General features: G+C 42.9%; 9 protein-coding genes and 2 long non-coding RNA genes across 20 annotated transcripts; 6 read left to right on the forward strand and 5 right to left on the reverse strand.

Moving 5' to 3' along the window:
• Positions 1–910: 910 nt before the first annotated feature.
• kif26ab (kinesin family member 26Ab) lies at positions 911–66,016 on the reverse strand. 4 transcript variants are annotated; one of them, XM_046413324.1, is made up of 16 exons: positions 65,693–66,016; positions 65,245–65,463; positions 39,042–39,518; positions 33,919–34,127; positions 16,612–16,795; positions 13,587–13,799; positions 12,457–12,550; positions 11,640–11,902; positions 10,593–10,776; positions 9,683–9,842; positions 9,176–9,338; positions 5,181–8,430; positions 4,527–4,720; positions 3,562–3,588; positions 3,111–3,261; positions 911–3,021 (listed from the first exon to the last, which is right to left on the reverse strand). In XM_046413324.1, the coding sequence occupies exons 1-16, from the start codon at positions 65,753–65,755 to the stop codon at positions 2,840–2,842; spliced, it is 6,033 nt and encodes a 2,010-aa protein (XP_046269280.1). In that variant the 5' UTR covers positions 65,756–66,016; the 3' UTR covers positions 911–2,839. The 4 variants fall into 4 exon arrangements, with proteins under 4 accessions (XP_046269280.1, XP_046269281.1, XP_046269282.1 ...); XM_046413325.1 differs by having other exon boundaries at positions 3,562–3,585; positions 65,693–66,015; XM_046413326.1 differs by lacking the exons at positions 33,919–34,127; positions 39,042–39,518; positions 65,245–65,463; positions 65,693–66,016 and adding an exon at positions 30,578–32,869.
• Positions 64,854–68,658, forward strand: LOC124072141. The gene is made up of 3 exons (XR_006845451.1): positions 64,854–64,979; positions 65,324–65,499; positions 68,206–68,658. It is a non-coding gene; the product is annotated as an uncharacterized LOC124072141 (long non-coding RNA).
• A 2,411-nt stretch (positions 68,659–71,069) lies between these two features.
• On the reverse strand, positions 71,070–71,776 carry LOC124072123. The gene is made up of 2 exons (XR_006845448.1): positions 71,722–71,776; positions 71,070–71,551 (listed from the first exon to the last, which is right to left on the reverse strand). It is a non-coding gene; the product is annotated as an uncharacterized LOC124072123 (long non-coding RNA).
• A 554-nt stretch (positions 71,777–72,330) lies between these two features.
• Positions 72,331–85,747, reverse strand: aspg (asparaginase homolog (S. cerevisiae)). Of its 2 annotated transcripts, XM_046413158.1 has the most exons (17): positions 85,233–85,747; positions 83,440–83,566; positions 80,928–81,039; positions 80,667–80,792; positions 80,481–80,564; positions 79,850–79,976; positions 79,642–79,754; positions 78,291–78,476; positions 78,087–78,200; positions 77,865–77,984; positions 77,546–77,641; positions 76,809–76,972; positions 75,377–75,463; positions 74,784–74,883; positions 74,623–74,688; positions 74,434–74,487; positions 72,331–73,466 (listed from the first exon to the last, which is right to left on the reverse strand). In XM_046413158.1, the coding sequence occupies exons 1-17, from the start codon at positions 85,474–85,476 to the stop codon at positions 73,428–73,430; spliced, it is 1,959 nt and encodes a 652-aa protein (XP_046269114.1). In that variant the 5' UTR covers positions 85,477–85,747; the 3' UTR covers positions 72,331–73,427. The 2 variants fall into 2 exon arrangements, with proteins under 2 accessions (XP_046269114.1, XP_046269115.1); XM_046413159.1 differs by lacking the exon at positions 74,434–74,487 and having other exon boundaries at positions 85,233–85,746.
• A 3,044-nt stretch (positions 85,748–88,791) lies between these two features.
• arf6b (ADP-ribosylation factor 6b) lies at positions 88,792–91,529 on the forward strand. Its single transcript, XM_046414023.1, has 2 exons — positions 88,792–89,047; positions 89,305–91,529. Exon 2 carries the CDS (start codon positions 89,961–89,963, stop codon positions 90,486–90,488), a length of 528 nt encoding a protein of 175 aa, XP_046269979.1. The 5' UTR covers positions 88,792–89,047; positions 89,305–89,960; the 3' UTR covers positions 90,489–91,529.
• A 7,260-nt stretch (positions 91,530–98,789) lies between these two features.
• On the reverse strand, positions 98,790–101,101 carry vcpkmt (valosin containing protein lysine (K) methyltransferase). The gene is made up of 5 exons (XM_046414022.1): positions 100,776–101,101; positions 100,502–100,615; positions 100,319–100,391; positions 100,118–100,237; positions 98,790–100,003 (listed from the first exon to the last, which is right to left on the reverse strand). The coding sequence occupies exons 1-5, from the start codon at positions 101,030–101,032 to the stop codon at positions 99,899–99,901; spliced, it is 669 nt and encodes a 222-aa protein (XP_046269978.1). The 5' UTR covers positions 101,033–101,101; the 3' UTR covers positions 98,790–99,898.
• A 444-nt stretch (positions 101,102–101,545) lies between these two features.
• Positions 101,546–108,319, forward strand: msh4 (mutS homolog 4). Its single transcript, XM_046414020.1, has 20 exons — positions 101,546–101,928; positions 102,120–102,293; positions 102,375–102,538; positions 102,648–102,758; positions 102,953–103,068; positions 103,157–103,330; positions 103,425–103,597; positions 103,683–103,750; positions 103,950–104,024; positions 104,158–104,222; positions 104,309–104,478; positions 104,561–104,697; positions 104,880–104,983; positions 105,554–105,678; positions 106,326–106,526; positions 106,658–106,776; positions 106,875–107,003; positions 107,175–107,349; positions 107,432–107,520; positions 107,838–108,319. Exons 1-20 carry the CDS (start codon positions 101,724–101,726, stop codon positions 108,033–108,035), a joined length of 2,772 nt encoding a protein of 923 aa, XP_046269976.1. The 5' UTR covers positions 101,546–101,723; the 3' UTR covers positions 108,036–108,319.
• Positions 108,320–108,527: 208 nt separating this feature from the next.
• ktn1 (kinectin 1) lies at positions 108,528–127,065 on the forward strand. Of its 4 annotated transcripts, none has more exons than XM_046414016.1 (36): positions 108,528–108,717; positions 113,443–114,170; positions 114,365–114,520; positions 114,614–114,730; positions 114,846–114,976; positions 115,119–115,223; positions 115,354–115,494; positions 115,687–115,793; positions 116,130–116,274; positions 116,923–117,019; positions 117,146–117,330; positions 117,494–117,562; positions 117,641–117,678; positions 117,779–117,869; positions 118,093–118,161; positions 118,281–118,318; positions 118,433–118,523; positions 118,717–118,785; positions 118,878–118,915; positions 119,250–119,340; positions 119,445–119,557; positions 119,646–119,742; positions 120,202–120,242; positions 120,332–120,422; positions 121,237–121,323; positions 122,737–122,826; positions 122,958–123,044; positions 123,133–123,222; positions 123,310–123,402; positions 123,520–123,588; positions 123,716–123,799; positions 124,304–124,387; positions 125,491–125,574; positions 125,659–125,754; positions 125,848–125,958; positions 126,054–127,065. In XM_046414016.1, exons 2-36 carry the CDS (start codon positions 113,444–113,446, stop codon positions 126,081–126,083), a joined length of 3,852 nt encoding a protein of 1,283 aa, XP_046269972.1. In that variant the 5' UTR covers positions 108,528–108,717; position 113,443; the 3' UTR covers positions 126,084–127,065. The 4 variants fall into 4 exon arrangements, with proteins under 4 accessions (XP_046269972.1, XP_046269973.1, XP_046269974.1 ...); XM_046414017.1 differs by having other exon boundaries at positions 120,205–120,242; XM_046414018.1 differs by having other exon boundaries at positions 114,617–114,730.
• A 3,091-nt stretch (positions 127,066–130,156) lies between these two features.
• Positions 130,157–141,981, forward strand: peli2 (pellino E3 ubiquitin protein ligase family member 2). Its single transcript, XM_046413123.1, has 6 exons — positions 130,157–130,479; positions 134,975–135,104; positions 137,275–137,376; positions 138,334–138,531; positions 138,724–138,912; positions 139,039–141,981. The coding sequence occupies exons 1-6, from the start codon at positions 130,403–130,405 to the stop codon at positions 139,615–139,617; spliced, it is 1,275 nt and encodes a 424-aa protein (XP_046269079.1). The 5' UTR covers positions 130,157–130,402; the 3' UTR covers positions 139,618–141,981.
• A 6,565-nt stretch (positions 141,982–148,546) lies between these two features.
• Positions 148,547–172,810, forward strand: tmem260 (transmembrane protein 260). Of its 2 annotated transcripts, none has more exons than XM_046413343.1 (16): positions 148,547–148,964; positions 151,921–151,952; positions 153,535–153,686; positions 162,114–162,291; positions 162,405–162,518; positions 163,011–163,190; positions 163,299–163,339; positions 164,930–165,016; positions 166,043–166,151; positions 166,419–166,591; positions 167,771–167,942; positions 168,628–168,767; positions 169,343–169,519; positions 170,561–170,614; positions 170,869–171,023; positions 171,121–172,810. In XM_046413343.1, exons 1-16 carry the CDS (start codon positions 148,856–148,858, stop codon positions 171,417–171,419), a joined length of 2,172 nt encoding a protein of 723 aa, XP_046269299.1. In that variant the 5' UTR covers positions 148,547–148,855; the 3' UTR covers positions 171,420–172,810. The 2 variants fall into 2 exon arrangements, with proteins under 2 accessions (XP_046269299.1, XP_046269301.1); XM_046413345.1 differs by having other exon boundaries at positions 170,869–170,953.
• Positions 172,811–191,263: 18,453 nt separating this feature from the next.
• On the reverse strand, positions 191,264–196,757 carry otx2b (orthodenticle homeobox 2b). Of its 2 annotated transcripts, XM_046413009.1 has the most exons (4): positions 196,492–196,757; positions 194,054–194,261; positions 193,422–193,573; positions 191,264–192,844 (listed from the first exon to the last, which is right to left on the reverse strand). In XM_046413009.1, the coding sequence occupies exons 2-4, from the start codon at positions 194,148–194,150 to the stop codon at positions 192,221–192,223; spliced, it is 873 nt and encodes a 290-aa protein (XP_046268965.1). In that variant the 5' UTR covers positions 194,151–194,261; positions 196,492–196,757; the 3' UTR covers positions 191,264–192,220. The 2 variants fall into 2 exon arrangements, with proteins under 2 accessions (XP_046268965.1, XP_046268964.1); XM_046413008.1 differs by lacking the exon at positions 196,492–196,757 and having other exon boundaries at positions 194,054–194,360.
• Between the last annotated feature and the right edge of the window lie 46,110 nt (positions 196,758–242,867).

Here is a 242,867-nt window from a genome sequence, read left to right on the forward strand (position 1 = left end):
TTACAGGAAATGCCGTGTGACAATAAAAAGTTTAACAGTGTAAAGCTCGCTATCTCATGAGTTCCAGTTTCATGTTTTCCACCCTTACCTCCAGTGATATCGAGCTGTGCAAAACCTGTTCGTTTTGCTATCGGACATCCTCCTCCGAAGTCTCTGACGAGCGAAAGCACGTCGTTTTGGTGCTCACGACAGACATGTTGGCGTTTGTCCAGCCCGACTGCCACACTGACTCCCTGAGAAGATGCTCCCTTCACTCTGGATAATCCACTGCTGGGGACTGCATTTTCGCCTAAAATCCTCTAGACTTCAATTCACGTTGATGCTTGAAGGAAAATACTGGCATGTCAGTTTAAGTGAATTTAATTCAGATCAGAGACATTTCTGTGGGGGTTGATGGGCTGCAACTTTTTATTATTCTGTGCAACAAGCTGCAATTGTTAGAATTTTGCTTAGTGTATATCCATTTATTGTGCTGTATTGTGTTTTCCATTAAACTAATGTAATCTGAAAATGTGTTCTATAAATTTGCAAAAAAAAAAGGGCAGAACATTAAGGTGTGTAAAATTAAGCACGCTACACTGATGTAAGTGTGTCAGATACTGTAAGCATAAGTCAGCATTTAATATCTTATCTAGTCAGCTGTTCGGCTACCTGAGCAACGTAGAGCTAAGCGGTTAATGGACTTAAATTTGTTGTTGTTTGAATTTCCCAGGAAGATTGGAGGCTTACAGAAACTGCCACGTACAACTGAAATAATATCCCCTCAATGCAGTATTGTGATCCCTCTTGACTACCTGCTGTTGTGTGCTGTAGATGCCCCTACAGCCTTTACTTCTTTGCATTTATGTGGGAACAAACAATCCCATAAATATGGAATAAACAATCAAAGAAGAACTTTAAGCTCTTAATCGTCAGTAAGAAGAAACATTTTATTCACAGGTACTGTAAAAGTAAAACACAAGCTGCCATATCATACATTTGTACACAGGGTTTGAAAATCCTATACAAAAACAAAGATATTCGAAAATATGGGTTTTGATATGAAATGTGACCTTACATATAATAATTTCTTGGAAAAAAGGTCTTGGTTTGGTAATAGTTACTTAATTTATGAGCCTAAACCCATATTAGTGAAAACCAAAGTTATTGTAAAAAATTAGAATGGTAAAAATGGAGTAGAAATCATTCATAAAAATGATTAAAAAATCTCATGCAGCATCTTCAGAGAGGGCCTGAGACAGTACATATTTGTAAAAGAAAGAAAACCAAAGTCATATTTGTCATAGATATAGAAATCAAACATACCAAAATACAACAAAGCCAGTTTGTTTTTTATAACAATCATTTTCACGGATCATCTTTGTTCTCTCTGTGTCAGCCGTTTGATTCATAACGAGCACATTCTGGCAGCTACAAAGAGCTGATATCATGATTGATTTTCCTAAACAATGTCATGATCATTTGCCTTTATCCACTGCATCATCCCGCAGGAAACTAACAATTCTTGAGTCTTTGTTTGAGACACAGAATTAACTTTGCTAATTTGCCTATTTTAAAAAGAACAGGGGACAAAAGAGGCCAAAATGTGTTGCTGCCCTTAAATTAGTATCGAGGTTCTTACAGAAGTTGCAGTAAATGTATTGGAATGCATAGAGCCGAGGTTTAGTAGCGCTTGAAAATGTACTGTATAAGAGGCTAGTAGACTAGTGCAGTCTAATCCGTGCCTCAGTGTTTTACAGGGTATAGATTGCACCCAGTCCAAGGCCATTTGGAGAGATATTGGGCTTACTGATGAGCACTGCTATCAGTGTAACCACTCATGATGCTATCCTAGCAGGCTAGTCTAGGGTGGGTTAAGTCTCTCATGGTTGCATGACCACATACTGGACTGAGACACCAGAGAGAATGGCTGAATCAAGAATAATCACTCACTACCCATCACAGTGGTCCTCTGATTGATATGTTTTGGCTTAATCTCTCATTTTCAGTGAGATAAACATGGGCAAGCACAGCTTGAGTAAGCTCTCCGTCCCCCAACGTAACTGCTGCTCTACCTTAGTGCATCCACTGAGACCCATTTCGATCAAGGCAACTGGAGAGAAAAACGTTCACTCTACCCTGCTGGCTTTCACAGGCCAGCTGGCAGGCGATGAGTGACAACAGCAAATGCAGTCCTTGATGAGATAACATAGTCCAGTTTGAAAATCTACAAAACTACAGAACCAGAGAGTTAACATAAGGCGCAAGAGGCTGAATGAACATGGATAAAATGTTGACTGAGGTTTGAAACAAGAGAAAAGGCAAAGTCTGGGAGCGCAATAACATTAGCTTATTGCTTTTCTTTTTTCCACTTTATTTTTTCCCTTAAAAGGATATTTGTACACACCACATAATCATATAAATACACTATACAATGCAATATAAAATATTTTTCTGAAAAGCAATATGTTCAGGGTTTCCTTAGGTATGCTTAAGATACCTGCACCATATGAAAAATAATGACTTAAAAAGAAATAAAAAAAAAAAACCAAACGATAAAAAAGGCACTTCCAGGTGTTGTTCATTGACTTTTGAGTAAGTGATGGCCACTGCCTTGCCATACAGGCAACAGCATTTGTGCTCACGTTTCATTTCTCTGCCATTTAAACATGTCCTGGGCAACGAGGCACTGTAGCTTGATGGTTAAGATCTCCTCAGTTTTCATGCAAAAGATCCACTCTCATCTCCTCTCTGTCACTTGTTGTTCTTCATTCTGGTGATATCTATGGACCGACGGCTACATTTCATCATCCTCTGCTTTCTCACTTCCTTGTTTCTCCACCTCAACTTTCTTTAGTCCTCAGACTTCGACTTCGCGCCGTCCCTCCTGAGCACCAGGTGTTGGCATGCTGATGTCAAAGCAGGTCACCATCATTACGCGGGACTTGCATAGATTGACACAGAACTCCAGCTCCTCTGTGGCCTGTGCCAAAGCCTCTAGGTACTCTGGAGACTCTTTATCCAAATTCTGGTCCACCTCAACTAGAAAGGGAAATTAATGTTTGGTTAAGGGATTTATTTTAAACTTTAGACATCAACTTACTTTGAAAGAACATTCAGTGGTTACTTACACTCTCCTAACCACTTGCTGGGGTCCATCATCAGTCGGACTTTGGTGTCTTCCAGCTCCTCCAACAACACTTCGTGCTTTGCCCTCAGCTCCCTCACTTGCTGCTGCCTTCTCTCCAACATCTTCAGTTTACTGTTAAAATACTGTAGGCCCTGTGAGAAAAAGAGAGAGATCATTAATTTCAGAGGCCAAATGAAAGTTCTTTCAACTGTTCAGTTGACTGCAGAAGCTGGAAGTAAACTGAAAGTAACAATTCAAAAAAATTTAAATCTTGCATGGCATGAAGTAGGAGTCAGTCTAAATCATGTTTTTTTCATTTAACATATGGCTAACAAATTATATGTCTACATATCTAATAATTGTAGGCTGAATTATGATTATGGTTTTGCAACTACTGTGAAACAGGTTGTTTTGCTAATAATTAAAACAGTCATTATGAAAAATTAGCTCACCTTGTCAACATCCGGGAATGTGTCCTGCTGATGAGATTGGGGGAAACAGAACAAGTTAGAATGTTAAACAAGATGGAATATTATATTAATATAAAATAGTAACAGTAAGTGAACAGTATGCTAATATACACACATGCTTAAGACACAAGCAACTGTTGCATATGCATAAGATTCTAATACTAATTTCGAAATAGTGGGGGGAAACTCACAGAAAAGCAAATTTGTCATTCAGACAGTGGTGACTGGGAAAGAGGGAGATCATTTTTTCCTAATCGAAGGTAAATCAAAACGCCATCTAGCTGATTTAATATCTTCTCTTAACAAATCCTCGTGTGACTGTGCTGAACTTTGTGAGCAGTTAATGATCCACAGAAGAGCGGTCAGCTATAAAAACCAATCAGCCGGCCACTGATAAGCCCTAATGGTGAGCTGATTTGGGTTTGTGTTGGATACCCTCACATTTGTCACACATTCTCTGACCATTCTTCTCATACCATCTTTTTTTCACTTTTCAACCCCCACATCACCACCATCACATCAGCAGTAAGCCAAGTCATCACTCATATCCAAACCAATTAACCCTCATCAGTAATTGCCTCCTGAACTTTTGACATTTGCAAGGATCGCTGCCAAAATACCAAGCTCCGGGAATCTGAATACAGACATTTTAACATGGGGATTTGTCACTAAGCTGACTGAAGGTCAGACGTCTGAGACATATTATTCCTGTCTTGTTCTTTAAAAAGAAACTGGGAAGAAGTGAGCTGAGACATTCCCACAAGGCAAGTCAGTGTGGCACATCTTGAGCATTTATGGCATCAATGTCACACATGCAAAATATGAGCTTAGCAAGTGGGATTCAAAGTGAGGCTCAAAACATCTTGACCCAGACATTACATGATCAAAAACAAATTCACAGAGATGAACCACCATGCAGAACAAGTCAGGAGTGACCTTCCACTCACTTCTGCGGTTTCCTCCTGACGCCGCCGCTGGAGCCGTTCCACATCATCGATCTCATACACCTTGATCTCAAAAGGCTCCTTCAGTGGTCCAGACATAGGAGGCAAGTCCACCCACTGGCCTGCTGTGCCTGCCTTCTTCCCCAGGGAAGAGGTGTCTGGCAGGGGTGCTGGGATGAGCCGTCTTCTCTGGAAGCCTACAAAGCCATGTATATGGTCAGACAGGCAGCGCTTTCTTTCAGTTCACACAATAGTTGTATTCGCTGGGATCTATAAGTAAATATGTATGAGGTCCACTCTTAGATATAAAGCGATCCAAGGCACAGAAGCCAGCCGAGTTGTGGCGATTGCATATTTATAAATTATTTATAAGCTGTGTCTCATGAGTCACTATTTTATATATACATAGCTCGAATAAATTCAAAAGATTGGTTCAACACACAGAATTCAAAAGCTACAAAAACTGAACTTGTGATGATTCAAAGGGACAGAACATATAAATAGCAATTTGTGAATGTAATAAAAAAAAAAAAAGTAAATGAGTAAGAGTAAGTTAGAACAGCTATATGGCTAACTTCCTTGCATTAATTGCTTGACACTATTTCACTGTGTGAGGCTTATTTTGGGTTTTGGCCCAAAACCCAATTAGTTACTCACCATTTGCTCTCTTCTTGGGATACTTGGAGCTCTTTGTTCTGCCTGAAGATGACATGCCGCTCTCGCTCATGGAGTCATGGGCAGAGGAAGCACTGCCTGTGGCTTCACTGTCACGGATCATGCTTTCATATCCACTGCTGCCACCACTGTGGTAGAACAGAGCTGTGCGGCCCATAGCTGGAGGCAGTTCCCCGCTCAGCACACTGCTGTTATCACTGCCATGGCCACTGCTGTAACGTTGAGGCCGCCTGGGTGCTGTGATTTTGCTGTATGGAGAGGGCAGCATAGCTATGGGGGATTTGTCATCACTCACATTCACCCCACTGTCATTCCCACTGTCTGAATCTCCTGAACCTCTCATGTGTTTGCCTGATATGTTGCCTGTTGCCAGTTCGCTCACACGGCTGTTGGCAGCCCTCATGGCCTGCTTTGTGCCCATAATAGTTCCTCTCCCAGGCTTACTGCTGGCAGCAACAGTGGTTCGAGGAGCTGATGTCCGTCCTGATGGAGGAAGGTTGGCATTGGTATTTCTGGTAACAGGAGCGGCCAACGATTTGGTGGAGGAGCTGAGACCCTTGGAGTTGTTGGTTGACAGTGAGCGAGCCTTACAGCCACTGACGGCCCCTAATGATCTAGGATTCACAGAAGCTTTTACCTGACCAGGTTTGCCAAGAGTTCCTCCACTTGGAGATGATGGACAAGTAGCTATAGGAGAGCTGGATGAATTAGGAATACCAAATCTTGGAATGGACTTGCTGGATTTGCCGCTGCTGCTCCCAAGACTTGCCCCACTATTCTCCCTACTAAGTGCAGCTCTGGAGCCTGATAAGGACAGACTTTCATACTTTTCCAAGGACATCTGACTGCCATAATGCTGTCCAGTCTCTCCTCTGGGCCCTCTGGCCTTCAGGCTGGAGGTAACTTTGGCTGTGCTGAGGCTGGAGGTTTTGAAATTGGTAGAGTCTACTCTGTGACGTACCTCTAGCTCATCCTCTGATATAGCTGTCCTTGCTCCCGGGGCCCTTCCTGCCTCCCCATATGCTGACTTTAAGGCACTTTGGGGTAGCAGGGTCTTAGTCTTATGATCAAGACTGGACTTTCTCACTGGAGGTGGGGGAGGTGAGGTGCAACCAGGTTTAGGGAGATTGCTTAATTTCTGTGAGTTAGCCTTGTTGTTTTTCCCCAGAGAGGAGAATTTAAGGCTTGTGGTAGATGCAATAATATCTTGGGCTCCCTTGTAGTCTGTAGAGGAATGGATGACTGGCACTGTTCCCAGGGTGGTAGCACCTCGTCTCAGCTGAGGCATTTTACTGGGTGGATTCTTAGTGGCTGACTTCTCACAGCCATCAACCACCCTCTGGGATGAGGTAGACCCCTGCCCCTTGGGTGGGCGAGGTACACTGTTGCTGTTGTTGGATGTTTTGCTGGAAGGGATGCCACTGGGGGGATTTCTGAGGAATTTGCTGGTGCTGCTAGAGTCAGAATACTGAGGTTCTGAGTGGTTGTCATTGCGCTGCCAAGGATCCTCCTGCTTAGCCTCTTGTCTTATTGGCTCTTTACTGCTGCTACTGCTACTGCTGCTACTATGAGAGATGGATGAGGTAGGTTTAATCTTCCTAGGAAGACTGGAGTGGACTATGGAGGGGCCCTGTGGAAGTTGGGAGGAGCTAAGCGAGTGAGCTTTAGTTATTTTAGATGTGAATCTGAGGGATCCTTTGGCTGATTCTGGAGATGGGGGGTACTTTGTCAAAGACAGTTTGCTTGAGGCACCACTATCACTGTCTAATTCAGAAAAACTAAACCCACTATCATTTAAGGAGTTCTTGGCATCTCTAGGAGAGGAAACACAGTGGAACATATCCATGGAATCAAAGTAAAGGGTGGCCTCTGGTCCCATGTGTTTAGCCTGTGGAAGGAAGACATCCGCAGAATGAGCCCCTTCACTCTCCAAGGTGCAGACACTAACCTCACTTAGCCAAGAACTGATGGATGAACCCCTGCTATCGATAGATTCCATTGCTCCCTCCTGGAGAGGTGTGACCATTGTAATGTTCACCTCTGATCCCCCCACGGCTGATGTGTAGGCATCAAATTCATCATTGATGCTGCTGATGATGCTGACAGGTCGGGAACCAGAAGCCAAGGCCTGAAGGGAACAGTCACTGTTAAAGCTGATAATGCTGGATGGCCGACCCTTATCTACAATGCTGCCAATAGACAGCTCCTCCACCACAGTAAATACCAGTTCATCCTCTCCGTTCAGCTCCACAGGCTGTTGCAAGGTGACAGTTGCTCTAAGGATGTCTCGATCCAGACATCTTTCCCTCAAGGTAGAGCGCACCTGGCAAACCTCCACTGGCGATCTGAGCACAGGGGAAGTGTATAGATCCCTTCTTTTCACTGCTTGGTGGCTCATTCCTACAGGAGGCATTCTGGTGCTGGATCTTTCTTCATTGTCTGTATTTTCCTTGCTGGAATCTCTCTGTTGTGAAGGAGGTGGGGCTGGTTTTGGCAGAACTTTCTTGTTGAAGTAGACCTTCTCCCTCACCACAGGCTCAGAATTAGATTTGTTAATGCTAACTCCGCTTTCTGAAACCAAGGCTTTCTCACCATCAGCGCTGGTTCTGCATACATTTTGAACATTGTCTGATGGTGGTTTGTTTTGCATCTTGGCACTGTCCAGTTTAGATTTAGTACTGGGACTGCAGGACGGGTGTGTGGCAACAGATTTAGGAGATTGTTTGGGTGAGATGCCCTCTTGGGTATAAGAAGTATTTAATACAGTCTTTGGTGAAACAGAGCCTTGGCTCTCTTTAGATTTGTCAGTTTTGGGACTAGCCTGGCTTCGCTTGCCCTCTCCGACAAAGGCAGTGGGTTCTTCACTGCCATCTATGCACTCCAGCCTTTCCTGCAGCTCAGCAAATGTGTTGCATTTAAAGAACTGGTCTCTGTCCAAAGGGCCTTCTTTTGTAGACTTTTTCTTGTTCAGGGAGGGGATGATTGGAACAAAAGCAGGTGGGCCTTCATTGTCACTCAGCTCCCTGTCTGAGATCGCAGTCCCCCCAGGGCCCACATAAATGACAGTATCACAAGACTGTTCACTACTAGAGGAGTAGTCTGGGTCACTGAGAACTGAGGGTAGGTCTGGGTCCAGGGCTACAGTTCGGGGATGAAAGGGCCTGAGGTGGGGTGGTCGGCGGATCCTCCCTTCCTCACAGGAACTTTCCCCTCCAGATGAACTTGACGCATACTGCAGTATGTTGAAGCAGAAGCAAAGTTAGTCTTTTTTTATTATTATTATGATCTCATTAAGCGACGACAGCAATGTGATTCTGTCGTCTCACAGTATTAATGTAACAATCTTGTCATTTTACAAAACCCTTTTACTCCTTGTAATTTATAGCTTATTTATTTCTTCACAATTTTATAGTGAAATCAATGGTTAGGCAAATACTAATTTCTATGCAATTACCATTCAATATTTATCTAAAGGTTAAAAGTGCACATCAATAGACACAGAAATCATAGACTGCATTATAATCATGGCAGGGACCAACACCTTATAAATACATGCTGTCATTTCACCTAATTATCTGAAGCATATATTTCCCTAATCCAAGGAGCACTACACACGTCCTTGGTCAGTGGTATTGATTACATGGTTATGTATTAAGGAGACGGAGAAAAACAGCTCTGGGTTACTGCACTAATAATCTTTCATTCACACATTCATTTGATTAATACTTCCAAAAGTACAGGAGGAAGAAAATTTTAGGTTATGGTATGAAATATGATGAATATAATCAAAGTTTCACATTAAGAACGTAACTGTTATGCTAACTGCAATATTTAAACATAATTTTGCTGAACAACTTAAATCACAGTATTTCTGCGTAAATTGTAAAAATGTACCATTTCTGCTGTCACTTGATTTTCATGCATTACTTGTTTATCAGTTTGTTACTGCATATGTTTAACCATATTTATCAGTGCACCTTAGATTTCTTCTTCCTCATGCGGTGGATACGGGATGCCAGCTGGATAGTGGTGAGTGAATCAGCATAGTTGGCAGGGGAATCGGAGATGTGGGCGATCATGGTGGTTCTGCAGTTGATGTTGCCAAGGGACTCCCTCAACAACATTGTCAGTTTGCTGTCCCTACAGAGTGCGTTAACATTGTTATTAGCAAATGGTACAGTAATATTTGAAAATGACAATAAAGGTAGTTGACACGACTCCAGTAGGAGCCATTTTGAATTCTTTAAGCTGAACTCCAAGTGGTGAGTCATTAGTCTTTTCATTCCTGGGTAACTACATAATCTTTTGTAATACCAGTGAAAGCTATTATATGAGGCTAACTAAACAAATAAATAGTCTAACGGCAAACCTGCAAAACTGACACCACATGCAGCGACTCGCCTGAAACAATTACTTACAGGCAGAACATAAAAGCAGCCAAAACACAGTAAAAGCGACCATAAAACTGACGGTGGCTTTCTCACCTGTAAGGTACATGCTTTGCTCCATTTGCTAAAGCCATTATGACATTTCCCAGTGCGTTCAGAGAAAGACATAAGCCTCCCCCTCCATCTCTGCTTTTACTCAGGACCTTTTCACAGCTCCCCAGGTCGATGAGGTGCAGCCTGCTCCGTCCACCTGACACTGTACCAATGACAGAAGAGCAACCAGGTGAACACAGCACAGACACTCCCTCTCACGCACAGTACCATGACAGGAGTGGCAAAACTCAGCCAAGACTAGACGAGTGACTGTCAAAGCTGTCTGATTTATTTATGAGTAAGATTCCCACACTGAAGTGATTCAAATTGCAGCCAGACTGGTGTTACCCATGGTAACGATGAGGCTCTGTTGGTTAGATACATAAAAACAAAATATTCCGCCAATAGAAACACATATACAGTCCCCTTCTGATTATTTAAGAAAGAGGGAATCGGCTGTCATTGTAAAAATAATAGGGCTATATATTGTATATAGTATGTATATTGTATATATCTAATTGCAACAGTAGCAACAAAACATTTAACACCGTCAGTAAACTTTCAAATCATTCACTCTTGACAAAAGTATAAGACATGCATACAAACAAGTTTCTGTCTTGCAGTGGCTACAACCACCATAAAACTGTAAATAAGGGCTTTGTCTGATTTTCTCTTCATACTTAAAATGTGAACGAGAGGTCAGCTTTCAACAGTTATGAGAGGAAATGTTTTAAGAAGTCATACCACAGTTGCACTGATGCACTCATGTTTTACACATGCTAGACTATGTTTTAAAATACTGTGCAACTGAACAATAACCATTTCTAGTCATTAGTTTATTATTAAATGCAAGGTGACAACTTGTTGGGACACTTCTACAGAGGTGTAACCATAGTGATTAAATGATACTGACTTCCTCCCTTGCCACTCTTCTCCATGCGGTATTGGTAAATGTGCAGTGTGAACAGCATGTGGGAGTTCCGTCGATCTTCTTCATCTGCAGTGGGTCTGCTGGTGCTGCGTGCGGCGATAGCTGCATCCAGGAAGAACGCAGCTTTCTCAGCTGTCGGGGCACGTAGCTCACTCTGATTCTGGAGCTGCCGGGGAAAGAGGAGACAGAGAACAGGGTTAGGGTGAGCAAAGCAGACCACACAGAGCTTGAGAAAGAGGACAGATGTGAAAAGGATACCCGGGAAGAGAGAAAGGGGATCCAGTTAATTGGACCCTGGCACGCATTTCTTGCCCATTAGATTGGGTCTCGGGGGCAATTAAAACAGCAGATATGCACACAGAGGGAGGAGGATTAGGAGAGGTAATGGTGGAGCAGGAGGCAGGAGGCACTTCCCTCACCATTGATGTGATGATGGTGGTGAGATACAGAAAGAGAGGAGGAAAAACGGGGAAGTAGAAGAGTGAGAATGTGGGGGGCATCATGAAGAGAGCCCACGTGTGGCTGTTGAGAGGAAGAGCAAGAAGGAGCCTCACAGAGCTGCATAGCCTTTGAAGTCAGAGTCCATACAGATCCCCAAAAAACAACATCTGACAGCAACACCTGTGAGTGCCTTCAAACCTAGAGTCTCCCACCATCCCCCAATAACACTTCTATTGTGCTGTAGAGGGCTAGCACTAACGCAAAAGTAATAGATGCTGATGGATGCTGACAGGGGAGTCAATACAAAGGTAAGAAGAAAGCCATCAATACCACAGATGGGTTTAGATGAAATATAAAGCCAGGATTTCAGAGGCGGGGAGGATAGAGCAAGGCTGACTAGGAAGTCCTGGGAGATAAAAACACACATACACACAGAAGCACTCAGAAGAAAAAGTCAAACATCTTTTGGAGAGGAAAAGGTAGATCATAGACAGGAAGAAATCAATACTCAGACACACTAATGCTGTATAACCCATAGAGAGAATGAAAGGATCAGCGGACAGAGTAGAGAGGTGGAAGACTTCTCACCTGAGTGCCACAGATGGGATCCTCCCTCAGGTGGATGCCCGGGGACTGGCCTTCCTGTAAGCTCTCTGTTGACACCTCAGACAGCAAGTCCTTCAGCTCCTCATCTTTCCCAAAGATTTCCACCGCAGACACTCGGACAGAGAACCGGGTACTCGTCTTCTCCTTGCGCTCATTGATGAGCTTGAAGAGCCAAGAAATGGCACAGGGCACAATGCCTAGGCTCTGAGTGGTGCTGTCCTTACCAATCATGGTGTATGTCTTGCCTGGTGATGTGAGAAAGGGAGGTGTAGGTGGAAGTGAACTACATTCACTATATGCTCAAACCAGAATTTTACCTGGAATGGGCAGGAAGTTGACAAAGGAATAAACACTGACATTGGATATTTTCTGAGGTTTACTGTATGTTCAAAATGGAAAAAAAACTAATAATGGTTGATGTGGGGCTTTGGAGGTAAATAAAAATAAAAAAAAACCTAATCAAAGGACCCATTCCAGAAGCAGTAATAGTGTGGAGAATTACAGGTAGAGGAAACAGCAGCATAAGGAGAATAAGCCCTTCAGCCTAAGTGCACTGGCCAGGCCAATTACTAAGATTTTAATTACAGACTGAGCCCTCAAGCTTGGATGCAGCACTTTGCCCTGCACCCCCCACCCCAGAATCACTACCCATTCCTTTCTCCAATCTCCCATTCCTTGACTCACCCCAGTGCACCGCTAAGCCAATTGTGGACATGAAGTGTAGCTAACAAAGAGCAATGAGAGTTTTCTTTGGCTAACAATGGCTCTTGTCTAATCTCTTGCCAGTGGAGGAGCTTACCAAGCTTGACTTGGCCAAAGCAGAAGATGCAGCCGTCTGCACCATTCACCACAGACTGAATGACCTCAGCTACCGTCCCTGAGCACACCTCAGCCTGCAAAAAAATGCACAAAGACAAGCAATTTACAATTCAGCCACATCCAAGAAATACCGTCAAACACCCTGAGAACAAAACAATTCAAAATTATAATGTATAAACTGAACCGTTATTTTGCATTGCTCAGTATTTTTCACCACTCGGGAGTATGTGAGTGTTTATGTGTGTTTGTATGTGCTGCAATGTGTGGCTCATTTTTGCAATCTGTTTCAGCATGGGTCCTCAGGGGCAGGGCTTCTCCAGCAGAGGCCCCTTCCCATACATCACACAGCAAACAAGGCCTCTAACAGCAGAACAGCTTGCTGTTACTGTTAGCCACCAGCAGTGCTGTCCCAACGGCACAATCTAGCAGCTCGGCCTCCGCTCTGCAGCAGCAACATTTAGGCAGCAGCTGACTTAGGAAAATACTCGTTCCAAGTAGGTGGTATGATAGACGATCTGAGGCGCTGACCGCTACGAAAACACCGTCCTACACCAGTGATGACAATCTCCTTTGCTCTCGTAGCTATTTAGAGTTTACTGCACCAATGGGAAATGCATACAATACTTGACCTCAGATTTTTAAGAAATTTTGCAGTGAGTGACATAGATGCAGTCATTCCATTAAAAGACTGTGGGGTTTGTTTTAATCTGTGGAGAGAGCAAAACTGGTCTGCTCCCAAGTTGCCATACAGTAAACATGTACATGACCTTTGTCTTTGATCTCAGTGGGTATGCCCGCTGTGGGCTGCAGAGGTCCAAGGTTAGATATAGCTGTCCTATGAAAGAAGGGGTTAGCTATAACTGGAGTGGATTCAAATCATTCCCCAGAGGGCTTAAAAGGCCCAGCTGTTAGGCCCACACTGGTAAGAATGCCCTCTGACCCAAGACAGGCATTTTTTTCTCTAAGCCCCTGGCCACACCCTGCCACCATAAAGACATCCCTTTGCCCTTGAGAGGCAGAATTCCCACACGATGCTTAAAAAAACCACATACATACATACGTATATACACGCAAACACACACAGAGTATATATCCCCTGCTGGCCCTTACTTGTGAGGCATCCTGGGTAAAAACAGCATCGAAGGCGAATATCTTTGGGACAGCCACAGTGGCAGATCTCCTGTGTCCTGAACTGGAGTGTGGGCTGGATGCAGGGTCGTAGAGGGTCAGCTGCTTCTTCCTGCTGTCCACTTTCAAGAAGGACTGAGACTCTGAGGAGTCTGCAGCCTCCAGAGACGGACAGATACGCATCATCACTTTCACCTAAACCACAGAGGGAGACAGATCAGCCGCGAGGGATTAAAAGAAAGTGAGAAACCATTAAGCATGAAAAATGGCCAGATGGTTGTAAAAATGCATTTTTGTGGTTCAATAAAGAGAAGGAAAAAAAATGCAGTCCAAGCTTGACATATTTTTCTTTCGGTGCACAAAGAAATGTATGGTAGGAATTCTGCATAGAGGTCGAGATCCAAATTGAGAACATGGCTGAGATTTGTGCATTAATACCATATCCACTCTGTCAGAGCTGATGGCCATTGAAGGTTGCGATGGAAACACTCACATTGACTGGTGAACCCAGTAGGTCGACACATTTCCTAATGGTGTCACTGAGAGGCAGCAAGGTGTATATTGAAAAATTGTAGCAAAAAATTGTGGAAATTAATGTGTGTGAAGCACCATGCTGGGGGGGATTATCCATCTAGCAGGGTTGTTTTTCTGGACCAGGAGCAGCTCACCAGCATGGGAGTACAGCAGCATATGGCCCCCCTCTTATCCCACCCACTCAGTCTTCCTCCTCCTCCTCCTCCTCCCTCTCCTCTCTGGAAAATTGCAGCTCCACATTAAGACGCTCGAAACCCACCCTGTTGCATTCTTGGGCCTGACATTCATAAAGCGAGCTTATAGTCTCAACACATTCCACAGGTCAGGGTACAGTTCATCACGCCTGCATCGACACGGCTAAAAGGATGGCGGTTTATATCTAAAGGCGTTGATTTGGCACTGCTCTGACAAGCCTGCTCGTGTCTAACATAACCACTGTGGTTACAGGAGTGAAGTCTGGAGCTGTCTGCCAATTGTGCATAATGACACCTCTTACAAATAATACCAAAGAAATTTCACCATTTCCTCTATGTGGTTCGTGTGGGTGTGGTTGTGATTGTACATGTCAGGTTATATGACAGCCCCATTCAGTTGCCTTTTTTTTTTTTTTTTAAATACCAGCAAAACTGAATACTGCTTTACAATCTGATGGTCAGAAATACACCTCAGCTATATCTCCAAAGGCACTGTGGAAATATATCTGTTACTGACAGTAGATGTAAACAGCTCTTGGGATATGTATAGCTGTCTTTGAGGTCCCTGTCAGCTCCCTTAGTGTTTAGTGTTACGCCTAGTATTATATCAGCTGAACAGTTTCTATATCCGACAGTATATGTGATAGGGAACTCAATCCTGAGCCATTTCAAAGCTCCTTGAAAAAGTACCTATGATGCCTCTCAGGCATTGAAATAAAAACCTTAAAATATAGCTAACTCCCTTCCCTTTTTGAGAGAAGACTGTTTCACACAGCCTGGGACTCTCCACCCTCTTCGTGGTGGCACAAAAGGCCCATTCTTTCCTTCACTACCATATAAATATTGCTACAGATCCAGGCTCCAGCCCTGTGAAACAATGTCACTGGAAATCCCTTTCTTTCAGTGAGTGAATTCATCTTGGATTCCAGAGGCCAAGTGCAAACTCTCTTTATACTCCACAGGGGGATCTTATCGTGACTGACGTGTGCATATGTTGAGTAAATTACATTTGCTATGACATTTAAACTGGCTTCCACATATGACTGCTGAGTCTCTGTCTACCAGACAGAGGCTACCAGGCGAGCTAATGTCTCGGTTTTATTTATGTTGGCAGAGATCAAATACTGGAGGCTATAGATGATTGGCTACAGTATTTTCACACCTCAGACTCCGTGCTAATGGCCCCTGTTTCCCTGTCCCTTGATCCCCCACAAAATCCATTAGTATGTCTTGGCATTCCTCCATCCACTCAAGTGTCTGTTCCTGAAAGAACTATGTCTAGGTCAAAAGTGGAAAAGTGGAAGTGACCCACAGAAGGTTGATGAAAACAAGACATTCATTCGAGTCTCAGGTTGAATTAATCTATAACAGACACAGGCAAAGTCAAAATCATGTCAGCCACTGAAAATGTTATTGCAACTGCGATTCCACAAGCAAAAGAAAGACAGGGACAAAGAAACAGAGAAAGTTCACCAATGTGTTCTCATTACAATAAGAAAACCTGAAAATCTGGCATGACTGGCTTGAAAAAATGTCATAAATCTTTAAATCTCTCATAAATCATAAAACCTTTTTTAACTGCACAGATGTATATCATACCTCAGGTGTGGGCTTGAGGAGGCTTGTTAATAACACAGGTTTTTTATGAAGTCCGTGTGTCAACGGGAGATTTACAATATATGGCAAAATCTCAACCGTCTGGATACCTGGCAACAGAAGCGAGCACTTCCTATCCAGGTGGGATCTAATCTTGTTAGGGGACTTCTTCTTGTGCTTTATAAATACAGGACGCCCGCTCAGACAAACAATGCCCAATAAACCACAAAGGAAGAACGACGTGTTTATACAGCTTTGTTTAATGACCATCCTATTGCCGCCATGAATGACTTTCATCATCGCTTACTGTACCTAAAATGGAATTAGACATCCTGGTGTTAACCTGACCACAGATTTGTGAATTATAGTTTTTACTGTCTTTCTGTATTCAGACAAAGGAATGCTGGTCTCACAAACTAAATGAATTCATGGCATTCCAGGAGGCTTATCTGACTACATCTGCACGGACTGGGCCAGACAGCATGCTGCCTGTGGACCAGAGTGTCGCCACCCTGCACTCTCCCGTTCAAATAGGGGTCTGTGTGTATGTGCATGTACGTGTGTGTGGTTATGTGGGGGTTATGGGGGCTCACATGGGTACAGCCTGTATTTGTCTATTATACATTATCTATACTTTACGAACACTAATATTTTTGTGTATACTGATCTGGGTCTCTTCTCACCTTTCCCATGCCTGGGTTCTCTTTCACTTTGGACACGGCTCGGAGCAGGCATGGCGGGGCAGGGGGCGGCGAGACCTGCAGGATGCCACTGAAATTAGTGGGGTAAATGGATGGCTCCTGTGGGTGGAGCAATGAGGGTTGATGCTTCTTCCGCTTGGAGGACAAGTTCAGCTTCTGAGCTGCCCTGGAAGGGAAACAAAAGACACTTTGAGACTGAAGCTAAATTTAGAAAACCACAATTCCATAAGGTTCATATATAAGCAAATCATTTTTTGCTTTTTAGATGTTTTCTTCCAGAATGGCGTCCCACCAAGAATTTATTGATTTTAAATGTCTAGCTTGATGTTTTTAAAGGAGTGCTGTAAAGCCTTTAGAATTCTCACCATCACAAAAAAAAAAACTACAGGAGAGCTACACTGTGACATCATTCTCATCAATTTACCACAGTAAAACTGCTTTCTTTAAGCTCCTAACTCAAAGTCCCCTACCGAGAAACATACCGCTTCAATCCTCCACTTCAGTTACCTTGACTTTTGCAGTGAACACTGCAAATCCATACGATAAATGATTATATGATCCTTGCCTGTCAGAGATCAAATGTAGGCTGTCATAACAGGAAGGCACACTAAATGCATGTACTTATCTTAATCAAACACAAAACAGCTGTCACAGACATGACAGCTGAGGACTGCTGAAACACTGCCCTCTGGGATATAGTCATGTCTATCTCTGTTACTTAAGCTAAGCAATTATGACAGAGCATGTTCACCCATCAAGTTAAAGTTGGACTGTGTACTATATGTTGGGAGTTTTGATTAGACATTAGACAAGCTGACCAGCATACTTAAGAGGTATTCAGACCCACGAATGTCTGCCTGAGTAGTTCTGCTGTGCTGGCACCTAACAGAACCCTCTGCTGTAACTGAATCCAGCATTTGACAGTCCTCTAATTAAAATCCACTGTCATTCTGGCCTCTTGTCTCCCAGACTCGGTGGTGAGGAGACATAGATTGGTCACATGGCCAACAGAGCCAGGCACATGCACCCTGTTGTGCTTGAATTCCTGCAATTCAAAGGACAGCACCACTATCCCTGCACAGCCTGCAGGGAATCTGGCCAGACATCTAGTGGTTCCAGGTATGGCATATCCCTAGATCAGCTAACACTGTACCTCAGCTGGAAAATCAAGGTCAGGGAGGAAAGTAATACTCCCAGGAAATTCAAATACACTCAAATGGTTCCACTCAAGCAGTCAGATTTCAGACAAACATGGGGAAGACAAAGAGGCGGTTGTCAACATGAAGGGAAGAGTGACATGGAGAATGAAGGAAAATTGAGAGTGAGAGATTAAAAGATGAGAAATCTGCAGAGCAAGGGGATTTGTGAGCAGTAAAAGAAGCAGAGCATGTGAAAGAGAGAAAGAAGGACTGAGCAAGAGCAAAAAAGAGCAGATCCATGTGTGTCCTGGTGAACAGCAGTTTTCTAATAGGCCAGCCTGAGCTCATTAGTCCAGCTCTGGGCTCCTTCGGACAGGACTGGGTGGGCTACTGCCAAAAACACAACCCCCCTCCCCTTTCCCTATCCCTGCGGTCTGGAGTGACAACCGGCCCCCCTGCTCTCCTCAGCACTCCCCTCTCCACTGTACGCCCCCTGCAGCGACAGCCCAAGAGCACAATCAGGGAACACACTGCCGGCTGATGGAATAATTATTGCATCCAAGTAGGCTACAGGAGAAGGCTCTCCCCAGGGAGCTGCCTATGTGTGATAGCATGCGAGACGGATCGCGTGACAGAAAAAAATGAGATGGAATAGATGAATGTGAGATGGAGAGAAAAAAGGAGAAACTACACCAGAGTACACGTGGCTGTGAGCAACTGCATGTGTGCGTATGCGGGCACGCGAGTGTGTGTGTGTGTGCGCATTTATGAGAGGTATCCGCAGCACATTCATTCAAGATATATGCACCCTGTCTCTCTGTCCCTGTCTCACACACTCTCCCTCTCTTTCTCTCTCACCTCATTCTGTCTCTTCCAGCAAAGAGACAAATCGAGCATCAGGAACCACCATAAGACACCATGAAGGAAAAAACGGCACTACACTCATTTATAATTGTCTCGAATGAGGAATGCTCACAACCTGGAGCTGAGCCGGTAACCTTGATGTTGAATTTATGCTGCACAATGATGATAGGCGCAAATGTGTTCTTCAATGGAAAGTGAGGAAAAAAAGGATGATATTGCTGTTTTTTGTTTTTTTTTGTTGTTGTTGTTTTTTATCCACAGCCACACATGCAAAGGGAAATTAATTGCTTGTCACTTTCTCTCTAGCTCCCATCCCTCCCTCTCTCTTCCTCTCTCTGCCTTTCTGAACTATATGATCAAGCAGTGGGAAATAGGCGGGGAGGAGAAACTCAAATTTCTTTACCAACAACAGCTTGTCCACCTGTTCACTCTCACTCTCCATGCTAATGAAGCCGTTTGCCTTCACAACTTGGTCTAAGTGCTGGAAAGAGAAAATGTGCGCCTTGTGAAGCACAAGCTCTGACATCAGAGTCGGTTTTATCATCGTACCATATATGCTCTGTTACAAACTGAAATAAAGGTCTGTTTGAACATGTACCAGTAAAAAAAAAAAATATTGCCATGGTGTACTTACAGCTCTTTCCAATCCATTATCTAGTTTATGCTTATAGTCAAAAAACAGACAACTGACAGAGTTCAAGTTTGTGGTCCATGTCTGTGTTTTCACTGTTCTCCATTACTTGCACATTCGATACGCTGGCACAGTCGCCAAGAACAGCGTGAGGCGGGGCTGCTCACTAGTTGGGGCACCGGGGTCCTCTTTGCTCCGATCGCAATCATCGAGGTTCCGCTTGATTTCACAGAGGTTTGTAAGAAGCTCGAGGGGAGGAGAGAGAACCAGGAAGAGGAGGCGTGGGCGTCATAGCAACTCAACAGAACAAGCGCCAGGTGGGGCAGAGAAGAGGTGGGCAGACAGGACGAGTCCCCTGCAGAAAAAGCAGTAGGTTTCTCAGTGAGGTTAGCAGGTCGTCCAGAGAGCCTCTGAGTAGGACAGGAGGAAGTAAGCGAACAAGCACCTCCTCTGTTCATACACCACCAAAGCACACCTAACTCTTTCCATGTCTCTTCACCAGAAAAAGTTCAGCATTAGTTCAAAGGTGCAAAAACCCAGCAACAGTAGCTCAGTTTTCAGTTCTTTCTTTCGCATCCAATTCTGCATTTATCCCACAGCCTGCATGTTTGTCTGTCATCCAGATAATCCACTGTGGTGTGTCTGTGGCTGCAGGTCCCGATGCCCAGGTCCTTCCCAGAGCCTCTGCTGGTAACAGGCAGAAGGAGGGGGAAAGAATCAACACGCCTGTTTGGGCTGGAAGATTTCCTTGGGTGGCTGAGAATGAGGAGAATTCCTACTCCTGTTCCGCCTCTCGGTCCTTCTCCTGCTATCGGAGAAATGCTGGCAGCTGTCCTGCCGTGCGTTTCTCTCTCTCTCTCTCCCTTTGCTTCTCTCCCACACACACACATATTCCCTCTGCTCTCCCTGCCTCCCTCCTCTCTCTCTCTCTCTCTCTTTCTTTCCTCAGCCCAGCCCCTTTTCCCTCCGACTGCCAGACGAGGTGTCAGCGTTCGATTGCTGGCTGCTCGCGGCGCAATTTGCGAGTAGTCTCTTTCTCTCTCTACCCGCATGCACGCACGCGCACACACATACACACACACACACTCTGTTTCATATAAACCCCAGCACACACACGTATGCACCCCACCACACGTCACATGAATACTTAATGCATACAGGAGCCTCCTCTTCTTTTAGGGTCCCACACTTCAAACAGATTTGGTTAGTATGCCTACAGTGCATGTGTGCATGAGCGTGAATGTGTATGTGTTTGTAGGGAGTGTGCACTTGGGCACATTTGTATTTTTTTTTTTTTCTTTGTTGAAGCATGCAATTAGCCAGATGAATGAGCACGTTGTTAATCATAAGGAGTGACACACAGATAAGGAAGAATATACTTAAGAGCAGAAAGATGGATTGCCCGAATGAGCGATGCTCTGATTCAATTGGAAAGCTAAGAGGGTTTTTTTTTTTTAAAAAAAAAAAAAAAAAAAGGGTGCGAGCAAGGGAGGGAAAGGGAGAGGACAGACAACGAACAGATGACATGTTAGAAAGGCAGATTTATGCTGGCCAGTGAGAACGAGAGCAGTCAGTCAATGGTCAAGGGTAAAAAGGGGAATGAAAGCATGCGAGTGGGCGAGCGCTGGGTTGAGAGTACCCTGTATTCCCTGGGCTGCTAATTTACCAGTAAGCCCTCTCAGCTCCCGACCAGCCAGTCTTGTTTGAAAGGCTGCTGCCTTGGCTGCAGAGTGCCTACTACAACATATCAGCAGACAGAGTGGGTGTGAGACTTGCCAGATGAAAGTACATTCAACACAAACACACACCAAGCTCTCTCTGCCTCTCTCCTTCTGACACAGTGCCCCTTATATGAACTCTGCAGGATTAAATTTGGAGGAAAAAAAAAAAACAGAAACATAACACCCAGCACTGTCTACCTATTTGGAAAGCAGAGTGTAGTAATGAATCAGTTTGATATATCACATAACCTTTACCTCCCTCTTTGCCACAGCACGCTTACCTCTGCTTTTCTGCACTGTGTCCAAATTAATTTGCCTGGGGTGGGTTTATTTTTAAAGAGCAAGACTCATCTCCAGAAGCTTTGTCATGATGTATGCTGAATCCCTTTGAAATCTGATTTTCGACAGTTGATGAGCAGAAGACAATACTAATGTGGACACTGGTCACCCTGATAGTGGAACCAGTCATTTTTCTCATTCCTATTGTCGCTACCCTCAGTGTGGTTTCAAAATGATGTAATAATATGGAAGAGGAGCAGTTGGAGCTGCCCTGATAACCTTTCAGCTCCATCACTGTCTCCTTATGAACCGACCTTAGGGACAGATAATGACTGTGATATATATAAATGAAGCAAAGCAAGACAGATGTAAAATCAAAGATCGTTTGAAATAAATGGTCTCTTGGTGCCTTTGTTCCAGAAAGGGCATCTAGATTTTGTCCTCACCTATAGAGGGAGTGACAGTGAGGGAGGAGGTTAATGACTGGAGAACAGAGAGACTGGGGAGGCTGTTTGCCTGCTTTGGCCTGCTGTCAATAATTGCTCCAGCCCTCTTTTCAAGCTTTGTCCATTTAACAAGAAAAATTCCTCTGCCCAAGAGAATGATCAGCTGGCACACCCATTAGCTTGTTTGTGCAAATTTGTCTCTGTTCTCCTATCCAGCTATACAGCTCTTTAGGTAGCCCCTTTCTGCAGCTAATTACCATGTTGGTCACATTTACCATCCTTGACATTTCCTTTCTGTGATTCTCCTTTTTTCCCTCCGCAAACAAGATAAGGCTGCTCTAGCCATTCATGCAGGGATCAGATCAGTGGAACTGATATCAGACCGCTTTATCCCCCCCACCCCAAAGTAAGTCTGCCTCATGCTACTGATGATTAGCAGGCCACCACAGCTCTTCATCAGTGGAGATGGGAATACTGGGCTCCAGCCAGCTTCAAAATGACAATAACACAATGAGCTGGGCTTGTGCGATGCAGGATACATTCACAATTCATACTGTACTCTGTAGTAAAAGTATTTGGGAGATTTTTAGACTAGAAATAGGTGCATGAAGCTATGTTGCTGTGTGCTGGAGATATGGGCAAGCCTGTAATGCCAAATCAGCAGATGGTCTTGATTGATTGGGCTGGATGCATGTTGGTCTGTCCGGTGAGGTGCTATGTTTTTGAGTCATAAGATAATCAATAAGAAACCTCCCCAGAGCTAAAATCAGTACACACTGTCTTATTGATGGGCTGCCCTTGACACGATCAAACAGCCCTCTGCCCAAAACGTGTGTGTGTGTGTGTGTGTGTAACAACTGAGCTCAACTGTAAAAGAAATACAGACTTAGTTCAGTTAAAGCAAGAGCACCAGACTAATGTTCAGTCTGCACAGCGCAGACAAACACTGCGGCACAGTTTGCCAAATTTGGGTTGGATTAAAGCAAATCTCCTCTCCGACCTCAATTGCTGTGGTCTCATGTCATCCGCAGCCTGGCCTGACCACCGCTTAGCTTCAGTGATGATTAAGCAACCATGACATCACAAATTCATATGGTGCACAGACAAGAGGAGATGATGTCATACCCTGCCCACCAGCCCTGGCAGCAAGAAGGCCCACCCAGACAAGATTTACTAGTGAGGTCAGGATGCCGATCATTAAGCATGAGACAAAAGCTTCAACACCATAAAATGCTTTTTCTCAGAGTCAACCGCTGTAGCTTTACCTAAATGGGTCAAAGACTGTTTGCTGTGAGTGTCAGCATCCCCCAGATGCATGACTATTCATGTATAAATATATGCATTACCCCGACACTTAAAGCTGAGAGGGTCACATAGGGTGGGCTCCTAAAATAACCCAAGAAATATGTGGATTCAGGTTGCCTGACATATGGCATTAGGCACATGGGGACAATAACAGAGAAACAGACTGTTGAATGTATGACAAAGCTGATCCAAGCCTCCTGTGTGGCACTGAGCTTTAGTCTGGTAATGAGTCTGTCTCCTTTCTAAAGTCCCCCTGCAATCAAGGGACCACTGGTATAAACATTAATTTTGTTTTTCTCACTTCCTCTCCCTTATCCTAAATCACTCAAAACAACTAATGCCTTAGACTCTAACATCCGGAATACATCTATGAATGTAGTTCAACAAATGTTAATTGCAGTAAAAATGTGCAATTTTATTTCACAAAGGCTGCTAAAAAAGCTCCCACTTGGAGATGGAGAAACAGACATTCCCCTTCGTGCTATGTTGTTATCTTATAATTCAGATTCAGATTACCATCAGCTAAAACCCAGATGTTTACGATCATTTTGAGAAATGTGTCTCTTCTCTCTGGCAGTCCAGGATACATTAAAATGGAAGAGAGAACCAACAGGCTTATCTGGCTGTTGAATCTTATCAATCCAAAGCTCTGAAGCTTTCTACTGACTAGCAGCCTGTTTTTACTCCCGCTTGGCAGTTTTAATGGCAGTCTGAAGGTAGAGCTTCTCTCTCCCCTGTAAGTATACACAACAACAGTTTGCAGGAAATGGCCAAACACCTCCAGGCTAGGATTTATACACTTCCTATAAATCCTCAGAAATAGATAAATGGATCCTAGCTAAACCAGACAGCAATGAATGTGAAGTCCAGTTAGCTGAGCAACATCCTGCCTGGCACGTTCCAAACATATTGGACCAAGGCCTTTAAGGAAATCTCTTTGTTCCAACAAGGTGTTCAACAAGCCTTTTGTTCCTGCACAGTGTCTGGCCTTGGATACCAAATGGGGCATCATTTGTGTACCGACTGTGGACAGCCCAAGGCTGCACACACATCTTCACTGCACCAATCCCCAGCCAATTAGGTAAGGCCAAATGTATTCATGTAACATCTGTGAATTCAATGTGTTATCATATAAAAGAAAATATTCACTGCAAAAAGCTGATCTCTCTTTATGCAACTGTCAGATTCATGCCATAACACAGATTCAAAGAGCTCTTCTGTCAAAGCAAGAGAGAAACACTCAGCTTTGCTTAAATAAAATCCTACATTCTACCTAGGGTTCATAAACCTGTTCTGTCACAGTCTCCTCACAAGTCTTTTGAAAAGGTCTGTGGACTGAGGTGGAAAACGAGGGATTACGGCATCCTCCGGGGAATAGCTTGAATAACGGGGATCATTTGAAGCACAGGAGAAGAAACAAAGCGAGTGCAAGTTGGGAACCGGGAAGAAAGCAGAGCAGAGGTAAGGATGGTAATGAATAAATAACAATTAGAAATCGCTGAGATGGAGTAGGAGAAAGAATCTCCAAATACAGTCAATAAGAAGAAGAAGGAAGAGAGACAGAGAGAAAGAGGTAGTGAGAGGGTGCTGCAGGGTGTACAGCCAAGTCCTCTCTTCGATCAGTGGGCCTGGCTCTGTGCCAGTGAGGCGCTGTCCATGAGGAGGTAAATCATTTTCTGCCTGAGAAAGAAACAGGAAAAAAATATCATTGGGGCTATGCCACAGCCAGCTTGGAATTGCTTTATTCCCAAAGATGGGAATCCCCAGTCGGCCAAGAATAAATGGAACAGTTGGCGTCAAAAAGTGAAAAAAAAAAAAAAAAAGCTCATCAATATTCAAGAAAGCCTGGTTTGTTGCGACAGTTTTAAAAGCAACAGTGGATTTAAGCACTGACTTGTATCAACAGAGAGGTAAAAGCAACTTCTTAATTCATTTTACTCTGATTTTGTCGTGAAAATATCAAAGCAACAATGCAAAGCAGATTTATCATCTGTTCCTTTGGACATCAGATCAAGAAGAAAAAAAAGCTTGTGCCAACACTGTGCACGGAAGGGCTTTCTGTCTATGCCAAGGTTAAAGCCTTAATGATGGAGGAGGGAACATTTTTGGCACACTAACTCTGCATAGGGGTGTGTGACAAACTATTCTGTTTAAGTTTTTGTGTTTAATGCTCGACCCACACTGCGTCACCCTAAACCCATCTTCCCAGTCACTCACACGCACACACACACACACACACACACTAGTATCTACTTATCCCCACGCTGAGGCCACAAACACTCTCTTGCAAAGTTAAAGCATGCAAAGGAAGGGCATTTAAGAGTAAAAGTCAGAGGCATTAATTCTATGTACAGTTCACTTTATTGTTCTTCCTACCATCCAGCATCGCATCTTGCTAATATGGCCTTAACTAGCTTGAACATTAAGCCACGGAGAGGTGAACAAAGCAAAGGGCATTAACTCTGCAGGACCCATTTGTCAGTCAATGAGATAAAGGGGCCAATTTACAGCCCCTAGAGGAAATAATTGGAAAATACCTGCAATGAGAGTCAAACCATCCTTAAAGGAATATATCTAGCAATTGACACTAACTTGTTTACAAGAACCTTCCAGAAAACCTCAGCTCTGGATGTTAGCGGGGGAAAATACTCAGCTATTACATCAAAATTGGTTCAGGCAGCAAAAATAAAAATGCTGGAGGAAAATTCACTTTTCAGCTGATGGGTGACAGACGATAATGAAGACATGTTCTTTCCCTCTGCAGACTGCAGCCTCCCCACCCCTGGCACTGCTGACAAAGATTAACAGCTGCTTTCATCTCTTCCAGTGCATTTTCACTCTGCTCCTCAGACGCTGCTCCAGGTACATTCTGCTACACCCCTCTCCAAGGCTGCACAAAATCTGGAATAACTTCACACTCTCAATACACATGTTGAACTCCGATTCACCCACCATCCCACCCACGTTCTGCCTTGAAAACCTCAGGAAGGCTGTTCTGCTCAGGGCTTGCACAGAAGAGCTCTTGGCACTCACATAAAGTCATCACTGACTGAGTGACGTTTCCTGTCTCAAAAAACAGTTCAGCACACAATGGAGGCAGGATGTTTGACATACAAGAGACAAATGATGATTATTATTAACACGAAATGCCTCCCTGATCAAGTATAATGTCCTCTTAGATCAATACATAACACCAAGTCAAAATGGAGAATAACTTAAGAGCATGATGAGTGTACAAGAGACAGAGACAGAAGGGAAGAAAGCCAGCATACTTCTGCTCCACTTCTCTTCTCCATTAATCACTCGCTGCCAGAGTAAGACACCTAGCGATTATTTATTTGCACTTTTCCATACAGAGGCTATAACAACAAACAGGCCCGCAGGCTGCTGAGAACGTTTGGGAGTGATTAATCAGTGGGCTATCCAGAGAGACAGACCAGAGGGGCAGGGGAATTCTGACATGTGTTTCTTAATCTTCTATCTATATTCAAGTCAATATGCAACCTAACAAAAACTAAAGGGGTGGGTGTCCAAGTCAGGCAAAATGAGCAGTACTGTCAAGGTGATGACCATGGTAGCAGAACTGGTAGTAGAGAATGAAGGAAGAAATTATCTTTTGGATCAGACAGATCAATAAACACATAACAGATGTACATAAAAGAGAGAATTGTAATCTAACTGCATGGGGAAATGTGTCCCCGAGAACAGCCACTAAGACGTTAGTGACTGCAACCGCATTACTCCAAGTTAAGCAGTTTATCCTGTATCACACACTCATAAAGTCAACCACAGAAACACACACAGGAACACTCACTGGGCCACATAGAGCGTATGGGGATAATGGGATTTTTAGCACACTGCAGCTGGTTCTCATGTGCTGGGTCGTGAACCGATTACAGGCAATAATCCTCTCCATTCAAGACGATGTGCATGCAGAGAGCAGCGGCAGAAACATAGAGGAGATAAATCCTCCTTGCTAGTTTGATACAGAGGTTTTGCACTGACTCAACTGTGTAACTGCACAAGGAACATGGAGGGCATAATATCCATCACAGTAACTCTTAATCTTCACTAATTCTCTGCTAAAAAGTAAACTGTTGTACAAATAGGATGTGGAATATATACAAGAAGCGCATTAATTGTTTCTCTGTGGCTGGCTATGTATTTATTGTACCAATCTGCAGTGAAGCCAAAGGTTAATTTTTTACATTTGAAAATAATGAACTCTGTCAACAATATCCAGTATGTTTGATCGGTCTCATCTGTCCCATAATTCCTTGGTTTTAATCCACCACAGTTGCCATTTGGCCACCCCCCCTTCAGCTACCTCTTCATGGAGATAAAGAAGGCAGTGCAATGACGGTGAAACATTTCAGCTATTGATGGTGTGGGTGATGAGGTAAACACTAAAACACTGGCCCTGACAATGGCCTTATCCTCGGTGGTAATCTGAGCCCCATCTGTAAAAGCTGGGCCCCTCCCATTAACAAACAGAAGGATAGGGGTGCTGTATGTGTGTGTTTCTGGAAAAGTAAAGCACCAGCGTTTGGGGAAATCAACCTACTACCACCGATTACGCAGCTATTCAATATTCCTGCTGAGTAGAAGGGCATGCTGGGGCTGAGCACTGAGGAGCAGTGAGGCTTGAGAAGCCCCACCAGGAGCCATCTTTGTTTCTCTAGATTTTAAGACATAAAGGCAGCTAATGGGAGCAGAGGCCACGTGCTCCATTCTGCATCTGCACACAATAGGTCATAAAATTCCTGTGCATACTCCCTACCACCAGCTACGGCAATTCACTCTTTCTTATTCTACAACACTCTCACACTGTGTCTCAACCACAATGCAGAAGTATAATGACAAAGATAATGGACCCCATTTGCATGACACCTTTCGCTGAGGGACAGTAAAGAGGTTTAGATGGCATCACTCAGCCCCATAGGCATGATGCATAATATCCATTCAAAAGGAAGGTGGTTAGATAATTGAGCAAAGTCAAGCATGATAACTAAGCTCTAATGTACTGATCCCGGTGCCTGGCAACTAGCGGAGAAGTTATTAGTTGGGTAACATGCTGGAAATGGATTGATGCTGAAGGAAAGACTTCTCCTGCCTACACGCAACTAGTTGCACACAACCTGGCTTTTTTGATCATCCTTACCACCACACTGAGAAACAAAGGCAGTCCTATGTTAGGTGACAAGCCTACAAGACAGAGGTCTGTGCTCCACATCCTCTCATTTCTCTATGTGTGAATGAGAGTCTGTCAGGAGTGGATGATAGTGCTTCCCCCTCTCCCCACAGGGCTTAGTAGATGTGGACCCAGGGTGAGCGCACAGGCTTGAGTCAGCGCTTCAGCTCTTTGTTTGCTGGCCCCCCTCCACTGCCCCCCCGCAGGCTATGTGAGTGGGCCAGACAGACTTCCTGACTCAGGGATTTATTTAGGAGAACAGGGGAAAGGGCATCATGTTATCCCTCACACACAGGCATGACAAACCCTCTGCTTTTATTTTCTTATCACTGGAGCTGTTTGCCATTCATGATGACGGGCACAAAAGATTCTATGCTGCCCATCACCCTGGTACACAGCACTATCACACCATGTTATCATATCCCAGGGAAGAGACCAGCGCCTGGAAAGAGGCAAGGGAATCCACCACAGTGAGACCGGGGCAAATCTTTCAGACCGCCAATTATGAGGAGCAGATTCAGAATCAAAATAAGAATTTCAATATTCAACATAAACTCCTTTGCAGCATGCAATATATGAGGCTCACTGTCTTCCTTGGTCTTCCTTAGTAATGTTAGATATGTATTTCTGTATCAAAAACAATGATGTGTGTTATGTGAGAACCGTGGAGGATTAGGAGGGAGACAACATATTGCTGTTGGCTGATGAGAAGGTGCATGAGGGTAGTGGGACGCCTGCACCAGCTGTAGATCCCTAAGGCTGCAAGGCCAGACTGGATCTCCATCAACACCTCAGCCTTGACGGCGCCTGACAGGCCTTGGATGGATTCACACCTGGGTTTATCTACAGGCTGCAGCCCCTTCATGGCTTCAGCTGGTGCTGCCACTATGTCTGCCGCTGCACGGAGGCAGCCATTAGTCCCATCAGCCTGATTATTGTAGGAAAATGCCAGCTGGTGTTTTATCCAACAGTAAACAAAGACAAATACCACAGAGCAGCTCAACCATCCCGGCTACCACCCACTCAATACTTCTGATGAGCAATTCGCTGCCCTGGGCATGTGTTGCTCAGATTCAACAGATTGATGTGAATCAATTCTCATTTGTCAGGCTCTAGAGGTAGTGCTAGTATTAACATTTCAGCTCCACTGTGGCTGTTTCCTCAAAATGGAGCCAGCATTTCAGCAGTATGTTTTCTGCCATGCTATACATTCTGCTCACACTCTCACTTTGGTGGAGGAATCCATCTCGCTGTGCCTTGACAACAAAACCATTACCCTCTCACCTCCAGGGAGCAGACAGTCCAACTCCAACTGCACAAAACTGCACATTCCACAGAGCGGAAAAGAGAGAGCGACACAGAAAGAAAGATAAAGAGAGAGAGGAAAGAGAGACGAAAACAATACAAAATGCAGTTCTCCTGACAGAATCAGAAACTGACACACAAACATTTGGCTGCGAGTATAACACAAATACACACAGCAAGAGTATCACACATCCAATTGTCTGTGTACAACCTAACTTACTTGACTCCCATGGCAGTGAATCCAATATTCTTCTCAACAGACCTCCTACTTCTGATGCTGTCAGAACAGAGCATCAGCCCAAGCACACCTTCTGAATGACAACATTTACAAGCACATTCGTCCCAGGCAGCTACTGTCCTGATCTCTATCGTTATCCCTCAGCCATGTGGCCAGATCCGCTGTGTGGAGAAGACCCCTCTGTTCCACACAATCCGCCCTGCCGATTAGTCAGTCACACAGATCCCTACTGTCAATCACAGCACAGCCAACAAAACACAGCACCGTCCTGCTTTTTCTGCTTAGAGCTCTATGTATTGACCCATTGTGAATGAAGTTGAACAAACTCATGCTACCATCACCACCTTCTTTACAAACAAACAGGGTGGACAGGCAGTTCCTCTTGGACACTTCATAACAAGTCTAACTAAGCACTGACTGTACAATGAAATTCAGCAAGTCACTCAACATGTGTTGTTCAGAGCAAGAACAAGCACTTGTGATCCTGCAGTGTTTCCACTTTGCAACACACAGGACTCATTATTAAAGAGACGCTTGTTCCTCCCTCTGACTAAATTACAGTCCAGCAGAGTAGAGAGGCCTATTTCAAGTTCCTGATTTCCAATCTGCACTTTTGAAAGAAAAATCAGTCACATTTTATTCCCACAAGCTAATGACTTGTTTCTATGGTTACTCCGAGCAGCCTGGGGGATGAAGGGCAGGGTGAGTGCTGCTGACACAAAGGCTGGGTCTTGTGTGTGAAGGAGAACAGAGGCTAAATGGCCCTGCTACCACAATTACAGGAGGATTCCTTCTACAGAATCACAGTCATTACTGCACAAACACTCACCTGGGCAGCAGCTGCAGGGCGGCGATGGACGACCATAAAACCACTTCCTCCTGACACTCCTCAAGGGCCGCATTCCAGCAAACAGCTGTCTTCCCTGCCACTGCAACAGCCCACCCGCCAGCCCGTGTGCCACCTCTGCAGACCACAATGTCCCTGAATCCTCTACTGACTTGTTTTATCTCCACGGTCTTCTCATTACCCATGTGTATCTTTAGAGAGAGTAAATCATCAGGCTCCTGAGTATGATTAGTGTGAGGTAGCAAAATGACACAGGGATAAGCCCCTTCCAAGCAAACATAAACAAGGGAGCATCAATAGACCATGGAAACTGTCTCAAGCTGCCATGCAGAGATGAGCGCACTGAGAAAGGTAGACTGGAAACTGAGCAGTCGACTCCTGTCTGCAGTGTGCATGAGAAATCCCACTGGTCCTGTGGGTAATAAACACAGTGTCACGATCAGCAGGTGTTAATGGAACAGAAAGATGGGTAGAAGGATCTGCTAGGCGGCAGTTAGCCACATCGTCTGGCCCCCGCTGTGAGCTCCGCCTGGTTTCATTACTCAACGCTGTGTCAATACACTAATCATATGCTCTGTCACAAGGCAATCAGTGCTTAATGTGCTAGTCAGCTAAACACATGGCTCTAAATCCATTACCCCCACCCTCACTAATACTATGGCACACACATATACACATAATGATGCACACACCATCCGGTCAGAGTTTGACCCTTGACTCTTCCTGTCTCCCTGCCACTGTATGGTAAGTCTAATTACCAGTTAGTCATTACTGACCTGGGGTCATCTTTGTTTCAGGTCTCAACAATAACCAGAGACAGGAAGCAGGATGAAAGAATGATTTTATAACTGGATTTTCAGAAATATTTTAAAAATAACCCACTTTGTGATCTACGCAACCTGGCAGCTATAAGGGATAAAAATACTGATACCTGTACAACTCATTCAAGTCATTTACTCCCCCAAATTAACAACTACTTACTTCAAGCAGATGTATACCGAAATGAATGCATTAACTTAATGATAAAATTCTGAAGCAAAGAATCTAGTTGTTGTTTGCTGCAGCTGTAAACCTGTCACTAACAAGATCGGCACTTCTACCACGTGGTAATCAAAACAGAATACTTTTACATCATCTTCAGGGGCACTAACTATTATTCGCATGGGACACCTTAATAATTTGTGCACAGAAATGGTCAAAAGTGTGACTCTGACCTGCTGTTCCCTGCAGTTAAATCAACATTTGTATTAATATGATTTGTCAACTCAGCAAACATCTTAAATGAAACAAATTAAATGCTTTTTTTAACCAGTTGAATGGTTGACTTATTTTCGCAATAAAAAATGAATGAATCGCTTTTGTTCTCCTCTTTTCTCTCAGCAGCAGACTAGCGATAGCAGCTCGACTCCAGCTAATTGCATTCTAATTAAAATTTCATCTCTGAGTAGAACGGTGTTAGTGAATGTCAGACAAGTGTCTAAGGAGCCTTCTCCACTCCATTGGGGTAGAAACTGCTGTTTGGTTATTCTGCTCCTACATCCCGGGCTCTCAGGATTTACACATGCAACCCACTAATTGTATCTTTCGAGAACAAAAAAGAATATTAATCAGATATGAGTTTTCAATCAAGTCGAAAACATGAAGGACACTCATTTCATTTATTTCAGGGGTTCTGAGGTCAGCAAGAAAACACGAAAATCTGGTGACTGATTCAATTAGTATGGACTTTTGCAGACTTACATTGCTATCAGTAGTGATATGCAAAAAAGATGAAACAAAGACAACAACGAAACGATGATGATGATGATATTCCTGTTTCAGGCAACAGCTGCAGAGGGTCAGGAAAAGGGTGTGTGCTTCAAATCAAGCACAGTGCATCTCCACCACTCTTTTCTGTGTCTGTGGAATGTGATGCTGTTTAAAGCTGGCCCGGCATCATTGTGTTTCTCTGGGCCAAGTAAAATACCACATTCTTGGCAGCAAGTTATCACTGGGATGAAATGAAAGGTGGAACCCTTTACTGTACTTCCATACACCTCCTCCGCCCCACCAGGACCTGCTGCAGGGGAAATAACAAGTCCACCTCCCTCTTTTTTTTCCTGCGCTTAGGCCACACTGACTGGCTAGACTCGGCTCTCTATGCTACTCTTTTTGAGCTCAGGTCCAAAGAAAACATGAGGACGAATAAATCTGTGTCAGGAATTAACCCCATCTTGCGAAGGGCCAAACCTCGATGTTGTTCAGGACTAGTGATCTTGTGACAGGAAGCGGCACGCACAGGAAGTAGCATATTTAGTGAAGGATCTGGAATGTCCCCTTAGCCCCTCTCAGGGTCCCTCTGACCCTGTGAAAGCTGGCAAGACAAACTCCATTTGGGGTGCTTGGAAAAAAAGCTAAGCTCCACAGAGCCCCCACGGGATTACTGTCACACTCCACAAGTCCCTTCACCTCCTGTGGTGCAGAGCTTCAATGGTCCTATGCATCATTCTTAGCCAGCTTCCTTTTCACCAACATTCACTATGGCATGGCACTCCTCAGAGAGTGGAGGCAGGGAATGTATGCACTGACCAAGCTGCCAGGGAATCTATCACTGACAATATAGCACACTGCACAAGACATCCACTCGCCTGGAGAGGGCGAAGTACTCTCTGGGGCAAGAACAAAACCAGAGCCAAACGGTGCTGAAAACACACAACCCTCAGTCTCAGAATAAATGGTTTCAGGTAAATAAAAGAATAACAGTCCTGCAAAGCAACAAAGTCTGAAGAGCTGTTTTAAGCTGAAGAAGCAAAACAAAGATAAAAAAAATAATACATTTTTTTAAAGTTATATATTATACCATATAATAAATATGAAATACCTCCGGACAATAATCAGCTTTAACCTAAGCCTCTTTGCGAGACACTCCCTCTTCATATCGAATTATGTAATTCTATTATCCATTCATGGGTACTGGTGCCTGTAACTAAAGGTTCATTTAGTCCCATGATGGTGCTTATCCCAAGGCAATGCTATAATTCAACCATGGCAAGAACAACATCTCCATGGAATAGGTGCCCCACATGAAAGTTAACACCATGAACCACGACCTTCAACAGACATTCAAAGGCGAGTCTGTGCATATCTCCTCTTCAGCTCTCCTTATGTACACACACACACACACACACACACACACAGGAGCCTGAATGCATGCAGGTGTGTACGCATACAATCTCACGCAAACACTAAACACTTCATTTAACATCACAACAGCTCAATCTAATCTCTCTACATTTGACACACTCAACCATGGTGAGATTTGACAGGATGGGGGAGGTGCTTACCTAATGAAGAAAGAAGCTGCTGCAGATGAGGAGGGAGAGGGGGAGGTGGATGTATTGGTGATGGGTGCAGGGAGTCCCATTTGGCTAGAGCTCCTCAGTTTGCAGGGTGTGAGGGTGCCACTTGTGCTACTGGTGCTGGTCGTCACGGTGGCGACTGAGGCCTCCAATTCGGTGACATCTCTGTCTGCTTCTCCCATCAAACCCTGGGCCTGTTGACACACAGATACAGAGATAAGACCACAGCTATCACTTACCAGTTTTTCTGCTCCTGCCCACCTTCCTTCTACTCCATTACTTCCATTGTGCCACAGATGGACATGCAGCTGTTGCAGCGAGCTCCGGTTAACGGGAGTCAGCAGCATCCACAGCAGAGAGCTCCCTACAGAACAGCAAGGATGCTGCACCATTCATTGATTCTGGCAACAGAATCCTACTAGCCTACTGTCATTAAGTGATAACAGACATTTAATTACCACTAGCAATTTACTTCACTCTGCTCCCAATTATATCTATACCTCCATGGCTAATTTGGCACTTCGTCAATGAGAAACTTCCTGCAGGTTGAGTTATTCTTGGACTATTTATGTTTCCAAGGGAGTAAAAAATCAACAGCAACATGAGAAATGACTTTTGTTCCATAGTTGAAAGGTTTACAAAGTATTAAAACTGTGCCTGCATGAGCTCACCCCACTTTGGCAGCTCAGTAAATGAATAAAGTGAGGTGAGCAGCATCTGTTTCTCTGCTAACCAATGCCAAGTCTACCCTCGGCATGCCACCTGTACGTCATCCTATTTGTTGGATTTCGCCAGGTCACCTATAAACATGCATTGTTTCATCAACACAGTAGGTTTGGAGCTAGATAAAGACAGACAGATCGACTGAATACAGAGAAAATGCATGTAAATAAAGTATTTTCTTCAGTGGATACGCTGTAACAACTGCGTATTTCCTTGATGAAGATGCCATCTTGGTGTCAGGTGCACAAATTTACAAGACGCCGTATAAAGCTTGTCATTAGTGTGATGATGATGATACACTTTTTTGAGTTTAAAGACTGAATATGGCTGAAAATGTTTTAACACAGAGCCACAGATGCATAATCCAGGAGCACCAGAAGCTCTGGAGCCTTTAGTGGTTCACTGACTGCTCACAGTCTAACTGAAGGAGTGCAGAGAGCTTATTATACAAGCCAAAAGCCAACCCCGAGTCTACACTTCAGCTGGAGTCACCATTCTGACGAAAGGTTAATCCTCACCGGAGCCGCTAGTTTATCCTGCAAGACAATGATCAATAGCAGCTGACAAGAACCAGTTCTGTGGCTTTCCAGCACTGGAAATTACATAAATAAAAGCCAAAGTTTTCCTAAAAACATTTATAACACTGACCCATGAACACTGTGTAATCAGCAACAACCTTGATTTGAGCACAACACAGCGCTGCAGCCTCAGTACCATTTGACAGGATATGTACAATAAACATGGTTCATGCCCTCTGCATATTTACCACCTCAGTGTTTGTCCTAGATTCATGTTTGGCAACTAAAATAACATCCTTTACAATCTTTTTTTGCAAAGTGTATGGCCTTCCATTATCTACCATTTGTCAACGCAGTCTGACAGCTGCACTATTTATATGCCAAGCCTGACATGCGAATGCTATACATCAGGATGTGAGGACATATTTACATTCTGACATTCACAGGAGAGGCTTGGCTATTGCTCTGCAGACTGCCGCTTCATGTGCGGGACAGTGTGTTGCTATATTAAAGCATAGTTGCGTTAACTTCTCCAAGAAAAGCTCAAGTGACCATTTGTCAAACAGTGCAGTGCTTCATGAATTCCTACTTTCTTCCTTTTGTGCTTGTTATCAAAGTTCCGAATCACAGCCTTGTTTTAGAGGTCTGGTTTTGCTCTCTCGAGACTTCATCATGGAGGTTAAGTCAGATATCATGCTGCGCTGTGTGAAGTTATGACTAGAGAAGTACAGCATGGAAAAAGTGGCTGCAAACTGAAATGAGCCAAATACAGATCCTCCCGCAGATACCAGAGCAGGAATCCTCACACCATGCTGGTGTCAGTGACAGGTTAGGAACTCTCATACTGGGAAAGCAGACCCATTACACTTTGGCATGAAAGACTAGAACACTTCACATACAGCTGTACAGGAAACTGATGTGTACAGCATATCAAATCTGTCCCTGATTGAATGTCGTCAGTTTTAAAATCAAGTGGCTACAAATTTCAAGAGCATACAAGAACAGCTGGGCAAAGGTGGGGTTGGGGAGTGGGCTCAAAATGGAGAAACTACACACTCAAATACACATAAAGGCACATACACACGCACTCAAGTTGATCACAGTGCTTGTCAAAGAGTATTCCCCTTTGTATTAAGACTGGAAACTTAAGCCCCTCAGCCAAGCTGCTCTCTGCAGCCTTGGACCTGGACTGGCCCTGATTCTGGCTGAAAGGTACAATCTATCCCCTGGTCAAGTAATTAGGCTGTGTCAGTGGAGCCATGTGTGCTCGGCCATTTGCACCAAGAGTCAGTAATGAGCTGGCCTTCCACCCTTTAACCCCCAGCCCTCCTTGATCCCTTTGCCTTGGTTTGCCACTCAAAATAAAAGGCAGAAAAAGGGAGGGGGGGGACAAAGCGAGACATTTGAACAAAATGGAGAGAGTGAAGAAGAGAATCAAAAGAGAGAAAAAGAGGCAGGGAAAGTGGCTCTTGTTAAGTATGAAGTGAGCAGCTAGGCCAGCACCCTATCAGCAGTCCATCTTCTCCTCAGCTGCTGAGAGTCACAGGACTCCCCTGTGACCTATGATCCCGGTGGTCAACAGACGATTACTGCTGAAGTGAAATAGGCCTTGTGTTAATCTGGCAGTCGCACATGACTTGCTTCTGTAACCAGCAGACAGCAACGGAGGTGAGAATGGACTTCTAAGAATATTGGAATCCAACCATGTGAGAAACAGATTCAAATAAAGCTTAAGAAAAATGTTCAAGCAAATACCAAAACATAACTGCCAATTTTTAATTGATTCCTAAATTGGCAAGACTGTGCGTTTTCCAATCGTTTCCTTCCTGTATCCTTTTCTTCTCTTATCATCACTCTGTGGCAAACTGCCATGCAGTCCCAGCTGCACCAGAGAGGCAGCAGCCAAGATCATCTGCTGGGCTTCAAACTGGTGGCAATGGGACAGGCCATGGCAGCAGGCAACCAGTGGGCAAGTAACGGAAACTCTCGTGGGTCAAGTGCACTTAGTCTTTGTAGATTACCGCACATGTGGTTGTGGGCAAAGAGAGACATGCAGCTTTGGGTCAGTTTCTTGTTTTGAATAGTAGCATAACACTACTTGCAACGCTATCTTGTGCATTACGTTAAAGTTTGAATCTCCTCATTCAAATTACCAATAATGGCAGGAATTACTGAAGCAGTTGTGAATTTAGAGCTTACCTAAGTTGGGGTATGATATCAGGATCTAGACCTACAAAAGACTGTCTCAAAAAAAAAAAAGCCACTTACTAGATTCAAAGTATCTATACTCATATGACCCAGTGTCAGCCCGTTACAAAAAGGGTGCAAGATAATTTCAATTCTAACAACCATAAACATCATTCCAGATGTCAATCAGTGCCTTTTCCCAAGTGGGAGATTCAAGGTGCCCTATAATGGGCTGCATGGGGTAGCGCCTCAGGCTCCCTGGTTAGCACACTCTAAAGGATTTCGGTCTATCTCTCCTTTTTTGTCTGAACAACACTGCATGCTATCCCCATAAAAACAAGGGGGGATAATGAATTGAAGCATGTGCCTTTTGGCACAGAGTAACTCCCAATCCTCTGGAGTGTGTGTGGGTTTTTGTCAGTCTGAAAGATGTGGTTTTAATGAACGAAGGATGCCTGAGAAACACCAATAACACCCATTTCTGCTGTGTTTGTAACTTCATGTCTTGAAGGGACATTTCTCTCTGTTCAAGGAGGGACCCTGCCTCAGCTATGTGGCATTGAGCAACTCATCCCAGCTCCAAGGGCCACTAATTGCTTTTAGACACAGATGGAGAACACAATTCAGCCTCTCCCTTCTTTGTCAGGCTGTTTGATTTGCCCTATATTGCGTACATGTAGTTAAAAGCTTTTGATGGCCTCACATAAACCATCTCTAAAGGCACTTGTTGACATTAAAGGGAGGAGTAAAAATCTGTCTTCAATTGTCAAGCTGAAAGGAAGGACTAGCACTGCCAAGACCCACAACAGATTGCATTTATTAACAGAGAAGCGCAAGTTAAAGTTTACATTTCTGACGTGAAATATTAAAGTGCAAGGACTAGATGATGTTTGGTCTGTACACGGAGTCTGCCTGGTGAAGAATGTCACAGTGGTTTGTAAAGGATGTGTGAAACCAGATGCCCGCATCCATGCAGAAAGAGACAAAAGAACACCTTCACATCAGCTGCAAGGAAAATGCTCTTGATGTTAGAAAGGTTAGAAATCACTGTCAGCGCAAACTTGTGCTGGAATAAAACCTGCATAATTGTGCAAATAAATTACTTCAAGACATAAACAAGGTACAACATGATAAATCCCATAACACCAAGGGCAAAAGTCAGGATCCTTGCAAGGCTCTTCGACATCAAACAAAGCAAAGACTAATGCTTATATAACATGAGAGAAGAGTTATAGTGAGGCTGTAGGGTGGTCATTTCAAATGCCCTTGAGGAGGAGGTCAGCAGATTAGTCTTACAATGACCTCTGACCTCAGATCACTCAGGCTCCATGACTACTGAGGAATGAGAGGTCAGCACTCCTGCAGAGTTCTGACTCATAGATTCTCTGCAGGGTTTTGTCAGTTTTAAAGGTCTGAAATGTAACATTTGTGGAGACAACCTGATGAGCACTACAGCATGGATTTAAGAAAGGTTTATAGAAAAAATATAATTTTTCTTTTTTTTTATTAATCTAATTTCTCTTGAATTGCCTTCAGAAGTCTTATTTGTCTATTTGTCTATGACATTCAGAATCAGAATTCCTTTATTTATTTCCTTTATGATTTAATCTCATTCCACGGAGTGGATGGAAATGCATCGGATATATTATAAAGGTGAATAACTAGACATTAAAGACATACCGGTTTAAGCTGAGGGAGGAGGTTGTTCACCCTGGAGATGCTCCACATGCCCTCGAGGTACTGCTGTGCCTGAATGGTGACAGTGCTCAAGGATCCACTGAGTTGCCCTCCTGCTACTGTCACCTGGACACTTGTCTTAGGCCCTGAAGAGCCCGAGGAGCTCTGCGACCAGCCTGGTACCCTGTGGCGCTCTCCCAAGGGCAGGACAGAGTGGGCAGCTTGTTGGCCTGGGGACAGTTGTTTTGCTTCAACACTGGAGCACGATACATTAAATCTACCAGGCCGTGGTATAAATGATGTAGTGGGCAAGGCTGCCATGTCTGAGCTGAAGGTGAGTATGGGAGCGTGCAGTGTCTGCAAGGCCTCCTGCCTCAGTTGGTGGAGAGGTGTGGAGCACACCTGGCAACAGCTGACACCAGCTTCATGACTCCCAGGCGTTTGGAGCTGCTCAAACAGGAAGGTTGCATATCCCGGGTCCTGTGGAATAAACACAGAGGCTTTAACTGCATGTATAATACTCCCATACACAACTCTGCGCATGTGGCAATTTCTCAAGCACATCTCACTCTCTGTTCTTTTGAAAGGATTTCCTGTATAAGTTGTTCACATTTTCCAGGCGCGTCAGTGGTCCGCAAGCAGTGTGGTCCCTGAATGTCCTCTGGGACCCTCACTCTTCCCTAATTCAACCACTTCCTCTTTTTTAGGATGGTTGTTTAGACTGAGATGCTTTGCTTGCATGCAACTTAAGACTGCTGATCGGGTTCACCAGGCATGTGCTAATTTCACAGTGTCTGCTGGGGATCTGAGGCCAAACAGCCCAAACATGGGGAGACAACTCTAAAATAATGCTCAGAGGGATTAGCTGAAGATCCTACTAAGACATTCCTCAAAACAAAACAAAAAGAAAGAAAGAAAGAAGACGCAAAATGTTTATTTAGTGAAGCTTCAGAAAAAAAGAGGGCTGAGCAGACTTCAGCTTATTACTGCTTTTAGAGACGATGTCCAGTGGAGTTTTGTCCTTTCACTTCATCTCTAAGAAGACTCCCTAGGGTATCCGTCTCTGCTTGGGAGGAATGACAAAAGAAAACAACAGCTGAGGGGACTCGTATGCCCAAAGCCATACATTTACATATGATAAGTGTCCCAGCATGAAAACATATAATAAGCCACCAAATGTGAAAATGAATACCTCCTTCAAGAAGCTGGAAGCACACAATGTTATCAGTGAACTACTCCAATCCCAAGTGAGGGTGGAACATAACTTTTCTCTTTGTTTTAGGGAAATAAACAGTGACACACAAATACTTACACACAAACACAAAGACAGCACAGTCTCTTAAGAGGTATAAAGGGGCACTACGCTTCTGCCCAGTGGAGTCGTGGCCTAAGACATGAGCCCACAGCCAATACATAAATGTTTATGAGGCCTTTGCTCCGTGGAACCTCCGAGGTGATCAGGAGGAGTGAAGCAGTGGGAAAGCAACAATCCTCTGCCCTAATGCAGTGCCACTTAATACAGCTAACTCAATAGACCCACAGACCACGGACACAGGCTCAGGGACTCTAAATCTCCTCCACATGAATGCAGCTCCATACAAGGACTTTTGGATGACCTCTCTCTGCAAACACCCAGAGAATTAATAGTATGATCATGCAACCTTCTGACAGCCTTGTGAAAATTGATGGACTCAAATCATCCGTGCATTTCCCTTATTTTCAAAACTTAATGCACTGAATTATACTCAATGTACCCTATAATCTCCATATCATCACTTTACTTAGAGGACAATCATACAATGGCTTGGCCTGAAGTTAACCAATGATCTCCTATACTGGCTACTTACTTCACACATGGGTAGGCAAAGACAGGATGCAAGCACAGCTAAGAAATACACTCAGGATGTAGAAAATCCCATAAATCTCGCAAAGAGTAAGAATCTCTGATGGGCTGGCGCCTGGCTAATGGCAGATCAAGTGCAGCATGGTATCAAGTGAATGTTCATGCTACAGTATATCCCAATGAGGAATGGATTTAAATGTAAGAAGCTTATAATATAAATATGACGCTATCATAAAGCTTAAAAAATGATACCTAATGCTACTCGATCCTGACACGTGAATGAGTTCTACTGTTATGCTCCAATGGGATATTTAAGTACAGTTCTGCTGAAATAAGATGAAACAATTTATGACAAATTGGAATGAAATACGAGACAGAAAAAAAAAAAAAACACCATTGGCTGCTCTTTTCACAATCTAGTCTGGTTTCATGTACATGCTTCCTAGACAGGAAATTGAACCGAAGTCATAACCAGTCAACTCCACCCTTCCATCACCCCTCACCCTTTACTCTCCGACCACCCCTTTACCCACCTCAGGGTACTGGTAGATGGAAGAAATCAATTTCCCTCCCTCTCTCCATGCATTGTTAGGTGTTGATTTAGGGGAGCTAATAAAAAGACACACAAAGCTGAGCCCATCTGCTATTCAGTTAAGATTCTGGAGGTTAGAGAGCTTCTCCTGTAAAGCTGTCTGTAAGCTTTATGCCCAGCAGAGTGAATAAAGGGTCATGGCCACAAGGCTTATGAGGTTGATGGTGCTGATGATGAGGATGATGATGATGTTGGGACTGTTGAGGAGAATGATGTGGGTATGATGAAACTGAAGGCCACGGAATTAATCTTTATATTTTATATAAGTGGTGGAGAAGAGAAAAGGATATGACAAAAAAGAACCGGTAGATAGTTCACACATCATTCACACAAGGAAGTGGAATATAAAAATATATAAATTTAGTAAAGCTTGCTGGAAAGTCACCATGTGGTTGCAAGCTTTAATCAGTTTACTCTTATGTCTGTGCTATCATGCTAATTACTTGAGAGCTTGTGCAAAAGCAGAAAGCAGAAAACATGAAATCCATGAGTGATGCATGAGTGCACCCAGCCCCAAAGCCATATTGTTTCTTTTATCATCCATATGATCTATTACTGACAGGTGCAAGTGGGTGTGAAGAGTAGCACTGCTTGAGACAAGTATGTATTGCACAGCATCAACACAATCCAAATGTTCAAAGTATTGCCGTTGGCAGAGAGGCGTGGAGCTACTTCAGGGCTGTAACTCCTCGGCCATTGTTCTGTACGTGTGGGAGCTGGTTTTGCTTTCAACCTGACGTCTATTGGTAGAGAGTCAAACTGCATGAGCGAAAGGATAAGAGGACAGAGAGAGAGAGAGACGGGTGGGAGGAGGTAGGCCGGGGTTATGGCCCTTGCCTGCAGACTTGTGGGTGGTTGTGTTGGTTTACTGCCTGTCAGCAGTGATCTTTATTAAACTCTGGGGACAAATGCAGTCAGATGCTATGGTCTCATTATGGAAAGAAGGTGTGCTGAGCAGAAAGGGAGAGAAAGCCTTGCCTGTGGAATGAGACCTTCACAGCCCTTAGAGACCTAGGTTTGTCTTTGTCCCTCACACTAACTGTGATGAAAACCAGGGCAGCAGCAGCAGAAGGAGACAGCCACCCAACTAACTGACTGTCTCTTTGGGTTGATGGAGAGTGTCATCACAGACAGCACATGCCCAGAGGCTGATGGAAACAAGCTCGGCCGTAACCACTTATGGATGAGGGGACAGGCAGAAAGATGTGCATGATTTCTCTCCCATGTCTCCTTGGGGCGTGGACAGAACCGGTTAAAGACACACATACGATTTTTGCTCAAATCACACCTCATTTACCTTGTCTCGTCAGTACACGTTTTCTCTAACCAGACAAAGTGAAACTGCCATCTTATTGTTGTGGTGCACCAGGCCAGAAATGCAGTAGCAAGCTGACTTAAATCTTAAATCGGGGGAAGGTTACAGTGATTTGAAATGCATGAGGCCCCTCACTAGCTGAGACTTTTAGGCACGCTCCATTGAAGGTAGAATACTCTGGGAAACCAGATTTTCTATTCCAGTTGAGCCCAAAAGATATTTCAACAGACATAAAAGCCCTCGTGACCCACTATAGCAGTTGCAGAAAGAGAAATGAACTGTATCAACTCAACAAAAAGAAAAAGGTCTGACACACTGGAGCCTGTGGCTTGTCAGTTCATATCTGAATATCTAATTTAAAGTTACCAACAACTTGAAGCAGTCTGTCAAATGTGGTTTGCATTTTTATTACTAACATCAATAATGGTGGAATATGTCCACAATTAGGCTGTGTTCATTGTAACTGCTCAGTAAGCTTAACTGCTGAAAGCTGTCACTCCAGCTTTCCTTCCTTCCCCTTCTAAGGTTCTCCTCTATTATTCTACCAGTACGGAAACATTCCTCAGTAAGAGTCAGTACAACGTCATGCTGCTTTATATCTTTCCTCACACAACTGTGTTCTCACCAGCACCAGTCCTGTTTACACATTACAATTCTTAAGTACTTCCTATGACTGCATTTCTTGTAAAATCAATACCACACAGTGGCTGCCAAATCCTTCAACCCCTGACTTTCCCTTCCCCTGCCTCCCTGTAAGGACGGGACCGAGTGATCTCTGTTTACTTGGCCAGAGACAGCGTTGACCCTAACCACACATCGTCTCCATAAGTCTCAAAGGGACAGACCCCCAATAAACCGCAGGAGTCCAGTCCAGATCCCGGGGTGAGAACGAGAGCTTCCAGCCGGCCTGCTTTCCCACAGGTAGCCCAGCTCGCTTTGACAGCCAAGTTGGAGAAAAACGAGCACAGCTGCTGGCCTTGCCCCGGGTGAGCACAGGGCATTAAGAAAGATTACATTCCCAGGATAAAAGCAACACATCCAGTGGTGTAATCCCTCTCTGTACCCTGCTCCTTCTCAACTATCCCCACCTCTCTCACCCGCTTTCGAAGCCAGACAACTCGACTCAGATCCCCCGAAGGAGCGGAGGGCTGGAAGGCCTGTGACTCTGATTGGATATCAGGTAGAGCTTTTAGTGCAGCGGCAGATCTGGGATACAGACCATTAAATTTAACCACTGCCCGCTCGGAGGCAGAGAAGACAATGAGTCAGGATGTCACACTAGCATGCCATTTAACTCTGTGGGAACGCCTTTGGTAGAACACAAAACGGGACGGTTCACCAAATCACATGAAACAGATGTTTGCCCCTGTTTGCTGACTTGACAAGAACAAACCTGTAATAAGACTTTCCCCAAACAAAGCAAAGGTATCTGCAGCAACACAAATACACTGTCATTACCCAGCCGATAATACTGCCTCAGACAAAAACATACACTGCTGCAGTTATGAATTCATTCATCCTCTGTGGCTGTGCGAAAGTCTGGCTGCTTGATTTTCCTCCCACTATTTGGGGGGTTTATTAAAACACAATGAGATTCCATCAAATAATGATGAAATATCTGAGCTGCCTTCTCCTGCATTTCTAATGTGAAATTTGACTTTTGTCTAAGTGAGGTTACATTTAGACTCTTATCCCATTATCTCAGTTTAGGCTTTTGTGAGAGATATGGCTGCAAAAATCGATTTTGTTCTTCCTCTCTATAAGCTGCTTTTTCACTGCTCCTGTGCCTCTCTGGCTCTCCTGTGTTTCCATGTACTTTTAAATCAAAAACATTTCTGTCAATTGCAAGACAACTTCATGGTTAAATAAAAGTGGGACAACAAAAAGCAATTATCATTTAAGATATTTAAATATTTAATGTTACTTATATTCAAAACTGTGCAAAAATAATTTGGAACATAACATTGATCTGAGACAGATAAGCTACAATTACCTCATTCTGCAACTATCTCAAAGGCAAACTACTTGCATGTAAAAGTCAACAACACATTACAATGAACAAACATGCCCATTTTTAGATCAAACAGGCAATTACCTTGTTTAGAGAAGCACGTCAGATTTTTGCATTAGTAATCCCTTGAATGAACAGCCAAGTCTCCCTACATCAAGCATCTGTTCAGGTGGAGCTTAAAGAGACAGAAGTCAGTCTGTCTGTCCTGTGCAATTTAGCCCTTTCCTCCCTGAAGCTGTCAGTGAACTGCTGACAGAAAATGCAAACAAGCTTTACCCCTTGGTGACACTTTAAACACATGATAGCCCCACCTGACTAAAATATCTTCTGATCGACGTCTACCATTGCAATAAACACATGCGATTTACTGATCTCTTTTAGAATATCCTGATAAGATCGCCTGTGATGTGTCGCTTTCTGTTGGACTTACTGTATTTGCATTGTGACACAGTGAGCTGTGTCACCAACAAAAACAGATGTCACCGTCCATCAGAAATAAAAAGGCCATAGATCCTGCTGACCCTCGGGTTAAACATAGATACAGTTAGATGTAACTACTCATGGGCCTTTGCGAAACCACCCTGTATCCATTAATGACCTCATATTATAACGTGTCACCACTCCATATGGTCAATGCATTTATCGGAGTGCAAGTGCTTGTAGTTCCTCTTGCTGAAGGCGAAAATAGACTCACATATATGTTTTTATGAAAGTGTAATTACATAAAAGGTTCACTTAACCAGGCTTTATGTTAGAGGGAGAAATGGGTAAAAAGTGTGTGTGTGTGTGTGTGTGTGTGTGTCCTTGTGTGGCTGTCTCTTTACACCACAGCCATCCATCACTCCAGCCTTTCGCCACTTGGCCAGTTAATTACCTTTTCCTGTTCACTCACGCACATAAAGAAAACAAGCCCCTCTCAGACTGTTTGGACAGACCTCATTCTCCCTCTCACGCACCCCTCCCCTTTTTCTAACATCTCTGTCTCTCCTCTGTGGGCCCAAGGCAGCCTTCACTCCTTCACTGTCTCAGCCCCAGATCCGTCAAGCTTTCATCGGCTTTGGCCGAGGTCAGACTGCTGGGAGGTCCAGCCTGGACTCACCAGTGGGAGAGTGAGGGACTTTAGCAACTGCCAGAAAGACGTCTTCACTGGATATGTGATGGTGAATGATCATTACGTCATCTCAGTAAGGAACTGATTTCATAGAGATGAAACAAGAGAGAACAACATCCCTCCTAAGTTTTCTCAACAGTGAAAAAATAATGCTCAGCTGCATCACTGGATGAACTGGGAGGAGGAAAATGTTTTTCTCTCTTCAGATATTTTCCACTTGCCTGCCCATAGCTGCTGTGGAGTTAGTCAGACAGCAGCAGGGCTACTTGCTATGCTGTCCTCACTGGGGACACAGCGGATAGTATTTATGTACACCAACAATTGTGCACTTCTAATTAGAATAGCTAATTTTTTGGCTCCGAGATGCTCTCGAGGTAATTTCTCTTTTTCCCCAACCAAGCTCGGTTGTGGAAACGAACCAAAATGAGTACATAATGAAAAATTCAACAGGCAAGCTGGATAGGCAGGAGCCAGGTGTTGCTGTAAGCTGCAGGTGAAAGTAAGGGCAGGAGAAGGGAGGAGAAGGAGGGGACAGGGGCTGGAGGTTGAACGGGGTTAAAAATCGTCTGGCACATTCTCAGAGCATGTGGCTAATGAAAAACAGAAATTAGTATTTGGTTCTCTGCTCTGATTCCGCCTTTTTTTTTAAAAGGATAGATGAGTAAAAACATATATTTGATACCGAAAACTCACATTTAGGGTTGGAATCGAAATTTCATTTGCAAGTCCTCATTAGTGTGCAGAGTGAAAGTGAAGCAGTGTTCAGTGTTTCAAACCATCCACTGGAGCTTGATGAGAGATCTATTTTTGTCCTAGAGCCCACTCTTAAACACTCAATGCTGAGCAGAGGATCCTGATACAATAGTTCATTCCAACAGCCCAAACCACTACTTCACTTGTATTTCAACCCTCTATTCAGTCTATACGCAGTGATGACAGCCACCTGCTTCTCCTCTGTCTGACCTGTCACACCAAGAGTGCTGCATTCACGGTTTGTCTGCTAGGAAGACTTTTCTGACCAGGAAACGCAGAGCCTACTGTTCCCTGAAGTTTATTTAGAGAAAAAACAAACTGCTGCTACAGCTTATGGCAGCCAACTTCCATTACAGTTGAACGGTTAATTACAAAAGAAAAATGCAAAGGGAGTTACTCATGCTCAAACAGTGGTAATTGCATACGGTATCTTCATCAACATCGTCCAGATCCCATAGCCTAATGCAAAAAAATCTCAATCTGCTCAACAACGTGGTCAGAATTCATCATTTTTAGATCAACATTTAAACAATTGTTATGTGCCAAGCAACACAGTTTCCACGCACATAAACATACAGATCTGCAACATTAGCATGCTGGCTTCATTTAATACCATTATGGCAATATTTCACCCCCTACACCTTTTGCAAGAATACATACAGCTACACAGATGAAAATGAAAATAGAGCAGTACGGAAGTGATGACGAGGTGAAATGTTGAGTGTCCTACAACAATTATTCTCTCCACTTTCCCCTTGGAATGGACGGTACAGTAATTATTCTGGCAAACTGCCATATGGATAAATATTCAAGTTTCTGCTGGAGTTTCAGTCTACCTCCCACTCTCTCTCTCTCTCTCTCTCTCTCTCTCTCTCTCTCTCTCTCTCTGTGTGTGTGAGAAGCCACATAATGAGACTCTCCAAGTGGTTATTGTTGAGCATGGCACTTTTTTATTTGGCAGATATCTCAATTTTCACTCATCGGTCCATGTGCTGGTGGGGATATGTGAGCAACGGGCTAACTGATTAGCATCACAAAGCCGTAGAGGCTATAGAACAAGCTAAAGGTTAGTCCCCCATTTTGGCTCCTTAGCTACATTTGTACAGCAAAGCACAAATCATCCCAAGTCAAGGTGAGCTGTGCTGAGCACCCCTATCCCATCCACTCCCAGTCTGCAGAGCATTATCTCAGAGAGTGACATGCTTTGTGTCTCACAAAGCCGCCGCGTGTCGGCAGAACAATGGAGCAGCAGAGTTTTGAGCGGCAGAGTCGTTCTGGTGCAACAGCCCAGTGTAGGTACGACGGAGTGAGGGGGGGAATACTAATTTATCATGAAAGATGTCATTACCATGCCAATGACTTCTCAGAGGACACAATTATTACTAATAATAGAAATTTAAACATCAGCCCAGGGCTTTCAGCCAGAAAGGGTTGTATTAATGGAAAACTGTTGTCTGTTTGTAAGAAGCAGATATTGAAGGCTGGCATGAGTACTGGTAGAAAAAAAGCACACACACAGATAAGCACGAATCATTATCTGTTTTTTGTGGTTTTTTTCTTGCTAATTGAGATGTCTAGACACATTCAGTTGAACATCAGCAAGATAAGGAAGTAGGCTGAACTATCTCTGTGGAGAATAATGCACACTAATCTACTTAGTGAGTCTGAAGGATTTTCATTCACCAACCTACAAAATGTCTGGCTTATCAAAATGTTTTCACATGCACATTTTGTTTTTTGTCTTTTAGAAACAATAGCATCCTGCAAATGGCCTTATGGCCTACCACAAAAAGCGACTCCAGTCATTTCACTTATGCAAATTAGTTGCTGTGTATTACTTGGGCTGAAAGGCATTTTCCCTATAAATTTCACTTTTAATTTTTATTAATCCATGAGAAAAAATATTTTATTCTGCTTTATTTCATGTTTAGGTTGTCATTAATTTAATTGGAACATATTCATCCTTTATATTTTGTTTTACAGACAAGTCAAAACAATGCTAACATGCACGTAATGACAATGTTAGCATGTTGGCGCTGAGCATGTAGACTGTGATTCTCATCATGTTCACTATCTTGGTTTAGCATGTTAGTACACTAACATTATGTAATTAGCACAAAACACATAGTGCAGCTGAAGCTGACAGGAATATCATTTGCTTTGCAGGTATTTGCTCGTAAACTGCTGCACACATTGAAATTTGCTGCTGGTGGCAACAGAACACCAAATTTTGTACCAATTCATCTAGTAATGTTGAAATATTTTGCCAGGGAAGTGAAAACTTTGATCTGCTGGTGGTGTTACAGATGAAAGTCAGAAGGTCACCAACGTCATCGTGATTTATCCTCTGGGAACCATGAATTTCTGCACACCATTTTATGGCTATGTTCCACTAAATGTCAACCTGCTGGTGGCACAAGAGAAAAAGTCAGGAGATCAACAATAACAGTGGAATTCATCCTCTGGTAAGGTCTGTGCAAAATGCCATGACAGTCCATCCAGTCACTGCCGTTATATTTCAATCTCGACCAAAGTGGGGAACTGACACACCGAAGCACTGAACTTACCATCCTTGGAGTTGCAATAATAGTATAAGTAATGCTCAAACACATTCCAGAAGACACGAGGGAAAGCTGACTAATTTGTGAAGGCTTTGTTACTCAAACACCAGTTTAAACAAGTCTCTACTTGACTAAGAGGTCGGACAAATTACTGTCTGAGGAGACACGACTGAATCGTAGGAGACTGCCAATCTAGACTTTTCTCAGCACAACTGATCACAAAATGGAACAAGTTACAAAACTGTTACAAAACAGAAAACAAGTTACAAAGCTGTCCACCCATGTTGGCAGGGACACTGCTGCTGTCACATTTCACACTGTGAAATGAAGAGATAACCTTGGAGCTGTGGGAAGCATTGTTGAGTTCTCAGATCTTGTTTGAACTGTTTTCTATACATTTGTTAGGAGCTTTCTTTCTATCTGCTTGTATGAAATGTCGGAACACAGCAGAGCTCGGTGACAACTGAGAAATTCATTATGTTGGAGAAACACGCAATCCTGAGAGAAATCAAAGGAAGATGAATGCTGAATTGTGTGTTCAGAGCCACACTGCAAGGACAGAGTATGTCAAACAAAGTGAAAACAGAAAGCTTGAGTCTGCAATGAGATTTATACTTTTGGCTCAAAAGTAGGCTAGCATTCATCTGAGTCTGAATGAGCGTCTGTCTGTGTAAGACTTGAGTGATGCACTTTAATTGCACTTAAGAGCATAGAACCACGCATTTAAGAGCAGTAAAAAAACAACAGTAACTCAAGGTGTAAAGGCTGTACGGTCTGCAGAAGACGGATGCAGACTAAAGGATCTTTTATATGTTTAGGAGTGCAGAATGGAAAAGTAGTCGGATAAATCATTCAGTTGGTGGTGTAAAATTTTATGCTTGGCCTCAATTGTTTTGTTTTGTTAATTTCATGAAGTAGACTGAAACAAGAAGAAGCTGTTACATCACACTGAATCATGGGCTTCATCTGTGCCTTTTGATCTGCAAACACACACACACACACACACACACACACACCCATACAGTCATATATAAAGTGGGTCTAGGGATGCAGAAGCATGCCCGGTCCATGCTCAGGGTTTGATTGTGGGACTTAGGGGTCAAAGGGTAACTAATTGTGCGACTCATGGAGGTCAGTATTGGTGTGGCCTTCTGCCAGAGCACTGGAACACCACCTGAAGGTCTGTCGAGAAAGACAAATGAACTCCGACCTCCCCGCTGATGACGTCGACCCCAGTCAGCCAGCACACGCCGTTCCTTAATCTCAGTCATGGAGACGGGAGCAGACCTCTGTTGCCAGTCTAAATGCTAGTTGCTGAAGAGGCAATAACAATGTTTATCTGTCTGGTCTCATGTTCAGTTACTCATTCAGTATCATTAACAAAAAATATCTCATTCTCTACGAGGTCAAACTTGAAGCAGTGGTGGTGGGCTCCTGCTTCTTGTGTAAGATAAATAAAGATTGTGGTCACTCTGGTCTCAATGTGCACACAAATTGCTGGGGAACAAAGGCAGAAAAGCCTACTTCATGCAATCTGGTCAATCTAACAATAGCATTCTTGTGCAAGCAGCCCTTTCTTTTTTAGAGACCCCATAAAGAGCTAAACTTAGCTCGGCCTTCAAACTCTTGGAATTCCACAAGAGCAACTCTAAGTTTTACACAGTGACTCCCAAAGCAGAGCAGAGGAGGAGATGGTTATCATTTTTCAACAGTCAATAATTAGCTGACTCCCTAATCAGCTGTTTGTGCAGTGCGCCTGTCCATGCCTTCTCATTTAGTCGTATCACAGCAGACGCCGAAGCTTTTACCTGCCATGCCATCAGCAGTAATCCACTGCCTGAACCACACTGATAGCTGACTCTTCTGTCTGGAATGTACTCACAGTTCAACCCCATAAAAGAGCATTTACCAGGTCTACTGTGAGTGTGTGTGTGTGTGTGTGTGTGTGTGCCATCCTGTTGTAAAGAAATTAACAAATATGTGTGATGGATGGATAAAATCACATGACAACTCCAGCCTGACGGAAAAGGTATTGTGATGGAGGTCTAGGGATCATCCAAAGAAAAGGAGTGTCTCGCTTTCATGATTAACAAAATGTCAAAAAGGATTTCCCTTCCTAAACAGAAACTACAGCCAGATGGGACGTCTCCCTCTCTCTTCTACTGAACTGTTTTGGAGACAAAAATGACCCAGAACTGTGTCAACAGCTGGGAAAAGCATCCCTCACTGTGCTTTGTGAAAGTGATAAAAATAACACCATGAAGGATCCCGCTGTGGGTTACACCCTGAACGGGTCTGTTTTTCCTGGCCAGGAGGGTCACTGTCAGACAGAGCTGGACCTCCAGCCAACACACATCAAGGCAGCACTTTCCTAGCCTACATTTTCGCCCCTGTCTCTTCCTGTTTTGACAGGAAACAGGAGATGATAACATAGTCGCACAAACAAGCAGAGATTACCTCCAACCTGCTGCAGTGCTGTCCTCGTGTGGCAGCGGACGTCTGTTTTCTTTAGAGGGCCTCGTGTCCAAACACACAAAAAATAACACACTCACTGTCTTGTACAAACATGGACACCAGGCCACTGTGACGCACAGGCACGCACGCAGACACACCTGACACACACACACATGCATCACAGTCGAATAACCTCTCCAGAGCCTGGCACAGTCGACTGTGTGTCAACCACTTCCTCACAGGCTCCCAGCAGCGTGCCAGCACAGCATCACACAAAGGAACGCAATAAAACAGACCACCAAAGTCACAGACACAAGACTGAAAGCGGAGAGATGAAAGCTGCGGTCGCCACGGGGAACCAAACATACACCGCAGAAGTGAGCAGAGGAGCAACGTCAATATCTAGCAAAACAGAGGAACGAAGGCATCGGGGGCCAAGGGAGGTGTGGAAGTGTATCGTCTCTTGTCCAAGGCTCTTTTCGGAATGTGAGGCTTTTATGTTGTCAGGAAGCACACCATGGTGAGACACAACAAGTGGAGTGATGGGGCCATTAGAGAGGCTTTGTTGACGGTGAGAAGCTCAAAGGAAAAGGACACTTTGATTGCCCTCTCTGATCCCCCACTAGCCTTTGTTTATGAGCTAATTAAGCATTGTTCAGCGGCTGCAGAGGCCTCGAGCCCTCCATCCCCACAGCGCCACCGTGACTTTCAATGGCTACTGTAGAGCTTTTACAGCACCCTCTATAACTTAACAACTCGAGTAGGAATCACTTTCAGAACCACTTTGTCGTATGGAAACCGACAATTTGATGATGACTGCTACAACTATAGATGTGAATGTTGTGTGTATGCATACAAGAAGTGGATAAAGCACACAAAAACAGTGTAGTCTGACAGGCAAAATCCAATTAAAATGTGGTATCCAGCTTCTGTGGGAGTTCAAGTGTGCCCTGGTTTCACCCCTCTGTTGGATGCGGCATTCAAAACAGCCTCCCGCTCAAAAAGAGATGAAAACATAAATGCCCGGCGTGGGACAAGGGGAGGCCGAGGGGTCAGTGGATGGACAGAAGAGGAGGGGGTAACGTCTCGCTACATGGATGTGGTAATGACTGTGTGACACACCTGCGGAAGGATAGCTTCATAAAAACTGAATACATACATTCAAAGTGAATTTACCTGGGTGGTTTAGAGGTCAGGAGCAACACATGAAAACTTAACAGAGAAAATCACGATTTGAGCAATCACAAGAACAGACTAATAAATGGTGTTGATCATATAAACCATGTCTAAACAGTTCATGAACTCAAGCCAAAGGTTCAGCATTGCTTTGTGTAACTAAGGCTTCCCCTGGAAACAACCAGTCAATTCAACGTCAAACTCAAGCGGACACAACCTGTAAAACACAGTGTGTAAATAAAACCACATATTTCAGTTTGACCACATAATAGCTTTATGGCCAGCTAGCTGTCTGGACTTGCAGTGGACACAAGAGAATGACCCTCATTGGGTGGATGCAGCGGAGGGTCAGAAGACTGGACAGTAGCATCCACTCCTGACAAGCTGTGCAGGAATTCACGAAGGCCAAAGACACAGGTGTGCTCCCCAAGAGCTTCCCTCCTTTTCACCAGGCATCTGAGGAAGAGAAGCATTTCCGTGTTGCACAGACACGTTCAAAGACATTCCAGCAATGTCTTTTTGTTTGATGCATACATTTAGAACAGTAAACAAAGTCCACTATCTATCACGTTGATTTAAATGCTTCTGAGAGAAGCAGCTGAGCACCTAAAGCACACAACAAAACACCAGCATGTAACAACAAAATGCAAACTGAAAGCAACCAAAACCAAGTAAAATGCCAACACAGTCCAGCGGCATTCGGCTAAGCCAAAGAGACAATTCTATGAATAAACCTACACACATATAGACACATACTCTCTCACAGGCTTGTTCTCACATTCAGCACGGGAGTCAGGCACTTAGCTGGGGGTCTGCACAGTCAGGCCCATCAGTGAGTTCCCAGAACAGCAAGGATAGTTTGGCTTTTATAGGCAACACTGAGCTGATACTGAGAAGCAAATGCAAAGGATAGAGAGGCAGTTTGGGACTCGTAAACACAGAGGTTTAAGTTTAAGTGCCTGACACACACGAAGGAGATAAAACAGCCCTGAGCTCTTCAGCAGAGAGAGTGACATCATAAAATAGAGCGGCAGTAACAAGAGGGGATGCATAAAGGACGGATCTATTAATGGGAGTCAGTTCACGGCAGAGAGGCAGGGGAAGGTTTACTCCACAAGCATCCGCTGGGAGTAATGACAAGCTCAAGATGGCATCATTTCTCAAAACAGTACATCTCTGCTGAAGTGAATACAAATTAATTATCCTCATTTTGCTTTTTTTTCTGAACACCAGTGACCTCCAAAGTAAATATGTTTACCGTAATAGTTCAATACGGCAGAAAATGCCACCTAAGTTCATCACTGAACAAAAAACAGTGCCAATTATGAGGAACTTCTCAAAATCCAAGGCACAATTCAACACTTTTATAAACTAGAAGAAAACTTCACCAACTATGAAGATTTAGCTGCAGCAGTTATGTTGCTTCTTTCGCTCTTGGCTTTATTATTCTGGTGCTGCTTATCAGGCTGAATCTCTGGATCAGACAGAAAATATAAAAGAGGGCCATCAACTAACAGTACCCAAGGCTAAACTATCCACAGTACAGCAAACAAGGGATGAAAATCTATCAGATTTTTTAGGGTATTTTTCCGTAAAGCAGTACCCAAGACAGAAATATCCACAACATATCTCTGTACTTGCAGCCTTAAAAGCTTCTAAAATATTTTCCCAAAAGAACAAAAATCTGAGACAAAGCTTTCACTTGCCAATCAAAGACAAGCAACTCTGCTACTGTATCTTGACAGACTTCTGTCGGGTGAAAATCCATGACAAATCCATACAGCCAAGGCTGACCTTTTCAGTGTTCCGCCTATTGAGAGATTTAGCAATGCAGTTTTCCTTGGGAATAAAAGCAACTTTGCTGCCGTTTTGTAGGACGCAGCACTACACAATTTCCTTTAAAATGTCAGCAGGCAAATTGCTATGTCAAGTCATGCAATAATGAAAGAAAAATGCATACCAAAACACACACTTTGCACTTCCTCTTTTCTTTTGCTCCTTCTGACTAAGGGAGGGATTGTGTCCATGTGCAAATTTGTGGTTTCAGATATAACCGTATTACAGCTGTACATGATGTGACACAGGTAAATGATAAAGCTAGTAACTGAGAAGTGCAGTTTAACTGTATGATAAGTAGCATGCTAAACCCTGATAAAAGTAATGAGCAGCAAATTAAAAAAAACCTAAACCCACTCACCCTAAAGCTAAGCCTGCAGAGTAACAGAGTAATGGCACTGGCCAGTCACCTTCTCCATCACCTTCTCCATTAACCAGACCACCACCAGGCCTGTGTGTTGGAATGAGGATAAAACACTGGCCGTAATAATGCAATCATAAATTGGTAGCAGTTAAGTTCAGAAAGATGGATGACTTCTGCAGCAAAGTGGAAAGGATGGAGGGACTCTGAATGTGCTTCATCTCCTTCTCTTTCCTCTGGTACTTACACGCACATTCACACATCATCAATACACACACTCATCCTCGCTCACAGAACTGGACACTCAAGCATGAAATGAACATGAGCAGCATGAACTTTGACTGGCATTTTCGCACTGCGCCAGGATTTATGGAGCACTATACGTATCGGAATGAGCTCCTGACAATAAAGAATAGCCCAACTCATAGTGGGAGCTCCCAGTAAGACGAGTTAACACAACCCATCTACCAATCACAACACAATCCATCTATTATTACACAAACACGAATAGAATCACACAGAGATGCATGCATACTGTCACCCAGACGAATATATAAAAATATGACATGAAAGTAAACTGGTGCAGTCACACAGCAGCTGCACACCACGACTACATTTTACTACTGTTGGCCACTGAGAGACTTCTCTGGGTTAGCTTTTGAGAAATATCAAATTGCAACGTTTCAAACAAAAATGTAATTGTTGGGACTTTTTGCAGTTGCAGAAATGTTACTGAGAAAAATTACTTTACCAACTTTGCTTTACTTTGTTCTACATAGACATAAGTGAACTATATGTTAACTTGTAATACACATACATTTAAAAGGTGTTCTAATTATTTTTTTTGTGTATTGACAACAAATAAAATGACTGCCAATGGGTAACGTGAAAGGAGTTGCTCATACTGAAGGACACACTGAAAATAATCATTCTGTTTTATGCCTTGAAACCTTGCTGTTTTGGTTCACTCAGCACTCAGTTTCCAGCAGATGTAGTGAAAAAAGGCACCAAATGGGTTATGGACAAAATTAGCTACTGACTAGCTAGAGAATATACTGGAGTGCCTGGCTAAAATATATTACCATCAAGGGCTGGTGGAGACCAAAACAGGGCTAAAATACAAATCAAAAGGAGTAATAATCTTGCTCGATGTGCTTCCTTTGTTTGCTGACATGTTCACTTTATCAGCTAAATATTGATAATATGATAATATGTGATGTGACAATATGCCAGTGTCACATTTAGAGTTTGCTGTGCTGCCTCCAAAGTGGCCAAATAATCAATTAGTGACGATGTGGTTTCTTTTATGACCATTAATGTGATAATTTTGTCTGTAATTTCAGAATAACTTTGTATACACCAGTAGTGCAAAAAATGATACATTTTGCAAACTAATGCACTGAGTTTAGTTCAGCAATAGCATCCATTCCTTTATATCATATATTTATATCATATTTAAACATACCTTATCATTTACGTTATTTCACTTTCAATAAGTAGAAAAAAATACAATTTCTCCAAAATATAAACATTATGCAAATATATAGTTTCTGCCATTACAGGGGTCTCTCAATAAAAAAAAAAATCTGAAATCTGAAAATCTATCTGACGTGACTCAGACAGAAATGTTTGTGGAAGAGGTAATGTCTTAAAATTTTATTCAAGTTTTGTCTTTTTCTCACTCCCTTCCTCGCTTCTGACTCTCTTTTGGAAGTTGTGACAGGCAACCACATAAAACACATTGCGGCCTTGAACAAAATTACAGATCTGTCTGGGTGTGAACATTGATGGAAACATCTGGGATAATGTAAGTACACAACTCAACAAAGGTCTAGTGGTTTTTAGACATTGCAGAAAAGCTACATCACATCTTTAAGTGCCTTGCTATTGGCACTTTGACAATGACTGTTCAGAGAAGGGCTTGCTCATTGTCTGTAAACATTCATCACAGATTTTATAAACCTGTTCCTCTAACATCCAACACTCAACATCTGCCAAATAGGAAAACAAACAATGTCAAGTCCAACTTAGGCACCACTCCACTGATCCACTGTTTGCTCTGTGCAAGAGAGCCACGCCCAAACAGCCCAGAGTTTGCCGTCTGCATATCCATCTTGGCAAGGATACACAGCGCTGGCATTCTCTTTCAGCACATTGCTATAAGCCAGGCAATTTGTCTGCTACCACAAGGCCTGCTGTCAATTGAGCACGTTTTATGGAGCCAGCAGGAGATTACCTCCAACTCAGTTCTCCTCGATGTCTGTGTACAGCCTTGAAAATTTATCTCAACAACTATGTTTTTCCAATACTCTGAATCAGACTCAATAATAGACTGCAGTCTGCCTGGATCAAGCACGTCTCATTTCACTGTGACATATGGAGTCATGCAGAAGGAGCCCCAAGATAGCAGAAAACATACGTACATGCACATATACTCAGAATCACATACACACAGACGGCTGGACTCTAAATTAACAAGTCAAACTGATTAATTCCCACTGGTTACACTTCTTGTTGCATTTGTGTTCTTTGCTCGCTGACATTTCTGTCTTTGTTGCTCGGTTCTCACGGTGGCAGGCCAGTGTTGTGCTGCAACACATCACCCTGTCAGCGTAGACTGCAGGTCCATTGTTTCATTTCAGTCTGGCTCATTCTAACATATGATCCTTCAGCAAACAGCAGCAAACCCATTCAGGCAAGTACTATTATGCATGGAAATCATTCTTCAAATACACTAACAAAAAGAGTTGGCTAGATAATATAGGTGTTATGACAATCTCAGCATTACTTGGTGCTTTAATTCAAAGAATTCTGAGAAAAGTGATAGTTTTAAAAAAAACAAACAAAAAAACAAAACAAGATCCAGTACTCAGTTTTGATTGCCTGACCAAGTCACATCTGAAGTAAACACACCTGTGAGCAGCTATTAAATGTCAAATATGAATGTTAAATATGAAGCTATAGATAGGGGACACTTAGCTTTACATAAATCTTGGAGTTGGGGTAAATAAAAAAAAAAGCTTACCTGCTAAAGTTCACACTGTGAAACTATTGCACGATGTTTTTACATTTCCATTTTTGTGTACTTTAAAGGTGTGGGTAGGCACCTTTGGAAATCAGGTTAGCTGTTTCCATATTTATGCTAAGTAGCTAACTATTTCCTGGTTGTAGCTTCATATTCAGTCATGGGAATGGTATCAATTTCTTCTTCTAAATTGACAAGAAAATGACGTAATGTTAAAGATAAGGATTTTATTACTATTTATGTAAAATGAAAGTCTTTCTTACACATTTAGGTTACATTTTTTAAAAACACAATGTTGTGGTTTCACTTATTTGTTAAAAATGCATCTCTCTCCAAATGAGTCAGACCACCTCAGGCCAAGATTTAAGAAAAGCTAAGATGCTCAACCAGGCGTAAAGCTACTTGTGCTCTGGTTTAATGCCTTCTCACCAGCTCATTATTAGGTAACAGTGCAGCTGGTCTCCTAAGTCACAAACTGATTGAAAGTCTTTGCTGAATAGATATAAAGGATAAAAGGTTGGCTTTACATATTTGACTTTAGTGAATGAGAGGCACGGCAACCTTTACAACAACTGAAGGCAGCAGAGTAGGTTCCCAAGTCTAAGCGGCTCTAAATAGCTCTTCTCACCTTGTCAGGTAACTGAGGGAACATTGGGATAGCTCTCTGTAGACAATGAAGCGGCATAAAGCCACACCAGAAAGGGCCAGATGGCTAGAAGAGGACATTAAGGCAAACTCTGTCCATATGTGTTTGTGTGTGTGTGTATGTGTGTGTGTCTGAGCTCACCTGTGTGCTTAGGCCTGTGTATGTACATTGTGTGTGTGTGTGTGTTAGCGGGCATTTGCGAAGGAGCTTCTGTCAGCTCTTTCATCTTGCCTATGGATCTGAAGTCAAGAGCGCAGTGCAGACGTGAGGAATGGCAGTCATTTCGGGTAGAGAAATCCTCATCCTCCACCAACATATACCTTCTCTCTCCTCCTGATGGAAGGCAATGACTATCTGCCTTACTGCAGCTCAGTTTTCATCCAGACCCATCAGCCCGTGCATCTAAATCCATTTCCTGCACTCTGCCTCGCAGCAATTTACCCTTGCAATTGCAATAAGTAGTGGACTGGGCAGCAACAATTGGGGTCAATTCACTTTCAGCTCAGCAAATTAAAGATGTTAAGTGAAACTGCTGCAGACATAGTGAAGATGTGGCCCTCATTCCAGAGCTGCCTGGAGGTTAGAAAAAAGCTTTTTGTCCAGTGAATGTCAACCACTTTCAAAAGCAGGACCAGCTGTGAAAATCTGGGAGCAGGAAAGTGAATGAGAAACTCTTTATGCTCCGTTAACCACTGACGGAGTTGTTCCATTGTCAACATTTAAAGCTCTGTAGCTGCAATATGCAGCTTGCAAGTGGAGATAAATGCTGGAAAATAAAGAAAATGACAGAATTTTCTTCAAAGACAACCAAAAAGTGAACCAAGTTGAGTTCTTGAACTGCAGTACTTCATTGTGCACTTTGGTTGTTTGTTTGAAGATGTTTAACATTTTGAGGGGAATACAACAGCTGAGTTTCATACAGCTAACAAATGATGACCATCTTTCTAATCTTGTTTTCATATGACAAAAAAAGAAAAAAATCTTTAATGTTAAATGAAGAACTTTGATTAAATAAAATACTGTCTTCTAAAACTTTGTATTAAATGAAGACCTACATAACAAAAGATTATGTAGGACATTTGTTGCCTCATTTCAGTAGTTCACAGTTTTTAATACTTGAGCTTGTAACACATTTCAAGCCAGTACCAAAAAAGCACTGAGGTTCATACCTGGCCCTAACAGTGAGTATAAAGCAAACACAATGCATGCAAATTTGTCACATGAAGAGGTGGCTGACAGCTGACAGAGTAAATGAATGAAGCTGTGGAAACTTGAGGTAAAGTGGCAGCTGCATGCTGCTGAGGCTCACAGATATAGTGTAGCACGGTAGCACCATGACTGATGTCTGTGGTCTCTGCACCACTTGACACCAGATTATTGCTTTGCGGTTTAATACAGCCACATGCCATAAAGCAGAAGTCACACTGCATACAGGGATGAAGCAGGGGGGGTGGCTCACACCAGAGTCTCCTCTATTCTCCCCTCTCGTCTCTCATCTCCTCCCAGGCTCTCTGGAGTGTATGCACTGCTGAGCAGGCACGCAACACACACACACACACATACCACAGAGAGCCTCAGGGGCTCAGGTGCTTAGAGGTGAATAGAATAATATGGTCATGCTCTGTTTTAACTCTAATGTTAGCTCAAGTTTCACAACCGGAGGGGTTTTTCACACAGTCTTTTTTTCTATCCTTCTCTCCCTCCATCTGCCAGTCACTCTGTCCTGTCGTCCACCCTCCTGCAGCGAACCTGGCAACATACACCTGTTCGAGCCTAAGTCGGGCCCCTGAAACACTAACCTACCGTGAAGGCTGGGAGCCCTGACAGAAAGGTCAGAGGTCAGTCAACAAAGAAGAAGTAACACCCCCCCCCCACAACTTGCCTGAGAAACAGTAGCCAGGTAGGCAGACCTGTAGCCATTAACAAGCACCCACTTCTTCACTGTCTCTCCCAAACCAGTTCTCTTATACTGACTTGTAAACACTCACTCATCTATGGACAGTGCTGTCACCAACAAAGCAATGTTCCTGCTGGCTGCCTGGCCTTGGCAACCAAACACTCTGCCCCAATTCTTCTTTGACAGTTACTGGACAAACAGGGGCAGAATGTAGTATATAGACAATAGGTAGATAGGCAACAGGCACAAGTGAGCAACATAGAGTTAAAACTTTTATACATACACACAAATGACTGTGACTGTGTAGACGTGTTTATTTTCCAAAAAAACAATATATATATATATATATAACATATAAATGTCAGGCTCAGACTGTACAACAACAGTGATTGTTTGGCCAGGATGTATGATGTAGGGTTGATTAAGAAACAAAACTTGATTTGTAACACTTGGATCCACAAAAAAGTCTGCACTTAAAATGGATCAAGCATCAAATGAGGAACAAAGCAGAAACAAATTAAACTAAATCAAATCAAATATGATATCCATCCAAAATTACAGCCATAATTTCAACATGAAAAAAATGACAATAATATCCTGCAGATGCATTGATACTCACACACACACATCATCAACAACAGGCTTGGACACATTATGCATACACCAAAATTTAACTTGATCTCCATGGTGACCTGGTTAGTCTTTTATCCCAAATTCAGTTTCCCCATATCCAGAGGGCAAAGGTCTCCAGAAAGGTAAGGCCAGGCTGCAACTGACCTCAACCTCCAACAGCTCAACTTAATCCAACTTTTCAAGCCCTCACAGCCCTGCAGAAGGTTCTCTGTTAATGAGTCAGTGTACTCACAAGCTCCAAGACTGCTTAAGTATATTCATAGGCCTCAGTATTTATGAGCGCATGTTAACACTGCTGACTTTATCACTGACCTGTAACATACCAAACCCCAGTGCATCTGCTCTGGAACTGAACTGACAAGATTTTGGCTAACACATTTGCATGTTCCAAACTTTTATCAGTATAAAATACATTAATTTATTCACTTTCTTGCCAAGAGCTAGATGACTGATATCACTTTCGTGTATGTACGCTAAATATGAAGCTACAGCTAGCTTCACTTAGCTAACACATATCCTTTCACACTGCAGTGCTAATCCAGGACCTGCAATCAACCAAGAAGAAGATCAGCACATAGCCCTCCATAACACTGCAGCACACGTTGGTTTTTGTAAAGCAAGATGTGTTAATTAGTGAGGTATAGAGGTGCAAATACACACCTTTGGACAGAGCAGAGCACCTTAGGTTTTCCCCCTAATCCCTGTCTTTATGCAAAATCAAATCTAACAGGCTGCAGAAGAAAAGTGAACGGGCATTACTATATTTTCTTTTCAACTCTGATATATTTAGTGGATACTCTACTTGCAAAAACTAAAATAAAATTTGGCCGTTTTTGTCCAGAAGTAGGTGTAAATAATTATTTTAGCCACCTAGCTCCATTCGCTCCCCTTCATGGCAGACTGAATTGCAGACAACTTTAGGTACAATGGAATTACTGTAAAAGGAAGTGAACAGGCTATCTGTAGAAGGACTGTGCTGCCGCCGCCGCCTTCATATTCAGCTCACAGACATGAGATTTGTGTCAATCTCCTAAACTAATTCTTGCCAAGAAAACAAATTAGCATATATTCCAGAATAGTTTTGTACTCCCCTAACTTCAAAGGTTCATTAAACCTGAGCAACAGTTCATCTGAATGCGTATTTCACCAACATAATCCAGGAGTCTTTCTGGCTCCCATTCTCCCTGAATGTCATGTCTCTTATGGATCAGCAAATACAATTAAGGCTAGCTTTTACAACAAAAGATATCAAGTGTCAGAGCTTCTGTCTAAGCTGTGACTGAGGGGCTTGAGTTGCTCCAGCATGGCCACAGGTGAGGAATTATAGTCCTTACAGGTCACTGTGACTCCAGGCTACTGGCTCCATACAAACCTAATCACCTATTGTTGTCACTGACACTCTTAACTTTTTCATAAGATGGTTGATGGCACAAGCACAAAAAATCTGTCCTCATTTTATCTCATCAGTACATATAATATGAAGTAGGCTATCAGGGACTTCCAAAAAACAGAGAACAATAAGCATTTATGAGCTGAGGTTGCCTCTAATCAAGCTGTATGGTCCTATCTGCCTGTGTTGACAGAGCCTCTGATTACAGTAAAAAGCTAACTGGTTTCTTTGAAGCTGAGGTTTAAGTGATCATCTTTCTTTATATATACCTCACCTAGCCACTGTGTCCAGCCACAATAAGCACAGTCTACAATTATTGAATCCAGACTGTCTGCTGTTCACTATTGAAGTTGCTCTTTACTGTAAGTTTTAATTATGCAAATTAGGTAGGTGAATTCCCCTGATTAGATCTGGAGGTTGTCAGTGAATCTAATGTTTCTGCCTGTCTTTTTCCCAGGTCTTTGTTTAACCATCTTTCGTTTGAATAACATAAAATGTGCCAAGGCAGCTGAAACTTCAGGGTGTTAGCTCAAGGACATAATTTCAGCCAAGTCAATTTGTGGTTTAGCCCTTCAACACTATGTCATAAAATATTTATAATTGGAAAAGCATTGCAAGTTATGTGTAGAAAGCACAATATAGTTGCATGCACAATTTAAATAGTTTCAAAAAATGTCAAACAAACTGACACTGTGCATTGCTGCTCTGCAAATGAAGCAGGCACTTAGAGGCAGGAAGCATAAAAAAGACTTTGTTGCCACCAGTGGATATGGACAGAAATAACATGTCATCATGAGTTTTTTAATGCTGGCTGAGTGGTTCCTGTGCAAAAATAAGACTGTGTTTTTGCCAGTGTTCATCTACACCTTTACAATGAAAGGCAAAAAAGGCCTTTACTTCTCTAAATTTGCAGGACATAGTGTAAGCAGCTTCCTTTAAACCCAAACAGGAAAACACAAGAGCTGTCTGGGAGGCTTCAGTGTACGTGAACAGAGAACTTTCCCTCTAGTAGGCTTCATATACAAAAACACATTCACTCTACCAAAACACTCTTCCTTGAATTTTCATCTGCTTGCTACTACTACTGTATTCAAACAATAAGTCTACAGGCTGGGTGAAGGGAGAGGGATGTCTGGGGACCAAGCCGACTTCCTCTTCACAAAAAAAGGGACGGCGGGCGGATGAGGAGGGAGGGGAAGTGTGACCTCGGGTAAACAGTCTCCCCTCTCGTTTTTCCCATAACCACTGCAGACACAACACTGGCTGGACCCCAGCAGGTACCGCAATCCCATACACACCAACAAGCCACCTGAACCGTCCCATTGACCTTATTTCCTCCATGGAGGAAGCAATTTGAAAGCGATCATCCACAACCGCGTCCATCCTATGCAGTCCAACAGGTGGGCATATCAGACTCCCAAAGACAATGGGTTTATTATCCCTCAGCTGAAGCAGCCCATACCATAACCCTGGTAAAATAACAGCACCCTGCCATCACCCTTTGCCACCCCAAAATTAAAGTCCAATTTAGCCATCAACAAGTGGAAAAATAGGGGGGAAATGGGCTGCTCCCATCTCTCTCTCTACAACACAGAGCACCTGGTGAACGTACTGCTGGAGGGTCCCACACTAAAAAGGGGAGGTCAGTTCCCATGGCAGATAATGGCAGTTAGGGGTAGGCTTAATGTGTTTATGGGGTGGACTTACCTGATACCTGAACATAGATCTGATATACTCAGAACAAAAATTAGACCACACATGTAGATGTCTCAAACAAGGAGCCCAGGTGCTTCAGAAATGCCCCCTTGTCCCTTGTCTACCTGTTCCCGTATGAACATTGGGTGCTGTGGGATTCGGGGTGAACCTTGAAGAGCTGTAATCCAATCCGACTTTTCTCTCTAAAACAGGACAACAAAGGAGAACAGACCAAAGGGGGTAAACCCAGCCCGCCACAACAGCAGTGGTCTTGGAGCCTATATTTAACGGCGATGGGAATTTTGAGTGCAGCCATACAGGAACACTTTCAATGCACAGCAAAGGTCGGCTGGGACTTTAACTTCCTCCTCAGTCTCCAACATGAGGGGCTTGCTCGTTTCAACTCCCTCCACCCCCCACACCCAACAGCAAAATAAAGAGATAAGCATTGTTTAGCTAAACAATGGGCCACTTTCAAAGTCTCAAAAGCTTCCATTTTCACATTCAAGGCCAGCATTTGAAGTCAAGCATGCAATAAACAACTTCACAAGTGGATGGTGAGAAGTTTCTTGGTACAATTATAAACCATCCAGTGGATCAGATTTCATTGTCCATGGATATCAGTGTCAAGAGCAGGTGCAGGTGAGCAAGAAAATCCAAAAGACCTGAGTAATGCAGTTCTGATACAGCAGCTCAGAATAAGAGACTGCTACTGCTGCTAGTGACTGTAACTAGCTCACATTTAGACTTTTTGAATCCATTTGACTATTCTCTAACAGGAATTACTGTAAAATAACAATGGAACAAGCTGATGACAGTATTTCACGTCTGAAAGTGCAAATAATTGCTAAACAGTGTGAAAAAAATGAAGATGAAAAGTGTGGGGAAAAAAAGTAACTAAACCAACCTTAAGTGAATTTTGGTCTGCCAGGGCAAGGGCTTGTTTCTTCAGCTCTGTGACTTTCTTTTGACATTGCTGGCAAAAGCCTCCTTTCTCCTCCGATTCGGAGATGGAAACCGACCCGGCGCCTTCAGGAGGAGGTCGGCTGCTGCACCGCGCGTCCTCCGCAGAGTGAAGTCTTTTCCTTGGAGTTACCGGAGACTCTCCACTCGGACATCCCTCCACCTTCGACATAAAGAGGGAGTTTGGTTAATTTCGCTAGTAAGAATGACAACAACTCACCCCTCCAGTGCATGCAAGTCTTGAGAGTCAAACTGCTTGTACCCTCGACAACCTGTTTGAGTGCAGAGCACCTGTCCAAGTGCGCACCAAAGAGACAGAAGTTGTGCGACGTTTAAGATTAGATGAAAACGACCAATTTTACACACTCATTCATGTCCAACAGGACACTTACAGTGAACATGCGGTTGTTACGGTCCCCTCCATCGGGAGCTGCATTGCACCCAAATGAGCTCATTCTCCCAGATCAAGGTTACACCTTCAGGAGAACGCCTTCGCGAAACAGCCACACTTGAAGGTTTTACCGCTGACAGAGGCGGGCCAGAGCCATAGGCTAAACTGAAAACCTAACTGAGGGTTGCCAGTCATCTGTCACATTGTACTGGACCAGTAGTGGCTGATGGAAGGCAACTGCTGATTGTGTGCCATAAGTTAGCAGCGGAGGAGTTTTGGTACAGCAGGGTGCTCAGCGGTGCCGAGGAGGCGGTATTTCTCCTGGAATGGGAGGGCTCAAGAAAACTTTTCCTGCGCCGGACTGGTTGCCTGTACGAGGGTTCCGGGCTGTTACTTTGCCACAGACGAATCTAAATTGTCTGTGTGGTGAACAGTGATATATTAACCTACTAATGTGATGCCATAATATAGACTTTCCTCCTCATTTACTCTTGCTCAGAGGTTGAGAAAATCTCTTCATCCCTCACAGTGTAACAGTATCACTGCTCTGTATCCAGCTGGTCATTGAAGTTTATGATACTCCACTGAGTGAAATATTTAAAATCATTGTCCCATTAAATGACAATATTGTAGATGTCTTGCGAATCCTTTTACACATATTTCTTCTTCTTTCGGAATTCCTCCTATCTGAGATATCCATTTGGATTTAAAGATCTGTGAGCACGGCTGCAAATAGTTTATACTGTGAAGAAGTTAAAAGGTTCTCCTCTTGATGGTCATAGGAAACCTCCAGTAGAAAACTTCACATTTTAAAAAAAAATATATAATAAATTTATGTATATTCTAGTAGCATCGTAAGACTGACATCATTATCATGCTGCTCAACTGTAAGCTGAATTTCACATTAAGCTCATTTTACCAAAATAATGGTGGTCAAATTAAAGTCAGGGCGATTTATGTGTTCCAACCAGTTAGGTTTTGATTCACTGCATTATGAGTCCATTTGGAGAATAGAATAAAATAAATCATTTCTATCATTAGGTTTCTGTTTCGGCTGTGACGGCTCAGTTTCAGAGCACATCAGCAACTGTTGCCTCTCCAGACAGGACTGCCTCTGTCGGGTTGTTGGTGTCTGGCGCCATCAGCTGGCCAAGATACACAGCTGCATCCCTCAAACTGCAAGGGTGGGGGTAGAAAGGTTAAATATTTAATTGGTAAACTTTGAATATTTCATGTGGATGATGTAAGCGACAGTGGCCACATGCGCTGTTGCCGTCCTCATCTGAAACGGTTTCTCATTTTCCCCCTGCCCTCAAACGACCTGCTTAGGGGAAACCCAGTCTTTTGTCTTCTGGTTGTAAAACTCAGTTCAAACGGGGTGATTTCAGAATGTAGGGTCAAATATATTCTTCTTATGTCATTTAAATGATTAGTCATTACAAATCTGCGGATAACCCATAAATGCTCCCATTACACGTTATCAGTCATATTTAAACCGGCTGAGTTTCTAATGTGATGAGCGCATTTCTTTCAAACCTTGAGGAGGTATTGGCTTTGCGCCGAGCGGTGCAGTTTAAGAAAAGTTGACCGCTTGCAAAGACGCTTTTGTCTGAGGCATAATTTTGCAAAAGTGTTCAGTAGGTCAAACTGATGATGACTGCGATCCCAGGATGAGTTTGAGAGCAAGAGAGCGGATTGGAGATGCTGCGAGGTGCTGTTCAAGGTCCTGAATGCCGGACAGGAGCCGGCACGTCAGCCGTCTGTCTCGTCACTGTTTATTTTAGACGTGGGGACACATCAGGAGATGATATTAGCGCAAGCGTACCTTCAGGATTTTCTTACCTTTGTTTTTCTCTTCAGCAGGTGACTTGTAAATCCAAATATAATATCGGAGTCAACGAAGATTGTCCCCAGGTCTATGACGCCGGGGTTGGGCTTCCCAGCTCCCGAAGACCCCGATGAGTTTGGCAAAGCCATGTGGGCTGCGAGTGTAGCCTAGAGAATATTCCACTCCGCGGGAAACCTATTTGATTTGTACATCCATCTAAATCATTTCTCTCGTGCCCCCGTACAAAAAGATCCACAAGATTTTTTAATCCGGACATCCAGTGACTCACGGTGAGCGCTCGCACGTGTGCGTAAAACAGCCTCTCGGATTTCCAACAGTCTGACAAGACAGTAAATAAATACAATCCATCAGGAATGCACCAAAAACAGGTTTCTGTCCAGTGAAATACTTTTTAAGCCATCACGGGGCTGCTCGTGTCTGATCTTTGTGCGCTGCAGGTCTGAGAGCGAAGGAGCACCTTGTGCGTCCGCTGCTTTCTGTTCTCCAGCCCCCCGTCTCTCTCCCTCCCTCTCTCTCTCTCTCTCTCTCTCTCTCTGTCTCTCTCTCTCTCTCTCTGTCTGTCTCACTCCCCCATTCTTCCCTTCTTTCGCCCTCTCCCAGTTATTCAGCTATTCACACAGTCACCCCCCCCTCTCTCTCTCTCTCTCTCTCTCTCTCTCTCTCAGATAGTGATGACCAGATCTCCCACTCGATTTGCTGGTGCGTCGCTGTCAGATCCCCCACAAGAAGATGCACAATGACAATCCTGGCCATTACCCCTAACGACAGATCCCCTGTAATGTTCCTGTAATATTCATGTAGAGACTGACACTGTGTCTGTGGCACGCTGTAATGACCTCATCATAGCTTACTTTATGGTATTTCTTTCTCCTATAGGCTATCCCACACCACATGCACTACAGTATATGAGCTGTTGCTGTAGAATTATTCTTGACAAGTGAATTTCAAATAGGAGACACTTGATTTCTGATTAACTTGCTGTGATGATGAAGCTCAACTGTACCGAAAGGGTTTTTATGGACCTGTTAAATGAAACATGATTCGACTTTGATTGATTTTAAAATGGTCTGCTTTATTGCAGGCTCTATCAAAATGAAATCAATCAAATTTTGCTTTGAAATAATCAACTCTTCATGAAATTAAAATATTGTGTGTCCTCTGTGGAGACTGATCATTTCAGCTGCTGATGCTAAATGTTGCATCTGCATCTGACGTCTACAAGTCGGTAAGATCTCATAATTGCCAATCACTCTTCACCATTTGCTTGTTTTCCCACAGACTGAATGGTTTAGACCAGCAGGTAGTTGCATGTGTTTCAGATTAGCCATTATATTGATGCAGTTTTTCTGACTGTGCAGTATATCACAGACAAAGTGAACACGCAGACTATGTTTTTAATTTAGTCTGAAGCAGCACTCACAGAGCTCAGCTCAGCTTTAATGTTTCACACTTTAATCAAGCAGTTTTGTCCTGCAGCCCAACAGCAGGCAGACAGACAGACAGACAGACAGACAGACAGACAGACAGACAGACAGACAGACAGACAGGCAGGCAGACAGACTGTAGTGACCATGTCATCCACATGGATCTGCCACACAGACGGTGAACAGTGGGATGACAGCACCCACAGTGATTCCACTGAGATATGGACATGTTTTCTGAGTCACAGCTGGACACTGCATTCAAATAAGTCTTATTTGAATTGTGACAACTCAAACAAAAGCTCAATCTATCAGTGTCTACTTCAGTGGCTTTGCATTTAAAGGGATTTTCTTGTGATTTGGCCTGTCCACTTCCATCATGCTGGAGGACAGCTTCTATGAAATGCTGAAAATATAAGCACTGGAGACTGAGATCCCCTAAACGTTATTCCAGAGGGTGGACTGAGCTCCAAAAACACTGGATGCTACCTCAGAAAGACTGAATCGAGCGCAACAGGACTGGTCCTGGTGAAGCCTCTTGGGTGAGAGCCGAAACGTCTTCATTCAGTCTCGTTGAGATAGCTGTGACCTGGATAAATGAGAATACCCACAGGCATTGGAGCCTACATTTCCCAGAATGCAACAGATTCCGCTGTGCTGAGGAAATGTCCACATCTTTCAAACTACATGCCCTCAGGTTTCAACACAGGCTTTCTTTAAAAAAAAAAATAAAGCTATGCCGCTATGACGTCATTTGGGTTCATTTTCAGACTTTAAAGAGCTGTTTTGAAAGCCACAGAGGACATTATACAACTGTTGTTTTATTTTTCCAGGTTGACTTCGGAAGCAACTACGAGGAGGTAAACTAATAAATACATTTGATAGCCTGCATCTGATTCACGCAACTGGGTCCGAGTCCAGATTGCTGTCAAAAAAGTTATTTAAACTTAATTCATTCATTTATTGCTAAGTTAATGGCGAAAAAAAGTTTGGTGGACTTTGACAAGTTTTTATTTTCCAGCAGGTCAGAGGTGATGATAAATGAAAGATTTGGACTCTCATGTAACAATGATGCTTTGGAAGCTGAGAGGAGGTGGGTGAGGCGTGATAATAAATATTCCAGTGATGAATAAATTATTTTGATCTCACACAAATACCTCGCAAACCACGTGACTCAACACCTCACAGGAATACACACACACACACACACACACACACAAAGTTGGGGTGGATATGGAGGGAGGCATGGGCTTGTCAGCAAACCGATAATTACAATCCATAGTAAAGATGATTTACCACGTCCGTCACCCAGCTCTCCCCTCTGGAGGAGGTCTGGGTTGGGTGTCCCACGGCCGCTGATGAAATTCCGGGGACCGGGAGGGGTCCCTTGGGATCGCGTGTGCTGCTGCATCTGCTGCCCTTGCGCACGCTCGGGGAAACCGCTCAGGGCCTCTCGTTAATGCCTCTCCCATGTCTTATCCTCTTGCCTGTGAGACCCCTGCAGTTTCTCCTGGTGCACGGTCAGGCTTTGTGAGAAACGTTTAGCAAATATTGATAGTTCTTGGCGCATGGAGGAGATCAAAGGGGGTGGGGGAGAAGGGGCTGTCTGAAAGGAGAGGGGGAATAATCGCTGCACGGTGCTTTCATGAATGATTTATGCAGTATAAAGTAGCCTCTGTACCTCAGGGGGGAAGGCGTTCGGATTTTCTTTGCTAGAGTTGTGTCAGATTTTCAGTCTTCAGGTCAGGTTTTCCCATCAAACTAGTCCCTAAAATAAAAGCTCTAAATGCAAACGTGTGTGTGTTTAGAATTGAGTGGCTTAATCACTTTAACAGTTATCAAAGGCCCAGGGTTTTTTTAAAAAAAATATAGATCAAGTTTAAAGCATAAATAGGTTATCTCTAATTGTTTACCTACATTAAAAAACAAAATAAAACAAAGAAACAGTCATCAGTCTTCTCTGCTTTGGTAGCTCGCAGGGAAAATAAAAGCAGATGCACTGATTTTGGCCACATTTAACACAGCAGCACGTTTCAGTACTTGGGACAGCAACCATCACCGCAGACTGATGGTCCATCACGCCACACAGACTCAACGGACACAAGTTATTCTTTATTTACCTCTTTTAATCAGTACTTCTGAACAGTGGCAACAGTAAAGCAGCAAAAAACGACAGGGTATGACTGCAGCAGAAAAGCTGGTTAAAAAAATGTGTGTGCGACAGTAAAATACTGAAGTCAGATGACTTTTACACTCTTTTACACAACCACACACACACATGCACTTACTTCCTGGACTGTAGTCAACATTGTAACACAAGGGGGCACAATGAGAGTAGAAAACAGAGAGAGATTTTAAAGAAACAGGAAAGCAGAGGAAACACACTCATTATTAAAGTCATTTAAAAGTTGCCTTAGATCCATTAAAAGGCGGCATTTTCCAAAGTCGAAAGCATTTGTCTGACTGGTCAAGTGGTCCTAAACATTTCACAATTTTCTCAAAGAACTGTTGAACTGTTGAGAACCACTTAATCAGAGAGACTACGCACACTTCTTCAGGGCAAAGTCCGTCCTTCAGACTGTTGATTCCGCTGTTGAAAGAAAATAAAAACAGCAGTCAGAATCAGTTTCCAAAAAAAGATCTGTCCGAAGTGAAGCCATCACTACAGCAGACTTCAGACCCTTACATTTTAAAGGACAAATCCACAAAAATAAGCAGAGGGCCTCAATCGACTACAAGCTCTGCGTCAAGTGTGCTTACCTGGAGAAGGTGAACTCTTGTCTTTTTTGCGACGTTTCCTTGGTGTCATCCCTGCACAGACTGACTGATTCATAGTCTGGAGCTCTTTATATAGAGTATTTTGGGGCTAGGTTCATACAAGCCTCTCATTCAGGGTGGAATGAGGCCCATGCTGGTCTAACCGGATGAGCTGGGTTCCACCAGCAAGGAGAACAACGAGGGCAGCCACCTTCAAGACAGAGATAGCAAATACCAGCCACTGCAGGCTGAGAAGTCACACGGACATATAGGACTTTAGTGTCATCTTTGTCTTTGAACTTCTAATTTATCTCAGTCAGACATTAAGGGTTCACACAGAAATGTGTTAGCCTAGCACCACACTTGGCTTTGATTCCTTCATATTCCTTGCCTGCTGTAGTCACAATGCAGTTATTATTCTGAACACAAAGGAAATGTTCACACTACGAGAAATGCCCTCCACCAGTCGGACAGATTTGTCGATTTTTTGGAATTCATAGTGAAAACCAAGCCAAACGGGAAATTGCTCAGGAATATTTAGCCAGGAGCAGCACATGCATGGTTTCAATGCAAGTTTCATGGTTTGCTGGAACAAAGTAGCAATCACTCGAGTCACTGCTTTGAAACAAGAGATTTATTTCTGTTGCTTTTTCCACAGAGAGAACAAACCAGTAAAGATTCCTTTTTCTCACTCACACATGCACATGCACGCACACACATATGTCTTCACAGAAACAGCAGGACAAGTTTCAAGTCTTTTCGAACTTGTTTGCACTTTAAAGTGACGGGTAATCACAAAAGAAATGGGGGGTTGGGGGAGGAGGGGTGACCTATACTGGTTCAAACAGAAAATCATGTCAAGCAAAAGTAACAATATTTAACAGCATTAACTTGTTGCACAACAAGGAAAACAAAAAAAATCAAAATACATGAGAGAACAGAAACTGCAGCTTTGTCCTCTTTCCATTTCAAAAGGGAGACCCTTCCAGCTCGACAATCGGCATGTGAAACAGGCCGGACGAGACTGAAAGGTGACTGTGGTACCTGTTTGAACAAAAGGAAACGAAAAGCTGTGCATCAGGGGCAGAGGCACGCTTACACCCAAAGTGGACAAGTACTACAATTATATAACACGTCAGATGATTTGACCAGTTTACATGATACTTTCCAGCATCTCACCATAAAAATAAGAATAAAATAAAGACATAGTTTTAATTTTGACCCAGTAATTCCAGATATCATGAATACACTGTTGGAGCAAGAGACAGCAGTACTTAAAGTATTGTCAAAGTTTTAAACTCTTTTGGTATATTAAAAAAAAACAAGATTTTAAAATCTTTTTTCATTAGTGTCAGCTCAGGTTTAAATCTTAATTCCCTGATCAGACATTACAATATCTGAGTCTGTTGTACATACTTAAAAATAAAAGTACTTAATTAAAACACTTAGCATGATAATGTTTCCTCAAATACACACAACAATCACACATATATATATATATGGTGTTGTTTTTTTCCAGCACTGTGTGCTCAAAGTGGTGGTTGCACAATGTCGTTCTGTCAGTCAGTTTGGACGCAAACACTGAAAGCAGGGATGGCTTTAACCATCACACAAACAGAAGCATTCAAAGGGAGAGTGACTGAGGACGGCTTAGGAGGAAGTGGACGCAAACGGTGGGGACGATTCTCGTTGGCTCAGGTAACTTCAGTTCACTTTGTAGACGCAGTGAACTCGATCACTCCATTACTCTGACAGAAAAGAGACAAAAAGAGACAGTGTTACTATGGCGCTCTGGGCAGTTGAGAGGTGTTTCAACACACCTGATGACTGGTGCGCACACAAGCACAAATGCACACAAACATGCACACACACGGGTCAGTCTAGTGTGAAGCAGGCTGCACAGGTTCAGCATTCACAGGCATTTGTGGGCAGGGAGTGATAAGATTTTATCTCACATGGGTCTGAGGTATGCTTAGCTCAAATGGAGACAAAATGGCTACTTCTCAAAGCCCGGGCTGCTGCTAACAATTATTGTATCACTTAATCCGTTGACTGTTTTTCTCTATTGAGAAGGTTAATCGACTGAACATCATGAGAGTTATATTGAAACACATTTATTTACAAAAACAGACAAATCAGGAAGTCCTCGCATTGGAGAAGCTGGAACATAGTGTGTGTTTTACATTTTTGCTTATTAAAATTAAAGTGATACCAAAATGGTCAGTAAACAGTAAACTAATAGGTGTTTTTTCTTATTTCAGTAACATTTACCAGTTTTGTTCTTCCTCTATGGTGTTCTGATTTTAAAAATCTCTTTTAATGCATTTAGCTGTGCATCATTTATTTGTGATTTTAAATACAGTATAATAGGCATAAGGGCTCCAAGGGCACTCGGTGATAGGCAGGGTCATCAGTGAGAGGGTTGCTGGTTTGAAGTCCAGCAGAGCAATCTGAGCCTTTTCTAGGTGGAGTTTAATGATCTCACACTGTCTATGTGAGTTTTTCTCTGGGCATCAGATGTGTAGGTGTGAATGTGTTTGCTGTGTATATATTGATGCTTTAGAGGCAGACTGGATAGCAAATGAATGAATGGATGGATGGATGGGTGTTAGACAAAGAGTGACATACACAAAGATAAAGGTGAGCCAAAGCAGCCAAATTCAGTATGGGAGATGCACAAAGTTGGGAAGCACATGCTCACTACATCTCATTTACCTCATCATCATCATCATCATATTCATCATATTCATTAAATCCACCAAATATTGTCTGAAAGTGAACAAGACAAACATGTAATTGAGAGGCAATTATAGGCAATTATGCCAGTGTGTGTTAGCTCAAGGCTGTGGACATTTGACATTGAAGAAACAGAGACAAAAGCAGGTGGAATGCACAAGTGGCTACCTTGGGTTTACTGCTCTGGAGGTGGACTAAAAAGGCCACCACTTCTTTTTTGCCAGCAGCGTGGGCCTGTGAAGAATGAGAATGGAGAACGAACAACAAGTGGTTTGACGTAATGATTTGAAAGTGTAATGGAAAATGGAACACATGCCCATAGAACCCACCACTTGAATTGCTGTGTGTCCATCATAGCCTGGTTTATTCAGATCCACCCCAGCGAGGCTCCAGATTTCCAGGCCCTCCAGGTCACCACTGGCTGCCAGGCTGGGACACAGAATTTGATAGTTAATATTAAAGCAAAATGTTCTGTTTTCCAAAATCAGTGCCATTAACAGATTTAAAAAGACAACACGAGACAGATACGTTTTGTAGAGACTGGGCTAGCACATCAGGGAGACAAATCAATAAAGGCTTTCGGATGTTTTCATTTACGATAACAGTGGCACAAGCCACTGTTCCGAAAGGTGTGTTTCTGAAACTGCAAATTCAAACTGTCTTGACAAAACGCGTCGCGTGTCTCGTTTGGATAAAAAAACGGGCCAGCCAGTATGTCCTATGCTTGCTGACACGCGTGATGCAGAACGCATCCAAAGCTATGCTGCCAGGGGGCATTCCTACAGTTTGTGTAACAGTGGGACAACTGGTTGTACCTGTGTCAGCTATGTAGGATGGGTCACTGAGGATGACTGAGCGGCCGAGAAAATTGTGACTGTGTGTGCGTGCGCTTGTTTGAAGACGTGCTTTTCGTGCATCTCACCTGCACAGTTCTGTTCCTGCTTCATCCAACTTGTCTCTGGAGAAGTGGGCTCCAGTCTTTCTCAGCAGCTGCACAACATCTTTGTGTCTAAGTTAGAGGACATGCAGTAAGAGCTTTGTGTTTATTACTGTATAAGGAATATATAAAAATATTAAAAATTCAATCAAAATTAGCTTTTACTCAAAATCATCGCCTGATACACCTTCTTAAGAAGGATAACTTCGATAAATTGTTATTTTCAACATTTTAATTTAATGCTGTTCATTTCAAGCTTTCAAATTTAGACTTTCATTGACAGAGTCAGTCTGGCAGTGATTAGAGGTTGGCATGTGAGAACAAGTTCCTTGTCCCCATGATGAACCACCCACGCAAGAGTCACTTCCAGTGACATTTGTGGTGACAGAAAATCAACGATGAAACAAAAGGCCCTAAATTGTTCACCACAGAGTTGCTGTGTTTAAAAATAAGAGCTGAGCTTACTATGTAACAAGACCTTCAATTTGATTTTTAATTGTTCAGAAGACTGTAGAACAGCAGCCAAAGAAGCTATTAAAGAAGACTTAGAAGACTTCCTGTAGAGTGTTAGAAACCACTCTCTGTCATCTGTGAAACTGGGAACAGGTTGGTAGGACTGGTTCAGAGGACACTCCCCATATTTGTGTTTAACCCTTCTCTCTCCATGCTCCCTGCCACTCCTTACATGGGCATCAAGGCTGTAGTGAACTGTGAAGTGTTAGCGACATTCAAAGACTTGCTGACATCTTCACAGCGACTCCAGTTCTATTACTTGGGGTCATTTCATTAAATACATGTAGGAAGAGCAAAATAAGCCCAGGTATGTGGCACAGGAAGTGTAATGACAGGTGTTAGCTCTCCAATGCATCCCTCTACCATCACAAAAGGAAACAAGTCCACACTTGCAGTAACAACCGTTAAAATAGGACAACAGCCATTTGGCACAGCGTCGACACATACAACGTTTCCACCCTGAGGCTCAACACAGCACTTTAATATTAAGTGTGGCTCTTCCCTGATAAACATTTAGAACAATGTCAATGAAAGACAAAAATTAAAACGCAGCGACGGAAAAATAAACATCATCGAAACCGTCAGATAACAATTAGCCTAATTAGTTTATAATTATTGGATGGCCTCTAAATTCCATTTCGAGTTGTTCCCTTGGTTTCAACCCCCCTCTGACGGCCGCTGCTCCCTTCCTATCATTTAAGCAGAGCCAGATTCCCTACCTTGCAGCTGCTCATTTAGTGTATAAACAACACATTTTTTCAGGGAACACTGAATGGTTACTAATGGCCAAAAGGGGAAATTTAAATGTTGTGTGTTAAACTTTATAAATGACATTATTACTTTAACAGACAGAGGAAAAAACAAACACATCAGCCCTTACAGTTTCAGTTGATATGAGTCTTACCTGAAGCGCACAGCATTGCACAGGGGTGTGTCCCCATAGCGATCTTTTGCATACACTGTGGCGCCATAACTCAGAAGGTACTTCACCACATTCAGGTGGCCCTCGCAGGCAGCAATATGGAGGGGTGTACGTCCATCATAGTCACAAAGAGAAAAGTTGCTGCCCTGTGACAAAGAAAAACATCAGTGTACTTCACCTGGAAGGTACAGGATATGTCTTTTGATGTTCCACACTTTTATTTAAACCAAAAAAAAAAAAAAAACAAAAACAAAATGGACAGACCGAAGCTGACCATGAATCAGTAATACTTTGTCTCAACATTGTACGGTTCCACCAGCAAGTCAAGCTGCAATTTACATACATGTCTGTCCATCCTGTGCCCGGGCAGACATGCCTTATCAATCTGGCCTCATGTTATGTTTGGCTGTGCGTCTGTGTGTCCATCAAGTCTTTGATATGTGAAGAGTGACCCTGAAAATCTGTTGTCCAACCAGAGTGGTTCAGCTCAGTGCGTTGACTCCGCAAAACAAACACGATCGAGATAAGCCAGGTCAAGTGCTGCCCTGCTGGCATAAAAGTTTAGCAGTATGCTGCGTTTAGTTGAGTGTCAGTCTTGCATCTGATTTTGCCAATAATACTGAAATGTCAACAGCCTACAAAGACCATTGCATGATGTCAAGAATAGGTAATGATTATCAACTGTACTCATGTGTGGTAGAAACTGTAGGGTGGCTTACCATTTCCTTTAGTGCTTCCAAGGCTTCTATGTCTCCGATCTTAGCAGCAGCACATGCCAGAGGAGGAGTCAGAGCATCACGGATGGCTTCCAGCTCCTGTAAACATCACCAACAGCCTTTAATTTAATTTTATTGAAATTATTTTAAATTTGACTGTACTTGCCTAAAGCTGTCTATTTATATTTACCTTATCTGTTTATATTGGGGTGGGGCAGCTGCCTGTAAAACTCTGACTCTGAATAAATATCAAATGCAGTAAAATGCAAAGACCTGGTTTGTTTGGTTATTGACAGGCAGTGTCGATAAGCGCTGTCCTCACCTCTTTGCAGCTGATACTCAGAGACTTGGCGATGACTTGGATGAAACGGCTGTCGCTCAGACACAGCTTGGCTCCTGCTAAGTCAGAACTCATCTCACCTCGCAGGTTCTGACTCATCATCTGGACAGTGCCACACACAATCACAATAGTGCTTCACTTTTGCTTTTGATCACTACTTAAATGAATTAAAAAGCAACATCACTTTTGAGTGTGGATACCGACCTTTTTCTTAGCAGCTAGGTCGAGCTCTTTCTTAGCCAGTACGTAGGACAGCTTTGACAGGGCAGCCTCTGGAGTCATGTCTCCACCAGCTATCAGTCCAGCATCCATCAATACCTGAAAGGTAAAAGGAATGAGTGGCTGAACTTCAAAAAAGGCACAAAATGTAGCAAAACTGATGTCAGGGCTGACTATTAGGTGGCGTACTTTGCCAGTGGCATAAGAAGCAGACACAGTCCCCCTCAGACACTGGGTGCAGTTGATGATGATGACACCAGCGTCAGTGGCTTTCTTCAGCTCCTCCAACAGGTCAGGACGGTTATCGGGGGCATTGCCACTGCCGTAGGTCTCCAGGACTACACCCTCCATGGGAGGCTGCAGAAAAGCCCTCACCTGGACACAGATGCGCCAAGGATTCACATTACAAACTCTTAAATTTTATGGCCAACTGCACTGGCTGTTCAGCTGTATAGAATCAAATTGAGGAATTAGTATTCCACGTTATTTTTCCTGCAGCATCTTTCACTCCAATGCATGAGCCCATCCACTCTCCTAAAAGCCCATCTGGTGTCATCAATGCAACCAGTATCTCTGTCACTGGTAGGCTGGCACCAGGAGACCCTATACCACATCATTAGCCACGGCATATGACTAGAACGGCAGAGGACTGAAATGGCAGGAAGGAGACCAATTAATCTGAAGGTGTTAGCAAGCATAAAGTCACTTGGCAAGACCAAGGCAGTTACCATAAAATCTGAGTAGAAGGTGACATTAAACATGTCAGGCTCAGGAACTATTTTCTGATGCGATAAGCAGTTTTGACAAGAAATGTTTGATGCAGATTACTAATGAAGCTTTCATACAGCAGAGACAGTGGGCACACGAGGGCCCGGTGCCTCGTCAAAACGATACCTCATAAAAACGGTTAAATGCTGTAAGGAGGTCTTGATAGTCGAGCTGCGCAGTGGAAGCAGATTGAGACAGTAAAGTCGGTATCCCAGCAGCCTCTGCAGGGGGGGCGTGTGACTGAACGTTACAGTATCTACGCCAGTCCTCCCTCTTTACTGGGTGATTGGTCATGGCTCATAACTCCTTTTCATCTTTCTCTGGGCTGAGCTTTGATGGCAGTTTACATGACCGGGAAGGTAACGGAAGACGGGTAATAGCACAATTAAATTAAAGTTAACTATATTTTACTGCAGTCTGACAGAACTACACTTTTGAGCAGTCAGTTGAACATATCTTTGATTCCATTTTAATATACCAAGAACAAGAAGGAAAACCTTGGTCTTAAAGATTTGCAGCATGCTGGTTAAAAATGTTCCTTCCTTTCATTATTCACCTAAATAAAGGATTAATGTCAGTTTAGTTATCATGCAAATCATTTATTCAAAGCAGTCACCAATTCTGGACATATCAGTCAAGTCTATTAACTATTATGTAGTGTGTCACATCAACCAAAGCCCAAGGACATCGGGTAACCTGTGGACATTAGCTGCATGTGACAAAGACAGAACAAACATTTCTGGTCCAGCGGTTCAGGGTCTGAGTGACTTACAGTAGCAGCAGTGATTCCTGGGAACAGCCTGAGCAGACCCACATTCCTGTTCAGCTCAGTGCTGACTTGGAATTTCGCTGTGGTGTTTGCTCTCCACACTGTATCCCAGTTAACTAAAGGAAAAGATGGAGAAAACAATAAATTAAAAAAAAAAACTGTCAGGAACATGTGAAAATAGGTGACAGACTCATTGACACCACTGGCTTACTTGTAATATCGACTTCAGCAGTTGCCAGAGGAGGCAAGTTAGGAGAGGAGAACGCATTGAAGCTCCCAGCATCCACCTTAGTCACACGATTCCCTCTGTAGAGTTTGTTGTAGAAATAGAGGCACACCTGAACAGAAATAAAGACTGATTTATTTGATATATTACAGTTGCTCTTCTACAATGACAAAATCCCTTCAACACTGCAGGACATAACATGGAGACGTGTACATGGAAAGATCTTTATCAGTTAATATCAATTGAAACGTTAGTCTGTTTTTGTCCAATCCCTCAATGCAGAACAACTGATCAATACGATAAACACATTTTTACTGCCCTTCAGTCGTACACAGGCATGTTCCGGTAACTGTTGTTCAGTGTTGTGAAACTCTGTTGTTAGAAAGCATTCTCATCAGATGAGTTGCTTAGAAGAGTTTCTGTTACCTGCCAACAGTGCTGAAACCTGTCTCTGGTGAACACGGCGTAGTTTCACACAATGATGAACACACAGGTGCGAATGTCTTGTGTTTACTCTCTTCACATAGAGCAGTTCCTGACTTTCCAAATTGCATTCCTCTACTAGTATAATATCAAGCAGGTGAGTGGCATGTACATCCCATGTCCATTTCCTCACCTCTGGAATGACAAACTGGCCAGCAATCAGCAGCGCCCCCAGCAGGTTGTCTCTGCCATCATTTCTCATCTCATAGATAGGCACCTGAATGCAGGACATTCTTTAGAGGGGAGGCAATGCTTAAAAAATGCTGCATGTCAGTTCTGTCTTATTGTTTGATCAATCCTGAAGTTCAGCAGCTCTTACCTGCGAGCCGGTGAGAATGATTGGTTTGCCCAAATGTTCACACATAAAGGACAGAGCAGAGGCTGTGTAAGCCATAGTGTCTGTGCCATGAAGGATCACAAAGCCATCATAGTGTTCGTAGTTTTTCTGGAATCAGACAAGAAAAAACTGTGCATAATGTGGATCACTTTAGATGGCAATACAATTCAATACAATTATAGTTTTTTCCCACCATATTATATGCTAATTATATCCAAAAAAAAGGGTCCTGCAGCCAAGTACCTCAATGTCTTTTCCAATCCTACCCCAGTCATCTGTAGTCATATTGGAGGAGTCCAGCAAAGGGCTGTACTCTAAGACCGTGTAGATTATCCTTTTATTGCCTTTACTCAGCCTAGAAGAGAGAAATGTTGAGTTTCTATCATTACATACACACATTTCATTATCCTAAATGCAGAAACAAAAACACGACCAACAGCCCAAAATGAATCAGTGGTTTCAGCCTTTGTTAGTTCAGACCTTCAATCCAAAACACAAAAAGCACACATGGTTAAAGGAATGATTATTATCAACACTGTGACAATTGATCGTTTGTCTTCACTGTGCTCAGTTAACAAAGTTGGGTCAAGATCAGTTTAAATTTTAGAAGTGAGTTAGTGAAGAGTAGGGGAATGCAAAAAAGCCAAACAGACTTTACGAAGCGAAACAAACTCTATTCAGCTGGGCCTTCTGTCTCAGCAGCAGGGTGCCAGAACCTGTTTCAGAGAAAGAGTTTCAAAAGTGTAAAAGGGAGGGGCATAACAGGCTTACTGCTAACAAGAGCAAGTTCCGATGTTCTGTGGCACCTTACCGCTGTGTACTGTAAATACAGGCAAAGCTGAGGGACACAAGGTGGCTGAACACTTATTTCACGAGTTGTTCCAGGTTAGAGCAAAATGATTACAGCCTGTGTTTGTTTAGTTCAAAAACAAGCTTTACATGTATACTCCTTGAGATGGAGTTTCACTGAGACGTCTCACAGCCGCACCTGCAACACTTCATGTAAGGCAGTGCGGACTGCCCAAACAGCCATGGAAAGATTTTCATTTTAATCTCTCTTCTAAAGAAACAGAGTGGAACACCCCCCACATTACCATAGGGCTGCCTTATAACACGGACATAGACGCTGAATGAAACAGCAGGGGGATGAGCCCCAGTCCACCCACCCAGGGGTCCTGCACACTCCATTCTAATTAGTCTTAAGTCCACACACTATCCTCTGACATATGCTGTTGATAATCTTAAAGCCAAAGTGCCACAAGAAAACACTATTCAAATCACCAATTATTCATCTATCTGGCAGTATACCCTGAGGTGTAGCAAAGCTACACATTAACATACTGCTTCTAAGATGCATGATATCTTGAGAATAAGGAGTGAGGGGGTGTGTGTGTGTGTGTGTGTGTGTGCGTGTGTGTGTGTGTGTGTGTTGTATGGGACTCAAGAAGTGGAAGAATAAGATTGGAGGTGGGGCACAAACAGCCTTGTGGCGCTGCCTCTCGACATCACATGAATAAAGCTTTTCAATAAATCAATAAACTAATTCCATCCCTCAACATCAGCTGACTGAATGCTGATTGCTTCAGGTGATATTAAAACTTCACACCTCAAGGACGATCAACTATTGAAAAGTTAATCATGCAGCCATAAAGACATCCGAGAATTTTAAAAAGAATTTGCATCCAGGACATTTACTAAGCAGCTGATTAATTAACAGTCTTGTGCAGTTGGTGAAAGTGTGGAAATGGTGACAGAGGACAGCAAAACTAAACAGACTTACAAACATGGATACCTTATTATAACCATACATCCCACACCAACCTGCTGCTTTCACAAAGGTAAACAACATGGAGGTGGATAGGAAAATTAGTGAATAAAGATACATTTCTGGCAGAGTTGCCCCCACTATCATCCACAGCACGCGTATTTGACAATGTAGGTCAAACAAGCCGTAAAGCAGGGTAGCCTTGCTTTAGCCAGCAGGCCAACAGCAGTTATTCACAAGCTAACCCTCCAGGAAACAGTAGGCTATCTCAGCTGGGCCACTCCTCTGCCACACATTAAAGCAGCTAGCCTGTTGGTGCGGAATCCAAGACATAGAAATACTTCAGGCAACACACAGCTCTATGCTCCTGTGTCCTCCCTGGTATTACCACCTATTGCCAAAGGACACGTCAGCATGCATTTCCTGTCAGGCAAGCACACCCTAACATTTGGTCTCTAGGACAAAAGAGACACTCTCAAGCTCAGTGCAGGAGCACACAATGCCAACGGTACTACAGCACCCGTGAAACAGACGGTCAGAATGTGACGTTGGCTTCCTGTTAAAGCAACAAAAGGAATTTAGAATCATTAAAACCATTACTATGAGGAGAGGAAGTTGCTTTCATTTAATTTGAATTTTTCCTGATAAAAATGTATCCTGGATGGCATGAAGACCATAAAACCAAATGAATTCTTGGCTATAAACTAAAAGTCACAATAATAAGGTGCAGTGTTCATCAACTTAAATGAGATTTAGCCTATACTACCAACCTACTCCACAAACGTATCTGACAAGCACACATATTATTTCACATACTGTTGAAGCAATATAGTCTTTAATGAAAAATGTCTTAAAGATATTACAAAAACTGTCAGAAAATCCTTTCACTCTGTGGTGAAAGAGCATAAAATGCACTTCTTACTGTAAGATTCCTTAATCAAGTTGTGGCTATTTGCTGACTGAGCAGGGAAAAATTCTGGACACACTTACGGGAGGACCAAGGTGTTCTCAGACCCATAGTAGTTATACAGGCAGGTTTGCTGGGCATACATCTCATCGTGGATGATGGGCAGTTTGCGCAGACTCTGTACAAAAGCATTGGCTTTTGGGGCAAGCACTGTGGGTTACAGAAGAAAAAAAGGTGGCTATTGTATTATTTCCTATTGTATCAGTAACAATTTTACAGAATGGTACAGGGGATCCACAATCATACAGTCACAACAGTCTCATACTGAACCCTAGTGGTAAATGTAAGAAATGGCATGGATATGGGCACTGCAAAAGTTAAGATTTTTAAATCTTAAAAATTAAGAGTCTTCAGGATATTGTCCTTCAGAAATAAAGACAGATAGACTGGAGAGAAGAGTTGGCCACAAACCAAACATATTTGAAAAGGTACAAAGTGGACTCCACTCCTGTTTCAGTAACAACTTCGCCCTTGTTTTGGTGGCATACTTTCCCCATTCAGTGGCAAACAGTTCTCGAGACATTTAACTAAGAACTGGAGTGTTTAACTGGCAAGCTCAGTGACTGACTCCTTGGCTAAAAACTGATGATTCCAGTATCTTTATTAACCTCATTGTGTGTGAACCTAGAGACAAGCCTACTATAACATTTGATGGTATAAAGTGAGTGCTTCTCAAAAGTTTGGTAACACTTGGATAGTAATGGTTTTCTTCTTGCTATCCCACCATACACGCCGTTCTCATTCAGCATTTGACTCATGGTGGACTCATGAAATTTGACATCAGGCCGATGCAAGAGAGGCCTGTAGATCCTTAGATGTTGCTCTTGAGGTTTTCGTGATGTAGAGGAGTATTACACATCTTGCTCTTGCAGTGATTATTGTTCTTTACAAGCACTCTTGGGGATAATAATAATGGATGATTTTGTTTAATACATAAATAAGTATAATTTTCCTTTACCTTAGATATTTAACTGGGTTCTCTCTAACTTTAGGACCTTAATGGTGATCTTATTACATTAATGCTGAAATATGGAAATTCTAAACTGTTCACCAACCGTGTCAACACTATACTACTTTATGAAGCGAGTACATACCACTGGGTAAACAAGAGAAAAGAGAATATTGATGGATTCCTAGTTTTACCTTGTACCTACTTGTCCTGGTTGGACCATCGAATGTTATTTTGCCACACTACATGCTCCTGTTGTTGCACAATATCTCATATCAACATCTAGTTATTCATTGAGAGAATCCGTGCTCTAGCACTAACTACAACCAAAAAAAAAAAAAAGTGATGAGGCTGGGTAAAATGTAAATAAAAACATAACTTAATCATTGTCAAACGACCTTTGTGTTAAGTTTTACAAGGTTTTACAATGGATCTGACGAAGGAAAATATTAAATAAATAGGTCTATGTCTTTACTCTTCCATGTATGGCTAAAAGGTGATAAGTAATTTATCTCATGAGGTTCATTTTACTCAGCTTCACTACTTTTTGGATTTGGGGTTGCAGTCGTGGTGGGTACAGTATTGTCTTTTCATGACCTCCCTCAGAGATTAACTCAGTTTAGTTCATTTAGCTTGCTAACTGCCACAGACTAGCTTCGACTGGGCAGTTAAGCCGCATGCAGGTCTATTTTAGGACACTCGCTTGCTGTAGTCATTCAAGAAGTTATCCCTGCCACGTGTTGAGGAGGGGAAAAGCGCGAGACACGCTAACAACAAACCACCTGCTCTGCTAGCAAGCTGCCACACTTCACTTAGCTGAGGGTACAGGACAGAATAATAAGTACGCGTTCCGTTAGCTTCAGCTACCGTTATCGTGAAGTGTCATCCCGATGGTTCCTCCGGTGTTGATAACCAGAACTCGCGCCTCTACGGCCGTAGGCGTAGTCACCGGCTCAATGGACTCAATCGAGTTACAGCTTGACAACTTTCTCCTTCGAGACGGTTGCAGTGGAATAGTTCGCGGAGTACAGGCATCAAATGTCCCTTCTGTCAAGTCCAGTTGTGGTTGTGACAAAGCCCGGGCAAGGGACGTTAGGTTGTACTCCGCCATGATGTCTTGTGAGATGATGAAGTAAACGGTTACTGCCCCTTTAACAAACGCTTGTGGAAAGTATTCAAAACACTGTGGTCTTCAACTGCTGTGGGCACCCTGTAACACGGCACCGTCTCACCGGTCGCATAAACGGCAAGACGGCTTCCATTGCAATCATGTGATGTAGAAAAATGGGCGGAACCATCGTCTTAATAAGCTGTATTTAATGTAGCCAAAACAAGCACGCGACGCTATCTCCTCTTGCAGGATCTCTCGAGATTGACTTTGACGTTATCTGACGTGACAGATGTGGGTGTGGCCTACAGTGGACAATATCCACCCCAAAATACTTCTGCGTTAAGGCTCAGTGGTGCAATAAAACTAATACATTGATTTTAAAGAATTATGTTTAATATTTGAAAAATACCTGCCACGTAAAAAGTTGAATATTTATGTGCAACAGCTTGGAAAAATCTTTAAATCCTTACAGTAGTGTAACCTCACTGCAAGCTACTTGTCACAACTTGTTTTACATTCTGTTATATTCATGTTGTGTAATTAAACCGTCCTATGCTTCCTGATATGTATTAGAAGTATTCAGATCCTTGTTTAAGTAAAAATCCATACCACACGTTGAAAATACTCCCCTATGAAGGCATATATTCAAAAATGTATTCATAGTATTATGGACAAAATGTGAAAGTACCTATTGTGCAGTAAGGTGTTGCCAGTCAGTATTTTCTGGATTAATATTGCTGATGCATTATGTTTGACTGTTGTTTCAGGTAGAGCTCATTTTAAGCACTATATGTACTGTTGGGTAGTTTAATCCACAGCAGTCCATCATATATGTAACTATATCTTTATAGCGTCATTGTCCTGTGAGAACCACTAAAAAAGTCTCTAAAAGGTCTGTTTTTCATAAGATCAGAAAAACAGCCCCGTCTTCAGTTTAATGACGATGCTTTTTCCAGCTGATCCAAGGAGGATTTTAAAAGAACACGTAATCCTTCGATCTATGAGAAAACATTTCAACATTTTCGACTAGTTCGATACAGCGCAGTGGCACAAAGGCGCGTAAATGAGGTGAATGTGTTCTATTTTGTTATTTTGTGGCAGCTCGGTGGTTATGCACAACCGGATTAACGTGCGTAATGGCACCGCGCTTTTGCGCAGCGTGTCCGGTTTAAAGGTTACACGTGGAGCACACCCCTTTGTCACGTGGTGGCATAAAAAAAACGATGCACGTGTGTGTGTAGTGGGTAGCCAATCAGAACCACCCAGTAAACATATTACATGTGATAACTTTGTGGCATTTCCGTCAATCGGGTGTATGGCGAACATACACTTCCCTTTTAAAAGGATTGTGATAATGTGGTAACTCTACAATAAGAGTACACATCATATAAAAATGTATATGCCACAGAATTAGCAAATTATTTCAGATGTATTTGCTCAGCATCTCCGAGAGAAGAACAGTAGGTTTGTTTTCATAGAAATCTGAAAATTTTTTAAAAGAAACAGCACATAATCATCATAACGTTACTTAAACCTAGCTAACGTCATGCTTAATAAGTAGGTGTGAATTAACATTCCTTGTGATCCATTAGATGTGAAGTCTGAGTATGAAGTATTACATGAAGTGTACCCTTGCTATTACCCGTAACACTGAAATACATTTTATCGCAAAATGAATACTCTAGGATTGCTGCTTCCTCTAGTGAAAACACGTCTGTGTTCTCAGAGAAAGAAACAACCTTCTAGATAAAACAAGTGAAGACCAAACAGGCAGGATATCCTCGACACATATCACAATAAAAGACAAGGAAACAGACTCTTTTTCTCAGTATGAACCCCTTGTGTTTGAACTACCAAGACTTATCCATTTTTTCCTAATCACTGGGGAAGCTGTGAGCGCAGTGATGGACTTGAAGCAAGACAGATCAACAGTCAGTCAGGCTAATTTCTAAACAGGCATCAGACACATTCAAAGAAGTGGTGGAATCACTCGGTCTTGCTGATATCTGGCAGATGCAGCTAATCCTCAAGCAGATATTATGCCTTCTTGTCTGCACATCTTCATAACCATTCCCTCATTGATCTTGTGATGTCAAGACTTAGTTCAAATCACCAACAATGAAACTGTTCTACCTGCTGATCGTGTGCTCATAACCACTTTGGAGTGCAGTTCACTGTGTAAAGGATTCAGACAATGTCAATTTAACACTTTCATTTTCCAGAATACAGGATTTGATTCAGAATTTAGAGTTAAACTGAGAGACTTTACTTAGTTGAATTAAATGATCTGCTGAGAAAGACACACCTGATTTCTTAATGCACAGAAAGGCAAAGCTACTTTTTATCACAGAATGTAAGTTAAATATTAAATCTAAGGATTTTCTTGTTATGACAAATCAGAATGTCTTGTGTGAAAATGAGTTATTCATTTTTTTAATAGCTGATGTCACTGGTTGTAGATTTCCACCACTTAAAATATGCTTATATATGAGACTGCATCACATCTGTTAAAACAACTGACACTCTGTGTGTCGTTATCCCCTCTTTATGAAGTCACTTAGATGCCCAGCACATAATTTTTATGGTGTGCTTTCACCAGACATATCTCCTCCTTCAGTAAACCTATATTCATACCAACGCATTTCCTGGTCCAGAAAAAAATGGGTTTGACCTTTTTCAATGATAACTTTAAAGAGTTTAAAGGCTTTTTTAAGGCCAAGCTAGTTTTCACATTGACATCTTGAGCTGGAACAGATTTTTTGACTGCTGGGGTTGGTAGGGGCATGGTAGTACATGGAGGAGGATAAAAATTTGACTAAACTAATGAGATTTTGCAGCTTAACAATAGCTGACGCAGTACGTTACGATTTGGTTCTACAAGTGATTCATGCTTATTTTGTGTGACCTGTGTAATTCAATAGTTGATTAGCTGCCTGTTCTAGATAATTTCATTTTGTTCATATTGGTAAAAATGTGACTTTTGTTGAAGAAATAACAGTACGATGTTAAATGTAAGTGTAGTAGTGTAGTTGTATGTCTACATGGGACTGAATAACTAGAGATAGGATTCAATGGCCACTAGGGGGTGATGTTGCCCTTTACATTCATGGAGTCTCTAATCAAATGAAATAGTAGATTCTGAAATTTTTAGCAATGCATTGTATTTCCATCAGTATGTAAATAGAAACGTTTTCATTTTCAATATAGCCATTGATCCACAGAAAACGAAAATACTAACGCCGTTCAAGGACTAAGTTTTGAATAAAGCAAAACATTACATTCAAATACCAACTGCAGTTGATGTATAGCATTAAATAATAACCTGGCAACAGCTACATAGTGTACTAATAAGTAACGTTGCATTTTAATTCATGTCAGTTTGAGTATTTCATTGTTTATTCTGTGAATGCCTCACACAGTGGGATGTGTACGAGGCGGCAGCGGCTGAATGAAGACGGGAGGAAGTGGCGGTTAATGCAGCTCCACACCTTTCCGGTGTAGCAGCACTGCGACCAGCAAGAGAAAGACGGCAGCTGGGTGTATATATCGAGAGAGGAGGGGAAGAAAGGAGGTAAATTACTTGTATTTTAATTAAGCGTTCCTATCAGAAGGACGTGAGCTCAACATTTTGTCACGGTTGTGCGTATTTTCTATTCAGATATGAGTAGTTTGAGACGGCTAACGCTAACTGCCGTTATCTAGCTAGCTTAAGGCTAGCTTGCCAGGCAATAAGCTAGCTGAGGTTAGCTTGCTAGCTTACTTTAGCAGCCATGAGCGGTAGCTTGCTAATTTGGCATGTCTGACCCTCCTCCTAAATCTTTTTTTCAGGGGGACAAGAAGTGGAGTTTCATGAGTGGACGCATGTGTTGCTGAGTCAGCGTGGGTTTTGTTTCGAAGACGTTTCTTGCAGCACGGTGAGGTTACCGGGCTCGACTCTTGATGGACTAGGCGCTGAAAGCTGATTTTGTTCCCCGGTAGTCGTGAACAGCACAAGGGCGCACCCGATGAGGAGGACGGCCAGACACAAACACCAGAAGGAATTCACAAGTACCGCGGCTTTTTCTCGGCCTTATGTACACACCGCGTCTGATTTTTACAGTTTTTAATCGCCGCGGCCTGTTTTTGACACGCAATTTAACGGTGATTTGAGCAACAAAATGAAAGTCCTGCAACAGCTGCTGCCAAGTTCTTAGTGTAACCGTGCCATGTTGTGTACAGGCCCTGCAAACCTTGTGATTCTCTGAACATAAATGTCCCAGTACTTAACAGGACGCACAGACTCTGAAGTAGAAAGTCCCAAACTACTCTGTTAGATTTTAACATGAGTGTGCATTTTTGACTTTTTCTTCACTAATGCTCTTTACTGAGTCATGTTTTCATAAGTAAGCCCGTAAACCTGAGCTATAATCGAAGTGAATTAACATCGGCAGAGTACCACATATTTTTCTCATAAGGTGCAAAGTATTTATGCACAAGAGTTCAAAATGGGGAAAGTGCTCTCAAAGATTTTTGGCAACAAGGAGATGAGAATATTAATGCTTGGACTTGATGCTGCTGGAAAGACAACAATCCTTTACAAACTTAAACTCGGACAGTCTGTCACCACAATCCCCACAGTCGGCTTCAATGTGGAGACTGTCACCTACAAAAATGTCAAGTTCAACGTCTGGGATGTTGGAGGCCAAGATAAAATTCGTCCTCTGTGGCGACACTACTACACAGGCACCCAAGGGTTAATTTTCGTGGTGGATTGCGCGGACAGGGATCGCATCGACGAGGCAAGGCAGGAACTTCACCGCATCATCAATGACCGGGAAATGAGGGATGCCATCATCTTGATATTCGCCAATAAGCAAGACCTTCCGGATGCCATGAAGCCGCATGAAATCCAAGAGAAGCTCGGATTGACCCGCATCAGAGATAGGAATTGGTATGTTCAGCCCTCCTGTGCGACCACAGGTGATGGACTGTATGAGGGCTTGACTTGGCTAACCTCAAATTACAAATCTTAATGATTGAGTGCAGACTGTTTTAGGTCGAAACTATAAATAACGTTGCTAGTAACAAATAACTTCTCGAAATGAGTATGGTTAAGAAAAGAAGTTGATTATCTCCCATTTATTTTTAATACTACGTTTACCCCATGACTAATTTATCTTAAGCTGGGTTTGTTGGCTTAAAGTTTGCTTGTACCCTATAGCAGGCCTTTGTCACATTCATTATTTTGGGGCTTGCTTGATGAATATTGAATTATTTGGTTCTGATGTTAAAGCCACAGAAATCACCATCTTTGCCTATTCTGTTCCCTATTTTCTATTATTTTTCTAATGCAGCTGAAGATTTTCTTCGTTCTTGGACTAAAGCTTGTCTCAAGGTTCTTCAGTCTCTTTTGCATTGGGTCTTTTTTTCTTTTCTTCTTCTAAGGTGAGATCTTTAATTTCACGTAGCCTACGTGAAGGATTTTGACCTTTGTTTTACACAGTACTGTGATGGAAAGTATTTCTTCTCGATGGTATTGACTGAAAATCTTCACCATTGCTTACATTTCATAGTCATCAGTCTTGACATCGGATAAAAAAAAAAAATACTTCAAATGTGTTTTGTTTCACCCCAATACCCTTATGTGGGCTATATAGTTTACTGATTGACCTTTTGTGTCGCGTCTTGATACCTGATTGTGCTGAATATTCAACAAATAGGCCTCCAGTAACTCTTAAACATGCTTGTTGGGATGCATTTTTAATTTTGGGTAACACGTAGTCAGTCAACTCAGTCTTTCCAAAGGAATGTCATTCAGCTCTGAGCTCTCTCAATCTGATACCACAGTTGATTAGTCTCAGTATTGGGACATTATATGATAGCCTATATCTGTAGCATGAGTACGAAAGTACAGCAACCCTACATCAGAGTCCATCTGTCGTGCAGTCAGAGGGAGCTGTTTACCGATGAAATGTTGAAGACACTTGCGGTGCAGCTCTTACTCCTATTTTGACTGGGGGAACCATGTACAGAACAATGTCATTGTAATGTCTTATTAAAAAGGTGATTTTAAATCTTTTGCGTCTGTTTTTTGGGCTTTTCTGTTTTGTTTTTCTCCCCAAGGATTAAAAGGCAGTTTGCATGATTAGGCGTGTGGGGGATCGAATGATATTGAGTTGGGTAAAAGACAGTGAGGAGACTTTAATATATGAACAGTGGGGGTTTTTTTGTTTTGTTTTTTAAAGAACTAGCCTATGGGAAAGTTTCAAGAATGCTCATAGTTCAAAGTAGAAGTCCTCAGTTTTAAAGTTCTCCTGGGTTTTACCGCTATATCACAGATTCTTCATAAAGGGTTTATGTCCTCCCTCAGACCAAGTTGCTGGCATCAGTTCCCTTGCCAGTAAACGAGGAAAATGTACAAAACAGGAAGTCCAACTGCTGGTCTTTTTGGAACAACAACAGAGCCACATGATAGTTTGCATGAGAGTCAGAAGGCCAGTGGAGATATACAGCTGAAATGTGAATTCTTTCTGAATGTTGCGTGTTGGTTGTGAGCCATAATTGAGTTGATGCTGAGCTGTCAGCTGTAACTTCCTGACTTTGCTTTTGGTCGGGGCTGGTATTAAAGAGTTTCAGTTTTTATTCAGTCACAGTTACATCTGATGCAGTGCTGGTGTTTAAAGGAAGTGTGTAGGTTAAAAAAATAAATCCCCATGTGAGATATTTCTGTGATTTCTGTCGGTTAGGTTGTATTTAAATAACCTGTGAACAGAGCACAGCTGCTAATAAAAAACATTTACGACAGTTTTCTCAACATGTTAGTCACAACCATGCCTTGTACTCTTTACACATAGTCTGTAAGGGTTTATATAATCTACCTGATCTCTGCCCAATCTATGGAGAGTTTGCAAAAGGCTAAAATGTCAGCATCGGTTAGCAAAGTAGTAGTAAGACCCACATCCTTCAGTTTCCTTTAGTTTAGTAACATTATCCCCCTTTTCCACTCTGCTAAAGTATTGACCTTGTTTATTTCTTGCTGATGCTCAAAAGCCATTTCTGCCTAATTTTGAGTATGTAAGACATTTTCATAACCTATTACTTTAAAAGTTGAGTTAAATTTGTCATTAAATCTGTTTTTTTGTTAAGTCTTAGCCGGATGACGCTGTGGAGGAATGTTTTAGTTTCCATTAAAGCTGATTAACAAGAGTGTTTTCACTCATGACAAAGACAGGATTGATGGTGACAAATGCTCTGACTAGTGTGTTTCGGGCTACAAAAGATTACTTAGTATTATACGTCAGAATTCGAAGGATTTTTCCACTCAGCACACTGAAGGGCACTGTGTCTTTGCCAGTATCCACATAAAAATCGCGTCTATGTAGGCTGTTCAAAAAGCACAAAGTTCGCTCTTTTCTGCATTTACAAGAAAAGGATGCGCACTCTGTTGCATGGCACACACAACTGAAGTATCTGCAGTATTCACTGACAAACACTGTGGGGTCGGTGGATGTACATGTGTCTGTATCCACAGACGTTTGGCTGTATAATCATGGAGGCATTCACTATGTGGAAAATATGGTGCTAAGCAAGTTGCTTTAGAGGCCTCAGGATGTTTGCTTTAGCACCACAGAAGTTTCCGTCAGACAGGTCAGGTGACACAGATATGAGTCCACGGCTACAGAAGATGTTTCAGACAACTCACACACGTCATTCAGCCAAGATTTAAATGCTCCATTAAAAGAAGAAAAATCGAGAACTGAAATTGTCAACCACGCTGCAAGTTGAGAGAGTATCTGAGCTTCTGAGTGTATTTGTAAATACTTGCTTTCAGTAAGGACTTGGCCAAGGGCCTCCATTAGATGCTGATGGCAGTTTAATTGGGCAGTAATGGCCTCTTTGGTTCCCACCACTTCATTACAACCACATGATCCTCACAGCTTTATTGGTAACACTGGTGCCCCTGGGGCAAGGACAGAGACTGTAAGCAAGGCTTTATGACCCCTTCCTCTGCAAAGATGAGACCTCTTAGCCCTCCTGTCAACTCCCTCTGTGCTCTGCAGGAATTCCTTGCACTTCCTGAGAGGAAAGGTTAGAAATGGTTTCAGGTCACAGAAGAAAGCTCATTAATAAGCTCTTTGTGTATTAGGTCTCATTCTTCTTGCTTATGAACTGTCAGACTGGTCAGCTTTTGCTAAGGTGGGGTAGAACACGATTGTATTCACTGCATTGTGGAAACAGGTTCAGAATACGTCTTGATATTGAACACTTGATTCATAGCTCACTGGTTTCACAATTCGCAAAATAAGATGAATGACTTAAATGCTTCCACTGGTTTGCACAAGAATGTGTGTGACAGATTTGTCTAAGGCGGCCAGAACGCCTGTTTGTTGGGGCAGTTCCTATGACGACAGCCTGATGGGATCTTGGCCAGTGTGGCCTGGTGTTTTTGGTATCACATAGGTGGTTGACTCTTTCCAGTCAGTTTCTCTGTCCTACATGGAAAGAGGAAGAGTGGGAATAAAACAAAAGAGACCCCACTCTCTGAGAGAATTGTTCCTCACAACTGGAACCCACCCACACCTTTTTTTTTTCACTTTGTCATGCTGACATTTTGCCCTTCATTGGTCAACGTGACAAAGATTAGAAACAGTTCAGAAATAACTGTAGTGTGACAGCAGCACTCCTGACACGCCCATAGCCTGAATTATGTTTGTGGTTTTCAGGGGTGTGGTTTCTCTTCCTCACTTGTCTTCGCTTCCTCTTAACTCCAGCTGCAGGGTAACATTTGCGCAGGTAGCACCACTGTGATGCTCATTTCTGACTGTGGGCTTTGAATAGTCATTGCTGGCTCAAAGCAGCCTACAGTTCAACAGCCACACCCTGCTGGATAATCACTGTAGGATTTGTGATGCATGCAGACACAGATATTCTCATGCACATGGGCGAACACCATTATTAAAGCGGTTTATTTATTTGCCAAATGGTAGGAGGGAACACCTACTCTAAGCCACATTTCACACAGCTTGGTTTGGTGGCTGCTTATCCTCAAGGACAGTAAAACAACCTCTTTGGTTATGAAACTTCTCTCTGTCCTCTGATTAAGCCCTGTGCACCTTCTGTAGCCTCCTCGAGTGAGCTGTTGAATAATGAACTCACGCGGAGCTCAGAAAACAGGTCCGGAAGTGGCTGGAAGTTGTTTCAGGCTTCCTGCTGAGGTTAACGTTCTTGAATGCCTGGTCGTTTTTACATTCACATGCACTCTTTCCTGTCTGTTTTGTAGGTGTGACTTAGTTTGTTTTGACTGCAGGTGTTTCGGTGTAGGTTTTGCTCCTGAATGTTATTGTTTTAGAAGGGGCCATGCTTTGGTAGAAGCCAGCTAAGTGAAGTCGAAAATGCGAGGCTGTGAAGTCCAAGGTGCACTCTGGGCACTGGTCCAAAATACATTCCATTCATATCTGCAACTGAAGGCTACTTGCTGTGGTGAAATTACAAATCCAGAGAACCAGAAAATTATTATGAAGTGTTGGAAGTCCACATGACATAACTAATATGCTTTTTAATGGATAAATCAGGGACTCATACAAGCATTAACTACACAATTTAAGCCACTAACCATACAGCTTCACTGACCTATAATCATGTTTGTTTTTCCTCTTTAAAAACCATCCCATCTAAGTCCTGTTACATTTTCTAAGCCTCCGGGCTTCTATTTATATTCCATTATGTGAAAACCTGAAATTTGTACACATGGGTTCTCTTGAGAATTGCAGGATGTTTAACACAGCTGTGTGAGAGTGTGGACCAGTTTGTTCCTGGACTCGTAGGCTGTGTTTTTCCAGCTGTAACACACAGAGTGTTAAAGAGGATCTCGAGTGTAAACCGGTTTGCCTTTAAATGTAAGCAATGCTATGATATAGGAGGGGCAGGCATTGTAGATGGAGCTGTAGTCTCGTGGCCACAAGTATTGGAACTCCAGGGCATCTGTTTCTGAAGCAAAATAAAAGCAATTGCTTTGGAGGTTGTCCCGAGGCTAATTCATACAGCACAAAGAGCAGTTAGCGCTGACCTCTGCCATGTGGCGCCTTTAATTTGGCCTTACATAACCTCCTCTAAACTCATAGAAACACTCTGTGTGTGCAGTGACATAGACAGGAGTCGTTCACCCAGCATCAGTATCCACCAGCAATATGTATTCACTCACAGCCTGCACACACACTGACTGACAGAATGATGAAGATCCATGCAAAGCGACCTCAAAGGCTTCCTTCAGCAGCACGCCACCACCACTGTCACACTCCATGACTGACTACATCTGTGTATCTGACAAGATCGCTGTAATTACAGAGGAGTCGGTGTTTCGAGTGACAGTTCATCTGGATTAGACAACAGTTTGGGATTTGCGAGAAAATCTCAGCTCTTTGACAAGTCATACATGGCTGCTCACTCACACTCACACACACACACACTCTCATGCAGAGTCCAGATCCAGACTACTGAGAGGTAATGACTCAGGGAAACGCTACACACATGCACACACACGCAACTCCCCTCCCTTCTGCAACTCTCCCCTCAGGCTGCCACACATCCTAATGATGACAAATACATCACTGCGCTAGAATGCTGTAGGGACAGCAGTCACAGGAGATGACGTCTCCAACAAACCTTCAGTATTCCAAGCAAAGGAATCAATACACCATTACATTTTTACCATCACTTATCACTAAATATAATGCTGCCAAATTTATTAGGAGTTATACATGTTGTGTTGTTTGACTGACAAATGTAACTTTTTTTCAGATTATGTAGTTTGGAATAGATAATCACATGTCATAGTGATAATATTATTGTATTAACAGTGATGGAAGAAGGGGGCAAGTGTGGACAATATCCTCACAGTACTGAATTTGTGTCCCCTCTCAACTGCAGCACAGCTGTCTTTACAACACCCCCACCCTCCCCCTGTTCCTCTGCAGGGGGGGTGGGCAGTGGAGCTAGTGGTGGTGGAGTCAGCATTGTGTTTCTATCAGCTAGCTGTCCCGTAGCTGGCACAGTATCACCCCTTGCTTTTAAATCCACTGAGAGAGTGCCAGAAATGATTAGCGTTGTTGCACCTTGTTACTGGACATGGGGAGAGAGAGCTGCAAAACATCCACGGATCACATGCTCTGTTTTGGAATGGTTCGCTCGGGCCTGTTGTCTCTTTGTGCAGCATAACGTTCAGTTATCTCAGTTTGTCATGTGAAAGAGAGAAGGGTGCTCTGTGTGTGTCAGAGGGTGGTGGTGGTGGTTGTGGTGGAGAGGGCAGGTTCACATGTGCAAGATCAGAGGAGTTACACATTTTTGCAGCCTTCTTCTATTTTTAAGCAGCCCAGTTTGATGTCTATTCTTGAGCCACTCCCTAATAGTTAGAGAGAAAATGAGTCTTCCTTTTTGGAACAGTGTCTCTTGGCTCCAGGCAGCATGATAATGGTGACACAAAGGATCTTCTGTGTCACTTGGTTGTGATGCAGCAGAGTGGAGCGCACCACACAGGCTGCATGGAATCAGACTCTCCTCCACCCATCTGCTTTGGAGGGGTGCTGCGCTGCTCCTTCATGTGTTTTCTTGTTTTGAAACAACCAGGGAGGATGCCTCTGGACCACAGGGTCCATGCAGATGTTTCAAGTGGAGAAAGTGCAGATAGGCCTGAGGTTGAATTGCACACAAATCTCAAAGATAACAGTGAAACTAATCGCACACACAAAAGACAAAACAACAGCCATCACTCCACGATAAACTGACAGTGTTAAAGCAGTGCACTGTGAGGCCTGTTCAGCTATTTACTAGGACTGTCTTGTTCCTACTGCAGGTTTCCACACAGGTAAGTGTTATGTCTGCTAATAGCACCATCTGTTGGCTGAAATTGCCCCCATTCTGTCGTGGTGCATTCAGCATATACGCAACATGTTCAGTAATGAATGTTTACAATGGCCAGAATCAACAGTAATGTGTAGGCCTATATGATAATAAATTAGAGCCACCGCTGCTTCACCGTGGGCTGCCCTCATTTACTGTGAGCCTTCCTGTAGTCCCCTGTAGTGCTAGCCTAATTAGCCAACCATGAGAAGACTATAACTGCATTAATTATTTTTGGTTCACATTTAAGGGGGAGAAAACACAAGAGAAACTGGAAACTAGATTGTAGATTGCTTGACTAACAGAGCTATAGGTGGGCAGGGTTGATGAAATGTTTACTCAGGATAGTGGAGCTCTCCTCTACCCCTCTAATCTTCCCAAAAGCCCCTCTGGGTCCTGTCCCCTCCACACTAGGGGGACATGGACTTAATACCAGCTGTGAGTGAAATTAATTAGCTGAACATAACCTGGTCTGTAGTAGTCCAGCTGCCCCAGGCAGAAGAGAGAGGGCAGAGGATGGCCACAGGGACTGATTATCTTGTATGAGCTGCTGTAGTAATTTATAGTAACTGTAAAAAAAAAAAAAAAAGTAAAGACAATTAATCTCACTCTATTTGTCTTGAAATATGTCACTGACCAAAGTCAACAGGGATTCAAGGGTCAGATCACTGAGTGTCAACCTAAAATTCAACCTAACCACACATCTATCCCCACCACACGCACATTTCAAATCTTTCACACAGTTGCGATATCAGTTGAAAATGAATCTGATTGGGACAGTGGTTTTAGACGTGTGTCCGTCAGATGGTAATTAAATGGTAATTTAGTGTGAGTTAGACTGTATACACAAAGCTAAATCACTGCACTCTGCTAAAACTGAACCGTGAAGAGACACTTGAAATAAAAAATCTAGCTATCAGAATCAGGAACATTCATGCTTCTGAAGCACTGTACCGTCACAGATGTTCCTGCCTGACAGTGTCAGCAGATTTAAGGCAGATGAGTTACTTTTGCACTCCTGGATCCCAAGAGAGAAATGCCAGAATGATCATGAAGAGCATTTTAGCAAAGCATAATAAAACCAGTGGTAATCTGCTATAAAGTGATCATTTTATACCACCTTTAGTGTGAACCCCACCCCATCATCTTCATCATTAACATTTTTATTTGATCTGAGTGTTGGAGGCTACCCTGCTCATTACACTCCACCTCCACTGTGTACACAGAGTGCAGCATGAAAGGCTGTGAGGGGCCCCTGCATGCCTGTGGGAGTGTGGGGCGTACTTCATGGTTTATGTTTGAAAAGGAGACATAATCTTCCATCTAATCTGGGGCTTGGAGAGGAATTCCCCCTCGCATGGATTGCAAATGCTTTCAGGAGGACCAGCATATAACATGTGGGCTTCAGTTTTAATAACTAGATAAGATACATAAACATCTCACAATTAGTCCTGATTTATTTTCCCATCTCTGTAGTATGTTCTAAAACTGTAATAAGAACACTGGCTTCACAATTAAAAATATGGTTCTGAGATAAACATCTTCACTAATAATCTGACAAGCTATTAAACATTTACACATGACTCTAACGTGTATTTCTTTTAGATTTTAAACAATTATTGCCCCTTGGTGCTCAAAATGGGCAATTTCCTCATTCACAATTAGAAATCCTGCAAATTACAGTGAAAATCAACAATTTAAATCAACCATGTGATTGTGCCTTTTAACACTTATATACTTGTATGCATAATCTTGCACAGTAGAAAAGTTAAAAAAGGAAACACATCATAAATTTCATGTTTGTAGTTTCTTGCTGTTTACTGAGCTGTCAGTTTTAAACTTCCACTGTGTTTGGAAAGCTAATCCTCCGTCTCACAGCCAAATGAACATCCTGTTCGGTCCCTTCCTTGAATGATTGTGAACTTTCTTATCTTATTAGAGGATTACTATGCAGAATTTGTTAGTTGCTGTTTGTAAACACACCACCCAGAGATGCAGTAAGTGAGAACGATAGTCCGTTCTCATCTCATTTCCAGACTGTCCTGAACACAGCAAAATACTGGAGAAATCAGAAAATACAGGCAGAGGGAAAGGTCTGCAGATACAGATGCTTCTAGTGGCATGAGCGAGTGATTACTTTTATGTGCCTGTACTTTTGATTTAATTTTTTTTTTAAAAGAAAAATCATACTTTGTATAGCTTTCACAAAAAGAACAGTCTGTCTGTGCTTGCACATGTCTGCCATCTACCTTCACAGTTGTACAATTACACAGACAATGAAACTTGTAATGTTATTTAACATTGGGAAAAAAAAAATCACAATGAGTTCACTGTTTGTTTTTTTACTCCAATCACAAATCAGGAGAATGTTTAGTGATCAAATGAAAAATCTTTTTCTTTAAAAAAACAAAGTTTTAAAAAGTACATAAATTAAGATATGTTCCACACATGCCAGTACAGACTTAAGTGTTCAGTTTCACAATCTGATTTCCACACGGTGTTAGGGCAGCACACTGATTACTACACGCATAAATTTCACCCCACAAAATCAAACTTTTCTTCGGATGTGTAGGATGTGGATGTCTGGACTGCTAAACTCTGGGTCTTGCTTGTCTGATGGGATCTCCTCACAGCTGAAGTTTTGTTGCAGCAACTAAAAGGTAACACAAAAGGCCACAGTGACTCACTGAGAATCGATGGCAAATATCTCAGCTTCTTAGCATTTGTTCTGAGCATTTGCAAATGGAAGACACAATTGGGTTCTCACCTCAAAAAACTGCCTTTCCACTTGTGGGTTGATGCCCTCGGTTCGTTGCTCATAGCAGCAAATAATGCAAGTCTCTGGTCCAGAGAGCAGCTTCAAGCTTTCCACTAGTGGAACAATAGACTGTGTGGAAAGAAATGATGAGCAAGTTACAGAAAGAAATACAGTGATAGAGGTTCAAGTGTAGAAAGGTGAGCACACTACCTGCTCATAATAGATACAATCTGCCATAAGGATATAATCTTGAGGAGGCATGAATTCAGAGACATCTTCACCCCTTTAAGCGGAACAGAATAGAAACAGTTAGTAATTGTGTCTTACAATTTTCAGAACAACGAGCTTGCACATATGATTTCAGTTCAATCATGAAATAAAAATAGTACAAACCATTTCAGTACCTTGGCAGTAATTGATCCACTACTGATAAGTCCCTGGTTTTCCTGGATGTTCACCCTCATGAGGGTCTGCAAATCCTCTAGGTCTGTTACAGTAACTTGAGCTCTATGGGACGTAATACACAACAATGATCGTTTTGGCTTCCCATAAGAACAGGGAATACCAGTGCTGTACACGCATAAACTGGAAAACGTTGGTGTACATATGTTTTAGTACTGAAACGACAAAGTAATACGTGGACACATAAACTAAGCAATTATCTCACCCCAGTGTTGCCGCCATCAGACCAACAACTCCTGTCCCTGCTCCTAACTCCACAACACTTCTGCCAGCCCACACGTTCAATCCTGAGGACGGATCATAAAATTGTTTCGTCTCTAAATATTTTGCTAGAACGATAGCTGCGTCCCACACAACACAGCCAACGTCTCCTAAGTAGCACTGCTTCACTTTTAAGGTACAACCGTCGTTTTTCTCAATTTCTCTAACAAAATAGTGGCTTTCGTCTGTGTCAGCCGCCATGTTGGTTACGGCAGGAAGAGGATTTCCGGTCTAATGTTTTACAAAGTAAAAGATATTGCACACTAGCAAAACACAAGAACAAATTCAGAACGTAACCATTTATTTAGCAGAATGCTGTTTGTGGTAATAATTATTTTAACAAAAGTCATATCAGGACGCAAGCTGCCCTGTACAACAGTTTTTATCTGTAGAATTATTCAATTCATTTTTTTATTGACATGTCAAGTCTGCCTCCACTAGACGCTTAACAGACAAGCATTTTCAGAGTAAAGGCATAACCATAACCAGAAAGTGTGATCTTAGAATGAAAATGAACGCTTATATTACAGCTGAGATAAGTTAATTTATTAAAACACTGGTTGATTCGTAAATATAGAGCCTATTTGTAGAGCTACATTATAATGTCACTTCATACTCAAATCAACTATCCAAATAGCTGCTATAAACGAGTTATTTTTATATTCACGACTGATAAACATGTCAGTAATATAAATCAGACAGTCAGTGTTTCAAACGTGTCTGACATGCGCAGACGCTATGTGCTACGATGATATGACGTAGTCGCGCGCAATTTAGGGCTACGTACGTTGTGGCGGTTTTTAGCATTTGGTGGCATATTGCTGAATTTTACAGATGTACAATCAAATTTGGTAGCATAACTGCCTTTCACCTGCCTTTGCGAAGTTTTGAAATGCTTCGCAGCAGCACAGACGACGTAGCAACCGCCGGTGACACCTCAGAATGGGGACAAACCTGCGGGGTGTCCCCAATGGACAGATGTGGACCGAACGAAACGACCTCGTACGGTCCCGCATCGTCTTCATCATCCCACCTGAGTGTAGACCGAAGCAGTACGAGCTCCAGCCATGGTCCATCATTCACCCGAATGGCCTCAGGTGATTTAATTCGTAGTTCGAGCAGTTTAAGCTAACACTAGCATCTTTGACTTTCTACAGCAGGTGAGGGGTGCAAATGAAGTTAGAGACAGTAACGTAATTTTTTAAAGCAATGGCATAACCATATATCTGAATTTGTTTTCAGTGCTGATGCCACATTTGTGAGACTTTGTCACATTGTCTTGCTGTAGGTCAAGTCCATGACAGCCTCCAGTTAGGCAGGATAAATTCATCACTCCTTACATCCACCTCGGACACCTCTCCCATCCGCAGCCATGGCGGAACACCGAGATTCAGGAGGACCCTGGGGTATGCTGGTGTGACTTGCCCACACCCTGCGCGGACACCACTGACTGACCAAACCGGTACTAAATGTTTCAACATGACTGAGTGTCAACGTAGCTAAAGCTGCATCTCCAATTCTAATTCTACCTCTGTTTTTACAGCAACAACATGCTCCTCTGCCACCACAACCTCTGGTGCCTCTGTGATTGTAGCACTGGTTGAAGGGCGCGGTTTGGCCAGGGGAGAGATTGGTATGGCCAGCCTCAACTTGAAATATCCAGAGCTTGTACTTTCTCAGTTTGCAGACACTGGGGCATATGCCAAGGTAAGCCATGCATTGTTTCAGGCTATAAACTACATGGTTGATTGATTGTTAATGATATTTGCACTCTAAAGAGGGAACTCCTTTCTCAGTCATGTGTTACTCATTGCAGGTCATAACCAAGATTCACATCTTGGTACCACTGGAAATACTTATGCCAGACACTGCCAGTGAGAAGGGGAAAGGGACAAAACTGTTCAACCTCATCACAGAGAACTTCTCGGTACCAGAGCAGAATAGTTTTTGAGTAAAACACACATTCATTCAAAGATACCCACCATTAAAGCAGAAAGTAGCTGACTCTCATTTTCTCACCTTAGCTAGCACTACTGTTAGCTTTGTATTGTGTGTGTGCCACCTATTGAACATTGTGCTATAACTACTACTACTAACTTTTTTTATTTTTTTTTTGGCCAGAGAGTAGCTTTCACTGCTATTCAAAGGAAGTATTTTAATGAAAGGAAAGGACTGGAGTACATTCAACAGCTGTGCGCTCCAGAATTTGGCACCGTTCTCATGGAAGTGCAAGCTAAGTACGCCACTGAGCACAATATCTATAAAATTAGATATACTTTAATGTTATAATTTTCCTCTTATCACTGAATGTCATGATTTGTTCAGGTATTATTGCCTAGCAGCAGCAGCTGCTTTGCTGAAATATTTAGAGTTCATCCAGAACTCTGTCTATGCTGCCAAGTCTCTCAAAGTGAGCTTTAAAGGGAGTGAACAAACAGCAATGATTGACTCAGCATCTGCTTCTAACTTGGAGTTGGTCATCAATAATAGAGACCACAGGTAAGGGGGCTGCACCATGATAGCATTATCTTTGTATGTTGTAGTGCTTGTAGGATCACATGTGTTTAGTCTGCCTTTGGTCACCTTTGTATAGGAGCGAACATAGTCTTTTAGGGGTACTTAACCACACTAAAACACCTGGTGGTGCTAGAAGGTTGCGCTCCAATATTTTGGAGCCTCTGATTGATGTGGACACCATCAACATACGCTTGGACACCATACAAGAACTGTTGCAGGATGAGGAGCTCTTCTTTGGCCTGAAAAATGGTTAGAAACAAGCACAAAGTGTTTTAATCACACAAGATGAGAATGTTATACAGGAGCTGAATATCTGTTCTTTTTCACTCTTTAGCCATAGGTCATTTCCTTGACACTGACCAGCTGCTCTCTGTTCTTGTCCAAATCCCAAAGCAGGAAACTGTATGTACAGTACTATCATTAGCCATTATACTTTAAGATGATTTAATCAGTGGATTGTCTTGTCATGAAGTTAATTTGTGTGTATGCTTGTGTTTTAAAATGCTTAACTAACTAAATACCAGCAATTGTGCACATGTGGAACATTGGTCTGTCTTTCTCGTTTTGTGAACTTTTCAGTACGGTTACTATATTTCTACAGGTTCAGGTTGCTGAAGCAAAAATTACACATGTAATTCAGCTGAAACATACGCTGGATCTGGTACCACGTCTGAGGGTCTGTGTCTGTTCATGTACTTATATTAGATCAGGATCATACTAGAGCAATGCATAAAATGAGGGGAAGGAAGTTTTTACTCTACAAAAGAACTGAATCAGTAAATCCTCTCATCATTACACTTCATGAACAGATGGTGTTAAAGAACTGCAACACAGCTCTGCTCAAGGCATACAGCACCTCACTGGAAGACAACAGGTACCTTGTGTCTGTTTCAGATATGAATTTGCCATTGTGTGCTGTCTACAGACTTCTCACACTGTATATATTTGTGTCCACCGCAGGTTTGATATGATCCTAGAGCAGATCAAGACAGTAATTAATATTGACACCACCTACTTGAAGGGAAGCCTGAACATGCGAACCCAGAAATGTTATGCTGTCCGTCCCAATATCAATGAGTTCCTGGACATTGCACGCAGAGCCTACACTGAGATAGTTGACGACATTGCAGGTGTTCATTCTGGCTGGTTAGCTTATGTCTTCTTTATCAAGCATTTTTACCACAAAGCTTATTAAAGCTTATTGTTGCACAGGGCTAGTGAACCAGATGGGAGAGAAATATGGTTTGCCAATGCGCACCAGCTTCAGTACAGCTCGAGGTTTCTTCATCCAGATGAAGCTTGATGGACTGGTCTTGCCTGAAGGGAAGCTGCCCTCTGAGTTTATCAAGGTATAGTCCACTAAAGCCAGAGATGGTGAGAACACTGAGACTTAACAGACTAATCAAGAACAGAAAGAAGGATAAGTCTGCATCTGGTTTAAATGGTGGAAGTTAAATTGCCTCTGTGTTGGCAGTAAAGTTTGATTAATTGAGTGAGCATAAAAGCTGGTTTCCAACATCTGTCACCTTAGACAACAAAGTACAAGAACAACTATAGCTTCACTACCACGGACCTGATGAAGATGAATGACCGCTGTGATGAGGCCCTGAGGGAGATCTTTCACATGTCCTATGTGTGAGGAGATCATGATCCTGTAACTTACAAATATGCGCAGTAATGTACCATATGCTTAATTAAACAGCACTGAATACTGAAAGACAGAAAGATTGTTTTGGACAAGAGTTGTCCTTGACTAAAGCTTTTTTTCTTTTTGCTGAGTAATCGTCAGATTTATATGAGTAATTAGTTGATTTAATCAGTGAAATTGTTTTTCTGGAATTCTTTTCATTCCACAGATGAATATGATTAGGCAGAAGTGTGGCTGAATTCAAAGCTTATCCTTAAATATTATTTTGATGCCAGATATGTAGTTTTTATTTTACTATAATGACTGACGTAATCCACAGATAAAAAGCCACAAAAATATTCTTAGCTCACAAAGCTTAACAGTCAATTAGTTATCTAATTCGTTAAAAGGGGGGCATTGCAAGTTCGTAAATATTTCTATCTAAGCAAGTTTTCATTTCATTAACAGATGATTTAGATCAATTTTTTTTGTACTGCTATGTGTCCGCTAGATGGTGCTGTTTATTAGATATTATTTCCCTCCAGTGCTTTGCTCATGCAGCATCTGTCTCCATACAGGGTGATAAGTCAACTGTTGGGCACTATCCATGAGCACATCCACTGCCTTTATAAGCTCTCTGATGCTGTATCCATGCTGGACATGTTGCTGTCACTGGCCAATGCATGCACCATCTCAGACTACGGTACTTATGAATCACTGTTGATCTCTAATCTCTTCTCAGTAAAACTGTCAAATCAACCTGGAGGAAATCTAATGTTGTTTAAAGGAGTGTTGTATGCACATAAGGCAGCATCCAGCCAACATCACACATGACAACCAGAAACTGCTCCACTGAGCTAGCAGCTCAGCTTAACTCACTTTTTTCTTTATCTTTTTCTTTTTTTTGCAAGGGTCATAGGCAGCACCAGCCCAGTTATTCACGTGGGTGGTGATGAGCACTGGCCCTCAGCTGTTTAAAAGTGTATCTCCATAGACATGTGCTGAGTCCCTGCCCCCTTCTATCCCAGCCAGCTTGTACTCAGATTACCCTGGTTATATAAGAGTGCACTGGTGCAGTGTATTTACCGAGACAAATCTCCCCAGCAGAGGAGATAGCTGGCAGTAACCACTGCACACACCTCTCTCACAAATCTGTTTTTATTATTGTGACACACCTTTCAGTGAAACAACCAACACTTTGTTATGTAACGCCACATACTAAATCTTACAATGCAGCTGTATTTGAAAGCATCAGTCCGTGGAGATGCATGGAAGAGAGTTGGTATATAAACTAAATACAAGCAAATTGAGGTGTCTTAAATTGTTGTTTTTTTGTGCTGTGTCTGCCAGTGCGACCAGAGTTCACAGACACTTTGGCCATCAAGCAGGGTCGTCACCCCATTCTGGAGCGAATGGCTGGACAGCAGCCAGTATCGAATAACAGCTACATTTCTGAAGGCAGCAATTTTGTCGTCATCACCGGACCCAACATGAGTGGCAAATCCACCTACCTCAAACAGGTGGCTCTATGCCAGATAATGGCTCAGATAGGTCAGCAATAAAACCTTTCAACCTCACATGAATTTGCAAAAGTGCAAAACTGTGCATTAACATGCTTTGATTTGACTTGATTTTTTTTTATTGATTTTTTTTTAACTAAAGCCCTTGCATTATTATTCCAGGCTCTTATGTCCCGGCTGAGTACGCTTCATTCCGTGTTGCTGATCAGATTTTCACTAGAATTGGTGTGGATGATGATTTTGAAACTAACTCTTCCACCTTCATGTTGGAAATGAAGGAGGCATGTACACTAGGACTGCTCACTTTCTTTAATTACATTTATGAAGGGTAAAAAAAAAACCATTAAATTATCACTGACTGCATATTTTCTCCCCAAAGATCTCTTATATAATCCACAACATAAGTGACAGGTCCCTGATCATCATTGATGAGCTGGGTCGAGGTACCAGTGCTGAGGAGGGCATCGGCATCTGTCACTCCGTTTGTGAATTCCTTCTTAGTCTCAAGGTAGAGCACTACTCCCCAACATAGCCCTGAAGGGCCACTCCTTTCTATAAAAAAAACAAATAAATCAGATTACTTTGCCTTGATTAGTCATTTCACCTGTAATTGCCTGACATACACCTCTTAGGTCAACGTTGTTCCATTGTTTTCATCTTTATCTCCTGATTTTGACAGGCTTTCACTCTGTTTGCCACACACTTTCTTGAGCTGTGCCAGCTAGAGTTTCTTTATCCCAATGTGGAGAACCAGCACATGGAGGTTCAGCACACACGCAGCGGTGACACCGGTGCTGAGACCGTGGTGTATACCTACATGCTGAAACGAGGATGTTCTGAGGAAAGACACTATGGTATGGAGTCAGTGGAATATAAGTATAATCCTGTTGAAATTAAACATGAAAATGATTACAGAGCTTATTTTTGCTCTTCTAGGTCTGAAAGCAGCAGAAATGACTGCACTTCCTTCGAACATAATCCAAGAGGCAAAGACAATTGCCTCCAAAGTTAGACAGCAGTTTTTGGTATGCTTCAGAAATATCAAATGTTATCTTTTTGTCCCACCATCTTTGGTGCCTCAACCAGTGAAACTTTTATTTACAGAATTGTTTTTTTTGCAAGTGCTTTTACAACATATCCCACACTATGTGTAACACAAGCTTTAAAACAAGCTCTCATAACAAGAAACCAACATTAGACCCTTAGAGAGTCAGGTGCTGTGTTGTGGCCTCTTGTGACAGAAAGCATAAGTGTTGTTGTGTTCCATATATAATCCTGGTTTGTATCTGAAAAGTGCTGTATAAAGAGACAAGACTCATATTATGGCTTATCATTGCTCTAGGCCAAACATCATAGTGATCCAGAAACAAAGAGGCAAAGAGCTGTGTACCACCTGGCTACTCGCCTCCTGCAGGCTGCCAGGAGCTCCAGACTGGACCCTGACAGCTTGCGTATGTATCTGAAAAGCCTGAAGAAGCAGTATGAGGCAGAGCTGCAGGCAGCAGGGCAGCCAGCGTCCATTGACACAGAGGAGGAATGACTGACTCAGCCTTACAGTGGGGAGGGGCAGTGATGCACTGATCAGCGTCTGATAATCATTCCTGAGCAGACTGTTTATAGGTTAGCTTATTTGATATTTATTTATTTGAATTCCAGTGTTCATAAATTTCTTTTTGACCACACTGATAAAAACAACATAATATGAAATGTTAATTTTGGAAATGTCATGTAAAATACTGTAGCAAGATGTGTAAAACCCCTTAAGAAAGACTGTCCGTATACTGTAAGAAATGAAAATAAAAAATGTGGTTAGCTGAATAGAAACCAAAGGCATTATCGAAGTCCTGATTGAAATATTAACTACTAGAAATATGAAAGTACTTTTTGTACTTGACTTAAAGGAAGTGCAGTGACCACTCCCCTCTTTGCTTTGCGTATTGTAAGATTTATTTTGCAAAGCTGTCTCGCAAAGGCGGGTCTCGCTCTAGTCTTGCCTTATATAATAACCGCTCCCGACTGCATGCTCCGAGATACAAAACAAGCGTTCCCCAGCAGTCTGCCTATGACCCGCCCCCGCGAACCAGAAACGGGAGATAGTCTGACGGATAGCGCAGAAGAAAGCCAGGCTGGAGCTGCCCCGGGAAGTCGGGGAGTCTGCAAGAGTCAACGCAGAGCAACGCCATTTCACCGCTTGCTGAGGGAACAGTGAACTGAAGCTACAGGTATGCCGTGTGAAGCTGTCTTTGGCGATTTTGTTGTTTATTTATTGTCAAAAAGCCGCTCATCCCGGTCTTAGCGCAGCTAAGCTCTTTACCCAGGCCTTGGAACGGCCCTCAGGACTTAAACGGAAGAATGAGGCAGCAACGGGTCAGAGATTTCAGGAGAGTGGGAGGCTGGGTCACCAGAAAGACGAGGCCCGTTTAGGCGGATGTCCACGCCTCCAGACTAGCAGAGTGTTTGGGAAAGAGAAACAAACTTTACTGTTCTTCTTAACATGTTAACAAGTCAGTTTTGTCGCTGAAGACGTCCTATGTACTAATAATTGGATTGACCGGCTAACGTTATTACATGTGTCACGTTAGTTGGCTAGCGTTTATGTTAGCTAGCTCATTCATAGTGATGAGTTCTAGCCTCTTACTAAGGCGAACTTGAGTGGCGACAAGCCTTTTCCTTTAGGGCTTAAACTATTTAGCAAGTGCTTGTAGTCATGGCCAGGCCATGGTTGAACCTCAATTGGTAAAATAAATGTTTTTGCTAGTCATGTTGGTGAAGCCAGCTTCACGTCGACATGTGTGCCTGTCCTTTCTGTTTTATGGCACATTTCACAGTAACGTGGGACTTTGGAGCTAGCCAAGGGCTAAGCTAGCAAGTGTGATTGACACTAGATCAGTTCTGCTTTTTATATGACTGTTGTCTTTATCCACAAACAGACTTTTACTAATAGTTGCCGTGACGTATCTTGCTTCAGTGGTTTGCACAAGGCCGGCGATTAGACGTGAGCGGGGACAGTTGACATTAAAACACAGTGAACTGCCCCTTTTGAATGGTGGGGTGGCTTGCTGGACATCACCAGATCTGAAAAATTAGGCAAGATGTTGTAATTTACTTATGATGTAGGAAATGAACGACCCTTGTGCGGGGTATCGTGGTACATCTGTAATAAGGTGGTCACTAAAGGTATGACTTAGTATAACTGTCATTGGTCCTACTTTGAGAAATGTTGGCTCCATAAAGTTCTTAAATGTATTCCTCTGGTTTTCCACTCTCTTGAGGCATGTTGTTATTTCTGTCTTCATGCCATGTTTGCCAAGTTCACTGGAGGTCTATCTGTATATGAACTCATATCCTGGGTGTCTTGTTTTTCTTGACTTGGTGTGTACAATGCTCTGTAATTTCCCTGTCACAGCCTAATCAGGAAGAGCAGCCATTTCAAAGGACTAATATATTCTTTCAGTAAATTTGTAAATGTTTTCCAGCGTTTACCACTCACGACATGCCCTACTATGAACTTTGCTACTTTCTGGTTAGTTTATTACTTGAATGTACTGATAATGGTGAATTATAAGCTTATGGTCTTTACAAAAAACTATCCAGGCATGACTGTCTTACAATTGCCATAGTGATCAATCTAAACTAGATTATTTTTAAGGATCTATGGTCACTCAGACTTACTGGATTAAAGGTATTGTCATTAGAGGTTCCCAGTATGGAGGTTAGAATGACTACCATTATTACTTTTATAGCTTCTATTTTACATAATTTGAGTGTGGAATTGAACCTAAAATTAATTTGTTCCACAAACTGCAGGCTTGGTGACTTCTGCACTTCTGAAACATATACAGTTGGTTATAAAATCATTTTATCAATTGATACGAGATGATTTATTGTGATAATATTTTTTAGCCATTTTGGCAAGTACGAGCACCATCTTAGTATAATTCCAAAGTTGTCAAGTGTAGAGTCCTGCATGGCCTGGATTTCATGTACTGTCTGCAGTGCTTTTTGGGCCTGATAGTTATCAGGAGTTCCCTCTCTGTTGAGGCCTGCCAAATCAGGCAGCCAGGCCAGCCAAGTCGCTAGATTCCGGGGAGCCAACAGCCCGAGAGCCCTTTGTCCTCTGGGCTCATTTTAATGCTGGGACAAGGCTCAGGCTGCACAAGGAAACTCATGCACCTTCAACTCTGAGGCCTGGGACTGAAAGAAAGCAAGCAGGCTTCAAACTTGCACCGCCCACACAAGCAATGTTGCTTTAAGAGTTATTTTTTCTTGACATGGGAGTTTCTTTGAACGTGCAATAAATGTGACATAAGAAAAGAATTTCCTGGTTTCATAGCCACTGATATTTGGGAATTAAAATCTTGTTACACAGCTCATCCACGGTGTTTATTTAGTACATACTGTACTATGGCGTCTTTATTTCTTTAGTCTTACTTTGCCTAGGTACAGTACTTCATTTTCAAGCTTTACATGGTCATACTCTCGAGATTACTGAGCTTTTCAGGTCTTTATATGCTGCTTATTAGTCTCAGTGTGTGGTTTCTGTACTGATATGTTGCTGTCTATTATGAGAGAAACATCAAATAGGTCACAGGTAAGAAAACTATACAGTTGACTAGTAGACTACAGGCTCCTGTGTAATATGCTCATATCATGGTATGATTCCTGTCCTAATGACAAGTTTGCACCGTGATCTCTAAACCAACATCTGTTTCAACAACGTTATGTACGAGTTTGCCCACAGAAGAGCTGCAGCCTATTGAGTGTGGAGGAATACATGCTATTTGACTAAGGTGCCATACAAATACATCAGAGGAACGTATAAGGAAAACGTTCTTACTCTGCTTGTAAGTTCAGCCAATCAGATGTATTTGTCAGGGTCAGAACTCTTCAAAAAATGTTGCATAATGAAAACTGAATCGTTTCAAAGATGTTATATAATAAGTGTTTTAGTTTATGCTCATAGGAAGAGCTTTGCTCTGGATATGCAAAATAATTTTTCCAGATAAGATAAGTGAAATACTAAACACTATAACAGGCCTGTTAAATTTTTGTGTATGTTGAAGAAGTTGTAATGAGATGTTTTTTGAAGTGCAAGTGAAACGGGGTCATCATTACACTGTAGGACTAAGCCTGCCAGTCCTCAGGAAGCCCTGCTGTAGAAAGTTATTCTTAAATGTATTATCATGGGTAATCTGCTTAATCCAAATTGCTAAAGAGGTCTGCTCTACGACGCTGACTCCTACACTATATTACTGACACAGATCTTGAGCAAAGAATGGGATTGTGCTACACATCAAGTTGTTCTGCACCATCAGTTGACAGCACAATGCCGCTGCCACCATTCAGAGCAGAGGTTTTATTTTTGTAAGAAGTGTATAAGTTTGTACAAGACATTGCTGCGTTGGGTTGCAAGACATTGTTTGAATAATTCTATTTATTTTATCAGAATTGTTTGCACTGTTACTAAACCTGCAAAACTATAGTATTACTTAGTTGTTGTCACATCAAACATGCCATCTAGGGTGTAGTCGGGTTGATTAAACTGAGAACAAAAAACTGTTTAATAATGACAAATACCTTAAAAAATGAAGATAGAAATAAGAGCTTATAAGAGGATGATCAGGAAATACTGCAAGTTCCCCGCCTAACAGCTGGCACAGAAACTTGATTTTCGATGCTGTTTTGTTGAAATTTTTGGCAGCGTTGGAGCATTTCTTGTAATCATTTTACTTGGCAGATAAACTGCATTCATTGATATTCATATGTGTAAGATAAATTAGTAACTGTTGCTATGACAAATAAGTCTTATCTTAACAATCGCATGACCATATCCTGCCATGTATACGTCACGTATAACAAGATAAGATAATAATGCAAATAATAGTTTGGTTTAATGGTCTCTAATTAGAAATAAGGTGCATTGTGTCTCAGATTGTTATTTCTGTCTGAATTGATTCCACCATATTTCATTTTTAATAAATAGCCTTGAGGAGACAGCACATAGTTACTGAGTGTATCTTTAGCAGATGCTAAACTGATCAAGTCTCAGGCCCCCTTGACTCCATAACCTTTCCCTGTGATGGAAGAGGAACCTCTTTTCCCTTGGCCTGAAGCAGGCAGGGACCAAACTGCAGCTGCAGCAGACCTCAACGAGTGACATTTGCATGTGGGTGTATTTTTGCCCCTTGCAAATCCATCCTGATGTGATTTTTAGAATACCACCATGTCGTCCTTGTGGGGGCTGAAGGAGGGAAGTGACTAAATGAGGCGCTGAGCCATCTTCTTTTTTTGCCCAGTTGTCTCTCTGATGTTCCTGACCTATTTTATCCCCTTTTAAGCCAATGTGAGTGAAGTTGGTAGCTTTTATTCTCCTCTAATAGCTTTGCTTACCAAGCTATGTTTTACATACCAATAGATATGCCTTATTCTCTATGAACCTATACAAAGGTATGGATGATGTTAAGCTGTGAAGCTGGGGTAATGTTATCTAATTGGATCATATCACAAATAAGTACGTGGTGTTAATAAGAGTCCTCTCACGAGCACTCTGTCAACGCCATCTAAAACCGTGTTTTCAAAACAGTTGGGACCCTGTGTAAAACATAAAACAGAATGTGACAGTCCCCTTTTGCCATATACTCAATTGAAAACCATACAAAGACAATTGTGTTTTACCTCATCAACTTTATTGATTTTTGTGAATATATGTTTATTGTGAATTTGATGCAGCCACACGTTTCAAACAAGTTGGACAGTGTCACAACATTTTTGAAATCGGGATAGTACTAACACTTCCAGTTGCCTTTTTTGGTAGAAATCTGTTACCATGTGACACATATTGTGTGAAACATATTGGATTCCTATTGTGGAATGAAGCAGGTCTGCATGTTAACAAGTGGATTGGACTAATCTTTTTTTTTCCCTTGTATCTTTGCCCATCTCTTTAGAATGGCGGTGGATATCTATGACTCTCAGTACCTGCTCATCCTGGCCCCTTCCCTGGTCATCGCCCTCATGTTCCTCTTCTTCTGGCTCTTTATGAAAGAAACCTCATATGATGAGGTGCTGGCCAAGCAGAAACGTGACCTCAAGCTACCGCCATCCAAGCCAGACACCCGTAAGAAGAACGAAAAGAAGAAGAGCAAGAAGAAGGAGAGTGCCAGTGGAGGAGGTGGTGGAGCCAGTGGTGGTGGAGGAGGAGGAGAATCGGAAGAGGATCTTCGGGATTTTGACGTGGCTGATGGTGCCAATAGCTCCACGCTGGAGGTAGAGGAGGAACCTGCACCAGTTGTTATACCAGATCCTGCCCCACCAACTCCTACAGCCTATGTGCCTGTTTCAGTGTCACCTGAGGCTCCTGCTGGCCTTAGGGAGAGAAAGAAGAAGGAGAAAAAGGCTGCCAAGGCAGCCGCAGCTGCAGCTGCGGCTGCTGTGGCAGCAGCTTCTGCTACTGCATTTACAGCTCCTCCTTCTGAGGAGTCAGAACCGAATGGCTCAAAGCCGGTAAGCCGCAAGACAGAGGTATCTTTAGCTGCGAGCAAACCGTCCAGCCCTCCTGCTCCCCAGCTTGAGGTCCAGGTCCAGGTCCAAGCTGCTCAAGCTCCTGTTCAGGCTCAGACGCCTCCCCAAGTCTCTGGGAAGAAGAAGGAGAAGAAGAAACAAAAAGCAGAGCCTGGTGAGTAGCCAGTTGAAAGTGGATGTAAAATGTTCTTTCTGTTGGAAAAATGAGGATTTCTAACTCTTTCATTCAGTAAGCTCCTTTAAGTTAAGAGGGTTAGTCCAATAGGTGTGATGACTATTGTTCATCACCAGTCTAAAGGCAGACTGGCTGTGACTGGGTGTATTTTTCCCTTACCTTTTCCTTTCCAGTGGATGACCATCATGTCGAAGTTAAGGCTGAGCCAGCACCAGCTCCAGTCAAGAAGGAGGCTCCTGTTGTGGCTGAAACTAAAGTTCTGGATGGAGCCCCTACTGCTACCAGTGGCAAGAAGAAGAACTCAGCCAAGAAGCAAAAGACAGAGTCTGGTAATGATGATAAAAGTTGTGCACTCAAACCGAAGTCTGAATGTGTCACTATGTAATTAACTTTTTTTTTTTTTTTTTTTAAATTAAATCCAGTAGAGGAAGCCCATGTTCTGGCTGACTCAGCAGCTTCTGCCAACCACCAAGCAGCCCATAATGATGATGTACCATCCAAAGGAAGTGGCAAGAAACAGAAGAATGAGACTGACAAAGGTAAGGGGGAAATAAACTGCGTCTGATCTACTTTTTGGTTCTTGCTGCCGTTCCATATCTACTGGCCAGCTATATCATATTACGCTAAATCGCATCTCTTGTGTGTTTTTCACAGAGAACACAGAGGTGAAGCTAAAGGAGCTGCTGTCTGGTCTGTCCAGCCTGACCCTGTCTGAAGCCGAGGCAGTCAGTGTGATGACTCTCCTCCGAGAGAAGAACCCTAGTGCCTTGGATGCTTGGAGCAAAGTGAGAGATGAATGAATATTACATTTGAATGAGTTGTCCTTGACAAGTGACATTTCACAGTATTTGCATTTGACAGGAGGACTGGTATTTGTACTTGGCATTGCCATGCCTGTTTTGTTAACATGATGTGTCTCACCACCAGTCTGCTGCCAGGCCTGACCCAGCTGCACAGGAACGAGAGAGACTTCTCACAACTCTGCAGGAGGAGGCCTCCATTGCAAAGGACAAAGTTAAACAACTCAGCCAGGTCTAGACTCCCATGTTCTACTTTATGATTTACTTGATGTGATTAATCATTTATTCTTAGTGTCTTAGTAGAAATCATTTGATTTGTTTCAGCAAAGAACTTCATGTGATCTCTTGCATATGTGCTTTAGGAGCTTCAACTTGAGAAACAAAAGACCAGCCGTGTGGAGGCTGTGTTGAGAGAGCAGCGTGCAGCCATGGAGAAAGAACTTGGGAGTATGCAAGCTAAAGCACAGGGCAGCTACCAGGAGCTCCAGACCATGCAGATAAAGGTGAGAGCTTTGATCTCATGCAGACAGTATAGATTCATTCACTTGTTTCCAATTTTGTTGTTTCCTTACAACACTCTATGTTGTCAATACTGTGGGGTAAAATCTCGAGTTGGAAAACATGTGAAGGAACCCAAACCTTTTGACATTCGTCTTAAGGCTGCATGAAGACTGAATCTTGTTGTTGTTGTGTAGTTCCAGCAGGTGAGGGAGCAGCTGGAAAGCCAGATCACAAGACTGCAGCAGGAGAATGGCATCCTGAGGGACGCTGTCAGCTCTGCCACCAACCAGATGGAAAGCAAGTCAGTGTTACACCAAAATAGATAAGAATTTACTGGTCACTGTTTCTAGAGCTTTGTTCATGTCTCATCTGTTTTGTGTGATGAAACTCTCCGAGCAATCCAATTCATATTAGAATTTCAGCTCATTGCCTTTGCATTGCAGTTGCACTTGCAAACGTCTCAACATTATCCTTCATTTCTTTTGTCCGTGTTGCTCACGTTAGGTAGAGCTCCGCTCTCATGCACAGTCACAATGCAACATACAGGCTGTTTGCAGTTCATCTGCACAACCCACGATAATGCCTCATTGACCATTTTCACATCACTCATTTGTGCTTTGTGTGTGTGGCTTGATAGGAATTCAGCAGAGCTGAACAAGTTGCGTTCTGAGTATGCCGGTTTGATGAAAGAGCTGGCAGACAGCAACAGCAAGCTGCAGCAGGAGGAGCACCAGAGGAAGTCACTGGAGGTCAACTACAAGCAGAACGTGTCCCAGCTGGAGGTACACTATTCCAGATGCACAATATGTTTATTTAGCCTTCACTTCAGTTTCCCCCAGCCGAGGCAAAAATGAACTGAACTACACAAAACCTGGCCAATGCCACATAGCCTGAAATTAGTGTGCGTGGTGGCATTATTGGGGAAATGGGAGGAGGTTGTAATGGAAGTCCTAGGGAGGGGTGTGGGAAATAGAACCTGAGTGGGGAGGATTGTGTTGGCTTTGGAAGCTGGAATGTTTAAGGCTTTGTGCTGCATATAAACAACACTTTTCCTGATAGACACCCACATCAGCCTTCCTGTCTTTCCTGGGATTTTCATGAGAAAAAACTGCCTTTCTTTATTGCACAGGCTAGAAAAGTAAAGGAAACGAAGTCTACAAAATGTTTTGTCATTAGGATTGTCCACTAACAGATTCAGTTTCAGAGACCGAAAAAGAGACAGGAGGATCACAGGATTGTAGAAACCCAGGTTGCCTCAAGAAATGGATTAGTTGAATTTTTTTATCTTACCTACTGTAGTGTGGCTGTGTGCTCTCAAGCGTAGGATCTCACTCAAGCCACCCCTGATAACATTTCATAAGCACTTGTTTTCTAGTATAATATGTGGGAGAAAAGTGTTCACCAAACTGGATACATTTTTCCTTCCTCAGGCCCAACTGCAGGACACTAAGCGACGATGGGAAGACCTGCAGAAGTTTCTCCACAGTGTCAACACTGAGAGAGAGAAACTTCAGGCCTCAAAGCAAGGTGACAAAATATATCTCTTTAACTTCTACTACGAAACAAATCTAAAACGAATTATCAGATTACATTCAGTGACTTTATGTCTCTGTATCTGCCTGTGTGTGTGTGTGTGGGGGGGGGGGGTCGCAGAGCTCCACAACCAGCTGTTGACATTGGAAACAGAGATGAACAACAAGAACAAGGAGATCCAAACCCTTCACAGCAGCCTGACCGAAGCCATGGTCTCCAAGGAGCGGCTGGAGCAGAGAGTTGTCGAGCTCATGGAGATGTCACAGCACAGCATGCCTGATGACTCACTGCAGGCCCGCGTTCAGGTGAGTGACCACAGGATCACATGCAAAAATCGGCATCGGAATTTAATGGAGTCTGTTTTATAGAGCATCTGTGCGTTCGATTTCATGTGAAGATGCAGAGTGAATTTCTCTGTGAAGCTTAGCATCACAAACCGTATACACTAATACAGTGTGTGTTTAACAGGAACTTATGAATGAAAATAAAGGACTTCAGGTCCAGAATGAGAGCATGCAGGCCCAGATCTCATCACAGGTATATTTGTCAACCTCATTTACCTATGTTTAGAGATAATGAGATGTTTGTAGGCTAATAAGATTTCTTTCCATTTAGGCCACCCATGTCTCCCACATCGAGGAGATACAGAAGCTGTAAGATTTTTTTTTTTTAACCTCTTTCAGACATACAGGGTGACTTAAAAATGAAGCCGTTATTCATGCACTCTCCTCACTCTTGTCCTGTTCTCTTCAGACTTGCTGAGAAGGAGTTGCAGAGGAAGAGTCTGGAGGATTCGCTCAATGCTGAGCGGAGCAGTGGGGCCAGTAGAGAAACTAAAATGCAGGTATAGTCACAAAGGCTCTTCATCTACAGATTCTTATACTAACATCACATTGGTTCATTAGTCTACAGGAATTTGGTAAACATGTACCAGGCCTCCCATTGTGTTGAGAGGGAATATGGATTCAAGACAATGTACACCAACTATTGTATGTCAGAATCTTTATTGTCTTGGCTTAATAAGTGCTGTCGTCCGTCTGTCGTGTCTCTTGTCTTTTCCTCTGCAGGCCTTGCACAATGAGAACATGGCACTGAAGGCAGAGATTCAGAATCTGCAGGCACAGATTTCTGATCAGGTCAGCTGTTTGTCTTTATCTTGACTGTTTTCCCAAATTTTAAAGCACTGTATGCATTTGTTTTTTCTTCTGTGTGACACACCCTTTCTATCCATTTGCTTTTGACTCTCCCCATGCAGACTGCCTCCCAGCTGGCTTTGGACCAGTTTCAGAAGAGGTGTGTATGAAAGCCGGAACATATTTTGAATTGCATCAACTGGTTAGGCGTGTTACTCTGTCTGTAAAATTAATAATCCATGATTTTTATTTTAAAAAATTGCTTCCTACTCAGTGTCCGGGAGAAAGAAGAGAACATGAAAACCGTAGAGGGGCTGCTGGAGAAAGGGTTGATCGAGGTGGCCAACAAGGAGGAAGAGCTCAAGGTGTGTGTTTTCTTTTGTTTTGTAAGGGATGACCACAGGTAGCAAAGCCTCAAACATCTGAAAACATGCTGCCCCTCCCACACACACCCACATTTGGCTCACATCAGCAAAGTGACTGCATTTCACTGCTGGCCTTGTAATGACAATCCCTAATGGGCATAAAATCTTAATGTGATATTTTTCCCTTATTCAGGCTGTAAGAGGAGAGAATGAGGCACTAAAACAAGAAATTGAGGCAGTTAAGAGAAAGACAGCAGAACAGGCGAGTTGACTAAAATCTTTACTAACAAAGAGTTGCTGTGCTTTTACCACCAGATTCTGTAACCATTTGTTTTAAATTGTCTTAATCAACAGGTATCAACAGAGTCAACAGTAGAAGAACTCCAGAGCAAGTAAGATCAGTCAAGCTGACTTCGGTATTCAGGGACTATGACAATGTGTTACAAAGTCTTATGTCCCCAACACACAAAGACACACAAATGGATAAAAATATCTAGCTTATTTACCATCTTAGCTAAGTTTCTGATGTTTCTGCTTAATCTACAGTGAGCATATCAAAATTAATTCTTCCTGGCACTGCAGACTACACCTCTGATTATACATCTTTCAACATCCAATTTCCACTGGCACGAGAGGCTGTGTGTTAAATGTCCTTTTGTGGTGGTTATCATTCTGTGTGACTTCAAACAGCTTGATGGTTAACTTTTGTTTCACTTTGCTTTATAGGATCCAAGCGAAGGATTTGAAGTTAAAGTCGTTGGAGGAAGGTCTACAGGCAGCACAAGACAGCTGCTCAGCCAGAGAGAAGGCAGCTGAGGTGTGGACTTTGCTGTGTTTGCACATTTCAAAAGCTGTTTCTTGTAGTGTCTATGTTGTATTGTCCTAGTTTGAGCTTGTCTGAAGCAGTTTTTTGTCTCACAGGCTCTGGAGCAGCAGTTGGCTGCCCTGCAGGCAGAGATGGAGCAGCTGAGACAAAAGGAGATGCCAGAAGAGCTGACCAGTTCTGGTACCCAGCTCCAAGAACTCCATGCTCAGTAAGTAACACACACACAAACTTCTCCATGCAATCCTCCAACATTGCTTTTACAAGTCAGACTAATGATGAGCACATCTGACCTGCAGACTAACGGCGAAGGAGCAGGAGATCCAGATGCTGCAGACTGAGCTGGAAGCAAGGACGAGGGAGCTGAGTGAGAAGATGGAGCAGATGCATCAACAGGTGAGGAAAAATCTCAAAACATTTCTCATTACACAGCGGACGTGTTTTATGGTTTGCGTAGGGAAGATTTGACCAGCTATGAAAGACTTCACTAAGAAGCATGAACCTATGAACTCCAAGTAGTTTCTGCTGTGGGCTTGTTTTTGACTGCAGCATGTAAGAGCACCTCTATGGAAACAGCAGTCATGATTCATTCATGAAATATCACTGTTAAGCTTAGATTTGGTTATTTTTCCTGAAGGAAGGGTTAGTCACCCATGACTCGCTAAAGGTAAAGGGAAAGTTAAAGGTTTCAGAGGGGTAAATTGGTCGAAGGGGACATGTACCTCATAACAGACAAAACTCTTCTTGTTTGATCTTTTGTGTCTTTGCTATGAGCACCATAAGAGATAAAATTCTCATTCACTTCTAGTTTTAATTGAGTCTTTTTCCTTTTCCTTTTTTTTCCTTTTTAAACAGCAGTCCCACACAGCAGTGCCAAGCCCAGAGCTTCTTACAGCGTGAGTAATGTTCAACGCCATGTGATAACATAGTTTAAAAGGCCATTAGCTACATGATAATGTTCATAATGAGTGTTATTGTCTGTCAGGTTGTCAGAGAAGGAGAAGCAGGTCTCAGATCTTCAGGGTGAACTGGCTGAGCTGAAGGAGTCCCTGGAGCTTCACAGGAAGAAGAACAACGTAGGTTTCCTACAGTGATGATCTGAACCTATGCACCAATAACCGCTCTGGTGTATAGCCCTGTGAGACACACACCCCACCCCGCACCCCCCATTCCTTGTGTGATACCCCAAAACACCCTCTTCACACTGGAGTCTGGAGTTGCACACTGCATACATCCATACTTCCTGTTGTCCTCTGGCAGTTTAGTCTTTCAAAAGGATTTATTTTTTAAATATAACAAATTGAAAGCTTTCTTTAGCTAAGGTTTTGTTTTCAACATGGTCAGCATGATTATACAGATCAGCACAGATGTCTGTTTTGATATGGATTGCTCAAGGTGAGTGTTACATAACAGAGCTTCCAGCCTACTCTTGTCATGCTTGCCGTCGGCCACGACTGTTTCGGCTAACTTGTCTGTACTTGTGGGTGATTCGGAGCATCAAAAACTCGCCTACCTTTTATCTTCAAGAGAGTCTTGTTTGATTTGATATCTCTATGTGGACTTTGTTTTTCATTTTTGTGTCTGCCATAAAAATCTCTGGACATAATTTGAATAGAAAGTACACACTGACCATTGTTGCTATACATACCTTGCGTACTGTGCATGTTGCTTTTGCCCAGACGAGGTGTAAGACTGCAAAACTGGAGGTTATTTGCTCATACTTATTTATAGCGGTTGGAGCATGGTTGGAAAGCAGAGTGCAGTAATTTTAAGATGAGAAATGCATCCAGTTTGTTCTGTTACTCTACCGATCTTTATTTGAGGGTCACTGAATGCATTTTCCCTGAGGCTGAACTGAAAGCAGTATCTCTCTGGAACTGACCAAAACAGGAGCTTCGGGAGAAAAACTGGAGTGCAATGGAAGCTCTATCAGCCACCGAGTCCATGCTTCAAGGGAAACTCAGCAAAGCTGTCAAGGTTCGACCCCTCACCTCAGTCTGCTTCACTCTAGTTCCAATCTGAATTGACCCAGTGAGATTTCTTTTTCCACCATCATCCATAACAAAGCTGCATACTCATTTTCCTCTCTTGCACTCCTCCCCTCTGTTGTCTGGCCTCAAGTTTTCAATTGGCTGTGTGAGCTGTTGAACTCTGCTACTCCCCTTGGTAATTGCAGACTTCATTAACAAATATTGGTTTCTTTAGTGCTATATATTTTGCTTTAAGTGCTGTAATTTCAAAGATTTTTCCATGCCAACGCTCAGGCTGATGCTTGGAAATGAGTGTGCAGTGAACTAGAAATGATTTCACTAGCTGTCATTAGATTGAGAATCATGGTAATCATTTTGCAGCTTCCTGTCTTTCTGTCATGTGACTCATTTCTAGCATGTTTTCCCCCCATTCTGCTTTGTGACAACCGTACTGTCAATATCACCAGTTAATCATGAAAATCTGTTTAATTTTAACTCGCACTCGGAAACATTTTGGTTTTCCATCAGGACAAACAAATGTAACTAAATTCAGAGCAAAATCTACAGTGTACTTCTTGTAGCTGCAGGTCTCTTTATGTAGACATGCAGTGGGATACCAGATAGCTGCTCTATTCACAGTCACAGTGACGTGTGTTTTTGTATTTTTGTATTTTTGCCCTCCTCCCCAGTGGTAGTCAAGTGTACATGCTGAACCATCAGCACAGCAGCTGCTCTCCTGCCATCTGAGTACAGTAGAAAGCACCTTCTCTACTCTGAGCCAGGAAGTTCCCTGGCAGCTGTTTGGTACTGTCAGCGCAAGCTGGTGGTATTCGACTCCACACTCGTGTCAGAGCTGCCTCGTGTGACACAGTGTGTTAATGTGAATAGTTCTTGGAGTGCCAGCTGGCTAGTGCTTGGCATACGTTCTCCCTTCAGGCCTCAGAGTGACAGTGCATGATGCTAGCCTATTGTGGGAGGTCTGAATGCTACCTTTTTAATTTATTGAGTTTCAAGGTACTTTGTACAATTTCATGAAAGCAGACTGATGTGTTTGTGGATGGAGGATGACTGAAGCATGTGATATGCTCTTAGTCTGAGGATGCTGACAGTTGGTGTAGGTGTGGCCTGTTGAAGGATGTTTTCTCAGGGTAATTGGAAGTAGGAGTGAGACAGCATTTATCCTGCTTGTTAAAAATCATAATTTAAGATGATGTTAAATGATTCACCGATTGGGACATCTTGGTGGATGACTTGATGATGATTGATGCGAGAATGGAGAACAGAAAGAAAAGGAGGTGGTCATATCTGTGCTGGTGACCACTGGACCTTGTTTTCGAAGTGACTGAACAATCTGGACAGTCAATCCTCAATCTCTCGTACTGTCTTTTTGTCCTGTTTTCCCCCTCCCATTGCCTCATAGGAGAACCAGACAGCACTGGCAATATCTCAGGCTGAATGTAGAGATGTTTTGCACAGAATTCTGCCCAATGTGCCTCTGCCAAGTGAGCAGGTAAGGGCAACATTGGATTTTTGCCGTCATGCAAATAGTTTTTGAATGCTTTTCTTCCCCTGTTTAACTTCTCCCGTGTTGTAAAGTTTCATTAACATTTGTCTTTGCTTTTTATCTCTTTTCTCTACTAGAACCATCAGGAGTGGCTCCGCAGATTTGAGAGGGCAGTGGCTGACAGTTCAGCTGCTCAATCCACCCCTGCATCAGGGGACTCTGAGGTAAATTAGGGGGAAATGTAAATATGAACGTGTTTCCTCTTAAACTGAAGGTATCTTTAGCCATACATGTTCCCATCTGTCTCTGTAGGCACTGACTGAGAAGCTAAAAGAAGCTGAGGAAACCCAAAGGATTCTACAGAAAGACTGTGAGACATACAAGAAGGTTTTGGCAGAGACGGTGAGATAAGGTTTTCAGTTTTAACATTTGGGGTTTCATGGTGGCAGCTCTTTCCAAACTGAGCTGTCATTCCTACTGCATCCACAGGAGGGCATCCTGCAGCGCTTACAGAGCAGCGTGGAGCAGGAGGAGTCTCGCTGGAGGGTGAAGCTGGAGCTATCGCAAGGAGAGCTCAAAGAGGTGTGTGTTCAAGTGTAGCGAGAAACAACTCCCAGAATGAATACCAAATCACTGAGGTGATAAATTATTACACTGTGTGCAGCTTTCATTGCATCATTCTCCTGTCTTTTGCCTTAGATGAGCCAGAAAGTCACAGCTCTGGAGCAAGAGATTGAGAGACTAACCGATGGAGCCGAGTTGGAAAATGTCAGTTCTCTTCAGTTGCACATTTCTTCTAAGAACCCCTATGGTTTGAACTTCAAACATTCTGCCATTTTTAACTTCAGTTTTGTGTCATTCAGAAGTACACATGAAACTCTGTTGTGCTCTGCAGCTAAGACAAGAAAAGCAACACTTGGAATCTGAGCTGCAGAGGGCGGAGGGTGAGAGTGCCACTTATGTGACGGAAGTCAGAGAGGTGAGCCAGAAACATGACGTCTTCAGCAAGTCTTGTGATCCTTAGTCATGTTATGGCTGTCATCTTCCTGTAAAAAAAAAAAAAAGAAGAAAGAAAAAAGAATGAGCTCTTTTGTCTGTCACTATCATGGTCGTTGTGTTTTGATGTTTTTGTGACATCCTGTTCTCTGATTATGCTCTCTGATTGTGAGCTGCCACGACGAGTGAACTTCCTTGTTGTGGGATCAATAAAGTTTATTTTATTACCTATGAAATCCACACAACACAAATGTTAAATGTTGAACTGATAATACACACCCTTCACATAGTTTGCTCTAGCAATCACTTAGTTACACTGTTTTCCAGATTAACTTGACAGACAACGGGATCTGATGCTTTATTTGTCACCATACAGCTCTGCTAACTTCCAGCTCATACGACTACATTCACTGTGTGCTAGTAGTGCTGTCCTGGACCCGACTCCCACGGACACCCATTAAACACATCATCTCAAACTTAATTTCAGCTCAAAGATCTGTTGACTGAATTGCAGACCAGACTTGATGGCTCGTATACAGAGGCTATCAGACAGAATGAGGAGCTAAATTTGGTAAGCGTTGCTCACCCTCTGGCTAGAGCTCCTTTTTAAAACCTGTACCCTTATTGCACTCAGCGGTGGCTCTATGCTGATGGCTATAGAACAGGGGTGTCTTCTGCAGCTGTGGGTCATCATCCATAACCTCACTGAATGTGTTCAGTCAACCCTTAACTTCAAGAGTGTTTTCTTTAATTTTAGGAGGCAGGAATTTTGTAAAGTTGCAAAAATTAGAGGTTCAGAATGATGACTCATTTTTACATTCAGTGATACTGTCAAGACTAACTCTCCCTTCTCTATGCTGGCACTTGGCAGGCACCTAACAAATAGCTTACTAGTCAACTTGCCTTCCTTCTGCACTTCAGAGTCCAAAAACAGGCTCCATTTTGTCCATTTTCAGCTGTAATTTTACTCCATGCCTTCATCCACTGCACTGTTACTTCCTCTTCAGCCTTTTTACAAACCTTGTCTGTCTGTCTTGTCTTATTGTCTTCCCATAATGTCAACAAACATTTCTCTGTGGTCTTTGTGAAGTGTTAGCGGCCAGCACTTTTTTTTTTTCATAATATTTGGTAGGAGTTCAGACCAGCTATAGCACTATCAAAAATGTACTGTTTGCTTCAGTACATTTTCTGCAAACAATGCATTGGCCTATTGAGTATGCACAATGATGCATATTCCTGATGGGTTACTTTGTAAGGTGAATGACGCAATTATACTGTTTATCTTGCAATCATGGAGACACAGTACAAAACTACCCCAACTTTCCAGAGTTGTAAAATCCTGTGTCAAAGTATCATAAACTGTTATGGCTTCCTGGATTGTGATCTGTCTTCTCACCAGTTCCTGTAGCAACATGCCCACACCATTACAGACATTTGCACTGTTTTACACAAGGCTATTTTTGGTCTGAACAAAGCTTAAGTAGGACAAGCAAAAACTGTTAAATCTGTCCAAAACTTTAATGTACCCATTTGATCTAGGCAGTGTTGGCAAGAGGCTCTGAATTAATGCTATTTCTGTACGTGAAATGATAACTCATGAATGGGGTTTACGTGTGTCAGTGGAGAACTGTAATGTGCTGTGGAACATGTGCTGAGTGTCTGATTTGATTGCAGCTGAAAACCCAGCTCACTGAAACTCTGTCCAAGCTGGAGACAGAAGAGAACGAGAGGCATAAGGTGGCTGGTGACTTGTATAAGGTAATATATTTTATTACTCTGTTGATATGGGTCTAACTCCAGGCCATAGTGATAACAAGTGGAACTTTCTGATGTTTTATCCAGGCCCAGCAGTCTCTTGATTTGATCCAGGGGGAGCTTGCAAAAGTGACAGACAATGCTGATGACCTGATAGAGAATAGCAGTCTGACGTCACAGAGCGTAAGACTCTTGGGCAGTTTGGGTGTCATAACAGTTGGTGGTGTGTCTTTGCATATACACTGTCCTCTGAACCAATCATTCTGTTTCTGACAGGATGAAATCGACAGAAAGGAGAAAATGACTGCAGGACTGAACCAAACAGTCAGAGAACTGCAGCAGCTGCTACAAGCTGTCAGTTATCAACTCGCTAAGGGACAGGAAGGGGTAAGGCCCATTACTGCATTGTTGTTACAGTTCAGTAAATCATTATAGTGGCCTAGGACTGAGTCTTAACATTCTAAATTTGTGATATTCTCCAGGAGGCTGACAAAGATCTGCCCAAGTTATAGTGAGAGAAGGACAGACCCCCACGCAGCCATGCTGACTGCACAGTGACCACCTTTTCACCATCGGTCTCATCGCTACCACAGACGCACCATACTGTCACACCCAGCCACCCTCTTTTAAACAAACCTCCGTCACCTCACCTGTACTGTAAGCAGCCTCCAACTGGCTCTGGCCGAGGTGCAGGCAAACCACTCCCAGTCTCACTGCTGACCCTAAAGGAGCAAGCAGAGGTTACTGTTAATTCCATACACTCCACATATTGTACCAAAACACATTTTTCTGCTCCCACCACATTCCTCTTCTTCAGCAGCATCACCAGTTTATTTTTATTCTAAACTTAAAAATTATTCAGCATAATTTAAACTGTGTGGCAACCATTCCTCTGTATTTTTCAGTGACATCCTTTTGACTACTGCAGTAGTTTGTTGTTTATTTGTCATGAGAGAGCAGTGATACAAATTTCCAACTTGATGAAACAAACTTTGGGTTTTCAGTCCCTTTTTTCTTAACTTATAAGACATGTATTGTTTAAGTGTACCAGCTAGGACCTGCTGAAATACTCTGTTATTGATCTGTTTGCCTCCTGACCAGAAAATGATTACAAACTCCATCATCGTGCATTCATAAATTTATAGCTCCATGCATACCTTGGCTCAGTACTGGGTGGGAAAAGGGAGATCAGAAGGGGTCTCAGTATATCCAAAGGGTCACTACGTGACTGTAACTATGGAGGTGTATGGACAAATTGTACTCATGTCTGTACTGCAGCTCCAGAGAGAAGGGATTCTGTGACCCTGGCTGTGGAAAGAGAAGGCCAGGTCAACAGCGTCAGAGGTTTTTAATCTTATTGCAACTATTCTAGGAATAAGTGTCCCATATCAACTGTAATCAACACTCGCTATATTGTTGCTAAGTTCATTAACACTGAAGATTTGTTCTTTTTGTAACAGGTGATGTTAATAAAAGGGATGCTTGATAAATCTGTGCAGTGTCCTGTGTTGCTTTTTTTCTTCCAGTGCACTTTTCCCCGCCTACCACTGTGTGGCAGCACACAGCTTTATTTGAAATTTCAAATTTATGTGATTCATAGCTTTGAAAAACCTAAATGTGCACAGGGAACTTACAAAACATCTGCTCATGAACCTGTAGCTGGCAGGTATGCTCTGCTTGGCAAAATATTAATTTGACTTGTTTGTATACAGTGAACACATTTGTTACATGTTGTTATTTTAATGTTCTGCACTAATGTAGAGAGCACTGACACTGCAAGTCATGGGGCATGTTGGGGTGTGGCCAGTTTCCTGTGATGGGAACATGCTGTGTAGTCCCTCAGATCGGGATTAAATTTTCTCAGCTCCTGTATGAGGCTTTCCAAAATATTTCCTATTAGTAAGGAGATGAAAGTGTGTGTGTGTGGCGGGGGGGGTGTAATAGGCTGAACCTTAATGTGGTGGTGCTCTCTGAGTGGTCATGATTGTGACTATCTGGACAGAAAGCTCTTGCTCTCATCTTTTGCATGTTAAACAGGCTGTTACAACAACAGGACTGTTGTGCTCGGTGGGGGTGGGGGTGGGGGGGGGGGGGGGGGTTCAGGTCAGGGGCGTGTGCAACATGGGATCAGCACATTCCTCAAATTCTACCACACTGTCATGCTGCAGTCAGCTGATACGAGATCTGACTTTTACCTTCATGGAAACACCGCAACGAAACAGGCGCCTCTGTATCTTCAACATACTCGTCATTAACTGAAACACAGGGAGTGCCTTTCTCGGCATGCAGCTGGAGGCTGCTGTTGTACCATATGTACAGGCTACAGTCCCCTGTTTTGTAGCTCATTCCTAATATGCTGTTAAAAATTAGTTAAAATGTCTCTTTTCCTTTGAATAAAATGAACAAGCTATCGTCAATAAATTTAATTCTATGATGATCTCTAAAACTATCAAATATATGATTATTTGTGATTTAATTTTTTATAGTTCTGTCACTTCTTACCAATACAATGTGTTTCACATTTCTTGGAAAACCCTGTAATGTCATTCTATACTGGTAAATGACAAAAGATTTAAAATTGTGGGGGAAAAAACAGCAATAAATCTGAGGTTACACTTTGTCAGACACTTACACATAAGCTCATGACTCTACAAAGCCTGGTGAAGAGCAGTGAGGGAGGCAGTGAGGCCTTTGTCGTTCCTATGTCATCATTGCCCATACTGCTAGTCTCAATTGCGCAACTGTACTTGTTGCAGTAGGCCTCTGCTTTGCATGCCTCTTAACTGGTAACATTTGACTCCTCCTCCTAAACGTAGATTTGCTCTCACACTATGCCAGCACAACTTCAGCAAAGCAGCCCACTCCCTGCATCTGCTCTCCATCAGTGTGGTATGTGCTAGAGAGTCTTTGATCCCCCCCCCCAACTCAACTGTGTGTGTGTGCATGCGAGAGCATGAGTCAGACAGACATAGAAAAGACTGTAGTGCTCTTTTACACAGACAATGCCCTGTGGATGAAAGCGAGCGGAAAGAGACAGTGACACAAAAGAGCAGTAAACATTCATTATACCCACAGTTTTAAGGCCAGCCCCTAGGCCCGTAGCTGCAGACCCAATGCAGCTTGATCCTTATGCACAACTGCTGAAGAAGCTGAAGCTTCAGTCTTTTGTACTCTTAATATCAAAGTATGTGAAGCTATGAATTGAACTAACAAATGCCAGGTATTAATCTAATTTGTGCTGCGTACAAATGGAATCATAGATCAGTGTTGTATCTTACTGTACCACAGAGTTTAGGCTGTAGCACATAAGGGTGGGAAGGCAACTACCTTCATGGGCCCCAGTGACCCCCTACTACCTTTTGTTTTTGTGTCAAATGTTCTTGCACTTTGAAACTGAACACCACTTCAAACAGAAGGCCATAATTGTAGAGGCAATAGGACCACTGAAGGGGCCTGAAGCAGTGAGGGTGCCTCCTGCTATGTCGATTCTTGTGAAAACAAGACAGAGGCAGTAAAATGCTGATGGGACTGCCAGACAAAAGTGAAGAAGTGGCACATTCATCAGAAAGGTGTGAGAACAACTGGACATGTGAGCTGCTGAAAGAGGTGATGTCAGAGCTTGAGAAGTTCTTGGCATAATTGCATCAGGTGTGGATGTTTGGTTACAATAGAGAGTCTGTGAGTCACTCTCAATAGAAGCAATTAATCAAATTACTTGGTGTTATTTTTAGAATGATTTGCACCTTCTCACGTGGAGCCAGATGACTAAAATAACATTACAGAAAGAAATTAGCATGTACCCACAGGAACGATAAAACAACAGGAAGCTAAACAACAAAATTAAACGATCAAAATTTCAGTTTCAATATGAAAATAAAATTTCCACGCATACTCGTGAATAGTTATGTCGTGAGGCTGCATAATCAGTCAAGTGTATTATCAAACTGCAACACGTCATTATCAAATAAAGTTCTTGAAAGTGGGGATCAGATATAAAAGAAGCAAATCTGATATCACCACCCTTTAACTGGCTGCATGTTATCTCTGCCAGGAAGTGCACCAGGATGGTTATTTCCAATGCCCCACCTTCTGTAGGAACACTTGGGTCTGCGTAACTTTATACAAAGTAGCATTGTTTAAAAATAACATTATGTGCTCCTTGGTACGTTTGAGCTGAAAAAGAAGTGCACTATGAGCCCAATATTCAAAGATGCTGTGAGGAAAAATTTGTGTAAACTCTCCTCTTTGTACATATGGGGAAATTGGAAACTTTGCAAACATATCAAGAAAAGTATGATCCCTTTAAGAATTCCCAGATTGTACTCTTTGTTTACATAACACATGGTGCGATCCATAGACCATGCGAGGTGAAAAAAGAAGGCAGTTTTACTCCAAGCACAATATTGCTGTTTATCAAAGATTAAATGAATCATAAAATACGCCCATCTTCTGTGGCTAATATATTTTAGTACTCACAAACGGTACATTTAGATCAAAACAGTAAGTAAAACCTACGTTTAATACGTATTCCCCCCTACACAAAGTAAAGAACACAGGAATGGTACATTCCGGCCCTGCTCCTCGCTGTTTTTGTATCTGCTTCAGAGCGGATTCAACCGCCAAGTAAGTTACATTCTGCTATGTCACGCTAAAGAAGTTTGAGAGCAGTTTATTTATAGAATACTGGATTGGTGTGGGTACAGACACATATGCCGCCGGATATATGATATGAAATGAGAGCCTGTCGTGTTTTATGAAGCGAATTCCTGGAGATTTTTGAGCCGCTGTTATTACTGTATAGCTAACGTTACACAGTGAAGCCAGAAGCCCCATGTTTTCGTCAAGCCAAGAGGAGCACTGCGCCCCGTCCAAAGACCCAGTGAAATACGGGGAGCTGGTAGTGCTGGGGTAAGTTTAGCCTTGTTGATACATGTTTTTCTTTTAAATTTACTTTATATACTCTCCTGCGTTAATGTGAAAGCGAGTGTTTATCTTCAGGAAGTTTCACAAGAGCAAAGCGCTCACGGGGCTAACTTAGCAACGTGATTAAGTTTTGAAAATACGATACGGCCTTTTGGGTTTTAGTGCAGGTAAATATCGGCTTCGCACAGCTAACTGTTTAGATGTATTCAGGAAAACGTCAAGTCCTGGAGCTTCACGCGCTCACGTTATTCCATTAATCAGACACGTGCGCAATCTGAAATGTGTACATTTTTGTTTTGCCAAGTTGGGGGCGACGTTTCATTCCCCCATAACCGGGAAAGAAACACCAGTCTTGCAGTGTTCTAACTAACCGATGTCCTCCAAATACACACGTTCGGACAACTTTAGAAGCTGAGATGATGAAATGAAATGGAGCCCATACTCAGCAGCCCTGACCAGGGCGCTCCCTCCTACCTTAAAGTTGGATTCATGGGGTTTAAGGAATTCGGAAGTGGTGATGGCCCCCTCCCCCAGTCCCAGTGGTTCTTCCTATTTTCTATTCTATCTGCAGCTCAGTCCGCGCAACTTTACATCCATGCACTTTACACAAGTGACTGTCTCTTATACCAACGCTGCAAGGCCATGGTGTTCATGATTTCCAACAATCAAAAATTCGTCTACAGATGAGTCTTGCTTTAAATAGTTTGAAATCACACGCCTTTCTTTTCCCAACGCACAACACTGATTTGTTTACACTCTCCATTGTCTGCTGCACAAACGTTCAGGTGTGTGTGTGTGTTGGGGGGGGGGGGTCTTAACTTTCTCCAGGCTGTTGAAGACCAGCACCACTGTAAGAAGTGGGGGATGATGATAAAAACCTTCATCACCACATGTTGAAAGTCGTATCGCAGTATCACTGTGTATTGATATAATGCATTTTCTTGAAAAACCAGGATAAAATTACCTGACTTGATATATATGTTCTTGGCTAATTCAGCAAAGTAAACACCTCACAAATCAAGGTACTTCATTTAAATCCCTTTGAGGCAAACTGTGATTTGTTGCATTGGGCTTACTTGACATATCAGATCATATCAAAAAATTGCCACAAATATTATTCACCAGTTTGCATAATTTCACACAATAGCCTGATACAACCAGAGATGGTTGTGTTGATGATATGTCTCTGTGGACAAATTTATATTGTCTCATCGTAGGGTTATGCAAATGTGCGATATGCTAAATGACTTAAAACTTTGATCATGTTCAAAAATAGTTGCGGTTTATTGATTACTGTCTGATCAGAACAGAAAGTTGGCATCAAATGCATTCAGTTTCATACTTTTGTCAGATATATCCTGATCAAAACTTTGCCCATTTTAGACTATTTTATTATGAATAGATCTTGGATTTAACATGTGAGTATTTATGCTTCTTTCATTATATTAAAAGTTTTTGTAGTTGCCATTGATACTGAAGCGATAATATCAGCACTAGTATTGCAAAATTCCAAATAATGCCCGGCTGTAATCTGTTGATGTAATGTCTGATGTCTCATCCTGCCACTGAGTAAAACCTGCTGTGGGTTTTTCTTTGTCAAGAGCAATTTAAAAACCACCACCGTGTTTTTTCAGGATTAGGACAGGACAAACTGCAGCCAGTTATCATTTTCAACAATCATGTTTATATTTATAAATTGTCAAGGGCAACAGCTATCACAGATATGGAAAGCACCTGCTGTGTCATCAGTGATTGGAGTTTGGCCTGCACTGCAATTCACTTTCAAGTTATTAAAGCTTAAAATGAGTAATTTTAGGTGTTTGGGCCTTGATAATTATATAGCCTTTGTTTGAAGCACTTGAAATGAGATGCTCATAAAGTTTATATACAGGGTGCAGGGTAGAGTTTGGTTTTTGTCCTTTGCCCTCCACCCATACACCCACAGCCACACTGCTTATTATAAGGGACAACAAAAAGTGCTGACTGCTTATTACCCCAGGCTGAGCATGTGGTATGCTTGGAGCTGGTACTTTTGTTCTCTCCCCTGACATAAAGACACATATTTGAATCAGATGTGACGGGTGTATAATCACTACCATGACATCACATCCCATTGATAAAACTGATGGTAGACAAGATAGCTGACAGCATGGAACAAAGCTTGTTTGAGCAGCACTTCCCTCAGTGGTTTGTTGCCATGACCGTGGTATTACTTGCATGGCTGTCCTCCATCTATGTCTGGGCTGATTGGCTTGGAGCTGGTCAGTGAGAGGGTGGGGTGGGGGTGGGGGTGGGGGCGCTGCGTGGGTATCCTGGAAATGAAAGGATGGATTGATCAGGGCCCAGGCCTTTGCCTCTCCTCAGCTTCCTCTGTCCATTGTGGCTGGGAGACTGGGCCTATTGATTAAACTTTAAACATTTCTCCCCCAAGAACCCCCCAGTAAAGAAAGTGAACAAATCAACTAGGGTGCATCTTTGGTACAAACTGGCACCGATTGTTGAGATGCGATGCCTTTTTTTTTTTTATTAGCACTGAGCAATGTCTGCATTCTTACTTAACAGTATCGTCTGTCCTCTGTGCCATTTTCTTTGACCCTTTTAAGGCCACCCAGCCTCTGTTTCATACTAATGAGGGTTGTAACAACTCAGCATATCTCCTCCACATTATACACACACTAGCCTTTCATGTTAGCATGAAAGGTAGGAGGTGCTGTTGGCTCCTTAGTGCAGCCCTGGAGGATAGGTGATATGCCAGAGTCTTCTAATCCCTGCTCATAAGTAGTGGAAGGTAAATCCTTCGTCTGTCTGGCACAGGTCAAAAGGGAAAGCGATCACAATTAGTTGGAGCGCAGTTTTAAAGAGCCTGTCCTAGCTAATGTGATGCTGGGGGTTCCTCGATGACAGAATATTGTTCCTCAATGCAATGGTGAATAGGAAACGTGTGTGGCGTTTCTCAAAGAGCCAGGGTTACATTCTGCAGGTGGAATTCACGATGGCGAAAATGCTAAGCTGCGTATCATCTTATTGTGCAAATAATATATAGGCCCAACTGGTCTTTATTTAGGTGGAGTGTTTCTAGGACAGGTCTGATGAAATTGCACACTGTTAAATTAGATTCAGAAGTGCCTAATTAATGAGAGATCATCAGTATATTTGTCCCATATGGGTCTTCTTTAGGAGCAACATGTTTTTAGCCTTTGTAGTTCATTTTGATGTGCTTTCAGTCCAGTACTTTCTTACCAAAGTGGTTGTCTTTTAAAACTAAGATGTAAAAGTAAGCTGCTGTTAGACAGTGATCGACACTGGAAGCAAAAATCATTTAATAATGAATGATTTAAACATTATAAACACAAATACAGTTGTATATCCACTATTATTTTGTCAGCTCCCTCCTGCTGTCAGTGTATCAGTTGTAGTTGTGTCCACAGTATCATCCATTGCTTCTCTGTGGGTGGCTTGTCCTACAGGCCAGCTTTGTTCACTGTGCTGACTGGGACCATGTGTTTCCATTCCTGGCCAGCCGTGTGGAGACATGAGACAGGTGGACTAGCTTTGGAGGGAGCTTGGGAGGAGGAGAAAGAGGCTCCTGCTCCCACTGTTGCATTTGTGTTGCGACTAAGAGGAGAAATTTCAGATTATGTAGCAGTTGGTGGAGTTTCATTCCTTCATGATATTTGATTGCTATGCAAACCTCAGGCTTTTAATACAGATAATTCCGTTGTGCAAAGGGCATGTTCAGCACACCGTGGTTACATGTGAGTGTGTGACAGAAGGTCTGTGTGTTGGATGGGAGTAGAGCATGGGGTGTCCCAGCTGTAGGAACCAGCTGGTGGATGGGGAGAGGACCAGTCCTACCGGAAAGTACTTCTTCATTCACAAGGAGCTGCCTAGGCTAGGTGCCTCACTGCAGGCTAAAAGGTGAAACTGAAATATGGCATTGAAAACTGAAAACAGAGAACCGTCTTAGCTGCTTTTCTGGTTGTGCTGAGGCTTTGAAAAAGAGATCTTTAAGCTTTCTGTATGAGTGTATAAAATTCAGCTGTGAGACAACCAGTTTCAGTCATGTGAGCCAGTTCTCCACCCAGGCTGCGTGCTCCCAAAGAGATAGCAAACCTGACGTGCATCTTAAAACCTGCTCCTGCCTGGGACACAGAGCAAAAGAACAGCTGCACTTTACACAGAGTTGGCTCACTGCAATCACAAGTACCAGAGCGCATTATGTAATAAGAGAAATTATCCAAGGTAACGCTTAGTTTGCTAATAGGGTGCATTAGATTGCCAGTGATGTAATGCATGGCAAAGCTCCTTTTCAAAATGCGTGAATGTTTCTAATTCTGCGTGTATATTTGTCATATGACTACAAGAATTTTGCCTGTAAATCATATTAGATGCCTTTTTTTGCAGCTAGAAAAACTGTTTGTGTTTTCATAAAAAATTTAACTGTGTATTTGCTGTCCTTCCCTCTGCCCCCCCATGACAGGTACAATGGCTCTCTGCCCAATGGAGATCGGGGTAGACGGAAAAGCAGATTTGCGCTATACAGGAGGACCAAAGCCAATGGTGTTAAGCCAAGCACTGTGCACATCCTCAACACACCCCAGGCTACCAAGGTACAGAACAGATCAGAAGATGAATAAGTGATTTGTTGAACATACTCTCTTTGAAAGTGAACAATTGTCTGATTGTCATCTGATGTATATTTCAGACAAAAATGCATGGAAATCAGTAATTTTGTCAATATATTGCATGGGCAGGGTTGAGCTCATAATTTGATTGTGCTCAGGAACTCTGAGGAATAAACAAAACTGACATTTTCAGAGCAGCGTGATTTCAGTAGCTCATGTAACATGCCGTAAACTCCTTTACATTATTGTTGGCAGAGCCTAATGTTGACATTTCCAATACAATACCTCTAACTCCTAGCCGAGCCCCTTAGCTTTTCTTTGCACCGGAGTGCCTGCCAGGAACTGCCCCATCGAGTATAACATGTCTGCCTTCCTGCATTCCTGCCTTTGGTTTCCCAAGCAAAACTGCTAAACAAGCCGAAGGACCTGCTTACCTCTGCACCTCTTGGAGGGCGGTATTCCAGACATTTGTTGGGAGTTTAGCTCACTGGCCAAAGGCCCTCTGGATCAGGTTACTTACACCTTGTGGAACTTGACTCTTGATAACTGCTTTGTGGTTTATTCTTTGACAGAGGCCTTTTTAATCACACACACACTGTGCATCATTCCATTTGACTTTGAGCTGATATTTTTCCCACAGTGCTCTATGAAATATGGCTAAAAGTTTCTGCTGCTCCACACTTGGTGTTTCATCTCAGACAGATGGCTCGGAAAATCATGTTGCATTGGACCACCTGGCTGTTTTTACTGCTCATCTTAGCCGAACAGTGTGAAATTTGCACACAGACGGTTTCAGAGTTAGGAACTTCTGTGAGCTTCTTCCCCTTTCACCACTCTTCCTCTCTGCCACCCTGTTACCAGGCCTGGGATTACAAGGGTGAACTGAGGAGGAAGTTGTTGCAGTTGTCTGACCCTGCTCTCCCAGCTGTACACAAGATCAAAAATAGCCGTTCCTTAGAGACAAGCAGTGCGGTGAGCATAATTTGAGGAGAGCCTTCTTTTTGCATATAGAGTAAAGCAAACCAAGCCATCTCTCTTTTCTACAGCCCCCCAGCCTGCTCCAGCTCCCTAACAGTGTAGCAATTTCATACGAATGAACTATGAATTCTCTGTGGCTCAGAGGGAAAGCTCACGTGTCTTTGCACACTCCGGTGTTCATGACAGATAATGAGGAGCTCCAATGATGCCACTGTCTCATATTCAAATCCTGCCCCTGCGTTCTCATCTCCCACTTGATCTCTATCAGTGCATTTTGTGCATGTGTGATTGTTTGCATTGGCCTTCATTGGGGATTGGATCACCTGTGACTGTGTTTTTATTTTTACTCCTTCAACTGAGGGTGGGGCTTTGTGTGATTTTGGGATTGTGGGTGTTATGCTTATAAAAATGTAAGTTTCTGTTGGGATTGTGTGCAGAGTTCTCAGAACAGGTGGAGGACCATTTGCTTGTAGCGGCACGGTCGAGACAAGGCTGCATGCAATGATGACATTTGTCCCCGTCTGTCTCTGAGGTTACAGCAGAGCGTTGATGACCCACTTTCACTCTTTCCCTGTTGCACGTGACAAAGGGGTGGGGGAGTGGGAGGGTCGGTTTTGGAAATGGGATTCGCAGATTAAAGCGGGATGATAGTGCCATGTGGTAAAGTGTTGATGGGAGCTGGGCCTGAGTGGCTTTAACCCAACAGTCGCTACACTGACTGAGGCTTTTCTGCTGGTTGGAGAACGTTGTGTTAGCTCAGGCCAGTTTATGGTCACTGTCATGGGAGTGTGACTTTACACGCTGCTCTCTGTTCCTCTGCCAGAAATTCCTGCCACAGATCTTTGGTTTTAGGCAATACACTGCAGACATGTTCTTGCTTAAACTTCTGCTGTAACACACTAAAATCCATTATAATATAAAGCTTCCAAATTGTTCTAGTTTCAAATGACAGAGGGCATAGGAGGACAAATATACATTTTCTTGTAACTAGCACAATATTTGTTGTTGAAGCTTTGTTGTTTTTCCCTGACATCTGATTTAACCTCAGCAACAGTTACTGCATAAGGCACAGCTTTTAACTAATACACTCCTTTATTGTAGGTGTGCTTATATGTATTTGTTGTGTTTAATATGGCTTCACAGTGTGTTTTGTCATGAGTTGTTTGTTATATTTCAGGCTGTGAACTGCAAAGGCCAACACAGCATCTCCTACACACTGTCCAGAAACCAGACGGTGGTGGTGGAGTACAGCCATGATAAAGACACAGACATGTTTCAGGTAAAATAAATAAATAATACTGGTACCTGTTCGGATTGTGTGTACTGTGCTTTTGAATAAACTTTATTTGATTAGGGCAGCAACTGTTTGCAACTGATTACTTCCATCATTGAGACATTGTAATTTTTCAGAACACAGAGAAATGTGTTCATATTGCTCAAATTGTTTTACAATGCTTTTTTTTATAGTCTAGTCTAACTTATATGACTTGTGTATTATATATAATGAAATAATGTATCCAAATCAACAAATGTTTGGCATTATTTCTTGAAAAATACTTGTTGAATAGCTGATTGTTAAAATAGCTGAGCTGTTTATTTAATTGAGAATATTTGCAGCTATGCCTTCAAAATCTGCGTAATTTTTTCCCTTCCTGAATCGTCTACTCCACCAGGGATTGCATGTGACCTGCATGTGTACTGTCAGTTGTTCTGTCTGTAGCATTGATCTGAACATACAGTCAGGAGATGATGAGCTAAGGGAAGTTACCGCTGCAGGCATGTGCTTCACATTCAGACCTGTACCGTGTCTGTGAACAACACTGAATAAATAGAAACAGACACAGCAGAAAGGCGGAAACTATTTTTAAAAATATATAGGACTTTAGGAAAATTTGAGATGAAAAAAAATGAGGAAATGAAAGGGGAAATGGTTATTTTTAGCTCTGCTTCTTCAGCTTGAGAACATTTTGCAGTGTTGAAGTCTGGTCTGCTAAAAAATAAGCCTGAAATATTACTTCTGATAAAAACAAATAAAAAGCACTGATATAACAGCGTGCTTCTGTATGAAACTTTGTGCACCAAAGTGTGACATGTGCCATTCAAACTCACATTCAGACTGCCACAAAGTGGCAAATGTCTGCAGGGAATTTAGAAGAACTTAAAACTTCTATGCCAGTCTGCTGACTAGAGATCACAAGAAATGTAACATTAATGTGTCACTGTGTTGCTTTTGTAGATTGGACGTTCCACTGAGAGTCCCATCGACTTTGTGGTGACTGACACAATCGCAGGAGGCCAGGAGGGAGAGGAGACTCCCATCACACAGAGCACCATCTCCCGTTTTGCCTGTCGAGTTGTTTGTGAGCGTAACCCGCCCTACACTGCTCGCATCTATGCAGCTGGTTTTGATTCCTCCAAAAACATCTTCCTTGGGGTAATTACTGTTTGGTGTACTATGGTGGATTTACGGTATCTCTGTTCACACTGCTGTCTTAATGGAAGGTTAGATGTACAGTTTGTGCCTTTTAAAGCCACAGATTTTAACTAGATAAACTATTTGTGTTATTCTCAGTGTTGTACCACACAGCACATCAGTGTGCATCATTATGTTCTGTCATACCTACAGGAAAAAGCTGCAAAATGGAAGAATCCTGATGGTCACATGGACGGACTAACAACCAATGGTGTGCTGGTAATGCATCCTAAGGGTGGGTTCACAGAAGAGTCAAAGCCAGGCGTCTGGAGAGAGATCTCTGTTTGTGGGGATGTTTACACACTGAGAGAGACCCGCTCAGCACAGACCCCAGGGAAACTGGTCAGTAACTGAGGCTTCACTGAGTTTTAAGGAGATGTTTCTCAGTTCCTACGCAGATGGCATAAGCATTCTTTCTTTTTTTGCAAAGTGAAACTAAAGGTGTGTCTGCTACATCATCCTTTGCAGGTGGAGAATGAGAGTAATATCCTGCAGGACGGTTCGCTGGTGGATCTGTGTGGAGCCACTTTGCTGTGGCGTACTGCAGAAGGTCTCTTTCACACTCCCACCCAAAAGCATTTGGAGGCTCTGAGGCAGGAGATCAACGCAGCGCGGCCCCAGTGCCCGGTGGGTCTCAACACCCTCGCCTTTCCCAGCATGCAGCGCAGCCGCGCCCTCTCCTCTCTGGAGGACAAGCAGCCCTGGGTCTACTTGGCCTGTGGCCACGTGCACGGTTACCACAGCTGGGGCAACCGTTCAGAGCAGGAACCCAACACACAGCGAGAGTGTCCCATGTGCCGGGTGGTCGGGCCCTACGTGCCACTGTGGCTGGGCTGTGAGGCAGCCTTCTACGTGGACACAGGTGCACCCACGCATGCCTTCGTGCCATGTGGACACGTGTGTTCAGAGAAGTCAGTCAAATACTGGGCGGAGATCCCTCTGCCGCACGGCACACACGCCTTCCATGCTGCCTGTCCCTTCTGTGCCACCCAGCTCAGTCTTTCTCAGGGCTGTTCCAAGCTAATCTTCCAGGGCCCCGTGGACTGAGCTGAAGGGTCCTGCTCTGGCAGAGAGCATTAGACAGGAATGCCAACATGCTGTGAAACTGTTGCGATTATTTTGTGTTTTCTTTTGTTCATGCAAGCCAGCGGTGAATCGGAATAAGCCTTCTAAAGTTCTGGTCATATACTGTGGATTCTGCACAACAGAGAGCCATTACAGATTGTTCAGGGCCTCTCGTGGTTCGGATGGCCAGTGTGGCACACAGAGATGTGGATCACAGATGTCTGGCTCCTCCATAATGAAATACTGTTTCAGCTGTCCTGTCAAACAATTGCTTCAAACAAGGCTCGAGAATTGGGCTATTTAAACTACAATGGCTGCTGATTTTACCATAAGAGCCACAGAATTAAGGTACAGTGCTGCCTGATGGGAATACATATAGTTCAATTCCTGGTGGGTTAGAGAGTTTTTACAGAGCCAGACAGCTGGACTGTTGGCTGGGAGAAAGGCCAGGAGAAGCTCAGGGTCTAACTAGGAAAGTGCACCCTGTTGTCCTGTCGACTCTGAACCCTTAATGGCATCTAGATCGTATGGCTCTCTGGATTTGGCTTCCATTTTGCTGAACAAACTTTGAGGAGGTGGGGAAAAAAAGACTTTTTTTTGTATAGAAATACTATCCAGTGCCTCAAATCGCATTAAACTGTGGGAATATTTTTCAGAAATGAGAAAAGATATTTTGTCGAAGGCAAAGGGAGAGATAGTTTTGCAAACATACATAAGATAGTGACAGCCCACACAAATTCCTCTCCATGTTTATATCTGACAGAAGAGGTATTTTACTACACTGAGGCCCTTGTACTGTTTTGTAATGCAAATGTTAATATATTTTTCTCCTGCATAAATAATGTGTGTGAGAATGTTTGAGAGTGCGTGCGTGCATGTGTGATTGTGTGTGTGTGGGTTGGACTGTGTGGGTGCCCTTGGGCTTTGTTCAAATCGCCCTGCATCGTTTCACCCCAATCCCCTTTCTATGATCTCGCCCACCACCTAAACTGCTACCAGAGAGAACACGGGAATTAAACCGACCTCGCAGGGTTTGACAGTGAATGTACTGAAATGCATCAACTCTCCTCGCTGGTGGTGCTTCAGTTATACAGTGTGCTTTCTCAATAGGCAAGGCCATCACGGGAGCAGTACTACCATATACACCAGTCACACCTGCTTGCTAGCTAGCTGTGTCCTTACCCCACACACATGTACTGTATTCAATCTGCACTGTTGTTAGCTTTATCCCATGCTGGATCTGATCCAATGATTTGTACGCTGTCAAACCTGGGCACAGTCTCAGTAGCATCCAGAGATTATACCAAATATAAGGAGGAGTGGTTTTCTCTCCAGATGCAGGATGTAACGACCACTCTCTCCCATCCAAAGTGTTTCTGTAAACAGTCCTAAATCCAAACCGCTGCTATGGTGGAATGTTGACAGCTCTGGATTACAGTCGAGGCTGTCCAGTTGTTCGCTAACCAGCTCCATGGGAATAATGATATTATCGCACACCATGCCAAACTTGGTAAGTTCTATTGTGTATGGATGAGAGAAGTTGTCCAAAACAAAGTAGCAGATGAATTGAAACTAAAGAATCTGGGACAAATCTGTGCATTCTTCTGCGATGTTAGCTCACCAGACTGTGCCCATATGTAGAGTTTAGTTGAAGGCATTAATTCTGCCACTAGCTTATCAAATACGTTATTGAGCACTAAAATGATGAGATGTTGAGAGTAGCATTGCTATTGTAGCATTAAAATTTGTTTTCCGGTTGCATTATGATGTTACAGATCACAGGTATATTTAAAGTGCAGAGTCCACCTTGATTAAGGGCTCCTGAACTTCACCAGTAATGTGAAAATGATTTAAACAGCAGCAGTGGACTGCTGTGATTATTTTTTCTTTGATTGGTGCCCTCCCTAGAGAAACATAACTAGCATTCTTAAAAGCATCAGTAGCATTTTGCTTCACCCATAAAACAGAGCTTTTCTGAGTGGCTGATTTTTCTTTTATATTTTTTCTTTTAATAATTTTAATTTTTTTTTTTTTTTTTTTACAAGTTTTTAGATTTTATGTAACTGCCAAGCAGGGTCAAGTACTAAGCCACATACTGTACAGTAGCATTCCTCTCCAACACTTTCAGCTCAAACACTGCGCCCAGTGCTTAAGACCGTGTTCTGTAACAGCTGCAGAGTAGCTGCCTCAAACATTCCTCCTTGGTAAACATGGGTGGGGCCCTCAGTTCACCCAAGGGCTTGTTCTATGATTTTGTTTCCTACAGGAACTCTGTACACAAGCCATAGAACGCACTGATGCTCCCAATGCCTCCTTTGCAAAGAATAAAACATTTTTAAAAAATAACTTTAAAGTGAGTTGCTTGTCTCTCTGATTTTAGGGCTTCTGTAAATCTGACAGTCATGTAAAATTTCATCCTCCCAGATAAGACTGTGATAATGATTCAGTGCTTTAGGTATGTGCAGTTGATGAGGATTTTGCTCCTTTTGTGCAGCTGCTGCCTTTGAACTCTAGATGTCTCAGCTGTGTATGCACAACATAGCAGTGATGTTTAATCACAGTTACATATGTGTTTCATCATTTTTCAGTATGAGCATTTCCCTGCTATCTTGGTCGCCAAAATGGCTCTGGGTTTTGATAGCTCTATCTAACACAGTATTTTTTTGAGATAAGGGACACATTTTTCTTGAAGTCTATTTTATTCCTATTTCGTGTTATATCTTATCTGGCCTCATCTTAATATTTACCATAGAAAATGACTGCATGGGCAACATCTCTTGGACTCAGTGCTGGGTGTAGTTTCCCTCTGAAGCCACAAGAGGGCACTATTTCCTCAACAATGGAGATGTTGGCACTAAGCCCACCAAGCCACTGAGCCTGCGGCATCCTATAGCTACAAACAGAGCAAAGAAATTGAAGTTTGATGTTTATTATGAAAAAGACTCGGTATTACTACATCACAAATATATATGAAAATTAACTAAATTAGCTTTCCCACAGATGCCTGGAAAATCCACCATGTGTGATTACTCTGCCACATTAGATGTATATGGGCTATATATTTAAAGTTGGATGTTTACAGACTACTATCTGAAATCATGTCTTTGTTTTTTGCATTTTTTTCAAATTAATTATACTGTGCTTAGATTCATTTCAGATTTAAATCCTGGCGTCGTGCACAAGACACGGCTGACACATTTGCACAGTTGTGAGCAATTTTTAGCTTTTATTTTTGTGTGCATGCGGAAATATTATACGATGATGATGATGCCATTTTCCATCATTCGCATGTGACTTCATCTCCTCTATAATAAGGGCACATGAAAGGGATTTAAATACATAACATGTCAGTTAGGCGTTTGGAGAGGAATGGAGCTGTGGGATGCCTTGCTTCCTAATTAACATTTCTGCAGAAGATGGGAGATGGGTTCATGTGTCTACACACTTGCCTGTTTTTCTGAATGACAGAAGAGACACTGAAGGTGACAGCATGCTAATTTCGAGATCACTCGGTGGCTTCCCTGCCTTAAGCAGGGCAGGGTTATGCAAATAAAGTGAAATGATACAATTTTTTTTCCTGAACCAGCTTCCTGGGTAAGAAAGTAAGGTTCATGTGCTACTCTGAGGCTGGACTTTGTAAAAGACTGACACACACCTTAGAACTTCCATCATCACCTTTTTAAACCTAATTAACTTCTAACACTTTTCACAGACACACAACTCAATTTCACAGCATCAAATTGTTCAGTTGCACTAATTGTACTTTAAAAATCTTCTATAAATAACACACATTTATTGATACACAGAGAGCCAGCAGGCAGCAAAGCAATGCAGGGGATGCACAACAACTTCACTTCCACCTCCACATCTTGCTGATGTAATCAGGATGGATCAGATAAATGGTGCAGGAGATTGACAGCTATAATATTTAGCCTGATCATTTGCTTCTAAAACGTATGACATCCTGACATGAAAGTATATGTCAATAAATACAGGGAATAAACACATAACACAACATAAACACAGCAGGTCGGCACTGCACTTCCTTAAAGTTTGGGGAAGAGACGGGATTAAAAAATAAATAAAAGCAGGAGAAGCTGATATATTGTTGGCTTTTAGTTCCTATAGACTGGGTAAATCTCACAAAATGTTGAATCCTGCGTTTTCCACAATGCAAAGTTGGTAGCATCTTTCACCAGATCCCATCCGCTGGCATGAGAATTTATCTATTTTAAAGGGTTCAGCCTCACTTCTATGTGTTTTCTCTGCACCCTGTGTGCCCCTGAGACCCAGCCTGGGAAATGCCACAGGTGGCTGCAGGCTGTGCGCCAAGCTATCAGCAGGACACCTTAGCTGGCAAGTTGAAGGCTGTGATATTTACCTCAATTACCCAGCATGCAACTGAGGCAAATTATATGCAGATCATCATCTGTAAATAAGAGATAGTGCCGTTCCCCTCACGTAAATTAAGTAACAGCACATACAACCCTCTGAAGCAAACACAAGACTACATTTGTCTCTTCGGTTTTTAATACAGTAAATTTGGCAGCCATTTTTCTCTTATCTCGCGGCAAATTGGACTGCCATGGTACAGTGGCACGTGTTGGATGATGTTGTTAATTCCTCACTATTTCTGTCATGTGTGGTTAGTCACTATTTGTTACATCAACTGTTTTTGTCACTTACCAACACTGATGCTTTGCTGTAAATTGGGTTCACCTTTCTTTATCCACGCCCAAGGTCAAACACCTCACATAGGACTCTCGCTTTGCATTCACTCAATTTGATCTCATCAAACAAAAATCACATTTTTTGGGGCGGTATTTTGTGTGCTTTAGCTTTCAGCAAGCTTTGCAGGGGTACCATTACACAATTCAAGCTGTATGCAGTGCAGTTTGAAGAGGATTATGATTATATCAGGCCTATTTACTATTTCATGTGGCTCTTGATGATACTTTGTACTCAGCCTACTCAGCTTATTACTTTCTCAATGAATAACAAATGAGTTGTCAAATAAAAGGCAAATAAACACAGGCTATAGAGGAGCTGATACAAATATTTCATTAGAACACGTGAAGGGAAAATAGGTTTGGAGAATCAAGCATTAAATTCGAACATTAAGAGTGTACCTCTCTGAGCCTCTGATGCCCTCCTTCTCTCATCTTCTCTTACAGAGGAACATGTGGCGTCTTGCCTACTCATCCAAACAAGGGGACAAATTACTTTAATTATGGAGTAATTGCAGAGTCTTGTGTTAATTAAATCTTTATCAGTTCAAGTAAGTGGATTTCTCCCACATGGAAACCATGCAGAGATGTGCTGTCTTGCACCCCCCCCCCCCCCCCCCCCCCCCACACTCTGTCTAAATTTTCCACTAACACCACAGTCTGAGACCATCTTTTATTCCCAGTCTCACCCGACTCTCCCTCTCTCTCATCCTCAAATGATTGGGATTAGTGTCATTCGTGGAAGGGGGTTGTTTTACCAACTCTGTCAGTAGCCAGCTGTTACTTAAAAATACCATAACAAACATGATAGCACCGACGTGAGGGAGTGTCCTCCGCTGGAAAATGAGATACAAGATTTATCTAAGGTTCCTGGTGTTTGTCAAAATTGAATCCTCTCATTTTAATTGCTCTCGACTAGGTGTGCTGCTCCAGGCAATGGGAAACAGGAGCTCTGTATGTTGTCCCTTGTTCTCTTCAGACCATTATGTTCCATTGTGCAAAATGCCGATTATAATTTGCTTTATCCTTGTCATCTATCTTATTTAGGATCATTTAGGTAGCCACATGTTACAAAGGAACAGCAGTTCGCCCTGTTATTATGTGTGTTTGAGTCCCCTGCTTCTTGTAATGAGAACAGGATCACAGAGGAGAAATAATCTCTCTGAAGACTTATTCGCTGGTTCAAGGCCTCATTACATTTTATGGAAAATGCAGAAAAATTGACTAGTTTTGTTGTTTTTTTTCACCCGAGAATTTGGTCCAAGGTTTGGAATATTAATAAGAACACTTGTTGTGTGTCTAACAGCTTGTGCTTGACAGTTTTTGTCCATAATGTTGCTCCATGGTTTTCTGAGTAAAAAAAGAGAAGGGTGACAGTTTAGAATGATAAGAAGGAGAGGGTCTCCAGAGTGTCTCGGTTCAGCTCAGAATGATTATTTATTATGTGTTTGTCATTAGTGCCAATAGTGAAAACCGAAATGATGATTATCCCTGTCTAATGTATCGTATCAGGCCTAACATGCAGGATGTTGTGTTATATTTCTAGGGAAAATCAAATAAGCAAGGTTGTTCTTTGCAGTGCCTGCGCCACACTTGCACAAATGCAAATAGCATTCATTTTTGATCCTTTAACATAAGTACAGTATGTGGATTTTGGCTTGTGGACTCTCAGTGAGCAACTGTTTAGTAGTGAGACTGTTTACAGGACAATGAAATGGGGGTAATATGGCTGTGAAGCAGATTCAAAAGAGCTTAACTGGATTACACCTCATTTCAAGGATGCTTAAGGTAAGATTAAAACAGATATGTGGCAAGTGAGGAAAATACAAAGTCAAATAGATTGAATTTCACTCAGTGGTCTCGTAAGCCACTTGCTCATGCATGGCCATCCTGTGTGTTTATGTGAGGCATCAAGTAAAAAAAAAAAAATCAGCAACAATCAGATGAGACAATATGTAGATTGTTAGTGTAAAAAGGATTCAGCAGAGGAAAAATACATTTCAAACAACAGTTTTGCTCTGTTGGACCGTCACAATTCACCATTAATGCCCTTTCTTATCTCGTCCTATAAATCCCCAGAGCTGGAACATTAGAAGTGTCTAATCACACACACTGGCACACATTCAGCGTGTGTATATTCACTCTAGCAATACACACACACACACACACACACACACACACACAGAAAATCACACACCTCACATGGAATCTGTAAAGATAATGAATTTAATACCATTGCTATTACAGTCAACTAATGTTTGTTAATAGCTTGGTGCCATATGGAAAAAGGGTCTCAACCATGTGAGTAATTCCTCTGTTTGGACAAGCTGTCAATAAAAAGGCCTCGCATTTTCTGGATGCATGGGGTAGAGGAGGCTGGAGGATGTGCTTAATCCAGCAGACTCTCTAATGATTCCTCTGTGCCTGGAATGGCAGCTCCAGGCCTCTGTGAATGTACTTGCAGCTGGGTTTTATCTTTCCAATCAGAGCTGAAATATGTGTTCATATTAACACTCCATTAAGCATTTGTGCATATGCTGTTCAGTTTGACTGGGTGCAAGACTTAAGTTTTCTATGTGACTGTGGGGGCCAATGGAAATGTTGGTTTTAGAGAAAAGACTTTATGACGTGCCTGATTACCCCCCCCCCTCCTCCTCTCCAGCTCCCCAAATTCACTCCATCCCCTCCCCATATTCCTCTGGCAGCACTGCAGCCCAGCGGATAACCAGGCATGGATTAGCAGTGACATCACACTGAAGAGATGGCTGAGCCTGAGTGTGAGGAAGGGTGAGTACTTGGGTGTATATATATGTGTGTATGTGTGTGTGTGTGTGTGAGAGAGAGAGAGAGAAAGAGAGATGGGTGTGAGCGTTGTATGTGTGTTCAGGACTGATTAGACGATGAGGGTGGTGGTGAGAGGGAAGCGAGGATTAGAGAGCCATCTGAGAGTTGGCTAGGTGCTGACACCACTCCACCTCACCAAGGGCTCAATTTACTGAGGGATCAGACTCATTTACGGTGGGCTGGGATTATTATCAGTTCAATAGGGCAATTTCTTTATTACAGTCACCCTTCAACCTGTGAAATATGGACACTTGTGAGACATTTATTGGAGCATGTATCTTGTTTCAGTTATAATCTGGCGCTTTTGCTACAGTTAATTGTGTATTAGCTGACGAAACTAGTTCTTAAATGAAGTAGTATTTCTCTAACAAGATCCAAAGTGAATATTTGTCGTCACTTATGATAATAAACTGCCTTTTTGTTTTTAGAAAAGGCTGGTCACAATAAAACATCTGTTAGAAATTTCCAACAAATCCATCCATCATAGCTCAACTACTGGGAGTTTAAAGAGGGCTACGGTGACTATTTTTTAAAAGACTCCAAATCGGATAAGACAGGTAGCCGTGTTTGAGTTTGGGTTTACCTGGAATGTCAACACGCTTAAGCTGGCCCCCTGTATTAAACCCCTTGTAATGCATTGAGCAACACCTGATTCTTCGGCAGTACGGTCTACTGAGAAAACAGGCTTTGGCTGCATGTGCAAGATTGTAACAATAGTGCAAAAAATGCAGCATAATATTGTGCAGTGGTGAAAGACCGCAAAGCACTTTCAGGTCTTTTGTGTCGATATACATCAGGTATACACAAATGCATAATCATGATTCACAATCTGTATGACATGATCTTCAGAGGATGTAACTGCCAAGTCAAATCAAAATATGCATGTGGACACTAAGGACTTGTTAGCTTCCATGGAAGTTTAGAGTCGACCTTGCAAAAACAGTTGACAAAACTTATAAACCTAATTATAAAGCTAATTTATATTATAATAATAATTTATAGAATTTTTCAGATTTGTTTGTTGGTGCGTTTTAAAAGCTAGCACACTTGAAAAACCTGAAAAACACACAGCAGTGATTGTGTAGACAATAGGTGATAGGTGCAGACCCTCCCTCTGTCAGCCATGTGAACAGCAGTCGTGAGAGATCACAGCTCTTCATTCTAAGCCCTTGAGCGAACCAGGAAGTGTAGTCATTATGTTTTCATGCATGGGTTTCACAGGCGAAACCTCTGAGGAAATACACACTTCGTCTCCCACCGCGGCAGCGAACACAGTCATATTATCCAGCGACAAAATAAATAACAACTTCTTAAACGACTGCTGTTATTTTAGGAATGGCATGTCTGGTAATATCGCGAGGTTTCGGTTGGGCGAGAATCAGGCTGCTACTTCCCGGGAACGGAAACGTTTCAATTTAGCTAAGTGTCAAGCCTGCACAAACAAAACTGCATAGTGACGTTTATGACTCGGCGTCATATTAACTTTTCTTCAGCTCTATACTAGCATCGGTTTTTAGACAGCTGGTAGCTTATAGTACTATTCACAGTCCTCAGCGCGCTAAATGTATGGACCACGCTCAGATTCACGCTAACGTGAGCTAGCTCGCTAGTTTGTCTACACAGTCGGTATTTGTCCACAGGAAATAAAAATGTCCGTGGAGCACAGGACAAGCTGGATATTGACAGGCGCTACTGTCGCCTGTGTCACCGCTTTGTATGTGCCCTGTGTACAAAAGACTGTGCCCGGTGGAGACTCAGGTGGGTGTTAGCCAGCTAGCTAATGGTTTTCTGGTCATGTGGCTTTGTTGTGTTGCCAGGCAGCCAATCGTGTGACGCCTTGTAGCGACAGCCGCTGAATGAGTGCTGTCCGTGGTACTGCAGGTACTGCAGGTTTCCGCCAACACGAGGGACAAATCTTGGACATGTGCCTGAATTATTTACACAGTTTACACACCAGCACGGTTTTTCATCTTATGTTAATAATTGAATGTTAAAGGCCGGAATGCACAGGAAGTAACCTTCTGGATGACATCTCTGGTAAAAATATATAAAGGATTCTTTATAGTCAGTATGAAGAACAAATAAAATATTTGCCGTGAGTTTAAATGTCGTAAGTTGCACACATATTTCTATGATTTCTGGGAAGTTTTGTGTCTATTATTTTCATTGTTTTTACTGATTTTCCTGTGCCTTGGTGGGACAATTTAAGTGTTTTTATTCTATTCTATTAATTACATTTGAAAATGGATCATGATACATTTGGTTTTATATCCGTTATATATTAACAAAAAATTCTTTGAAATCTGAAAATCTTGTAATGATACTCTGTAGTCCATGTCAAAATTTGACCCAATGGAGTTTATACTACAATAATTAATACAATATAAACTTTCTTCACCTGCGCTGAAATAAAGTATTAGTTCATAAAGTTATTAGACTTGAGCATTTTTCCTCAGAATCCACAAAATTTGTGTAAAATTATTTCTTGGATAATGTACTCACTGTTTGTAATGACAAAGTATTGTTGACAACCCTGACATATAAAATAACATGTTGTATGTTTGTTTGTTTGAATTGAATATTGTGTTTATGCATACATTTAATTTGCACTCTTCTGAAACAAGGCTTAACAGTGGACCCAAATGTATTTCACTCAGCCTATGTTGTAGGCCAATGTGTTTTCCAACACTCTTGTAATGCAGTTTATGAAGAACTGCCTTGCACAATTACAAACTGTTTAAAAGTGATAGCTACGTTGCAAACTTGTAAATGTGGACTTGAGGGCATGAAGGCTCTGCTTGTTAGGTTTTCACTGCTCTGGCATACAAGCTGCTGTGGAGGGGAATGCGCATTTTGCAAAATGAAAGCATATGAAAGCTTGGCCAGATATGAGTGAGCACAGACGAGAGCAGGCAATTGGAGCGCTGAGTAGCCCAGCTGGTTCTGCTGCTGTCTACTGAACGGGGCCTTTGAAAAAATGGCCAGCCCCTTCTCCACAGTGTTTAGGGACGGTGCAGGATGCCCGCTCTGATAGTGCCAGCTGAACACCCTTTGGAATTCTCCAGGTCTCCGTCTCTGTGTCCTAATCTCTTTAGGTGTGATGTGCCCTGGAGAGGCTTGAGCACAGCCCCACGGGTACGCTGTTGTCTAGGAATGTGGAGTGTGGAAATGATGGGGATTATGGGAAGACTGGTGTGGGTGCCCATGCTCCACTATCACAAAGACTCTTGGCACCCATGCTGCTACCCCGTTGAGTCAATATTTTCCCTTTTTAGTATTGGGGCTGCAGAACTGCATCTCCGTGGCACCGAGATGGATGTTTTGGCTCAGTGTTAGTTTGAGGTTTTCTGTATTGAATGGTGTAAAAGTGTGCCACTACTGAGGGAAAATGAGTGAAATTGAGAAAGCGATGAGGGAAGAGAAAGTGTGATGTAAAATGATGGCAGGTAGCTGGCGGCTCATGCCAGGTGAAATGGAGCTGTGAAAACATTTAAGCTGTGCAGGTGGGGGAGTTCTGACTTCATGGTCCATTAGACTGATAAGAGTTGGGGCTCCTCATGTGGCAGAAATTTAGGCATAATAATTCACTGTATCGACAAGGTTGCAAAATGTGTGATGAAGCCAATGCCATCTGAAATTCAGTCGTTCTGTTCTATAATGGTTGGTGCTGCATCTGGGTCCATGTTCGTGCTCTTCAAAAGTTTATTTTGAAAATGTAAAAACAGTTACAAATGCTTTGATCAAAAATAGCCACCTTTACTCAGTTGATGTTTGCTTAAAAATACTGTGAAATAAATTACCTTTTGATTAATTTTTCTCCCCAGGCTATATGTCTGAACCTACCAGACATCCTGTCCCACATAGTTTGTGTGCGGATGAAGCGATAGACTGAGAAGACAAGGCCACTTTTTTATTGACTGCATTGGATGGAGGAAATGACTACCCATCTAGCACCAGTAGAGGGAGCTGTCTCGAACCCAAACATTTATCAATGTCATTTAATCTGAACCAAATTTCAATTTTCATGAGTGGGAGATGCAAACATTGGGTGAGAAATCAGTATAATTTGAAACGCTCTGGGTGTATTCTGGCACAAATGGGTTTGTGCCCAGATACATTAAAGCTTCCTCAAATAGCTTTTAGGGGTTTTCTTTTCACTTTGTGCTGCACCTCACACAGAGCTTGTCAAAAAATTGTGCAACCGGCTCTTATTTTTACAGCTTACCTCATTCTGTGACTGTCACCAACGTTGTCTTTTCTGTTTGTGCCCAACGGACTAAACGAGACATTGAGACATTGGGAGTGTGGGAGCCACAGAGAGGCACGTAGAGCGTCAGAAGAAAGAGGAAAGGGAAAGGACCCTGATGCATGGGGAGGCTGGGACTGGGAGCATTATTCTCAGATCAGCATATGTGTGTCTTTGTGTGACAGAGCATTGGAGAGGGAGTCTAATGGTTTGTGTGTGTGTGTGTTTATATCTGTGTGTATGTGCTGGAGGAAGGGAGGGAGGCATCAAGGGAGAAGCGAGAGATGAAGAGAATGAGCGTGCCGCTTAGGAAATGTCACACTGGGAAGATTTGTAGGTTTTGATCCTGGCAAATTAATGCAAAACCCCAGTGCAAGTATTTGATTTGGGAAAACTTTGGGAGCAGACTTGTCTCTTAATAATAATTATTGGGTTTACATTAATTTCCTCCCCTATTCTCTTCCACAGGAGAGCTGATCACCACTGCTTGTGAGCTCGGGGTGAGTATTAGCTGTATTGTTTAATCAATTCACTCATTAACTCTTATAAGCATTAAGGAAGTTTAATTAAGCATGGGCAGAAAGCAGATTAATTTACTTTCAGTCCACAGGTTTTTCCCCTTCTTTTCTATACACTTATTTTACTAAGTTGCAAGTAGAGAATGCTATAATTTGCAACCCGTTTTTCAAATCCAATTAAAGTCAATGGTAAGGCGATGGCTTTTGTAGGCTTTGCCTTATGTACGGTATAAGGCTTATTATATCCACCCCTCTTTTTTTGTGTGTGTGTAAGCCGCGAAGAATGAACTAAATCGGGTTAACAGTTATAATAAGTTTTATTATTTAATAAAGTTTATTACGCCGCTGTGATCCTTTTAGGGAGGCTGTGTCGGTGTCACTATGCCAGTAATCCTGCCGTTAGTGCTGCAGTCCGTGTGGCCTGCCTGTCTGCCTCTCAGGCCTCCCTTGGGCCTCGCAGGCCGTCCCTGGGCCCCAGGCTGCTGGCCCCCCCTTCTGATCCCCAGAGCTCCAGAGTTCTGCTTCCCCATGCTCCCTGTGGCCTTTGTCCCTTAACTGTCCTTTTGCTACACATCTGTACACTCCTGCCAGCCACACCATCCTTCCTTCACATTCTCTTAATTGGTGCTCACTTTGGTGGAGCGATGTACCTGTCTGATGCCAACACTCGACCAAACTGTTTGCTGAGTTACATTCTTTTTTTATCTCTTTAAATTTCTCAGTTACCTCGTTTGCTCCTTTGCTTCTGCTGACGTACAACCCCCAGCCCCCCCACCCCCCGCATCCCCACCTACCCCTAATCCATCCATCTGAATTTGGGTGCGTTGTTTCTATGTTTGAATGTAACCAATGAGCCTTGGCTGTCTGAGGTGACCGGCAAGGTAGACACACTCTCACCTTTCAGCTGTGTTCATTTGAAGAGCTGTCCCTTTTCTCTGGTTGCATGGCTCATGTTATCAGTGCCAGGGAATGAGTCTGTGTTTAATGACTGAGCCCTTATCAGGGTGGAGGAGACTTAGCGGCTAATTGCTGTGATTGCCGAGATCCCCCAGGCGAGAATGACTGCAGCTTGGAGGTGGTTTGGGGGCTGGGACTGGCAAGCACCACGTGCTCTACCATGGGCTCTAGGGAGCTACACTGTCCTTGGGAAGAGGCCAGAGGAAAAGAAGTGAGAAGAGGGAGGAAGAGAGGGAGAGGACGGCTCTAGTGTCAGAGTCAGTTTGCGGTCATGCCAGGCAGCATTGGTTCTGTTACTGCATCTCTGAAGCACACCCATCTACTGACAGCAGAAGAGCAACTAGATTTGCTACTCAGTTACAGAGGACTAGTTAACATAATAAATCCTGCTACTCCTTAGCACCATGTGCTTCACTGTTGCTTACTGGTTATCTTCTATGTTCTCATTTTGTCTTCTTATGTTTATCTCTAGTATAGCATCTACACTTTCACCCTAGCCTGCTGTCTACTCACGCACATCTTGAGCATTACCTTATTTATGTGCTCTTCTCTTGAAGCTGTCAGTCTGTCTCTCATCTCTGGATTTGGACTGTCTTTTTGTTCTTAGGTGGCCCATCCTCCAGGATACCCTCTCTTCACCTTACTAGCTCGGCTGGCTATGTGTCTTCTGCCCTCACTCTCTCCAGCCCACAGTGTCAACCTAATGACTAGTCTGCTGGGGGCTGCTGCTTGTGGTGCCCTCTGCCTTTCTGTCTGCAGGTAAGCACATGAAATATAAGTTTCTTCAGTAATTTTCCACTGCTTGCTGATGTGTTTGTGTTATTCCTCTGTTGTGTGATTGTTGTGCTGTGATTTTAACAAATATGCCAGGGCAATTTAAGTGATTTAATTCTCCCTCAAAATTGGTATCTTCACACAAGGTGTGATGACACACAGTTGTGCTTGCATATGTATGTCTCAAACTTAAATTTCAGGAAAGCACAGTGAAGCCTTCTACTGGCAAACTCTGCTCATACCTCAATTTGTATGGCAAAAGTCAAACATCCGAGGGACATATTTTTTTTGACTGACTTTTTGCATCTTGATGCTGTCTGGAACAGAGAGTGGTATTTTTGGGTCCTGTCAGACTGGCAGCATTGTCCCTGATCCTCTGCTCAGTATTCAGGAGCAGAGCCCAGCCGCCTGCCTTCCTCCCACCATCCTGCCCTGCCTGTTTACCCATCAGCCACCCGTTGTGAGCGTGCGTGTGTATGTATATCGCAATTATCACACCCTCCAACCCCCACCCAGACATCCCCATTCTCCTGCCCCACCTCCCACTGCCCAGCATGCTCCCAATCCTGACATGGCACGATTTCTTATCTCCTCCTTCTTGCCTCCTGGGTCTGAGAGGGACAGGATCACTAACTCCACTCCTCCCCTCTCTTCAACCATGTCTCCCCTCACTCAGTCATGAACGCAGTGTATGGACTCTGCATTGCCATCTACCACCCTGCAGTTTCGCCTGCTGCTGACCCCATCATGTAAGAAGTATTTCACCCCTTCTCTCTTTGTGTGTGATTATCCCCTATGGTTGGCCAAACTACCTTACATCACCCTTTTGCTGATCTTAGTAATTTTCCACCTTGCATTGCTGGTGGCAGCTTAGTGTCAACATTTTTCCTTTTTGTCACTATTTATGCATACTGGGACATTTCCAAGCATGTCATATATATCTAATTTAATCGTTCAGAATAAGAATAGTTCAATATGATGTAATTTCCTCCTGCTTTACACCTTGGCGATGTGTGAAAATTCAGTACTCTGTACTGGATCTACTTCCTGTGTGCATGGCTGGTGTGTGCTAAGTGACAGGTGGTCTAGAATAGGTCAGTGTACAGAGTCATCACTGCTGCAGTGGGCTGGGGAGGAAAGGCTCCCCAGGGGACTGTCTCTAAGCTCTAAGCCCATAGTGCATCAGCCTTAGACCCTGCCCTGCCTTACTGCTTCTCAGAAGTGAATCAGTTCCTGCCAGCTTCAACCAGTGTTCCTTCAAAACAATGGGAAGGAACACTGTGCTTCTCTAGTCTTAATACATTTATGAGTTAACAGTCAACTGGATGATTGGAATCAGCTCTTGGCCAGACATTTACAGGCCAAAAAATATCCTGCACTCTGGGTGATATTTGGCTCACAGTGTGCATGTTAAATGTTGCCCTGTTTGTAATCTCTGGGGATTTAGATCCAGTTTTGGATTATGGTCAAATAAAAAGTTATTATGAGGACCTCCAACCCCACACACCCCCCAACAAGGGATGATGAGTGGTGAGGAATACAGCCAGAGCATACAGAGTCACACCATATAAGCTCTTAAGTATGAACATATAATCTACGCTTTCAGTTTGAAAAATAAGCATAAAAGGTTTTCGTCATTATCTGCTCAGGGCCTAGTTTGGGATCGGCTTGTGGCTGTGGATCAGTTGGCACACTGCCTGGTGAGGGGTTACTGGAGAGGGCAAAAGTTGAGGAGGGTGAATGGGGAGGAGTGGGTTTCTGGATGGTCAAGACCTCCCTCTCAGTTCTGGCATGGAGGGCATTGGGTGCTTTAACCATACCAAGAAAACTGGCATAGATGTCATGCCATATCCCTGCAGGGATTCTCTGGCCAGGCTTTTCCCTCAGATGAAATGCCAAAACGGACCAGTTGACACCCGTTCATACCTGCTCTGTCCTTGTAGTAACAGTTTGCTGTGTCTTTTCCCAACATAATTAAGTTCTGAAATGTCTTTTGTTGTTTTGTCCTTGTGAGTCTCTCATAAACTTTTTCACCACTTCTTATTTTTAGGTTCGCATCAGCCAAGAAGTAGACTTTTTACCCTCAAACAAATCATCATTTTTGTGATTATTTTCAGATGGCAAAATATGTTGAAGTTAATACGGGTACTTGAAGGCAGTTTCTCTCAAATAGTAATTGTAAGACCTTGAAATTCATCTGGAGTATACCCAACATTGCAAGCCTTTGATGTATCAATTTAAATTAGTCGGCCAGATTGCCGTGTTTAATGTGGGGGAATGTAAGTTGATAGGCTTGGAAGCCACTTCTGTCTCTTGCATAAGTTTAAATGTAGCACTTAGCCTCCCTTTGATTTGTCAATTACAGTTTTCTTGGCTTGATCATATGGTTTGATGGCCAAATTGCATGTCTTGTTATGTTTTCACACCATGGCCTGACAAGCCTTTGAGGATGGTGGACATAATGATAATTACTATCAATTGCACTTGGAGGTTCACAGAAAGAAACATTTGGCCCATGCACTGTTAAAGGCCTCAGCCATGAGCCTCTAGAGGAATGCACCCTTCATAGTGGGATAATCCAGACAGCTCGGTATTCTGTGCTCTCTCGTTTAACAGTTATCTGCTAAAGCTGCTCAGAATCTCTGCTACCTGCAAGGAATCTCTCTCCATTCCTGAGCTTATCCTGAGAAACCAGGAGCGGACACGTTAGCATGCTGACAGCCATCGAAGCAGAAAAACAACCTCCTAACGCTCAGTCATCAGCACTTTTTGTTTGATCATATGATTACATAACAGCACTGGTGAGGCTTTCCAATCGTGTCTGGCCTCCCCTTTCCCTGGCGGCCCTCGAAACAAAATGCACACCTGCGAGAGGCTCCCCTGCCAAGAGCTGGCCCATGTGGCACAGCTGATACCTCAGTGGACCGGAGGGTGGGCGTGGTGCCATCCCCTGCCTTGTGCTATGTCACCAACTCCTTATAAGGACCTCCACCATATGGTCCTGATGGCGCTCTCCCTCCTCGCTCAGGTGGGTTGTTTTTCCACAGGAGTGAGGTTGTGTGTATCTTGTTGGGGTCATGTCAGGAGCAGTGTGTGTGGGTATTGTTGTTTTGCAGCCCTTTGTGTAGTTTTGTTTTTCTGGACATCTTGAGTGCAAGTCTCTTGGAAACAGCTGAATAGAGTTATATTGTTGGATAATGTTCTCACCTCTCCCTGCAGGTGGCAAAGCCGCCCCTCCCCCTCACATCTGCTATGGTTGGATAAAATCTTAGTCCCAAGTGGCAATAGAGAATGCACTATTACCGGTTTTCATGTGAAAATGCAGAAGACAATCTTAGGTTTGTCTGTTTAAAAGGCCCGAATCTCTGGACCTTTTGTTCCATTTGTGCAATATCTCAACCGTCACATTGTAGTCCAACAGACCTCCTTTACCACCCCCCCCATCCTCGGCATGACCAATGGTTCCCCCAGGACTCATCCACTAATACAGTTAAACAGATGTCTAATGAAGATGTTATTTCCTCATTACTGGCTATGGGATGGGGATAGAGAGGAGGAGGGAGGAGGGCTAGATAGACAGCAGAATACTGTACCAGTTTAATATTCCTTTCGCCCGTGGGCCCAAGATTGTGTCTGCCTCGGACGTCAATATTACATTCCTCACCCACCACAGGCGGTCTTAATAAGGCACCAGGCACGGAGACGGATCAGACTCGACAATTACAATTCACCCAGAATTAGTTAATGGAATCTATACAGCAACATTTACGTATCACTGGTGTGTGCCTAATGACTTTGTTGGAAAAAGCAGCAATAAAAATGGCATTCAGTGAATTGCATAAACACAGGATTTTTGTAAATTGTTTTTTTTTCACCCTCTTCCTGTAATTTTTGTGTGTTGGGTGGAGATTAAGATGGCATTCTGAGAGAAATTGTCATGTCAGTGGCTGCATTGTTTGAGCAGAATTGTGGTGATTAATTTTACACGCACTTGGAGCACTGGAGCGCTCTCCTGGAGGAGGGGTGTCTGAGCGGCAGAGCCGGGACCCTTATTTACCCTGCTCTCTCTTCGAGCAGACAGCCTCCTCTTCACACACTGGATGAGACGGGAAAGACAGGGAAGTGCTTGGTTCGGTGACCGGCTAAAAATTGGGCTGTGGCATCCCAGATTCAAATATACTGAAAGTTAGTTAGGAAAAAGGATTGGGCCTGGACAGTACTGAAAGAATCATGTCATGTATAATTCTTACCTCAGTATTAATAATGTGATATTTTGGTAATGATTATTGATAATCATCTTTTTGAAGAAAACCTTACATGAAATAATTTTGAAAAATGAAAAAGATATTAAACAAATGGAAACATTCATAAAGAATTTCACTTGTCTCATCATTAGCTAGTAAGTTCAAAATATCATATAGTGGTATTAATGTTATATTTATGAAAAAGCTGATATCATTGTCAGCATGTAAGTAAGAAATGCTTTTTGATATTAATAGATATTAAAACTAGAGCACTGTAGCAATTGTGTAATCAGTACAGTCCATTGAACTGTTATGCTTTTGTTATGTGATGAACTGGTGATCTGTCCAGGGTGAACCCAGCCATTCACTCAGCTGGGATTCCCTGTGTCTGTTAAGTGGTGAGAAGGATAGACGGTTATATATTGGTATATTGGATGGATGGATGTTATACTCTTCTCATGTTAAAAAAAAAACCCCGTAATTAACATCTTATCTAGTCTTTAATTGCACTTTGCTTGAAATCATTAATTTAAAGAGATACTGCAGTGATTTAGTGTTGCACGTCCAGAAGTTTAGAGGCCTTACAGGAGACAAGTGAAATCAAAGCAGCAGAGCGTGGTGACATCCTGACTTTTCATGCCAAGTACAGGTCAAAACACCAAAACCCTGGAACGAACATTTCCTGAATTGCAATTAAGTAGCATCTTTCATTTAAGCCTCCCTGCCTGGTTAAATGTCTATGTTTTTCCACCTTTACAAAACTAGTTTTGTTAATACACCTTCTGCTTAATAATTGTTCTCTCCAGTCTCAAGATAATGATGAAGTTGTCAGGGATATTTTCACATTTACACATCTACATTAGAAAACTCAGAAGATGTTATACACATCAGTTTGCTACTACACTGTTCGACATATAAACCTAACATTATGCCCATTTAAAAACATAATTTTGCAAAATGATCAGTATGATCATATTGTAATGATACAATTCCACTGAAAGACAACAAACAATAATACTGAAATATTAATGGGCCCCAATTCATACTGGTTGTAAAACAGTATTTGATTTCCCAGCACACACACACAAAAACTTAAATTTGTATATCAGTTACAGCCTGGCTTTGAAATCTCAAAGCAGTGCATCAGACACTTAGCACTGATATGTAACAGCTACTAAGTAGCCTGCCCGTTGTCCTGGCCAGAGGAGAGCCTTGGGGTGTCAGCGAGGGCCAGCTGGAAACCTCAGCCTCAGCCCGAGCTGGCCACCTCCTCTCTCGGGCTCTCTACCCTCTTCAGGAATGTGTGATTCTTTTCCAGCGCTGCTTCCCCAAACCACCACTCGGTTAGAGAACAGTGCAGAGCTGATCCTCGATGGCACAGCTGTGGTATTGTCTGTTCCCCAGGGTGGTGTGTGACAGTGGCTCCCTTGGCCAACGCCATTGTGAAGCCTCATTCAGTTCAGAGTGCTGTTTTGTGTGCTGTTATTTAGCACAGATGACTGGTGTTGGCACGCCTCTGGCCCATACTGTAGAACTGAGGGGGTAAATGAGGCAGGTCCCATTTTGACGCTTCAAAGTGATTCTACTGAGCTTTTTTGTGTCCTTGAAGAGGATGTTGCTTACCAGAGCCTGTTGTATTATTGCCATCGCTTCCTTTTGTAATTTACCTTTGATCTCCCAATTTCTGTGTTCAGAAGTGTTCGATACTTCATATTTTCAATTTTTTCATGTTTCTTCATTTTCATTTCATTTTCATTTCTTCATTTTCTTTAGAAAAAACAGTTGAATTTTTGGTAATTTTATTTTCTAACCATTTACATTATTTCCAAGTTTGTACATTCATTCTAGGCTTTCTGCATAATATTTGTCATTCAGTTAATTACCCAAGTGATGACACAGACATTTTGGCAGGGTGGATCAGTTCAGGGTGGAATAGTCTCATTGTCAGCCGTGTTATTCCCCTGTCACGTCTCAACCAGGCCATTGTCAGTGAGCCACAACATTTCAGCATAGCAGCATCCTGCACCGCATTGAGTCGCGATAACAGGGAACACGGCCACACTGGTGTCAGAATGTGTCCTGCTTTATCTGTGCGCCCTGGGAACAGCCAGCCCAGAGAATGAGCCGTGGAGAGGCTGAGAAGGCTGACTGGGACCCAGGTGGTCCTGCGCAGACAGACAGGTCATTTACAGCCCGCACTGTACACACACCACTGGGCTCTTACGGACTGACAAGCTCTAACAGAGAGATTTGTCAGGCACTCAGGGAGAATAAAGAAGTTGAAGAACAAGAATGTGTGTGTGTGTGTGCATGTTTGTGTGTGTGTGTGTCTGTGAAGATGTGACAAGTGCTGCCTGGCTATCAGACTAGACTTCAGAGACAGGAATGTACTTGGTGTAATAACCTCTTCCGTGGACCCCCATGACAGTTCTGCACCCAGTTGTACCCCAAAATCGGCCCCCCTGCTAGGTGTATGAGCTATGGGTTAATTGTCATGCAGGGAGGCAAAATAATGGGTGCGGGGGGTCTCTGCACCTCAACAAAAGTCCCCATCTGCCCCCCCATCCTTCTTCATCCTTCCTTCAAGTTACAACTAATTCCTGGAGCGGGGCAGCGAGAAAGACGTTGCTATCTCTTATTAAGACCCACTCCTAGACGCCCCATCAACACAGCCACCCCACCCACCCACCCCAACACACACACACATACACACACGCATGCACGCACTCTTTCACTGAGCTCGCCTTACAGTGAACACAGAGGAAAAATAGTGGAGAGAAGGAGAGAGAAAACCCAAGAAAAAAAGAGGAAGTAGTCAGCAAGCAGAGTTTTTTTTCTCCCTTCCTCTCGCTCTCCCTCTCCTTTTTTTCCTGATTTACCGCGCTTTCCTCAGAAAGCTCCATTGTTCCCCTAGCCTAAGTCTCATCAGGCCTTTTGTGGCTGACTATCACAGCGGCAGGCAGAGAGCTGGAAATGTATAAATGGTATCATGCCTTGTGATTAATGGCGGTGCTTATGAGTCAGGTCTGATAACGGGCCTGCTCTCTACTCAATTTCAGATACCGTTAATGGAATCTGTCTTCTGCGATTGTAATGTGAGAGCGCCTAATTTGCTATGGAGCTTGAAGCTGTCACCGGCAAGGGATTGTGGGGTCATAAGGGACCTGGCAGCCGTTTGGCCTGCAGCTTGTATCTGCGGTGCTGAATAGAGCAGCTCTCTGCCTGTCAGTTAGCTGATAGGCTGATGAGGACTCTAAGCCACTACACACAATGGCGGAAAGGGCCATACTGCCTGACTTCCCTAATTGTCGAGCCTGCTCATATTTCAGAGCCAGCATGCCGGGGACTGGGCTGCGTTTTTTTTTTTCTTTTCTCTTTTTTCCTCCTCTCTCTTCTTGAACTTTTTTCTTCCTTTTTCTTTATTTCATCCTTTATCCCGCACACTGTCTCACCCCTTTAACACACACTTCTCTGCACTATTTTCCTTTTCTTTACCCTCTCCCCATCATTTGTCGCCTCTCTCTCTCCCCCCCTCTCTGTCTCTCATTTTAGTAAGTGGTGGGTCTTAGCGTATGACAGATTATCCCAAGTTTGCTTCAATTACGGCAAAGGAGATGGAGACAGTACAGGAGAGGAGGAAGGAGGGAAAACTTTTGTGCACACATTATATTTAAGAAGCTGAGGATAAAGTGCTATCTCTACCACGGTGGTTTCTGTGCCAGTCTGCTTGAGATCAACCAGCTGCTGTGGAGGGAGTTCTCATGATATGGAATGGCCCAATTCACTGAGTGTTTTTCAAGGTCTTGTCCGAGAAAAGCAAAACTTGGGTCGAATAAGATTATAATGGATCCCCAAATTAGTCTGGGGGTGGCTTTTTTTGACTGCAAAATTTTAATTTTGTCTGAAGCTGCTGACTTTGTTGTTTTGCCTTTTTGTGTCAGTGCAGTGTAACTTACCTCATATAAACTACTGAAAAAGAAAAACATAAAGTTCTGTAAAACTGACTAAGAACAAAAATGAAAGCTAGGATTGGTATATTTTGAATACTCACAGACATGTTTTTCAGATTCATTTTAGTTCAAGATTCATTTTTGATGATTGCAGCAACAAGCCTATAGTGAAAAATGTCATCAAAGAAAACTGAATGCTGCTGCTCCCTCACTGTCAGGTTGGTAGGTGCTGGTCCTGGTGCAGTACTGGCTGGAGGCCTGTTCGCTGTTTCCAGGCTGAGCTGGCAGTGGTCCATGGTGGCGGAAGTCTTCACCCTAAACAACCTTTTTGTTGGTCTACTCTTCTTCTTGACTTCCAACTTCCATTGTGCTGAAAACGCCACTCAGAGGGGGAAGGTAACTCAGTGCAGCAAAATTCCACACATATTGAGGACCTGCAGTTTCCTCTGATCAGCCCTTGATAAGATAACTACATCGCAGTGCTGTGTTAAAATGCTTGACCTTCCCAGATTGCACACTGGGGAGCGCTGTGCTGTGGTTTGGGACTCTGCAACCAGCACACCCTGGTGCTGTATGTACTGGTCATCATTCCCTGGGTTCTTCAACGACTTTATTCTCACAGGGTAAGTTCTGGGGTCTTAAGTATAAAAAGTTAAGTGAAAGAAGTTCTGAATGTTTGTTTAAGAAACCTCTAGACAGGCAAGAGAAAGGGTGTATATTAGTTGTATGTGCAACAATGTACAGGGAGGAGTCATAGAGCTCATACTTCAATTTTGGCACTCTACAGATAGTTAGGCAAAAACACTTCTGCATACTTCTAAAACAGGAAAAGTAGAAAACCTTTATCCAAGAAAATTAAGCTTGGAAGCAGTTTTTACAATATTTCTACAAAAAATATGTTCTTTATTGCTTTTGTTTATTAGCCAAAGTGGGGTCATGAGTCCCCTTGGTTTACTCAGAGAGATTTGAGATGCTTCAACAGGTTCCTAGCATACTTCAGAATATTTTCATGTTATCATTAGTCTTAACAGTTGCCTCTTAAGGGAAGGGATGATTGTAAAAATATGGTAGGATGGAAAAAATTGAGAACATGTCTGTCCTGACAATCTCAACAGGAGCTGTCTTTGCGTGTCCTTCTGTCTCTGGGAGTCTGTTTCCTCGTTGGCTTTTTGCCGTACATCTACCTGCCCATCTCCTCTTTCCTCAACACAGCCCGGTGGAGCTGGGGGGATCAGACCACCCTGTCTGGACTGCTGACCCACCTGCTGAGGGCTGAATATGGCACCTTCAGTCTGGTACATATTGCTTGCCCACCAATAAAGACACTCTAGATTTTTTTAAATCATTTTACCATTAGTCTGAATTAAATGTACCAGTTCATTGTAATCTTCTTGTGTTTGCAGGCGAAGACAGAGAGCTCTGTAAACCTGACCACAATGCTAAAGTGAGTCTACTTTCTTAATTGCTTAATATAAAGTTCTAGTATCTATATTATTTATCAAGTGTTTACTGTATGTACTAAGCTCATACATATTCACAGCCCTTTCAAATTACATGTCTTACCATCTCTTGTGGTTTATGCATCATTTGCATATGCCTCATTGCATTTAGTGTAAGATTGTCTTGTAAGATGGCAACTAATCATTATTGTTGTTATAGATTTATATACTGAATACTATTGAATCAAGTAAGTATTGATCAGTCATGTAGTCTATGAAATCACAGACATCACTGTTGTGGTCTTCCAGAGCCCAAAGTGATGTCATCAGATTGCATTTTATGAGACCAAAAGTTCACAAGGCAGAGATATTCGATTTACAGCGACATGATGATATAGTTTGGGAGTTCCAGAAGTGGTGAAATGTAGTCAACGGAAAGGTGTGGGTGGAGGTTTTCAAAGCTATCGGACGGGCACTTCAGACGTAGTATTCTGGCTCCCATACTGCCTATACAATCTTAGTGTTATGTTTCTGCTTTTACAGTAGATTGTAAGATGGAGGAAATAAACTATAGAGGAAAACCTTTGATCAGTAGCACAGTGAGAGTGCACATGGTTCTAGAGATGAGAGACCCAACCACTTTTTGTGCTGGTTCTGGTGTTTTACACAGGTTTAACCACAGACACTCCAATCTGTTCTGAGAGGCCAGATTCATTTCTGCAGCCCATCTCTTTCTCCCTCTCCCTTCTCCCCAGCAGCTTTTGTTCTTCCCATTCCACTCTTTCCCATCAAAGCAGAACTGAACCTGCTTAGAGGGCCAAATCGCTGTGTTCTGTTTCTCCAGCAGTTTGAAATGATCACTCAGCTCTGGTGTTTAAGCGTGACAAGCTGTGATGACAGACACTGCAATAGAGCTGGAGAAATTGTATTTTTCCACTCCAGCAACCCCCCACCTCCTCCACCCGATTCCCTCCCTTTCTCCCCGCTGCTACCACCACCACTACCACCACTGCAGTCATCCCACTCCTGGTATCTTTCTCCAGCTGACGGGATGGGGGTGCATGTGCGTCTTAAGACCCCCCACTACCAACCCCCCTCTGCCAGGCACCCACCCCTTCCCATCACCCCTGCTGCTTGATGGACAAGCACACCTTCAAGATGAGGAAGAGAGGCGAACATGACAGGCATGTCGCACTGGAGACGTAAACCCGCTGGAGAAGCTGACACACACACACCCAAAAACACACGCTCTTGAGCACATTCACACATAGTGTACATTGGGAGATATAGAGACTCAATAAGCTGTCAAATAGAGATGGGTATTAAGGAAGAGGCAGGAAACTATCTCTCTGCTCTGAGCAGGCGCTCTGTGACTGACAGGCGCTGTGAGGAGAGGACAGGGCAGCGGGGGGTGGATGACACAGTCATTCGCATCTGTCAATCCGATTGAAAGGAGGAGTGCACAGTCCAAGGAGTTTGTTTTGATAGGGGATGGAGGGCATTTAATAATTGCTGTCCTTGAGTTCGGTAGCAGGGAGGGTAATTGGCTCGTCTTTGGTGTCCATCACATGTGCTACATGTGTGTTTGTGTGCAGGGCCCAGTTGGACCACTGCCTGGCAGACCTTTCACTTCCTGTTCTGATGCTGGCATTAACAGGCCTTCTCCTCTCCTCATGGAACAGGTAGGATGAGTGAGATGGCGGCATACAAAACACCAAACTCTGTCACACACATCTCAGCAGCCACTTCAACCAAAAATCTAATCCCCTGGAGTGAAAGACAAGGAACAAAACCACTGACAAAATGATCTTAGAAAAAAAGAATACAAAAAAACACTAAGGCACCTAACTGTCAAGCTGTCACAACGCTCCACATTCAAATCAAGAGAGGCTAATGTGTGTTTTGGATTTTCAAAAACATGTTTGTGTGCACAAGTAAATCACTGCTTGCATGTGGCAGTGTGGTGGCGTGATGCATTAATTCATTAGAGCAGTTCCTTTTTCTTTGGGGTGGAGCTGATAAAGCAGAGTGATGTCTGGGGGCTCTGTAGGACACCGGCCACATCCTGCCCCCCCGGGGTTGCATTTTGATAAACTTGGCTGTATACACACACAGATGAGAAAGAGCAAGGTCAATTCATAGGATTGCCAAGGGGAAGCCAGGAAAATACTAATTTACCTAATGTTAAAATGTTGAGTCGAACTGTTCATTACTACAAAAGAACAGCTTTGCTTTTTTTTACCCATTGTACCTAATGTGAACAATATAAAACAGCCAAAACAAATAAAAAATTTTGATGTTTGTGTTAGTGGCCAGTCAGTGGAACCCATCATATCAATGCACTGGCAAGAAAACCAAAAGACATTTTTCTCTGGGTTGGAAGTGTCAGATGATGATTTGTTTTTGCCATAAGGGTAACATGTTTTCTTTTTAGTGTATAAGTACATTTTACAGCTGTACTGTAATGAGTTTGTGATTCAGCGGTTGGCAGCAGCTCATTATGACTCAGTCTGCATTAGAAAATCAATCATGCACCTCTTAGCTGGCTGGCATATGCATTTGCTCTCAGGCTTGTGATCTCCATCCCTGCATTAATATTTTTATGGACTTCTTCAAAACAAGTATGGTTTTTCCAGAGTAAATAGACAAATAATAAAAATGAGAACAGTATTTGTATACTGAATAACAAGTGGCCTTTCCTATCCTAGGACGTGCCGCTCAGTGACCTGGCTGTTGACCGCCATGCTCGTGGTCTACTCTCTGTTTTTTGCTTGGAGAGCCAACCTGGACATCAGCAGACCCCTGTTGCTTGGAGTGGTGAGCTTTGAGACTTCATCTCATTTTGACATCCTCTTTCTAAGCCAAAGTTTATCTGTTGTTTTCATTTACCTGCAGGGTTCTGAGTTACAATTGCAGTTCAGTTTTCAATATATGAGAAATCGATATTGGCACATATCGTACAAAAAAACTAGAAGAAACACTGGTGTGTGTGTGTGTGTGTGTGTGTGTGTGTGTGTGTGTGTGTGTGTACACGTACATGTGTGTCTGTGCGTGTGCTTGTCTGTGTATGCTCACTTCCTGCAGGTTGAGCGTTTCTGGCTCCAGAGTGATGCTGCTTTGTGTGTGCTGGCAGGCTTCGGCTTGAGCCGGACACACAGTGAGCTGGAGAGGAGGCTGGGCCATGGGGGGTTATGGAAGACCACAGGCTGGGTGCTCACCATAGCTCTGTTAGCACATATGGTGCGCACCAATCACAGGTGAGCATTCCAGTCGGTTAGGGTAACAAATGTCACATTGGGTGTGCTGAATAACAGAATGCAGTTCAGGAATATTAAAACATTATTGTTCATTGTTTTGGTTCACAACAACACATCGGGTTTCAGATGAAACAATGACTATGAGATAAAAATGTAGAGTTTCAGTGTTAAGATTTTTGTTGGTATTAACATGCACTTTGGGTGAACAGTGTAGGACACACAGTCCTTTTTGCACTTGGGCGAGCATTTCATTCGCACAGTAAAAAGACATACAAACACTCTCCAAATACTTGCAGGCCCACCTCCACCATTGGAGAGTTGCAGTTAAAATCCCTGAAGTCTTTGCAGACTTTGCACACAGTTATAAAAAATAACTACACAACAGCAAAAATTGTGATATATATCAGTGAACAAGAAATTGAGGAAAATATAGCTGCATTGTATTGTACTTCTATGGGATTTTAGTGATTTGCTTTTTTTGTGATTTTCTATTAATTTTCCTGATCTTGAAAAGCAGCCCGATTCTGAAGTAACTACACTGGCCCCAACTGTGTCCTGAGTTACTTTTAAATACTTCCTTCTGTTTAGTCAAGTTAAAATGAAATAAGAACTCCTCTCTCGTTCTGGTTCCTTCTAAAATCCCCATGCACAAGTTTTTCCTGAGTAAACCTGATTTGTTTCTCCTCTGCACTTCATACTGCAGGTCTGAACTCCGCATGTCAGGTTTTTTCTCTGCTCAGCCGATGGTAGGGGCTAAAGCGAGGCACGGTTAGCACATAGATTCTACTCACAGAGCTCAGTCTGAGATGTTAGCTGTCCGAGAAGGCAGATTACACCAGCGTAGTGTCGGGGAGTGCCAGACAGCCATCACTGAGCGGCTTTGATCAAGGGGAGAGCATGGCCTGTGCTGTCAGACCCATCACACCTGTCTCCCCACGATTAGATAGGCAGCCCGAGCGCTCTGCAGAGGGGAAGGGGCGGGGGCACTGACAACTTACCCTCAGAGCACCTTTAAAGCACACCTACAAACAGGGACTCTCTCAAAAACGCGCGCGCACAATTTCACACACACTTATAAGCAGTGTTAAAGATGCACTCAAGCCCTTTTTAAGTTCAAGGAAACACAACTCGTGTTTTTGATGACATGCAGTATGATGGTGTATGTGCTAATGATCCCAGGGAGTGTGATCACAGCAGAAACAGTGTGGTTGAGAGGTTCGGCAGGGAGCTCCTGGCCTCCGTCCCAACAGGCTCAATCATCCTGACCAGAGGAGATCTGCCTGGAAACTCCCTGCGCTACTTATACTACTGCCAGGGTGTGCGGCCCGATGTACGTCTGGTCGACCAGGAGGTCAGAGCTTTGTTTTCTCCACTGTCTTGACTTTGTTGTTGTCACTTAAGTTTTGATATATGATTGTACCAAAAAAAGATAAAGTTCCCTCTCAACACAATTAAGTAGTAATTCAAAGTTTATTAGTATTACAAAAGTAGGTTAAACATCATTATAATTTATTGAGATTTCATGTTCTTTGTCTTTCATTTCGTGTGCTGCGAAATATTTATTGATGACAAAATTCATTCGTAATCTTTTGGTCATCATGTAAGAAAGTTATGATTTCTTCATTTTAAAAAAATAAATTAAATTAAAATGATTAAATAATTGAAATGATTAAAATGATTTTGTGAGGAAAGGAAGATTTGTCTGGCAAATTACGTTTTTGGGTAAAATGTCTGCTATGTGATAACTGAACAAATTTAAACAAAATTATTTCCTGATGTTCGCATGCTTTTTGAGTTGGGTACATAGTCTTTATGTAAATCATATTTTTACATATCTCTTCAATATCACAACCATAAGATTCAAGAAAGAGGGTAATAAAAGTTGCCCCAGAAAAACATTGTTATAGCCTCAAATACTGAGGTAAATGTGCAATAAATTCTTTAAGTGAAATGTATACTGAGTGGCAGTTTAACTGCTGTTCACACTGGAATACAAGGAATTGTACAGAGTTGGTGGTACTTTTTCTTCTCTCTAGATGATGACATACGCGTGGTATGTGGCCAAGCTGGCGCAGCACCACCCTGGGGTCCACTTCCCTGGCCACTGGTGGGACCCGGCCCACCCTGAAGAGAAGGACACCTTCAGTCTGGAGCAATTTCTGTCCCACAACACACAGTGAGTCACAGGGAGACCGCTGAACAGATAAACTGAAGGCTGTAAAATGTCGAGAAAGTGAATTGGACAGGCAACGATGGTCCAAATGAACAAGTGGGTGATCTAGTGAGACAGAGATCAGTGGGATGGTCGACACAGCGGTGAGTGCAGAGAGGAGATAAGCCTGTAGAACTATTGAGGCCATAAAATGAGTCTGATGAACCACAGAACTCGACTAATCTACTTGATTTGGTTAAACAGTCTCGGGCGGACTCATTGCTGCTCCCTGCTCTCATCACTCACTGCCTCCAAGAGGAATTGAGTTCCAGAAACTGGCTGGAGGCCTGTTAATACCAGGCCCACCAGGGGGCAGTGTTTGCCAGGCCAACGTGCCTTTCTCTCAGAGGGGCAACACTGACCTGTGGGATTAACCCTCGGGGCCGAAGCCTTTGGTGAGCAGCATGGGGCCTGAGGGATGCTAGAAGGTGTTGGGATGTTCCTGTGTGTCCCGTCAACATCAGTTAAGTGGGAGGGGAGAGAGGGTTGGATGACAATTGAGGATGTAAGCAAGCCTCTTTCTGGCTGTTTTTCTGTAGGAGGAATGTGTTTGCCTGCATTGGGCTGCCTGACGGAGACCCAAGCTGGGAACGTAGTTTCTCTCGTTGGCCCCTGGGTGTGTGTGACTACTTGGTGCCCATCCAGAGGCAGTTTCACCCTGAAGAATGGGCCCATCGAACTCGCAACATCTACAACTGGAGTGAGCCACACAACAGGTGCATACACAACCAGACAGAGTCATTAGCATCTCTAGACAGGTGTGTGTTTAACCACTAAACATACAGTTTCCTCCCTTTCCCCTTCTTCAGTAGACCTAATGTTAAAGAAGATCACCTTATTCCACAGTGTTTGACAGTAATATGGTAGGTCCATAAGACAGCTCTAGCTGAAGCTATACACTGAGGTGTTATACCAGTTTTAGTAGTGTAATAGTGCAGTCTGACATATTTGTTATCTTTGAAACTTTTGGAATCTTAACTAGAATTTAAAATACATATCTGAGGGGCTGAACAATGTTAGACTCCACAGTATGATTTTTTTTAAGACCAGCCCATTGGGAAAACATCTTAGGATTTTTAGATGAAATGTGAAATGTTCACTCAGAAAGATATCCACATATTATTGTCTCTCTGTGGTCTCCGCTCATCCCTCCTCAGACTCCACAGAGCTTCCCTCAGTGAGGTTGTCCTCTGTTCTTCATGCTGTGATCCAGCTCTTTGTGAATTCAACCAGAGCAAGACATTAGGCCCTCAGCCATTTGAAATGAGACTGAAGATGAAAAATAATGAGTTTCTTATTGCATTTTGTCAATAACTGTGTCAAAAGTGGAATTAGTCAAAGCTGCATATTCTGCTGCTGTTGCCAGCAGCCCTTCATTCACTCAGATATCCACGGCTGAATACTGTGACATTATTTCCCGCACCCTCACGACAAGCGTGTCCGCCGATGCCCACAAGCCAAATATTAGCTCAGGAACCCTGCTAAAATATTCTTTTGAAGAAGAGGTCAAGTGTTTACAGTCAACAAAGTGAAAAAAGGGAGATGTGGTTTTACTGCATGTCTAATGTGCTGGCTGGTATTGTTGCTCCGTCATTTAATGTTTATGCAGCAAACATTGATGTTTAGTGTATCAAAATCCGCACTGTTGAGTGGAACAATATATTCACATAAATAATCATTTATAGTTAGTGGAACTGTGCAAAGCCAATGCCTGAAGCTGTTTACATAAAGAAATGTTCGTTTGTGTGTGTGAACAGTTTCCATCCTGCGTCCTGGGAGCACGTCGCCAATGAGGAGATGTGGCAAGCCAGGTACACTAAACTTTTCATTTCCTCTTTGGAGAGGTTGTATACTACTGTGCAGATAAAAAGCTGCGTCACGATTCGTACTAGCCCACTAGAACATCTCCATAAACCAGTCTTGTGTGGTAGAGCATCTACATGTACATTCTGTTTGGTATCGGCATCTACATAAATCACTCCATTGGAGTGGTGCGTCTGTGAGTGCGGATCTGCATGGCTCATCCATCCAGCACTTAGCCCTGAGCCTGCGTGCTTTGTTTCAGGATGAAGACGGCTTTCTTTCTGTTTGACCTGGCAGAAAGGATGCAGGGAGAGGGGAAAGCTCGCCTCTTTGAGCTGTCTTACACTGTGAGTCTGACCTCAACAAACATGCAGCAATACTGTTACCATAAAGGGGCAGATTTAAGTGCCACACAAGGTAAAATGTGGCATATTCAGGGGCTGTTTTTCCTGGAAACATCTGCTTTTACATACTTGTATCCTAGTGTGTTTATGTGTTTGTGTTTGCTGGGCAGCTATACAAGGAGATTGTGGAGGCCCACTCAGACTACCCCCCAAACTGGGACAAGAACTTGGCACTGGCCTGCGAGAGGCTGCTTCGCTCGGGTCACCAGGGCTACAGTCCAGACAGCCTTCTGACCTGCAGCACCCAGCACTTCACTCGCTACCTGGAGAAGGAACCCACAGATCCCCAGGCACCCGCCATACGGTCTGCCATTACTTACCTGCTCACAGAGAGAGACAGGCTCCGTCAGAGCCGGAAGCAAACCCCATAACAAGATCCAGAGAGACCTACATGGAACTGGCACACTAAGGGTGTGCTGCAAGCCCAGCCCATAGTGCAAGGCACTGGGGAGGCAGTCTGAATGTGTCTTGTGGTTTAAAGGCGGTGCTCCAGAGAGATAGAATGAGGCAGTCATGTTTAGGTTAAGTTTTGGACTGAACCAAATTAGACTTGTGAGATGAGGGTTAAGAGAAGCGCTGGGGCAGAAGTCCCGGGCTCACAAAGGACAGAGAGCCATCGCTATGCCATGTTTCATTTGATGAATGTTTACAGTAGACGAGGGATGGAGCTTGACTTTGGGAAGCCTTTACTGACCCCAATCAAGCTGCGCGTGCTCCCCTTAAACTCACCCATTCGATTGGTTTATCGTTACATCTCGTCCTTTTTTTCCTCTCCTCTTCTGCTCTCACAGTTTTTAACGTGCTGATTATTTTGCCTCAGCCACTGCTCTAGTTCTCCTTTTCTCACATTAGGATGGCAAGGCTGAGATTGAGGGAAAACCAATTTGGGGGCAGAAATGGGGGATTATAGTGGCCGTTTAATCTAGGACACACTTGTGCTGTGCCACACAGTCCTCACTACGCAGCGCTACCCACCCACCCCTCTATCCTTCCATCACTCTATCTTAGATGGTCCTTTTAATTTTTTAAAACTAATGGATTCGATGAGTGTGCCCCCCCGCCCCCCTCTTCCTAACGAGAGAGCTGTAATCCCTCATGGATTTAAATGAAATGTGAAATGTCACAATGCCAGGGACCCTTTTAGAGGTGCGTTTCTGTGTGCATGTGTGTTGACTTGTGTTTGCATGTCCGCATTTGCGTGTGTGTTTGTGAACATGCTTAAATCTCAACCCAAGCCTTTTCCCTGCCTGGAAGCACATAAAAATGTTGTCGATAAACAGATCACTGGAAAGAGAGAAGAGCACAAAGTCATTCAATCTCCAGGGACACGTGGGAGACATGCAAGACCGTCAGCCTCCCAGCTCGCCGGAAAACGTTTAGCTGGACGTTTAGCTCTGTGAGGGTTGCTGGAGAGACAACTGCTAGTGGCCCATAGTCTTTGACATATTCCCGGGGTCCAGAATATCAGTTACACCCTGTTTTTGTAAATGCCAGTGCCGACACTAATAAACCATGTGCCATGAAATTTGTTGTAGAGGTCAAATCAGTGTATTGCCATAAGCTTTATGAGACACTGCTGAAGGAGTCTGCTGTGTGAGATACCACTTGAAAGCGAAGGACAGTAAGTGCGTGTGCAGTTTTCTCAGAATGTAATCTGCCCTCTCTTTTAGCAGCTGTCAGCTGGCTGGATGATGAGATTCGACCTGCTGTATCACAGATGATTTAGTTTCTCATAAAAGGGGAAAACTGTCACTCTTTCTACAGATGAAAATGTTTCAATAAAGTTTCTGTTCATTTTAATACGTTTGACCCACAGTGTACTTGGCCTTTTGAGTCACAAATATTGACCTGTTCAACCATCTGTTTTTGTTTTTACATCACAATCATTTGCCAACTCTTGCCTCATATTTTTTAGTTTACTTTCTTCCTGTCCTCCACTTTGTCATCCCTCTCTTGTCTTTCACCCTCTCATCCCCTCTCACCCTGTCTTTCCTTAACCCCTCTGTTCCTCTCCTCTCCCCTGTCTCTGAGAGTCAGTTGCCCACCCTAAATCAGCAAGCTGCCGAGGATTGTGGGAACCCATGGAATCGCCGTGACCAGGGATGCAGGCAGGGAGCCACGGCAGCGCTGGAATGTGGGGCGTCTGAGGAGATAAGAGCTGTGAGCCCAGCCAGGGAGAGGGGAGGGATGCAGCGACAGAGGAGCGAGGGGGGGGGAGGAGGACGAGGCAGAGTGAGGAGGGTGAGACAGAAACAGGGAGAGCAGCGAGTCTGTGAATGGGGAGACAGAAACACAACACCATAAACAGCCCAGAGAGCAAGACAGAGTGAGACAGAGAAAGAGGGGCGGAGGACTTAGGGGGGCACACACTGGAGATGGGAAGCCAGCCTTATTCCTCTTTGCATTTCATTTACATCCCTGGCCGTATCGACCAATCGGATTGGGAGCAAAGCCCAGGGCTTAGGAGGGGAATAAAAAGACAAAATGCCTTTGCTGCTCTCATCCCTCCCTGATAATACCCCTTCTGTTTTTCTTTTCTCTTTTTCTCCCGTCTATAAGTAGATACTGTCCGAAATGCCAGCGGAAAAGCGACACCTCCGCTTGCTGTGTATCTCAGATAGACCGAGCGGGAGCAGGGGCTGAAAAGACAGCTTTAGCAACTGGGCCTATCTCCTCTCCTCTTCCTCTCTCTGGCTGGATGGAAGCTTGGAGTGGAGAGAGGCGGAGGGCCGGGGTGTGTTGGTTGGTGTTTGGGAAGAGAATAGAGGGTGTGAGAGGCATGATATACTGAGCTGGCCACAGATTTTGTAGAATCTCACACTCTGGAAAAACTTTGCCTGCAGATCCCTTTCCTAAGCGTGTGAAACCTGTTTCAGGGATGTTTACGAGGTGCCACCCATCTTTGTGAACGTTGGCAAACGCAGCTACCAAACTCCACACATATTTTTAGCATGGGATTGTTGTTATTCTGGTATACTAAGTTGAAGGTTTATCTGAAATGGCAGCTCTTGTCAGTTGGTTGACTCAGTGAAACCTTAACTTTATTTTAGCTAAGTTAAATATTTTCCTATGGACTCACTGATGTGTATTGGAATTAGGCCCATTAACGCCAATCTGTGTTGACATGAAGTCATGACTTACTTGTCTCAGGTTTTTGTTTGCTATCACTCTTCATGTGTGTGTTTCTCAGTGTGTGGTCACCGCTGTTTGTATGGTAGGTACAGTACGTTTGCAGGTTTATTTGTCCAGGTGTTTGTCGTGCTCTCCTTTATCTTCCTGTTTGTATTCGGGCTACTTTGTGTCTATTTGTCGCTGTTTCTAAATGTCTTCCTGAATTTAAAGACTTCATGCTATTGTTTTGGTGTTCATGTGTTCTTTGTGTAGGTGCACTCAGACTATTGTACTGCCACTGGACTGCTGGTGTTGTTGTGCTGGCATCGCTGCTGATCTAGAGCTTATTGAAAGCGATTGTTGTTGCACAGACGAGAGTTCATCTCAATAGGGATCCACAATAAAGCATTCACACACAGAAAGGATCCTTTACCTGCCTCCACCAGACACATGTGAGAGATAAGGTCACCTTAGGACCCTGTGTGGACCCCATCCACCTTCACAGCATCCTCATCCTCCTCAGCCTGCACAAACTCACCCCTCTTGTAAAACAAACCAAACAATAGAGGCAGATATGTGAGGGATTAGAGGTCAGAGGGTTGGGAAATGCAACATCTCTATTTCCAGGATCAATCTTCAACTGCTTGGTAATCTCTGGCCCCAGGCCCCACATACCTCCAGTGGTCTCTCTTGTTGAGAGCTGGCATTGCCAGGCTGTGTGAGATGGTGCTCCTGCTGGGTGTGGGTTGCTGATAGGATAGTGTGTGTGTGTGTGTGTGAGGTTATAACCTGATATTGTGGATGAATAAAGGAGCAGAGGGACGTGCAACAAAGAGTCCTCGCTTTGTATCCAAACCTCCCCTAAATTCTCACTGATAGGTAAATGTGTGTGTGTTTGCTGATGTATGACAGACACAGTGTTAACATGTGTCTGTTTGTTCTATGTGCATGTTTGTAAAGTTCGTTCTAATCTGTAAATTTATAAACGTGAAATAACTTTGAGTTCTTCAGAGCATACTGAATATTATTCCCAAGTTCCCGTTGTTATCTTGTGTACACACATTTGTTTATTTGATACAGCCCCTCTCCACTGCTCCTCTTCTGTATATCAAAGACAGCAGTGCAGAGCGCAATTGAAAATGGCTACCGTGGAAAAAGGTCTCTCTCTGATTTAACTGCGAAGAGGCAGAAAAAGCCCTATTCTCCGCTCCCTTCTTAGATCTATTTAAATAATTGAGGAGTAAACTGACAAATTAGGCACCTTTATGGACGCCCCTGGGCTCTCTCTGGGGTCCTTCAGTTTCCCCAATACAAGAGAGTGCCACCAGCCACAGGATAATATCTCTGTGTGCTTTGAGACGAGGGGGTGGAGGAGTGTAGTGGACCAGGAGGGGTTTCGCCAATCAAGTGGGCCACACTTCCTCCCCCAGGTTCTAATTTTGTGCCACATTAAAGAGCTCGGCCTCCATTTAGGACACAGAGAGGCATTTTCATAATTTGCCGGGTCTCTCGACTAGCTCGGGGTGCCTTTTTCCTCTCTCTCTTCCCTCTCTCTCTCTCTCACTCCGTGTCTGAATGGAAGGCCTGAGGAGGAAGAGGGGTAATTCACCCGCCCCCTTTCAACCAACCGGCTTCAGTTCTGCATAATGTTGCTGCTAGGTGTGTATAGCAGCTAATATTTATCTCTTTAATAATTCTCCATTAGACCTGAATATTATTTTCCATATAAAAGCAAGCACTGCTTATTGTCGGCTGTACAAAAATGGTGTCATTCACATTTTGTTGATGCATTAAGGCTAATTCATTTGCCTGTACTTAGCATTTTGACTTAAAGACTACAGCGGATCTAATCTGTGAGTACGCAGCCATACTCAGCTGTGATGCTCGTATCGATAAAATCTGTGCTGTAGTATACATACAGCACATAATCTAGGTTAAAGTTGTTTCATTTCCTCTCGCTGACACCATCCATTCATGCACTACAGCATGCGTAAGCATTGATTCATATGTGATTGGTCACATAATTCACAGTCTCAGGGGGCATTTCATCACTGACAGACAAGCTAATCTAAAATCCCCCAATTTACAAATGAAAATCCCACCATCCAATTGAGCTAATAGAGGGACTTGAATGGGATAATAAGATGTGCTGTAATACTGTGTAAAAAGCCTGTAATGTTGTGTTGGTGTAAGAGCCTGTGTGACTGGATGTTTGACTGTTTGCAGTGATTACAGGGGCCTGCGGGCCTGGCGGAGGCTCCGTGGCTGGGACAGGGAGCTTCTCCCTGGGCAAGGAGATACGCCTGTCTGCCCCTTCTGCTGGAGCTACGGGGACCAGGACGTCAGGAGGGGAGAGTGCTCCCTCTGAGCTCACTCTCCCCCTCTCTCTCTCTCTCTCTCTCTCCCCCTCGCCACTCTGTCTCCTTCTGTCTGTCTCTCTCCCTCTCGTTCCTGTTCTCACTCTGTCTGTACTATTGCAGTGCTTGCAGATGTGCACAAACAAGGGAGGATTAAAGCAAAACGAATCTAAACAGACAAATGGAATTAGAGTGATGGGTGTCGGTGGGCTGGTTCACAGTGATAAACATAATGATGCTCTGTGTGTATGTGTGTGTGTGTGAGTGTGTTACTGTGTCTAGGGGATTATCAGTGGTTAGGTGTGTGGTGTGTATGGCTGGGTGACTGCTTCTGGGTGTCTTTGTGTGTTTGCCTATCTGTCTATGTTTTTGTAATTATGTGTGTGTATATTTACTCTGTCTCTACTTGTGTGTGTGATAAATGTGTTTTCTACTTTGCCTCACAAAAACAGCCTCTGCACCCTGTGCATGTGTGTGTTTGTATGTTTCTCTGTGTTTTCCTGTTGATTGGGGTCACATTTTCTTCTTCCCTTTCATAGTGACTGTTTGTAGTTGTGTACTACTTAAACCTGTATGTCTCTTCTGGACTTCAAAACTCTTCACCCAATATTGACAAATGCCTAGAAAGGTGCTCATAAATTAATCTTGCATGATACCCTACAGTTTATGTGCTGATGTTGTGTGTGTGTGTGTGTGTAGACTTGTCTTGTGGCAGGGGTCTGTATGTTTGTGCACTGAGGAGGTCAGGAGTGTGGAGGAGCCAGCAGGGGGGCTAGCGATCAACAGCCTGAGGCTCCCCTGCCGAGGGGCTCTGGGATTAGGGCTAAAACCTGCCCTGCCAGATGGGCACAACACATTCCCGACGTCGCACACCACCACCGCCGCTGCCACCAGCACCGTCAGGACCACACTCACCCCGTTCCTTTCTTGTGTGGAAACTTGGTGACTGGAAACATGGTGGATACTCAGTGGTATGTTTCTCAATGGACTCAGAGGTCACTAGAAGTGCACTGACATGATGAAATCCACATGAAGTCTTTCCAGTGTCAGACAATTGAAAGAAACCATTAATTGTTGTATTTAAAGAATATAACTTGTGCTGTTAATTAAAGTTCAGTATTTCTAGAATATTCGATTGGTTAACTAAATGTTTGTTCATACCAACCATGTCAGTGAAAGTATCATCAATCGTCTCTTCTCAGGACCACACAGAGTGGCGGCAGGAGAGACGACTGAGATGAGGCACTCTTCAAAGTGTCAGCTAGTGGACAGTTTGGCCAGTCAGCAGGTTCAAGGGTATCAGAAATGAAACTTACAGGTTGTTTTGATGTGCTGTATTTCAGAGCCACAGGCAACACTGAAATGGTAAAGTGTGTGTGTGTGTGTGTGTGTGTGTAGTAGATTGGTAGCACAGGAATCAGCAGTGTGTTGATTGCTCCCTGCTTGACTTTTATCGCACACAACTGGCACTAAATTGTCTCCAGATTAGTTACTTAGTTAGTTAGTTACACTTCTGTCATTTCTGTTTTAGTTTATTCATGCATCTGTTTTAATGTCCCTGGAAAACATTACTCATGTTTGGTCACACTTCATCTGCTATTACATGGACATAAACTGGGTTATTATGGTAGCAAAAAGGTCTGATAGTCACCATGGCAACCTGTTTCCATGCACTGTTTTAGGTTAGCTTTATTACAGATTAAATATCTGAAAAGAAGTAAACAATAGGTGTTAAAGCCTTGACAGCATCCCATAGAAACATCCTGATAAACATTCCCATCCTTCCACACTCATGCTAGCAACCAAAGCAACATGCACAGTTCAGCAGAACGCAGCGTCAAGTCTTTGTGATTCTTCCCCACCTGGATCTGGAATACACGGGTCCCCCCAGCATGACTTAGGAAATCATCTCTGAATTAGTAGAAAGCAGATTACATGAGTAAAGAGTACAAACAAATAAAAGATTACAGGCTGTGAACATGTTTCAGTCTAATGCCCTTTCAACAAGCAGTGCTCAGCACAATGGTTTTCCCTCCCCTAGCTAAATTTGGATTTCCCCTCTGATGTGAAGGCCTGCTGGCCAGCTGTGTCTTCCACCAAGAGCACAACCTCTGTAATGACAGTGTTCCACACGACTAGCCCGTCTCCTCCGCTGGTATTAGTTAGGCTTTGGAGTTCAAGTGACTACGGGGTTTAAACACGGATTTTTTTTTTTTTTAAATGGGGGGGAAGAAAGACTTGCTGTTGTTCTTGAAAAGCTGTGTTTATCCAGGATTAGAGACACCAACATGTTAATAATTGTTTCTCACAGAACTGCAAAGAAGCACTTTCCTGTAATCCCCTAATCAGGCATTACACCTCTGAGCGAAGCCACAACGCAGGCGCGTGGTGTCTGTGACGCAGCATCCCCACACTGTGTAGTACACCCACGTCTTCCCCAGCACCACACCCACCATGTGCAAAAGCACCTGCTCTATTCAGAGCTGCGTTTCTGTACCCACCACATCCATTCACTACCAGCAGAGACAGTACTATTTCATTCTGTAATGCTGTTTTTTGATGATTAATATTAGAACTTAGATATTTAAAGCATATAGATTTGAAATTATTTTTCAGTGTTGTACATTTTGGTGTATTAATTTGGAGCAACATGTTGATGTGTACAAAGCTAGATACACTAAGTTTGTTGAACTACCCCAGAAGAGGTGGGCAGCACTGACAGCTTACAAGCATTTCTTACCTCTTCAGGGTCATTTGTTTTGATTTGAATAATGATTTTATGGTCTCTCTTTTAGAATAAAAGGTTATAAAAGCAAATATTCTATTCCCGGAGTAGTTTTAAAAGTAGTTTGTGCCTGACACTTCTGATTCAGAGAGTAGCTGGAATGCATCACCTCTTCTGATGCTGCCAAGGTCACATAGTTTGCTCGTTTCTGGTCAGCATGTCAGCTGTCCTGTGCAGTACAGTGGCACAGGGTCAGACATAAGGCCACTGTACATGCTGAGATGATGACAGGCTGGTGCTGGGAATGTGTCACACAGGTCGTGCACATGGGAGAAGTTGGTTAGCTTTAACAAGTCTATATGTTTAAGTTTAAGTTTTTCTTTATTAGGATTTATTATGATTTATTCCAAAATTTTTACATAGTCTCTAAGGAAGATGGAGGCTGAAGATGAGTTTTGTGCTGGGGATGCATTAGTGTATACGTGTTTGTTTGGTCATGTTAGTGTGCCCTGCGTCACACATGTCCACATATTTGCTTGTTTAAACCACCTGCAGCTTTTTGTTTAGTTTTTGAATTTTTCCTTGCCCAGTGTTGGTGTTGAATGTTTGTTTGCTGATTCCCCGGTCTCTGCCCCGTGTCTCCTTGCAGGGCCTGGTGGGAGAGTGTGATGAGGGGATCGGTAGGGATTAACCTGGGGAATTTAATTAGTGGAGCTGTCGTCCCTGCTCTTAACATTTCAATCTCCCTGGGCTGGCTGGCGGCTCTGGAGCTGGACCTGTGATGGCCAGCAGCTGGGGAGGGAGAGAGGGCAGGGAGGCGGAGGGAGTGTAGGGTGCAAAGGCAAGACATGTTTTGACAAACAGATTAGTCTAGCACCCTGATGGAGTGCTCCTGGTGGGGGGAGGTAATGGAGAAGGGCTGAAAAACATAAAGATTATAATAACGATACATCTTAACTTAAAACCTTAAAAACAAGCTAAGGCCTTGAGTGGGAGCACATCTGTATTAATCAATTGCACAGCCTAATAGTTTACATGGAAATTTTGTTTATTTCTTCTTCAAAAACAAAAACATCTGATCTGTTGTGGAGAAACACTGTTTTCTGTCCTCTTATTTCTGATTAGATCCGTAGCTTTTTTTATTTAAAATTGGCCCTCAATGAAATCAGAATATTGTATACTGTGATATTTTTGTCCTGTATAATGTTCATATCTTATTTATTTTATATTTATCTAACCACGCCCCATCTCGTTGGCTGTAGTGTTGGTGAGCAATAGCAGGGGGTAGCCACTGTGAGCTTGGGGTAATAACTACTCAATCCGAAGCCACACTGTTGCATTGTAATCCTGATGCTAAAGTCCCCATTAACCCATCTGGGACCCTGTAACAGCTCAACCACGCCCCACCCCCACCTGCCCCACAAACACACACACACACATTCAGAGAGACTGTGGCTGTATGTTAGAAGTGTTGTCTGTCCCGTTAGTGCCTGCTGGGGGTGGGTGGATATGTGTGTGTGTGTGTGTGTGTGTGGGGGGGGGGGGGGGGGGGGGGGTCATGTCCAGCAAATTAAAAAAGCTGCTGTAGGAATGTCGCCAAGTCCCACAGGAGTAAGCAGCACCCGTACCTCTTCCAGCACTGACCCACTGGTCACTGGTGAGTCCCCTGTTTGTATTCCACACACAGCCCTGGCTCTGGGGAGCGGTCCCAGAAGCCTCCTGTGGGACTGATGATAATTTAAGTCAAACATTATGTCCCTGCTTGTTTGACACCCATTTAAAGCTTTTCAATCACATGTGTTTGCTACAGTCCATCGCCTCGCCTTGGAGTGCTAACCATGTCACACCCTTTCAAAGACCTAATCAATTTTGTTTGATCAAGTTCCTCATGTCAAAACAATTGATTTTCCATAGAATCCCATTGGTGGACTGATAATTCAGCATAGGTTGGATGTCCCTTTGAATATTTTCTTTTTTTTTTGTTTCAGCAAGACATTTCTTTTATAACAGTGAGGCCAGCAGCGGGTTCATAAACTCCCCTCCCCCAGTGTGCCTTCGTATCTTCCCAGCATGCCCCTCCTGGTGTGCGTGGCTGGCCAGTGTCAGTGTGCCACTAATTAAGGACTCTTAAAGAGCTATGGAGCATACTCATTAATGAACTGTAGCATCCTTACTGTCCATGGAGTGAAGAGGGGAGTGAGGGGGAGGGAGGCGCTGATTCAGTTTGGCCTCGTGGCCCGCCGTTCAGTTGGTGTCCAGAAGGTCAGGGTACGCTCACTGAGGTGAGAAATAAAGTTCGCAAATTAATATTTTTCCCGTTGGCTTTAATTTTATTCATTATCAACCATCTTTTCATTCTACAATTAGCACGTAGCGAGCAGAGTGTTCCCTTGTTGTTTACTTGTTGTTATATGTCTTTACATTTTTTGTGTGTTTTTTAAAAAATTTTCTGGAATTATTATTTATTAGGTGTGTTTTTCCACCCAATTGTTTTCCCTCCACCCCATACATTAACAAAATCCAAGACAAAAAAAAACAGCTCCAACTGTCCCCTCCCTGCCATTTGTTTATTCCATTTTCATGGAAATGAAAAACAAAACAAATGGCTGTGTTTGTCTTTATGAAAGTAGGCCAAACAACTGCTGACAAACAAGAGGGGGAGTTGTAGGTCAGGGCGCCACAAGCCATGTGTAACCGTGCCTGACGAGAGAGCATGACATGATGTAGTGAGCCACAATAGACACAATAACATACAAACACCCCTGCCAGAATGATGTAACATTGTCTAGACTATACAAAAACACACGCGTGAATAAATGAGCTTTCAGAGCAGGCATACAGGGAGCGGACAAAATAACATGAACACCAAACAGACACCAAACACGCCAAACCAAATGGTTAGAAATCCATCTGCTAAGACAGTTCTGCCTCAGCTGACTGCTGATGATGTGTCTGTTTGGAAGAGTTTTGTAAGAACGACTTTAAGGTTAAATAGAGTTGATTAACACGTCGCTCTCCATTGGAGTTCACAAACCACACAGCAACACTGAACAGATGGGAGCAGCTAATCATTGCTTGTATGAACTGATCAATTTTGCTGGCATGTGAAGTGATATGAGTGAGCTGTAGACTGTGGACCGTAACAAATGCACAATAACATTGTGAAATAGTGGAAGTGCAAGTTGGTATGTATTGTTTAAACTCCATTACAGAGGCCTTTAGAAAAGGAAATGAATGGTTTTGACCTGCTTTCAAAAAAAATACTTAATGTTCAACAAAAGATTTGGATCAGCATAAAGAATGTTGACATTTTCAGTGGAGTTTTAAGTTCTTTTATTTGTACTCTGACACATTACAGTTATTCACAAGTGTCCCATTGTTCACCCTAAGGCCCAGATATTTTCAATAATAGCACTTTTCTTGCCCGTTAATATCAGTTAAAAGCACACATTAGGAAGCACAAATTTGCATGTGCTCCAGTATGAATTTCATTAGCAGCAAAAGTTGACCTGTTATTTGTTAGACTACAATGTATTCAAGTGTAGACCTCATTTAATTATAATAGATGCAGTTGTATTTAAATACCCCCCTTCGTCTTTCTCTCACAACACACACGTCATATTCTTTGTCTCTTGCCCCTTCGTCTGGCATAATACCTCAGGTTAGACACACACACACAACCATGCTCACAACAGATGCCCCCTGACGCTCATTCACATAAAACGGGCACGTGATCGAAGGCCCTGAGTCCACAGGCCTGCCAGCCTCATGGCATTGTGTTCCCCCTGGGCAGGCAGCCGGCCTCCCTAAATACCCTTTTGTCTTGGGAGGGATAATAACGCAGTGGCCAAGCCGCTGGTGTGGCACGCGCACAGCCACTCATCCCCCTGGTCTGTGACCTAAACAGGTGGATAGGAGGGAAGGGCTTGTGGTGGCGGGTGGGCAGAGAGGAGGGGGAGGGGAGGGAAGAGGCTGCATCTGTCCCCGCACTCAACGACTCCCTGGGTCAGCCACTGGTCCATATGCTCTCAGGAGAGGGAGGCACGCAGGCGCACCCAGACTAACAGGTGGAGGGAGGGGAAAGGGGGGGATTAAGAGAGGTAAAATTGATCAGGATAGACCGATTGAAACTTTCAAATTAGCTGTATTAAACGAAAGAGGGAGATTTGACTATCCCTGCAAGATTTCACTTAGATGAGATTCTTAAGCCATATTAAATGTTTGGCCTGCATTATGAGAAGCACTTTTTTTTTTTTTTGGTCTCTGCCTAACGGCCATATTGCCTCTTGGACCCCAGAGCACAGTCTCTTCAACAGGCAACTGTTGCTGTGTTTGTGTGTTTGTGCACTCGGCTCTGTTTTCAAGCCCGAAAACTCATTTAAAATGTAGTGCTTTCCTCCATAGCCTCATATTAAGTTGTGTTGTATGTGCTTTTTTTCCTCTATGCTGTATCTCTTTAATGTGTGAATTTAAGCAAGAAAAATATTTTCTAGGATTTTCCAGGGAGACAAAAGAAAAAACAAACAAACAAAACAATAGGTAAACTTTTTGGGGATTGAATGTTCTTGTGCATATGAGAGTAGATTAATGTGAAACCAACACATATGTGCTCGTAGGGGAAAGATTCTGCTCCATGATGTGAGTAGACACCATGCTGGCACTGTGAGCTCCTCCTTTTTACATGCTTAGCTGTAACTCTTAGCTGGGTCAGTTGTTTAAGTCTTAGGCTTTAGAAAGCACTGGCTTTACAAATTCAGCGATGCTGTGCCATCATTTCATTACTTCACTAATTTTAACTAATATCACTATCACTAATATTAATTTAAATGTACACCAGGATAGGAGATCATTACCTGTGGCTGGATGAAAATCCGCCTCACACTAGAACCCATTTTTTTGTGAGGTGATTTTATGAAGATTGGCGGTTTTGCCTCTAACCTGTATTAAAACAGTGGAAGCAGAAGGGGAAGAAGATACTTTTTCAGTTGTTAGCAGCGTTCATTGGGAGCATATGATGAATGTGGAGCCAAAACATAATAAACCTTTTTAAATGTACACATTTTGACTCGCAATAGCAGAAGCAGAAGTGAAACAAACGTCTTCAACAACCCATCAGCTACATCAGGTGCCCCAGTAAGCCATGACAGTGAGCCAGGACCATGGAACGAGTTTGGTGGAGAGTTCTTCACTGTCATCCCAGCATTTGGTGGCCTACAGAAATTGAGGAGCTACTCATAGCTGGAGAAATTACTAATTTACTTGTATTTTTCATCCTTGAAATGTGCTGCAGACTACAGCCTGATTTGAAATAGTCCATGAATTTCTCCATTTGCATCATCAAAACACAATATTGTATCAAAGATCTTCTTTTTTTTGGCACAAGCTCCTGATCCACCATGCTGCTTGCTATAGCTCACGTTCCACTGTTCCAAGGAAGAGCTGTGTGAAGTGATCCATCCAATCAGTATAACCAATAACCTTCTAGTGGCTACATCTCTCTATTGGAGGGCAGATGTTAGTCCTTGTCGATCCTCTGGTTGTCTCTTCATCATTCATTACGTGTAATTGTTCCGTATTCTTTTGTACAGTCATGGTTACAGACTCCACCTCCCTTCACTCGTATTGTGGATGTAATTCATTTGCCAAAAGAGAGAGGGAGAAAGATACAAAACATATTAACAAACTGAAAGATTAATTTGACTTTTCAGATTCTCTCTAGATACTGTGATAATATCATTATCATGCATTATTTGGGCCATGACAGTCGTGTAGTGAAACTCTGATATCGTGACAGCCCTCGTATGTTCGAGATGAGGGGACATTCAATTCCGTGGCCGCTGTGATTCATCTTAAAACTATACTGTGGACCTCAAGAACGATCACGTTCTAAAATCATCAGATTGCCCCTTTTCTTCTTACCTCTCTAAATGTATATCAGTTTGTCAGTATGTGCTGTGCAGCTGCTGTATGCCCACTCTTCCCATCAGTACTGTGGTTGTTGTTAGTATCTTATCATTTCACCCAATTAATCATCATCTACTGTATTTCAAACCTAAACAATGTTGAGATTTGTGAACAATCGTTACAAAAATATATATGTATCACCTCCTCCTCAGAGTTTCTCCCTAAAGCTTCTTTGCTGCTGTAGAAAAGTGGCATGTGAAGCAGCTTTTTGTGGAAGTTAAACTGTGCTATAGAGACGCCTGCTCTCATGTATTCGAGGCACGTTGGATGAAGGCATACACTCGTGGGCCGTGAATTCCAAAGGCTTAGCTTCTGCCCGATGACACCCTGAAACAGTTCATTGATGTATAACACTCAATGAAATATTGAAATAAGCAAAGAAGAGAATCTGCCTTTTGGTCTGATCTGCCTTCCCTGCCTCTCTGCACTGTAGTCTAACTAACTGCTGTCCATTTAGAGTTGGCAGGGGGTCTCCGAGCTCTAATCTGTTGGATGCAGCTAATTAATTTTCAGTTCCTCCTATAGGCCCACTGTTTCACACGAGGATAGTGTTTGCAGGAGATTAAAAGATAGAGTGTTTGTTAGAAAGGTGTAAATTATCGGTGAGGCCTCAACACATACACCTGTGTTAATTGTTATAATGAGGAGTCTCGTGGGCTCAGCGTCCTGGTGAGGAGGAGAGAAGTGGGTCTTTAAACACAGCATTACGTGGTTTAGTGGAAACAGGGGATGCACGCATAGACTGAACAGAAAACAAATTGACATTCTAGTTGTATTGTGTTGCTGGAGTGTTGAATTACTCACTGAGAAAGCTTGCTTCTTATGAATTAATTCTCTGACACTGCTGAATTTGTGAGGCCAGGCGTTCGTGTGAAATTAGTTAAATTACATTGTTGCACTAGTTTTGAGATGCACTGTGGCTGTTTTTGATACGCCATGTAGCCTGTGGTGAGTATACTGGCAGAATGGAGAGAAATTGGCTCCGTTCACCATGAAGTCATTAAATTTGTAAGCTATTTGTGATCAAAAGGTATGTTTGAGGCCATTAACTATGGAGTTTGATCATGGCTTACATGCAGTGTCAAATGTCACTTGTTCCTGCTACCCCCCCACCCCAAATTTCAGTTGAAAGTACTATTAAGCCAGAAGAGAATATCAAAAGCTTCCTAAGTAAATGTTGTTAAATACCACTACTGATGTTTGTTACACACTTAATTGTTTCTGGATGACATCCGATGCCCAAAATCCTCACTCTGTGTTGGTATTTCAAGTGGGATTACTTATGTCCATCAGTTGTTTGACTCAGACCACACACCCTGATGTTGGACATTTTATGAATTAAACCTTGCAGAAATATTTTGAGCTTTTAGGTTCACTCTTGACCTTGGAAACAGCAGCTTCCAGCTTACTTTCAGCCACCACTGAAAAACTCCGTCCACTGAGGAAGGCCATGAGATGTAGCTGACAGTTTCAGAAACCAATAGTAAACTGGGCCTTTTGTCGAGGATTTTTTTCCCCAACTAGAAAGCATTTTTTGAACTGTAACATGCTTTTTTTTAGCAGCAGGAGTACTTTCTTTAACAGAAACTAATGAAACAATAATGAAAACAGCTCAGCTGTAGTACTGACCAGTATTCCTCAGTTAGGGGTGATTATACGTGGAATATTGAAGCACTTTCTCTTAACCATCCTGCTGTGTGTTGGCTGGGTGGGATTATACATTGTCCTAATGATTGTACATCATTAGGACAATGTATAATCCACTATGAAAATACTTCCATTTGTCTCCATAAGGAGATTTTTATTAATGGTCCCGTAATATTTAATCCATGGAGTTTGCATGACTTGTGAAAATATGGTCATCTAATATAAATTTATTGACTCTATTTGTTATTTTTGTTCTGCCATTTGCTAAAAAGAAACAAACAAAAACAAAATTGATTTATACTGAATACATGTTGTGAACTGTCAAAGTAAAGAAACAAAAACTAAAATGTCCTTTTAAATGGACAGCCTTTTTAGTACTAACTAGGTGAGCTTTAACTAACTAGGTATTAACTTGACCCATAAGCATAGTAATAATGTGTTTTTTTTTTAACATATGCTGAGATCTGGTAATCTTCTTATGGGTTTGAGGGTTTTTTTCTGCGACCCTGAATAGCTTAACAAAATATGCCTCAGTAATGGATGGTTGTATCCTCATCCATCGCCCCTCCTCCCACCTACTATAACTTGAAATAGGCCATCAAGTGGCTAATGAACTGATAAACCCTCTGTGTCCTGTGGGGCTTATGAACATCATAAGCCAAATGTTTAGGCATGTTTGGCGAGACAGTGTTTTAAGAGAGCACTTATGTGGGCAAACGAAAGAAATAAAAGTCCCTGCAGCTGCACCAGTGTGAGAATCTGCCTTCCTGCGCACGTGTCTTTTCCACAGGGTGTAAGAAAAGAATCACTGCAGGTCATGAAAGAAACCAGTACATTTTGAGTATGTTTGAGGTTATCTTACAGGTTCTGCCACCCTGAATGTGTAGAAAGAATGTGTGGCCCTTTCGCTTCATCAGACCTCCAGCTAGTCAAGCTGCTGGTATCATTATCAGTTTTGGATCTCTGTAAATCCATGGATTTGTGTGAGCAGTCTGAGAAATTAAAATAACATGCTTTTTACTGCGCTTACTTCAAATCTCTTTAGACTTCATTTTTTAAAACATCTAAATCTGTTATTATGTGGGCTCTACAAAACCCTTTTAATTTAATCTTTGACAAGATTATCAAATTCATTGATGATGTCACAAACTTAAATAATTTCAGAAAATGTCGACTAAGCCCGGATAAGCACTTTCAAGGGGATACTGTTGGATTAGCTTAAAAATATTATTTATTTTTGTTTTTGTTTTTTTTTTTTTATTAGTCATTGGCACATTTTTCCACATCATTATCTTATGTTGCTTTTATATTTATTGTCATTATAATATTTAACAGTAAATACACATGCATATACTGCATCATATATCAAGCAGCCTACCATGCAGCCTATAGCGAACAAGTTGTAAGATCTAAAAGCAAACTAAAAGTCAGGACTTCATGTTGTTTCAGCGCTTTTAACAGGCTGCCCATACTTACCTTTACATTCACTGAAAGTTCCAGCAAAAGCAGACAGTAGATTGACCTCTCGGTGTAGGGAGAAAAGAAATCTGCACATTTAAGCGAAGGAAATCTTGAAGGAATCTCATCTGTCATGAATTTTGATTTTTTCTTTATTTTTCTATATTTTCTAAGTCAGGTCTTTTTCCCGCCCCATCACCACCCGTGCAGGCCTGAACCAGCAGTCCGCTGGTTGCAGAGGAAGACCGACCGGACAGCAACCAGACCAGGGGACAAGGGGCGCTCTGCAGCCCGCTGTCAGACAAAAAAACCCAAGAGGGATTAATGCAGCGTCTGTTGGTCCCATATGCTCCTCACTGCTTTGGTCTTGATTAAAACTCCTTGTATGTATGAAGTACATTGTGGAGGCCGGACGCCTAATCCTCCTCATGACTTGTGCACTTTGAAGACACGAGGCTCCAAGGTTACAATAACAAGCGGGATGAAGCCATTGTGTGTCAGCTGATACTGGACGTATCGGTGAGCATTGATTAGGGGCCAAGTATGCCACGTGCATTGTTTAAACTGGAAATGTAAAGTGACAGGGCTGTAAGGGCCCCCTCTTCATTTGGCTTCTTTTATTGTGTTATTATCACTCGGTATTCAGAGCTGAAACGTTTGTGTCCCTCTGTGAGCTACACTTTGTTTTTGTCTAAAGATATTTTCAATAAAGTCGAATGTTTTTTTTATTGAAAATGTCGCGGTGAAGCCGGGAGGGGGCAAACTTTTTTATTTTATTATTTCCTTACTCCTCTCAGTGACTTTACGGCTCTCCCTCTCAGTCGTTAGAAATAGTTGATCTCACAGCTGACATCTGAAAGTGACCCTGCAGCCTGAAACACGGTTGTTGTTGTTGTTGTTGTTGTTTTCCATCTTTGCTGCTGCATTCTGACTGGAGGAGCTGTTGACACCGAGAGTAGTCGCATCTCATGAATATTCAGGCTTCTGCCAGACTCAGCTATTGTCTCCAAAGTTCAGTTGTTACATTGTTTATTGTTGTTTTTTTTCGCCATAACGACGTACATGACGCGCTGCTAAACGTGGCGTTGCGCTGCGGCGATGTTATAATTGATTCTTGAACGTTAGAACGCCAAAAATCGGCCCGTGTGATAAAATAAATTAAAGGAGCACAGGGTATAAACAGCTATTTCTGAATCACCCTCCAGTAAGTTATGGATACGGGCTATTGTATAATTAAGTCTTTCAAAACTACAATCCATCCCCTAAAACACACACACACACCTAATTTTTTTTGTGTGCGTGTGTGTCCACGCAGGAGTGGAATCAAAGTCGCTCTTCTCTTTAACGCTTCGATTATTTCAAGCAACGCTTTTAATTAGTGCTCTCCTTTAGCGGGGACTGCAATGAAAGAGAGATTATTGGCAATGTCAAGGATGCTAATTGAATGTTGGACTTCTAACAATTAGCCCACTGCAGAGCCATGTCGACTCATTACAGATCCCACAGCCGCTCTCACTTCATTGTGTCATGTCGTCAAGCTTTGGACTTGAGAGTTGCGGCAACAAAAAGTAAACACAAACAAACCCCCCCCCCCCCCTTTCTTAAAGCAGCTTTAACCCCCGGACTCCTCAGATAGTGTTTTAAGAAATAAATCATTTTCACAAGGGTTTCATATGCTAATAAATCCATTCACCTTAATACATGAGTGGAAAAGTTATAGTCTCATAGTAGGGCCTGAATATTTTTGAAGTAGTTACACTCTCGATGTCCCAGATGATTCAGCTAGAATATTACGCTGAGTTTTTCTTGAGTTCAAAATAAAAGCACAATGTTGCTTTAAAGAGTAAACTTGTAGGTTTTAGTGCTGAGCTTCTGCAGGTTTATCCCCTTGATGATTTTCTCTATTCACGGCCCAACATCATCATTTACAGAGAAATTATCACCTGCACCGCCAAGTTTTAAAAAAACCGAAAAAAAACAACAAAACAAAACAAAACAAAAAAACATAATCACTAACGATTTACTTTATTTTAATATTCCTGTGGATTTGGATTGTAGTGTTTCTCCTTCATTTAAGGACCAACACATAGCATACAATTAAAGCCAATTAGTGCACTTTCTCAACAGAGTAATGCAACACCACACAGCATTTCTCGTTAGGTGAAATATTAGGCTTCGTATTAGAGCGCGCATTGGGGGATCAGGCTTGTAAGCCCATGTGGCGGGCTTTGAATGGGACCACTGCTGCCCCTGCGCCCCAGAGAAACCCCCACCGGTAAAATATTGGGATTAACATCTCTTGGAGGCCGGGATTTAACACTGCTTTCTCAAACCGCACATTCTCTTTGTTGAGACTATCTGAATTGAACTACTAGGGAGAAATAAAAAGAAAAAGTCCCGTTAATTCCGCCACCTGAGCAGAGCCAGGATAAACTATGACCCCGTGTACATTTTTTGTAGAACTGCATTCGTCTAATTCGACTATTTTTCATTAGCAGATCTTTAACAGATTTAAAAAAAAAATGTATTTGAACTACTGTGAGAATCAAAAGAATGTGATTTAACACTGTGTAACAGAAGGCCTAAATAAATGGATGAGAAATCTGTAACCACTGAAAAGTATCAAACTCAGATTATCATCAATTATCACCACTTTTTGAAAATCAGTGTATTTTTTTTCTATTTTTTTTCATCCAAATATTGAGTCTGATTTTTTTTTTTAAAATTAGTCCAATAAATAAAAATCTGAGCAATTATCGTTTTTTTAAACTTCACTCTAATTTAGGTTGGCAAAAGACCAAAAATATTCTTTAATTAAATTTCCTCTAGGAAATTATTTTCAAAGCTTGTGTTTAAAAATATTCCCCGCACCATCTGAAAAAAAAAACAACAAACAAACAAACACGATCAGTTTTGCACACATCACCTGTTTTTCACTGTGTTCACCACCCCTCCATTCCCCACCCACACACACACACACACACACGCACACACACACACACAGAGATCGTTTCTTGATGAAAGAGTAAGCTCACATGACCTTTATTCATGTCTTTTCGGCGGTGAGGTCACACCATCTTTGGAGCCAGTAAAGGATCCACAATCACCGTGTTGAGATCAATGGAGGGGAGCAAGTGTGGAGCTCTCAGCAGCCGAGAGTCATTTCCAGTGGGGACTAACCCTTGATTAATACTACCGTGTGTTTGAAAAGTCTCGTCTCTCTTTGTGATGCCGGAAATTTAACTATTAGCATCTTTCGGTTGTTCCAAAAAAGTTAGAAATCTATTAAAATCACAGCAGAGAGTCTGATGCGAGGGGGGCTCACAAATTGCATACAATACAACAGATCACAGTTTCGAAGGCTAGCACAGATAAAAAAAACACATATGTACCATTTATATAAGACACACACTGATTGTCTCTTAGAAACTACATATTGATTCCTTATAAACACTTTTTTTTTCTTAAATAAAGTAGTGCATCCATGTCCACACACCATCCTCATCGTCTCTCTGCCGGCAGGTCGGCAAAGTTGTGTGAGAAGTTTAAAGGAGGTCTGTCCATTACCGAGCACTTCACCGGAAGAGTGAACTTGAGAGTTTTGTTCTTGGATAAACGTTAGTTCCGTGGCTGGAGCGTACGTTTCTTTCAGAGTCCGCTCTGTGTTGTCCTCAACAGGTGTTTTTTACGCACAGAGGCACAACTGACACACATGGATAAGGGGCTACAACCTGTCAATGAACGGAGCAAAACAAAAATCTCTTTTTCCCAGCGCTAAAATAAATTAAACCTCTCCTCTACGAGGACCAAAGAAAAAGAAACCCCGAGCCCCCTGAGAGCCCTGCCCCGCCGAGTCCGATGTGTTTTATTGAGGGATGGCAGCGCTGTGTCTGATGTGATCGTCATTGTTTGTGCACTTTTTTTTTTTCAAACACATGATTGATCTGTTCACAGGACCTGGAATTTCCACGAGGATGTTTGATCCTTGTAATCCAAGCAATCGGCATTGAAGTTCAGCTTCCACGACGCGGCTTGGTCCTTATAATCCAAGCAGTCTGCTGTGGAGTTGAAGCCCAGGCCGGACGTCCCGTAGCCCTGGGTGGAGAGGGACGCCGGGGACTGGTTCAGATGGCTTGTGACCGCGTTTGTGCTCATCGGACTGAGAGTTGAGCCAGGGCCTGACAACTGATGGTGCATGGGGGCGAGGTAAGAGCCGCAGTCCATGCCGCCGAAGTAGGACGTCGAGCCGGCGTAGCCCTGGCTGTAGCTCGAGGCCTGGGTGTATGTCATGGGATAGGACCTCTGCATGCAGGAGGAGGAGGTAGACAGGGGGTCTGAGAGCGGAGAGATGGACGCCGGGCTCCAGATGGACACTGGGGCGGTGCTGGTTGAGATGGCTGGGACTGTGGTGGTGCTGGTGGGGGGCGTGAACTGGCCGCTAGCCCCGCTCTCTGAGCTCACTTCTCTGGTTGGGGAACTTTTCTTTTTGGCAGGTCGCACCTTGTTCTGGCCCCCGTTCTGCTGCTGCTGCTGCTGCTGGCGACACTTTGCCCGCCGGTTCTTAAACCAGACCTGGAGGAGTCACATATTGGTACACGTTACTCACTCACTTCTTTAACTAAAGTGAAAATATAACCCAGCAGAGCGTAAAATTATTCACACTAAGTTGTATTATTTTATGAGGGAAATAAAGAAAAGACGGGTTCATTCGCTTTTAATCCAAACCCAGAGACTTTTTTCCTCAAACCAAGTTTTTGGGACGAGTGGACTGATCGGTCTCATTTCATTGGTCAGATTCTCGAAACAGGAATCTGTCCTTAAGTGGAATTATCTCACCCCACTGCCATAAGTTTTCCACTTGATTTAAGGCGGACAAAATGCTAAGCTTCAGATATACTGTCAGCCACGGGTTAAGACGAGTGTTTCTAGCAGCGCAGATATAAAGAATACATATATACATACATTAAATAACATTTTCATTCGAACTATTTTTCCGCATTGTTACACAATAACTGTTCAATCATTCAGATGTGTTAACAACTGTCAGCCATAAACTGGCACTTTTGCTTTGCTGTCCCATAAATAACAGCCAAGTTTTGTTTTCAGACCATAAATTTGATCCACATCGATCAGCCTCTGGTTAACTCACCTGCACTCGGGACTCAGGTAGATTGATTTTCAGCGCCACCTCTTCGCGCATGAATATGTCCGGGTATCGAGTTTTGGCGAACAACGCCTCCAAAACGTCGAGCTGCGCGCGCGTAAAAGTAGTCCTCTCTCTCCTCTGCTTCCGCGGCGTTGCTGGTAGTAGAAATTAAATGTAAATTAATTAAATGAATGTTACTCATGTTTTCATCTAAGAACAGAAATACACACGAGTAAAAAGACCAAAAAGTTATCAAAGGCATATGTGTAACAAGGAATATATATTTTATTGTTTGCGTAAATACGCACGAGTCCTGTGAGATTTAGACGCCAGCGGCAAATTCTAGCGCGTTAGCCTAATGTGCCAAATACAGTAATGCAGTTTGAGAAAAAAAATAAAACTTGACAATAATTCATTCAAAACTTTAGTTACGTACAGGATTTCGTGATCTGTTAATATATTGACAGTCTTTAGTCGTCTGTATTATATCAACTAAATTTAGAAGTCATTATTAGATTTAGAAGTTTTACAAAAGGTCCTGATTGCACACTGCACAGTCCATTCTGTTTGCAGGCCTACACCATCACTTGTTCTTTCTTTACTCCTTATTTACTATGTGAAAAGTTTAGACCCACCTGGATAGCCCACTGATGGATGCAAAAGATCCATTCCGGAAGTAGTTAAGCTGAGGCCATTGACTGTGTAAGGTGGTTGCTTTAGATACGACATCATGCTAATGTTTGTTTGAGGGCTGAAGTTGGAGAAAATTTTGAAAACTGATGGAGCTCCCGAGGTGCACTTGGTGTCCTCTGTTCGCCGTGTGGTCCGTCTTATACCGAGCACCTGTTCCAAAAACGACAGGAGAATAAGACACCGGTGAAGATGCAGCGTGTGAAGAGATTTTTTTAAAATCATTTTGTGCATTTGCCTGGCGCTGTCGCCAAATAAAGCCTCTCCAAAAAGCACAGCGTTCCTCAGAAAAAGCACCAAGCACATGTCCAGCTGTCCTAATCTCTGCAACAACCCCCAACTCCTCCTCCCGCGAAGAGAAAAGCAGTTCACCTGCACTGCAGCTGCAACAAGTCACTTGGCTGTCCAGTCAAAGGTTCAGGCTCTTATATAGGAAGAACAATCAAATAAAATACAGCAACGTTGAACCGGCCAAGCTATTAAGTGTTTTTTAAAAAACAAAACACACAGCTAAAATTAAACAGCCACCATTTTACTCAGTTTTCGCTTTGTTCCAGTGTCTTTGGCTTTATTTTATGCTCCTGCCCTAAATTTTATGTTCGTTTCTAAATATAAGCAGAAAATCGATGTGAAAGAAGAAGTTGAATTTATGCTGGTAAAGCTCGTGGAGTCAGCATACGTAATCTTTTCAAAGAGATCTTTCCAAATTTAAAACTATCAACATTTTTTTATTAATTTGCTCTGTGGTTCAGATGTGTTGAATATTTTCTTACAACACTGACAATAATTTTCAAAGAAATTTAGAGTGAAAATGGCTCAGTTTTTTTTTTCATTTTAAATACGAGATTATTGATGGCAAAAAAAAGCTTTAATTCCTTTTTTAAAAAAAATATTTAAAGACATTTGGAGCACTTTAATGTTACAGCTCTTTTAACAGAAACACGTGCTGTGGGATGGTGACTGGGAAATGTGTGATTGCTGTCACTTCAACTCCACTGACCCTCAGCCGTCATCCCCACTGCGCGTCTTGATTAGTTGCATTTTTTTTTTCAATATCCAACGGTTTTAACCCCCTCATCCCAATCTGTCACACTTAAAACAGACCCGTGTACCAGTTGCACACACACACACACACACACACCCGCTCAATAAGACTCACCCCGTCCGAGAATTAATTATGATAAATGTTTTTCTGTTGGTGAGTTAACGAGGTAATCCGAGTGGGATCGAAGTGGAGCTGCGGTCTGGTATCAGTACAGTCCGGACTACTTCAGGCTTCTTAAAGGCAGGCTGCAACTCAGCTTAGGTCTTAAATTATTCCTGCTGCATTTTAAATTGTTGATTTTATTTTATTTTATTTTTTTTAAGTGAAGCAGCACTTTTGGAAGCAAAAAAGCGAGACTTTAGAGGAGGAATTAAATTGTTCGAAACATTCATTTAATCGAGCCACACTCCTAGTTTGGACGCATAAATCCACGTGAATAGATGTGAATATGTGTTGTTGTGCTCCCAGGAGGCTGAGCAGAGAGAAAAGGCCCCGACACATTTTTCGATAGCAGGCCCATACATATTCGTTGTTTTTCGGCGCAGCTTTCAGCCTCACACCTCCACAATTATCCATTTTTGTTGCATTATTTCATCAGAGACTTGGGTTGAGGACGTGTGTGTGTGTGTGTGTGTGTGTGTGTGCAGCGTGAAACAAATTAGGCTTTCGTTGCGAGTAGAAACTTCACTCAGTGGATGTGGACTCGGTGCTCTCTGCAGCTGTTACTGCCTTCAGATTTGTGAAAATGTGACACGCAGGAATCTTACTGTTGTGGAATGAGACACTTGTTCCATTAGAAAGCTTTAGTTCAGCTTTGAGTCGCTCTTTGTTTCCATTAGCGGGGACTGTCATAATGTAACTCCATCACTTTGCTGCTCTAATTACCGGCTCATCACTTTGCACTCATACATCATTTACGCCGTTAAGGTTGACGTTAAACTAAAATGGTTTGGTGAGCAAACACACACTCGCTGTCTCTTTGCGCTGTTTAAACAAATAACAGAGTGAGTTAAAGAGCCGTCATCTGCAGTTTGGTCAGCCCGAAGCCTTCTCACTGGCATTTCTTTCAGTGTCTTCGTGGGTTTTCTTTTGGCACAAGTGCCTCTGTTGAGACCTTGTATTCCCTCTGTTGCTGAAAATGATTTTATATCCATTTATCCATTTTATAACAGGTGTGATTTCTTGTTTTTAATTCCTTGAATCTGCCGCGATTCCGTATTTCGTTATTGAGCCTATAGTGGCCTCATAAAAAAACAACAGTAACCTTATAATAATGATGCTAATAATGATTATAGTAATGACAATAATAATAATAATAATAATGAAAGTAAAACTTACTCTGGTATCGACGACTGTAAAGTTCTTTGTCTGCTTGGTTGCCTCCAGGAGAAATAAGAAAAGTCAGCGCAGATGAACGACGTCCTGGCGGATAAAAAAACCAGAAAAGCAACCGTAAGCAGGAGCAGGAGCAGCCGTCTTCAGAGGCAGAACAACAGTGCGGATTAAAGTTAAACGTTGAGCGCCTGCATCGGGTTTAGAAGCGGTGCGACAGCGGCGGAGTGATGGAGGAGGCTGCATGTACGCCTTTAGGATTTGTTGGTGTGTTGTGAGTGAAGTGGTTTGAGTTGGATTTTGTACAAACTGCCAGCCAATGGGAGGCGCAGGACTGAGCTGAGGTCTGTCTCTGTCTCCGTCTCTCACACCGGTGGGGAGGATGAGGGTTTTTTTTTTCTTTTTCTGGGAAACAAATGTCTCCAGCTACTTTTTTTGACGCACAGTCCTCAGCCAATGGCAGCGAGAGGGCGACTGACAACATCCCCATCCCACCGCGGAGAGGGGACATTGATAATAAATAAACGGTATGCCGGTGGATGGCGAGAAGTGGAGTTTAAAACGTGCTTTAGTCACCTTTTTTTGTAATATTACATTTTATATGTGACATCGCTATTAAACTGAGGGAAGTTACGTGAAGGCTGGGAGGTTGAAGAGGGAAAACACGTGCAAATAAAGGGATTTCTGAAAATGAAACGCATGTACACTAGTATTTTAGAGGTGTCGCACTTTTAAAAATATTTTTCTCCAGCGCTTCACTTCACCGAGTGCTTGTAAAAGTCATCCCGAAAATAAAAGTGATTTGTATTTTTTAAAAAAAATCAGAACGTTTCAAAAGTTCAAGACAATCGAGGAATATTAGAACATTTTAGCACGAAAAAAAGGGAGGAAAAAAAAATGTAAACGTAAGAATGCTGGGTGTTGTGTAAAAGAGTGACATTATGGAAAGAAAAGTAAGTCTGTGACCAAAACGAAAAAAAAAGAAAAGAAAAAGAAAATGTTCTGTTGTGAAGCAGGGCTCTCCATGTGAAGGCTGCCCCGTCCTCTCACATTCCAGCGCCTCGCAAAAAGGGGATTTAGAGCGACTTATTTTCTTAAAACTGTCCTCCCGTCCACACAGCCAGTCAGTCTGCTTCTACCAGCCTCGTACAGGCCTGCACCAAAAAATTCACCCGGAAAAAAAATATATGTATATATATATATATATATACATATATAGATGTATGTATACAGCAGAGTTCCCACCGAGAGAAACACCTCGCAGCCGAAGACTTCCAGGCATGAGGATGGAGCCAGAGACAGGCCGGTGGGGCAGCTGGACACAAGCACAGAGACTTTCACTTATTTCACTTCTGCAAGAGGGACACGTCAAAGGAGATAACAGACCAATAAGAAGGTAAGCCTGCTTTATTTTTGATGTAATCTACTAGAAAGCACTTTTTTTTTTTGAAGTTTTGTATTGTAACATTCCAATAATAATAATAATAACAATGATAATAATAGGCTGTAACAGTCATTTAGTTCAGGATTCATCTTATTTTGTGTTTACTGGATGAGCTACAAGCTGCACGGGACAAATAAGCCTCCTCCATGTCACTTGAATTTTGAACCTGCGTGCCCATCTCAAAATAATATGCCGAGGGTTTTTGTCACGGCTTGGTAAATGTATCATCTTAAGAGGCTTTGTGGAACACCTACACACACACACACACAGTCACAGTCACAGTCACACACACACACTGTGCGCTTGCACGGACACACCCGCTCACTTCAAACAGATTTGAATATTGATTTAGATTTATAAACACAGGCAGACCGTGGGCTTTATGAATCGTCGTGTGTCTCTCTCTGTGGATGTGGTGTGGAAGGCCACAGCCAAAGGTGCAGTGACAGCTGCTGGGAAAACTGGTTTTCACTCCGAGCTGCAGCCCGCTGTGGGCTCTGCACACAAACTGCTACACCGTATCAACTTTACACAAAGTCAGTGACATCTCTTTTGGCAGATTTCGATCAGAGGAAGCGGCTGAACGGATCGTAACCCTGGATTTCTTTTTACAAGCAAACACGAGATGTGATCTCAGCAGAGGAAAAGTTTTGCTGTGGGTCTGCCTGCTCGGAGCAGAGGAGCTGCAGCACATTCAGGTATCCCCGTTTGCTCATTTCTGATGTCTTTTTATTTCTATGCGTTTATGTTTGTGCCGCCTTCACATGAACTGCCCCGTTTAGGTTGATTTATTTTTTTCTCCTGAGATAAATTCACGTCACATTTCATAGAATGAAGCTTTGGTAAAGATTTAGTCTTGGTTAGTGGGTTTTTAAATTGCTGTTTGCCTTATGATCATCACAAAGGTCACGCCTTTCCATATTTTTACTGCAGCAGAGTCCACCAGACTCCAGCCAGAAATCATCACGTTTAGCCCCAACATGTAAAGTTTAAATTTACAGATTCACTTAAAGCTGCTTAAAATGTCGAATATTCTTACTTTCACCCCTTCCCTCCTCGGGCCCACAAGATGAACTTTTATAGTCTCATAATGCGACATAGGAACAATCAGCTTGCGGCTAAGAACGACATTTTTTAAAAGATGTGAATGTTTCCCCTCATACTTTAGCAGCTGCATGGTAATGCGCCCTAACGCGAGACTTTCAAACTGCTGCGTGAAAAATCATGACGTGTGATGCTGTTATCTGCCGGATCTCAGCGTTTAAATTGCTAAATAATTTATTAAACTGTAAAGCCAGGCCCTCCGCAGGGACTTTGTATCTTAAAAGGACGTTTAAAGGGAGAAGGAGTTAAACGCCTCTGGCGAGCTGCGCTCCCACTGACTCCCGGCTAATTGACGACGACGGCTTTTATCTCCGCCTCTGCTACACTCAACCTGAGGGTGAGGATTTCACCAGGCCTGCTCCAACCTGTGATTTCTACCAGTTAATGCGTATACCTCTCCCCTAATACATTGGACAGGCCTGGGTGTTTGACCCTTGTTTGATAGCCTTAAAAAGAAAAATCTTATTTCAAGATTGGATAATTACTGGGCAGGCAGCCCCCCCCTCACTCTGCGCCTTATCCAGACGTAACAAGAAATAACCAACAAATTACAGAGGGGATAAATGCATGTTCTCAAAATTAAATAGAGCATCGAAAAAAACAAAAAAAACAAACAAAAACAAAACAACCACAACAGCACGAGTATTTAAACGTAGACTCTTTTGCGAAATAAAATGCACGAGTTGCGTGAATTTAAAGCTGCGTATTTACCACTTCCACATACATCCTGTGACTCTCCAGGCAGCTCTCCTCTCCTCTGCCTTTTCCCTCCTTGTTTGACATCCGCATGGCTGAAGATGAGGAATGTGTTGGCGGAATTCATTCTGAGCTTAAAAAAGGAGCCAGAAAAAAAAGGGAAATAAAATCCAATAAAGCCAATTCATATAGAAATGTTGATAATCTGTAATGTCAAGAAAAGCTTCTCCTTCTGCCTTTGGAATTTAAATTGACCCCAGTCAGTATTAAACAGGAATATTCTTTACAGTTATACTTTTAACAGTCTGGTTTATTTATTTTTTTTTTGTAAATTCACACAAAAAGTTATTGTTACTACCTCAGGTGAAAATAAATCTGTACACCTTGCAATCACTTTTAAACTAATCTTAGTTTACAGATTCATTTATTTCTGTCATTATTTTGCCTGAAAATTTAATGCTGTCATGCAAATGCAGTAATAATGTATTTGCTGTTTTTTTAAAAAATAATTCTGTATTATTTATTTTCACCTGGTGTGTGTGTGTAAAGCGCTAAGTGGAGCTGATAAAACCACCGTGGTTCCAATCCTTAAAAAAACAAAAACAAAAACAAACAAACAAAAAAAAAAAGCATATAGATTTTAATTATTTTGGATAGATGTTTGTTTGTGAGTGCGTGGGTGAGAGAGAGATGAGCTGAAGTAGGATAATCACAAGCTGTATTTTAATTAGCCTGGCAGGTTTGATGGATATGTTGCTGCTGCTGAAAAAAAAAGGGACCGGTACATAGTGAGGAAGGTGTCTAAAGTGAGGGCTTTCCCCACACTGTTTCCTTATCACAAAGGAGCTAAACCTTTGTGTAATGTAACATGTAACTGACCCTAGAGGTCATCAAAACACATTCAGTCTCCTCCCCAGGGATTAAAGGGGAGAAACTCCATTCATCGACAGGCTGGGAAGAGTTTTCTGCCACAGAGGCACACAGATGCACCAGACAGCATTCAGCTGGGATTTTCTCTACAATTATTGATACAAATTTAGTTTGGGTTGAAAGTTCTGCTTAAAATGATTATACAAAATGTCTCATGCTGTTGAATGAGTCTGTTTTTTTTAGTTTTTAGGCCCTTCTCACTTACTGAGAGTTTATTTTCCACACATATTTTCTCCATCAGTTCAAATGTGATGCCTCGATAAAGCTACAGCTGTGTGTGTGTGTGTGCGCGCGTTTGCCAAGTTTGCTCTTTCCATTAATATGACATGGCTTTTAATTAGTGCCATAATTGTTTGTGTTGTGTTTGCGCAGGAGTTCGCCAACAAACAAACGGATCCAATTAAACACACTCGCCTTCAGATCATCAATGAGGAGGCAAAGACAAGACTGGTGGAAACAAACCGACAAGGACGAATGTAAGACGGGAGAAGAGTCTGCTGTCTCAAGGTTAAACATGAACTGTGTTAGTCTTCTTTAAAGACCCATCACTAGCTGGTTTTGACATTAAATGTCCTCATTTTACACCTTGATATAACTAAATGGATGTTTGTGGATTTTATATCACAGCTGAAGAACTAAGCTAAGTTTATTTATTATCGCATCCCTGTCTCTTCTCTGCAGCCACACTGTCTTGAAGATTGTTAAAAAGTCATTTACTAATAAAGTCTATCATTGTCAAGCCAGCAGCCTGCTCTCTGACTCCCTCTCTCTCCACCTAGCCATCAGTAGGCTTCTCCTCTGTGTGCTGAGGTGTCTGCATGGTGTGGTAAAACCTGCCCTGCAGACCGGACCTCTCAAGTCTTCAAAGGAGGAAGAACTCAATGTGGGGGATTTGTTCAGGCTTATTTGGTAACCTAGGATTTGAATTGGATTCTGGGAGGCATTCATAACACATTTGAAAATGTTACATTGTGTGATTTTGTGTGTAATCCCCATAATAAATTTTAGAAATCGTCACAGCACTTGCACAACTGTGACTATTCATGATCTATCAAATGGTTTTCTTGTCTTGCCTCTCGGGTGTGAGGTGTGTGTTGCCGGCAGGGGACGGCACGGGAGAGCCGGCGAGGAGACAATTCTTCCGTTTTAACCTTCCTCTCAACACTGTTTTGTTTATTTGCCCTGAATATGTGATAGGGTCAGCCACCAGGCTTCCAGAAGGATTCTCTCAGACCCCCCAACAGCACTGGAGTACTACAACCTCTAGTGGATTATACCTCCCCGGATGGAGGGTTGCTGTACACACACACACACACACACACACACACACACACACACACACACAGGTACGGTGTATTAAACTTTGCGTATATTTATTCATAGTCACATTATTAGGGTTTTTAAAGTTCTTCATTAACACAGTAAAGTAGAAAACTTTGCAGCTGTATCATACATACATTTGTGGCAAAGCATTAAATTAATATGCCAGTTCAACAGGCCCCTCCAGATATGTTTTACCAAATGAACAATACTCAGGTTTGATTGATAACTTTTTTGTTTGATATGCTTTTTTTTTCACAAAAAAGTATGGTAACATACTTTTAAACATATTTAAATGTATATTACCATGCAAATGTAATTGGTTTCACAGGTTTAACTGTTGGGCACAACATCACTCAAAAGTCCATTCACAATATCTGGAGATTTCAGCTTCTCACATTCTCACGTCACATTTGTGTGAGTTGTGTATTGTGTTGTGAGTTGTGTATTTGTGTGAGTTGTGTAAACTCAGATCTAAGGTGAGCTCAGAGAAACGTCTCCCCCTTCAGCAAATGAGCCCGAAAACAGCTTTCCAGTGTTAGTCTCTGCAAGTGACAATATGGAGCACATATTTTTGAGCGGCATGGCCTCTTAGCCGTCAAAATGAGTGGTCTGTGTTTGCAAAACCTCCTAATATTTGCTGACCAGGTGCTTTAATGAAATAGCAAAATAATAAGTCCCTATGCGGCATGCTGTGTTAGATAGTCCAGAAAGAGTGAATAATGTTATTCGGTGGATTAACTTTCTTTACGAACATGGTCCATCACATGGTTTAGTGGCTCCACTGCTTGGATTTCTTGTCTGGTACATGAATCTCTCCCGCCATAGTTCGATAAGAGCGACAGCAATGTTGTGTGTGTGTAATTCAGTGTTTGTGCCATGTCCAAACCCCACTTTGCTTTGAATGACACTTTGGCGATGCCCCCAGCTCCCCACTTCGACTTCTCAAGCGTACCCCCTGTTAGTGCCAACTCTGCCAATTTCTCTCATGTCTTTAATATCTCTCTTTGGGCCCTTGGGTTTTGCCAGTGAAGGCTCCCCTGTGACAGTTGGACATTGCCGTCACATTTGGGAGACAGCGGCGGGTGTTTGTAGCGTTCCCAGCCCCAGGCCTGTGGGGAATCTGTGATGGCTCGCCTGTCAGCCGGCCCCTCCCCTGTAATTAGGAGAGTAAACACAGCGCCTGGCTCGGCTTGGGGGAGAAGTAGGAGGGAGCGGAGGAGGGGACCGTCCGGCTCCTGTCCTACTGCTGCTTGAGCTGTCCAGGAGCAACTTTGAACTCACAGACTGTGATGTGCACATTTCTGTGGAGGGGAGTTCAGTCTGTTTCCATCCTGAGAAACATCAGATTTCCATTTGTACTTTGTTGAGCATCAGTGAACAACTGAGGAGGATTTAAATTTTCCTGAACCTTTGTTGAGAAAATTAAAAGAAATGCAGATCACTCAAGATGATCTGAGTGTTAATCACAAAATGATCAGAACAAGCACAGGGAAGAACATGTTTCATGTATATTTGTACTAGTGTCAAACCCATGCAGAAGCCCAGCAGATAAAATTAAACAAATGACTACTAAGCCTCCGTTCTTCACCTCTCTCCTGGTTGCTGGGGGGACTGGTCAGCAGCTGGAGGAATGTGTTGTGGTCTGGGGTTGTAGCCGTAGCTTGGGATCAGCTCGGGGGGAGTGCCATCCCACCCATCCCCAGCCACTCCACTTTGCCCAGGCAGGGAGGCTGGCTGCGGGAATGCTGAGACCAGGAGGGGAGGAATTTTTCACTGGAGGACCTGCCAGAGAAATGCCATGCGGCGAGCGATAAAGAGAGAAACCTAGATAGAGAGAGAGAGAGAGAGAGGCTGATCTCAGCCAATTGAAACTCCGCCTGTCAGTGTCATTTTGGTTTTGTAGGATGCTTACTGATGATGGGCCAGTTGCTGAATGAGCTGGTTGCCACACAGACACTGTGGCACCGCATCTGACTCCGATCTTCCTCAGATGGCTTGGCGTCAAGCGGGCGTAACAGAGGTAGCTTCGAGTAAAGTCAGTGCGTTTTAAACACATTATTGTTTTACAGTTTCAGTGTAAACCATCCATGTGTATTAACCACCATCTGTCTCTCCAGCACATGAGCATGATCCCATGCACTAGTTTTTGTGTAAGTACATTTTAAATCAGATGGTGTGCATCAGTGTGTGCATGTGGCGGACAGGCAGAGTGCAAAGGGAGGGGTGTTTGAAGGCCCAGTGTACTTGCCAAAGTCTTTACGGCGCCCAGAGAGCCATGCTGCAGCATCATGGTCCACAGCATGGAAAGACATGGGGCAGATGGGTGCAGTGTAGCAGCACAACCTCCCCCTTCTCCTCCCAAATGTGAGGCAGTAGTGGTGGGAATGGCACAGTGTGAGAGGGAGCCTGGGTTCATGGCTGAAACAGAAAAGCTGTTGGAGGGGCATTTGGGGGCTGGGAGAGAGTGGAGGCTCAAAGCTGTTTGGGGGGGTGGGGGGCTTTGTAAAAGTTGGTGGGGCAAGGATCGTGCAACGGAGAGGGGAAAGCCAGTCCCCCCTGTCACATCCCTTTGAAATCCAAGTGCAGGGGCACGAGCCCAGGGAGGAGTGGCAGCGTGGCCCAGCGCCTGGGCAGACAGGCAGTCACCGCACTGGGCTACAGTCCAGCTTGCCTCGCCTGGCCCCTTCCCACCCTAGCCCACCCCGTCTGGCCTTGGCTTACAGGAGTCATGCAGCCGACCCCCAGTGGACAGGCCGGAGCCCTACACTACTGAGTCCCATCTCAGAACCTCTGCAGGGTTCGAAACAGCAGCAGCCTCCGCAGAGAGAGGGGCCTGCGGAGATGCCTCACCACTCCTCCTGCACCCAGGCTTCTGGATGGGGGCCCAGCGGAGTCTGCTGCTGATGATAACCCCCTCCTCACCACCAGGACAGTCTGCCTTCAGGGCCTGCGCAGGTCCACACATCCCCATGGCAACAGTGGCAGGGCCGTCCACACAATGTGAGTGGGCATGGAGCCAAGTGCTGCCAAATTGGGATGAAGGAGAGACATTTTGGGAGAATGCTCAATCCTGAATCTTTTCACCTTTATTTTGTCTCTGGGTAATCGTGTTTTTGGCTCCAGTGATCTCATATCAGAGATTTGGACTGTATTTGTTATTTGAACAGTGGTTAGCAGCACCAGAAAAAAACAAAACAAAAAACACACACTTTTTCTTTGTGAGGTTCTCCGCCACCACACCGTGTTACTACAAACCTTCCACCTCTCTTTAGGTGCTAAAATTTTAATTGTCAGTTTCTTAACAGCAACACCAGACATTTATAAAACAGGCAGAATTGACCCTGATACATTCTGAAGCATTCGTTGTGTGTTTAAAGAGACCTTGTCATGGCAATATTAAGCCTGCGTAAACACAAGTAGTTCAATGACATTCACAACAGCCACCTAAAGTTGATTCCACACCCACTCTAAGCCACTGGGAAGATACTGTATAAGTGGCTGGGTGGTGTTTACTCAAAGTGGATATCTGCTGTTTGTTTTGTTGTTCTGCTTCCCAACCGTAAACACTGCATAGATTTTCTTGAGTGGTGTTTGAAACCCGCATGTGTGTATGCCATGTGTTATATTTGCTGATAACAGGATTTACTCAAATTGCGAATCACCAGTTGAGAAAGGTTAATTGTCAGTGCAACTGGTAGAATGGGTACATGCAATAATTATTAGTCTAAGTTGCTTTATTATTTAGGGACGCTAATTAGGCATTAACTGTGGTCTCCTTTTTGGATCACAACTTCAAATGCATGTCAAATTGCATTAAGTTCACTTTGACATCCATTTATCAAACTAAAGGAATGCTGTTTTGTAGATGTCCTTAGTGTGTTTATTATTATGAAACTGATCTGGTCTTGAGGTATTGATCAGAAAATTAGCAGAGGGATTTTCAGAATTTGCTCAACACAGTGCGTACTAATTTTATTCACTGTGAGGACAATACAGTTTATGACTGCTGCATATTTTGTTTTATTTTGGGGGGCCGTGCTGGTGGTTTTAGTGGTTTGGTAATTTAAGACTGCATTAAGAAGGGTATTTGATACTTGCACAAAACCCCACAAACACTTGAGAAGAGATTTGAAGTCTATTCTCAGTTGCGCCAGTTATTACTCCTCATAGAAACAATGTTTGGTCTATGTGCCACCCATGTGGATGAGGCTAGCATGAGTCTGGCATTAAGGTGAGGTGGAAAGTGACAAGAAAAGAAAGCAAGAGATCAAGGCGTGACTGCCAGTGCATGTCATTGCCCTACACTCTCATCAAATAGCCCCGTGCTGCTTATGTTGCCCAGACGCAAATTAATTTGGATGCCTGGAAAGACTGCAGAGCCCAGGACTCATCTCTGCCCTTTAAAAAAAGAAAAGACACCAGCAGAGAGCACTCTTCCAACAAGGGGAGTGGGCAGGGGCCAAGAGAGGGGTTTTGATGGATTTCGGCAGAGGGCAATACAGTGTCTGGAATAAGATGGGAGGGTACAGAGGACACGGTTGAATGTGCTTGTCCTGCTATGATGACAAGATGGCTCAGCCACCACTGTGCCACTGGCCTCCCCTTGCTTTCTCCCCCTCCTCCCTCCCCCTGGTACTCCCCCTCAGGACACCAGTGAAGTAGAAGAGAGTGTTGAGGGAAGAGAGAAGGAGGGGTAGCAGAGTACTGACGGTTAGCCGTCGTTTAATCTCCTCCTTGGCTCACTGCAGATTCTTTCACTACATGCCCCACTCCCTCTTCTCCCCAAATCTGTACCTGCTCATCCCTGGGCCCGCTTTACAGGGGGGCTCTTGATCAGTGAGGTGATGGAGAATGGCCCTCGTCACACACTCCAAATAGGATCGGATTGCCTGGGAGTAAAAGGTGAGAGCTTCATGGAGCTTGGTAAAAATAGGGGAGCTAGTGGTGGTGTATCTGTGGGTGTATGTGGGGGTGGGTGTTTCTGCAACCAGACACTACCAAGAAATGAGCTCTGTTTGAGATGGAGTTTCGAGGGCTTGAAGGTTTTTAGAGGGGTTTGTGCTGGTGCAGAACAACCGCAAAACCCCCAGTGCATGCATGCTGGTAAGGGGGTTGGCCAAGACAGGAGGGGAGTGAGGCAGAGGTCTTGTTCTCCACTGGCATGTTGTTGGCATGTCGTTAACCTCCCAGGGCTCAGGGGAAAATAAGCAAACCACTGTGAGTACTTAAAACTCAGGCTTCGTTTGTAAGGTGCCTGGGGAGAGCTGGACCCCTGCTGGAGGACAAGGTAACAAAACAGCATGCTGATTGAAGGAGGGATGGACACTGGAGTAAAGGGTTAAATAAAAACACATGCTGGGTCACAGACCTGCCCCCTGGGTTCAGGTTTATACTGTGAAGTGGCTCAAAGGAAGTGGTTCAATATTTTGGAGATCCTTTACTTTAACACTTTAACCCAGTACTTCTCATTTGTGAGCTTGTCTTATTTATTTATTTTTTTTATCAGTGTTGATAGAAGTGTTCAGGTATTTTATTTAATTAATAGTAGCAATATCACAGTGTAGAAATACTCCATTACAAACATCATTCATTCAAAATTGCAAAAGTGTTACTAGAAAAAAATACTAAAGCATAAAAATAAAAGAAAGAAGTATCAGCCTTTTCATCTAAATCTCCAGCAGAAAATAAGCATATCTCCCACAATGTTGAACTATTCCTAACAGTACTGTTACATACAAGCAAGCTACAAGACCTTCACAACTGAACTTACCCCCAGTACTTGAGTACATGTTTTTAGTTGTAAGTTCAACTGTTACCTGTTTTTTACATGCCTTTGTGAAATCCCAGCTGTGTACACTACAGACAATAACTACAGTGCTGTTGTCAGTCGTTGGATGATACACAGGGTGAGGTTTGATTCTACTACATAAAGTTTTAAATGCTTGGAAGATAATGGCACAAAGCTAGAGACCACTGTACGTTCTGCAGCCTGTTTTGTCATATTAATGTATGTTTACCACCATCACATCACAGTAGTTAGTGCAAAGAAAAAAATAGCATGACAATTTAGTCTTTGTTTTGAGGTTCAAAGTGTGTGTGTTCATGTGAGGCGAGTTAATGAGGTGGAGGCTGGAGATGGAGTACAGAGGGGAAAAATGGGCAGTGAGAGTTGGAACAAGAAGTTGGTAACTCTTGCTTAGTCTTGTGATCAAACACCAGTGGTGACACTACAAACTTCTATCCCCTCTTTTCAGCATTTCTCCTTTCCACCCCCCTCCTCCCTTCTTTTCTACAGTAGTAATGCCCCTCACTATTTTTCTACATCTTATCCCTTTTAATTAGAAAGCAAATTCTGCAGCCTGGAGAGACCTAATCCCCTACTACTCAACAATGCACAGAGTGGCTTTGAACAGCCGACCTGCAGCCCTCAACCCCCAATGCCTCAAATTCCCCCTGCACTGCTGGACGTTCAAGGGGGGAGGGGGGTCTTTTTCTTCCTAGAACATTATTACTTAAGGATACATGTGCTGCTGTATTTGCAGAACTACATATTTGCATTTTAGGAATGTTAACAGTAATTAACAACTAAGTGACACGTGTGACAGAAATGATATAAGTGTATGCCAACTCGGTCTATCTCCCCCGTGAGAGATGCAGCCTCAGCTGATTTGCATATATATTAATGTCCCTTATTATATAGATTAGATCCCATTAGTTGTGGTGATTCTGGTAGAAGGTGCAGTCACTTGGATGCTAAAAGTCCCGTTATTATGTTAAAATTGTGTTTAAATTGTTGGAGGGCAAGGAAAAAGAAGGGGTTATGGCACTGATGCAAGGTTAAGGGTGATTAGACACTCTGACCATCCTGACAATAGGCTGAGATTAGATTCTAAAAAGGAAAAAGGCCTCTCTAAAATGGAACTCTATTAGCTCTCTGTGCATTTACACTGCTTGTATCTAAAATTACCAGCTTTCATTTCTTAATAAAAGTATATCTAGATGGAGCACACAGTCTGCTGAAATTAAATTCTGACTTCATTCCTGGGCCTGAGTGCTTTACATCTACTCTGGCAGTTAACATAGGGGCAAAGTGATCATTTACTGAGCTGTTTGTCAGGAGAATTATGAAGCTGTCAGCGTCTGCTCTTGTGCCATCTGTGAAAGAGAGGTCATCTGATAGCAACGATGATGAGAGTGAGGAGGAGGAGGAAGAGGAGGAGAAAAGAGACACTGACAATGGCAACAGTTTAATCTACTGATTGCTTGTCTTGATTTACAAGAGAGCAGAAACATTGGAAAGTTAGATTTCACAGTGGCCGATGTTTAGCTCCAGCCATGATGTACTTTCTTCATGCATGTGGCAAACATAAAATCAGGAAGATGGTATTGTAAGTACATGGGAGGTTTACTGGTCAATGGAGGCAAGACAGTAAGGGGCTTGTCACAGTGTGGTAGTACAGCTGGTGAATTTTCTTATTGGCAATTACATCAGGAGATGGTGACAGTAGTGTTAGAATAAAGCTGGTGAAACCCTCCTGAGTTGTCTGATACTTATTTTAGAAGAAGTTTGCTCTACACTACAGTTCATAAGATAGCTAATTATTGAATCTCATTCTCACGTTGCCAAATACCAATGCTTTGGTACACATTGCACCTTTAAAGCTGCAGTGATCAGTATTTTTGTTTCAACAATGGATCAAATCCCAGTGTAATGTGAAAGAGGTTGTGCATAGTGAGCAACCCACCACACTTTGCAGCTCTACAGCAGGCAAATGTTTTTAGTGCAAAAGCTCAGATAAAACCAACGTATGCTATGTGTCCATAAACACCAGGCAGACACTGTTAGCCACTAGCTAATTAAAAAAAGCTAATAACTCAGTGGAGCATTTAGCTACCTAAGAGTCAGATGTTTCCTCAGAAGGTATTGGAGACCAAAACAGAGCTAAAGGATTTCAGAGCATAAATACAACTACAAATGACTGCTGATTTTGCTTTCTGTTCATGTAAACAGTTAACCGTTCACCATACTAACTTTATAGGACGATGATGATGAGTGTTGTGTTTACAGCTTCTTTCACTGCCCCTAACTTGCAAAAAGACAAAAAAAATCATGCTCTAAATTAGTCTCAGCCACAGCCCACATTCTGTTTACCTTAAAATAACAGATGTCTCATCATATGTTGCAGCCGAATTCCTGCAGATGCGTCTGCTGCATAACTGCTGACACTTGTCCAATGCATGTTGTTCAGGTTTAGGATTCAGAAAAGCGTTTCATCTGCTGCCCATGCTGCCACAGTGTCCAGCGATTTCAATATGAAGCGAAATCTAACTGGCAGAGACTCGAAACCTGCTGGAAGAAAGTTTGCCCATCACAGACAACATGAGGTCTACTTTTGTTGTTGTCTGAATTCCAGTATTATTGTGTAATTATGAAGTAATGAGTGTAGGTTGATTTAAAAAAGTCTGCTGTGATTAATGTAGTAAATTTCCCAACATGTTTACGGTCTCCTTTAGCTGATTTTCTGGCTTCACAGTAATGCTACACTACAGTGGGCCTGTATGATTTGTTTTACATGTGCTACAAGGTGAGGAAAAAACAAAGGTTAGAATTGTTTTGTAAATGTCTTTGCATGCTGTTTCTGCATCTAAATGTTGTCATTTATTTCATCTACAGTAAATGTATCCCTTGATGACCTGCAGCAGTCTTGATGACCTGGAACTACAAGTACCTCAAGTACTTGCATGAACATTAATGAATTATTGTTAGCCAGAGAGGAAACTGTGAAGAAGGGCATTTGGTTCATGTGAAAGAGATGAAAGAAAAACTCCTTATAAATATCCATATAAATGGCTAAATTGGGCCTGTGTGCAGGACTTGGTAATTTGCAGATGTTCTTCATAGCCGAGATTCTTGATTTCCAGTCTTTCAACTCTGTCACCTCTCCCCTCTCCATGTAACAATGCCATCTTAAAGAAATCCACAATTTATTGACATAATGAATGATTCTTCAAAAGAATTACCGATTACATTAAATAACTTCATTTAGCTTCCATATTAATCATTGCTCAACTAATTACCATTGATAGATATGCCCTGAGCAGGGATAGTGCTGTGTGTGTGTGTGTGTGTGTGTGTGTGCGTGTGGAGGGGTGGAGGGTGCTGGGAGATGAGGGCATTCTCCCTCTTCCATTTACTCGAGGCTCAGAGGATCTTCTTTGCATCCCGTCTCAATTAGTTACTCGCCCTGTCACTCTGTATGTCACATCCTGGTGTGTCACACTGAAACAACTGTGGAGTGGGCTGTCAGGATGAACAAACAGCAAGTCTGAGCGCGAGCATTCAGCAGGAGAGCGTGGGTCACACTCTTGCCTAAGGCCACCATATTGCTTTTCCTACTCAAGGGTTCAATTTTCAGAAAGCTACTTAGGTATTATTCTAATCCCTACCCAGCTTTTTTCCCCCCAGGGCCACAAACTCAGGTTACCAGTTTGGACACTTGATCAGGCGTTGTGCTAAAGTTTGAAGCCGCTTCATGATTTAGTTTGTTACAACACAGTGTGTGGCATAAGGCAACAATGACAGGTTTTAGACATTCAGTACCTTCATCTCTTCCTTTGACTGTACTGTCAAAACAAGTGATCAGAACTACAACACGATGCAGCTGTCTGTTAATATCAGACTTGGGAAAAGACTGTGCTGCCAGTCTTTCTCTGATGGAGAAGGCACCAACTTATTAATAAAACATCATATCTTAATTTGTTATAACAACACATTAGCATGACAAAATCAATGGCTTTGATTTGGTATTCATGTATTTCTCTGAGCATATTTGCTGATCTCATGGGTCTGTGTCTGCTCTGAGGTGGTGTTTCCTGAGGCTGCTGCAGATGGGGGGGGGGGGCAGTGGAGGTCATGGTGAGGACTGCTGGGAATTGCAGGGACGTCCGCCTCTATGGGATGTTTTTCTCTTGTACAGTTTTGTTGTCTAAATGATTTACAAACTTAATTGGCATTCCCGGGAGAAGGCTGCCAGCTGTCTGCCTGATGGCGAGGCTTTCTAATTTGGTACATGGCGAAGGCTAGCTGCCGGGATAGCTAGCGGAGCGGAGAAGGGCGTGCAACGCGCTGCACATGGCCTGATGAAGCCCAGGGTTTGTTTTGTTTTTCCCTTGTTTGTTCAGCAACAGACATTGCTTCTCCAGGACCGAGTGCAACAGCTGCTATCTAACAAGCAGAGTGCAGAGAGAGTGTGGGGCCGTGATGCTTGGGTGAGGTTTTGGAGAGAGCTGTCTGACCACTGGTGAAGCCAGGAACACAGGCAATCATGGCCAGGTACGTTTTTGATGCTATCTAGTAGACACCAACCTTAATCTATCCAAACCTTTTTTTTCTTTATCATTTACACTCAAATTCGGATTTAAAAGTTACTGACAATGCTTCACTTGGGTGTAGCTCCATCTAGGTAAGTCCTCTCCCCAACTCCAACCAGTCATTTCAATTTAACAATCTGATGCCACTGAGGGATTTCAAAGGTCAAGATACTCATTTAAAAAGTCAAAGTAAGCTTGATTTGTGCTTTAAGCACTAATTCACATAATAGAGTGGAATAAAGAGCTTGGAGGTATTAAAGGTTTACTGAGGGAGTGATAGAGGATAAGAAACTGCTGACACTAAAATGAACTTTAAACAAAGACTTATTTATGACAATGTAATAGCGAAGACAAAAATGTACGTTTTATACACTTAAGGACTATCTATGCTCTGTTTTCAGTATTTATAGTATAAGTTCCAGTAATATGAAAATAATTAAATTCCCCTCAAGAAATATTTTAGAAAACATACAGCACACTTTAAATTTTGATGTGCATTTTGTATCATGTTGAGATCCTTACCTTTTAATCCAATACCTTTGGAAAATGTGCAGCCTCCAAGTTTGTAATTCATAACAAAGAACATCTACATTTGGGGCTCCCTGGTAGCTCACCTGGCAGAGTGTGCACCCCATGCACAGAGGCTGAGTCCCTGCTCAATTCCAGCCTGTGGCTTGACAAAATGCAAACAAGCCCACCAAAAACTGAGGAAACTGAGAATAAGGGGTATGACAAACAGGGTCAAGCACCCGTTTCACACTGCATGCATTTTGTACATTAACTTTGTGCATGTATATGTGTATGTATGGCAGATCCTTAACTTAAGAAAAAGTAGTAATATTTTTTGCAATTATTAATTTAATACATTTTTTGCAAAATGTACCTAACATAATTTAAATTACAAGTGTTACTCAAAATATTGTTTCCTCAGTATTCCACATATTTTTCAGACAATAGATGAAGATATTGTCAGTTTCATTACTACAGTACACTTTGGAAATCATGTATCCTATCTGGGCTGCATGGATGATAACTGGTTGCCAAAATGTGTTAATGGAGTTAGATCCGTTCATATCTCCACACTTTAGTGCTCTCTCTCTCTCTCTCTTTCTCTCTCTCTCTCTCTCTCACACACACACACACACACACACACACACACACAGTATACACAGAGCCTGTCTCCAGCTTAGCTAACATAAGTGAGCCCTGCTGCAGTGACCTGTGTGGAAGGGTGGGCTGAGGCTTGCTGAGGCCAACCCCTGCCAGCGAGCTCAGTCTGTAGGACATGTTGACTCTGCGTACATTATCACCAATGCATGGAACTGCATAGTGACACAGGATAATTGGCCTGCGGTCGCAGCACAGCAGTGGGAACTGAAAAAGTTGCTGTTTTTTCAAGGGTAAACAGGACTTGTCTCCCTGACAAGGTGGTGACAACAGTAATTTATAAACATGTGTCTGGGGTAGAGGGTCCATATTCATGACGGGATATCCACGCTCCAAGATCTGCACCAGTAGTCGCCAAAGCCAGCCTCTTGTTTGTGTAGCATTAAATTCTGGGGGATTTTTGGTTTATCTATGACAATAAAATGATCCTGAAAGGTATAAACCATGTGAAGAATAGCTTATCTGCGGCTGAAGTGGCATTAGACGCTTTAAATGTGCTCCTGTGGTGCTCAGAGGAGCTGAAATACCCATGTTCTTGATTTGGGACTAATATGCACCATTGGGCTTAGGCTAAATATCCCAACTGAGATGCTACCCGTTCAGTTTGTCCCTTGAGATTCTTCACCTGTCTAGGTAAACAGAAATAAAGACTGGTCAAATGTCCTTCTTTTAAAAACATGCTCCTGCGAGCGCAGGCAGCATTTTGCTGCTGTGACTAATCCACAAGATATTCTCTATCAAGAGATGACTAACAGCTCCAACCTCTCCCTCTCTGCTATAGATGGTCTGCTCCACAAAGATCTTGGCTCAAGGCCCATTAATTTTTTCATCCACTTTCTTTTTTCAAACAAGAGTCCGGATGTGGAGGATGTGGAGGATCAAGGGATCTAAAGCTTAGTAAGAGCACTGCATTCATGATGCATGTGGCTGGTGGTCGGCTCTGGGGCGAACATATGCTGAGGTCTTTATTGGCATTCTAGAGGAGATTGGATGGACAATCAATTAGCCATGAAGCTGTGTATCCCTAGGGGCTCTTGGAATATCCAGATGACTTAGTGGCACTACACACACCGCGAAGATTATTGACTGGGCATGACTTTGGGTGAATACTGTCCATACACTGATTTTCTTGATATTGTTGAAGGATGACTTGTGTATCAGCAGGTGTAGAAAGTGAACTTGCAGAATGTGTGTGTCTGAACCTGGGTGGCAAAGGCAAACCTGGTGTTAGTGTAGCTGCTCTTGACTTTAATTGGCCCTGTAATAGTCTAATTGATAAGTGTTGTGAGCAGCACAAGGAGGGGGCAAAGGGTTGCGCTGCACCCCTGTCCACAATGTAGACTTGAGAGGAGCATGCAGGGGCACTGCTGATTATTCAACATGTTTCTCTAATCCCAGCCCTTGTGGTAGGAACCTGTGAAAGAGCCTGGTCTTTGTGCTGGGGGGCTAATCGTGTTTTGGAAACGCCGATCGAGGCTAATCTTCTGGCCTGCCTCTAATGTGGAGCCGCTGATATCCTCTGCTGCGATAAATTAAGCTACTTATTAATCTAATTATGGCACATTCATCCCCACAAACTTTCATGTGACTTGGAAAGCCCCCTTCACCATTAACTCCCACACCCCCCATCTTCCTGCTCTCCAAACCTTGAGACTAACTCCCCTCTCTTTCTCCCAGACTGTCTGGCCCTGGCCAGCCCAATTAGGAGCCCTCAGGATCTTGCCTCTAACGAGCCTCCAGGCTCCAGTCAGCCTCTCAACACAGACTGGGGTCAGTCTTACTCGTTCTTCACCCCCCCGCCAAATCTCCACCTGTTTAAGGTATTCTGTCTTTCATTGAAAATCTTTGTTTTTTCCCACTTTGGAGGGCAGCAATCTCAAGAATTGTCTCTTGATTTTTATTACTTATTGCAGACACAAAAGCAAAATTGGCTGTTTGCTTTTGTCTTCCTTTTTACACCATGTGCTCCACCCAGTCTGCCCCTACTGTGGACCAGCTCAACATGTTGATTCTTTCTAGTGAACTTCTATCTAGCGAACTTCTTAGCAAAAAAGTGCCTCTTTCTAGCCTGGCTCAGGCCATGTGATGCCTTAACTCTCTGCTGCCTGTAGTTCGGCTCTCAGCTGTGGCATGATGTTGCTCCCACTGCCTTTGCTGGGCTTTCGCTTTCACAGGGTGCCATGGCTCTGTTAGGTGGGAATCTTGAAGAGCTGGGAAGTGAGAGCAGGATGACAGGACCCTTTCCTTCGTGGACAGTGACCCTGAAGGGAGATGAAAGAAGTTCATGTCTGCACTTTAGCAGCTCAAACTGGGCTGCAATCATCCGTGAAGGCTCTCTTACCCATCCACCCCCACTGTTTCTCTTGTGCACCTCTCCACTACCCCTCTTTCTTTGATTTTAGGTGAGGTGAAGGAGAAACACTGCATACCCTGGTGTTTTGACTCGTCTTTTCTCTTCATGTCCTCATGTCTCTTGCGCATTTGCTTGTTTTCTTTCTCCCTGAGGCCAGTGGGAAACGTTTCCTTTTAGGTGTATTACTTGCAATAACAGAGCTGACTTTGTTGTCACCAAGAGCTGTGTGAACTTCCTCTTTGTTGCCGTACTAAAGAGCAAGAAGACTGATTGTTTATACCATTCAAATATGTCTGTATATTGTACAGTCTTTTCATAGAATACAACAAAAATTCTTTTAAATCTATTTTTTTGTGATGCACAGCACTTCTCTTTGTTCCTGCTACAACATGATCCCACCACAATGCTTTTCATTTCTTTTAGAAAGATACTTACTTACTCTTTTTGATTTGAATTTGAACTTTTTAATGCTTTTTCCTTTGCTTTTTCCTGCTGTTTTCAATGTAAAAAAACATAAAACGTGTAAAGCACTTGGAATTACCATTTATGTATGTAAATGTGCTATAGAAATAAATTTCCCTTGTCTACCATAACTCACCTTCCACAGGTATAATCCGGAAAGAAATAACTTTCTAGTGCCCCCCTTACTCAATTGATGATCTGGATGTGTACTTTCCTCAAAGCCAAGTGGAAGGGTGAGACGACAGGAAGGCGTTCGCTGTCATTTGTTCTTAGAAACAAAGGTTCTGTGCTGCTATCAAACTCCCATTAGATATGGAGAATTGAGTGTGCGGTCTGCACCACGTACCAAACAGCGAGGTGATAACACAACGCAGAGGCAGGCCAGGACGCTAATTGCATGCCGAATATTTATAGTCCAGACAATTAGCTGTTGCCTTTTATATGCTAAATAACAACAGCAGCAGTGGCAACAGAGAGAGGGATGGGGGTGTGGGGGGGTAAGTAATTAAGATGCTCAAAACAGGACAGGGACATGCAGTCTGTTGTGCTCTGATTTGTCGCTAACAAACACAATAATTAGCCTGTTATTGTGGGATAATGAAGTTGCCAGTGTCCTTTTCCCTCTGCCAAGTGCCATCCTGAACAAGGACGTTCCCACCACTGCTGATGTAACTGTGGAAAGGGCCCTGAGGACGAGGGTGTCCAGAAGTTCAGAGGTCAAAAAGTGTGTCATAGATCTGAAGGGGTTTTTGTCAGGGAGCAGTATGAAGATTTACAGGCTGGCTTATGAGAGTGGTAACAGAACAAGTTAGTTCCTTTAATGATAAGGTACTGGTGCATCAGTGGTGCTTGAAAATTATGTGCAATCAAAACTTATTGAAAAAGTGTGACTTGTACTACACCGTCTTCTATTCATAATATGGCCATGTGAATTCTAATTAAGTGAATGTACTTCCTGTTAATACACAGTTATAACAATTTGAAAGCAGAATATGACAACGTGACACATATTGTAGCTCTCACTTGGTGAAATCTAAACTGCCACACTCTGTGTGTATGTCCACGCGTGTGTATGTGCACAGTCTGCGTGAGTCAGTGTGTGTGTGCCTTCTTGGCGCATATGGCTGTCTATGTCTCTGACCGCAGGTTCATTGAATCAACAATGCTGTCTGGTAGGATAAGGTGCAGCTAGAGCTGATTTGATATTTGTGGCTGATAGTGCTTGTAAGTACGCCTTTGTTCCCCTCCATTGTGGTTGAGATTAAGGCAAACCTCCTCTTCATCATTCTGCTTCAGCGTAGTAATAACCCAGATAAAGCTACTCTTTGATTGAATCGTTTCTGCCCACATTCAAGACCTGCTCTCGTTCACTCTGTCAGCTGTCGCTCGCGCATCAGACGCTTCGTCTCTCTTTCTTTCCCTTCATAACTCTGTCACAGTGCCATTCATCTCTGTTTTTATTTTCTCACTTTTTATCTATAATACCTGCCAGTCACAATGCTAGACGCTAATGAGAATGTTGATTTTTTTTGTTTTTTTCACTAATGATGACTTAAATGTGTTAATATTATTTTTGTTTGTCAATCCAAACTCTAGCCAGTCAAGGAAAGAACTTTAGCAAGAAATTTTAATAGTGGCTGGTAAGTACATCAAGTCACCGATTTGTTTGGGTTGACTTTAGAGCCACAGATGCTGTAAGAAACATCAACAAATTTTAGAAATTATGCTCAAGAATGTATAAATGCAGGATTAATTTGTAGTGTTGGGGGCTGAGTGGAGGTGCAGCGTTGGATAGGAGACTTTAGCTGTTTGGTACCATGTGGGAGTCGACAGAGACTTAGTGATGATCATTGTGGAGGTGTTGTGGGTCTTATGCAGTGCAACATGTGTACTGATAGGTGCCAGCCTCATAATTATATACCCACACTCATACACTCATATTCAAATTAGGAACCAGGAAATGGTGCTGCATGCCTTTTAGGTTTTGGGGATTTTGGCATCTGCATTGGACTTGTGTATGAATACTAGCTGTGAATTACACCACTCAATTACATCACACCATATAAATGTTACATAAAAAGTGAGAGATTTGACCACATGATGGTACCAATCCTGCTGTATGCAAGTGAGATATGGGCTTCCTGTTATTTTACACAAGCTAAAAATGCTTTATTAAAAAAATCCTGGAAAATTTGTTGCAAGCCAAACAAACTCATAACAAACTGCACTTTATATAGTGAGTTGGAAAAATTAATACCAAAAGAAATATGTTGTTTTTACATTGCTCCAGAAACTGCTTTGCAATTAATAAATTAATTAACTAATATCAAAATAGATTTTGGAACTTAAAAACATTCTTAATGAATGTACATATTTCTGGCAAAATGGTGGATATGTGAGTCCAGATTACATAAAATCTTCAGATTAACCCTTGACTCTAAGGTATGGAATGATGAGGTTTATGAATAACTAAACGTTCCTTAAGACTGATTTTATTTTGCTTATTCCTCTGCACATAATTAATCTACCATTTTCAAAAAACAGATATTTGACATTATGTCCCATACTATGTTTTTTGTTTGACAAAAGTTCAAGATGTATTAGTTTAGACCTTTGAACCTCATTGGACGAGATAGAGGTACGATACTATGGCTTGGGCCGTGGATAAGCTGGGTTCAGATGCAGTCGTGTTTATACATTCAGTCTGTGTGTGCAATCATAACGTGCTGATGCTGTTTCTTTCCCACACACACCTTATGAAGAGTTACATTCATGATCACAAACACACGCTTCCTGTTTGCTTCCCACCACTGAGAGTTGTCACATGACAAAAGACGTCCAGAGTCATTTATATGATTGTGTATCTTTCTTCTCTCTCTCTCTCTCTCTCTCTCTCTCTCTCTCTCACACACACACACACACACACACACACACTAATCTCTACAGGTATTTCTTCTCGGTTGCTGTTATTAGAATGCAGCAAATGCTCTCTATTGATGCATGTCAGAGCCTCATTCTTTCATCTCCAACATTTAATTTACCGTCCTGTTGTGCCACTAATCCTGTGTCGTGCCATTTCCTCCGCTCCTCAGATTGCTCTCTGAAAGCCCCCACTCCGCCAGATAAAGAGGAAGGTAATCACCATTGTCTGGTTACAGATACACCAGTGCTGGTCCCCCTTCTCTCCACAGCCCCAAATTAAAGGGCCGTCCTGCCCTCGCGCCCCCTTAATCACTGGCCTCCTCTCTCTGTGCGAGTGGACCCCAGGGCTGCTGCACTTTCATCCACAAATAGGCTTTCGGTGAGAACCACCCAGAGCTGGCCTCCTCGCAGGAGCTCCCCGCACACTCCGCAGCTCGGCTCTGCTCTGCTTCGTCTTTCCTGCAGCGCTCTTACTTCCAGCCTCACTCACTTGCTCTTCCTCAGGCCGTCCTCTGATGATTGGGCATAAAGAGTATTCTACTTTCATTCCTGTTGCACCCTGATGAATAGAGTCTTTCTCTCTCCTCAGGAGGTCTGACCCACAAGTCTGTAAAGGAACTTCAAAGTGAAAGTGCACAGTATCATTTCAACTGTTTCAGCTGTGGGTGCAGACAGTAACACCTTACAATGTGTTCCACACTACACACCAATGCTATAAATACAATTTGCCTTTGATTCTTAAATGTCCAGTTTTACTTATTAGCACACGGAACCTCTAATCTGTCATGCTCATGCACTGACAGGCATGTAATTATGAGGCCAAAGTGAGCATCATTTAATCACATGTGTGTTCATATCTGTTTAGGGTAAACTGATGATCAGGCAAAAAGTACCCAAATCGTAAAGATTATCACCAACTGCTACTTGGATAAATAACTGAATGATTCTGCTTGATGCCCACAATCATGAACTTGGCCTGTAGCAGTAAAAATATAATTGATTGGCAACACAGTGTGGGGTTGTTAGGGTCAGCACCCTGCCCTCAAATATGCAGACCCACTCAATAGCATTTAGCTAATTTCTGTTAATTGTGGCTCTTACTTCTCTCGGCTGAATTGACATAACGCCGGAGGGCTCAGCCAAATCATCACCATTATGACATTAGCAAGAGCTTATCCAGCGCTAAGAGCTTGAGCTGATACTAACACTAAGGAGTTTAGAATGCTAAGATGAGACCCAGCAATTGCAGTAGCAGCCGTAAGACTGATGGACAACAATGAAAGTTTACAATAAGGATCAAAGATCCTTGCAGGGTTAAGGGAACTATCCAATTAAGAAAGCACGCCTTTCAATGCGTTCACACAAAGTTGGAGCCTCACAAGCGATGCCAGAGACACTGCTCGAGCTAATACGGAGCAGCTACACCCCCATCGACTAATAACAAGCCGTTTAGCTTGAGCGACTGCTGCCATGTACAAAGGAACGACTGCTCTTTGCTCCACGGTTAGCCTCTCTGCCCTGGACTTATTAAGACTCCTGTAAGAGGGATTCTCCTTTTTGACTTGCATGAAGAGGCTGTTTAATACACACACAGCAAATTAGTAGGGAAATAGTATTGTGCCTTTCATGAAACAAGGATGGGGGGTGGGGGGTTGGGGTGTGGGGGGGCAGCGATCAAGGGTTTTGGGGCTGTGGGGGAAAGATGATTGCTTGTGATGTATCCCAGGTCGTAATCCTTGGACAAGAGACCGTGGGTTCCCTTTTAGCCAGCAGAGGGGCTCTGACTGGGGAAAGGCGCTGGGCTTAATTAGAGTTGTCTGGGAAAGAGATGGGCTTTAGGTATAGCTAATTAAGATCATAGCTGTGGCTGAAATGGCTTAAACTGCACTGCAATACCAGTCAGGCCCCAGAGGAACAGAACAATACCAATGAGATGCCATCTATCTGTAGCCCACGAATGCACATACTGGTGCTTAGGGTGAAGGCAGTTTTCAAAGAGGGTGTCAGGGAGGCAGGGTGCATGATTGTATACATTTTTCTTTACATTTATAGAAGTTAACAAAGCATGAAGGAGAACTGGTCCCACTGTGCTGGTGTGATGACATTTCATGGAAAGTCAATGTCATGATACCATAAGTTAAAATATGTGCTTTCAATTGATTAACAATCCACTACTCTATTATATTTTATTGCTTATTCAACTGTTTCTAGGACAAAAAAGCAAAATTAACTTTGTTATTCATTGCAATTCAGTAGGTCAATCGCCAAATCTCCATCAGTCTCTCTGCTAACGCCTGGGCCTGTTAGCGCCAGAGACACTTGACAACAAGAGTGGAACTGAATCAAACTGGAGCCCTCTTGTGTCTTCTGGCGGGCAAAATGGTTGGAGGCCAAACAGCCGTTCCCATAATCCTCGCTATTGACAGGGCATGCTCTGTTCTCTGCCTGATCTGTTTGGTCTGTCAAGTTAAGGGAGCCCCTCTAGTGCTTGTGGGAACCAAATCTACAAACAAACCCTCAGCTGAGCTCCGAGCCTGTCCTGTGTATTGTCCTTTGCTTACCATCATCACTGCTCCTTCAGTGGGAATCATTATTTAATTGACCCCTACAAAAACATGTTGAGTGGGGGAGATTGTATTTCAACACACATGCATTTGAGGTTTGGCAGTAGCTCTGTAATAAAGTTTGAGGCTCACTTCATATCGTGAGGATGAGCCTCAGACCAGAATAAAGGTGTGAATGAACAGAGCAGCATTAGATATTTCCCCTGAGCTTTTCAATTCCTTCATCATTTCATTCATCTTTGTTGGGACCAGACCTTTCTTGCTGTGACTTTGTTACATTTCAGAATTCCTTCCCTTGTTCAGTTCAGCTAGGGGTGAAACCGGGAGGGAGAGTTTTAAATATAGTCGCATTGCTGTGATAACCAGGCTCTCTCTTGCTCTCTCCCCTCTGACCAGCCTTCACCTTTAAATCTGCCTTTTCATATTCCACTCAAAGCATCTTGTCCATAGAAAAGGCGCCTGCCCAACCGGATCTTTGGACAAACAAGAGAAGTGGAGAAAGAGAGATGGAAGACCTGCTGGGGGCAAATTATTTAACCACTGGTGAGGAATAAAAATGCGTCTTCTTATTTTTGCCTCAGTCTCCAACTTTTCCAGGTTGGTAGTGGTTGCAATAAAGAAAAAAAGTGATATGGGAACAAATTTTAAAACTATAAAGATTTTGTGGTATGTAACTGTTTTTTGTTAAAGACTCCTCAGCTTTAAAACATCCACCCCCCACCCCCCCGAAAGCGTTCATGGTACTTGCTAAAGGCGATTGATGCATGTTAAATAGTTTGTCTTGATACTTCAGGCTTCTATGGAGTGTGAGTGACAAATCCAAACAACAATGTGAGTAAGGAGTACAGCATATCTACCTGGGTGGTTGTCCGGTGACGGGCTGTGGGAGACCGACAGGCCTGCGATGGGTGACGACAGCCCAACCTCCTCACCCATGAATAGCTGGAGGCCCAGCAGCACCTAAAACTACATCTGCCAGCACTTTGAAAAAAAGGAAATATTCAAATGGTAATCGGAAGGCCATGAATCATAAGCCCAAGGTAAGCTATGTAATGCTGGTAAGACAGTGAGTAGTGCTTTATTGGTTGAGAGGGAAATCCTTTTTGCCATTCAGGAGGAGAATTGCAACAGTAATACCATTAACTTGCACCCTGGATCTCCAAATGCCATTTAATTGCCAATAGCAGCCCATTGTTTGGAGTGAGTGAATTTAGGCTTCAGTGTGGCTGTGTTTGTATGTGTGAGGGTGAGAGGGTTTATGTTGCAGGGGGGTTGTAGGGTGTCATAGTGTGAGATGTCTGAAGAATGATGGCCCCTCACACATGCACAATCACACACGAGCAACCGACGCCTAACTAAAGCTCCGCAGTAACTAGCTTAACTAAGGTCTTTAGGGAAAGTAAATTCGGACAAACTCCTCTCTCCTTAATACCTGATTTGTTCAACAACATGATTTGGGGCGCGTCTATTCAAGACCCTTTTGGGCCAAGCTGAGGTCTTAAGGCTCAAGGCTTGTACCTCGCTGTTATTGTGGGCTGTTTAGGGTTTGTCTCAAATCTCCTTGTGCGGATGTGTGGACGCTCCTAATGCTGGCTAATGGGCTTCGGCAGAGTAACAGTCTCCTAGCTCCCATTGAAGACCCCATGGAAAGCAGCATAAGCTCCATCGAATAAAGGCCCTTGCCAGACCTTTCTTTTGGTGTTTTTTTATTATTGGGAAGTGGCCACCCTCCATCACCCCCATTTTCACCCCAAATCTCCTGTCCATTCTCCTTGGATTCTCTGTCCCTACCGACCTCCCTCCAACCTCCAATCACCACCAGCACCCCTTCTCTGGACTATGAGCCCAAAACCCATCAGTATTGTCATTACACCCCTCCTCCTCTCACAACCTGCCACAGTCCAAGACATTGGCCTCCACCCCCAGCCTTGTTTCATACCGACGATGCTGACCCTGACAGCCATGTCCTGGGGAGGGCTAAATTGAATGTGAAATGCATGGTGGGTACTCGCAGACTCCATTGTGCAGAGGGGGAGTCTGGGAGGCGAGCAGCGTCACTGTTCCTCAGTGCTGATCGAGTTTGACAGGACGACGGGAGGAGGCAAGAAAAACGTTCTCTTGCTCTCATTCAAAACTGAAAGAGGGCCTTTTTCAGTCCCCTCCTCCCGCCACCCACCTACCAACCACTTCTGCCTTCCCTCCATCCTCTCGCCTCTCTTCTTCTTTTCACCCTGCAATGAAACAGGATGCAGCTTTCCCTGGACCACTAACTCCCCTGAGATCACACTACATTTCATTGAGTTCAACCTTGGATTGACAACAGAAGAAGGTTCGAAGATACTGTGATCTTGTCATTGCAATCTAGTGACGTTCAACAAGCAAACCCCACCTGCCGCCACCAAAAATGGTGTGGATGTTATTTAAAACAAATCACATTAACTGATTTGACTTTCTTTATCAATTACTAATCCTTACATTAATACCACTGGCTTTATCCGCTTTATACGCTATTGCACTGAAACTTGTTATTCTGTAAGTCACTTTGGATAAAAGAGTCTGCTAAATGAAGTGTAATGTAATGTAATACAGAGAAGTATTGAGCCACCTGAACATTACACCGACTAGGACTTTAATGGGGTTGCATTCTAAATACACAGACACCTTTGCAGAGATAACTTAGATAGCTTCCACTGTTCTGGGAAGGCTTTCCACAAGATTTTGGCAATTTTTGTGGCAATTTTTTTTTACTGCAGTAGAGCAATAGTGAGGTCAGGCACTAATGTTGGACGAAAAGGCCTGACTCACAATCTCCTTTCCAGTTCATCCCAAGGTGTTTGATGGGGTTGAGGTCACACCAAACTCATCCCATCACGTCTTTATGGACCTTGCTTTGTGCACTGGGGCACAGTCATGCTGGAATAGTTTTGGGCCTTCCCCAAACTTTTGCCACAAAGTTGGAAGCATATTATTGTCCAAAATGTCTTGGTATGCTTAAGCATTAAGATTTCCCTTCACCGGAAGTGAGGGGCTTAGTCTAACCCCTGAAAAACAGCCTCATCCCAATACTTTTGTCTATATAGTGTATATTTGGGTTGCTGGGTTGACATGTGTATGCACATACAAACCTGTGGGTGGGCTTGTGTTCGTCTGTGCACTTATGCATGCAGGTGTGTGTTGCTCTGAGTACATTATGCTATTCAGTCTGTTCCGCTTGGTGTCAGGCAGCCCCTCTCCCCCCCTGTGGCAAACCCCTCATTTAATGCAAATGACAGTCATCTAGAATCCAGTGCATCTCTCATCGCTGCACATTGCCTAATCAATGTGAAGTGCTGTGTAAAAAAATACATTGCCTCCCTGTAATAGTTGTTTTTGACCGAGTCAAGTGCAGCCCCTAGAATTAATCCCAACCTGAGATTCAATTATGGGCGCCTGGCTAAGCAGAAGAGGGATAGCACTGCAAGCAGGGGTGAAGGGACTGTGACCATACAGTGGAGCTTGTCTCTATGTTTCTGCATTTGTGTGAAGTGTATATATGCGTGAACTATACTGGTATCGGACCTGTGGGCAAGTTATATATGAGGGCTTATAATGTGATGTTGCTTTTGGCCTTTGCTGGCTTGAATCAGGGGCAACAGACCTTCCAATCTCTTTCTCCAGAAGTCCCCCTCATCATTCAAAGGCAGACCACGTCATTGTCCCTGGCCGTGCTCTGGGTTGTAAAGGGAGATGTGGAAAATTGGGTGGTGGAAATACAGAGTTGTGAAACCTCATTGTCACCTTTTTCTAATGAGTTCCCTGATCATCAAATGTATTCTCAGTTTTGACATTGCTTGAGGAGGAGAGGGAGGAGGAGGCGCAGACTCACAGCTTGGTTGTGGGAAGCAAGTGGGAGCTACATTGTGGCTTCATCAATGTGCATGAAAGTCAGGCTTCCGGAAATTCGTTTCTGCCGCCTGTGGCAGATAAGCATGTTTTAGGTCAGTGTTTGTGCAGCGTGTTTTTCAGGAGACGCTGTGTTCATTATAAGGTGTTAGAGTGGCTCTTGTAATTTTCATTCATATTTACATACTGTTGTTGTTGGGATCCATCAACACCTCAATTGTGTGTAATGACCAATTTGAAGATATTAGATTAGGCCACCCAGCATGCAGCTCCTCATAGAAGACAGAGGGGAATTTAATTCAGAAGCACTAAGTAAGAATTGATCTATTTTTTTTGTTTTTGTAAATCTTTGCATTGAAATGAGCTACAAAATCTGATAGCAACAGATATCTACCTATGAATGTACATATACATAAATATGCACATTAACTTACTGCCAGGCACACACAACACACACACAGACACATTTGTGGTATATACAGTATGCCATTTACTATACACTAAAAGTTGATCTTCCATCCAGCCCAAGGACATTGCTGCTGTATCCCATCCTCCCCCTCCTCTACCCTTGCAGACAGTGGGCCAATGACAACATAAACACAGAAAAGGCAATTTAGCTCACTCTTTTAGAACTACTTTGAAAATAAAGGAATTTTAATTATGGACACAATGAAAAAGAAAAAAAGGACTAAAAAGGGAGAAAACATTCACGCACAGTAAACAAAGCTGAAACAATTATCTTCTGGTGACCAGTCGGTGTTTTTAGAACAGTCATTTTAATCTTTTATTTACTGCAAAGAGAGAGAGGGGGAGCGAGAGAGCAAGAGACAGAGAAGGATAGAAGAGGGTGTGTGTGTGTGTGTGTGTGTGAGAGACAGAGAGAGAGAGAGAGAGGGGGAAGACAGATAGGAGAGAGAGTGGGGGAGGGGGTGAGAGAGGCTAGGGCGAAAGAGAGAAAGATAATATGCATATATTTAAAATATCCCCACCCTCACAATCAAAAGATGCATTTTTTTTATTAGAGAAACAATTTTACCACATACTCAGGAGGAGGAGGGTGTAGTTTGTCATTTGTTGTTGGAAATTGCTTGCCGTCAACCCCCAAAGACAACACTGCATTTTTTGCATTCATCAGTGAAAGAGAACGGAGTGACATTGTGAGTTTCCTGTGGTGGAATAAAGCCAACCAACAACAACAACAACAACAACAAGAACAACAACACAATACAATGTGATGATGGCAGACTGATTTCACACCCAGGCATAATTGAACCTAGAAGATGTCTTTTGTTTACTTATGATGGAGTCATAGAATGGCCGACAGGTTATAATAGTCAGGTGATTGACATTCAGATGATTTGTGCGATGACCTAGCAGGCACAATAGATAATGTAACGTTTAGTGGTCAATTTCAGATGAGAAACACCTTCACTCCCCTGTGCAGAGAATTACAGTCCTGCACTGCTAAGTGAAATGATGAGGAAGAAATCGAGGCCTGTTCGGCATTTTGGACACGGTGACTGTTGCCTGGGCATTGTAATTTGCAAAAGAGCGGTGCTGTGGTACGCTGGCGTAAGTGAAATATAATTAATCTATCACATCTATTCCAAATGAGCCATTGACACCATCTCTTTGAAGCTGCGCTGCTGCATGGATGTAGATTCATATCAGCTGTGTCTGGCCCCTGGGTGCCTCAGATATAAACATTCACTCTACCGGATGCTGTTATCCTCTATTGAGTGACACTGATGCGTTATGTGGGATTGTCCAAGATAGCAAGGCAAAAGCTACAAATCTCCATTTGCAATGAGGAGAAAATTCCATAGGATTAATTTTCTGTATAAGACCCCTGCCCAGGCCCCCAACCCCCACCCCGTCCACAACTTCAGCTGTGCAGCCCGGTGTTAAAAGACCCAGAGGAATACTGTCTTTGTCATCCTGCCGTTTGGGGCTGAAGAATAAGAGAAGTTTTAATCCCCATTGTCCACGAGTCTGAGGGGGGGTCGGCGGCTGTAAGATGATCCAACCGGCCACACTAATCCTTCCATACCACTTTCGCCTTCACATCAAAAACACCCCCACCCTCCCACAAAGCAGCGGCCTTGTGCGTTGGACCCCAGTGTGTGAATTCTAAAGAGCAAAATGGAGCAAAGAAAAAGTTGCAACAACAGAGCAGAATAGACTTAAAGACAGTTGCACAGAAGATAGGGCAAGCTCTGGGGTGAGGGTGGGGGCATGGTAGGCTCCATGGCTGCAAGAACACACGCTCCCTCTGCTGCCGCTCTCCCTGTCGGGTCGGTTTGGCCCTGATGCTGCTGCAGTTGCTCTTTTATAGGTCTCCCTGGCAACCAAAATATTTTCCGAATCCTCCTTGTTTTCCATTTTCCAGAAAGACTACAAGCCAGGGGGAAGGGGACAGGTGCCACTCAGCCGAATGCACATGGGCTTACCGTTGTACACAAATACCGACTGTGATACACCATATTGTTTCTTTCTAAATCCTGCTGGATTAGCCAGTAAAACAAAAAGGCAGCCAAATGTGAACAACTCAGAAAAAGTGGGGATTTTAGCTTCCAAGGACTCCTTTTGCTGGTGGATCAAAAGTGTTTTTTAAGAAATGATCAACAAAATGTGGATCTCACTTCAGGCTTCTTAAACAACAGTTACCTACTTGGATATTTCCACACAAGACAGACTGATTATGTGCCGCTGTAATCAGACTGTAGTTGTTTGTCATTTTGTACTTTGGTGCCCAAATTTGATGTCTGTCTAGAAACCAAATAGTGTCAGAAATATCCAAACAGGGAGCTTGAAAGATGTATCACACATGTGTCTGATAAAAATCACCATGACGATTTTGATGATGATGATGAGGCTTGAATCTGAAATGAGACATCTCGATGAAGTATGGTTCCCTTCTGTATGATGGTTGGAGTCACTGTGGCATGATTAAGAAAGTAGATGAGAGATGAGGGCTGAATCTCGGGCCACCTGAAGTCATCGAGACGATCCACTGTGTGGCCTCTGGGGGCACACGTACACACACTGGAGCTGCTCTGATGAAGTTCACTGTAATAGAGTGCGTGAGGAGTCAGGATGGGGGCAGGGAGAGAAGACACATGGGGGGGTGGTGGTGTGTGTGTCTGTGTGAGGGAGCCAGGAGACAGCCGTTTAAAATTCTGTTTCCTGCAAGTGAGGAGGCTAATCCTGCCCCCATAATTCCCTGCAGCCAAAGCACCCCTCCTTCCTCAACATCACCACTCCCTTTTTCTCTATCTTGCTCTCCCTCTATCTCGCTCATTCTCTCTCTCTCTCTCTTAGTGCACACTCCATGAGTGACAGCACAATGCCCAGGCCCTCGCACGCTTATCTAACTCTAGCAGATGGTCGACTTGGATCAATGCACACACGCCACGATCAATGGCTGCGATAAAGAGCAGCAGGGATGGTACCCTCTCCCTAGCTCCCTCTCTCCTTCTATCTGCCTCCCCTCATGCCCATCCCGCTGCCCCCTGCCCAATTGTTTCTCTCTGACGATCGTTCATCTGCATCTGCACTGGCACCCACCCGGCCACAGGCCCTCTGCCGGTGCCGGGGTCCTGCTGATGGCAGGGGTGCCCAATGTGCTTGTATGCTGCATCCATCCATCTCCCTCGACCTGCTCCCTGGGAGAACTCTGAGCCGCCTTTCTATCAAGCTTATCATGAGATCACTGCTTCATCTCCTCCTCGCCCACCCTCTGCAACTTTTCTCACTCTCTCTTTCTTTCCTACACTGGCTTTGGCTGTATCTCACATGTTAATCTCCCACAGCTGTACTCATTCTCTTCAGTCATACAGTGAGCTTTCTGCTTCGGACCGTCGTCTGTGCTCTTTTCGAATGCACCGTCCACCACGTAGTTGCCTTCCTCTGATGATGCAGCCACATGATCATCTCTTCATTACCTCAAGAGATGTCTGTATGCAATATTTGCACTTCTATATCCGCGATTACTTCAGTTGTGTTTCATCCAGCGTTGCCATGTTTGGAGGTGGTTCTAATGGTACGCTGACAAGACTGAGGTGAATCAAAGTGGGTCAAAGACAGAACTGTGAAGAGAAAGTGGAGCAGATGCCTGACTGAGTGAATACACATCAGAAACGATGGGTGGAAGTGGGCCAGGGTGCACGCTGCTAAACAAATTTAAACACCATAAGCAAAGACTATATTCAGAAACGCAGTAGGGGATCTGATTTGCCAACAAGAATCAAAACACCAGTAACAACAAAATAAAACTGCTGTTCAGATTCAGTTTCTTTATTTAATCACTGCCATGTTGATACAACTTCAGGTTCACTTCAGGCCCAGACTTCAAGTTTGTCTGTTACTTTCTGTTGAAGGAGCACTCCAGTGAGTACTGCACTTGTGAGGTGAAACAAAGGATGGTGAAATCAGGTTGAGTAATACTATTCATGACAAATATGCCAATACTTTTGTAGATTGCCCCTGAAAGAATTACTTTCACTGATTATGTGTGTTTATGTGACAATTGCTGGCTGTTAAATGTACTTTAAGGATGTCCATCCATTTATTTTCTATACCTGCTTTATCTGTCAGGATCGCAAGGGGGCTGATTATGGGTGAGAGACAGGGTACACCTTGGACTGGCCACCAGTCAATCACAGGACCGATTCACACCACCTGCAATTTAGAGTAGCCAATTAAACCAATTTGAATGTTTTTGGTACTGTGGGAGAAAGTCTGAGTACCAGGAGAAAACCCACGCAGGCACAAGGAGAACATATAAACTCCACACAGAAAGACCAAGACCGAGATTCGAACCCTCTTGCTGTGAGGTGGCAGTGCTAACCACCACACTGCTGTGCTGCCTCAATCTAAATATGTGTTTTCTTAAATTACAACACTACATACGTTAATGGTATCTAGCCAGGCAGCTAATTTTGGATTTATTTGCCCAGGTTTGAGGCATGGTTAGCACTGATTTGAACAGCAACAGCTCTTTCCAGAATCCACATCTCAGTTATTCCACAGTTATAATCCACAAAACGCACCCTGAGTTTTGAGAGGTATTATTTCTCCTGTAGGAAGTTAGTTCCACTGTAAGCTGTTCACAGTGAAGTCTGTGGCTTTTCCGGAGTAACGGGACAGTGTCTACGGAAAGAGGTGATGACATCACATATTCAATTCCACTCACCTCAGTTATACAGGAAAAATCTCAGAAATGGATGTCACAAAATGTAACATTTGAAATTGGCTGAAATGACCCTTTAAAGTAAAACCGGCCTCCACTGACAGGTATGGATACAAAGTTTGTTACATTGCAGTTATTACAGGACCAGTGCCACTTAAACCAAAACATGGGGCCATGTGACTTGTCAGCTGCATAAACTTTGCCCCAGAGTAAGCTCTCCCTTTCCTTCTCCCTTAAGGAATTTGTAATTTGCCGTTGGTGATGTAATGCGGTTCATAATAAGCCCATTAAAGCCTTTCTCTGTGCTGATGGAAAACGCAGTGGCAATATGGACACCTCCGCTATTTATACCTCTCAAATCCTCATGCATATTCACACAGTGCAGAGACGGGGAAAGAGCAGGCAGACACCCTGACAAATAAGTGCCTGGATCTCATTTCTTTTGGAGTCTAAGCTATTTCAGCACACTGGGGCCTCCTCCCCTCCTCACACTATGACCGCAGCCTCATCCATTCTCTGGGTCTGCCTGCTTTCATTTGCTCTCGGTCAACATGAGTGAGGGATATGTGTGAGTGTGTTTATGTGTGTGTGTGAGAGAGAGAAAGAAAGAAAGACAGAAATGGAGCGAGAGAGAGAGAGAGAGAGAGAGAGAGAAGGTAATAAGGAAGCATGGCTGAAGAGTCTAATCGGTTTGGTTGAGGCACAACTGCCCCAAGTTAGAAATCAGTCTATATTCATCCATCTTTAAAGTACACCAAACTATAGGCGTCCTCAAGCAACTGTATCCTCCTTTGGTCACGCTGAACACTGCTGACTATTATCATGAAGCTGTTGCCATGCACCAAACGTTCTGGAGGCTGACTCGTATTGCACTTTTTTAAAATGTACTCTCAGGATTAGTGTAGCTTCAGAAAAACACTGATGTACTTTGCTTTTAGACAAAGCTAATAAACACTGTAATAATCCCATGATATTAATCTGCCATGCATGTGTTCCTCAGTATGTTGAAATCACCTGAATGGTCCTCTATAATGACATCCCTCTGTCTCTTTCTCTCGCAATGGTAAATTATTCCTAAAGAGAATTGAAGAAGCAGAAATGACTCACATTACATGAAAGATCACAGCCTGGAATTCCCAAATGAAGCTCAGTTTTGCTGTTTATTGTAGTGTTTATACAGCCAAATGTCTCTAAGTATTTGGTGCTGATTTTTGCATGTTCACAGTTAGACTGAGGATACATGCAATGCTACATCTCAGACACAGGAGAAAAGTGAAATGCAAAAACAAGAGGGCAAACACAATTCTTGCAGACCATCATCATGAATACACAAAATTTTTTTCAAAGAATTGTGTTTTTCTCCACAGTTGGGTATCAGAGATCCTCATTCAGATCTCTGTATCACTTCTCTCATGTCAGATTTTCCTTCTCCTACTCATTGTTTGGCACAACTACTCAGTCTCTATTCTTCTTCTTACATAGCCACTTGTCCAAAGACCACCGACCTTCCTTTAGTGGAAGAGGTTACTGTAGATGCGGTGTGGTTCAGTCTGATTATTTTGTTGTTGTTTTCCATTAAATTCTCACCCATCTGTATGTGTATGTTGTTGAGAGTTTCTCCCTGAGTGCTGACAGATGTCAACCTTACAGCTCCCAAGCCTGACAGTCTGACTGACCGCACTTAGTTCTTATCACATGACCTGTAGTCTGAAGAGTCCGGTGCCCCCCCCAGGCACACACACACACACACACACACACACACACACACACACACACACACACTCTCCGTCCCTCTCCGCACACTCCTTAATCCCTCTTAATTTGAGTGTAAAGAAATTCACATGTGCCAGTAAGAACATTTACAGAGTACACTGCCTCCATTTTCCTCCCAAAATAAAACAGAGCTTAAGCACTAAGCTTGTATTGATCTTACAACTTGATACCATGATTAATAGGGGGAGGTTGTTTCTAAAAAAGTGCACACTTTTAGATTACAGGCTACGCTACACAGCTTTTAATTGGGAACTCATTAGTATGTCAGACCTTGGCAAGGAGGTCCCCTCATGTTTCAGTGTGGACACCTCAGTGTTATGATGCCCCTGTCGAAATCTGCATATGTGGTGTTATATCTTTTTATTATAGGGAAGAAGAGGATGCATGTAACCCCCCCTCCAACTCTGGCTGCCATCGCTGCCACTAACCAGCCATCACAGGGGAGGAGTGGATCTTTGTGTGTATGAGAAAAAGAAAGTAAGAGAGCAGGGAAAGAGGCAGCCGTGGGCCAGAGAGATGCAGATTTGTCCCGATGGAGATTTGAACACCTCCATACCGTGGGTGGGCAGACACATGGAGAGACACAGAGCTAAGGGGCTGCACGGCCACCCGGTAGGAGAAAGTCTACACCCTGGCGATGGTAGGCATTAGTTCAGCACCAGCTCTTCGGCTCTCACACACACACACACTGACAAACCCAAAGGCTGCAGAAGTAGCAGCTTTGATCACTGAATCACTGGCAGTGACGACATGAACACATCTACCGGTTCCATTTAACCCACTTCCACTAAATCACAAAACCTCAAACTCATTTTTCCCTCTCCAAACATCAAAGTAGCATAACAGCACAAGGCTGTTTCACCAAGCGATTCTTATTTAGAAAGACAAAAGTATCATTCAGCATCTGTCTGTAAGTGTCATTTTGGAACTAAAACTTCATATATTAGATGTAGTGACAAACAAAAGTGAAAAAAAAAAAAAACCCTCACCAAGAAGCTGATTAGAAACTGTGCCGTGTAAGATTTTGTTTACACTAAGCCAAAAGGTAAGAAATATGAGACTAAAAATCCTCAGCTGACAATGGCACTATCTTATTGTTTGTGATACTGAATGTAATGTCTCAGATCTCATTGGCATCTTCCTCTGGCAACCTCACTCGCTTTCCTTTTTGTATTTTCATTGTGGATTGTTGTTTACTGGCTTCAGCGTGTTATATCAGTGCCTCTCTTTCCTCAAAACACCTACTCATTTGAGGACTGATTCATTCCAGGCTAATTCATATTCCTGAGGGATTAGAGACATCTAATTTGGTGATATTTCTGTCATGCACACTTTGGATGTAGTATTCAAACAGTCTTCCCCTCCCCCTTTGCCACAAGCACAAAAACACAAAAAAACAAATACACTGCAACACATCGTGTAGTTATCTTGCTTGCCAAGCCAAGTATCGTCTCCCGTGCTTGAAAGAATCTGTTTTTATTGGACATCTACATTATGGTGTGATAGGCAGATAAGGGTTCAAAATAGGGACAGAAGGAAAAAAAAATTCTCAGCAACATAGAGATAAGCATTTCCAAAATGAAATCAGGGAGCAAAGACAAACTGGAGCACACATGTGAGCCAATGGATCCAGATAAGAGGGAGAAACAGAAAGACACAAAGATCTGGACAAGACCCTAAACTGCAAAGAACAGATTAGATCCAAAGATAGCAAATTAATTGACAGATGCTTGAAATATTTCCGTTACAGGTGAATATTTATGAATTTAAGTTGGAAAAAAAAACAAAACATCATCTACTTAGTGCAACCCTGCTATAGACCCTGTCTGTATTTCAATACATTTTTTACTTTCAAAAACATGAAGTCAGGAAGAATATGAATAAGATCTTTTACCTTAATGTTTTTGATTGTTACACCCTTGCAATGATTTTGAACAAAATGCTTTCGAGGATTGTTTAGACTAATGGACTGCCAGGCTCTTTTAAAAGGAATAGCTTAATTGATGAGTTGCTGGTAGGTAGATTTTACTAGCTTTGGACAGCTAGGCTAAGTTATGCTAAACTACTGCTTACGATACCTTCATTTTTATTTCCCAAGTTGTGTAAAATCTTCTCATCTAACTCTCAAAAAGAAAGCTAATAAGCATATTTCAAAATGTTGAACTGTTCCTTTAATGTTTCATCATTGTACACTGTACACTGTCAGGAAAATATTGTTGAAAATGACAGTTATCAAAAAAGTTGTAAGTGAATTGCATCGATACATATATTAGATACATAGATAAATACTAATTTGTATAACTTATAGCAGTACTGGTGGAACAGTGGACTTCAGGTGTTTAATTTCTCAGCTGGAAGGTAGCCTATTCTATTTATCTGTGTATTGTTTTGGTCTGTTGTTGACTTTAATAAACTTTGATAAATGTTACTTTTCGGCCAAGAAAGAGGGGAAAAAAAAGTTTTTCCTAATCTGTAAAGCCACAGCAGCAGTACTGAGAAAGATTTTTTTGGGGTGTGAGTACATTTTCTGGTTCAAACTTTGCATCCCTTAGGGTGTAAAAAGTGAAACAAACATTTGATGTATCAACAAATTCACTTTTTTTTGTTCTGTCAATGGAGGAGCTCCAGGCTATGCGTCAGACTAACACAAATCAGAGTCATTCCCACTGAGAGAGCTGGTTATTTTCAAAAATGCACAGCAAACTGTTTGCAGGTGCAGGAAGAAACTTGTGTTGCGTTTTCAGGTTTAAAGCAGGCACTCTGCAGACAGTGATTTCCAGATTCCTGAAGCCACAAGGTTTGATGCACTTATTCCCCAGTGTGCCCTGGTTTTCAGAGGGTGGTGTGACAGTGATGGATAGCTGTATGCTTGGTACCAATAAGTGGTCGATCTGGGGCCCAGAGCTCCGATAGATGGGCCCTCCAGGAGACCTACTCTAAATTAAATCCTCTGAGGCTGCCAGGCCACTATGACGCTTTCCCTGTGCCCCACGCCCATTCTCGACCACTGCCTCCAGCCAGCCTCACTTTTGTTCCCCAAGAACAAGTTTTTCCTCCTTAATTAATTCAACAAAAAGTAATTAAATCTTTGCGTTTTGCCGACATGCCTCGTCTGCCCCCACCCTCATGAGACACAAAGAAAAGGTAAGATGGAGAGAGGGGGTGCAAGAAATTAAGAACACTCGGTGCCAAATGACCGTCGGAAGCAAAACAATATTAGCCCCCTGAGTTAGTGACCTGGACTCATAATAAAGGAATAACAAGACCAGGCATAGAGCTGAGATGAATGCTCTGCGGTGGTGGTGCAGGTTGTATTGTTCTGTGGGGAGGTGGAGGCTGCTGAGGTGGACGGCCCCAGCCACAGAGCCTGCTCTTAATTTGCTGAGTGATGTAAGTCCTCAGGGGTGCGTGTTGTTTGGCCCTGAGGGGTAATAATGTACTTGGCAACTTCTCCTCATCCCCCCTGCATTCAACACTTTATGTGGAAATTTAAAAAACAAAAAAAAAAAAGAGAGATGTTTCTTGAGTACTCATGAACTGCTGCTAATATATATATATATATATATATATATATATATACATATATGTATATATTAGGTATTTCTTTACATTTAGTACAACGGTTGCTTTAGCGTTGAGTGTCTCCAAAAATGACCAAAAATTAACCTTTTTAGCACAAATACAGTAATTATCCATGAAAATTTAATTAATAACTACTCTGATGATCACTTACTTGTAGTACCTACCTCAGGTTCTGGGAATTGTGTGAATTCATAAGCTTATTATCACAAAGTGTCATATAGAATAAAATGATGAAGTGAAGACATTTTGTACCCAAAATGTCAAATTTCAGCTTCACTGGGACATCATAATGTTCTACAGAATCACTTTTCTGTCCATTATTCAGCACCATAATTCAGGAACAGAAGGGCTGATTGTGACCATATTTTAAATTGGTGACACTAATCTTGGGTGTCCACCTTGAGGCTGATTGTATAGTTCTCCTCTGCTGTCGGGTTGAAGATGTATGTGAGGCATCCACGTTTTAGAATCTGTAGCTTCTCTGCACCAGCATTCACATCTGAAGCCCTGTCTACTGTCACGGCTACAAATTTGTGTTCGTTCAGAACCAGCTTTATTGGCCAAGCATGTAAACACTTAGAAGGAATTTAATAATTATTTTGTTTCTTTCATTGAACTTACACACTAATAGACCTGTCTCTATGTTAATATAGTGATAACTTTCATTTAGCCAAAAATACACTTTCTTTTCCTACATGTATGACAGAAGTCTGGACAGACATGGATGCCAACTGCAACTTGATTGGTGTGCAGGGACATACCAACACAAGGCGATAATTCTAGTTTACTCATTATATTTGCATTTCCAAGATTAAATGATTTATCAGTTAGTTCAGAATGGATGGTAGTTGAATAAAATATCTATCTATCTATCTATCTATCTATCTATCTATCTATCTATCTATCTATCTATCTATCTATCTATCTATCTATCTATCTATCTATCTATCCATCCATCCATCCATCCATCCATCCATCCATCCATCCATCTAGCAACCAGGGATGATTACAGATTAAACTACTCAGCAGAATATAAATCAGTTCAAACCAGCTCAGCTTGACCAGCTACAACATCAACATGATGCTTTTCACAATAATGCATCTGCATAAGCTGCTGCTGTTTTTAATGCTCTGCATACATTTGCCACACGAGTGCTCTTTTTTAAATATCACTTTTGAATTTTTACTCACAGTTGTATAACTCACAATATAACTGTGATACTTTTACTCAAGTAACGGTCCAGTTCATCACCAGATAGTTTGTCCCTGGTATGGTAATCCGTACATGCTTGTGTTTTTTAGAGCCCTGTGGTGATTACCTCCTTTTTAAAGCAGCATATGAGCACTTCACCTGCATTCTCAGCATTTCGGCTCCATACGTAGAGCACCCATCATGCATATTCAGTGGGATCAGATGTTTAAATACAAAGCTTTACATGAAATTAGGATAGTTATTTTTATTTCCACTGAAGATTATAAATAATTCATTATCCTTCTACTGGGTGTGGTCTGGGGATGTCTTGATGGTTTGTCAAGTAAAGAGAAAAGTTGGTTAAGCTCATGTCTTTGAACTGTGATGTTGGGTCAGGCAGCCAAGGCAGATATTTGCCCAGCAAATATTTTAATCCCCAACTAATCACTTGGTGAGTCCAGCGGGTGGAGGTTTGGCGTTGGTGGGGGGGGTTGAGGGCTGTGTGAGAGTGTGAGAGGTGCTGCAGTGGTGGCCTGGCACATTCTTCCTGTCAGTGACACACCCTTTTTTTTCCAAGGGGATTGTGGGAAGAGTCAAACAGGGCGACCTCCGGAGTGAGCTGCTCGACGGCAGGAGGCGTTGACTCAGGTCTTGCAGAAAGGCCACGTGGGTGCATGCATGTGGCACCCATATCCATGCTGGTATTTACAAATTGGCCTAAACTCCCATGAATAAATGGCTGTAATTAATAAGAGTTACTGTTTGACTCCATTTGTCGCTGATCTCAATGTGAAATCGGAGATATAAATGAACATCGTGAGTGTGTGTCTCTTTCATCTTCAGCATAAAGAATCTGCCCTCTAGAAGCCCCACTCTTTCTGCAGCCTGGATTACATTTCCTTTGAGTGAAAATGCTGTGCATGCACTGCTCACTCTAAACATTTTTTCCACTGATGCAAAGGAACACGCTCTCTCTCTCACGCTGTGGCACTCCAGATTCCTCAGCCGTTCGGTGACTCTTGGCATTTGCTTATTATCAGAATATTCTTAATCATAGTGGAGACAGTGCCAGTGGAGAGAACGAGCCGAGAGAGACACGTCAAAACATCTTCAACCGTAAAGGACCAGACAGCAAGCGTGATGGGCAAATTAGTCAGAGGCACTGCCTAAATGGATGGTGAGGGCACAGGGGGAGAGATAGGGAGTACGAGTGTGTGTGGAAATCAGCGAGGGAGCAGAAAACAGAAAGAGAGGAACCTTCTCCATTTCACCATTCAGCGGTGCCTCCTATTCCCGAAGCACTTCGCCAGATCACAACCCACTAACTGATAGAGAAATAAATTAAGGAAAGGCTGCTCAAAAAGATATGATTCTGAAGGAGATTTAAGGAGTGGAACTGATTGTGCATGTCTGATTCCTGCGCTTCAGAGTCCTCACCCGGGGGGCTTGGCTTTCAAAGCTGAGTGACTTGCACGGAGAAACACTCCATTAACAAAGTTCAGCTCTCCTCCTCTCCTCTGAGCCCCCCGTTCCTCCTCTTTTACCCCTCTCTTCTCTCCCCCCTTTCCCACCACAGAAGACCTCTCCCAGGCAGCACAGCTTTTTTCCTAATGATGTTTCAGGGTGCTGTGCTTTAATATACAACAAGACGGCAAGAGAGCAAACTGTTGACTTAGGGAGCTCCAGGCCTGGCTAGAGTTTGAAAGGATCATAACCCACCTTGGGTTGTATTTTCCTAGTTTTGGCCATTTATATTAGTAATGTTGTACTCACTACATTAATTGCTGAGATCTGTCAGCATCATCATAAAATGTTGTTGGACCGAGAAACACAATGATGAGAAAGACTGTAAAAAAAAAAATAAATAAATAATTGAGCCAGATTACTCAAGGCAGAGAAGCACCAGTCTGATACCCTGGTACAGTGTGTGTATATGCAGAGGTATGTAATATTTTAAAATTGAGGGAAAAGAGAACAGCAGTATTGGATTAGTATCAGCAGAAATAGGCAGGTTGTACTGAAAATGAACACGCCTGAAATATTAGTAATAATCCCCCACAGAGGAAGTCATCTATAAATTACCATAAATGTTCATAACACACAGTCTGGGTAATCATTTTGGTTATTTTTTTTTAACAATTTGTTTGATCGTCTGCTTGCTCATGCTCCTGATGATACCTATAACATGATATGATGTGGGAACCAGTGAGCTTTAGAGGTGCTGATAGGCTGATTTTGTTTGCTAATGTAGTGGTTGATTTCCTAGTTTAACTTTTGGCAAAAAGGTAAATAAGGGTATTTCCCAAAAAAGTGGAACTTTGTGCAAGTTATTTCTTCCAAAAAGAAATAATTTTAATATTATAATAATATTTTTTAAACTAAGAACCCAAGTTGTAATAAACTTTTTATGGTCTTTTAACTGCCTTCTATGGTTTTTTTATTTTTTATTTATTATTTATTTATTTATTTATTGCTTTAGCCCTGTGCACTTTAGCAACGCTAAACAAAGCATTTACATCCAGACACTGTGCTAAAGGGTTAACTTTTGCCGAGGCAGTTTGGATTTGGAGGGAGACAGAGGGGCATTGAGCAGGCAGCATGGAGGAGAGCAGTAGCTTGGGTCCCGAGTCCCAGGATTAGAGTCATGGGACTAGGCAGAGGCAGCACCATTACCTCTGAGTGGAAAGGCTCAAACCCAGTGGCTCCCCTCTCAGATCAGATGGAGAGAAAACGACTCTGATAAAGAAGGGAGAGAGAGAGAGAGAGAGAGAGAGAGGAGCAGAGAGGGATGGAAGGAGGGGGTATGCGTCCAGGAAGAGGATTGCAGAACTGCAGAGCAATTAGGTGTGGTGGGATGAAGAAGATGTGTTTTTATGGTCAGAGGAGAGTCTCGTGACTTTGAAAGAGTGTGTTCATAATCTTTATGGAGGGGTTACTGTAGTGAGAATGATTGTGGTAATGGAGGTCATTTTCTGGCTGACGAGCCTGAACAGGCCATCACGACTAAAGTTCATTTAACTTAACCGAATCCATCTGATATGAGTCCACCAAAACCCCCATTCATAAATCCCTGTATTATTCCTGTGGGGCTGTTATCACCTGAATGTGTTGCAACTTTATCACTCAGCTCATGTCTATGACTGAGCTCTTGACCATTAACCCCTTAAACTAGTCAATATGGCAATGGAAATATTTGATTTTTTTTTTTTTGCATGGGTGAGAAGAAGAAGAAGAAGAAGAGCTAGGTGAGTGTGGATAATTGAGCAGTCTGCAGGCATGGAGCCCAGAGATAAGTGAAAGAGTCAGAAATTGAGTGTGATGTTGAGGCGAGGGCCGGGCCCTTTATTTGATGGAGAAAAGAAGGAAATGGGGGAAAAAGGAGAGGAGGATGTCTCTGAGGAGGAGAGATAGACAGCAGCAGAGCGAGGGACTCAGAGACAGAGAAGGGGAAAGATATGGATGGCAGGCGGCAATTACTGAGACTGAGACTCCATGTGAACACAGCCAAGTGTGTGTGTGTGTGTGTGTGTATAACAGTATGTGAGGAAGAGAGAGGCACAGAGCGAGGAGGGGGAGGAAGAGGGAGGATTGAGATCTCTGCCTGCCTGGGCCCCTGCTGACTCTCATACAGGCAGATCACAGGCTCATCATGTCAGCTCTGTTTGTGGAAATCCTCCCTCATCAAATGACAAATTTGCTACACGTTTACCTTTATCAGATCTAGGAAGAGAGGCAGAGGAGATGAGCGAGAGAAAAGGTGTGTGTGTATGTGTGTGTGTGTGTGTGTGTGCATATGTGTGGTGTAAGTACCTCTCTCTGTCACCGCTACCGTCGAGGGGCCAATTACTTGCTCCTCCGAGAGCAACTCTGCCATCTCAGGCCTTTCATTCAGCCTCCCACCCTCGTCTTTGGAAACATCTGTCTCTGAATATGCAATGAGCGTGCCAAAGAGAATACACCCATGTCCTGCACAAAGCTAATATTTGCTAACATCAAACCTGTCTGTTCTGCCTGTAGTGCCGTGTACGTTGCTGGAGCAGGATGCCACTGGTGCAGCTGGGAACCTCTCCCCCTCCTGCTGTAAGATTACTGGCCTTGTTACTGACACCATCCTCACTTCCCTCCTCCTTCTCCTCCTCTTCCTCCCCCCGACTCTCCTTTAGCTGTCGTCCTGTTATCATCCAGACTTCTCCTTCTTCTTCTTCTTCTTCTTCTTCCTCTTCTTCTTCTTTTCTTTCTACTCCTCTCCTATTAAGGTTTAATTAACTGGACTTGGGCCTCATCAGCCCTCTTGAATAAATATCAATATTGACCAAAGTTTTGCATGTCAGCTTAGGCTATCTGGATTTTTCTGGATAATGAATCCATTCAACCTGCCTTTGCATGCCTGTAATAAATAGGAAAATATTCTGTATCTTGTGATATATTAAGGGCTTAACTCTACACTGAGGAAAAGCCTAAGATCAATAGAGAGATGTGAAGACTTGATTATAGCTGTAGATTTTTGTACTTGTGGAAAATGAGAGCATTTATCGGAGTAATGTTCTACTCTTCAGGTCCACTGACTCTGCACTTGTTCATCTCAGTTTGTGTTGGTTTGTTCAGCAGGGACTATTAAACATCTAGTGGAAGCTAATTTGCAGCCCCGAGCTAAAACAAAACACTTAACCATTGAAAAAATACTCTACAGATAACTTCGGCAAATATGTGATGGACAGCTTAAAACAAAAAGGTTGCAGCAGAACCACAGATAATGTCTTTTTTTCATACACTTCTACCTTGTCAAAACCTACATTACCCACAATGCAACTCAACTACCAACACTTCATTTGGTGTGGAGTGTTACATTAGTAAAGGCTGTAGCAGCCTCGAGCTGCTATGAGGAGCAGGCTACAGAACGCCTCTTTCTATCTCCACACTGCCGGATTTGCTTCATTTTAAAACTTCTAGTCCTCAACCTTAAACCACGTTGACCCAAGTGACATCACTTGAGGCAGTTGATCACATTTCCCACAGCTCCCCTCTGGAGTCCCACGTACGCAGTGGTACTCCCCAAGACCTGTAAGCAGGCTTTGCTGTGGGAAATCATGGTGGTCCTCTCTGATAACTTATATATAAACATTTAAAGCAGCAAGGACACTGAAGATTTTGCTTCCTCAAGTGCTACCACCCAGGACTGTGACACCTCTCAACCGACCCGAATCACAGATAACTCTACACACAAGTGACTTCATCTTTGTGACCTTTCCTTTGCTCCTGGAGATTTTAGGAACCAACAATTCTTGAATGAGTAGGAAAATGATAGGCGAGAACAGTGACACACTCTCTTCAGTGTCTCTGCTGACTGATGAAGATTAAAGAGACAGACACACAGAGAAAGATTATAGGAGAGCAAAGATTGACTGCTAGAGAGAGAGAGAGAGAGA

The sequence above is a fragment of the Scatophagus argus genome, chromosome 15 (genome assembly GCF_020382885.2).
Source record: "Scatophagus argus isolate fScaArg1 chromosome 15, fScaArg1.pri, whole genome shotgun sequence".
NCBI lineage: Eukaryota > Metazoa > Chordata > Actinopteri > Scatophagidae > Scatophagus > Scatophagus argus.

What these genes read in the sequence shown, in the direction of transcription:
- kif26ab (XM_046413324.1), bottom strand. Translation starts at nt 65,755, where the DNA reads ATGAGCTCATTTGGGTGCAATGCAGCTCCCGATGGAGGGGACCGTAAC. An exon ending in GCAGCTTCTTTCTTCATTAG is followed by an intron (nt 16,796 to 33,918) that starts GTAAGCACCTCC and finishes TTTCCCTTCCAG; the next exon opens with GGCAGCTCAGAAGCTGAACT. An exon ending in GCAAAGCATGTACCTTACAG is followed by an intron (nt 9,339 to 9,682) that starts GTGAGAAAGCCA and finishes CGCACTCTGTAG; the next exon opens with GGACAGCAAACTGACAATGT.
- aspg (XM_046413158.1), bottom strand. Translation starts at nt 85,476, where the DNA reads ATGGCGGAGTACAACCTAACGTCCCTTGCCCGGGCTTTGTCACAACCA. An exon ending in GAGAACACCTTGGTCCTCCC is followed by an intron (nt 81,040 to 83,439) that starts GTAAGTGTGTCC and finishes TCTCTCTTCTAG; the next exon opens with GCTGAGTAAAGGCAATAAAA. An exon ending in CAGGAATCACTGCTGCTACT is followed by an intron (nt 78,477 to 79,641) that starts GTAAGTCACTCA and finishes ATCTGTGTCCAG; the next exon opens with GTGAGGGCTTTTCTGCAGCC.
- arf6b (XM_046414023.1), top strand. Translation starts at nt 89,961, where the DNA reads ATGGGGAAAGTGCTCTCAAAGATTTTTGGCAACAAGGAGATGAGAATA.
- vcpkmt (XM_046414022.1), bottom strand. Translation starts at nt 101,032, where the DNA reads ATGGCGGCTGACACAGACGAAAGCCACTATTTTGTTAGAGAAATTGAG. An exon ending in CTGATGGCGGCAACACTGGG is followed by an intron (nt 100,616 to 100,775) that starts GTGAGATAATTG and finishes TACGTCCCATAG; the next exon opens with AGCTCAAGTTACTGTAACAG. An exon ending in TGGAAAGGCAGTTTTTTGAG is followed by an intron (nt 100,004 to 100,117) that starts GTGAGAACCCAA and finishes GTTACCTTTTAG; the next exon opens with TTGCTGCAACAAAACTTCAG.
- msh4 (XM_046414020.1), top strand. Translation starts at nt 101,724, where the DNA reads ATGCTTCGCAGCAGCACAGACGACGTAGCAACCGCCGGTGACACCTCA. An exon ending in ACCACTGACTGACCAAACCG is followed by an intron (nt 102,294 to 102,374) that starts GTACTAAATGTT and finishes CTGTTTTTACAG; the next exon opens with CAACAACATGCTCCTCTGCC. An exon ending in TCATCACAGAGAACTTCTCG is followed by an intron (nt 102,759 to 102,952) that starts GTACCAGAGCAG and finishes TTTTTTGGCCAG; the next exon opens with AGAGTAGCTTTCACTGCTAT.
- ktn1 (XM_046414016.1), top strand. Translation starts at nt 113,444, where the DNA reads ATGGCGGTGGATATCTATGACTCTCAGTACCTGCTCATCCTGGCCCCT. An exon ending in AGAGAAAGACAGCAGAACAG is followed by an intron (nt 118,786 to 118,877) that starts GCGAGTTGACTA and finishes CTTAATCAACAG; the next exon opens with GTATCAACAGAGTCAACAGT. An exon ending in CTCCAAGAACTCCATGCTCA is followed by an intron (nt 119,558 to 119,645) that starts GTAAGTAACACA and finishes TCTGACCTGCAG; the next exon opens with ACTAACGGCGAAGGAGCAGG.
- peli2 (XM_046413123.1), top strand. Translation starts at nt 130,403, where the DNA reads ATGTTTTCGTCAAGCCAAGAGGAGCACTGCGCCCCGTCCAAAGACCCA. An exon ending in AAGACACAGACATGTTTCAG is followed by an intron (nt 137,377 to 138,333) that starts GTAAAATAAATA and finishes TTGCTTTTGTAG; the next exon opens with ATTGGACGTTCCACTGAGAG. An exon ending in CACAGACCCCAGGGAAACTG is followed by an intron (nt 138,913 to 139,038) that starts GTCAGTAACTGA and finishes CATCCTTTGCAG; the next exon opens with GTGGAGAATGAGAGTAATAT.
- tmem260 (XM_046413343.1), top strand. Translation starts at nt 148,856, where the DNA reads ATGTCCGTGGAGCACAGGACAAGCTGGATATTGACAGGCGCTACTGTC. An exon ending in ATGGTGCGCACCAATCACAG is followed by an intron (nt 166,592 to 167,770) that starts GTGAGCATTCCA and finishes TAATGATCCCAG; the next exon opens with GGAGTGTGATCACAGCAGAA. An exon ending in GAGGAGATGTGGCAAGCCAG is followed by an intron (nt 170,615 to 170,868) that starts GTACACTAAACT and finishes GCTTTGTTTCAG; the next exon opens with GATGAAGACGGCTTTCTTTC.
- otx2b (XM_046413008.1), bottom strand. Translation starts at nt 194,342, where the DNA reads ATGCACAAAATGATTTTAAAAAAATCTCTTCACACGCTGCATCTTCAC. An exon ending in TCCATCAGTGGGCTATCCAG is followed by an intron (nt 193,574 to 194,053) that starts GTGGGTCTAAAC and finishes TTCTACTACCAG; the next exon opens with CAACGCCGCGGAAGCAGAGG. An exon ending in TACCTGAGTCCCGAGTGCAG is followed by an intron (nt 192,845 to 193,421) that starts GTGAGTTAACCA and finishes TGACTCCTCCAG; the next exon opens with GTCTGGTTTAAGAACCGGCG.